The sequence below is a fragment of the Aquarana catesbeiana genome, linkage group LG10, assembly GCF_042186555.1.
Source record: "Aquarana catesbeiana isolate 2022-GZ linkage group LG10, ASM4218655v1, whole genome shotgun sequence".
Classification (NCBI taxonomy): Eukaryota; Metazoa; Chordata; class Amphibia; order Anura; family Ranidae; genus Aquarana; species Aquarana catesbeiana.
In genome coordinates, this window is record NC_133333.1 from 39,709,339 (window position 1) to 39,957,890 (window position 248,552).

General features: G+C 44.1%; 1 protein-coding gene across 1 annotated transcript; it reads left to right on the forward strand.

Moving 5' to 3' along the window:
• The first annotated feature begins 44,817 nt into the window (after window positions 1-44,817).
• TMEM145 (transmembrane protein 145) lies at window positions 44,818-243,315 on the forward strand. The gene is made up of 15 exons (XM_073602043.1): window positions 44,818-45,139; window positions 139,046-139,120; window positions 153,889-153,966; window positions 154,052-154,138; window positions 163,501-163,602; window positions 176,619-176,703; window positions 185,517-185,588; window positions 200,659-200,727; window positions 202,770-202,850; window positions 202,929-203,007; window positions 206,403-206,496; window positions 212,176-212,348; window positions 218,096-218,216; window positions 224,456-224,647; window positions 230,584-243,315. The coding sequence occupies exons 1-15, from the start codon at window positions 45,041-45,043 to the stop codon at window positions 230,818-230,820; spliced, it is 1,644 nt and encodes a 547-aa protein (XP_073458144.1). The 5' UTR covers window positions 44,818-45,040; the 3' UTR covers window positions 230,821-243,315.
• The last annotated feature ends 5,237 nt before the right edge of the window (window positions 243,316-248,552 follow it).

Genomic DNA, 248,552 nt, shown 5'->3' on the forward strand with positions numbered 1-248,552 from the left:
GCATTTGTATTCAGCCCCCTTTACTCTGATACCCCTAATTAAAATCTAGTGGAAACAATTGCCTTCAGAAGTCACCTAATTAGTAAATAGAGTCCACCTGTGTGTAATTTAATCTCAGAAGAAATAAAGCTGTTCTGTGAAGCCCTCAGAGGTTTGTTAGAGAACCTCAGTGAACAAACAGCATCATGAAGGATTAAAGTGTGGAGAAGTTTAAAGCACTGTTGGGTTAGAAAAAAATTTCTCAAGCTTTGAACATCTCACGGAGCACTGATCAATCCATCATCCAAAAAATGGAAAGAGTGTTGCACAACTGGAAACCTACCAAGACATGGCCGTCCACCTAAACTGACAGGCCGGGCAAGGAGAGCATTCATCAGAGAAGCAGCCAAGAGGTCCATGGTAACTCTGGAAGAGTAGTATATTGATTGGTTTGAGCAAAAGTTATAGCATCTACAAAATTGGGGATATATTTATGGCATTTTTATTATATATTTTTTTTTTTTTACTAGTATTGGTGATTAGAATTTTTTAGCGGGACTGCGACATTGCGGCGGACAGATCGGACACTTTTTTGGGACCATTGTGTCAGGCAGTGGCGTCGCTAGGGGGTGGCTATTGGGGCTATAGCCCCGAGTCTCTTGCCACAGGGTCCCTGCCTAACCAGCGGCATGTGGGCTGCATGAGAGAGGCGGATGAGAGGAGAGAAGCGGGGGCGTGTCCTGGCTGCCGAGCAATATGGCCGCATCCCAGCCCGCCCATTCTGTCTCTCCCAGGGAGGAGAAGATCCCTGCACACCAGCAGACCATGACCCAGTGGCGATTGCAGACATCGGGTCCCCGCCACCTCACAGATTTCTTCATGGTGCTGCCGCACACAGCAGTCCAAGATGGTGCCGCGGAGAACGGCCACCCTGCCTCACCACAACCACTGCCCAGAGAATCTGTCACCTGGACTCTGACACGGCCTCCCTCTCCTCCTCATCTGACAGAGGTAAGAGAGCTGCAGTCTCCCCAGTCTCATCACCCACTAAGCTTCGCTCAGCCAAAAAGCAGCACTGGGCTTCACTGCCAGCACAGCCCACTGTTCATGAGGAGAACAACACTGACTCCCTCTCTGCCTTCCCTGCAGCAGATGTCCCAACCACAGAGACTACTCTGTGGTTGGGACATCTGTACGACTTTGGGGGCGACTTGGGGCGACTTGCATAGACTTCTATACAGAAGTCGTTTTGCAAGTCACCCGGGCAGTCGTGTGCAGGTCGCCTCGGTGAGGTGACCTGCAAGTCGTGCCGCCTCTGGTGTGAACCGAGAGAGAAAGAGAAGAGAGAAGCGAGCGGGCGGACGAGCAGAGATGACATCATCTCTCACTGCCCGCCCCGCATCACCGCTCTCCTGCCCTCACTAAATGGACCAATGCTGCCAGCCTGCCACCAATGCAGCGACAATGCACAATTGGTGGAACTGGTTGCATACCTCCCAACTTTTTGAGATGGGAATGAGGGACACATTTTTTACCGCTACTATTCCTTTATATTGGCTTTTGGAATTTACAAATACAGCAATTTAGAAATCAGATGAAAGGTTTAGCGCTGGGAAACACGTTTTGATAGATAAAAAGTGCATTTTATATACATCTATATAGATCAGACCAAAATGAGGGACAAATGAGAAGAAATGAGGGACAGAGGGACATTGCTCCAAATCAGGGACAATCCCTCGAAATCAGGGACAGTTGGGAGCTATGCTGAAGGGGAGACCTATATGAAGAAATAACACGTCTAAATAACCTTACATTGTGATGGTAAGTATCTACTACCTGAAGATCTCAAGCAGAAAATAGAAGGAGGATTTACAACTAAGATAGTGGGGGGGGGGGTGTATGCTGTAGGGTAAATGTTTTACTGTGGCAGGCTCATTAAACTGTTAGCATCTCCAGGCAAGCTTGATCTAATGGTTCTCTGTTGTACGACGCAGAATATATTAGCACTATATCAATGGGGAAGAAAGCAATACATACACTTTATTGTCAAAAGTATTGGGACGTCTGCCTTTACACACACATAAACTTCAATCACATCCCAGTTTTCATCCGTAAGGTTCAATATTGAGTTGGCCCACCCTTTGCAGCTATAACAGCTTCAACTCTTCCGGGAAGGCTGTTCACAAGGTTTAGGAGTGTGTCTATGGGAATGTTTGACCATTCCTACAGAAGCGCATTTGTGAGGTCAGGCACTGATGTTGGATGAGAAGGCCTGGCTCACAGTCTCCGCTCTAATTCATCCCAAAGGTGTTCAATCGGGTTGAGGTTTAGGCAAGTCAAGTTCCTCCACCCCAAACTGCCTCATCCATATCTTTATGGACCTTGCTTTGTGCACTGGTCCAAATCATTTGATGATGGGGGGATTATAGTGTGGGGTTGTCTTTCAGGATTTGGGCTTGGCCCCTTGGTTCCAGTGAAGGGAACTCTTAAGGCATCAGCATACCAAGACATTTTGGACAATTTCATGCTCCCAACTTTGTGGGAACAGTTTGGGGATGGCCCCTTCCTGTTCCAACATGACTGCACACTAGTGCACAAAGCAACAGTTTTGGAGTGGAGACTGTGAGCCAGACCTTCTTGTCCACATCAGTGCCTGACCTCACAAATGCGCTTCTGGAAGAATGATCAAACATTCCCATAGACACACTCCTAAACCTTGTGGACAGCCTTCCTAGAAGAGTTGAAGCTGTTATAGCTGCAAAGGGTGGGCCAACTCAATATCGAATCCTACGGACTAAGACTGGGATGCCATTAAAGTTTAAGTGCGTGTAAAGGCAGGTGTCCCAATACTTTTGACAATATAGTGTATATACAGCAGCTCTATGGCCCCACAGCACTGCGGTCGAGGACTTTATTCCCAGTAGGGACACTGCATGCATGAACGCTATGGGAGAGAACTACTGAAACTGGTGCACACAGAATCTGGTTCAGCTGTGCATGGTAACCAATCAGCTTCCAGGTTTAATTGCCAAAGCTTAAGGCCAGGTTCACACTGGTACGACAAACACTCCGACATTGGGAGCTCATGTCACAAGACGTGTGAAAATCAATGTTTCCCTATGGGAGCCGTCTTAACTGGTCCAACACAAGTCGGTCCGACTTTGAAAATGCTCCCTGCACTACTTTGGTCCGACTTTGGTCCTACTTCAGCCCATTGAATATCACTGAAGTCGGATCGCCATCTTAACTGACCCGGCTTTGGCATGGGTTCCTCCAGGAGCATACCAGGCCCTTCGGTCTGGTATGGATTTTAGGGGAACCCCCAAGCCGAGAAACGGCGTGGGGGTCCCCCCAAAATCCATACCAGACCCTTATCCGAGCACACATCCCGGCAGGTCAGGAAAGGGGATGGGGACGAGCGAGCGCCCCCCCCCCCCTCCTGAACTGTACCAGGCCGAATGCCCTTAACATGGGGGGTGGGTGCTTTGTGGCAGGGGGGGCCCTTCGCTCCCCACCCCACAGCACCTTGTCCACATTTTGATGAGGACAAGGGCCTCTTCCCGAGAACCCTGGCCAGTGGAGGAGGCAGAAGAGCTGGAGAGGGGAGAAGAAATCAGAAGAGTCAACGGAGCTGCCTTAAAGCGGAGTTCCACACAAAAATGGAACTTCCGCTTTTTGGAACCCTCCCCCCCTCCGGTGTCACATTTGGCACCTTTCAGGGGGGAGGGGGGTGCAGATACCTGTCTAAGACAGGTATTTGCACCCACTTCCGGCATAGACTCCCATGGGAGTCTATGCCTCTTCCTGTCCCCACCGCGCTGTGTGCTGGGACACACACGGGTCCCAGAGACAGCCGGGACCAGTTAGGAAGCGCAGCGCGACTCGCGCATGCGCAGTAGGGAACCGGGAAGTGAAGCCGCAACGCTTCACTTCCTGATTCCCTCACCTAGGATGGCGGCGGCAGCTGCCGAGAACCGAGCGGGATCTCGGCGTCGCCTGCCGACATCGCTGGACCCTGGGACAGGTAAGTGGCCATGTATTAAAAGTCAGCAGCTGCAGTATTTGTAGCTGCTGGCATTTAATATTTTTTTATTTTGGCGGTTTAGGTGGACCCCCGCTTTAATAAATTACTTTAAAAACCTGTGTACTGTGTTTTATTTTTGAATTTTTTTTTAGGTGAATGGGTAGGGGTACAATGTACCCCATACTCATTCACATAAGGTGGGGGCCAGGATCTGGGGGCCCCCTTTGTTAAAGGGGGCTTCCAAATTCCGATAAGCCCCCACCCGCAGACCCCCCCAACGGCCAGGGTTGTCGGGAAGAGGCCCTTGTCCTCATCAACATGGAGAAAAGGTGCTTTGGGGTGGAGGGGTACAGCCCCCCCCTGCCCCAAAGCACCCACACCCCCATGTTGAGGGCATGAGGCCTGGTACAATTCAGGAGGGGGGGCGCCCGCTCATTTCCACCCCCTTTCCTGACCTGCCGAGCTGTGCTCGGATAAGGTTCTGGTAAGGGTTTTGAGGGGGTTCCCCTTAAAATCCATACCAGACCGAAGGGCCTTTTATGCTCCTTGAGGGGGAACCCATGCCGTTTTTTAGCATTTTGCGTGGAGTTCCCCCTAAAGATTCATACCAGACACGGTGCCTGGTATTGTCGGGGATCAAAGTCAGATCCCTGTTCATTGAAGTCGGACGCATGTCGGACATCAAGTCCCAGGGCAAAGTCGGATCCAAAGTGGTACGACTGTCGTGTCATACCAGTGTGAACCCGGCCTAACTGAACAAGCTGAAATTAGAAGCTGATTGGTTACTATGCACAGCTGCACCAGATTCTGTGCGCTCCAGTTTCAATAAGTCTCCCCTAATATATTCCACCAAGCAGTAGAGACATTAGATTGTAAACTTCAGGCCCTTTTCACTCTTCTTGTTCACATTAGACGATTTGGAATCGCGGGCAGAATCACCACAAGTCCAAATTGCGGCAAAACGCACAACATGCGCTTGGGTGTCCTTATTTGTAATGGCGCCCCAAACACGTTGCGATTCTGTTATGCGACAACTGTGGCAGAATCGCACAGTGTTTGCAGTTCTATTAAGAATAATGCCACCCAAACGTGCATTGAGCGTTTTGCCTTTGACTTAGAATTGTGGGCGATCTATCAGCGATTCCATATTCGCCTAAAGTGAATGGCAATTGCGGCAAAATGATTGTTTAAAAATCACGCTAAGCTTGTCACCCACAAAGGAGCAGGAGCTTTTCTTTGGACGACACACGCTCATCGGGCGGTCCTTGGCTACCCTATGCGCGATGCACAGAAACGCTTGTAAATCACACTTTCGAAATCACAAGTAGGAACGCTCATTCCCCCAAAGCGATATCTGGACGACGAGGCCTCAAGGGCAAGGACTGAAGCTAATGGCCATGTGTGAATTGTAAAGAAATGTATAATGCCCTGAATACATTAGCACTGTATAATAGAAATATATTTACAATATATTGAGTGGCTTCATAGCCCACCATACATGGTACAATCTTTGTACACTCAGGTTCAGATTTTCTAATGCTTTGTAAGTATTAGGACCTACCTAAATTATCCAATAAAATTGCATTGTATCAGACAGACCCTTGCACTAGTTGTCAGTAGATGCTTTTTGGAATATAGAAAAAATACCGCAGTCACTTTTCAGATGTTCTCTATGTTCCTGGTGAGGGGGTTGGTCTTGGTATCCAAATTTTACAGCTGTCAGCAGAATAATAGGTGAAAGGGAATCTCCCAATACTTGTTCTGGTGGGGATTTCCCCATACTTTGAAGAGATCGTCTTTCACTTTGCTGTTGGACTCCAGATAATTACTTTTTTTTTTTTTTTTTTTTGACCACTTACTGTCCAAGCTAATTCTACCACTTCTCACATACATGTAAAAATCTGCATTTTTTAAAATGGAATATTTACTTAGAACCCCTAAACATTAGATATTTTCAGAAAGCAAAGGCCCTGGAGAAAAAAATGGTTGTTCCAACTTTTATGTCACACCATACGGTTTTTAAATGCAAATTTTTTTGGAAAAAATACACTATAATGAAATTTTGTGCACTAAAACAGAATAAAATATTCAATTAAAAAAAAAAAAAAAAAAAAAAAATATATATATATATATATATATATATATATATATATATATATATATATAAAATATGGTGTTACACCAAGTAAATAGATAAACTATGGTACCTAAAAATCTCCTTTGGTGACACTTTAAAAGCCTTTACAGGTTACCAGTTTAGAGTTACACAGGAGGTCTGGAATTATTGCTCTTGCTCTGACATTCACGATTTCTGTTTACATACGCGCTCGGAACCTATGTGCATTCGCATTTGCGTGTAAGCATGCTGGAACAGGAGGGCTTTACATTTTTTTTATATTATTTATTTTATTTAACCAATTGCCTACCGGACACTTTCGCCCCCTTCCTGCCCAGGCCAACTTTCAGCTTTCAGCGCTGTCACACTGAATGACAATTGTGCGGTCATGCAACGCTGTACCCAAATGAGATTTTTATCATTTTTTTGACACAAATAGAGCTTTCTTTTGGTGGTATTTAATCACTGCTGGGTTTTTATTTTTTCCTAAAAAAAGAAAAATACAGAATTTAAAAAATAAAAAAAAATAAACTTTTTTTTAGTTTCTGTTAGTAAATTTTGTAAATAAGTAATTTTTCTCCTTCACTAATGTGTGTTGATGAGGTGGCACTGATGGGCACTGATGAGGAGGCACTGATGAGCACTGATTAGGTGGCACTGATGAGGTGGCACTAAAGGGCACTGATTAGGTGGCACTGATGAGGAGGCAGTAATATTCCGCACTGGTGGGAACTAACAGGTGGCACTGATGGGCACTAATAGGCGGCACTGATGGGCACTGATGAGCAGGCACTGATGGGCACTGAAAGGCAGCACTGACTGGCATCAATAATCGGCACTGATTGGTGTCACTGATGGGCACTGTTTGGGCTTTACTGTAATCAGGGCACTGATGATTAATGCTCTGATTACCTGTCCTGGTCTCCCCTGCAAGGAGATACCGCTAATCGTCTCTCCTCGCCACAAACTCTGTCAGTGTGAGGCGAGGAGAACGAATAAACGGCACTTCTGCATTCACATGTGACTGGCTGTGATTGGACATAACCGATCACATTGTTTAAAGAGCCACGTCATCGGCTCTTTACTAAGATTGCGATCCCCGCACTGCGCATTATCACGTGCAAAGAGTGGCCGTTCTGGGGCGCCGTCATTTGACGGTGTCCCAGAACGAGAGCCGCACCGCCCCTCCGTCATCAAGTGGTTAAAAAAAAAAATTGGCACTGTCTTTTTAAACATTTTTGGTCAACTTTATTGCTATGATAGTTTCTCTTTATGGAGAGATCTGGGGTCTATTAGACCCCAGATCTCTCCTCTGCCCTAAAAACATCTTCTGCTACACGTAAAATTAATCTAGTGTCTGTATAGTCACTCAGATCCCTTTTACATTAAAAAGCATTGGGTGGCTTGAAAAAAAAAGATGCCAGGATCATGGTTGCAGCTGCCAGCATCCGGACAAGGTCATCCAGTGCCCAGGGCAAAGATGCCAAACTGCGCCCCCTAATTGATAATGTGCAAGCTTAGGGGATCCTACACCCAGCAGTCAATCGCTTGTCAAAATCACTGTGCAGCACAGTTTTAACATTGAGCACGTGCTTGTGTTGATGGCTCTCTCCTGGACACTTCTGTGTTGCAGGCTGTGATCTCTCTCCCACACATCCTTCCTGCTAGTGTAGCTCTTGTGTGTCTGTGAACACCGCCACCTTCTTGGTAATACAGGAGCACTGCACTGGCAGGAAGGAGGAGGAGGAGCAGAAACACAGCCAACACCGCCTCCCGGCTCTCTCCTCTTCTCCTTGCCCAGCACTGGGCTGACAGGAGTAGTGATGCTGTTGTCATTACTCCTGTCAGCCTTGTAACAGAAGGAAGGCGCCTCCATCCCTACAATAAACCATTGCGCCCAGGGCAGCTTTCCCTCCCGCCCACCCTTTGCCCCGGCCCTGGCAGCTGCTAACATGATCCTGGTATAACCACTGAAAGCCAAGAATGTACAGTGGAACCTTGGCTTACGAGTAACGCGGTTAACAAGCTTTTTGAAAGACAAGCAACTTTTTTTTTAATTCTGACTCGGGTTGTGAGTGTTGTCTCGCAAAACGAGCAGAATTCAAGCTAATGGCTAGAGGTGGGGGCGCCAGGGACACTCAGAAAGGTTCGGAGCCATTCGGAAATACTCGGAATGACTTGGTAATACTCGGAAACACTCGGAAATACTCAGTTCCCAAGTGTTTCCAAGCCTTTCCGAGGCTTGCCGAGTTAAGCCGAGCTGTCCCCGAGTATTTCCGAGGCTCTCCAGCGCCCCCCCCACCTCTGGCCACATGCGGTATTGCATGTAAAAGAAGTCATTGTGGAACTAATTATCTTCGTTTCCATTGACTTCTATGAGGAAACTTGCTTTGATATCCGAGTACTTTGGATTACAAGCATTCTCCTGGAACGGATTATGCTTGTAATCCAAGGTTCCACTGTATGGGTAAGTCCATTTGTAGGAAGTGGCTGTGGTAGAGTGGAGAAAGATGAGAACCTGTAAATGACAAAATACAAAACCTAATGTACGGTTGGCTCCTCTCATTACTCACATATCATTAATGATCTCTACCATCCCTATTAGTTACTGAAAACCACCTCCATCTTCCAACCCAACATCAGACAGGTGAAAGAAATATATAGGGGACTTGGCAGCTCTTACACAATCCATGGTGGGTATAGGCTTACATACATACACCCTCCCACACTTCACCTATTGCTTTGTGGTTTTGGTGGGTATTTTTTCTCCTTTTTCTTTTTCCCTCACTACTTTTTGAGACGGATTGTTTTCCCTTTCTCATACTTTGTATAACCTTGGTTGCACTTTTTACTATTTTTACTCCTTGTCCTCTTCTACTTTGTCACTGTCTCACTGCAGTATCTTGTCAAACTATATCTAGACAAATATACATATATTTAGTACAGTAATTACTGTTGATGACAGATATGGATGGACATTTCTATTCCACATATGCTATATCTACCCTCCATTGCTCTCTCGCGTGTCTCTCCTGGTTCCACTCCTACAGCTCCTGGGCCTGGGGAGCAGACAAGTCGTGTCTGTGAGACCTGCAAGTGGATGGATTAATCTATGGTGGTCATTGCTGGAGTATCTGGAGAAGGAAGGCTGAGACCGGGGTTGTTACATCCAGGGCCGGGACAAGGGGTGGGCAGGATGGGCGGCTGCCCTGGGCATCATGGTATCATGTGAGGTGGGGGGCACCTCAAGGAGATTAGGGGGAGGGGATTTGTGTTGAGAAGGGGAATTTGGGGGTCGGCAGGGGGTAATAATTGTTCTAGGAGGACAAGTTTAGGGATGTGTGCTAGGAAAGGTGATTTGGGGGGATTTGTATTGGGAGGTGGGATGGGGAAAGAGGATTGGTGCTAGGAGGGGGGATTTTGTGCTCTAAAAGTAATATCATAGAGGGGCAACATATTTTTTTAGGGGGGGGGTATTTTGTGCTAGTAGGGCTGATTGGGGGTATTTGTGCTGGGGGGGGGATATATGTGCTAGGATGGGGGATTGTGGAGAGGTATTTGTGCTAGAAGGGGGGATTTGGAGGGATTTGGAGTGAGTGTGTGTGTGTGTGTGTGGGGGGGGGGGTCCGTGCTTGGAGGGGAAATTTAAGGGGTAATTTGTGGATTTGTGCTAGGAAGGGGGATTTTTTGGGGGGGGGATAGATTTGTGCTGGGGGCATATGGAGGGAGAGAGGGTGTGAGCTGGGGGGGGCAAAGATTTGTGCTGGGAGAAGGGATTTCAGCAGGTTGTGGATTTGTAATGGGAGGAGGAGGGGGGGTAGGTTTAGGGGGTGAACATGCAGATTAGTGCTCAATTTGCTCAAGGGGGGGGAGAATTTTTGCTGACACATAATGTTTTAAATCTTGGGGGGGGTTCACAATTTGGAATGTTCGCCCTGGGCTCTAGATGACCTTGTCCCAGCACTGGTTACATCTGTGTTCCTGTTTGCTGGTCCTGATTGAGAAGCATGGAGATTGGAGAGGTCTCCCTATTTATTATCCAATGCTTATGTGACTTTTGTGATGAGGGTTAATTAAGGAGGGTAAGCGGCTGTGTTATCAGGTGCTGGTGGTGGTCTCCTCTTTTATCTTCTGTCAACCACCTTTGATGTGAAGTGTGCTGAACACTGTCTTTGGATTTATTTCTTAGGGACTTATTGATTTTTTAAGCGTTGCACCACCTCTACAAATGTTGCTATGGTATTCTGTGTCAGCCAATTTGTAAGTATGGGGTCCCTTACAGGGTCTCCTACAGTTTGTACAACATTATTCACCATCATGATTATATTTATATGGGCAGCACAGTGGTGTAATGGTTAGCACTTTCACCTCGCAGCAGAAAGGGGCGCTGGTTCGAATCCTGACCATGACACCAACTGCCTGGAGTTTGCATGTTCTCCCTGTGCCTGCGTGGGTTTCCTCCGGGTACTCTGATTTTCCTCCCACACATGCTGGTAGGTAAATCGGATCCTGTCTAAATTGGCCCTAGTATGTATGAATGTGTGTTAGGGACCTTAGGTTGTAAGCTCCTTAAATGCAAGGACTGATGTGACTGTACAATTTATATGTAAAGCGCTGCGTAAATTGACGTTGCTATATATAAGTACCTGAAATAAAAATAAATATTCTAAAATTGATGTTCTATTTTATAGACATGTTTTATATGCATCCACTCCTGAAGAAGTGAGTGGTAGCTCACGAAACGCATCAAGTTTTAAGATGCCTTGTTAAAATCATGTATCAACATCTGTAACCCTCAAGCATGTATCATACCTTGTAGCCATCACCTGCTTGGCATTTCTGTATATGCATTTTATGATTATGATAATTACTTTATCTATCTTTTAATAAATCCAGAAAGTATGTTTAGTCTATACTTAGTGGCCACTTTAACCACTTGCCATCCGCGCTATAGCCGAAAGACGGTTGCAGCGTGGACTTAATTTGCCGGGAGGGCGTCCATGGACGTCCTCCCATGCTTGAGCGGCCTGCGCGCCCCCCTTGCAGGGCGCGCGCGGCGCGCTTTGTGATCAGCTATGAGACTCGGCTGATCACAGATCGGAGCAAGGTGTTGATCCCGACCCCTTACCACGTGGTCGGCTGTCAGCCAATGACAGCTGATCATGTGATGTAAACAGAGCCGGTAATCGGCTATTTTTGGAGAGTCACCAGCGTTACCTACCAGTGCCCACCAGCGCCACTTACCAGTGCCCACAGTACCACCCATCAGTGCCCACAATGTCACCTATCAGTGCCCTCAATGTCACCTATCAGTGTTCACAGTGCCACCTATCAGTGCCCACAGTGCCACCTATCAGTGCCCACAGTGCGGCCTATAAATCACCAATCAGTGCATCATCAACAGTGCTGCCTATCAATACCACCTACCAGTGCCCATCAGTGCCACCTACCAGTGCCCATCAGTGCCACCTATCAGTGCCCATCAGTGACATCTATCAGTGCCACCCATCAGTGCCACTCAGCAGTGCCAACCATCAGTGCCACTCAGCAGTGCCACCCATCAGGGCCCATCACTGCCGTCCTATCAGTGCCGATCAGTGTCACCTTATCTGTGCCCATCAGTGCAGCCCATCAGTGCCCATCAGTGCAGCCTCATCAGCGAATATCAATGAAGGAGAAAAATGACCCATTTGCAACATTTTATAACAGACTATGAAACATGTTTTTTTTTCCCAAAAATTTCTGTTTTTTTTTGTTTGTTTAGCAAAAAATAAAAACCCAAGTTGTGATTAAATACCACCAAAAGAAAGCTTCATTTGTGTGAAAAAAAATGATAAAAATTTCATTTGAGTACAGTGTAGCATGACGGCGCAATTGTCATTCACAGTGCATCAGCGCTGAAAGCTGAAAATTGGTATGGGCAGGAAGGGGGTTTAAGTGCCCAGTAAGCAAGAGGTTAAAGTCCCAGGGCTTATTATATTTTGTTTATATATGTTTGATTTTGCGGGGTGCAGGTGTGTCACTGGTGGCACCAGACCACATATATAATTTTGTTATATATGGGACTTTCAATATGCCTTCAGAGAAAATGCAATACGTATACTTTTTTACAAAAAATAATATCTGTATAACAAAAAATAAATAATATAAGCATAAGGTTTACTTAAAATCATTATACGATATGAAAGAATGAAGATATAAATCATTATAAGATATCTTGCCCATCAGAATACAGTACATAGTCATACATAATTATACAATTTTCCTGTTTGAGGCATAAAGGTTCAATGCGTTTTGTGAATGACTCACGTCCTCAGGATCAATGCCTAGTGTATAAAAGTAAGATGATATTTATATAAGATAAATATACTGCATGAGTAGACCAGCATAATAGACAAAAGAGAACAAAAGAGAACAACAAAACAAAAAAAAAAAAAAAAGGGGGAAATAAAATATAATCACACAATGCATATCATAAAGAAAAATATCTCCTGACCAAGCGGAACAGGATAAAAAAAATAGAAAAGGTGGGGGGGGGGGGGGGGTCGGGATATGCCCCAACAGGAGAAATAAAGAAAAAAGTGAGCAAAAGTCCCTTGATCATGTTCTGCTTGGTCAGGAAATATTCTAAAAGTATGTGCACAAATCATTTTTGTTTATATATATTGTATAATTATATTTTATTTCCCTTTTTTTTTGTTTTGTTGTTCTCTTTTGTCTATTATGCTAGTCTACTCATGAAGTATATTTACCTTATGTAGATATCGTCCTACTTTTATACACCAGGTGTGGATCCTGAGGAAGTGAGTCAATCACATAACACATTGAACCTTTACGCCTTGAACAGGATAATTGTATACATGAAAATTTACTGTATTCTAAAGGGCAAGATGGTCATATCTTATAATGATTTTAAGTAAACCTTATGCTTTTATTGATTATTTTTTGTAATAAAGAAAAAGTTTTTTTTGGGGGGGGGGGGAAAGTATATGAATTGTATTTTCTCTGAAAGACACATACCTGTATATACACTATATTACCAAAAGTATTGGGACACCTGCCTTTAAATGCACTTGAACTTTCATGGCATCCCAGTCTTATGCCCTGTACCCAAAAATGTGTGATAGGACCTTGTTGACGGAAATTCCGACCGTGTGTAGGCTCCATCACACATTTTCCATCGGATTTTCCGACACACAAAGTTTGAGAGCAGGCTATAAAATTTGATGACAACAAAATCCGTTGTCGGATATTCCGATTGTGTATACACAAATCCGACGCACAAAGTGCCATGCATGCTCAGAATAAATTAAGAGACAAAAGCTATTGGCTACTGCCCCGTTTATAGTCCCGACGTACGTGTTTTACGTCACCGCGTTCAGAACGATCGGATTTTCCGAAAACTTTGTGTGACCGTGTGTATGCAAGTTTGAGCCAACATCCGTCGGAAAAAATCCATGGATTTTGTTATCGGAATGTCCGATGAATGTCCGACTGTGTGTACAGGGCATTAGTCTGTAGGGTTCAATATTGAGTTGGCCCAACTCTTCTTGGAAGGCTGTCCACAAGGTTTAGGAGTGTGTCTATGGGAATGTTTGACCATTCTTCCAGAAGCGCATTTGTGAGGTCAAGCACTGATGTTGGACAAGAAGGCCTGGCTCCCAGTCTAAACTCTAATTCATCCCAAAGGTGTTCTATTGGGTTGAGGACCTTGCTTTGTGCACTGGTCCGAATCATTTGGTGGAGGGAGGATTATGATGTGAGGTTGTTTTCCAGGGGTTGAGCTTGGCCCCTTAGTTCCAGTGAAGGGAACTCCTAAGACATCAGCATACCAAGACATTTTGGACAATTTCATGCTCCCAACTTTGTGACAACAGTTTGGGGATGGCCCCTTCCTGTTCCAACATGACTGCGCACCAGTGCACAAAGCAAGATCCATAAAGACATGGATGAGCGAGTTTGGGGTGGAGGAACTTGACTGGCCTTGCACAGAGTCCCAACCTCAACCAACTGAACACCTTTGGGATGAATTAGAGCGAAGACTGCGAGCCAGGCCTCCTCGTCCACATCAGTGCCTGATCTCACAAATGCACTTCTGGAAGAATGGTCAAACATTCCCATAGACACACTCCTAAACCTTGTGGACAGCCTTCCCAGAAAAGTTGAAGCTGTTATAGCTGCAAAGCGTGGGCCAACTCAATATTGAACCCTACGGACTAAAGCCTCCTACACACGATGCGATTGTTGGCAGGGAATTGTCTGTTGACAGACTGTTGTCCTAAAATCTGACTGTTAGTACGCTCCTTTTGACAATTGTTGTCCAACTTTCGGCCAACAAATGTTGGATGGCAGGCTAGTAAATTTTCGGCGGACAACAGTCTGTTGTTAGATTTTGGTATGGTCAGTACACAAATCCGTCACACAAAAGTTGAAGGTACAAACACGCATGCTCGGAATCAATGCTCACCAAACATGACATTAGCAGAAGGGGCCCAAAGGGTGGCGCTCAAGAGCTGAAATTCCTCGTAGTTCATCACTATGTTTGTGTTTATTGCACGACAATTGTGTACTGTTAGTATGCAAGACAAGATCCTGGCACATGCCCTTAAGACAAAAATCAGACGCTTGGTTGGCCAACAATCGTACCATGTTTGAGGCTTAATACTGGGATGCCATTCAAGTTCTTGTGCGTGTAAAGGCAGGCGTCCCAATAATTTTGGTAAAATAGTGTATATTTCTTTTACCTGACTAATGCTGGGTTGGACGATGAGTAGGGTGAGGATATCTTTCCAATGGGGAAACCAATGACAGTAAAATAACTTTCTAGAGCTAAAGTAACCAAAAAGTGCAACTCTACCCATTGATAACTGAATCATTCAATGTGTAAAAATTAAAAAATAAAATATAAAAAATAAAAGTACATCAACAAATACACATTACATGCATTATGACAAACAGTCATATATGTAAATAAAAAAAATGTGAATTCCAACACTCCTAATAGTCCATGAAAATCATATCCAAAACTTTGTGCTTTTGTGAGATTTTCAGACTATTAGGAGTGTTGGAATTAAAATTTTTTTTTATTAGTGCGCTTTATTTACATATATGATTATGTTTATCATAATGCATGTAATGTGTATATATATTTTTTTATATATGGATTGATTTAATCATTAGTGGGTGGTGCTGCAATTTTTGGTTATTTTATTTTACTTAGGGTGAAGTAATATTATTTTGAGCGTTAGCTTGCAGCCAATTTTTCATTGTTTATTTATTTTTATGTTATGCACTTTTAATTGTTGATTAACCATTTGCTTACTGGGCACCTAAACCCCCCTCCTGCCCAGACCAATTTTCAGCTTTTAGCGCTGTCACTCTTTGAACGACAATTGCGTGGTCATACAACACTGTACCCAGATTAAATTTTTATCATTTTTTCCCCACAAATAGAGCTTTCTTTTGGTGGTATTTGATCACCTCTGGGTTTTTTATTTTTTGTTAAAAAAATTAAAAAAGACTGAAATCTAAATAAAAAAAAATACAAAACCATTTTTTATTTTGTTAATAAATTTTGCAAACAGGTAATTTTTCTCCTTCACTGATGAGGCTGCAGTGATGGGCACCGGTAGGCTGCATTGATGGGCACTGATAAGGCGGCACTGATGGACACTAATGCCTCGTTTCCACTGAGTGGATCGGTTCGGGTCGGTACAGTTTGGAAGGCCTAGAATGGTCCGGCCTATTCAGGTGAGCGTTTCCACTGCAAGTCGGACCGCCAGGGGCCATACATGAGCTTAGAAAAAATGCCTAGCATGGTGTCACGCGTCCGCCAATCAGTGGAATGTATCGTAGCTCCGCCCTAAACGAACCGTACCATTTTCTATGGCCCCACATCTGAAGCAGAACCCTTAATGGTGCGGTTCGGTTCAGTTGTATGGGCCACTTTCATAATGAAAACACTCAAAATAGCGTACCGTACCGAACCGAACCGATCCACTCAGTGGAAATGAGGCATAATAGGCAGCATTGATGGGCACTAATAGGCAGCACTGGTGGGCACTGATAGGTGGCATTGGTGGGCACTGAAAGGTGGTACTGATGGGTGGCACTGAAGAGCATTGATAGGTGGCACTGAAGGGCACTAATAGGTGGCACTGATAGATGGCACTGATAGGCACTGATGGGTGGCACTGATGGGCACTGATGGGTGGCAGTGATGGGCACTGATTGGCATTGGCAGGTGACACTGATAGGCAGCACTGCTGGGTGGCACTGATGAGGCACTGATTGACACCACTGGTGGGTATTGATAGGTGGTACTTATGGGCATTGATAGGTGGCTGTGATTGCTGGCACTTATGCACTGGTGGGCACTGATTCGTGGCACTGTGTGGGCACTGGTAGGTGGCACTGGAAGGCGGTATTGGTGGGCACAGATGAGGTGGCTTTGCCTCTTCCTCTTTGGGACCGATGTCCCTTGCACTGAACCCGGTGATCCTCAGGTGAAAAAAAAAAAAGATTACCGATCTTCTGTTTACATCACATGATCTGCTGTCATTGGCTGACAGCTGATCACGTGATAAGGGGCCGGGACTCAGTGATCAGAGTGCACGCCGCGCGCACCCTGCAGGAGGGAGTTTTGGTGGTGTGCAGGTGGTAAATTTCAATTCCCGATAGGCATAGTGTGAAACGTTGCTCTGTGCAGGATGCTGATCTCTCTTCTTGTGCAGGGTGACAGGTCTTATCTCCGCCCCCTCCTGTAGTTTTATGCATTCACCCTGTCTAGGGTGGAGCCTGTTGTGTCCCTCCCACAGCTCTGCCCTCAGCCCAGGCTATGTACAGCACAGTGATGATATAATTGCTATTTTATATGGTGATATCTGGGTTTGCAAAGACATTTGGTGCACTACAGAGGGGATATACATATTAATATTCAATATATTATTTAAATATATTTAAATACAACTTTTTGTACCTGGAGTTTAGCTTTAAAGTAGATTCAGGAGGGGTTAAAACATAGTTCAGGTTTTCATTTCTGAATCCTTCACTTCCTGTGTGGTCACTGGGACAGAACGCGAGGCGAAATCTCCCCAGTGGGGACACAGACAGCAACATTGTGCTTTGAATCCTTCCTCAATTTTTTTGGAAGGAGTTCTGCTTTCATTTTTAATAACATAGCCACTCTGGGCAAAAAAACAAAACATATTTTAATAATACTATACATTTACATAGATGACTTCTTATTCCTAGAACACCTGCATGTGGTCGTAACCACAACTTGCATCTTTATTGGCTGATATTAGTATTTCTCAAGAGAACATTTTTTTCTTTTTCAGACGTATTTAGCTCCGTGCCACTGAATAAGTTAGACATCGGTGACTACTAATGCGCTTATTATCCCGAATGTGAAGCTGGAGCTCCGCTCACCCGGGAACAATGTTAGTTTTATCACCTGGCGTAATTCAGCTCAACAAATCTGCCATCAGAATTTGCATGGCTGATGCTTGCATTAAAGGGAAATTTCCTGTGCAGCCAGCGCTCGGTGCCTTCAGTGTCCCCAATTGCTTCTTTTTTTGCTGGCTGCTGCCATTGTGAATGTACCCTTAGGCCTGGTTCACACCTACGTGTTTTTTTTTGTGCTTTTTGCAGAAACGCACTACAGTCCATTTAAAGGTGTTGTAAAGTAAGAAGTTTTTTTTTATCTTAATTCATTCTTTGCATTAAGATAAAAGGCCTTCTGTGTGCAGCAGCCCCCCCCCCCCAGTCCTCCCTAATATTTACCTGAACCTATCTAGATACAGCGATGTTACATAGTTACATAGTAGGTGAGGTTGAATAAAGACACAGGTCCATCAAGTCCAACCTATGTGTGTGATTATATGTCAGTATTACATTGTATATTCCTGTATGTTGTGGTCGTTCAGGTGCTTATCTAATAGTTTTTTTAAACTATCGATGCTCCCCGCTGAGACCACCGCCTGTGGAAGGGAATTCCACATTCTTGCCACTCTTACAGTAAAGAATCCTCTACGTAGTTTAAGGTTAAACCTCTTTTCTTCTAATTTTAATGAGTGGCCACATGTCTTATTAGACTCCCTTCGGCAAAAAAGTTTTATCCCTATTGTGGGGTCACCAGTACAGTATTTGTATATTGAAATTATATCCCCTCTCAAGCGTCTCTTCTCCAGAGAGAATAAGTTCAGTGCTCGCAAGCTTTCCTCATAAACTAATATCCTCCAGACCCTTTATTAGCTTTGTTGCCCTTCTTTGTACTCGCTCCATTTCCAGCACATCCTTCCTGAGGACTGGTGCCCAGAACTGGACAGCATACTCCAGGTGCGGCCGGACCAGAGTCATGTAGAGCGGGAGAATTATCGTTTTATCTCTGGAGTTGATCCCCTTTTTAATGCATGCCAATATTCTGTGTTACTTTGTTAGCAGCAGCTTGGCATTGCATGCCATTGCTGAGCCTATCATCTACTAGGACCCCCAGGTCCTTTTCCATTCTAGATTCCCCAAGAGGGTCTCCCCCCAGTGTATACCGCATTTATCGGCGTATAACACGCACTTTTTTCCCTTTAAAATCAGGGGAAAATCGCGGGTGCGTGTTATACGCCAATCCCCGCCGATCCTCCGCTGACTGTGAGCATAGGAGCGAGCGCCGCCGACATTCATACATAGCCGAGTGTACTTGGCTAGGTTCGGCTAGCTCCGCTTACAGTCACGCCCAGTCCCGCCCTATGATGGACATAACACAGGGACTGGGCGTGACTGTGAGTGGAGCTAGCCGAACATTGCCGAGGACACTCGGCTATGTATGAATGTCGGCGGCGCTCGGCTCCGCCCACAGGGCTACGAGAGGAGCCGAAAGCAGCCGAGAGCCGCCGAGAGACACAGGTACGGCTCTGTGTCTCTCAGCGGTGCCATATTTAAAAACGGCAGTGACACTACAAGGCTGCAGTGTCACCGGGCAAGGCTGCAAATGACACAAGGCTGCAGATGACACAAGGCTGCAAATGACACTGAAAGGCTGCAAATGACACTGGACAAGGATGCAAATGAAACTACAAGGCTGCAGATGGACTCTGATAAGGCTGCATTGATAGGCATTTAAATGTAAGTTTTTTTCCTTAAAAAGTTTTTTTTCTTAAAATTCCCTCCTAAACTTGGGGTGCGTGTTATATGCCGGTGCGTGTTATACGTCGATAAATACGGTAGATTGTATTCAAATTTTTGCCACCCAAATGCATTATTTTACATTTTTCTACATTAAACCTCATTTTCCATGTAGTTGCCCACCCCATTAATTTGTTCAGATCTTTTTACAAGGTTTCCACATCCTGCGGAGAAATTATTGCCCTGCTTAGCTTAGTATCGTCCGCAAATGCAGGCTTGTCTCGGCTACCCCGGACTCCTCTCCTCATTGGCTGAAACAGCAGTGTGGTGCCATTGGCTCCTGCTTCTGTCTATCAAAGTCAGTTAGCCAATCAGAAGAGAAAGGGGGCAGGGCCGGATGGTGGCTCTGTGTCTGAATGGCAACAGGGAGCTGTGGCTCGGGTGACCCCATAGCAAGCTGCTTGCTGTGGGGGCACTCAACAGGAGGGAGGGGCCAGGAGACCCAAAGAAGGACCTGAGAAGAGGAGGATCTGGGCTGCTCTGTGCAAAACCACTACACAGGGCAGGTAAGCATAACATGTTTATTATTTTTTATTTTAAAAAAAGTAGGCTTTACAATCACTTTAACATGGTTTCCTATGGGACACGTTCAAGTCTATGCTTTTTCTCAGCCGCTGCATTTTTGGAAAGGTTTAGGGACTTTCTAAAACGCAAAACGGTGCATTTTTGGTTCATTTGACTTCAATGGAGAAGCTGCAGAAATGCATGTAGTGCATTTTTTGTTGCGATTTTGCCACAACTTTCATTTTTTTAATCTGCCCAACAACAAATTGGTCCAAAAAAAGCATTAAAAAAATGCAAAACGCATCAAAAAACGCATCAAAAATGTGCTTGCAAGAACGCAAAACACACCTCAAAAAGTACTGCAGAAATGGATCAAAAGCAAACTGCATAGGTGTGAACCGAGCCTTAGGGTCTATTCATACCAGGTGCAGTAGGACTATGTTCAATTCCAGTCTATACTGTAAGACAAGGCACAATACCTTCTCTCCTACCTGGCCGGTTCACACCACCGCATTGCCGTGCTGTGCAATGTTACGTTGTTACTTTTTTTTCAGCGCAGTGCAGTGCAAGGCGATCCATTGCCTTTGCACCACACGGTGGCCGACAGAGCTTAATGAAATGTAATTTAAAGATGGAGCGCCCTGGGGTTTAGTCAGGGAGCTCCTCACCAATATCCTTGTCATGAGTAGCTACTGTAGATAGTTGTTTATAGATCCATTGATTTCTCCCTAAGTTTGGCATTGTTGTACTTTTCTCTTCTGCCACTAGGTGGCCGGGCACTTGGATGGGAGAAGGACATTTCAAGGTCAAGTTATGGGTATATGGGATATCTCAGCCAATGGGCAGGAGTTTTCTTGAAACCCTTGGCCTGCTGGGAAAACCTATATATTTGGGTGGAGTCAGGGGATCTATGTTCTGTGCCACCCGGACTGCCATCTGGGTGGACGTGTGTCCTTTGCCCCGGGCTGCTAGGCCGGAGATTGGGCCTATCCCGGAGGCATCTGGCTGCCAGGCTGTGTTAGGGCCTATCCAGAAGTAAAAGGGCAGCGTAGGGTTGGGATTGCGGCTTGCAGTCCAACCAGAAGTGACGGTTCTGTCGACCGGAGAACCTGTCAGTGGTCGAAAGTAGAGGGGAAGCTGTGCACCACTAGGGGACCAACCACCTTTACCAGGGACCACAGTGAGTAACTGAAGCAAGTACCGGAGTAGTATTCTCACCAAACAGGCACGGTGGAGAATCGGGAAACTTCAGGTGGTGATCAAGTCAGGGACCCAACCAGAGGAGGTGACGCTTACAGAGCAGCCTTGTGTGTCAAGCCAGGGACCGAGCCGGTCAGCAGGGGTGAAGCTTGAAAGGTATCGGGAGTGCCAAGATAGGGACCCAGCAGGGAGGCGTGGGTGATGCTTGAGGGAGATACTACCACAAAAGCCTTGAGGAGCTCAGGGGATTCAGAGTCAGTGAATCGAGTCCAGTGAGAGACTAGGAGCTCAAAGGGCTGAAGAGCTACAAGTGGAAATTGTAGTGAAGCTGAGAGAACTGTTGAACTTTGTGTTGCGAACTGTTAGATACTGTTGCCATAGGAGACAGCAAACCTGCACGTGCAGAAATGGCACCTTGCTGGGGCATTTCCCTGCACGGCTGTCCTCCTATTGCAGTCTCGGAGTCTGCCGAATGAAATTGTAACTACTCAAGGGTGTCCTGGAGCTAACCCTCTTTCCCTCGCAAAATATAAAAAGGACTGTTAAAAGAAATAAAACCTCTTTTTGCATCCAAGAAGCCACCTAGCCACATTTAGAAGATTCCTGGTGCTACAATTCGTACCACCCTAAAACGCTGGTATGAATGTAGCCTGAGGCTACAGTGTGGATAGTTTGCAGTGTTCAGTGGTGGCTAAACGCAAAAGTAACACTATTGCGACGACTGCATGCAAACGTGCAGAAACTCCAGAGAGGCACCGACCCTGGATGCACTTGGCTGTATCCAGGGTCGGTGGCTCTGTTCGCATTGAACAGTGACAGTTGTGCTGGCCATAGGTTGCTACAAACAGCTGCAGCAAGCACACAGTCCTTCACCGTTCTCATGCATGTCAACCTCTTCCACTGGCACCAGCCATGAGACCTCTAGAATGGGTTGATGGTCATGTAGGAAATCTGCTTGTCTATGGCCAACCTTAGGCCTTGAAAAACATATAACTTCTCACGCTATGTGAAAGAATATTAAAGTCAAAACCCTGCAGTTGCTGTCCAAGTGTTAAATCACTTCATAAATCAAATATTATTATTATTACACAGGATTTATATAGCGACAACAGTTTATGCAGCACTTTACAATATAAAAGGGAGACAATACAGTTATAATACAATAAAATACATGAGGATTAAGAGGGACCGGCTCAGAAGAGTTTACAATCAAATATCAATATTAGAGCACTCACAGTCCGAAATATATGTGTATGTATAACAGTGACAAACACATGAAAAGAGTCCAAAGTCTTTTTCAAAAAATCACATATAAAATGTTCAGTGCTCCAAATTCCAAAGACGAAGTGCTTCAAGTAAACATGCGCCACACTCCCCTCTTGTATCCCCACTCACCAGAGAAAATGGACCCTCAGCTTTTCAGTCTGGGGGTCAAACACGCATGTGTCTGGTGTTGGAATACCAGGCCTCTTTGAGGTCCTTATTGAGGTCTCCAAAATGCTACTCTTTAGGGCAGAAAATCTCTGAATAGGATGGGCCTTGCAACCATAAGGAGGCCCTCCCGGGTTCGCCGCGTTTCGGCGTGCGTTCCACGGAGGGCGTAAGTGAAGTCTTTGGTTGCAAAGCCGGAAATTACTTCAGTGCGTGTCACCCCTCCCACAGGTCATCATCAAGGACACGTGTTTGACCCCCAGACTGAAAAGCTGAGGGTCCATTTTCTCTGGTGAGTGGGGATACGAGAGTGGAATGTGGCACACTGCACGGCATGTTTACTTGAAGCACTTCAGCACTTTGTCTATGGAATTTAGAGCATTGAGCACTTTATATGTGATTTTTTAAAAAGACTTTGGACTTTTTTAATGTGATTTTTTCTGTTTGTCACTGTTATATACAGTTGTGCTCATAAGTTTACATCCCCTGGCAGAATGTATGATTTCTTGGCCATTTTTCAAAGAATTTGAATGATAACACAAAAACGTTTCTTTCACTCATGATTATTGTTTGGCTGAAGCCATTTATTATCAATCAACTGTGTTTATTCTTTTTAAATCATAATGACAACAGAAACTACCCAAATGACCCTGATCAAAAGTTTGCATACCCATGGAGATTTTGGCCTGATAACATGCACACAAGTTGACACAAAGGGATTTGAATGGCTATTAAGGGTAACCATCATCACCTGTGATCTGTTTTCTTGTAATTAGTGTGTGTGTATAAAAGGTCAATGAGTCTCTGGACTGCTGACAGACCCTTGCATCTTTCATCCAGTGCTGCACTGACGTTTCTGGATTCTGAGTCATGGGGAAAGCAAAATAATTGTCAAAGGATCTGCGGGAAAAGGTAGTTGAACTGTATAAAACAGGAAAGGGATATAAAAAGATATCCAGGGAATTGAGAATGCCAATCTGCAGTGTTCAAACTCTAATCAAGAAGTGGAAAATGAGGGGTTCTGTTGAAACCAAACCACGGTCAGGTAGACCAACTAAAATTTCAGCCACAACTGCCAGGAAAATTTTCGGATGCAAAGAAAAATCCACAAATACCTTCAGGTGAAATACAGGACTCTCTGAAAACATGTGATGTGGCTGTTTCAAGATGCACAATAAGGAGGCACTTAAAGAAAGATGGGCTGCATGGTCGAGTCACCAGAAGAAAGCCATTACTACGTAAATGCCACAAAGTATCCCACTTACAATACGCCAAACAGCACAGAGACAAGCCTCAAACCTTCTGGCACAAAGTCATTTGGAGTGATGAGACCAAGATTGAGCTTTTTGGCCACAACCATAAACACTACATTTGGAGAGGAGTCAACAAGGCCTATGATGAAAGGTACACCATTCCTACTGTGAAACACGGAGGTGGATCGCTGATGTTTTGGGGATGTGTGAGCTACAAAGGCACAGGAAATTTGGTCAAGATTGATGACAAGATGAATGCAGTATGTTATCAAAAAATACTGGAGGAACATTTGTATTCATCAGCCAGGAAGCTGCGCATGGGAAGTACTTGGACATTCCAACATGACAATGATCCAAAACACAAGGCAAAGTCGACCTGTCATTGGCTACAGCAGAATAAAGTGAAGGTTCTGGAGTGGCCACCTCAGTCTCCTGACCTCAATATCATTGAGCCACTCTGGGAAGATCTCAAACGTGCAGTTCATGCAAGACAGCCCAAGAATACAGGAACTGGAGGCTTTTTACCAAGAGGAATGGGCAGCTTTACCATCTGAGAAGATAAAGAGTCTCATCTACAAATACCACAAAAGACTTCAAGCTGTCATTGATGATAAAGGGGGCAATACACGGTAATAAAGTGGTTGTAAACCCTTAGAGACCACTTTTACCTACAGGTAAGCCTAGAATAGGGCTTACCTGTAGGCGCAAGAAATATCTCCTAAACCTACACGGGTTAGGAGATATTTGCAAAAGACAGGCACCGATGTCTACAGCACATGTGCATACAGCGGCGTGCAGGCGTACTGAGCGTGCTGTTTCTAGTGGCGATTGTGCCGTTAGTGGCGGCTCTCGTGCGCATGCGCGGGAGTGACGTCATTGGGGCTCCGGCCAATCACATCGCCGGAGCCGCGATACCAGGAAGGAAGATGGACACTTTGTGGAAGAGGGGACAGCGGTGACATCGCAGGCCCCTATGTCAGGTAAGTGACACGTAATGCGATGCATAGTAGCTCATTATGCTTTACCTTTGCAGGGAAACAAAGAGGAAGTAAAACCCATCAGGATTTACTTCCTCTTTAAGAACTGGGGTATGTAAACTTTTGATCAGGGTCATTGGGGTAGTTTCTGTTGTCATTATGATTTTAAAAGAGTAAACACAGTTGACTGATAATAAATGGCTTTACCCAAACACTAACCATGAGTGAAAGAAAAGTTTTTGTGTTATCATTCATATTCTCTGAAGAATAGCCAATAAATCCTAAATTCTGCCAGGGTATGTAAACTTATGAGCACAAATGTATACACATATATTTTGGACTGTAAGCGCTGTAATATTAATATTCAAACTTACTGACATTTTGTCACTTTTCAGACCAAGGCTGGGAAAAGGGGTGGGCAGGGGCGTAACTACCACCATAGCGACCCATGCAGGCACTATGGGGCCCGCAGCCGAGTGGGGCCCAGTGAGGATAAGAGCACCGCCGGCACAGTCTCCCAGCCAGGGGAAGAGAGAGGAAAGGAAGAGGCGAGCTGTCCGTATCAGCAGAGAGCTGAATTGCCCGATGTAATAGCTTTCAATAGAACTTCCAGCGTTCCCGGGGCTCACGTCACATAGCTCCACCTTTTGGCCCGGTGCCTTTGATAGACAGAACGCCGATCCAATGCGGGACATGTGATGTCATCAAAGGTGTCGGGCCAAGAGGTGGGGCTATGTGACGATGAGCCCCGGGAAGACGGGAAATTCAAATGAAAGCTATTACAGCGGGCAATCCCACTCTCTGCTGATCCGGGTGGCTTGCCTCTTCCTTTGCATAGGTGGGGGCTGTATGGGGCACAGGTCACGCTGTATGGGGCACAGGTCACGCTGTATGGGGCACAGGTCAAGCTGTATTGGGCACAGGTCACGCTGTATGTGGCACAGGTCACGCTGCATTGACACTAGGGCAGCTGTGGGGGGGGGGGGCTGTTTGCAGGGGGGCCCCATACAACATTTTGCTATGGGGCCTTGCTATTTCTAGTTACGCCCCTGGGGGTGGGCAAGAGGGGAAGCTGCCCTGGGCGCAATGGTTTACTGTAGGGATGAGGGTGCCTTCCTTCTGTTACAAGGCTGACAGTGGCAGTGATAGCGAGTGATTGCTGGGGCGGGGGGGATCCCCTAAGCTTGCACATCATGAACGAGGGAGAGAGGGGGGCACAGTTTGGCATCATTGCCCTCAGCGCTGGATATCCTTGTCCTGGCACTGTTTGAGATGCTCGAGTACATGTAAATTTGCACTTTACAGCAATTATTTATGTTTTTTATATCTTGCAATTATTGCTTCTCTATTTTTTTCCTTTTCTTAAAAAAAAAATGTTTTAATGTTTAAGTTCGCAATGTAAAATAAGCGCTGTTCCATTTATTGCTACAGACATGAAAAACACATTGATACAGAAAAAAAAAAATAATACAGTTCCTTTTTTTCGAAATGTACTGCTCTGGAGAGCACAGACAAAACCGAGAGTTTAAAGGAATAAATGGAACAGGCCATTGTAGCTCAGATCCGGTGTGCAGAAGATGGAATGTGGAGAGAATTTAATAGGGTGACAGCAAAGGTAATAGAATGGAGCTAATAGAATTACCTGATTGCTGTCTTTAGATTCTGTTGCCACATAAAAGATGAAGGTTTGAAGGAGGCTCACAGCAGGAATGAAAATTGTGTAACGAATGTATAAGAAGTACTTATAGGAAGGACACAATACACATCACCGGAGTGGGAAATTTCATGGCCAAACGGCATGCAGCTAGTGGGGAAGTAACAGTAAGTCTGTATGTGCTGCTATTCCAGCCTACATTATACAGAGGTATAGTAAATACAAAGAGGGAAAACGGTATGCATGCTGGCCGGAGTTATCCTTTAGGCTCCACATATATGCAAATCGGATGCGCTTTGAACCACATCTGATTCGCATAACATATAACCCAGACCGGCTGTCAATAAAGCTGGTTCACATACACTCACCGCCGGCCACTTTATTAGGTACACCTTGCTAATACCGGGTTGGACCCCCTTCAGAACTGCCTCCATTCTTCGTGGCATGGATTCAACAAGTCTGCACTCCCTGACCCTCATTTCCTCTATTAGGTTTGCAGTCTGACAGCCCTCTCAAGCATTGCATATATTAAACATTATGTGCGGCCCCCTTGGTGATGTCAGGGGCAGTATTTGCGCCCCCCTTTAGCATTTGCGGTCCCCTTTGTCAGGGGAGGAGGCCTTAAAGCAGAACTTCCCCTTTTGGGTGGAGCTTCACTTTAAGAGCTTTTTAAGGAAGAGGAAGATTGCCAGGAGGCATCCACAAGTGCCATGGCTCCCTGAATATTGAAGCTAGTAGTGGAGATACTTCCATCCACACTGTGAGCATGGATGGTGGAATCAGTTAATTTTTTTTCTCAATAAACCTGCAGGCTAAACAAGCTTACTAATCATTAGATGTGGTGGCTGCATTGGTTTTCTTCTTTAGTCTTTTTTTCCCTCTGTTTTCATCTGGCGATCTGGCCAGTAACACACCTCCTGTATTAGAGCGCCTCCACCCTGGATGAAGAAGCAAAAAAGACACCTTTAGACAGCAGCATTTTCAGTTTGGGCCGATGTTAGTCTTCAGTCTGGGCCAATGTTAGTCTTCAGTCTGGGCCGATGTTAGTCTTCTGTCTGGGCCGATGTTAGTCTTCTGTCTGGGCCGATGTTAGTCTTCTGTCTGGGCCGATGTTAGTCTTCAGTCTGGGCCAATGTTAGTCTTCTGTCTGGGCCGATGTTAGTCTTCAGTCTGGGCCAATGTTAGTCTTCTGTCTGGGCCGATGTTAGTCTTCTGTCTGGGCCGATGTTAGTCTTCAGTCTGGGCCAATGTTAGTCTTCTGTCTGGGCCGATGTTAGTCTTCAGTCTGGGCCAATGTTAGTCTTCAGTCTGGGCCGATGTTAATCTTCAGTTTGGGGTGATGTTAGTCTTCAGTCTGGGCTGATGTTAGTCTTCAGTTTGGGGTGATGTTAGTCTTCAGTTTGGGGTGATGTTAGTATGTTAGTCTTCAGTCTAGGGCAGTAGTTATAGATGGACTAACAGATTTGGATGCACTAACAAACGGAAGCCAAACTAAAGCTAATACTTTATAAGCAGTTACAGCAAACCTTTTTTTTTCCTTTTGGGATAAAGCTTTTACATGAATAAATAAAAGCTGAATATTGTAAGCACCCCTTGCAGTGGTAAATGGTTTCTTTCATCCTTCTAACTGCTACATCTGCAGGAGAACTTGTTCTTTTGGAAAAACAATAGACTTACCTGCAGAATCACCAGGTGAAAATAAAAGAAACAAAGCCTAAAAGAAAAAGAAAAGAAAATGAATGCAGACACCATATCTATGAATTGGTAAGTCTGCAATATAATACTGTAAATGTTCGCTTTTGAGTTTAATATCACCCTAAAAATCTTTTATTGTCAGTTTCAAAATAGTGCAGATAATAGCGCTGTGCAGACCTTTATTGCAAATTACAGCTTAATAGCAAACAGCATGATATTTCTGCTTTTACCTACAGTATCTCACAAAAGTGAGTACACCCCTCACATTTTTGTAAATATTTTATTATATCTTTTCATGTGACAACACTGAAGAAATGACACTTTGCTACAATGTAAAGTAGTGAGTGTACAGCTTGTATAACAGTGTAAATTTGCTGTCCCCTCAAAATAACTCAACACACAGCCATTAACCACTTCCCTACCCACCCATAGTCATATGACGTCCACAGATGGGATCTCCCATCCTGGGTGGACGTCATATGACGTCCTGGGATTCCCGGCCGTCTAGGGGGCGCGCGCGCGCCCGCCGCGTTCCTCGGGACCCGGTGCGTGTGCCCGGCGGCCGCGATGTCCGCCGGGCACCCGCGATTGCCCGTTAACCGGGCCGGCATGTGGATCTCTGTGTGTAAACACAGAGATCCACGTCCTGTCAGCTCAGAGGAGAGCGATCTGTGTTCCCAGAACGGAGGAACACTGATCGGTCTCCTCCCCTAGTGCGTCCCCTCCCCTTTCAGTTAGAATCATTCCCTAGGAAACATATTAACCCCTCCCCGCCCCCTAGTGGTTAACCCCTTCACTGCCTGTCACACTTACACAGTAATCAATGCAATTTTATAGCATTGATCGCTGTATAAATGTGATTGGTCCCAAAAATGTGTCAAAAGTGTCCGATGTGTCCACCATAATGTCGCAGTCACCAAAAAAAATCGCGATTGCCGCTAAAAAAAATAAAAATTTTTTTTTTTTTAAAAAATGCCATAAATCTATCCTGTATTTTGTAGACGCTATAACTTTTGCGCAAACCAATCAATATACGATTATTGCGATTTTTTTTTACCAAAAATATGTAGAAGAATACGTATCGGCCTAAACTGAGGAAAAAATGTGTTTTTTAAAAAAAAAAATTGGGATATTTATTATAGCAAAAAGTAAAAAATATTGTGTTTTTTTCAAAATTGTCGCTCTTCTTTTGTTTATAGCGCAAAAAATAAAAACCGCAGAGGCGATCAAATACCACCAAAAAAAAGCTCTATTTGTGGGGGAAAAAAGGACGTCAATTTCTTTTGGGTACAACGTCGCACGACCGCGCAATTGACGTTTAAAGTGCGACAGCGCTGAAAACTAAAAATTGGCCTGGGAAGGAAGGGGGTGAAATTGCCCGGTATTGAACCGGTTAATGTCTAAACCTCTGGCAATAAAAGTGAGTACACCCCTAAGTGAAAATGTCCAAATTGGGCCCAAAGTGTCAATATTTTGTGTGGCCACCATTATTTTCCAGCACTGCCTTAACCCTCTTGGGCATGGAGTTCACTAGAGCTTCACAGGTTGCCACTGGAGTCCTCTTCCACTCCTCCATGACGACATCACAGAGCTGGTGGATGTTAGAGACCTTGCTCTCCTCCACCTTCCATTTAGGATGCCTCACAGATGCTCAATAGGGTTTAGGTCTGAAGACATGCTTGGCCAGTCCATCACCTTTACCCTCAGCTTCTTTAGCAAGGCAGTGGTCGTCTTGGAGGTGTGTTTGGGGTCAATATCATGTTGGAATACTGCCCTGCGGCCCAGTCTCCGGAGGGAGGGGATCATGCTCTGCTTCAGTATATAACAGTACATGTTGGCATTCATGGTTCCCTCAATGAACTGTAGCTCCCCAGTGGCGGCAGCACTCGTGCAGCCCCAGACCATGACACTCCCACCACCATGCTTGACTGTAGGCAAAACACACTTGTCTTTGTACTCCTCACCTGGTTGCCGCCACACACACGCTTAAAACCATCTGAACCAAATAAGTTTATCTTGGTCTCATCAGACCACAGGATATGGTTCCAGTAATCCATGTCCTTAGTTTGCTTGTCTTCAGCAAACTGTTTGCGGGCTTTCTTGTGCATCATCTTTAGAAAAGGCTTTCTTCTGGGACAACAGCCATGCAGACCAATTTGATGCAGAGTGCGGCATATGGTCTGAGTACAAATAAAAGGAAAAAAGGCGCCTCTAAGTGCAGAATAAAAACTTTTAATATCCCCAAACAAGATTAAAAACACTTACAGAATCAAGGATAAGAAGAGGCATAACATGGATGTATGAAGCAGGTGATCCGGCATCAGGAGGTCCCAGTGTATCACAGCTTTCCAGGGATAATGATATGCAGCAGCAGAAGGTCCCAGTGTTTTTAATCTTGTTTGGGGATATTAAAAGTTTTAATTCTGCACTTAGAGGCGCCTTTTTTTCTTTTATTTGTTTTCTATTAGAGATTGCTTCCCTCTTTAAGTGCATCCCTAAATGTTTGAAGACCACTTCATCCATCCAATAAAGACACTAACTGCCTGGTCCTGACATTCTGAGTGCCCGTGACATACGTTTTATCTGGGCGTATGGTCTGAGCACTGACAGGCTGACCCCCCACCCCTTCAACCTCTGCAGCAATGCTGGCAGCACTCATACATCTATTTCCCAAAGACAACCTCTGGATATGACGCTGAGCACGTGCACTCAACTTCTTTGGTCGACCATGGCGAGGCCTGTTCTGAGTGGAACCTGTCCTGTTAAACCGCTGTATGGTCTTGGCCACTATGCTGCAGCTCAGTTTCAGGGTCTTGGCAATCTTCTTATAGCCTAGGCCATCTTTCTGTAGAGCAACAATTCTTTTTTTCAGATCCTCAGAGAGTTCCTTTGCCATGAGGTGCCATGTTGAACTTCCAGTGACCAGTATGAGAGAGTGAGAGTGATAACACCAAATTTAACACACCTGCTCCCCATTCACACCTGAGACCTTGTAACACTAACGAGTCACATGACACCGGGGAGGGAAAATGGCTAATTGGGCCCAATTTGGAGATTTTCACTTAGGGGTGTACTCACTTTTGTTGCCAGTAGTTTAGACATTAATGACTGTGTGTTGAGTTATTTTGAGGGGACAGCAAATTTACACTGTTATACAAGCTGTACACTCACTACTTTACATTGTAGTAAATTGTCATTTCTTCAGTGTTGTCACATGAAAAGATATAATAAAATATTTACAAATATGTCAGAGGTGTATTCACTTTACTGTATGTTAGCTATAAAACCTTCTATCGTGTGCCCCTCTGAAACTAGTTTGTCTCTACTGTTGCTTTCCAAAGCAGCACAGACTGGAGGGTTTTCTAGCTAACGTTTGTAATGGCATGGGTCTTGTGGTCTTTGCTCTTAGGCAGGGCTTTTCCATTTCACTTTTTGCACAGATCGATTGTTTCTTAAATAGCCCAGCCATGCCAGGATCGTCACAGAGGGGAAGCCAGAAGGGCCTCAGGTAGACTCTGGGTTGCCATTTGAGCTTCTCTTCTTTATATTGTGTTGGGCAGTAGAGCAGAACCCGCCTTGGGTTGCGAATTGAATGCTGATAATGATATTGATGGACTTGTGTTCTCAGCCTGCACAGTGTATGGCTAGGAGCCAGAATGACACTTAATACCTTCATTCTCTCCCTTTACTGTAACACAGATCACCTGTGTATGGGTAGTACTCCCTTGTAAGTCACCAGCCCTGCGCATAAAGATAAAAAAAACAAAGGTATGATCTGGAGCAGCTTTTTGCAAACTTTTTACCCCAGAGGAACCCTTGAAATATTTTCAGGTCTTAGGGAACCCTTATTAAAATGAATTCATAGGGAGTCAATGAGTAGAATGCATGCTACATTGATGGTCAGTGGAAGAATGTGCCTATTGTGTTAAAATGTCACCCTTAAAACAGATAAAAGATCATTGGTGTGATGCTGCTGGCTCTGCCGAGCGACGTTCTACCCAAAAATACACAGGCACCATCAGATGGGAGGTCAATGAGCCCCATAGTCTGAGGAACCCCTAGCAACCTCTGGAGGAACCCTAGGGATCCATAGTACCCTGTGTGAAAATGGCTGATCTAGTGTGTTTATTTACATTGAGAGTGTACCGCATGTTTAATAAATCATAATTGCATTCTTCGCCATATCCCTGTTTTTTTTTAGACTTTATTATGTATATTTAATTAATTTATTAATTAATTGCACACCCTGTAGACCAGTGGTGGTCAATTTACTTGCTATAGGGGGCCTTGAATGCGGTCACCAATATTACCAACTAGCAGCATATAATATTCAGTGAATATAATGCTACAGAAAGCTATAAAAACACTCCAGACATGCAACAGGAGATGGCTATAGACTACAAGCATGCTAAAAGAGAAGGTCAGAGGGTGCAGATATGAGTTGTTGAAGACTCGAGACATGCTTCAGGAAACTATCATAGACTGGAAACGGGAGTACCTACAGGGGGTGCAGGGGGCGCAATTACGACCTGGCCCCATGCTCCAGGGGGCCCAGATGGCCCCCTGTACACCTGGATAGCAGGGGCAGCAGCATATAGAGGAACCGATCCCTCCTACAGACACTGAATGTCCACTTCTTCTCCTCTCCCTCCCGCGGGCATTCAGTAGCTGCAGGAGGGCGGGGATCGGTTCCTCCATATGCTGATGTCCCTCCTATCCAGCTTCTCAATGCTCCGCCCGGGCCCCTGTCCTCTCTCCCGGCCCACCCTTGTCCTCCACAGCTCTCCTGGGTTCTCCCGCCGGCTGCTGTGGGGGATGCTGTCAGAATGAAGAGCGGGGAAGGGGCCCTTCCTTGTCTGAATGAATAGAATCAGTGATCCATACTGATCACTCTGTGTTTACTATGTTTCAGTTTGTGAATGAACGGGAAGCTGAGCACAGAGCCATTCCAGTCCATTCATTCTGTGCAGCTGAGGCTGCAGAGATGGAGATGGAGGGCTGTGTCCTCAATCTCCTTTCTCTATCTCAAAGGTGAAACATCAGAGGTCTGTTTAGACCACTGATATCTCACCAAAGCCCCCAACGGTGCTCCTAAAAAATTGTAAAGAATAATAAAAAATATCATTGTAAAAATAAAATAAAAAAAGTTAAAAAAATAATAAAAAAATTATATTACAAAAATAAAAAACTACTGACACCAGTGGAGGAACTACCAGGGTTGCAAAGGACGCACTTGTACCTGGGCCCTGGCGTTCCACCACTGGGCTCGAAGGGAAGGGCCCTGGCCGGGGGCCCTAAAGTTTCTAGTTACACCTCTGACTGGAGACACATTACATGAGACTGCTAGAGATCACAGCCCCATGCAAATCAATACACCCATAATTAGGCTGGCCATACATAAGTAGAATTTGGTTTTAAATTTTAAATTTTTAGAACATTTGATCAGTTTTCTATCTGATAGTGGGGTCAAATTGTCATTCACAACCGCAGTGACAAGAAAATTCACAGAAGCAGGGTGGAAAATTTTTCTTGCATTATTTTCTAAAGCGGCCCATAGATTATGCAATTTTCTTTCCTTCCACCATGGCAATTGTGATCTATTACATGGTGACCACAGCCTTCTACAGATGACGAAGTGGTCTTTTGCTTGTAGAGCTACATACACTATGTTACCAAAAGTATTGGGACACCTGCCTTTACACGCACATGAACTTTAATGGCATCCTAGTCTTAAGCCTCATACACACGGTACGATTGTTGGCTAATCGAGCGTCCGATTTTTGTCAAAAGGGCGTGTGCTAGGATCTTGTCTTGCCTACTAACGGTACACAATTGTCCTGCAACAAACACGAACGTAGTGCAGTACTAAGAGGAATTTCAGCTCTTGAGCGCCACCCTTTGGGCCCCTTCTGCTAGTTTCGTATTTGGTGAGCATTGATTCAAAGCATGCGTGTTTGTACTTTCGAATTTTGTGTGACGGATTTGTGTACTGACCATACGAAAATCTGACGTCAAACCGTTGTCCGCCGAAAATTTACTAGCCTGTCATCCAACATTTGTTGGCGGGAAATTGGACAACAATTATCAAAAGGAACGTACTAACGGTAAGATTTTAGGACAACAGTCTGTCAACAGACAATTCTTCTGACAATGCCCTACTGGCTTTAGTCTGTAGGGTTCAATATTAAGTTGGCTCACCCTTTGCAGCTATAACAGCTTCAATTCTTCTGGGAAGGCTGTCCACAAGGTTTAGGAGTGTGTCTATGGGAATGTTTGACCATTCTTCCAGATAAAAAAAAAAGTTAAAAATTAAAAAAGTATGGGACTTTGAGTGAGGCAGGCTAAGACCCAATAGGGGAGGAAAGATTTATTGGCATAAGTGTCAAAATGCGTAACATTATACATGAAAAGTAAATGCTCAAAGCATATACAACACCCTAAAATAATGAGTATAATGAACTTGAAAAACATTACATACATATGACCATAATGTAAAACATGAATGCCATAACAAGGAGGCAAATATACCTGGTACACAAGTGTGATGGAATAAACATTGTGGTGTTAAAATAATTGTCCATAAAACCAATGAGGGAAATGGGGACTGCATCCTTAAAAGCTCAACGCGTTTCATCGATAATCCGACAGGAGCAGATGCTAGAGTAGATAATAAAAAATGGTCTAAATAAAAACCCATGTTGTGGGAAAGTTATATGTAAAAAATTGGTTAAATAGAAGGTCTAATCCACAAACTTACATCCCACTGAATGTTGAACCCGAGTGATACTGATGTGCAAGAGCCGCCATATCAGTCATTCTTCCAGAAGCACATTTGTGAGGTCAGGCACTGATGTGGACAAGGAAGGCCTGGCTCGCAGTCTCCAATCTAGTTCATCCCAAAGGTGTTCTATCGGGTTGAGGTCAGAAGGTCCATAAAGACATAGATGAGCAAGTTTGGGGTCAAAGAACTTGACTTGTCTGCACAGAGTCCTGACCTCAACCCGATAGGGCAGCTTTAGAATGAATTAGAGTGGAAACTGTGAGCCAGGACTTCTTATCCAACATCAGTGCCTAACCTAACAAATGCGCTTCTGGAAGAATGGTCAAACATTCCCATAGACACACTCCTAAACCTTGTGGGCAGCCTTCCCAGAAGAGTGGAAGCTGTTATAGCTGCAAAGGGTGGGCCAACTCAATATTGAACCCTACGGACTAAGATTGGGATGTCATTAAAGTTGATGTGTGTGTAAAGGCAGGTGTCCCAATACTTTTGGTAATATAGTGAAAGAGAAGCTGAATCAGGGCTCCTTTAAATTGGATTTTTGTTCATATTATGTACATGCATGCATACTTTCCAGAAGGACGGGGCCATATTTGGGCACTATCCAGGGGTCATCATTTACTTCTTGGACTAAGGTGCCGGATTAGAGATGGCACAATCATGTAATCCCTGATGCCTGTGACATGTAATGTATGAATGTATTCATGCAGAATTTTTATTGAAAGGGCCATTTTAAATGACAAAAATACTAAAATCTGAACTTCAGGCATATACAAAAACGCAAATGAATGCAGCTCTGTATTTATTATACATTAACTACAAATATTTCTTAAATGTATGCAGTTCTAGTACCTAAATTTGACATAGTATCATAATCTTTCAGTCCCTGTATAGAGCTCAGATTGGGAGAGGGAGCAGCACAAGGAGCAAATTAGGCATGCTGCATTGCTCATATATAAATAAGGAACGTACTGATAGGAGGAGAGCGCAGAGTTGAGCCCATCATTTTGCAGCTTCTTTTTTTCGCAGTCCAAATCACAGTCTGGGAAAGAGACAAGACCAGTACAGTGGAACCTTGGATTACGAGCACAATCCGTTCCAGGAGAATGCTTGTAATCCAAAGCACTCGCATATAAAAGCAAGTTTCCCCATAGGAGTCAATGGAAACAAAGATAATTCATTCCGCATTGACTTCTATTGCATGCAATACCGCATGTGGCCAGAGGTGGGGGGGCGCCGGAGAGCCTAGGAAACACTCAAGGACAGCTTGGCTGAACTTGGAAAGCCTCGGAAAGGCTCGGAAACACTCAGAAACTGAGTATTTCTGAGTGTTTCCGAACTGTATTTCCCAGTGTGACCGGCGCCCCCACACCTTTGGCCAAATGCGGTACTGCACACCCCATTAGCTTGAATTCTGCTCGTTTTGCGAGACAACACTCGCAAACCGAGTCAGAATTTAAAAAACAAAAGTTGCTCGTCTTTCAAAACGCTCGTTAACCGCATTACTCGTAAATCAAAAGGTTCCACTGTAATTGTTTCTAATTACAGTAAATAAATACCAGGCCTCCTGCCCTACTAGACAGGACTGTGCTGTTTGGCAGAGCTGTGCAAATCTCAGGACTGGCTACACAGATATGAACATCTTTTGGCAAGTAAACTGGATATATGTATTTCTTTTCTGTTAGCATGGAGTCCTAATTTGATCTAGAAATAATATTTCTTTGCTAAAACTCTGAGGTGTTACAAAGAATTGAGTTTATTATGAAGTAGTACCCCCTAAACTAGACAAAAATACCCTCTAGAGTACCATCCAATGAGAGCCTGTGGTCTAATCTAGTTTTGCACAGGCAAGGTGTAATTTGGATATTTCACTGAATACTTTACGCACCCTTAGTTCAAAAATTCTAATTTCCTGATTAAATGGACACAAAAATTGCTTGGATTGAATATAAAATTGCAGATCCAATGAAATATGCAAACTCTCATTTTCCTATGCAGAAATAGACTATCCTCCAAATCCCCAAGTTCTTCATATTCGACAGTAATGACAAATTCCTATCCTTGTGCAGCGCCTCAACTGATCTGCATACTCATCCTCTGATATATTTAAACAAGGATAAGGCTATTCAACGTAGCATGCACAAAGGTCTTTATGAATACTTGAGTCTCAATTTTTCTCCAGAACATGCACTGCCAAGTAGTAATAACTGTCTTATAAGAACTGCAGTTTATTTTCAGTAAATGTCTGGAACTTTAGGTATATAACCATAGTAAACAATTATATTTAATACAATACATTTTTATGCCCTCTTTGCTTGTGCTCTTCACCCTTCTGGGTCCTAATTCCGACCAGCGTGCAAAGGGATCGATTTACTAAAACTGAAGAGCGCAAAATCTGGTGAAGTTGTGCCTGGTAGCCAATCAGCTTCTAACTTCAGCTTGTTCAATTAACCACTTGCCGACCGATGCACGCCGATATACGTCGGCATAATGGCAGCGGTGGGCAAATGGGCGTACCTGTACGTCCCCTTTAATAGGCAGGGATAGCAGCGTGACCGTGCCTGCGGGACTGGCGGACTCGATGTCCGCCAGTCTCCCGGCGATAATGTCACGGATCCGCAGAACGGGAAAGTTCCTATGTAAACAAGGCATTTCCCCGTTCTGCCTTGTGACATGACAGAGATCACTGCTCCCTAACATCGGGAGCAGTGATCGCTGTCATGTGAGTGGAAGCCCATCCCCCTCCCCCACAGTTAGAATCACTCCCTAGGACACACTTAACCCCTTCATCGCCCCCTAGTGTTAACCCCTTCCCTGCCAGTGTCATTTACACAGTAATCAGTGTGCTTTTATAGCACTGATCACAATATAAATGACATTGGTCCTAAAATAGTGTCAAAAGTGTCCGATGTGTCCGCCATAATGTCGCAGTCCTGATTAGTTACTAATAAAAAATAAAAAAAATAATAATAAAAATGCCATAAAACTAACCCCTATTTCGTAGACGCTATAACTTTTGTGCAAACCAATCAATATACGCTTATTGTGATTTTTTTTTACCAAAAATATGTAGAAGAATACATATCGGCCTAAACTGAGGAAAAAAATTGTTTTTTTATATATTTTTGAGGGGTATTTGTTAAAGCAAAAAGTAAAAAATATTGTGTGTTTTTCAAAAGTGACACACTTTTTTGTCTATAGCGCAAAAAATAAAAACCGCAGAGGTGATCAAATACCACCAAAAGAAATCTCTGTTTGTGGGAAAAAAGGACGTCAATTTTGTTTGGGTGCAATGTCGCACAACTGCGCAATTGTCAGTTAAAGCGATGCAGTGCCGAATCGCAAAAAGTGCTCTGGTCAGGAAGGGGGTAAAATCTTACGGGGCTGAATCGGTTAAAGTGTAAGTCCACCCTAACACTAAAATCTCTGCATCTACAGACATCCACGATCTAACACTAACCCATACCTCCAAACAGTTTGAGATAGGAATGAGGGACACCTGCTAGCAAACGTATGTAGGCATAGGACACGCCCCCTGCCACACCTCCTTAAAGGAAAGGAGAGTTAACCAAAAAAAAAAAGGTTAATTAAATCCACAAGGATCCTTTTTACCACTATTATTGCTTTATATTGGCTTTTAAAATTTACAAATGCAGCAATTTAGAATTTGGATGGAAGGCTTACATATCTCCCAACATTTTGAGGTGGGAATGAGGGACACCTACTAGCAAACATATGTGGGCATAGGACATGCCCCCTGCCACGCCCCTTAAAAGTAACATAACCAAAAAAAAAAAAAAAAAAGGTTAATTAAATCCACAAGGGATTTTTTTAACCACTAATATTCCTTTATATTGGCTTTTAGAGTTGACAGTTGCAGCAATTTAGAAATCGGATGAAAGGTTTAGCACTGGGAAACACTTTTTGATAGATAAATAGTGCATTTTATATACAACTATATAGATCAGACCAAAATGAGGGACAAATGAGGAGGAAAGAGGGACAGAGGGACATTGCTCCAAACCAGGGACAGTCCCTCGAAATCAGGGACAGTTGGGAGGTATGCTAACCTATCTAGCCCTGTAAAGAAGAAATCAGTATACATACCTTTTTTGAAGTTGATCTGATCCGTTCTCCAGCGGTGGAAGCTCTGCAAAGGACGGCTGTTAAATGAATGGGAAGTGACATCATCCATAGACTTACTATGGGGCTTCCGTTGTCGGCTGTGTCCTCTGCACCCGCCTCCACAGCGAAGACACAGATGACAGCTCAGCATGGGATCGGGTCGAATCGGCTTCAGTAAAGGTATGTATATTGTTTTCTTCTTTACAGGGCTAGATAAGTTTAGTGTTAAATCGTGGATGTCTGTAGATGCAGGGATTTTAGTGTTAGGGTGGACTTATACTTTAAGCTTTGACAATAAACTTGGAAGCTGATTGGTTTCTATGCAGAGCTGCACCAGATTTTGCAGTTTTAGTAAATCAACCTCAAAGCTTTTCCTCCAAAACCCTAAATTCTGATCACCTGTCGAGTACAGTCCAGTATACTACAGTCTATTCTCTACTGTGTACAGCTTCCCTTGGGACACTAATCCCCTTCCTGTACACACATACCCCAGGTTTCTAATAGCCCTCTCCAAAACTTTGTGCTGCTGCCCTTCTGGATTATGATTACCTCCAGTGTAGAACGCCTGATATCCTTCATTATACAGAGATTGTCAAACACAAGGCCCACGGGCCAAATGTGGCCTTGGAGGCCGTTTCACGTGGCCCTCACACCTCTCCTGCAGCTTCCGGAAGCCCCCCACCTCGTCTCTGCCCCCACCTTGTCTCAGCAGTCAGCAGCAGAAAAAGGACAGAACTGCTCCAACAGATCCTGCCCCTCTCTGTGCAGCCTCCCCCCCCCCCCACTTGCCTCTGCCTCCCCTGGTCTCTGCAAACTCTGGCAGCTGACTTCAGCCCTCCTCTGGTCCTTCTTCGGCCCCTGCACTTTCTGCTTCCCAGCTTCTTCCCCACCTTCTGCAAACTCTGGCAGCTGACTTCAGCCCTCCTCTGGTTCTCCTCCAGACCCCACACTTTTTGTTTCCCAGATCCACCCCCAGCTTCTTCCCAGCAGCACAAGGTATGGGGGGGTGCACTGTGATGAAAGGGAGGGTGGGGGACATTTGACTTCTGATGGTGGGGGGCTCTTAGCATCTGATGTAAGGCGGGTGGGGTGCCCTGGACATCTGCTTATAATTATGAGAATAATACAATTCTATGCCAGTTGAAAAGGAGGGTTGCGAACCACTGGAACTCTATTGGAGACTGCTCAGAAAGAACACCATGGCAGAACCATGTTCTATCTGAGCAGACTCCAATAAAGTTTCTTGTGAATGATACCAGCGACATGCGACCCTCCTTTTCAGACTTGCATCATCTGCTACAGGAGTGCGAATGGTCTCTTTGGCGGTCTGGACCTGCCCTTCATAGCTTAAGTCTTACGTTATTAGTAAAACCAGTAATAATCGAATGCAGAGGCAATTTTTTAATATGATAAAGAGTAGATACATTTATATATATAGTCTTACAGATACAACCAGCCCTTTGAGGGCAACCATAACGCCTGAGATGAAATTGAGTTTGACACACCTGGCCTAGATCCTGATAACCCTTCCCTCTAGATCAGGGAAATGCAATAAGCGGACTTCAAGCTGTTGCAGAACTACAAGTCCCATGAGGCATAGCAAGACTCTGACAACCACAAGCATGACACCCAGAGACAGAGGCATGATGGGACTTGTAGTTTTGCAACAGCTGGAGATCCGCTAATTGCATAGATCAACCTTTTTCCAGCCCAAAGGAACTCTTGAAATAATCTCAGGGAATCTAATATTAGTCCATTGGGGGTCATTAGGAAATTTGGTCCATTGGTGGTCAGTGGGTGGAATGCCCCTTACATTGGTGGCCAGTAGGAAGAATGCCCCTTCCATTGGTGGCCTGTGGGAAGAATGCTACCCTACACACAGTTTTAAAGATCATTTGTGTCATGCTACAGGCTTTGCCAGGTGATGATGGATTTGGATCTATGAAGGCACCAACAAATAGGAGGTCAATTAGCCACAGCTCAAGGAACCCGTAGCAAACTCTGGAGGAAAATGAGAATGGTTGCTCTAGATCATGTACATCTCCAGGATACTGTACATGTATGTAGACCTTTTACCTCCAGTATACAGAGCTCCATATTCTTGTTTCCCCTCCAGTAGAGAAACCCTTGGATCCTGCTTCCTCTCTGTGAGTCCTGCTCCCCCCAGTATAGAAAGTCCCTCTGCTCCCTCTACACCAAGATCCTGACTCATTTCTCCTGATCCCTTCCACTATAGAAAGATCCTTCATTTCCTATGTAGAGTGACCCCCAGATCCTGAGTCCACGTTTTGTGGATTCTGCTTGATCCAGTATAGGAAGCCCCCTCCTGTATGCAAAGATTCTGAGATCCTGATCTCTTCCACTAAAGGAAGAGCCTTCCCTTCCTATGTACAGTGATCCCCAGGTTCTGATCCTTCTTCTTTGTGCAATCTGTTTCCCCCAGTATAGTGACCCACTTGTCATATACCCCCAGATCTTGACATCCTTCCTCTCTAGAACCTGGTTCCTCTCTAATAAAGAAAGTCCTCCTATGTATGGGGACCCCCCAGTCTTGATTCCTTCTCTCTGGATCTTGCCTCCCCTCCTATATATATGTATCCCAGATCCTAATCCCTTTCCTTGTGAATTCTGCACTTCTCCAGTATAGGGAGCCCTCTACCTTATTATATACAGGGATTTCAAGATTTAGATCCCCTCCAGCATAGAGAATTCTCTTCCCTCTAATATACATAGACCCTAAGGTCCTAAATCATCTTTATTACATAGTAGTAGTGGTAGTAGTAGGTGAGGTTGAAAAAAGACACAAGTCCATCAAGTCCAACCTATGTGTGTGATTATATGTCAGTATTACATTGTATATCCCTGTATGTTGCGGTCGTTCAGGTGCTTATCTTATAGTTTTTTTAAACTACCGATGCTCCTCGCTATAGGGAATTACACATCCTTGCCGCTCTTACAGTAAAGAACCCTCTACGTAGTTTAAGGTTAAACCTCTTTTCCTCTCATTTTAATGAGTGGCTCTGTGTCTTGGTAAACTCCCTCTCCTCTCTGGACCCTGCTCCCCTGTAGTATAGGGAGCCCCCACCCCTCCTATATACAGAGAGCTTCCAGATCCAGATTGCCCCTCTCTCTGCATCCTGCTCCCCTTTAACCAGGAACCCCCAGATTCTGATGTCCCTCCTCTCTGGATCCCAACCCCTCTAATATACAGGGATCCCATCCTCTCTGGGTCCTAGTCCCTTACAGGGGTCTCCCTCACCACCTATATACAGGGATCCCCAGATCCCCCCCCTCTCCGGATCCCACCTTCATCTAGTTTATAGAGGTCCCCCTCCATCCCAGGGAGCCCCAGATTCCCCACCTCCTTGGATCATGTTTCCCTCCAGTATAGAGAGCATCATCCTATGTTATGTACAAGGACTTCCAGATCCTCTTCTCTCTGGATCCCGCTTCGCTTCAGTAAATAGCTGGTCCCCTAGTAAATAGATGGCCCTCTCCTATATTACAGTGACCCCCAAATCTCCTTCTCTCTGGATCCCACTATCCTCCTATATAATGGACCCCAGATTCCCCCCCCCCCTCTCTGGATCCTGCTTCCCTTCAGTAAATAAATTGTCTGCTGGTAAATAAATACCCTCCTATATACAGGGACCCCCAGATCCTCTCCTATATACAGAGACCCCTGCTTCTATATTATAGGGACCCCCAAATCTCCTAACCTCTGGATCCCACAAACCTCCTATATAATGGGACTCCCAGATCTCCTTCTCTCTGGATCCCGCCTCACTTCAGTAAATAGATGGTCCCCTCCCCTCCTAATTACAGGGACCCCCTGCTTCTATATTACAGGGACCCCCAAATTTCCTCCTCTCTCTGATTCCACTACCATCCTATATAATAGGACCCCTAAATCCCCTTCTCTCTATCCCTCCAGTTAGTATATAAAGGCCCCCCCCGATCCCATCCTATTTACAGGGACCCCCAGATCCCCTCCTATATACAGGGACCCCAGATCTCCTCCTATATACAGGGACCCCAGATCCCCTCCTATATACAGGGACCCCTGGATCCCCTCCTATTTACAGGGACCCCTGGATCCCCTCCTATTTACAGGGACCCCCAGATCCACTCCTATATACAGGGGCCTCCAGATCCCCCTCTTATATACAGGGACCCCCGGATCACCTCCTATATACAGGGACCCCTCAGATGCCCTCCTATATACAGGGACCCTCAGATCACCTCCTATATACAGGGACCCCCAGATTCCCTCCTATATACAGGGACCCTCAGATCACCTCCTATATACAGGGAACCCCAGATCCCCTCCTATATTCAGGGACCCCCAAATCCCCTCCTATATACAGGGACCCCAAAATCCCCTCCTATATACAGGGACCCTCGGATACCCTCCTATATACAGGGACCCCCGGATCCCCTCCTATATACAGGGACTCCCTGATCCTCTTCTATATACAGGGACCCTCGGATCCCCTCCTATATACAGGGACCCCCAGATCCCCTCCTATATACAGAGACCCCCAGATCCTCTTCTATATACAGGGACCCCCAGATCCCCTCCTATATACAGGGACCCCCAAACCCCCCCTATATACAGGGACCCCCAGATCCCCTCCTATATACAGGAACCCCAAGATCCCCTCCTATATACAGGGACCCCCAGATCCCCCCCTATATACAGGGACCCCCAGATCCCCTCCTATATACAGGGACCCCCGGATCCTCTTCTATATACAGGGACCCCCGGATCCCCTCCTATATACAGGGACCCCCGGATCCTCTTCTATATACAGGGACCCCCAGATCCCCTCCTATATACAGGGACCCCCAAACCCCCCCTATATACAGGGACCCCCAGATCCCCTCCTATATACAGGGACCCCAAGATCCCCTCCTATATACAGGGACCCCCGGATCCTCTTCTATATACAGGGACCCCCGGATCCTCTTCTATATACAGGGACCCCCGGATCCCCTCCTATATACAGGGACCCCCGGATCCTCTTCTATATACAGGGACCCCCAGATCCCCTCCTATATACAGGGACCCCCAAACCCCCCCTATATACAGGGACCCCCAGATCCCCTCCTATATACAGGGACCCCAAGATCCCCTCCTATATACAGGGACCCCAAGATCCCCTCCTATATACAGGGACCCCCAAACCCCCCCTATATACAGGGACCCCCAGATCCCCTCCTATATACAGGGACCCCAAGATCCCCTCCTATATACAGGGACCCCCGGATCCTCTTCTATATACAGGGACCCCCGGATCCTCTTCTATATACAGGGACCCCCGGATCCCCTCCTATATACAGGGACCCCCGGATCCTCTTCTATATACAGGGACCCCCAGATCCCCTCCTATATACAGGGACCCCCAAACCCCCCCTATATACAGGGACCCCCAGATCCCCTCCTATATACAGGGACCCCAAGATCCCCTCCTATATACAGGGACCCCCGGATCCTCTTCTATATACAGGGACCCCCGGAACCCCCTCTATATACAGGGACCCCCAGATCCCCTCCTATATACAGGGACCCCAAGATCCCCTCCTATATACAGGGACCCCCGGATCCTCTTCTATATACAGGGACCCCCGGATCCCCTCCTATATACAGGGACCCCCAGATCCTCTTCTATATACAGGGACCCCCGGATCCTCTTCTATATACAGGGACCCCCGGATCCCCCCCTATATACAGGGACCCCCATATCCTCTCCTATATACAGGGACCCCCGGATCCTCTTCTATATACAGGGACCCCCGGATCCCCCCCTATATACAGGGACCCCCGGGTGGACCCCCCTCCTCTCCGTATCCCGCTCCCCCTCCTGTCTCCCGTGTCTCTGCAGTGCTCGCCCCCGTGTCCTGTGCCCGCGCTGTGCTCGGTTCTCCCGGTACCGCCTCCCTCCCTCCCCGGTGATGCATTCCGGAGCTGCAGCTGTTTGTGTCCCCGTGTCCGGTGGGTGTCCGGTGATGAACCGTCTCCTCTGCTGATCACCATCCTCCATCTGTAACCGGAACCGGTCCGGTGCTGCGCTGTCTCATCTCTCCCGTCCTTCTCTCTTCATCCTCCGCCGGTCCCGGTGATGGGGCCCCCAGCGGGCCCCGGGCTGCTGCTGCTTCTTCTAGGATACCTGCGGATCTGTGCGGCCAAATATGTGCGGGGCAACCTGAGCACCAAAGAGGTGAGAGAGAGAGCCAGGGGCCACACTGAGAGAAAGCCAGGGGCCACACTGAGAGCCAGGGGCCACACTGAGATAAAGGGGCCACACTGAGAGAAAGGGGCCACACCGAGAGCCAGGGGCCACACTGAGAGAGAGCCAGGGGCCACACTGAAAGAGAGGGGCCACACTGAGAGCCAGGGGCCACACTGAGAGAAAGGGGCCACACTGATAGCCAGGGGCCACATTGAGAGGAATGGGCCACACTGAGAGCCAGGGGCCACACTGAGAGAGAGCCAGGGGCCACACTGAGAGAAAGGGGCCACACTGAGAGCCAGGGGCCACACTGAGAGAGAGACAGGGGCCACACTGAGAGCCAGGGGCCACACTGAGAGAAAGGCACCACACTGAGAGCCAGGGGCCACACTGAGAGAAAGGGGCCACACTGAGAGCCAGGGGCCACACTGAGAGAAAGGGGCCACACTGAGAGCCAGGGGCCACACTGAGAGAAAGGGGCCACACTAAGAGAGAGCCAGGGGCCACACTGAGAGCGAGGGGCCACACTGAGAGCCAGGGGACACACTGAGAGAAAGGGGCCACACTGAGAGCCAGGGGCCACACTGAGAGAGAGCCAGGGGCCACACTGAGAGCCAGGGGCCACACTGAGAGAAAGGGGCCACACTGAGAGAGAGGGGCCACACTGAGAGAGAGCCAGGGGCCACACTGAGAGCCAGGGGCCACACTGAGAGAGAGCCAAGGGCCACACTGAGAGCCAGGGGCCACACTGAGAGAAAGGGGCCACACTGAGAGAGAGGGGCCACACTGAGAGAGAGCCAGGGGCCACACTGAGAGCCAGGGGCCACACTGAGAGAGAGGGGCCATACTGAGAGCCAGGGGCCACACAGAGAGAGCCAGGGGTCACACTGAGAGCCAGGGGCCACACTGAGAGAAAGGGACCACACTGAGAGAGAGGGGCCACACTGAGAGAGAGCCAGGGGCCACACTGAGAGAGAGCCAGGGGCCACACTGAGAGAGAGCCAGGGGCCACACTGAGAGAAAGGGGCCACACTGAGAGCCAGGGGCCACACTGAGAGAGAGTCAGGGGCCACACTGAGAGAGAGTCAGGGGCCACACTGAGAGAGAGTCAGGGGCCACACTGAGAGAGAGCCAGGGTCCACACTGAGAGAGAGGGGGCCACACTGAGAGAGAGGGTCCACACTGAGAGAGAGGGTCCACACTGAGTGAGAGGGGCCACACTGAGAGAAAGGGGCCACACTGAGAGCCAGGGGCCACAGAGAGAGAGAGAGAAAGGGGCCACACTGAGAGCCATGGGCCACAGAGAGAGAGAGGGGCCACAATGAGAGACAGGGGGCACAGAGAGAGAGAGAGACAGGGCCACACGAGAGCCAGGGGCCACAGAGAGAGAGAGAGGCCACATGGAGAGAGCGGGGCCACACTGAGAGCCAGGGGCCACAGAGAAAGAGACCATACTGAGAGCCAGGGGCCACACTAAGAGCCAGGGGCCACACTGAGAGATCTATCTATCTATCTATCTATCTATCTATCTATCTATCTATCTATCTATCTATCTATCTATCTATCTATTCTATCTCTATTATAACACATTACACACAGGCACACTGTATATGATATAATGTATCTCTTTAATAAATGGATACAATGAAATCCTGGGATGTATTTGGTGTAATGTTGATAATGTGTTGCAGACAATCATGCTGTGATGTTTTATGTCTTCTATAGTGAATGGTGGAGATATGGAGAATGTTTATTTATAATTTTATCTTTGTGTATGATATAAAATCTCTCTGGCAGGATAAATATTTTAGAGAAGTTTTGGGCAGAGTTTGGTCCTATATCTATACCTCTAGAAGATGGGGGGACGATTGTAGCTATACCTCTAGAAGATGGGGGGGGGGCGATTGTATCTAGAACTCTAGAAGATGGGGGGACGATTGTATCTAGAACTCTAGAAGATGGGGGGACGATTGTATCTAGAACTCTAGAAGATGGGGGGACGATTGTATCTAGAACTCTAGAAGATGGGGGGTTGATGTGTCGCTCAGATATAGAGAATTGATCGCTCTGGCTGTGTGTTGTCATACTGTGGCAGTTCAATCTCCGTTTTATTTCGCAGACTTTACTTTGTTCTGCTCCAGCGTTGCTCAGAACGGATGGGAACGGATATATTTGGTGTACGGCTGACACTGGCTGTTGCCAGGACTACAATGAAGAGAATAGAGGACTGGTTGTTAGGTGAATGCAGCTGTCAGCTCAGTGAGACATTTTATACTGTGGGTTAGGATTTGGCGTTGAATAATTCTGGTCTCCGTTCGGTTTAGGTGACACCATAAGTGATATGTGTGTTTGAAGCTTTGTAGATTGTAAATCTTTTCTTAGCCTTTCTAGTCCCTATTCACACCTGATTTCCCAAAGTGCTGCTCTGCGTAACATCAGGATTCCCATTATAAATGATGGTGTCCATTCATACCTGAACATTGAGTCACCTGAAGCTCAGAAAAGTACAGAAGCTTCAGAGTTGAACATTTTTGGCCCCTATAGACTTCAACGGGAGGTCCTGAAAAGACCTGAAAACACACTGTTTCTTGCCTCTCCCCCTAGTAACTAGCTTTCCATTGGCTAAAACAAAAATGCTCATGTCTGTAAACGCTCATAAAACGCATGTACAAACTCGCAAAAAAACTCACCTGGCGTGTGAGTCAGGAGGTTCTTCTTTTTATTGTTGCTTTCAACTAAACCTGGACAAACTCTTTACAATTTTATTGTACAATCTCTGTTCAATCTGCTGTATATTTACTAAAACATTATAATAGGAGGACACATGTAAACGCTCCATTCAAATCATATCCAATCTGGAAGCTCCTTGCACTACAAATTGTAGCTCTAAAGGAGATTGTACAATCAGATTGTATAGTGACATTATAGTCCAGCCAGGGGTGTACCTACAGGGGTCACAGGGGTCACAATTGTGACTGGGTCCCATGGTCCAGAGATTGTACATTCAGATTGTATAGTGACCTTTAATCATGTTATGGTCCAGCCAGGGGCGTACCTACAGGGGTTACAATTGCATCCTGGCCCCATGCTTCAGGGGGCCCGTGCAGCCCCCTGTACACCAGGATTGGAGGGGCGGTGGGATATAGAGGAACCAAACTCCTCCTTCCTACAGCTGCTGAATGCCCGCTTCTCCTCCTCTCCCTCCCAGCTGCAGGAGGGAGAGGAATCGGTTCATCTATATGCTGCTACCAATTCCGCCCCTCCTATTCAGCTTCTTAGTGCTCCCCCCAGGCCACTGTCCCCTCTCCTGTCCCTCCCTGTGCTCTCCCTGGGCTCCCATCTTCCTTCACTCTGCCAGGTTCCCCCCTCTCCTCTCCCGCTGGCTACTTCAAAAGATGGTGTCAGGATGGAGAGCGGGGAAGGGGGCGGTAAATGTGTCATTTACCGGCCCCTTCCTTGTCTGAATAAATATTCTCTGGATCAGATGTGGGTATAGAATTGTGTATATGGAGGTTTTCTTTTTTGCTTCCTTTCATTTGATTAAACTAGATGGACTTGTGTCTCTTTTAAACCTGACTTTGTAATATAGCAATGTCCCCACATTTTCTTTTGGGATAAAATACAAAAATGACCCTCAGTTAACCGGTTCACTACCTCCCCACACAGATTTCCTGCGGCAGGGTGGCCACTCCGCACCAGTTCACGTACTAGGTACATGATCTGGCACTTCCAGGTCTGGGGCACGCACGTGCGCCGCTGGCTCCCGCTGTGATTGGACACAGCGGGAGCCAATCAGCGGGTCCCGCGGACCCGATGTCCACCGGGACCTGCCGATCATGGATGACAGAGGCAAAACGGCGGTCTGCCTATGTAAACAAGGCAGATTCCCGTTCTGCTAGTAGGGGAAACAGAGATCTTGTGTTTCAGCTAAGCAGGAACACAGATCTCTGTCTTCTCACAGCCAAACCATCCCCTACACAGTTAGAAAACATTCAAAAACACCTAAAAACAACAATTAGAACATGTGCCGACTAATAGACAGCTGCTAGTATTTGGAGCACACCTCAGGGAAGATTGGTTAACACACCTTATTGATTCGACTTAATGTCTGGAACCTGGGTGTGCTCCAAATACTAGCAGCTGTTTATTAGTCAGCACATGTTCTAATTGTTGTTTTTAGGTGTTTTTGAATGTATTTGTTATTTATGTCACCTTTTGTACTTAAATAAAATTTGTTCAATTTTTAAAATTCCTCCATACAACTGCCGCTCACTGGATATTTTATCTTTTTCAGACCATTCTCTGTAAACCCGAGAGATGGTTGTGTGTGAAAATCACAGTAGATCAGCAGATTTTGAAATACTCGAAAACCATGTCACGTTCAAAGTCACTTAAATCCTCTTTCTTTCCCAAACTGATGCTCAGTTTGAACTTCAGCAAGTTGTCTTCACCACATCTAGATGCTTAAATGAAATGCATTGAGTTGCTGCCATGTGATTGGCTGATTAGCAATTTGTGTTACCAAGCAATTAAACATGTGCACCTAATAAAGGGGCCGGTGGGTGTGTGTGTATGTATATGTGTGTGTATATATATATATATATATATTTGCATACAACTGTGATAGAGATATATATATATATATATATATATATATATATATATATATATATATATATATATATATATATATATATCACAGTTGTATGCAAAAGTTTAGGAACCCCTGACAATTTCGATGATTGTCATTTATAAATATTTGGGTGTTTGGATCAGCAATTTCATTTTGATCTATCAAATAACTGAAGGACACAGTAATATTTCAGTAGTGAAATGAGGTTTATTGGATTAACAGAAAATGCGCAATATGCATCAAAATGAAATTAGACCGGTGCATACATTTGGGCACCCCAACAGAAAAATCACATCAATATTTAGTAGAGCCTCCTTTAGCAGAAATAACAGCCTCTAGACGCTTCCTATAGCCTGTAATGAGTGTCTGGATTCTGGATGAATGTATTTTGGACCATTCCTCCTTACAAAACATCTCCAGTTCAGTTATGTTTGATGGTTGCCGAGCATGGACAGCCCGCTTCAAATCACCCCACAGATGTTCAATGATATTCAGGTCTGGGGACTGGGAACTGGGGACTGGGATGGCCATTCCAGAACATTGTACTTGTTCCTCTGCATAAATGCCCGAGTAGATTTTGAGCCGTGTTTTGGGTCGTTGTCTTGTTGAAATATCCAGCCCCAATGTAACTTCAACTTTGTGACTGATTCCTCAACATTATTCTCAAGAATCTGCTGATACTGAGTGGAATCCATGCGACCCTCAACTTTATCCAGATTTCTAGTCTCGGCACTGGCCACACAGCCCCACAGAATGATGGAACCTCCACCAAATTTTACTGTGGGTAGCAAGTGTTTTTCTTGGAATGCTGTGTTCTTTTGCCGCCATGCATAACGCCCCTTGTTATGACCAAATAACTCAATCTTTGTTTCACCAGTCCACAGCACATTATTCCAAAATGAAGCTGGCTTGTCCAAATGTGCGTTTGCATACCTCAAGCGACTCCGTTTGTGACGTGTGTGTGCAGAAAAGATTTCTTTCGCATCACTCTCCAATACAGCTTCTCACTGTGCAAAGTGCGCTGAATTGTTGAAGGATGCCCAGTGACACCATCTGCAGCAAGTTGATGTTGTAGGTCTTTGGAGGTGGTCTGTTGGCTGTTTTTGACCGTTCTCACCATCCTTTGCCTTTGCCTCTCCAATATTTTATGTGGCCTGCCACTTCTGGCCTTAACAAGAACTGTGTCTGTGGTCTTCCATTTCCTCACTATTTTCCTCACAGTGGACACTGATAGCTTATATCTCTGTGATAACTTTTTGTAGCCTTCCCCTAAACCATAATGTAGAACAATCTTTGTTTTCAGGTCATTTGAGAGTTGTTTTGAGGCCCCCATGTTGCCACTCTTTAGAGGAGAGTCAAAGAGAACAGCAACTTGCAATTGGCCACCTTAAATACCCTTTCTCATGATTGGATGCACCTGTCTATGAAGTTCAAGGCTTAGGCCAGGTTCACACTGGTGCGACGCGACACTCGTCCTACTTTGGATCCAACTTTGCCCTGTGACTTGAAGGATTTTAAAGTAATTTATTAGGCAGCTCTGGGGGTCTCTTCCGACTTCTCCGCTTTCTCCGGCCTCTTCTCCCACCTCTTCTCCCGATCTCCGGTGTCTTCTCCCGGGCTCCACCACTATCTTCTGCTCTTTTGCCCGCTCTTTTGCTAGTGTTGGCCTGGTCTTCTCCATCGTCTTCTTCCTCCGGTCTTCTTCCGATGTTGACATGACACTCTCTCCCGCTGTAATGCCGTGTGTGCGGTGCGCAACGACTTATATAGGCATGGGGCGTGGTCACCGGGTGATGTCATCCGGTGACACCGCTACTTATGACGTCACCGCCCCATCATGCCCCGGACGGTGACGTCATAAGGGGCGGGGTCACCGGATGACATCACCTGGTGACCACGCCCCATGCCTATATAAGTCATTGCGCACACAGCATTACAGTGGGAAAGAGCGTCGTGTCAAAATCAGAAGAAGACCGGAGGGAAGAGGACGACAGAAAAGACCGGGCCAACGCTAGCAAAAGAGCGGGAAAAAGAGCAGAAGATAGCGGAGGAGCCCGGGAGAAGACACCGGAGAGCGGGAGAAGAACCGGAGATCGGGAGAAGAGGCCGGAGAGAACGGAGAAGTCGGAAGAGACCCCCAGACTTTAAAAACCTGTCTAGTGTGTTTTTTTTATTGACACTTTTTTCCCCCCTGGTGAATGGGTAGGGGTACGATGTACCCCACACTCATTCACATAGGGTGGGGGGCTAGGATCTGGGGGCCCCCTTATTAAAGGGGGATCCCGGATTCCGATAAGCCCCCCGCCCGCAGACCCCGACAACCAACGGCCAGGGTTATCGGGAAGTGGCCCTTGTCTTTATCAACATGGGGACAGGGTGCTTTGGGGTGGGGGGGCCGCAGTGCGCCCCCCTGCTCCTAAGCACCCACCCCCCATGTTGAGGGCATGCGGCATGTGGCCTGATACGGTTCAGGAGGGGGGGGGGGCGCTCGCTCATTCCCACCCCCTTTCCTGACCAGCTGGGCTACGTGCTCGGATAAGGGTCTGGTATGGATTTTGGGGGGACCCCCACGCCGTTGTTTCGGTGTAGGGGGTTCCCCTTAATACCCATACCAGACCGAAGGACCTGGTATGCTCTTGTAGGGGGAACCCATGCCAGTTTTTTATTTAAAATTTGGCGTGGAGTTTCCCCTCAAGATCATCAGAGCACAAGTCGCATGCCAAAGTCGGATCAGGCAAGACAGCAATCCGACATTGATCCGACTTCAGTGATATTCAATGGGCTGAAGTAGGATCAAAGTGGAACCAAAGTAGTGCAGGGAGCATTTTCAAAGTCGGACCAGATAAGACGGCTCCCATAGGGAAACATTGATTTTCACATGTCATGCGACATGAGCTCCCAATGTTAATGAGCTCACCAAACCAATTGTGTGTTCCAATTAACCAGTGCTAAGTAGTTACAGATATTCAAATCAAGAAAATGACAAGGGTGCTCAAATTTATGCACCTGTCTAATTTCATTTTGATGCATATTGCGCATTTTCTGTTAATCCAATAAACCTCATTTCACTACTGAAATATTACTGTGTCCTTCAGTTATTTGATAGATAAAAATGAAATTGCTGATCCAAACACCCAAATATTTATAAGTGACAATCATGGAAATTGTCAGGGGTTCTTAAACTTTTGCATACAACTGTGTATATATATATATATATATATATATATATATATATATATATATATATATATATATATATATATATATATATATATTTTATTTTTTATTTTTTTCTAAATAAAATGATTACAGTTTTGTTTCAGTAGCTGAAACGGATACTAATATACAAATCATCTAATCTCTTAATTTTGGAATACTAGTTACCAACAAGTGTCAAGGATCTGGGGGTCCTAGCAGATGAGACTCAATAGCATGTAATGTCAAGCTGCAACAAGCAAGGCCAGAAGACTATTATCATGCATTAAGAAGGGAGTAAATACTCAAAAGATAAAACTATATTCCTACTACTTTCCAAACTCTGATTCTCCCTGTAGAGGCTTAAAGTGGTTGTAAACCTCAGACATGAAATATGAACAAATCGTATCCCTCTATAGTATGTACTTATTTCAATGAAGAGCACTAAGTGTCATATCTGTCTGCTGCTTTGATCCTCTGCTATCTGCATGAATCACTTCTGACAAGTTTTTCTGACACCAAGAGAATAAAGGTGACAGGGGAGAGATCTCCAGCTGATTGATAGCCTCAGCTCTGTCCCTGTGTGCTGGGGGTGTGTCCCTTCCCTCCAATCAGCTGTCAGAGCTCTCCTCCCTGGGCTCTGCAGAGTGTAATTTCAGCTGTCTGTGCACCTTTTTGTCTGACAGCTCAGACAAGCTTTATAATCCCTGGACTTTGAACAGATGTAGAGAAGACTAGAGATAAACAGGTATAACTTATGTAGGAGGGTTTGTTTAATCTCTGAGTATCACCTGAGTCTGGTCACTTTACTGGGTATATGTAAGGCTTTACGACAATTTTGAGAGAACACATGGCCGCCCCACTAAATTCGAGAGGGTTTGGGGGGGGGGGGGCAGTTGGTTTGATGTACCATGATTGGCTCCAGTAGACCTGATAATTGATAGGATATTGAGACAGAATGCCTTTGATTACTTAATGTTGGTTACTACTTTCTGATTTTGGAATGTGCCATAGCGGTGGTCTATTGGTACTGTCATTTCTGTTTTCAGCCACTAGGTGGGGTTGTATGTTCTCTTCAGTGAGCTGATGTCTCTTTGTAGCTCTTTGAAGTTGGAAGCAGTAATTGACTACAGTAGTACCTTGGATTACGAGCATAATTCGTTCCAGAAGCATGCTTGTAATCCAAAGCACTCGTATATCAAAGCGAGTTTCTCCATAGGAATCGATGTAAACTCAGATAATTTGTTCCAGTGTCACTGCTAGTGTATACAGTACCGCATGTGGCAAGAGGTGGGGGGGGGCACCCGACACACTCGGAGACCACTCAAAGACGCTCAGAGACACTCGGAAACGCTCGGAGACACTGTGTCTCCAAGTGTCTCTGATCGTCTCCGAGCATCACTGGCGCCCCCGCACCTCTGGTCACATGCGGTACTGCACACCCCAGAGGCTTGAATCCTGCTCGTCTTGCAAGACAACTCTCACAAATTGAGCCAGGATATTTTTTTTAAAAAACAACTCCTATTGCGAAACGCTCGTAAACCGCGTTGCTCGCAATCTGAGGTTTTACTGTACTTGTTTTGGACATTGCAACTTTACATTCTTTTATGAGTGTTTATGGAACATGTATGCTTCAGCGCGTTCAAATAAAAACTTAATTCTGAAAAAAAAAAAAGAAGAAGACAGATGGCCACACAATGAAGTTGAACGAGAAGTTGTCCAATTTCAAATGACATAGGTGTTTTTTTTTTACTGTTAGAGGGGTAAGGATGTGGAACTCCCTTCCACAGTTGGTGGTGTCAGTGGCGAGTGTAGATACATGAGAAAAAAAAAATAGATGCGTTTCTTAGTGAGAGTAATGTACTGGGGTATGGACAATAGTAGCCAACATCCGATGGCGTTCGCAGTTATGTAGGGTTTCATAGCCACTCACCTGGTTGCTGAGGCTCTGAATTTTATTATAGGAATGTATAAGGGATGACCATCAGTGCTGACTTTCAGAGAAGTCACAATTTGCATAATGCTGCCAGGCGATTTTTTTTTTTTTGGACATTTCTGATATACTGAGCGGTGATGGAGTTTATACTGCGTGGTGCGTAGTTTTTAGCTATAAGTATTCTGACTATTGTGCTGGTTTGTGCTGCATTAGGTAGAAGACCCGGGATCAGCATCACATCCATAAAACATTCACCTTGAAACCAAGTGAGCAATGACAATGTCTGGATTTCCATCTTCTCTGTTTCACTTTATGAAGTCGTCCTGCACACACACATATGTCTGTGTATATTTATGACGCCCAGCGAAGCAATAACCTTTATGTATTAGCACCATTTCCAACCATAGTACCCTACTGGGGCTCGGAAATGTGTAGAGGCTGTATAGATGCCTGTTGTCCTTGACTTCAAGGACGGTTTGATTTGTCCCTGGAAACTTCTCTCCTGTAAATATTCTTGTGGTTTTTTTTTTTCTTTTTCATGCAGCCCAGCCATACAATAGCGTATGTTTTATCTTTTTTTTTTTTTTTTTTAGACTTTTTTTTTATGTCCAATGTAGTAAATATTTGAAGCAGTACAGGTTCTAGGATCTTCGGTCCTCTCTTAACCTCCCTGGCGGTATGATTATGTCCGATTTTTGATGCTGAAAGCGGTACAATTATTTTGCATGGAAATTTGGCGTTTTAGTCCTGTTATGCCCCGTACACACGGTCGGATTTTCCAACGGAAAATGTGCGATCGGAGTGTGTTGTCGGAAATTCCGACCGTGTGTGGGCTCCATCGGAACTTTTTCCATCCGATTTTCCGACACACAAAGTTTGAGAGCAGGCTATAAAATTTTCCGACAACAAAATCCGTTGTCGGAATTTCCGATCGTGTGTACACAAATCCGACGCACAAAGTGCCACGCATGCTCAGAATAAATAAAGAGATGAAAGCTATTGGCTACTGCCCCGTTTATAGTTCCCGACGTACGTGTTTTACGTCACCGCGTTCAGAATGACCGGATTTTCCGACAACTTTGTGTGACCGTGTGTATGCAAGACAAGTTTGAGCCAACATCCGTCGGAAAAAATCCTAGGATTTTGTTGTCGGAATGTCCGATCAATGTCCGACCGTGTGTACGGGGCATAATTCTTAGGAATAACACACATAAATCTGTCCAAACAAGAGTCTAGTAGATATCCCGGGTATGATAAAGTTTGAAACACGAAATCATAAATTATAATATAATAAAATAACTATAAATAATTATAACAAATAATAATATAATAATAATAAAAAATATTCAATAATGTAATCAAATCAAAAACACTGGAATTTGCTCAGTTGCAGAATTGTCGCTGTCGTTACTTTCAGTGTTTGATGACGGATTTCCCCACCAATCACTATCGCTCCATTCTGCAAGTGATTCTAATTTATTATCGCTGTTTCCTAGCTGGTCTAAAACCACTTTTGATGTAAAGGGACACTTTTAGGTTGCTATGGACAATCTCCAGTTTCCAGGCAGAAAGAACAGTATATATATAATACAAAACTGCATGCAGGGCACTGGAGAAACCACTAGGGACAAAAGAGAGGTGAAATAAATTGATACAGTAATGTAATCTGTAAGATTGCAGTGTACTGTATGTATTGTGTTTTTACTTTTTTAATTTGGCGCCGTTCTCCGTCCCCGTGTGTCGCAGCGCTCGCAGGGAACGGAGCTCGGCACTGTAATAGATCCGGCGGAGGACACGGCTCACACACAGAGCGGGGAGGACATCGCAGGATCCTGGGGACAAGGTAAGTAACCTCTTCCATGGATCCTGCGATGCGATCCCGAGTGTGGCTCGGGGGTTACCGCTTTTGGTACTGAAAATCTACCCCGAGCCAGACTCGGGATTACCGTCAGGGTGGTTAATAAGCAAAATAGTCCTGGAAGTTATTTTAAGGCTCCATGCACACTGGACGTTAAAATAACGTTATAAAAATGACAGTAGCTTTGCAGTGCGTTTTTTAACGTTTTTGCAATAGCGTTTATTAGCGTTTTTTGCGTTTTTCCGCGTTAGCGTTTTTTTATTTGAAGAAAACTTTATTTTTTTTTCAATGGATCAAAAACGTTTAAAAAATGCTGGTGAGCCATGTTTTTGAGCGTTTATCAACGTTAATCAGCGTTTATGTGTTTTTTGTGGTCAGAAAACCAGCTTCTGAACGCGATTTTAGGGCGTTCAGACATCAGCCCATAAACTCCACTGCTGATAAACGTCCGTGTGTGCATGTACATAGGATAACATAGTGGGGAGTTTATGGGCTATTAAAAAAAAGCCCAAACTCCCAAAAACGGCCGTTTGTGAGCTTCAGTGTGCATGGGGCCCAAGGCTTCGTGTACACGGGACGTTTTTACAAACTCTACCGAATGATTTAACTTGACAGATAGTAACCCATGTTTAACACATCGGTTTTGCCGAGTTTAGCAGCGTTTTGCCACGTTTGTGCTTGGAAGCGTTTTTTCAAAATAGCCAAAAATGAAAAACGCCTGTAAACGAAACGCGGCTAAACGCGAGTATAGCTCCGTTTAGCCGCGTTTAGAAGCGTGTGGCGCTTGAAATGCCTGTAAACTCAGCTTCTGAATGCATTTTTTTGCTTTCCAAAAAATGCCTCTAAACTCAACTGCCTAGAAATGACTATAAACCACCCTGTGTACATGGACAGATAAGATAACATGGCGGAGAGTTCAGGGGAGGTTGAAAAAAAACTCTCAACTGTTCCTAAATGTCCATTTACCAGCAGCAGTGTACATGAGGCCTTAGTCAAATAAATGTTTATTCAAGTATAACCACTTGACCTCAAGAAGATTTACCCCCCTTCATGACCAGACCCCTGACTCCTTACATTGGTAGTCAGTGGAAAGAATGGTCTTTACATTTGTTGCTAATGGGAAGAACGGTCTTTACATTGGTGATCAGTGGCAAGAATGGTCCTTACATTGGCAGTCAGTGGGAAGAATGGTCCATACATTGGTAGTCAGTGGGAAGAATGGTCTTTACATTTGTTGCTAATGGGAAGAATGGTCTTTACATTGGTGGTCAGTGGGAAGAATGGTCTTTACATTGGTGATCAGTGGGAAGAATGGTCTTTACATTGGTGGTCAGTGGGAAGAATGGTCTTTACATTGGTGATCAGTGGGAAGAATGGTCTTTACATTGGTGGTCAGTGGGAAGAATGGTCTTTACATTGGTGGTCAGTGGGAAGAATGGTCTTTACATTGGTGGTCAGTGGGAAGAATGATCCCTACATTGCAAAAGTTAGTCTTTGGGTATGTAAGGGACTTTTTAGACATGTATATGAACAACACCATATACCCAACTGTGGGTATAGGAATGGGTATATGGGATTGTATGATATTATTTATTTATTTTTATGGTTGAACTAATGTGAGACAAAGTTTAATTGCACTCATTCCCTATATAGAGATGGTCCATGTTCTGAATTTAGTTCAAATATTGTGCATAACTTGCATATGTGAAGGATTCCCAACACCTTTCGAATGAATCTTCATCAAGGGCGGGAGTACACTTACTGTATGTAGAGCAGAAGGAGAACATATATTTATCAGCCAAACATTATTAAAAAAAAATCCAAGCTTTCAGACCTGGAAGATGTCGGGGAGGTATGTGGGTGATAAGTGCTCAGAGGACCCAGGAGATCCGAGCACGCAATTAATGGCGCTCATTCTATTCAGTGCTGAAAAGTGATCCAAGCCTAGATTGGTCGTGACAAGTCTTGCTAGGAATGGCAGAACTCTGCCTATCCGTCACATATACAGTATGTACACCATCCACCTCTGGCGGTCCCGTCATGTATGTGTACCAGCCCCAGGACCATGTGAGAGACGGGCACATCTACCACAATGCACGCTATGAGGACGCCCCCTCCTCCCTCTTCCCTCTTCTCTTTCTGATATAATACTCTTACCTGGTTTTATGTTGGGAACATTTGGCACTTTCTGTTTATTGTTCTTTATAAATGAAAGTTGTTCTGCTGGTAAAGTAATAGTCTGTTCTGTATTTTTATTGCTCATTTAATTGTTAAAATCGCGTCTGTTCAAAATGAACAGAACAAACGTTTTCCTTTTTACTTGTCGCTTAAAGTAGTACTAAAGCCTTCTCTTTTATCTTATCAGCAACACATCGGAACAAAAACATTTTGCACAAAACCACAAACAATTTCGAATATAACACAAAAAAAAATTACATTGTATTCATATTGCAGCCTCAGCCTCTGGTTTCCCAACTGTCATTTCCTCACACTTCTGCTCATGGAGGTCTCTTTCAAAAAGTAAATTATGATCATGTGATCACTGTGCTCGGGACTACATGTCCCATGAGTCATACCGCCGCTGCTCATGCACTCCCTGCTTTCGGTTTTGAGCCCGATGCCTGTTCCCCAAAAGGACAATAAAAACAAGACTCTCCACTGTGTTTTCTCAGTGACACCTCTGGCTCAGGTGCCGCTGTCAGTCACTTACCTTGAAGGAGGATCAGAGGCATGCCCTCTTTTTAGTGTCCTTTCCAGCTGCCTGTGCATTTCAGTGCAGGCCGCATTCTCACATAGGACTGTAATCCTCTTCTTTTGAGCAAGCACATGTGGCTCCAGAAGAATACTGCAAGCCAAGAAGCCACCATAGCAAGAGAAATGGGGGCCATTGATTGGGAGACCGGATGAAAAGGGAGAATAGACTAGCAGAAACATCAGAAGAAGCATCCGCAGCGCGCATGTAGGTTCTAACATCAAGTGTATCAAGAATAGGTTTTACTATCACTATTTATTTTTCTTCGGTACCTATATAGTGCTGTCAACTTACATAGCGCTTTACACATATATATTGTACATTCACATCAGTCCCTGCCCTCAAGCAGCTTACAGTCTAAGGTCCCTAACCAGTGACGGTTGTTTTTTTTTTTTTTTGGGCGGGGGGCAAACAATAATCCCCCCCCCCCGGGCAGACGGCGGCAGCATTACCGCCCTCGCCCGCTGTCTGCACTTACCCGATCTAGGTGGCAGGCTCTGGTGTCCTTTGCTCCAGCATTGCGGACCCGATCTAGGTGGCGGTCTGCGGGCAGCGGCTCTGGTGTCCTCATCTCTATCATGATGGCTTTCACCATGCATCTCCTCTCTCCTCCTCCTAGGCGCTAGGCCTCCAAAAGGATCGCCGGACATTTTGGCCAGTCAGGAAACGGGTCTCACGACCTGCTTCCTGATTGGCGGGGAGGAGATTTAGTGTGAAAATAGAGAATATTCATTCGCTGTTGTCACACAACTTTTTTGAAGCCTATTAGAGCCTCTGGCTTTAATCACGTGCTAAAAAAAAAAACAAAACAAATTGAACATTTATAAAAGATATATCACAAAGCAAAGGTGTATGTTTCAAAGGGAGTACCTACTAATATTATCAGCGAGTCTGTATCTGATATAAAGTAAAGCTGGCCATACCCTGTGCAGATCAGTGATGGTCCTGTTGCCACCTACCTGCCAAGCATCCAAGGAGCCAGGCAGAAAATTGTCAGTCAAACAGCAGCTACATTCAATCAGATGCTAGTAGCGTTGGTCCCGATCAGCCTCTGGAGGAGCCCCAGTTAAAGTGGAACTTCACAACTTCGAACTCGGTGCCCGAAACCACCTTCTCAAGCCTTCAGTGCCATAAATTGGGTTATAAACATGCCCACTTCATGGAGTAGTGAAGCGAAAGGGGCTGAACTAAGTGCTGGCTTCCCAGTTAGTATTGTATTTGCATACTTAAGAAAGTAAGACAGTTTTCAGGACTCCTGGGACACTCCAGAACAGCTTTTTTTAACCCCTTTAACATGGAGGAACCCTTTCAATAACTTTCTGGGCTTAGAGAATCCCTCGTAATAATTGTTCTATCTAAAGCTCAGGGTACATTCATGTATGGTCAGTGGGAAGAATGTTCCTTACATTTGAGACCATTGGGAAGAATCCCCTCTTGTGTTCCAACGGAGTTCTGCTGAAACTGTCTTGCCTACACATGATCACACCAAAGTCCGACCGTCTACAACACGTACGACGGGACTAGAAAAAGGAAGTTCAATAGCCAATGGCCAATAGCTGCCGTTTTGTACTTGCTTCAGAGTATGCGTCGTTTTTGGTCTGTCAGAACAGCATACAGCCGAGTGGAACTGATTCCGTCGGAAAGATTTAAAACATATTCTATTTCTAGGTCCATCAGAATTTAAAAAAAAAAAACTCAGATTAGGCCCACACATGATCGAAATGTCCGATGAAAAGATTCCGTCTGACTTTTCCTGCCGAAAAGTCCGACTGTGTGTATGCGCCATTACAGGTAGTTAAAAAGATTATGTGTGGCAAGGGTTATCTGTCTGAGAGTCAGAAATTGCTCAAGGAACTCCTAGCAACCTCTGGAGGAACCCTATGGTTTCATGGAACCCTGGTTGAGAATGGCTGCTCTAGAAGATGGAGGCCAAGCCTGCTTATTTCATCTGTTTACTGTGTATACAGAAGCTACTGGTTTGCTTTAGGCTCTGTACAATAGTGGAACTACATCTAATGCAAGTGGGTCATTTATATGAGGTTTATATAATACCTTGAGGGTCGCTTTTCTCTCTTTCCACACCCTGCATTGGGAAGGTCACTGTGTCCTGAAAGGCTGTGTAGATTTTTGATATACTGAAAGCCTCACAATACCACAGAAAAAGTTCTACTTAGACCAGCCTTTCTGAACCTTTTTACCCCTGAGGAACCCTTGAAATAATTTTTAGGTCATTGGGAAATATGTCCATTACGTTGTTCGCCAGCAGAAGTAGGCCCCTGTTACAGTAATGGTCAGAATGCCAACCTTAAACAGATGAAAAGATCAGGGATGTCATGCCGCTGACTCTGTCATGTGGTGTTGGACCCAGAACTTTGGAGGCCCCATCAAATAGGAGGTCAGTTTGCCACAGCTCAAGGAACCCTAGCAACCTCTGGAAGAACCCTAGGGTTTGACTGAACCCAGGTTGAGAATGGCTGACCTAGGCACTCAAATAGCCATCTGCTTACATCTTGAGACAGACGTGCATTGCAGTGTGCACCATTTTTTGGCAGCGTACCGCACCGTAGTGCACTTTATGTTGCGCAGCAATGCATCTCTGTCTGCAAGGTATTTTGAAAGGCCATTCAAATGAATGGCATTGCACCACGCCAATGCATGCATAATGCATTGCCATTAGGTGCGTGGTAACGCGTGTGTTACTGCAATGCCATGAAAGGCCCTTAAGGTATGTCTATTAACATAAACTGACTTATTATATCTATCTTCTAAAATGGGAAATCATAGCTTCTAGATCTTTATTGATTGCATTAAACAGGATTGATTCAGCTCTTGCTCTATGTGCTAATATGCGTTCTTAACACATATGTGATTGATCTGTCCAACTTATGGAACACAGAGATGTGCTTCAGATTCATCAATTGAAGAAAGAGATGGGAATGAAACGTGCCTGATGAAAGTGCCTGATGAATTAAATCTTAAGATGGTATTAAACCCAAAAACAAAAATGTAATATAATGCAGCATACCAATCTGTAAATGTGGTGGCTAAATTAGTAGTCTTCATTTTAGGCTTATTTCCCTTTTTTTCACCTGGTGATCTGACCAGTAACACACTACCTGTTGTAGGGTGTCTCCACTCTGGATGAAGGAGTAATGGAGACATCCTTGGGGGGCACCATTGCTAATCTGAAGAGAGGGTAGTGTTATAGACACTAGCAGATTTAGATAGACTTGACTAACACATTAAAGCTGAACATCAGCTAACAGTTTTGAAACAGTTTTTTTCCTTTTGGGATAAAGGTTTTATATAAACGAATAAAAGTTGACCATTATGATTATCCCTGTCAGTGTAAAATGGTTTGTCCCAACCCTCCAAAGGCCAGTTTTGCTGGACAACTTAGCTCGAGGCAATAACAGACTTAGGCCAGGTTCACATATGTGCAGTTGCGGTTCACAGCATGGGGTCCGGTGCAGCACTGTTCACCAGTTCAGGTGCGATTCGGGTCGGAATTTTTGCCTGAATTTACGCCTGAACCATACCCAAAGACGCACAGGACCCTTCTGCAATTCAGACCGTGGCCGCCCCGGACCTGTGTGAACTGGCTCTATTGAGAGCCGGTCACACTCAGGCAAGGAGAACATTAATCGGAGAAGCAGCCAAGAGGCCCATGGTAACTCTGGAGGAGCTGCAGAGATCCACAGCTCAGGTGGGAGAATCTGTCCACAGGACAACTTTTATGCCCCATACACACGGTCGGACATTGATCGGACATTCCGACAACAAAATCCTAGGATTTTTTCCGACGGATGTTGGCTCAAACTTGTCTTGCATACACACGGTCACACAAAGTTGTCGGAAAATCCGATCGTTCTGAATTCGGTGACGTAAAACGCGTACGTCGGGACTATAAACGGGGCAGTAGCCAATAGCTTTCATCTCTTCATTTATTCTGAGCATGCGTGGCACTTTGTGCGTCGGATTTGTGTACACACGATCGGAAATTCCGACAACGGATTTTGTTGTCGGAAAATTTTATAGCCTGCTCTCAAACTTTGTGTGTCGGAAAATCCGATTGAAAATGTGTGATGGAGCCCACACACGGTTGGAATTTCCCACAACAAGGTCCTATCACACATTTTCCGTCGGAAAATCCGACCGTGTGTACGGGGCATTAGTCGTGCTCTCCACAAATCTGGCCTTTATGGAAGAGTGGCAAGAAGAAAGCCATTGTTGAAAGAAATCCATAAGAAGTCCTGTTTACAGTTTGCGAGAAGCCATGTGGGGGAAACAGCAAACATGTGGAAGAAGGTGCTCTGGTCAGTTGAGACCAAAATTTTACCTTTTGACCTAAAAGCAAAACGCTATGTGTGGTGGAAAACTAACACTGCAAATCACCCTGAACACACCACCCTCAGCGTGAAACATGGTGGTGGCAGTATCATGATGTGGGGATGTTTTTTTTCAGCAGGGACAGGGAAGCTGGTCAGAGTTGATGGGAAGATGGATGGAGCCAAATACAGGGCAATCTTAGAAGAAAACCTATTCGAGTCTGCAAAAGACTTGAGACTGGGGCTGAGGTTCACCTTCCAGCAGGACAACGGCCCTAAACATACAGCCAGAGCTACAATGGGATGGTTTAGATCAAAGCATATTCATGTGTTAGAATGACCCAGTCAAAGTCCAGAATTAAATCCAGTTGAGAATCTGTGGCAAGACTTGAAAATTGCTCTTTTCAGACGCTCTCCATCCAATCTGACAGAGCTTGAGCTATTTTGCAAAGAAAATTGGGCAAAAATGTCACTCTAGATGTGCAAAGCTGGTAGAGATATCCCCAAAAAGACCTGCAGCTGTAAGGTTCCATTCACACCTGAGCGTTTTGTAGCTTGAAGCCTCAAGCTACAAAATGCTGCAGGGGAAAAAAATCTATTATTTGCTATTGAGATGGTTCACATCTCCACTCCAAAACGCCTGAAGCCAGAGGCTCCAAAATGCCTTAAGCTCAAACAAGTTCTGGAACTTTTTTTTTAGGCAGATTTGGGCGTTTTGCTGCTTTTTACATTGGTGACCTTTTGACCTGTACAAAATCGCGGCAAAACGCGTCAAAATCGCGGCAACCGCACGGCAAAAGTCGCAGTAAAATCGCCCAACTTTCTACCTGAAAACGCTACGCTCAGGTGTGAAAGTATTGACTCGGGGGCTGAAAACAAATGCACGCCACACTTTTCACATATTTATTTGTAAAAAAGTTTGAAACCATTTATCATTTTCCTTCCACTTCACAATTATGTGCCACTTTGTGTTGGTCTATCACATAAAATCCCAATAAAATACATTTACGTTTTTGGTTGTAACATGACAAAATGTGGTAAATTTCAAGGGGTATGAATACTTTTTCAAGACACTGTATGTGAACCCAGCCTTACTGAATAAATCACCTGGTTTGCCCCAACCCTCCAAAGGCCACTTTTGCTGGACAGCTTGGTTTGAGCCAATAACAGACTTACTGAATGAATCCCCTGGTAAAAGTAAAAAAAAAAAAAAATTAATGTAATTAATTAATTTAATTAATACATTATTCTTTTTTTTTTTTTTTTTTTAATGCAAGCAGTGCAGTACCCGCATTTGACCTGCTATTACCCTTTTGCAGTCACGGTATAGCAGGGTTGGAGTATGAAAGGAAGAAGCAGGCAGTACAAGGAGCCAATCAGTTCATGTTCTGACAAGGAACATGCTTATTTATTTTTATATTGTTATTTTTGGCCAGGGTTCTGCTTTAAGGTAGTGGTGGCAGCTTTTCCCTGTATAGTTATTGACTACCCGTTATTCCAATTAGTAGAAATATGGTTATCTGATATAATTGTATTTATATGATGTTCCAGTATTCTTAGCCAGGTTAGGACCAGTAAAACAAGAACGTGTTCTGTGTGAAAGAGGTTATCCTAGAAGACAGGGTCTTTTTTTAAAAAGTCAAAAGTTGAGCACCTGTGGTCTCCAGTGATGGTAGACCCAGGGGCGTATCTACCACGAGGCAAACAAGGCGTTTGCCTTGGGCAGCATTTTTCAGGAGGGCGGAAGGGCAGGGGCGGCTCTTTAACCACTTCTTGCCCTTTTGGTGGCTGTACAAGGATGATGCCTGAAGCTGCAGGCATCACCCCGGTATCATTTTTTTAGAGCCAGCGGTCTCTCTTGTAATAGCGGCTTACTAGCTGCTCGATTGCTATTACAAGCAGCAGAAGGGGTTCGTGCCCCCTCCCACGGCTTTCTCCTGTCCGGGAGCCCAGAATGACCAGCTGGCAGGACAGCCAAGCAAATCCAGAATTGGCTTTGGTTGGCTGTTCGTAACAGTAAACCGGAAGCAATGACATGACATCACTTCTGGTTTACTCAGAAACCGTCAGTCACGCACGCATGCAAACAGCGATCATTCCACACATGTGAGAGAAAAACTCACCCAAGCTCTACCGCTATATAGTATAGTTGGTGTGTAGAGTAGTCAGTGCTCTGGCTAATTAAGCTCACAAAAGATCCATAGAAAGTACAGGCTCGACAGATTCTCCATAGAAAATATTTATTTGAGCATTACAGCAGTAATATCATCCCAAAATTCTGACGCGTTTCGGCCTTAGGCCCCTTTCACACTGGGGCGGTAGGGGGCGTCGGCGGTAAAACAGCGCTATTTTTATTCGGCCGCTAGCGGTGCGGTTTTAACCCCCCGCTGGTGGCCGAAAAAGGGTTAAATCCACTCGTATAGTGCGGCTATTGCCGCGGTATAGCCGCGCTGTCCCATTGATTTCAATGGGCAGGAGCGGTTTAGGAGCGGTGAATACACCGCTCCTTCACCGCTCCAAAGATGCGGCTGACAGGAGATTTTTTCTTCTCCTGCCAGCGCACCGCTTCAGTGTGAAAGCCCTCGGGCTTTCACACTGAACAAACAGCGGAGGCTGTTTTGGGGCGGTTTGCAGGCGGTATTTTTAGCGCAATAACGCCTGCAAACCGCCCCAGTGTGAAAGGGGCCTTAGTTTTTGGATGATGTTACCGCTGTAATGCTCAAATAAATATTTTCTATGGAGAAGCTGTCGAGTTGCCGGCCTATTCCACACATATGAGGTATCACTGCAAACGTCAGATCATGGGCAGTAATTCTATATGTGCCACTTGGATGAATCATGTCTCAGGGCCTGATGAGGAAGCCGCAGCTATACACCGTGAACAGCTGCAGCTTTTCCATCAGACCCTGACACAAGAACAGTATACCTTGGCTGGGGTGGGACTTTTAGATGGGGGGGCATCTGAGTTTAGTCTTGCTTAGGGCAGCACAAAACCAAAATACCCCACTGGGTAGTCTAGGCTTTTTGCCAAACATTGAAGGCTCCCTACTTATTAGAAGGGAGGCCAGCTGCACTGCACAATGCCAGGAAGTAGGACCTGACTTCCATTGCATTTTCCATCATTTGCTGGAAGGTCACATGATGCAGAACACAGAGTAAGGTGAGGTCTGGATGCTGTGGTGTAATCCTGTCTTCCCCTCTGACAAGTTGGTCCTAGTGGGGGAGCTTGCAGACCATTTGCAGATCCAGTTGTACTGTTATGGACTTTCTATTGCCCCAAAATTGGCAAAACCTATTTTATCTGGATGGATTTGGGGTAAATTGAGGAATTTTTTTTGGATCCATAAACTTTTTACCTGAAGAGCTATTGAGATTAGAACTGAAAAATGTCATGAAGTGAAAAATGTGTGCCAGCAGCAAGTGGAGAATAGAATAGTAGGGGCTGTAGAAGTATCGTGAAACCAAAAGTGCACTTGCTTAGTTCAAATCTGCGTTTTATGTATATACATGAAAGAAAATTTCCTTGAAAGATTTCCTTAGAAAGATACTATATCAGCTTCACAGAAGCGGCATTCTTGCTTCAGCGAGTTAGTGGTTGTTTTATGAGGAACTAGAAAGTTGATGCTGGCAGGTTGCTTTGGCTGACTGGAGTACTACACTTCTTTTCAATTCTGCTGGCATTCATCCATTCAGTACTTGCACTTGGGGAGCTAAGACCCTCCACTTCTTAGAGCTTCCAGTACTGTAATGCTCGCTCTGATGCCTAGATCAGAAACTATGGCTAATGTTTTTTTTGCCTTTAGCAGCAGGCCTACTGGTACTTTGTTGCCTCTAGGTCTAAGTATACAATGCAATAGTTTCTGGCCCCATGGCACAGGGACTGAGAAGGTAATATAAATGTGTACCTGTGGACTTCAGGATGATTAGGCATGGGCCATAGCGCTGCAGGTGAGCATTAGTACGAGAGTCCAGAGCAGTCATTCATAATCTTTTCAACACAGAGGAACCCTTGAAATACCTTTCCAATCTCAGGGAACCCCTGCTAAAAATGACCATAACTACAACCAGGGCTTTTTTTCTCAGAGAATAGGTGCAGGAACTCAACCATACCCACCACACACACATACCTGCCAAATGGCATCAAATAGTAGCTCTTCCCTCTGCATACAACCCCCTCCCTCCACTGCCCTCATCTTCTCCCCCCTCCTTAAAAGATTCACCATCTGTCATATATCTTACCTTTGTTTCAATATTAAGCTGAAACACCTATCCGGCTGTAGTACCTCCCGGCATACTATACTATACTACAATCACTTGCAAGGGATATCATGTAGTAGGAGCATCAACAACAGGTCGCCAGGGAAAAAATGGAGACCACAGAGGGTGCAGCCTACCACGCACCCTCTCCTGCCTATGACTGCACTGAACCCTGGGCACCTGTTCTGTATCTACCTTGTCCCTGTCAGGCACTCAGTGGGATCTGCGCAGGAGATCTGACCTGTGGGAGCTACTGGGAGATAAGCTATCACTTCTAAATGCAGAAGCTAGACTTCAGTGTTACCAAGTGATAGTGGTGAGCAGGGAGCAGAAGACCTGAGCCAGAGGTGGTGGAACTGAGTTCTCCCTAGTTCCTGCTGAAAAAAAGCCCTGACTACAACTCATACATTGGTGAGATGGTCAGTGGGAAGAATGTTCCTTACACTTGTGGTCATTTGGAGGAATTCTCCTCTTACAGATAGCTAAAAAGATTGATGGTGTCATTGGGAACTTACCTGAGAGGCAGAAATTGTTCATTGTTCAAGGAACCCATAGCAACCTCTGAAGGAACCCCTAGCATTCCATGGAACCCTGGTTGAGAAACCCTGGTCCAGAGGCTGGTTGTGGTCTGGGCAGGCAGTAGATGGAAGCATTATCTGGAAATAATCTGAAGTCAGGGCAGGGGGCAGGCACAGCACGGTCCAGAAATAATCCAAGGTCAGGGCGGGCAGCAAGGGTAATCCAGACACAAGATCAAAGGCAGGTGGCAGTACAAAGAGTAGTTTGAATTTCAGGCAAAGGGTCAGTAGTTCTCCTATTTGCCCCCGTCTGGTCTGTTAAATATACCATTGCTCAAAAAAACCAAAAAAAAAAAAACAACATTGATCATGTCAGAAATTCAAAAAGTTCTGTGCATATTTCCTGAAAACTAATTAGCCATCCTAGTTTTTATTTTGTACTACAGAACAATTAGTGCCCATGCTGTAATGAAGGGGACAATGGGAGGGTTTGAGTAGTTTGGAAGAGACAGTTGGACAGGGCTGACACCACAATGCTGTCTGTTTGCCCACAACAAGTCTTAAAGTGGTAGTAAAGACTTTAAAAAAAATTTTTAATAATAAGTCTTACCTATAGGTACAGTAAATATCTCCTAAACGTGCACCGTTTAGGAGATATTTACTTCAGCAGCGCAGGTTATGTCACTGGCGCATGCACACTGCGCTCTCAATGGACAGCATGCCGTCCATAGAGAGCCGTGCCGCGTCCGTGACTCCTGCATGCATGCGTGGGAGTGACGCCATCGTGGCTCAGCCAGTCAAACGGCGGCTGCCCATGAAACCAGAAGGATGACTGGGTGAAGAGGGAAGCCCTGTCATCAGCAGTGACAGCGCACCGCTGGAGGGCTTCGTTTTCAGGTATGTCTTTCATAATGTGCTAGTATGCAGTGCATACTAGAATATTATGACATTTGCAGGGAGATTTTTTATTTTTTTGCGCTTTACTGCCGCTTTAAAGGGGTTGTAAACCTTCCTATGCATTAGGGTGAAAAAACATAGGGGAAACTGGTGATTGGCTTAGGGAAAAAAAAATACTGATTTCCGATCTTCTGTTTACATCACTTGATCAGCTGTCATTGGCCCCTTACTCTGATCTGTGATCAGCTGAGTCTCAAAGACTCGGTGATCACAGAGTGTGCCATGCGTGACCCGCAGGGACACGCAGGAAGCTCATGCATGGGAGGACGTCCATGGATGCCCGTCGATTAAGGCCCGAACTGCAGCTGTCTTTTGGCTATAGCACGGGCGGCAAGTAGTTAAATACTCATGCTGCCGAAACTCTGGCTCCAATATCTCACAGCAGCTAGTCATGTGACCAGATGCCTAGGCATTTGGTTATGTCATCTCTGCTGAAGGAGATGATAAGTGTTTGGAATGACTGATAAGCTCCTTCTTCAGAAATGGCTTGGCTGATTCTTGTAAATATTTCAGGGCTCCTGTTAACGTTTATTACTTCTAGGCATGAAGGTGGCCAGAGTAGTAGTGTATGATAGATATAGGACAGTGGTCTCCAAACTCTGGCCCAGGTGCCAGATGTGGCCCTTTGCTTGCCTTTATGCGACCCTTGGTGCATTACTCCTCCAACTGACACCAATGATGGGACTCTATTCCTCCCACTGATACCAGTAATGGGTCACTATTCCTTCCGCTGACAACAATGATGGGGCACTATTCTTCCCACTGACACCAAAGATGGGGCACTATTCCTCCCACTGACACCAATGATCGGACACTATTCCTTCCACTGACAACAATAATGGTGCACTATTCTTCCCACTCACACCAATGATGGGACACTATTCCTCCTACTGACACCAATGATGGGACACTATTCCTCCCACTGATACCACTAATGGGTCACTATTCCTCCCAATAATGTAAAAAATGAGCCCTATTCCCTCCATATAAACCAATGATGGGGCATTGCTTGCTTCCACTGACCACAGTCTGCCCCCCCCGATGCCTAAATGACAGGAAACTGGCCCCTTGCTTAGAAAGTTTGGAGACCCCTGATATAGGATAAAGGATAGAAACTGCACTTTACATATAAAAGTCTAGAATTCAATCTTATTGGAGCCAACATTTTTTTTAAGGGAGGGGGGGGGGGATAATATTAGAAAAGCATTCACAAATAAGGTAAAGATATTAGTATATATTATTATTATATAATAAAAAGCCAAATAAAGGGCAGGCAGAGGAGAAAAAAAATTAATTAAAAGAAAATCTATTCAATCCTTTTCATATCATTTGTTTCTAATATCATCTATGTATATCATGTTCATGTGAATTAGTTAATAGTGATACATAAGGTCTTACATAATCAAGCAGCATGATATAATAATGGTATTGGATCTATGCAAATTACTTGAGTCGTAGTGCATTATGTCATGTGTGGTTAACTTCAAATTATGCAGGCTTAAAATAGTTGACGAACTATAGAAACCACAGAATTAAAATGGAAAATAAAAATAAAATTACATTAAATATTTTAATAATTTGTTTTCATTTAATTTTATTTCTGTGGTTAATATAGTTCATCAGTTATATGTGCACTAATTTCAGTCTAATTTGAAGTTAACCACACATGACTTGATGCACTATGACTCAAGTATAATTTGTATAGATCAAATAATAATATTATATCATGCTGTTTGATTATTTAAGATCCTATGTGCCACTTTTAACTAATTCATGTGAACATGATATACATAAAGAAGATTAGAAACAATTTATATTTAATCTACAGACTAGATTTTCTTTATAAAAAATATGATATTAGAATCAATTATTAATAAATTATACATATTAAATAGACTACATTTTATTTTCTAATTACACACACATATATATATATATATATATATATATATATATAGATATATATATATATATATATCTATATATCTATATATCTATATATAGATATATAGATATATAGATATATATATCTATATATATAGATATATATATCTATATATCTATATATAGATATATATATATATATATATAGATATATATATATATATATATATATATAGATATAGATAGATATATATATATATATAGATATATATATATATCTATATAGATATATAGATATATATACACACACACACACACATATATATATATATATATATATATATATATATATATATATATATATATATATATATATATATATATATATATACATACACACACACCGGCCACTTTATTAGGTACACCTGTTCAATTGCTTGCATTTAGGCATCTAGACGTGGTGAAGATATATAGTTACATAGTTAGCCAGGTTGAAAAAAGAGACAAATCCATCAAGTTCAACCAAAAAAAAAAAAAATACAATCCCATATACACAAACCTACACCCACAGTTGATCCAGAGGAAGACAAAAACCCTCCAGCAAAGCATGATCCAATTTGCTACAGCAGGGGAAAAAAATCCTTTCTGATCGAGAGGCAATCGGATTTTCCCTGGATCAACTTCACCTATACATGTTAGTATCCAGTTATATTCTGTACATTTAGGAAAGAATCCAGGCCTTTTTTAAAGCAATCGCATGAGCTGGCCTGAACCACCTCTGGAAGGAGTTTTTTCCATATTTTCACAGCTCTTACTGTGAAGAAACCTTTCCGTATTTGGAGATGAAATCTTTTTTCATCTAGACGTAAAGAGTGCCCCCTTGTCCTCTGTGATGACCTTAAAGTGAATAACTCAACACCAAGTTCACTATATGGACCACTTATGTATTTGTACATGTTGATCATATCCCCCCTCATTCTCCTCTTCTCAAGAGTGAATAAATTCAGTTCCTCTAATCTTTCCTCATAGCTGAGCTCCTCCATGCCTCTTATCAGTTTGGTTGCCCTTCTCTGCACTTTCTCCAGTTCCCCGATATCCTTTTTGAGAACTGGAGCCCAAAACTGAACTGCATATTCCAGATGAGGTCTTATTAATGATTTGTACAGGGGGCAAAATTATATCTCTCTCTCTAGAGTTTGCTCGCTTTGGAAACCGCAGCTTGGCATTGCATGCTATTATTGAGCTTATGATTTAGCAGAACACCCAAACCCTTCTCCACCATGGATTCCCCCAGTTGTACTCCTCCTGGTATATATGATGCATGTATATTCTTAGCCCCCAAGTGCATAACTTTACATTTATCAACATTAAACCTCATCTGCCACTTAGTTGCCCAATCAGACAGAGCATTGAGGTCGGCTTGTAAATTGGAGACATCCTGTAAGAACGTTATTCCACTGCATAGCTTGGTGTCATCTGCAAAGACAGAAATGTTATTTTTAATCCTAGATGACTTGCTAAGGTTCAAATTGAGCATCAGAATGTGGAAAAAAGGGGATTTAAGTGACTTTGAACATGGGATGGTTGTTGGTGCCAGACAGGCTGGTCTGAGTATTTCAAAAACTGCTGATCTACTGGGATTTTTTGACACACAACCATCTCTCGGGTTTACAGAGAATGGCCCGAAAAAGAGAAAATTTCCAGTGAGCGGCAGTTGTGGGGATGAAAATGCATTGTTGATGTCAGAGACCAGAGGAGAACTGGTTTGAGATGATAGAAAGGCAACAGTAATTCAAAAACCCACCCGTTACAACCAAGGTATGCAGAATACCATCTCTGAACCCACAACACATTGAACCTTGAAGCAGATGGGCTACAGCAGCAGAAGACCACACCGGGGGCCACTCCTGTCAGCTAAGAACAGGAAACTGAGGCTACAATTTGCACCAAAATTGGACAATAGAAGATTGGAAAAACGTTGCCTGGTCTGATGAGATTTCAGCTGCTACAATCAGATGGTAGGGTCAGAATTTGGTGTAAACATGAAAGCATGGATCCATCCTGCCTGCCTGATTTGTCATGTTATAGAGAGTCAGGCTGGTGGTGGTGGTGTAATGGTGTGGAGGATATTTTCTTGGCACACTTTGGGCCCCTTAGTACCATTTGAGTATCGTTTAAACGCCACGGCCTACCTGAGTATTGTTGCTGACCATGTCCATCTCTTTATGACCACAGTGTCCCCATCACCATATCCCAAAGATCCAATCATCTCACCACTGGTTTCTTGAACATGACAATGAGGTCCCTGTACTCCAATGGCCTCCACAGTCACCACATCTCTTCCAATAGAGCACTTTTGGGATGTGGTGTTTTGCTTTGTGTCTATTAAAGGTTGTTGTGGTAGAAGCCAAGGAAGCTTAGACTTCTGTAGTGTATCAATGCTTTACTAAACAGAAAAGCCGCACATACAATGCCTTGAAAAAGTATTCCTACCTCTTGAAATTTTCCACATTTTGTCATGTTACAACCAAAATGTAAATGTATTTTATTGGGATTTTATATGATAGGCCAACACAAAGTGGCACATAATTGTGAAGTGGAAGGAAAATGATAAATGGTTTTCAAAACATATTTACAAATAAATATCTGAAAAATGTGGCGTGCATTTGTGTTCAGCCCCCTTTGGTCTGATCCCCTAACTAAAATCTAGTGGAACCAATTGCTTTCAGAAGTCACTTAATTAGTAAATAGAGTCTACCGGTGTGTAATTTGATATCAGTTTAATACAGATGTTCTGTGAAGTCCACAGAGGTTTATTAGAGAACCTTGGTGAACAAACAGCATCATGAAGGCCAAGGAACACACCAGACAGGTTAGGGATAAAGTTGTTGAGAAGTTTAAAGCAGGGTTAGGTTATAAAAAAATATCATAAGATTTGAACATCTCACAGAGTACTGTTCAATCCATCATCCAAAAATGGAAAGAGTATGGCACAACTGCAAACCTACCAAGACATGGCCGTCCACCTAAACTGACAGGCCAAGCAAGGAGAGCATTAATCAGAGAAGCAGCCAAGAGGTCCATGGTAACTCTGGAGGAGCTGCAGAGATCCACAGCTCAGGTGGGAGAATCTGTCCACAGGACAACTATTAGTCATGCACTCCACAAATCTGACCTTTATGGAAGAGTGGCAAGAAGAAAGCCATTGTTGAAAGTAAGCCATAAGAAGTCCAGTTTGCAGTGTGCGAGAAGCCATGTGGGGGACACAGCAAACATGTGTAAGAAGGTGCTCTGGTCAGAGGAGACCAAAATGGAGCTTCTTGGCCAAAAAAGCAAAATGCTATGTGTGGCAGAAAACTAACACTGCACATCACCCTGAACACACCATCCCCACTGTGAAACATAGTGGTGGCAGCATCATGTTGTGGGGATGTTTTTTTTCAGCAGGGACAGAGAAGCTGGTCAGAGTTAATGGGAAGATGAATGGAGCCAAATACAGGGCAATCTTAGAAGAAAACCTGTTAGAGTGTGCAAAAGACTTGAGACTGGGGCGGAGGTTCACCTTCCAGCAGGACAACGACCCTAAACATACAGCCAGAGCTACAATGATTTACAATGGTTTAGATCAAAGCATATTCATGTATTAGAAGGGTCCAGTCAAAGTCCAGACCTAAATCCAATACAGAATCTGTGGCAAGACTTGAAAATTGCTGTTCACAGACACTCTCCATCCAATCTGACAGAGCTTGAGATATTTTGCAACGAAGAATGGGCAAAAATGTCCCTCTCTAGATGTGCAAAGCTGGTAGAGACATCCCCAAAAAGACTTGAAGCTGTAATTTTAGTGAAAGGTGGTTCTACAAATACAAATGAAGAATCTTTTGATGATGGGTCAGACTTAAAGTGGACTTTTCCCTTATTTATATTATATTAGCTGCTTAGAACTAGGACAGATATGGTCTTTGGAGGGATGCAGCAAACCTGACGTGCGGAGAGATGTTAAATGAATTTGGCCACGGCTGGTATCTCCATAATAATGGAGCATCTGCAAAGCCCTCACCCTCATTATGTTTCATACTAGCTCTGATGCCATGGAGAAGCTGCAGAAGGACAATCTGCTAATGAGATTTATCAAGCGGCATTTGTGGACATCTGTGCAATGGCAAAAATGAATGATTTGTCATGTTATAGAGAGTCTTGGAGCAGGTACCGCAATTCACGATCACAAAATTCTTAATTAGACTGTAACAGCATCGCATGCAAAGAGACTTCACAGGTTAAAGCTGAACTCCAGGATAGGCAAATATTATCCGAATACAAGAAAGAGATTCTTTCTTCCTTGAATCCCGGTGTGATTTGTGTATTTTTTCCAGATCTGTGCAGTAATCCAGTGTGAGACTTTTCCTTCCTGCAATAAAGACCGCTGACTGCGGCTCTCTCTCCTTATGCAGGGTGACTGGTCTTGTCTCCGCCCCCTCCTGTAGTTTTCTGCAGGCAGCCTGGAGTGGGCGGAGCCTGCTGGGCCCCTCCCACAGCTCTTCTCTCTGCACAGACTCCATCAGGTAAAGGAGTGAACTGCAGGAGATAGTTGTCACCCCATAACAGGAAGCACGTTCTACATCAAATGTAAATCATACTATCGACATACTTCATTAGGCCTAGCCTGTCTGGACAGTATGGGCACCTGCTGACTTGGTACCATCCACAGATAATTCTTCAGTAAGACACAGACATTGAATCCAATGCAATTTTACTTCAGCTAATTGCAGCATAGAGGATGTTTTTGCAGTCTTTTGAAGTGTAATGCCCCGTACACACGGTCGGATTTTCCAACGGAAAATGTTCGATGGGAGCGTGTTGTCGGAAATTCTGACCATGTGTAGGCTCCATCGGACATTTTGCATCTGAATTTCCGTCACACAAAATTTGAGGACGGAAATTCAGATTCTGGATCTCAAATTTTCCGACAACAAAATCCGTTGTCGTAAATTACAATCGCGTGTACACAATTCCGACGCACAAAGTTCCACGCATGCTCGGAATCAAGCAGAAAAGCCACACTGGCTATTAAACTTCCTTTTTCTTGGCTCGTTGTACGTGTTGTACGTCACCGCGTTCTTGACGTTCGGAATTTCCAACAAGATTTTTGTGACCGTGTGTATGCAAGACAAGTCTGAGCCAACATCCGTCGGAAAAAATCCATGGATTTTGTTTTCGGAATGTCCGATCGTGTGTATGGGGCATTCGAAGACAATGACTTTCCTATGAATTTCATTGCTATATGCAGTCATTTTACTGAATGAAATCGATTCATTCAGTTTGTTTTATTGTGATTAGCTCTGATTAGCCACAGCTGATCACATGGAACAGATGGGCTGTGATTGGCCCAGTCTGTACCATGTGATCACTGTGACCAATCATAGCTATCAACACAATTGTACAGAATAGATGTCATGAAAGGAAGCCATCCATTGTTTACAACTGTCATGTAACCTGCTGTGATCGGTTACAGCGATCACATGGTATCGGGCCAGTACAGTGATCAGTCATCGGCTGTGTCCACGGCAGGGAGGAAGTCCTATGATATCCACCCGCAGGGAAGAAAGGCCAGCCCTGGTGTCATTAATGCCATAGGCCGGGTGGCAACGCGTTAAAAACCAAAAAGTCAAAATCTACCAATGCCCTCCTGCTCTGCAAGGGTTAAAGTGGTTGGAAAGGCAAAAGGTTTTTTATCTTAATGCATTCTATTCATTAAGATAAAAAGTCTTCTGTGTACAGCAGCCCCCCTCAGCCCCCCTAACACTTACCTGAGGTCCCTCTCTGTCCAGGGATGTTCACTATTGTCTCAGCCATCCAAGATTGTCCTTCCTGATTGGCTGAGACACAGCAGTGGCGCCATTTGCTCCCGCTGCTGTCAATCAAAGTCAGCTAGCCAATCAGGGAAGGGAGCCGGGGCGGGGCTTCGTGTCTAAAAGGACTCAGGGAGCTGTGATTTGGCTTGGGTGCCCCCCATAGCAAGCTGCTTGCTGTGGGGGCACTGAACAGGAGGGATGGGCCAGGATCTCAGAAGAGGGACCCGAGAAGAGGAGGATCCGGGCTGCTCTGTGCAAATTCACTGCAACAGAGCAGGCGTGTATGACATGTTTGTTATTTTTATAGGAAAAAACACGAGATTTTCAATCACTTTATAAATGCTTGTTAGGTCTAGAGTAGGGTTGCCACAAGTCAAGCCCAAACACTTTAGCAGCCGATAGTACATTTTATTTTTTAGCATATACTATAGGATTGACAGACCTGGGACCTGAGATCTTTGGGCACTCCAAAGAGAATAGTAATACATACATAGATAGTGCCCCCTCCTGTCAAGCCCTGTTTTGAGCCACATTCCTGTCTGAACAATGTGTACGGGTTTCAGGTGGATTTAAACCCAGACACATGATTCAAAACACGGACTGCCCGGGTGAATCCCGGGCAGTTGGCAACCATAGTATAGAGGGTCCTGTATTACTTACCTTACCGCCGCTCCAGCCATCTCCAGAAATCTCCTTCTCTCCCTCTGATGTTCAAGGCTGTGGGTGGTCCCTTGTCGTATTCATGTATAATGCAAGGCTGTTGACCCTGTATATGGAGGGGGCAGAAGGAAGCAGGAGTGCGATTGCCACTTTTTGTTCAAGCCAAGCCCGAAACACTTTAGCCACGCACAGTAACTTTACGGGGGAAACACCAGGGCTGTGTTTTGGCCTAGGCCAACAAGGCCTAGGCCTAGGGCGGCATTTGCGGGGGGCGGCAAAAAGGGCCGCCCCCCCCGCATGAGAGGAAGCCCCCCCACCCGTCTTGCCGATTCCCAGCACATGCTGCCCACGGCGGCCGACTTTCTGTAGCGGCGCCGCGGTGTATGGGCATGCTTGGCAGAGGGTGGGGGCGTGTACCTCACGCCCCCCACTCTCTGCCAAGCACGCCCATACACCGCAGCGCCGCTACAGAAAGCCGGCCGCCGTGGGCTGCATGTGTGCGGGAGGCGGCAGCCGGGAATCGGCAAGATGGGTGGGGGGTTTTTTCTCATGCGGGGGGGGCGGCGTATGTCACTCGCGCCCCCATAAGCAGCAGGTGACAGGTGGAGCCTTAAGCTCCGCCTACCCTCCCCTGCAGTGAATCTTCTCCTCGGCCCTGGGGCGGGATCTGGCTGTGACGTCAGATGGAGGCGAGAGAGGAGCACGAGGGAAACCCCCAGGACAGCAGGTATAATGATTAAATAAATTATATCAGTGTTATGGGCACTGGCAGTGGCAGCATTTGATGGGCACAGTGTTAGCATTTGATGGGCACAGTGTTAGCATTTGATGGGCACAGTAGCTACGTTTGATGGGCACAGTGGCAGCATTTGATGGGCACAGTGTTAGCATTTGATGGGCAAAGTGTTAGCATTTGATGGGCACAGTGGCTGCGTTTGATGGCACAATGGCTGCGTTTGATGGCACAATGGCTACATTTGATGGCACAGTGGCTGCATTTGATGGGCACAGTGGCTGCAATTGATGGGCACAGTGGCTGCAATTGATGGGCATAGTGGCTGCAATTGATGGGCACAGTGGCTACGTTTGATGGGCACAGTGGCAGCATTTGATGGGCACAGTGTTAGCATTTGATGGGCACAGTGTTAGCATTTGATGGGCACAGTGGCTATGTTTGATGGGCACAGTGGCTGCGTTTGATGGCACAATGGCTGCGTTTGATGGCACAATGGCTACATTTGATGGCACAGTGGATGCGTTTGATGGGCACAGTGGATGCGTTTGATGGACACAGTGGCTGCATTTGATGGGCACAGTGGCTGCGTTTGATGGGGCACAGTGGCTGCGTTTGATGGGGCACAGTGGCTGCAATTGATGGGCACAGTGGCTGCAATTGATGGGCACAGTGGCTGCGTTTGGCACAGTGGCTGCGTTTGATAGCACAGTGGCAGCATTTGATAGCACAGTGGCAGCATTTGATAGCACAGTGGCAGCATTTGATGGGTACAGTGGCTGCGTTTGAGGGCACAGTGGCTGCAATTGATGGGCACAGTGGCTGTGTTTGATGGACACTGTGGCTGTGTTTGATGGGCACAGTGGCTGCATTTGATGTCACAGTGGCTGCGTTTGATGGGGCACAGTGGCTGCATTTGATGGCACAGTGGCTGCATTTGATGGGGCACAGTGGCTGCATTTGATGGCACAGTGGCTGCGTTTGAGGCTGCAATTGATGGGCACAGTGAGACCCCCCCCCCCCCCCCCGTGATAGCATTAAAACTCAGCAGCTACAAATACTGTAGCTGCTTACGTTTAATATTAGGACACTTACCTGTCCAGGGATCCAGCGATGTCGACACCTCAGCCGACTTTCGGATTGGCTCTCGGGTTTTACCACTATCATTCATGGTAAGGGAAACCGACCGGTTCCCTACTGCACATGTGCGAAGCACGTTGCACTTTCTGAATGGCCCAGTGGAGGAAGGAGGAGGGGGGGCAAACTTCAGAGGGGACAGCGCAGTCTCCCGGAAGTGGGGAAGGGTACCTGTCAGAAACAGGTACCCGTTCCCCCCTGAAAGGTGCCAAATAAGCCTAAAGAGGAAGGGGCGTGGTTTACAGATGATAGGGTGGGTCTTAAACAGGAAGGGGTGTGGCCTCGGCAGGATGGGGTGGGTCGTATTTAAATTAGGGGGTTGCATGCGTTTAGTCAGGCCTAGGGCAGCACAAAACCTAAATACACCACTGGGAAACACTGGTGTAAAGGAGGATTCTGATGTAAGGGGGTTTATGCTTGCTAAACCTCCCACTTACCGTATATACTCTAGTATTAGCCGACCCGAATATAAGCTGAGGCACCTAATTTTACCACAAAAAACTGGGAAAACTTATTGACTTCAGTATAAGCCTAGGGTGAGAAATGCGCAGCTACTGAAAGTGGAAAAGAGGGTCAACAATTGCCATTTGCAGCCTCACTGTGCCCATTTGCAGCCATAGATCCCCCGAATTTCAAACTTGGTAGTTAAGGGTTCCTAGATGCCCCCTAGCTGCAGCTGAAATGTGGGGTCTCTGGACCCAAAGGGTCCCGGAAATGACATTGCTGCCGATGGACACAGTTGACCGACTTTGGGGCCCTGTATCTCGGGGGCCACTAGAGACCCCAGCTTTAGATATGTTGTTTACGACTTTTCCGAACTGACTACCACATATCCAAAGCTGGGGTTCCTAGCACCAAGTGGCCCCAAGATACGGGGCCCCAAAGTAGGTTTGGAAAATGTCAAGCACTTTTCTGTAGCAGAGAATGACATTTTCCGAACCGACTTTGGGGTCCCGTATCTCGGGGCCACTTGGTGCTAAGAGCCCCAGCTCCTGTTGTAGTGCTAGTTCCACTGGGTTTGCACACCAAATTTGGGGTTCCAAGCACCAAGTGGCCCCGAGATACGGGGCCCCCAATTCGGTTCGGAAAATGTCATTCTCTGCTGGAGAAAAGTGCTTGACTCGAGTATAAGCCAAGGGGGGCATTTTCAGCACAAAAAAATGTGCTGGAAAAACTCAGCTTATACTCGAGTATATACGGTACATCAGAGTTCCCAGCATTCCCCCTTAAATTAGGGTTCCCAAAGCCCCCCAAATATCACCCAAGGCCCCCCAAACAACAGAGTTTACAGGGCACCCCTTACATTTGAGTCCCCCTTACCTTAGTGCTCTCACTCAGTTGGAGGCAGGCGAGAGAAGGGAGGGAGGGGGGAGGCTGATCTCAGTGGATGGTGAGCTCCCTCCCCCGAGGATGGAGGCTAAGGCATCGACACCTTTCATCCATGATGTATCTGCCAGTTGCTGAGGTTCAAACTTTCACCCCACACATCCCTTTCCTGAGGCACAGAATGCGTTGGATTGGTGTGAGTGAGGGTGGACAGAAAGAGGGGTAGGGGTGGGAGAAGGAGGAGCAGATCAAGCCCTCTCTCCTCTCCTGTCCATGTATGGGGGTGGGGCCAATGTGCACACCTATGCACTCGTGGTTTTGGCAATTGGTTACTTGGGGAGGCACAGTCTATTCTGAATATTGTGTCCGGGTTTCAGGTGATTTCAAACCCGGACACAAGATTAAAAACCCGACCTGTCCGGGTGAATCCCAGACAGGTGGCAACCTTAAGTGCGATTGTGGCCAGGAGCATCTTAGAAAAGACACTTCATGGGTCACACAGTGAAGAACAAGGTATGTATTACTCCTTATTCCTGATCCCCCAAACCGATCGAGCAGTTAACCCTTTGCAGTACAGGTGGCCCAACCGCAAGGGTAGACTGGGTCTAACTCCCGGAGTTGGGCTTTAAGCTCACAACCCCTTTGATCCATGAAGCTGTTCTGGACGTCTGATCTCAGAAATAGCAGAACCTTCCTTCAGCCTTGTGGAAACATCAAACATCTCCTAGAAGGAAGAGCTTGTGCATTTTTATTAGTTTTCCTTTAACGTAAACTACGTCAGTAAATGATAAATGAGACAGCCTGGTGTGAGAGCTGGTGGGAATCAAAGACAAAATAATCATAAATACACATATCATGGTAGCCGAGCGTCTATGGTGAAAGACACGCAATGAATAGATGAAGCGGGGTTTAGCTTTTTTTTTTTGTTTTTTTTCCTGCCCTTCGGTCTAGGTAATTCTGAGTTCCTTTATTTAAAAAGGAAATTTTATTTAAAAAAATATTCAGATCTCCGAATCTGAAAAAAAGATGTGCAAATTATAGTAATTGCATTTTTTTGCTGACTCCTGTCTGCAAAATAAATACGGCAAAGTGTTTTTTTAATAGCTTGATATGGGAATTGCAGTTTTCATTTTATGAGTTTATATATTGAGTGCTGGTAGTAATAATAATCCTGCCAATTATAAAGACGGGAGGAAGAGTGCAATATCTGCTTCTCCATAGCTCCCAACTGTCCCGGATTTCCAGGGACTGTCCCTGATTTGGAGCAAAGTCCCTCTGTCCCTCATTCCTCCTCATTTGTCCCTCATTCCTCCTCATTTGTCCCTCATTTTGGTCTAATCTATACAAATGTATATAAAATGCACTTTTTATCTATCAAAAAGTGTTTCCCCAGTGCTAAACCTTTCATCCGATTTCTAAATTGATGAATTTGTAAATTCTAAAAGCCAATATAAAGGAATAATAGTGGTAAAAAAAGCACTTGTGGGTTTAACCAATCTTGTTTTTTTGTAAAATTCTCCTTTAACCACTTGCTTACTGGGCACTTAACCCCCCACCTTCTATCCAGACCAATTTTCAGCTTTCAGCACTGATGCACTTTGAATGACAATTGCGCGGTCATACAACACTGTACCCAAATGAAATTTTTATCATTTTTTTCCCACAAATAGAGCTTTCTTTTGGTGGTATTTGATCACCTCTGCGGTTTTTATTTTTTGTTAAAAAAATGTAAAAAGACTGAATTTTTTAAAAATATATATTTTTTAAATATTTTGTTATAAAATTTAAAAAGAGGTAATTTTTCTCCTTCATTGATGTACGCTGATGAGGCGGCACTAATGGGCACCGATAGGTGGCAGTGATGGGCACTGATGGGTGGCAGTGATGGGCACTGATGGGTGGCAATAATGGGCACTGATCTGTTACACTGATAGGCAGCACTGCTGGGTGGCACTAATTGGCACCACTGGTGGGCTTTGATAGGGTGACACTTGTGGGCATTGATAGGTGGCACTTGTAGGCATTGATAGGTGGCACTGGTGGGCACTGTGGGCACTGTCAGGTGGCACTGGCAGGGGCTACTTGTGGCACATATGAGGCATTATTGCCTCTTCCTCTTCGGGACCGATGTCCCTTGCTGATGAGCCGGTGATCAGGTTTTTTTTCTCCTCGCGCTGTCAGCGTGAGGAGAAAGAAAAAATGATCACAGAGCTTTTGTTTTGATCATGTGATCAGCTGTCATTGGCTGACAGCTGATCACATGGTAAGGGACTGACCCCTTACTCGGATCGGTGATCACCTGAGTCTCAGAGACTCGGTGATCACAGTGCGCTCCACGCGCGCCCTGTAGGGCGCATGCACAGGGGAGGCCGTGATATGACGGCCTCCCGGGAATTCAGATCCGCGCTGTACCCGTCGTTTGGCTATAGCGCGGATGTCAACTGATTAAAGGGGGTGTGGCAAGGGGTGTGTCCTATGCCTGCATACTTTTGCTAATAGGTGTCCCTCATTCCCATCTCAAAAAGTTGGGAGGTATGCCTTCTCATCGGTGGGGGATTCTGCTGCAAGGCTGAATGTTGACTAAAAGCTCATATGCCAAAAAATAACCTTTTTTTGGGGGGGGGATTTTGCCCAAATTTTGCTTTTGCTGTAGTCTTGGATGGCAGATCCCACTCTCTCCAGCTGCATGCAGCAAACAGGTCACTGTTCATACTTACCTCTCTCTCACATAGCTTCCAACTGTCCCTGATTTAGAGGGACTGTCCCTGATTTGGAGCAATGTCCCTCTGGCCCTCTTTCCTCCTCATTTGTCCCTCATTTGGTCTGATCTATAGATCTAGACTATTCCTTTATATTGGCTTATGGAATTTACAAATGCAGCAATTTAGAAAGCACTAAACCTTTCATCTGATTTCTAAATTGCTGCATTTGTAAATTCCAAAAGCCAATATAAAGGAATAGTAGTGGTAAAAAAAAGTACTTGTGGGTTTAACCAATCTTGTTTTTTTGTACAATTCTCCTTTAAGGGGGTGTGGCAAGGGGTGTGTCCTATGCCAGCACACTTTTGCTGATAGGTGTCCCTCATTCCCATCTTAAAAAGTTGGGAGGTATGCTCTCTGGTATTCCTGTGATGAGAGAGATATCTCAGGGAAATATCAGCCCAGCTGTGGCCAACTATGCATTGATCCTTTCTAAAGGCTTTGTTTACCAGCTGTTCAAGTGGCATTACCCCAAATGCAAACATTTATTATATTGCAGCTTACCAATTCTTAGATGTGATGGCTGCATTCGTTTTCTCTTTTAGGCATTTTTCCCCCTTTATTTCATGGATCTCCAAACTTTCTAAACAAAGGGCCAGTTTACTATCCCTCAGACTTTGAGGTGGCTGAACTGTGGCCAGTGAGAGTAGAAAATTTCCGATGGGAGTAAACAATGCCCCATTATTGGCGTCAGTGGGAAGAATAGTGCCCCATCCTTGGTATCAGTAGGAAAAATTGTTCCCTTTTGTTGATGTCAGTGAGAGGAATTGTGCCCCATCACTGAGATCAGTGGGAAAAATTGTGCCCCGTCATTGGTGTCAGTGGAAGGAATAGTGTCCCATCATTGAGGTCAGTGGGAAGAATAGTATCCCATCATTGGTGTCAGTGGAAGGAATAGTGCCCCATCATGGGTGTCAGTGGGAAGAATAGTGCCCCATCATTGATGTCGGTGGGAAGAATAGTGTCCCATCATTGGTGTCAGTGGGAAGAATAGTGCCCCATCATGGGTGTCAGTGGGAAGAATAGTGTTCCATCATTGGTGTCAGTGGGAAGAATAGTGTCCCATCATTGGTGTCAGTGGGAAGAATAGTGTCCCATCATTGGTGTCGGTGGGAAGAATAGTGTCCCATCATTGGTGTCAGTGGGAAGAATAGTGCCCCATCATGGGTGTCAGTGGGAAGAATAGTGCCCCATCATGGGTGTCAGTGGGAAGAATAGTGTTCCATCATTGGTGTCAGTGGGAAGAATAGTGTCCCATCATTGATGTCAGTGGGAAGAATAGTGTCCCATCATTGGTGTCAGTGAGAAGAATAGTGCCCCATCATGGGTGTCAGTGGGAAGAATAGTGCCCCATCATTGGTGTCAGTGGAAGGAATAGTGCCCCATCATTGGTGTCAGTGGGAGGAATAGTGCCCCGTTGTTGGTATCATTGAGAGGAACAGTGCCCCAAGGGCCGCATAAAGGCAAGCGAAGGGCCACATCCGGCCCCTGGGCCGCAGTTTGGAGACCACTGCTCTATTTTCACCTGGTGATCCTGCCAGTAAGTCTGTTGTTTTTCAACAGAACAAGCTGTCCTGCAGATTTAGCAGTTAGTTAGGGGGTTAAGACAAACCATTTGACAGGGGTGCTTAGAGTGATCAGCTTTTTTTTCACGTAAAGCTTTTATCCCAAAGGGAACACAACTGATGCTGTAACGGCTTATAAAGTATTAGCTGCAGTTCAGCTTCAGTTTGAGCGTTATTAAACCTACAACAGTAAAATCAGTCTGTATATGCAGCAAAGCATGCTTGTTATACTCACTGTGGAACTGAAGGGGTTAATCTTTTGCATTGTGTAAAAAGGCTGTTTGATCCTGTCTTCTCCATTCATCCCTTTCTTCCACTGTCCCCAATCCATCTTCTGATAGAACAGAGGCCAGGAGACGGGCTGCACAGGCTCAGTTTAGTGTGTATTGCTAGAGAGTTTTTTTTTCTTGGGAGGGTGCATGCAATCAGCACTGTCCAGACAGAGGGTCAGGGGTCCTGCAGCCTCAAGACAAATGAGTAGAATGAAAACTCTTCCTACAAGTTTTAACCAGACACTGATAGAAGTAACAAGACTGCTCTAACTGCTGATGAGAAAAAGTTATTTAGCAGTTTATATTTACTAAAATAATTGCATGTCCATGTTCTGTGTACTGTCAGAGACCAGATATAGTGAATGCAGGGTCCTGGGTTTAGTGACACTTTAAGTCCATGACACCCCCCTCCCATGGACAGACAATGCTGTTGTCTAAAGGTGTCTCTGTTTCTCCCAGAGTGGGTGCGCTCTAATACAGGAGGTGTGTTACTGGCAAGATCAGCAGGTGAAAAAAGAGAGGGAAAAACCTAAATAAGAAAACTAATGTGGCCACGATCTGAGGTTTGGTAATTTAGAATAAGTTACATTTTTTGTTTTGGGCTTAATATTGCTTTTAAAGCGGAACTTCAGTCATTTTTTCAACTTTCCATCTATTAAATCTTCTGCCCTTTTTGTATTAACTTTGGATAGTAAAACTGTTTTTTTCTGCCAGTAAATACCTTATACAGCCCACTTCCTGTTTCTTGTCTGGTAAAAAGCCTAGGCTTATGACATCATGCCCAGCTCTCTCACTCTTGTGAGAGTTTGCCAGGAAGGGAGGGGGGTTGAGTCATGAGAGGGCCAATGAGAGCTGTAGAGCTGGAGGTGTGCCTCTGTGTGTCTGTGTAAATCCAGGAAGTGAACAGGCAGCAGCTTCAGCTGCCCACAGTTAAAATGATTGCAGCCCGACTCAGTGGAAGGAGATTTCTGCAGCATATTTGGCAAGCACAGAATCACAGTATATACAGTATCTCACAAAAGTGAGTACACCCCTCACAGACAACACTGAAGAAATGACACTTTGCTACAATGTAAAGTAGTGAGTGTACAGCTTGTATAACAGTGTAAATTTGCTGTCCCCTCAAAATAACTCAACACACAGCCATTAATGTCTAAACCGCTGGCAACAAAAGTGAGTACACCCCTAAGTGAAAATGTCCAAATTGGGTCCAATTAGCCATTTTCCCTCCCTGGTGTCATGTGACTCTGTGACTCGTTAGCATAGGTGTGCGCAGCCTCTTGCATTAGGGTGTGCACCCCAAAGCTCAAATACATATGCATGTGTATATGTACTGATGGTGTCAGTAGGGCAGTGGACAGTGTCAGTAGTTTTATTAGATTATTTTTTAAATTATTTTATTTTGTAACATTTTTTTTTGGGATGAAATATCAGTGGTCTAAACAGGGGGGAATATGCACCACACAAGGCGATTAGGGTGTGCCCAGGCACACCTGGCGCACCCTGTGTGCACGCCTTTGCTCGTTAGAGTTACAAGGTCTCAAGTGTGAATGGGGAGCAGGTGTGTTAAATTTGGTATTATTGGGCTATTATTGGAGAGGGGAGCTCCCTTTGCGATATACATTAACATTCTGGGATTGAGATGTGATTTTTTAGCCACCCAGGTCCGCCTCACTGTCTGATGTCCGGGAGCTGCGATGCGCTCTGGGTGCCCCCTCCCCTTCCCCCTCCCTTGGGGGGATGGGTGGGTGCCCACAGCGCATCAGCGCCACGCCCTCTACTCCACGTGTGACGGCGCACTTCAGCGTCATGACGCGCAGTAGTTTTTTCCACCTTAGCCGGCCAGCCGGGAAATTTGGGCGTCCTCCGTGGGCGGTCCTTATCGCCTGTGTCGGAGCCCCTCCCTGCATCGGCCGTGCCTGCGTGACGCTGGTGCGTGTCAACGTGCACGTGTGCGGATCGGTTATATCCGGCCTCCCCCACACAGTTTGGGTGCCTAGATTGAAGATTTCACTCCTCATTACAGGACTTGGTCCACTTTTCTGCCTGGGACAGATGTAAGCTATTGGCAGGTCATTCCACTCACTACCATGCTAGCCAGCCATTCCTTTCTACCAATTGGTTCTGGCATACTGGGATTGTTGGTCTTTCTCGGACCCCCTTTCATAATATTTTTTATGGCTATCTGGTTGTGGTCTATTCCTGCTTGTTTCCATTTCACCTTCTTAGTGGATGTCAATTACTTTCCACCACTCCTATCAGTATACCGTGATACACTGATTATTCATCCTCTTATTTTAGATTCTTCCTGGCAGTTCTTACTGGCACAACACCATGTTTCACCATGCAATCTGGCAACCCGTTATCTGTGTGTGTGGGGGTGGCTTGTGTGTATGGCCACTCCGCCACAGCGCTGCCTCGTTACCTCAGCTCCCGGTAAAGACTACCGTTCCGGCCCTGGCTCCTTGCTTTTCACACCTCCCAACTATAAATCCATGTGAGTACACAGGGTGGGCTCATCTGCCTTTCCCTGTCTATCAGTTACCATTAGATTAATTATATCTCAATACACTTTATAGATACTCTACAGCATCAGCCCCTGATGAGTGGTTTACATGAAACGCGTCGGGCAACTTGATGATGCAGACCCATGTTCGTATCACACCTTCAACCAAGAACATGTTTCATATCTATTTCAGTCATGGTTTTATTGTGTTCTTTTATACATTTGTTACTTTTTTCGCCTATGCTGCTGCAATGTACATATATGAATTCATTGAATGTATTTAATTATCAGTTGTGACCACCATGTGGTGCCAAGTCGTTATATATTTAATGTACCCTTGATGCCTATGTTACATACACACATATTATGGGTGTGTGAACAATTATGGATTGATATTCACTACAATGTCTCTCCTCAAGTGGTTGTGTAATTGTTATGTTTTATACATTTTTTATTTTCAATAAATATGCATTTTTTCATCAACTTACTCCCACGATGTCCATGACCTCATTTAAAGTCCCAACTCTCCCGTTTTTTACCTCGGCTGCTGCCGCCGCCATCCTCGGTAAGGGAATAAGGAAGTGAAGCCGTGTGGCTTCACTTCCTGGTTCCCTACTGCGCATGCGCGAGTCGTGCTGCAGGTCCTCTCAGGTCCCTGCTGTGTTCTGGGACCTGTGTGTCTCCCAGAATACAGCGGGGGGAGGACGGGGTAGGCGCCGGAAGTGGCATAGATCACGCAAGCACCGCGGTGATCTATGCCAGGAAGTGGGAGCAAATACCTGTATTAGACAGGTATCTGCTCCCTCCCCCCCCCTGAAAGGTGCCAAATGTGACACCGGAGGGGGGGGAGGAATCCAAAAAGTGGAAGTTCCATTTTTGGGTGGAACTCCACTTTGAAGTAAAAGTCTTGTTTTTTTTTTCTCTAAAAATGACAAACATGTCCATACTTACCTGCTCTGTGCAGTGGATTTGCACAGAGCAGCCCTGATCCTCCTCTTCTCGGGTCGTCCCTCTTCAGCGCTCCTGGCCCCTCCCTCCTGTTGAGTGCCCCCACAGCAAGCAGCTTGCTATGGGGGCACCCGAGCCGAGCTACAGCTCCGTGTGTCCATTTAGACATGGAGTCTGGGTTCGACCCCGCCCCCTCTCTCTTCTGTTTGGTAACTGACTTTGAATGACAGGAGCGGGAGCCAATGGCACCGCTGCTGTGTCTCAGCCAATCAGGAGGAGATTCCCGGAGGGCTGGGACATTTGTGGACATCACTGGACAGAGATGGGGCTCAGGTAAGTATTAGGGGGGCTGCTGCACACAGAAGGTTTTTTATCTTAATGCATAGAATGCGTTAACCACTTGCCAATCGCTGCACGCCGATATACATCGGCACAATGGCAGCGGTGGGCAAATGGGCGTACCTGTACGTCCCTTTTAAGAGGCGGGAAAAGCGTGCACGCACCCGCCGCGTACAGTGTGACCGTGCCCGCGGGACATCGAGTTTGCCGGTCTCCCGGCAATCATGTCACGGAGCCACAGAACGGGGAGATGCCTATGTAAACAAGGCTTTTCCCCGTTCTGCCTTGTGACATGACAGAGATCGCTGCTCTCTGTCATCGGGAGCAGTGATCGTTGTCATGTGAGTTGACGCCCCTCCCCCCACAGTTAGAATCACTCCCTAGGACACACTTAACCCCTTCATCGCTCCCTAGTGGTTAACCCCTTCCCTGCCAGTGTAATTTACACAGTAATCAGTGCATTTTTATAGCACTGATCGCTGTATAAATGACAATGGTCCTAAAATAGTGTCCGCCATAATGTCGCAGTCCCGATAAAAAATCGCAGATTGCCACCATTACTAATAAAAAAAGAAATGAATAATAAAAATGCCATAAATCTATCCCCTATTTTGTAGACGCACTTTTGCGCAAACCAATCAATATACGCTTATTGCGTTTTTTTTTTTTAACCAAAAATTTGTAGAAGAATACATATCGGCCTAAACTGAGGAAAAAAATTGTTTTTTTTTATATATTTTTGGGGGATATTTATTATAACAAAATTAAAAAATATTGGGTTTTTTTTTTTCAAAATTGACGATATTTTTTTGTTTATAGCGCAAAAAATAAAAACCGCAGAGGTGATCAAATACCACCAACAGAAAGCTCTATTTGTGGGAAAAAAAGGACGTCAATTTTGTTTGGGTGCAATGTCGCACGACCGCGCAATTGTCAGGTAAAGCGACGCAGTGCCAAGTCACAAAAAGTGCTCTGGTCGGGAAGGGGGTAAAATCTTCCGGGGCTGAAGCGGTTAAGATAAAAAAACTTTCTGTCTTTACTTTAAAACTGCTGTGTACAGGTAAGAAATCAGAGGTAATAATTACTTTTTGCAGAGTTGATGATTTCTCTTTACTATATTAAACCTGTCAGCAAATTGGAGCTACAAATGAAGTGTCCTTTTCTGTCCATTGAGAATATTGGGACTAATGTCCTCTTTATAAACAGACTCCATGCTCTAAGTAGGCCTGCAAATATAGCAAAGGCAAATAATGAAATGTCATCCCGGTGTCTGGCACTAGCATAGTATAAAGCAAATGTTATGACATTTTAGTGACGGCCTCGGCTGTGCCTCTTACTATTAGCTTTGCATTCCTGAGATGAAAAAGCGTTTTAAGAAAAAGAATTGAGAGGTTCTAGTCTATAAATGGTCCCGCTGGAATTCTAAATATTGTTGGAATAGTAGCTAAGCCCCATTATCTTGTATATACTTTCTGTGAAAACGTTCGATTCAGGAGTGACTGGCTGAATGGCTTGCCGTCCATCTCCGGGGAATTGTGGGAAAGAATGAAGTTAGCAGCTACGATTGTACAACTTCTTTAAAGACGAACGCCAGACACAAACACTTTCTTTTAAATCTTTTCTTTAATAGCCACAAATGATATAAATCCACTTTGCAAACCTAGATATTACCTTGTATAATTAGCAGTGACCTCATTGCTGGGCTGTACATAGCCTGTGCAGAGAGTGGAGCTATGGGAGGGGCTCAGCAGGCTCCACCCACTACAGACTGACTGCAGGAGGGGCGGAGTCAAGACCTGTCATCCTGCACAGGGAGAGAGAGCAGCAGTGACCGGTCTTTATTACAGGAAGCTCATTTACAAAAGTAAAGTCTCACACTGGATTGCTGAACGGATCTGGAAGAAATACACAAAGCAAACCAAGATTCAAGGAAGAAACCACATGCCTCTTGTATTTAGACAATATTTGCTGAACCCAGAGTTAAGATTTAAAGGAGAAGTACCGCCAAAGCTCATTTAGCGGTACTTCTCCTGTGGATCACAGGATTGCAGTTCATTCTGCACTTCTGTGACCCATTTTCAGCAGACAGCGGGCTGAAACCCGCTGTCGGCTGACATCACAGAGTCGGTCCAGGCTGGGGAAAGATTGCGACCATATGGTCGGGATCCGCCCACCAGCTCAGGCTCTCAGCGGCATATGGTCGGGATCCACCCACCAACTCAGGCTCTCAGCGGCATATGGTCGGGATCCACCCACCAGCTCAGGCTCTCAGCAGCATATGGTCGGGATCCACCCACCGGCTCAGGCTCTCAGCAGCATATGGTCGGGATCCACCCACCGGCTCAGGCTCTCAGCAGCATATGGTCGGGATCCACCCACCGGCTCAGGCTTTCAGCGAACCGCTGAGAGCCTGAGCTGGCCGCTCCCTCCACGTCCTAGCACTCCAGTGAGCACTGGAGGGGCAGAGCAGAAAGCCAATGACTGACAGTCACCAGCTCTCTGCTCAGGGAGCTCTGAGAACCGAGCAATCAGGGGTGTTTGATCACTTGGTTCTCAGTCTTAGAGCCGGCAGATCAGATCAGACAGATGATGCTGCATCCACCTAGGTAAGTATGATCCCCCCCCCAAAAAAAAACATTCTCATACTTCTCTTTTAAAGCTGAACAATGTGCAAACAGTTACAAGCCCATGTGAATTGCGTGTAGGAGCGCTATTTACCTGCCAAAGGATTTGTGTTGATGTCCATCCAGTCCTGAGATTTACACAGACCTGGCGGATAGCACAGCCAGCCTGGAAACCTGGTTTTCCCTGCTGCAGGTAAAGCTGAACTCCAGGCATGATCTTTATTGCATACTTACATTGGTCCAGTTTGGAAACCACAGGTAATAAATACTATTCACAGACTTGATGATTTAAAGTGTTACTAAACCCACAACAGTAAGATCAGTCTATATATGCAGTAAAGCATGGTTGTTATACTCACTGTGGAACCTAAGGGGTTAATCCTCCACATTGTGTAAAAAGGCTGTTTGATCCTGTCTTCTCTGATCCTCCCCTTCTTTTACTGTCCCCAATCCATCTGCTGATAGAACAAAGCCTTGGAGACACTCTGCACATGCTCAGTTTGTGTGTATTGATAGAGAGGTTTTTTTTTTGGGAGGCTGCATGTGATTAGCACAGGGCCAACAAGCACTGTCCAGACAGAAAGTCAGGGGTCCTGCAGCCTCATAGGACAGTCAAAGGAGAATGAATATTCCTCCTACAAGCTTTAACCAGACACTGATAAAAGTCACAAGACTGCTATATACTGCTGATGAGAAAAGGTATTTAGCAGTTTATATTTACTAAAATATTTGCATTTTCATGTTCTGTATACTGTAGTAGACCAGATATAGTGAATGCAGGGTCCTGGGTTTAAGAGCCCTTTCACACTGACAGCGCGGGGGCGCCGGCAGTAAAGCGTTGCTAGTTTTAGCGGCACTTTACCGCCGTTTTAGAGGCGCTTTTCGGCTGCTAGTGGGGCTCTTTTAACCCCCACTAGCGGCCGAATAAAGACTTAAAATTGCCCGCAAAGTGCTGCTTCGGCGGTGCTGCCCATTGATTTCAATGGGCAGGGGCGCTTTAGGAGCCGTTGTCCTGTTTGACCATTCTTCCAGCAGCGTATTTGTGAGGTCAGGCACTGATGTTGGACGAGAAGGCCTGACTTTCAGTCTCCGCTTGTGTTTTTTTTTTTCAATGAATACAGTGGGGTTGATTTACTAAAGGCAAATAGACTGTGCCCTTTGCAGTTGCACTCTGCTAGGGAAGTTGCTCCAGAGCTTGGTAAACGAGGTAAAGCTTCACTTTGCAAAGAATACCCAATCACATGTAAGAAAAATAAAAAAAACTGCATTTTTGCTTGCACGTGATTGGATGATGGAAGTCAGCAGAGCTCCCGATCATTTACTAAGCTCTGGAGCAACTGTTCTTGCAGAGTGCAGCTACACTTTGCAAAGTTAATTATAAAAGGAAGGGAATAATGGCGCTGCTTACAACAAATATTTGAAAATTGTGTATAATTATAACTGTGGTGTCATATACAAATGATTTTTTTTTTTAATATAAAATATGCATGAATATCCCAAATCTCCTTATATCATAACTAAAAGTAAAAACAAATCTGAAAAAATTATGAACTTTTGTCTGTTGTATCCAGTATATGATACCCGAAAAAATTCCTTAATAAATCAAGTAACTTAAAACGTTAAAGTCGAGCCGGCCTCGAATAAAACCCGTAGCTTCCGGGACTAAGCGTATTGCGGTGACGTCAGTGCGTCGCTACTCCTCCCTATGCGTTTCGTCATACAACCTGCTCGACTTTTTTAACATTTTACCTCATCTGCTTAACTGTAAGTGTTCATATGTCTTTTGCTATTTGAATAAATGTGAAGGTTTTACACTATGTGAGCCTTTGTTGTTTTATGGGGACTCTATTACCGGGGCTGATCTGACCTATATGTGGACCATCACTATTGAGGTCGAGGAGTTCAGTGTATACCACAGAGATCCTGGGCTGGGGTAATAGCCATCTGCTCAGTGTGGTCCCCTGTAATAAGGGACCACCGTGTTCTGGTAAGCGGCAGTGTTTGCTGTGGTGGAGGCATTTCCTATCTGTCACGTTTCTTGGGATCTTCAGGTTTATTTCGCTGTAGAAGAGTCACCAGTCACTTTGCACAGACTTTGTTTATTATATTTTTTGGATCCAATTTTGTGATGTATGATTGATTCTTTATGATCACTATCATTACACATGGACTTTGCCATTTAGTCACAGCAGCTGTTTAGTTTTTTATATAGTCCAATATTCTTTCACAGTCATTAATAATTTAGGTGTCAACATTTACCTCATTTACATTGTAACTACGTTTTTCAGATACTGTTGTCCTTTTTCACTGAAGGTTTTTCATTGGTACATTGGTGTTTTGTACCCTTATTTAGAGAATATTTATTCATTTTTAATCACAATTTCACTTGTTGTGGTACACTATCCGCTTATATTGTGAGTGTATGGAATATTGCCTCATAGATTAATCAAGTTAGCGCAGCTCCCCCTTTGTTTTATTCATGTTGTATAACATTTTGAGCTGCAGCTTAGGTAATTTTAGTTAAATAGCGCAGTTTTTCCCTATAACATTCATGCATTGCATGAATCTATCTATGGTCGCCTCTGCCGCCCTCTATTCAGGTGTCCGGCCCCCTGTTGAGCACCGGGCACCTGAATTACAGCGGCGGGGTTTTTTTTGGAAGCTACTGATTAGAGCTGTGGGCTCTAATAGGCATCCTGATTAGAGCCGTAGGCTCTAATAGGCTTCCAAAATGGTAAACAGCGGGCGCAATGCTGTGCGTTCACTGTTTTACTCAGTGTTAAATTGTTTTCCTAACACTGACCCGCCTCTCAACCAATCAGGTGTTCGGGTCTGGTTAACTGTCACCTGATTGGCTGAAACAACAGGCACTGTGATTGGACGACTGATAGAGAGGACTGGAGACATCGAGGAGCGTGGACGTGGAGGACGCCACCGTGACCCTCTGAGAAACAGGTAAGTCCCGATTCCCGGGCGATGCACACTGGCAGTATTTGATGGGGCACAGTAGCGTCAATTGATGGGCACACTGGCAGCATTTGATGGGGCACAGTAGCGTCAATTGATGGGCACACTGGCAGCATTTGATGGGGCACAGTAGCGGCAATTGATGGGGCACAGTAGCGTCAATTGATGGGCACACTGGCAGCATTTGATGGGGCACAGTAGCGGAAATTGATGGGGCACAGTAGTGGCAATTGATAGGCACACTGGCAGCAATTGATGGGCACACTGGCAGCAATTGATGGGTACAGTAGCTGCGTTTAATGGCACAGTGGCTGCGTTTAATGGGTACAGTGGCTGCGCTTGATGGGTACAGTGGCTGCGTTTGATGGGCACAGTGGCTGCAATTGATGTTTTTTTTTTCAGCTTGTTTGCGCCCCCCCAAAATTTTGAGCACCAGCCGCCACTGGTCTATTTGCCTTTAGTAAATCAACCCCAAAGTGCAGTAATACCTCGGATTGCGAGTAACGCGGTTAAAGAGCGTTTCACAATACGAGCTATTATTTTTAAAAAAATCCTGACTCGGTTTGCGAGCGTTGTCTCGCAAAACGAGCAGGATTCAAGCCTCTGCGGTGTGCAGTACCGCATTTGGTCAGAGGTGCTGGGGCGCTGGTGGAACTCGGAGCCGCTCTGAGCTGCTCGGATGCACTCAAAAACACTCGGAAACACTCGAAAACACTCCGTTTCTAAGTGTTTCCGAGTTTTTCCGAGCAGCTCCGAGCGGTTTCCGAGTGTTCCCGAGTGTCTCTGACGCCACCTCTGGCCACATTCGGTACTGCATACAATAGAAGTCACTGTGGAACAAATTATCTGAGTTTCCATTGACTTCTATGGGGAAACTCGCTTTGATTGACTTCTATGGGGAAACTCGCTTTGATATAATGCAAGGTACCACTGTATTCTCTTCTTGGATGAGGTGGTGATTGTGAAGTCACTGCCCCTTCTCTCCACCTCATCCAATCAGAGAATGCCTTGCATTCACTGCAAAAATACAAGGTATTCTCTGAATGGTGACAGTCCTGAGTGAGCACCCCCTTGTGGTCAGGGTGCATAGGGGAAAGCTCTTGGCACAGGACTCAAAAGATTGTGGTTATCACTTATGTAGCACCGACTACTACAATGATTATCAATTTCGCCAATGGGTCCTCGGGTGTGATGTAGTCAGGTGCTTGGCTAGAGACAGAGAGCCATTTAAGATACTGTGCTTCAGTACTTGGACCACAATTGCCAATGCAAGCCAGGTATAAAGAGAGAAAGCTGTATTTTCACAGGCTTGAAAACTGAGGGAATACTTCTTTAGATGGAGGAGACTAAGGTGTGCTCATCACTGCTGCTGTGTGCACTTCAACATCCTACAAGCCTGCTGTCATGTGCTGAAGACCAGAGTTACTGCAGGCAGATCCAGAAGTGAGATGACATCTGAACAGCGAGACTCTTGAAGCTGTATCTCTGGGACTGGTGGGAAGTCAATGCTCCCATTAGCCTGTTGCTGCTAGCAGAGACTGAGCATATAGGGACTCGCCATCTAACTATCAGCATTGTTTATGGCAGTGGTTTGGCACTTCCTAACCCTTGGCTCTATTATGTGGCAGCCCAATTGCAACATCTAATTGGCACCGTGTCCCCCATCCCTGATGGACCCTCGGCCCACCTTATGCTTATAGGCACTAACGTGGAATCCATTCCAGAGGGCTTGGAGGCTCAATTTGTTCCAGAAGCCTAATAAGCAAATGCCCACCTATGCCCTCCTTTGAAAAGTGTGGAACAAGTCTAAGCAACTACAACTAGTAACAGGATTTACTGTATATAGCCGTATTTGGGGTAACAAAACCTACACGGAGCTTGCCAAACTTCAGCAGGAGCTCAGATGGCGAGCTCTGGGGGTGACCCATCTAGCACACATATTCCAAAATGGTAGGCTGCTGTCTTTTCCAGAACTGCATTGCAGGCTTTCCTTGCCTTCCACCATGCTCTACTACTATCTACAGTTAACACCATCCCTCAAACTCATCCAAAACAGAGCTTCTTCTCCTACACGCAAACCGAAATACTAAAACCAAGACCCCGTGGACACCTCCCACCATCTCTGGACAGACTATCCCCCAAAGCACCAAAGCCAAAAGTCTCTGAGTCATCTTTGACTCAGAAATGTCAATGGATGCACAAATAGGATCAGTAGTCAGCGGATCTCACCATCTTCACCGCCTGCTACGTAGACTCATCCCCTTCATTCCAGAAGAAGACAAAGCAGCAGTAGTTGGAACAATCATTAATTCCCGACTCGACTACACGAACTCCCTCTACATAGGACTACCTAAATATCAGATTGCATGCCTACAACTCATCCAAAACACGGCAGCAAGACTGGTAACAGGAAAAAAAACCCTGGGAATCCATCTCTCCGTCCCTGAGGAGCCTACATTGGCTAACCGTAAAGAATTGGATCACATTCAAGACCCTCTGCCTTGCCCACAAAAGCATACAAGGAAACACCCCTCAATACCTATGCGAGAAAATAAAACACTACACACCTAATCGCAATGTTCGATCAGCAAACCAAAACCTCCTCCTCATTCCCAAGTCCCACTACAAATCAAAGGGAGACCGAAGATTCGCAGTCCAAGGAACGCTCTACCAATTAACATCCGCTTGGAAGAAAACCATCAGGCCTTCAGAAAAAAACTTAAGACCTACCTCTTCTAAGGAGCTGGATGACACAGGACGGATAAGCGCCGTGAGGCGATTCAGTTCGCATTGCAGCACTATACAAGTCTTTCATTCATTAATTTATTCATTCACCATGCAGTTAGAGCCCAGAGGGAAGCAGTAGAATGGGCGCAATCGCTCACCCCTATCTTCCATCTATTGCAATCTGTTACTGAAACTAAAAGTTGTATCTCTCAATGCTATCATATGCTCCTAATGGAATACTTAAAGGCCTACCAGGGTGGTATCTCAGTGGGAGGAGGTTCTGGGCTCACTAAGAGGCAATCAATGGGAGGAAGCTTTTCAGTCGGCTAACATATGATCTCTCAATGTATCTCAGAAAGTGTCTCAAGTATATATCCTGCTTATGCCGCGTACACACGATCAGACTTTATGGCATTCTTGATCCGGCGTACCGGATTTAGTCAGACAATTCGATCCATGTGTGGGCTCCAGCGGACTTTGTTTTATCAAAAGTTCGACAGACTTAGATTTGAAACATGTTTCAAATCTATCCGACGAACTCGAGTCCGGTCGAAAAGTCTGCTTGTCTGTATGCTAGTCCGACGGACAAAAACCGACGCTAGGGCAGCTATTGGCTACTGGCTATTAACTTCCTTGTTTTAGTCCGGTCGTACGTCATCACTTACTAATCCGTCGGACTTTGGTTGATCGTGTGTAGGCAAGTCCATTCATTCAGAAAGTCCGTCGTAAAGTCCGTCGAAAAGCCCGCCGAGCAAAGTCTGCCATAAAGTCCGGTCGTGTGTACGCGGCATTAGAGTACACTACACACCCGTGAAACTCCATAGAATGGGTAGACTTTCTGATCCATTGTGTGGCAAATGTAGACGGATGCCTGAGGACCTCATCCATCTCCTCTGGCGATGCCCAAAACTCCATCGATATTGGAGCGGGGTTCTCTCCATGCTCAACAGAGTTTTTCAAACTAATGTTCCTTTGAACCCAATTCAATGTCTGCTAGGTATTCTCAAAGAGGTGATCCTAGAGGAGATGATGAGAGTGGCTTTCTCTAGGGCTTTATTTCAAGCTAGGAAAGTCCTTCTCATTGGATGGAAATCTGCTACCCCACCATCAGTTAAAACTTGGGTGACCCATATGGGGAACACCCTTCTCCTGGAAAGATAAAGAAATACCTTGGTTTGCGAGCATAATTCATTCCAGAAGCATGCTTGTAATCCAAAGCACTCATATATCAAAGAAAATTTCCCATAAGAAATAATGGAAACTCAGATAATTTGTTCCACAACCATTTATTCATATAAAAATGATCAAAATATGAGCAAAAGCTCATATTAATACTGTACTGTAACTCTGTGTTGAAAAAAAAAAAGAAGAATCACAGTTTTAATGTAAAAAAAAAAGAGTTTGGAGCTCATCCATGTAAAGCCGCTAGTATATTGCAGTAAAGCTGCTGGTGTACAGTATACAGCGCTATATGTGGCCAGCGGTTCAGGGGTGATGGTGGCTCCCAGCGCTTCCTGGAGAACTTGGGGACACACAGGACATGTTGACATCACTTCCGGGGTGCTCCGAACGCACGTTACGCCCGCCCCACCCAGCTGGGAGTGTCTCTGGGTGCCTCTGACAGCTTTACTATACATATACACAGCGGCTTTACATGGATAAACACCAGACTCCTTGACATTGTAAGTGTAATTCTTTTGTTTCTATAGTAAAACTACTGCTCGTATATCAAGATAAAATCTAAAAAAAATGTTGCTCGTATTTCAAAACGCTTGTATACCGTAATACCGTAAACCAAGGTATTACTATACATATATCAACATAGAGGGGCGATTGGGTAAATTTAAAAGACTCTGGGCCCAATGGCTTGATACTCCCAGGCTGATGCCTAGAGAACTGGTGTTAATGAGACTTTTGCAATGCCCTGCAGATTGATTGTTTTGTTTCTGGAGTCTTTTTATATTTCGATCCCCTGGCCACATTGTATAGCTTCATTTTCATATACTTATAATGACCAAGGGACTTTTTATTTTTTGATCCCATTGATTGTTTATGATGTAGTAGTGCTACATGAACTCTTACACAACTACATGTATATTGTTTCTAGCGATGTATCAGCTCACTGGATTGTCTGTATATTTTGTTTATTTTCAATATCACCTTTTCTGATTAAAAAAAACTACCAGCATTGTTTACTATATGCAGACCTTACAGAGACTGTGTACTCATGTGTACCACCGTAAAGACTGGGCCCCAAAACTAGCCAGCCGAAAAACTAGGACTTAAGGCTGGTCAGTACCTCTTTAGGAAGTCTTAAATTTCAACTGCCATTTATATAGTGTGCTCTCTAAAGTGGATATAGCCTACCTTTTAAAAAGGAGTTATCACAGTATTGATTATCATTGCTGTTACTGTTTTCTACTGCCGTTACCTATGGCTGATTTTGTGGATTACAGGGCTTACTTTGTACAAGCAATAGTGGGAGCAGTCGTCTTTGGGATAAGGCACAATTTTTTCTGTGTCCTTGTTGAGGTGATTGCCCATTACTTCCAAGAGGAAATGAGGGAAAATCTCATCAATAAGGAGTCAGACAGCAACAAAATCCAGACATAGGCTTTCATCCTTTTCTAATGGTTAGGTATCCCCTTATGAAAAAACATCTATGACATTATTATGGCCAACAAAATGATCCCATTTCCAATTGAATTCAGTCAGTTTAACTACCTCCCGCCCGCCGTATAGACAAAGGATGGTGGGACTACGTGATATGACATTGCCCCAGTCTCACCGTGATGTGTCACTGGGACATGGCGTGACTCCGATCTCGGTAAAGAGCCGATGATGTGCCTCATTACCCATGTGATCAGCTGTGTCCAATCACATCTAATCACAAGGAAATGCCAGTTGCCGGCTCTCCTTGCCTCACACTGACAGAGTCAGATCGGCAACATTTCCTCACAGGGAGACTTGTACAGATAATCAGGGCACTGATCATCAGTACCCTAATTATCAGTCAGCCCCAACAGTGCCCAGCAGTGATGCCAGTTTGTGCCCTTCAGTGATGCCACTTTGTGCACATCAGTGATGCCAATGGGCGGCACAGTGGTGTAGTGGGTAGCACTCTCACCTAGCAGTAAAAAGGGTCACTGGTTCGAATCCGTTTGCATGTTCTCCCTGTACCTGCGTGGGTTTCCTCCGGGTACTCCGGTTTCCTCCCACACTCCAAAGACATGCTGGTAGGTTAATTGGCTTCTGTCTAAATTGGCCCTAGTATATGAATGTGAGTTAGGGACCTAGATTGTAAGCTCCTTGAGGGTAGGGACTGATGTGAATGTACAATGTATATGTAAAGCGCTGCGTAAATTGACGGTGCTATATAAGTACCTTAAATAATAATAATAATAATTTGTGCCCATCAGTGAGGCCAATCTGTGCCCATCAGTGATGCAAGTCAGTGCTGCCTTTCAGTGCCCAGCTCATCAGTGCTGCCTTTCAGTGCCCAGCTCATCAGTGCCGCCCATCAGTGCCACCTATCCATGGCACCTATCATTTCCCATAAGTGCCGACTATCAGTGCCCTTCAGTGTCACCTATCAGTGCCCATTAGTGCTGCATATTAGTGCCTCCTTATCAGTGCCACCTCATCAGTGCCCATCAGTGCTGCCTATCAGTGCCCATCAGTGCAGCCTATCAGTGCCAGCTCATCAGTGAAGGAGAAAAATTACTTATTTACACATTTCAAAATTTTTGGTCTTTGTTTTTTTCTTAGCAAAAAATAAAAAAACCCCTATGATAATAAAATACCACCAAAAGAAAGCTCTATTTGTGTGAAAAAAATGATAAAAATGTCATTAGGGTACAGCATTGTATGACTGGGTAATTGTCATTCAAAGTGTGACAGCGTTGAAAGCTGAAAATTGGCCTGAACAGGAAGGGGGTAAAAGTGCCCTGTATTGAAGTGGTTAAACCAGCTAACTACATTCCAGGTACATCAGAACAAAAGATGTTCAATGTCTTAAAATGTGTTTTCTTTGTAAAGCAGCCACAACCTGAGTAGAACAACCTCTCCCCGGCCAGTACACTGCAGAGAGGGACCCTTGTCTGCGTGGAAGCAGTGGTCTCTCTGCTGAGGTCTGACACAGTCCCTGCTGGATCAGACCTATAGCTCTGCATTCAGCAAATCTCCCTGCTGATTGGAGAGCTCTGGCTCTGACTCAGCAGGGGGCAAAGAGATCACTGCTTGCCCACAGAGAGAAAGGGTCCTACTGTACAATATGCTGGCAGGGGACAGGCTTTTCTACTCTATTTTTGTTTTGATGCACCTGGAATGCATTTAGTTGATTTAAACTAAAATGCGACTTTTGAAATGCAGTTCAATTGGACTTTAATCATTCCCCTTGAAATCTTACCAGAATACCTTTTCCCTATAGGAGGACCTGTGTCCTATTTCTTTATGGTGATCCAGGCAGCGATAGCCATACTTCAACATATGATGGAGTTGGCTTTTGGAAGGCAGTCATTGTGTGTTGTGACTGAGATACTACACACGCTGTTCTGTCAGCACTTACTTATTTATGATGATGGCCAGATTGTTGGCGATCAAAAGTTAATTAGGACACACCATCTGCTTGGTGGGTAGTAGGTAATATGAGTCTCTTACTGGAGGCTGATCAAATAACTGAAGCTGTCTCTCCATATTCCTTTTGTGTTTGTGTTTTATGTTTGAGATTTTTTTTTTCATTTTCATTTTAAGTGCAGCTACCGCATGTCTCTCAATTTCAGATTTGGATTCTCATAAGTTTTATTGGCAAGACCAAATATATTCTAGCAATGCAGATCATAGTTATGAGTTGATGTTATGGGAAGACCATAAAGACAGACAAAATATTGTATCGGCTAAAGGGTGGGTGTACGCTTTTTTATTCCTCTGCTCTGCCTTTTTCCTTCTTTTTTATTTTTTTCTCTCTCTCTCTCTCTTTTTTGCTCTCTCCTGTCCTTTCTCTCTGGAGCTGATGCATTAAAACTGGAGAAAATTCAACACTGATAAAGAGGCCCATAACATCTCTTTATCCTACTTTGAAAGCTCTAGACTTTGTTCTAATTTCCCTTTTAAAGAGGAAGTAAACCCTGATGGGCTTTACTTCCTCTTTTGTTCCCTGCAAGCATAATATACTAGCCCATCATGTGCCACTTACCTGCAAACGAAGCCCGCGATGTCCCTGCTGGTGGCCGCGTCCATCTTCACCCCTCTTCCTTCTGGGGCCCTGGACCCCGGGTCTGACTGGCCGGAATCGCGTGACGCCACACCCGTGCATGCACGCAGGAGCTGACGGTCACGGCACAAGCCCTGTAAAAAGGCGCGATCGTGCTCTTTCTTCTGTGCGCATGCGCCAATGACGTTGGCGCAAGCGTATATGCCAAATATCTCCTAAACCGTGCAGGTTTAGGAGCTATTTCCAGTACCTTTATATAGGCTTACCTGTAGGTAAAAGTGGTATGTAAGGGTTTACAACCACTTTAAGTGGTAACATCAAGCCAATAAATATTAGGAGTTCATATCCCTGCTACTCTTTCTAAACTGTTGGATCTAAACTACACACCCTTGCTCTCCCTCATTCACATCTGTCTTAAGCCATACTATCACATTATGAAATACTTAACTTAGAACAAAGCCCTCCGAGCAGCGCCTGCTCACCGATGTGACGGCTGACATCTTGCCTTGGTATTTCCTCTGGGTTTGTGGGCTCCAGCACTGTAAGTGCCCGATGCCCCGATGATGTTCATTCCACCAATGCGTGGCGGGAGCTGGACTTTCAGAGCACATGCGGCGATGATGTCATGTCCAAGTTTATGAGATATTCACAGTACGTATCTACTGTATAGGTAAGCCTTATTGTAAGCTTACCTGTAGGTACAAGTGGTGTAACAGAATATACAACCACTTTATGATGGACATAATGCCCAAATTGCTAAAAACGTTTAAAACAGTTCCAATAGCTCCCCCTTCAGGGTTCTTTTCTCATGTGAACACGCTTATAGGTAACTACATCTGGCAGCACAAAAAATCCAGGATTCATCACTCCATGCTCTTCTTACCTAAATCTAGAGGTGGTGTGGCTCTACCTCACATACTCTAGATGCCATAAAGAATCCTGTTTTCTCAGAATCCTTAATTGGTACCATAGCCGAGACTCTAAATTATGGACGGTCCTGGAAAATGACCTGCTTACTCCTAACATCACATCCTTATTATGGACAGACCCAAAAGACAGACCACATGTAGACGCCCTACCCCTTCTGGTGATTTCTACACTCCCTACATGGGACTCTTATGTAGGGAAAGGTTTATTCACATTAAGACCTAGCCCACTCTCACCTCTTTTTGAGGCTCTTGCATTTCCTCCTACTCTTCATCAATCTTGATTTCTTCTTTGGAAAACGGAAAACAAACCACTCCATTATCATACCATGTGGAACGGTACATTGCTTTCACTGTCACAGCTGTTGGGGTCCTGTCATAACCAAGCTAGAGCGTGGCTGGAATATTTCCAACTCTGACCACTCACTGATTTTGAGTGTTTGCTCTCCCAGTCTGATAGGCCAGAACACCCCCTGTCTCACTTATACCAAGTTTTGTTGAAGACCTCACTACCGCATGCCCCAATGTTCATTACTAAATGGGAACAAGAACTTAATATTCCGGTCCCAGATAGCAAGCAATTGCCCTGCAAGTTTGAAAATGACTTGCTAAGCTATTGCTAGACTTTGCATGACTCCATGTCAACTTTCTTCGCAAACATTCTGCAAGTTTGCTGCAAGTTCTGGTTCGGTTATGTTGTGCAATAGTCCTCCCACCACAGGGGTCACTGTGGCTGAATTTTCATGCTGTAGACTTGCAGAACTCTTGCTGTAGACTCACCACTGCAACTTTGCTCTAGCTAGAAACTCGCCACGCAGATTTGCTACAAATTGGAAAAGTGTCAACTAGCAAGTGTATAACAAGTTAACAGACTTACAATTAAACACTGCCACAAATTTGTGGCAAGCTATCCTTGCTATATGGGGTGATAACTTTGACTGGGACAAAATACTGACATTCACTTATAAGACTTTCACATCTTCTAGCGCAGGAGTCTCCAAACTTTCTTAACAAAGGGCCAGTTTACTGTCCTTCAAACTTTAGGGGGGCCGGACTGTGGCCAGTGGGAGAAGAAAACGTCTTGGCGTAAACAATGCCCCATCATTGGTATTGGGGGAGTAATAGAGCCCCATCATTGGTATCAATGGGAGGAATAGTGCCCCATCTTTGGTGTCAGTGGGAGGGATTGTGCCTAATCATTGGTGTAAGTGGGAGGAATAGTGCCCCATCATTGGTATCAATGTAAGGACTAGTGCCCCATCATTGGTTTCAATGCGAAGACTAGTGCCCCATCATTGGTGTCAGTGGTAAAAATAGAGCCCCATCATTGGCGTCAGTGGGAGGTATAGTGCCCCACCATTGGTGTCAGTAGGAGGAATAGTGCACCATCATTGGTGTCAGTCGGAGGAAAAATGTCCCATAATTGGTGTCAGTAGGAGGAATAGTGTCCCATCGTTAGTGTAAGTGGGAGGAATAGTGCCTCATTGTTGGTGTCAGTTGGAGGAATAGTGCCCCATCATTGGTATTAATGGGAAGCATAGTGTTCCATTGTTGGTGTCAGTGAGATGGCTAGTTCCCCATTGTCAGTGGCAGGAACTATGCCCCACTCTTGCTGACAGTGGGGGAAATGTTGCCCCAAGGGCCAGATTAAATCAAGCAAAGAGTCACATTCGGACCCCGGGTTCCTGTTTGGAGACCACTGTTCTAGAGCACAAGAGTGCAACTATAAAATCCCTGTTTTTTTCCTCTCCATTCCTTTTTTTCTGTCTCTCTTGACTTCTCATTCCCTGCTCTCTTTTTTTTATCTCCTCTCCTCTTCAACAATGTTCTTAATACAGTGGAACCTCGGATTACGAACATAGTCCATTCCAGGAGTATGCTCGTAATCCAAAGTACTCGCATATCAAAGCAAGTTTTCCCATTGAAGTCAATGGAAACAAAAATAATTTGTTCCGCATTGATTTCAATGGGATGCAATACCGCATGCGGTCAGAGGAGGGGGGTCACCAGAGAGCCTCGGAAATGGCCGAAAAGGCCCGAGGACACTTCAGCTGACCTCAGCAAACCTCGGAAAGACTTCCTACCTGAGATTTGCAAAGGTCAGCCGTGCTGTCCTCGGGCCTTTCTGTGCATTTCCGAACAGCGCCGATTGGCTGCGATCGGCTCTGCTCAGCTCCGGCGCCCCCCCCACCTCAGGCCAAAAGCAGTACTGCACACCGCTTTGGCCTGAATCATACTCATTTTGCGAGACAACACTTGCAAACCGAGTTACGATTTTTAAAAATACAGTGCTCGTATTGCGAAATGCTTGTTAACCGCGTTACTCGCAATCCGAGGTTCCACTGTACAACATGTTTATAAATTTTAACCCATTTAATCCCAAGACCATCCAGATTCCTACCAGTAATGAACTGGTGCTTTAGATCCCCAAAAACATGCTGACTTGTCTTTTTAATGTTTTAGGGACATTTACACCCTTCAAGTTCGCCTTAACAAGCACATCAATAATATTAGGAAGGGGTTCACCAAGCATTCGGTATCTAAGAACTATCTGACTGCCCACAATAGGGACCCCTCCAGGACTATTTTCTTAGGGATAGATAAATTCAGTCCCCACTGGAGGGAGTATCTCCAGACTTGAGATGGCGTGGATACACAAATTGAAGACTTATGTCCCCTATGGTTTAAATGTAGATGTGGATGTCAACGCTTTTATAGATAACTCTTGATTACCATCTCTCTATTTTACATTATGACCATATATATTGAATTGTGTTTGTTGGATTGATTAATGCTATGGTTACTTATGATGTAAACTTGGTTTGAATCTTGGGTGGCTATCCCCTGTTCACCCCATTGGCTCGTATGGTCCATTTGGATAACACCATCGGGGTTGAACTGTGACATGCCTGTCAACATGTTAATTTATATCTATACAGGAGATTATCCATTGTAGAAGATGGTTTTCGTTCCAATTTTCATCATATATATTGCTCTGATAAGGGTAAGCTATATGGTTATGGTGAGTTGGTACGAGATAGGTTTACATTTTGTTTCTGTTTCCACCCTTGTCTCTACATTTCTAATAAGGTACATTATGTTTTCCAGTATCATTTTAATGAGCTTCCACTGTGGAGGTTTTTGATCGATTTCGATGATATCGGCCAATTTGTCCACATGTCCTTAATGTGAGGTATCACATGATATACACTAATAGGGTACATTAGGTTTTTAAACATTATTGTTATGAACACTCATTGTGGAGATTTTCGATGAATTTCGACGGATCTGTCCGTATGGGCTACAATGTCCCCTTTGGGGTTTCACATCGTTAAAGTGAGGTGTTATATGATACACCTACTTTTTGATGTGGCCATTAAAGGAGATATCCTCTTCTTGGTGATATCGTGATGGGTAACTAGCCAATAAAATCACACCCACCTTTTTCATGCACAATTGAGATGACTGACCGATTTTGTTATAGTTGGTCTCCCTTTCCCCATGTGTGGCCTCTGATATTGACATACAAGTCGCTTGTTATCCACGGTGGCTATTGTTTAGCACCAACGTGGATGGCACACTACGATATTTTCATGTTTTGTGTGCCAATTTCTATATAAAGGTGGCTGTCTTAATATTATAGCTTTTAGTATAATTCATACTTATAGAGTATGTAAGTCATCTTTTGAGCCCATTTTTTGTGGTCCAAATGTGGTAGGTATGCTGGTTTAGCCGTAAGTGTTTTGATTGTTGCGCTCACTGTTAATCCTAGCGTTCCACTCTCTGTAGTGCTTCCAGTTTGGGTTTTAGTTTTTCCCTCATTCAAAATGGCGTTTTTAGCATCAGCCACCTGAGATTCAGAACGAGGCTTGGTTGTATTTGTTTACTATATTAAAGTGGTTGTAAACCCAAAAAAAAAAAACCTGCAAGACAAAGACATACTTACCTTAGATCGAAGCCCCCGCAGCGGTCCTCGTTCACCACTACAGCCGACACCATCGCTACCGGAGTTACTTCCAGGTATTGCGGGCTCCGGCGCTGTGTTCGGCCAGAGTCGGTAACGGTACAGTCTAAGTGAAGCAACGGCACGTATGCGCCGTTGCTTCAGTGTGCATGTTCCGATGACGTTGGCGCATGCAAATACAGGGGATATCTCCTAAACCGTTGAAACCTTATTATAGGCTTACCTGTAGCAAAAAGTGTGTTGTAAGGGTTTACAACCACTTTAAGTGGTGCGTCAGTACGCGGCCCATGCCCCAGGACGACATCAGATTTGTGACGAAACACGTCGGGAGGAGGGACGTGCTGACGTCACCGCGTTGTTTACGTTCCCTTTGCACAGGCATTTGTATTGTTGCCAACTGACCGCATTTTTTATTGTAACCGTTTATTGAATTGGTATACGCTTTGCAAGCGATACTGTTTTTTAATGTTCGAATAAACAACCATCTGGTTTTACCTATGGCAATTTTCTCTGCCCTTTCTTTTTGAGCTGCCATCGCCTCATCACTACTTGTACCGTGTATGGGTCCATAAGCTGTACCTCCAACTACTTTCTTGACCAAACAGCTTACTACTCCATCTGACCAGACCAAACATCCGCAGTCTTTGGAGGAAAAGGCCCTGGCTGGGTATTAGCCACAAGTGTCTAACCTTGTGCAGCTGGTAAGTGTGCACTTTGCGTGCTGGTGGATTCACTGTGTTCATATTATAAAGTCACAAGATTTTCACTGAATCTTTGGCGTCTGGTCTGTTCTTCATTGAAGGAACCACTAAAATCTTCAAAAGCCATTGGAGGGCTTTACATAAGTCACATGCTTCACTGTTTGGGACGCTTCACCTTTTATAATTATTTTTCAATCACTGTTCATTTATTCATTTCTTGGTTTGTGTTTACATATTTGGTTAACAGCGGGGGTGCCGGTGCTCGTGACCGGCGATCACGATGACCGCCGCCCATGAGCAATCGCGGGCACGAGAGGAAGAACAGGGACGTGTGTGTGTAAACACAAACATCCCAGTTCTGTGAGGAGAGAGAGATTGTGAGTTCCTACGAGCTGGGAACCACGATCTCTCATCTCCTATAGTCAGTCCCATCCCCCACAGTTAGAACACACAGTCAGGGAACACAGTTAACCCCTTGATCGCCCCCTAGTGTTAACCCCTTCCCTGCCAGTAATTAGTAACATTTATACAGTAATCAGTGCATTTTTATAGCTGATCGCTGTATAATTGTCAGTCGACCCAAAAATGTGTCAAAAGTGTCCGATGTGTCCGCAATAATGTTGCAGTCTCAATAAAAATCGCAGATCGCCGCCATTACTAGTAAAAAAAAAAAAATAATAATAAAAATGCTGTAAATCTATCCCCTATTTTGTAGATGCTATAACTTTTGCACAAACCAATCAATATACGCTTATTGCAAATTTTTTTTTTACCAAAAATATGTAGAAGAATACATTTTGGCCTAAACTGAGAAAAAATGGGCTTTTTAAAAAAAACAAATGGGGATATTTATTACAGCAAAAAGTACAAAATATTGGGGGTTATTTACTAAAAGCAAATCCACTTTGCACTACAAGTGCACTTGGAAGTGCAGTCGCTGTAGATCCGAGGGGGACATGCGAGGAAAATAAAAAACAGCATTTTTGCTTGCACATGATTGGATGATAAAATCAGCAGAGCTTCCCCTCATTTCAGATCTTCCCCTCAGATCTACAGTGACTGCATTCCAAGTGCACTTGTAGTGCAAAGTGGATTTGCCTTTAGTAAATGACCCCCATTGTGGTTTTTTTTTCAAAATTTTCGCTCTTTTTCTGTTTATAACGCAAAAAATAAAAATGGCAGAGGTGATCAAATACCACCAAAAGAAAGCTCTATTTGTGGGAGATAAAAGGACGTCAGTTTTGTTTGGGAACAGCGTCGCATGACTGCGCAATTGTCAGTTAAAGCGACGCAGTGCCGCATCGCAAAGAATGGCCTGGTCATTGAGCAGCCAAATCTTCCGGGGGCTGAAGTGGTTAAGGTCGCAGCTTATTTTTTTTATCTGTTGTTATTTGTGTGTATTTCACTTTGAGTTGCTGCTATAATTGTTAGGTTTGTTTCCAGCGCAGTTCTCTTTTTTTACATTTTACAGCAGCCTGGTCCGCTGCTTTAAATACACACATGCATTATTGCGCATATTTTATTTTGTGTTAGTGTTCGTCGTGTTAGGGCAGCGCGTTCATTACAGTGGACTGTGCCCAATACACCACAATGGACCAAAAATCACACATGTACCATTTTTAGGGGCACATCAAAACGGCAGGGCATGGTAGTGTGTGTTGCCATACATTGCAGAGCAATGCAACAAGAGGTTGGGGTGCCATTCAGAGCAATTCACACCATCGCATCCTGCCATTATATATCATGTAATAACGCACGTTGCTGGGGTGTCGGCTTCCTCCTGATGAAATAGTGTTGTGGCCTTTGGTCTGACGCTGTTGTGCTTTTTCTGTAGCCATTCTCTTTCTTCCCCGTCTCCTCCTCCCATCTTTTGCTCCCTCTCCCTGCTCCCCCCCTAACCCCCTACTTCTGCCATCACTCCCCCTTTATCTATTTCTCTGCCCCCCCACTCCTCCTCGTCGTTCCCTCTGCTTTTCCTGTCAATTCTCTCTCTTTCTTTCCCTCGCCCCTCCTCGCTCTCCCTCGCTCTCGTCTCTATATCGAGATGGAATAAACTATGCAATGCAGTATTTTACTTTGTTCACCAACCCCAGCATGCAGCAATTGAAATGTCACTTGTGATAAATGCAATGAAATGTACATAGAGAGTGGGGAGAAATGGGGCAGAGCTTATAATGTCATTGCAATGGCTGCATTCTATCTTTTATATTGGATAACCATTAGACTCATCCTTTGTTTCTACATTCGCATACTTAGAAATTCCGAGAGCTCAGATGTAACTATGAAAATGAAACATCAATGAAGATGGAATGGAGGGCTATGGGGAGCGATAAGATGCTGTACCAACAATTGCTGAGACCTTACCGTGGACCTGGCATGAAATGAATCTCCTTTTATAATTATCATTACATTCACCGTGTAGATGAGGGATTGCCCCCGTTCTCTGGGTATGACATGCGATGGCAAAAGCTGTTACATTAACCACTTACCTACTGGGCACTTTCACCCCCCTTCCTGCCCAGGCCATTTTTTTAGCTTTCAGCGCTGTCGCACTTTGAATGACAATTGCGCGGTCATGCTACGTTGTACCCATATAAAATTTTTATAATTTTCTTCACACAAATAGAGCTTTAATTTGGTGGCATTTAATCACTTCTGAGTTTTTTAATTTTTACAAAAAAAAAAGACCGAAATATAAAAAAAAAAAAGGTTTTTCTTAGTTTCTATCAGAAAATCTTGTAAATAAGTAATTGTTATCCTTCACTGATGTGCGCTGATGAGGCGGCACTGATGGGCACTGATAGGTGGCACTGATAGGCTGCACTTATGGGGACTGATGAGGAGGCACTAATATGCCGCACTTATGGGCACTGATAGGTGGCACTGATGAGCACTGATAGGTGGCACTGATGGGTGGCACTGGTGGGCACTGATAGGTGGCACTGGTTGGCACTGATAGGTGGCATGGACAGGCGGCACTGATGGGTTGCACTGGTGGGCATTGATGGGTGGCACTGATGGGCAACAATGATGGGCAGCACTGATAGGCGGCACTGATAGCCAGCATTGAAAGGCATTACTAATGGGCACTTATTGGTGGCACTGGTGGGCACTGATTGCTGGCACTGGTGGGCACTGATTGCCTGCACTCATGGGCACTGATAGGTGGCACTGATGAGCACTGATTGCTGGCACTGGTGAGCAATGATAGGCGGCACTGATTGCTGGCAGTGGTGGGCACCGATTACTGGCACTCATGGCGCTTTATTGTAATCAGGGCACTGATGATCAGTGTCCTGATTACATGTCTCGATGTCCCCTGCGAGGAGATGCCGCTGATCATCTCTCCTCGCCACACACTCTGTCAGTGTGAGGCAATGAGAGCCGATTGCCGACATTTCTGTGTTTACATGTGACCGGCTGAGATTGGTCAGAGCCAATCACATGGTTAAAGAGCCGCGGCTCTTTACAGAGATCGGGGTCACGCCATGTCCTAGCAACACGGAACGGCCGCGATCGCTGCGAAGTGCGCCCCCGTGGGAGTGGCTGTTCAGGTGCGCCGTCATGTGACGTCCACCCAGAATGAGAGCCGCACCATCCCACCGTCATTTAAAGGTGGCCAGGCGGCAAGCAGTTAAACTGCATGTGATTACCCAGAGCCAGTCTGAAACCAATGAATCAGAATAAGTTCAGATCAGGGTGGGCCAAAGTCCAGAAGACTACCTAGGCTAAGTTTACACTTATTTGCAAAATGGAGTGCATACTTGACTTGCAGGCAACACGCGTTGCTCTTTATCAAATGTGCCGGGTTGCCATTCATTCTTAATGTCACCCCCACCTATCAGAAAAAGTGTTGCGATTCATGCAGCGCGTTTTTTTAAAAAAAAGGTTGGGGACTTCTTTCCCCATGTTTCTTATGCCCCGTACACACGGTCAGATTTTCCGACGGAAAATGTGTGATAGGACCTTGTTGTCGGAAATTCTGACCATGTGTAGGCTCCATCACACATTTTCCATCGGATTTTCCAACACACAAAGTTTGAGAGCAGGCTATAAAAATTTTCCGACAACAAAATCCATTGTCGGAAATTCCGATCGTGTGTACACAAATCCGACGCACAAAGTGCCACGCATGCTCAGAATAAATAAAGAGATGAAAGCTATTGGCCACTGCCCCGTTTATAGTCCCGACGTACGTGTTTTACGTCACCGCGTTCAGAACGATCGGATTTTCCGACAACTTTGTGTGACCGTGTGTATGCAAGACAAGTTTAAGCCAACATCTGTCGGAAAAAATCCTAGGATTTTGTTGTCGGAATGTCCGAACAAAGTCTGACCGTGTGTACGGGGCATTACAGTTACATACAAATGAATAGGCTGCTGTACAAGTGACGTGTGTGCACAGACCTGCGCGCATAAGTGTGAGCCCCGACTTAATGTGTTACTAAACCCAGGACCCTGCATTCCCTATATCTGCTCTCCCACAGTACACAGAACATGGAAATGCAATTATTTTAGTAAATATAAACTGCTAAATACCTTTTCTCATCAGCAGTATATAGCAGTCTTGTACCTTCTATCAGTTCCTAGTAAAGCTTGTAGAAGAAGTTTTCATTCTCCCCTGATCCTCTATCTGGACAGTGCTGATTGGCCCTGTGCTGATCACATGCACCCTCACAAGAAAAAAAAAACTCTCTAGCATTACACACCAAACTGAGCATGTGCAGCCCGTCCCCAGGCTCTGTAAATTTTAGGTTATTTTTTAGTTCCACGGTGAGTATAACAAGTATGATTTACTGCATATGCAGACTGATTTTACTGTTGTGTGTCCCCAATCCATCTCCTGATAGTACACAGCCTAGGGGGCACTCTGCTCAGTTTAATGTGTATTGCTAGAGAGGTGTTTTTTTTTGGGAGGGGAGGGTGCATGTGATCAGCACAAGGCCAATCAGCACTGTCCAGACAGGGGGTCAGGGGTCATGCAGCCTCATAGGACAGTCAGAGAAGAATGAAAACTCCTCCTACAAGCTTTAACCTGACACTGGTAGAAGTCACAAGACTGCAATATATCCATATAACAAATTATCCAGAAAACAATAAAAACTCTGGAAAAAAAATAACAATTGCATTTCCATGTTTTGTGTACTGTGGGAGACCAGATATATTAAATGCAGGGTCCTGGGTTTAGTAAAACTTTAGGTCCACTAGGAAGCACATGATACCTCTCGGACTTATCTCTATTATTTATATCTGACAGTTTTATGGCTCTGCCAGTGCATACACTGAGACACTCAGGGCTGTGAGAGAGAAAAAAATCACACAGAGCAGCTGTACCCCCCCCCCTATGCTGCCTATTCACAGAAGCCTTTGTACTTTGTGAATGAGTTCACATAATGGGCAAGAGGAGGAGAGGGGCTGTCACAGCAGCGACTCTACTGTTTAAGATGCCAGGGTTCCAAAAGTCTAGCGTTGGGCTTCGGTCACAGCAGCTGCAGTGACTCTACTGTTTAGGAGGCAGAGACCAGAAGGTCCAAGGGTGGGCTCCCAGAACTACAGCTATAGCTGTCTTCCCAGGAGTGCACAGAATTGTCAGATGTAAATAATAGAGGTAAGTTCAGGAGATATCAATAACCTCATTGGACTTAAAGTGTTTGTTTCCCCAGCACTTCATATTCCTGATATGTGCCACCGGCTATATCATGTACTTCTATGAGAAAGTATCCTGTTCCCCTTGTATTGCTTCCTTTATGTGAAATCCCTGGTGTTCCTGCTAGTCCCCTTGCATTCCTTTTAAAAACTGACCACACTCAGCAGGAGAGCACATCATGGTCAATTCTCTAGCTATGATGGGAACTCAGTGTGCTCTCCTCCAATGACCTGACTTGTGCTGATACGCCCCTGCTGCACAGCCATTCAATGGAAAGCTCGGTGTGCTGTTGCTTCTCCTCCCCTAGCTTTTATGCAGCTGAGAACAGAGGGAATGTGATTACTTATAAAAAAGGGAAAAACAAGTATTAATAATGTTTTTTATATCTATACAAAAATGTTTTGCCTTTCATTTCTATTTTAAACCGAATGGGTTGTTTTACAAGGTGATAATTTACAATCACTTTAAGTCCAAGAAAGTACATGCTAGCTCCTGGATTTATCTCTATTATTTATATCTGACAAGCGCATACACTGAGACACTCATGGCTGTGAGAGAGGAGAGAAACACACAGAGCAGCTATGCCCACCCCACCCCATTCACAGAAGCCTTTGTATTTTGTGAATGAGTTCACATAATACAAAAGCTTCTGTGAATGGGTAAGAGGAGGGGAGGGGCGGTCACAGCAGCGACTCTACTGTTTAAGATGCCAGAGACCAGAAAGTCTAGTGTTGGGCTCCTGGAACTACAGACATAGCTGTCTTCCCAGGAGTGCACAGAATTGTCAGATGTAAATAGTAGCGGTAATTTCAGGAGATATCAGTCATCTCATTGGACTTAAATGATTCAGATCAAACTAATTTTAATATTACGCAAAGATAACCCGAGTAAATAAAAAATGCAGTTTTTAAATTAAATTGAGGGAAAAAAATCTGTCCATCTGTCTGTAAAAAAGTAATTACCCCCTAAACCTAATAACTAGTTATGCCACCCTTGGCGGCAATAACTGCAATTGAGCATTTGCGATAACTGTCGATGAGTCTCTCTTTTAATTCATTCTTGGAGTTCAGCTTTAAAATGTTTATTAGAGAAGACTAACTCTTAAATTTCATATCCATTTGTTTCGCTCTACGTAGAGTTTTAGTCAATCATCCTTTAATCAAGTCAAATATTTTTTTGATTGAATTAAAAGGGAAACAGTCAGGTTGGTTGGAAACGTTTTTCAATTTTATTACCTTTTTTGTTTTTTTTTCCATTAATCTTGCAGAGCATTTAAAAAAAGAATCAGACAAATTAAATTTATTGGAAAACTGCTTTGATCATGATCGTAATTTGTACTAAGCAGAAGAAAAGAACAAGCACGTTTTTCCCACTATTTAGGAAAACAGTTCCAAATATGACTTCCAATTGAATAAAAAAAAATTGATAGAAAATCGAGTTGTGTGGCCGGCATAAGAAACACATCTAGGCGGAGGACTGCTTCATTCATGAAGGCACTTAGTTGAAGTTTGTGGACAAAGTCTGCTGACATCGGGAACACAAAAGTCAGACATACGTCAGTGTGTGGTAAACTAGTTCTGCAAATAATCCCTCAAGTCTTCAAAATTAAAGATGTAAACGTGTGTAGTTAAGTTCAAATGAATGCAGTATATAGACAGTTGCAGGACAAAGTCACCCCAGATCCCACAACACACCATCTGCCCTCCACCCCATGAAGGCTTGGCTTGTGGTATGAGGATCTTTGTAAAGGGCAAGGCTTCAAGGCTTACTACAGGTCATGTACAAGCAGCTTCGGTGGTAGTTGCCAGTTCTCAAAGGGGACCATCGTCGGTGTTAAATAGTAACTCCACTTTTGTTACGAAGAAAACAACCCCCTCTGGGTGATCAATGTACACTGCAAGGCATTTAAAGCAAGATTTTACTCTCTCAATCACAATTAAAGTGATATTAATTATTATAGGCAGAATAAAAAGATAACAATCATACTTACCTGCTCTGTGCATTGGTTTTGCACAGAGCAGCACCAATCCTCCTCTTCTTGTGTCCTCTCCTGACGCTCCTAGCCCCTCCCTCTTGCCAAATGCCCTCCTAGAGCTTGCTATGGAGGCACCTGCTCCCGAGCCGCTGTTATGTGTGTCCATTCACACACACAGCGCAGGTCGGCCCCTCCCCCCTGCTCTCTCCTCATTGGCTCACATGCTGTGATTGATAGTAGCGGATGCCAATGGCTGAGGAGGAAGGGTCCTGGGAGAGCCGCTGCTCTCCTGCACATAACTGAATCAAGATTGGGCTCAGGTAAGTATTAGGGGGTTGGGGGGCTGCTGTCTCAGCCAATGAGGAGGTAGAGTCCCCAGAGAGCAGAGGCTCTTGTGCACATCGCTGGATCGCAATGGAGCTCAGGTAAGTTTTGAGGGAGGGCTGCACAGAGAAGGTTTTTTTACCTTCACGCATAGAATGCGTGAAGGTAAAAACCTTGAGCCTTTAGAACTATACATGAAGGTAAAAACCTTGAGCCTTTAGAACTATACATGAAGGTAAAAACCTTGAGCCTTTAGATCTATACATGAAGGTAAAAACCTTGAGCCTTTAGAACGACTTTAAAGTGATACTAAAGTCCCATTTTTTTTTGTTTAAAAACAACAAACAAGTTATACTTACCTGCTCTGTGAAGTGATTTTGCACACAGGTTTTGTGTCCCTTGCCGGCTCTCCTGGCCCCTCCCTCCTGTTGAGTTCCCCCACAGCAAGCAGCTGGCTATGGGGGCACCCGAGCCACAGATCTGTGTGTCCATTCAGACATGGAGCTGCAGCCCGGCCCTGCCCCCTCTCTCTCCTCATTGGCTCGCTGACTTTGATTGACAGCAGCGGGAGCCAATGGCACTTCGCTGCTGTCTTAGTTAATGAGGAGGAACATCCCAGACAGCCGATTGTATGCATTAAGATAAAAAACCTTCTGCCTTTACAACCACTCTAACCTCATCCCTGGGTGGACATTATATGACATCCTCAGATTGAAGTGGTTGATTGGACCGTTATGCAGGTGCACCGTTCTCATGATCATTGAAACTCCATGAGATGAGACCTTGCATGGAGCCCCAGACGGAGGGAGATTGACAGTTATTTTGAGTTTCTTCCATTTGCGAATAATCGCACCAACTGTCACCCTCTCACCAACCTGCTTGGCGATGGTCTTGTAGCCCATTCCAGCCTTGTGTAGGTCTACAATCTTGTCCCTGACATCCTTGGACAGCTCTTGGCCTTGGTGGAGAGATTGGAATCTGATTGATTGCTCCTGTGGATGGGTGTCTTTTATACAGGTAACAAGCTGAAATTATGAGCACTCCCTTTAACCCTAGGTTCACATCTATGTGGTTGCGCTTGATGTGTTTTTCAGGCACGTTTTACAGTGCGCTTTGCTTTTTTAAACACATTTTTTATGTGTTGTTGCATGCAGTTTTCATGCACTTTGCGCTTTACGTTCTTTTTTGTCAGTGTCTGAATGTCCGTCGCAATATCGCAGTCCCGCTATAAGTCGCTGATCGCCGCCGTTACTAGTAAGTAAATAAATAAACATTCCAGTATATATCCCATAGTTTGTAGGCACTATAACTTTTGCTCAAACCAATCACTATGCGCTTGGGATGGGATTTTTTTTTTCTTTTTTTTTTTTTTTTTTTACCAAAAACAAGTAGCAGAATACATATTGGCCTCAATTTATCAAGAAATTTGTTTGTTTAAATTTTTTTACTGGATATGTTTTATAGCAGAATGTTAAAAAATATTGTTTTTTTTTTTTCTTTTCAAAATTGTCAGTGGTCGCAGAGGTGATCAAATACCACCAAAAGAAAGCTCTAAACCTCCTTCCCGCACCGCCGGGCCATTCACAAACTGCAGCGTGCCCCGCACATGTGGAGCAGGGAGCCGGCTGTGAAGCCGCAAGGCTTTCCTTACAAGAAATGGCGGTAGTACCCGAGAGCCGACTAAAATAAAATCGCCTGGGGTGCCGACATTGCGGGATTCCTGGATAGTTACAGTATCTCACAAAAGTAAGTACACGCCTCACATTTTTGTAAATATTGTATTCTGTCTTTTCATGTGACAACACTGAAGAAATGACACTTTGCTACATTGTAAAGTAGTGAGTGTACAGCTTGTATAACAGTGTAAATTTGTTGTCCCTTCAAAATAACTCAACACACAGCCATTAATGTCTAAACCGCTGGCAACAAAAGTGAGTACACCCCTAAGTGAAAATGTCCAAATTGGGCCCAAAGTGTCAATATTTTGTGTAGCCACCATTATTTTCCAGCACTGCCTTAACCCTCTTGGGCACGGAGTTCACCAGAGCTTCACAGGTTGCCACTGGAGTCCTCTTCCACTCCTCCATGACGACATCACAGAGCTGGTGGATGTTAGAGACCTTGCGCTCCTCCACCTTCCGTTTGAAGATGCCCCACAGATGCTCAATAGGGTTTAGGTCTGTAGACATGCTTGGCCAGTCCATCACCTTTACCCTCAGCTTCTTTAGCAAGGCAGTGGTCGTCTTGGAGGTGTGTTTGGGGTCGTTATCATGTTGGAATACTGCCCTGCGGCCCAGTCTCCGGAGGGAGGGGATCATGCTCTGCTTCAGTATGTCACAGTACATGTTGGCATTCATGGTTCCCTCAATGAACTGTAGCTCCCCAGTGCCGGCAGCACTCATGCAGCCCCAGACCATGACACTCCCACCACCATGCTTGTCTGTAGGCAAGACACACTTGTCTTTGTACTCCTCATCTGGTTGCCGCCACACACGCTTGACACCATCTGAACCAAATAAAATTATCTTGGTCCCATCAGACCACAGGACATGGTTCCAGTAATCCATGTCCTTAGTCTGCTTGTCTTCAGCAAACTGTTTTCCGGCTTTCTTGTGCATCATCTTTAGAAGAGGCTTCCTTCTGGGACAACAGCCATGCAGACCAATTTGATGCAGTGTGCAGCGTACGGTCTGAGCCCTGACAGGCTGACCCCCCACCCCTTCAACCTTTGCAGCAATTCTGGCAGCACTCATACATCTATTTCCCAAAGACAACCTCTGGATATGACGCTGAGCATGTGCACTCAACTTCTTTGGTCGACCATGGCGAGGCCTGTTCTGAGTGGAAACTGTCCTGTTAAACAGGACAGCAACAATTCTTTTTTTCAGATCCTCAGAGAGTTCTTTGCCATGAGGTGCCATGTTGAACTTCCAGTGACCAGTATGAGAGAGTGAGAGCGATAACACCAAATTTAACACACCTGCTCCCTATTCACACCTGAGACCTTGTAACACTAACGAGTCACAGGACACCGGGGAGGGAAAATGACTAATTGGACCCAATTTGGACATTTTCACTTAGGGGTGTACTCACTTTTGTTGCCAGCGGTTTAGACATTAATGGCTGTGTGTTGAGTTATTTTGAGGGGACAGCAAATTTACAAGCTGTACACTCACTACTTTACATTGTAGACAAGTGTCATTTCTTCCGTGTTGTCATATGAAAATATATAATAAAATACTTACAAAAATGTGAGGGGTGTACTCACTTCTGTGAGATACTGTAAGTGTCCTAATATTAAAAGTCAGCAGCTACAGTATTTGTAGCTGCTGACTTTAAATTTTTTTTTGGGGGGGGGGGGGGCTGGAGCTCCGCTTTAAAATAACGCAGTGCCTTATCGCAAAAAATGGCCTGGTCATGAAGGGGGTAAATCTTCCAGAGGTCAGGTGGTTAAAACAAAGATTATTCAGCTTAGGGAGCTAACCTTTTTCTATAACATACACCTGACTGATCGGCAAATACTGCATTTTCCCGGTTGCCTCCACCGGTCAGGTCATGCATAGGCCTAGAGGGAAGTGGAGCTCCTGGTCTGCTATATGCGTTCTTATTCTTTCTCTTAATGCTTTTTCTGGGTTTCTTCCCAGTTTCACAGGCAGGTTGGCATAGAAACCATTGAGGTAGAATAGGCATCCTAGCAACCGTTGCTTAGGTAGAGGTGTCCCAAATACCAGATAAGGGGCGGCTCTCGCCCCCCTCGCTAATACTCCACCTTCTCTCATTTGAGTATCAGCTTTTGGTGAAAGGAGGTTTTGTAGACTGGCTGGGATTAAAGATTGTCATTTGGAATGTGAGGACGGGGTAGAGCGATTTGTGTGGAGGAAACGCAGCATTTTGGCCGCATTCCTGCATATTTATTCTGTATATTGCAGAAAACACAAAACGGAAAATGATCAGCCTCAGCAACGTTACAATCAGTTATTACAGATCTTAATATTTATATTGCACAACTCTAATACTGTAGAACCTTTTTTTGTTTTAAACTATTTTAGGCTAGAAAGAGACTGAGGAGTGCCACGCGGTCTCTTTAACCACTTCAGCTCCAGAAGACTTTACCCCCCCCCCCCTTCATGACCAGGCCATTTTTTGTGATACGGCACTGCGTTACTTTGACAATTGCGCGTTTGTGCGATGCTGTACCCAAATAAAATTGATGTTCTTTTTTTCCCCCACAAATAGAGCTTTCTTTTGGTGGTATTTGATCACTTCTGCGTTTTTTATTTTTTGCGCTATAAACAAAAAAAGACCGACAATTAAAAAAAACAAACAATATTTCTTACTTTCTGTATAAAACATATCCAATAAAAAATAGAAAAAAAAATCAAATGTCTTCATCAATTTAAGTCAATTTGCATTCTGCTACATATTTTTGGTCCCAATAAAAAAATCCCAATAAGCGTATATTGATTGGTTTGAGCAAAAGTTATTGCATCTACAAACTATGGGATATATTAGAGCTGCACGATTCTGGATAAAATGAGAATCGGGATTTTTTTATGCTTAGAATAAAGATCACGATTCTCAGCGTAACATCATAACATCATCTTTCACGTTATACAAAAAAAAAATTGGGCTAGCTTTACTGTTTGCTTATTTTTTTAATTCATTGAAGTGTATTTTTCCCCCCAAAAAATTGCATTAGAAAGACCGCTGCGCAAATACAGTGTGACATAAAATATTGCAACGATTGGCATTTTATTCTCTAGGGCCTCTGCTAAAAAAAAAATATATATATATATGTAAAAAATGTGTGTATGTGTGTATACATATAATGTTTGGGGGGTCCTAAGTAATTTTTTAACAAAAATACTAATTTTAAAGAGGAACTGTAGTCTGCTCACATAAGTCTGCTCACTGAGTCTGGCTGCAGCCATTTTAACTGTGGGCAGCGGAAGCTGCTGCCTGTTCATTCTTGGATTTACACAGACGCACACCTCCAGCTCTGCAGCACTCATTGGCCCTCTTATGACTCATCCCCCCTTCCTTCTTGGCAAACTCCCACAAGAGTGAGAGAGAGAGCTCTGCATGATGTCATAAGCCTAGGCTAATGACCAGACAAACAGAAAGTGGGCTGTATAAGGTATTTACCGGTAGAAAAATGTTTTACTATCCAAAGTTAAAACAACAAGGGCAGAGGATTTAATGGATGGAAAGATGGAAAAATGACTGAACTTCCACTTTAACTAAGCAACGAGTGTCAGAAAAAAGGCTTAGTCTTTAAGTGGTTAAACTGACCTCATTTGCAGACCGAAGTTCAGATCTAAAAGAACCGAATGATACAATATTTCTCTTTATCTCTCAGAGCTGTGATAAACTTTGCCGGCTGCAACTACTCTGCACTGTTTAAATGAATCGTGGAAATGCTGGATTAAGATCGTGAGGGGGGTTCAGTTGAGATCACGATTTTTTAACGATTAATAGTGCAGCTCTAGGATATATTTTTAGAATTTTTATGTATTTATTTTTTACTACTAATGGTGGCGATCAGTGACTTATAGCAGGACTGCGACCTTGCCGTGGACAAATCGGACACCTAACTGACACTTTTGACGCTTTTTGGGGATCAGTGACATTATTATAGTGATCAGTGCTAAAAAATAGTCACTGTACTAATGACACTGGCAGGGAAGGGGGTTAACATTAGGGGTGATCAAAGAGTTAAATGTTTTTCTAGGGAGTGCATGCTAACTGTGTGGGAGGTGCTTGTACTGTGGGAAGACAGAGATTGGTGTTTCTGCTCAGCAGGAAGACAGGATCACAGCCTTCCCTTGTCACAGAATGGCGATCTGCCTTTTTTACGAATGCCGTATGCCGTTATGTCTGTCTCCCAATCGATCAGCGGGTACCAGCGGACTTCGCGTCCGCAGGACCTGCTGATTGACTCCTGCTATGTCCAATCACAGCAGGAAGGGGTCGCCGGCGGCGTGCGTGTGCGCCCCAGACCCATAAGTGCAGAATCACATACAGGTACAGTACATGATTCTGCCCAGAGCGGCCGTCCTGCCGCAGTAAATGTGTGTGGGGCGGTCGGCATCTGGTTAAATGGAATTAAACATTAGACTGGACGACACTAAACTCTGGTGTAAAAGAAGAAAAATTCTATTCAAGTATATTATATTCGTAACTCAGAAAGTCCCTTCCAGTGCTGGGGCAAGATCTTCTAGAGCCCAGGGCGAACATGCCAAACTGTGCCCCCCAACGATGTATGAGCATTATGTGCCAGCAAACCCCCCCCCAAAAAAATTGAGCACTAATCTTCATGCTCTCCCTCTAAGCATAACTTCCCCATACTCCCAGGACAAATCCACTTCCCCTGCTGAATTCCCCCAGCACAAAGGCCCCCCCCAAAAAGCACCCCTTCCAGCACAAATCCCCTACCCTTCAAATCTCTCAAATTTCCTCTCCAAGTACAATCCTCCCCCCTCCCAACACAAATCTCCCTCCCCCCCCCCCCCCCCAAAAAAAAATTCCCCTCCTAGACCAATTCCACCCCCCCCCCAAAAAAAATTCCCCTTCAAACACAAATTCCCCCATTTATCCCTACTATCGCACCCCCCCCCCAAAAAAAAAAATTCCCTTCCTGGCATAATTCTCCTCACCATATTCACCATATCACCCCTTCTAGCATAAAGCCTCCCTCCTAGCACAAATCCTCTCCCCCCCAACACAAATCCCCACCTCTGAATCTCCCCATGGTGCCCCTCCCACCTCACATGATACCACAGCACCCAGCGCAGCCGCCCCTCCTGCCCGTCCCTTGTCCCTACTCTGGTCCCTTCTATTGTTCTCCGCTTCCTCAAGATCTTCAAATGCTTTTGTTTTGCTGCTGTGGTCACCCTTCTTGTTAGAAAGTGGCTACATTTGTTCCACTGCATGCAGAAACCTTGCCACCCTCTCTTGCATGCCCTGAGATAATCTATGAACTACGAACTAAGGGATGTGTGTAGGCAGGTGCAGTCTACTTTCTCCACAGCAGGTGGCGCTTGTCCGTAGCAAAGCTCCTCTATGGGTTACTGGGGAAGCTATCCCATTGGATGCTGCTGCCCCATGTGACTTCTGCAGCCATCTTGGGTCAGGCAGAGGCTTTTAAAGGCCCTGGCTCCCATGTTTGTCACACATTTTGCGAGTTGGTAGAGTAGGGACAGGTACCCTGTCCAGTAGGGATAGTATTAGCAGCAAGGAAAGGTTTCTGGCGAGGAGGGAAAGGTTTGCTTCTTCTCTGGACATCTACCTGCTTGGGTGCAAGACGGCCAGGCCGCCTTCTGCCCCTCTCTACAGATGCTGTGAACCTGCTTTCTACAAGCTGTTGGACCTGTGAGTGATCTGGCTGAGCTGCTTTCTCACCGGGTTATTTGTGAACTGTCCTTGCATTGTTTCAATACAAGTTCTCTCACTGCGCTGGGGCTTTGTGTGTTATTACCGCCGCACCACGCTGAACCCCACCTACATGTGTAATGTGCATAAAGCAAGTGCACGTGACTGCAACCTACCTGCACTGCTCATGTCAAACAAATGGAAGTGAAGAGGAAAAGAAGAGTTTCGGGAGCTCATGGTGGATGTTACATGGAAGCAGAAAAATAAAATAAGAAGTTATTTAACCGATTCAGTCCCAGAAGATTTTACCCCCTTCCTGACCAGAGCACTTTTTGCGATTCGGCACTGCGTCGCTTTAACTGACAATTGCGCTGTCGTGCGACATTGTACCCAAACAAAATTGACGTCCTTTTTTTCCTACAAATAGAGCTTTATTTTGGTGGTATTTGATCACCTCTGCGGTTTTTATTTTTTGCACTATAAACAAGAAAAGAGCGACAATTTTGAAAAAAACTCAATATTTTTTTACTTTTTGCTATAATAAATATCCCCCAAAAATATATAAAATTTTTTTGTTCCTCAGTTTAAGCCGATATGTATTCTTCTACATAGTTTTGGTTAAAAAAATCGCAATAAGCGTATATTGATTGGTTTGCGCAAAAGTTATAGCGTCTACAATATAGGGGATAGTTTTATGGCATTTTTATTATTAATTTTTTTTTTATTAGTACTGGCGGCGATCTGTGATTTTTATCATGACTGCGACATTATGGCGGACACATCGGACACTTTTGACACTATTTTGGAACCATTGTCATTTATACAGCGATCAGTGCTATAAAAATGCACTGATTACTGTGTAAATGGCACTGGCAGGGAAGGGGTTAACTACTAGGGGGTGATGAAGGGGTTAAGTGTGTCCTTGGGAGATTCTAACTGGGGGGGGGGGGCTTCAGCTCACATGACTTTTGTCCGTCGGACTTGTGTACACACGCTCGGGAAATCCGACAACAGACATTTGTCCGCTGAAAATTTTAAAACCTGCTATCCAACATTTGTCCGCGGTAAATCCAACAACAAATGTCCGATGGAGCGTACACACGGTCGGATTTTCTGGCAACAGCCCGACATCACACATTTCCCGTTGGAAAATCCGATTGTGTGTACGAGGCTTTACTCTAGTCAAATCATTTTTTAACTTTGAAACAAAACAGGAAAGGATTAGAACTCCTGTCTCCCTCACTTCCTGTCTTTGTGACAAAACAGGACGGGGGGGAGTATATCATTTTTTTTTAACAAACTTTCTATCTGTTCTCGCTCTGTTGAAAACAATAAAAGAGTGTTTTCTGTAGTTGTGCTACAACCACTTTTAGGAAATGGTGATGCAGAAGTTGACCTAAGCCACTAACCATTTCAAAAATAACAAAAAATGACACTTCCTACGGGCAGGTCCATAGGGGTGCATGCCGGAACCATGGTTGTAAATGACAGCTGGGGTCCAGTACTAAGCTCAGTAACTGGATTGGTCAGCTCTTGGTAACCTGCTACACAGTGTAAGGGCCTGTATCAGTGGGCTTTGGGCCTTCAAGGTCATAGGTTTGACACCAGTTTGGGATGCTTCTAAGATCACTCAAAATTCAATAACAGATGCATTTGACCTGCAGTCGAACTTTTGACCTGTATTTAAAGAGGAGTTCCACCCAGGGAGTCCAGTAAAAAAAAAAAAAAAAAAAATTAAAAGTCAGCAGCTACAAATACTGCAGCTACTGACTTTTAATTGGACACTTACCTGTCCCTGGGTCCAGCGATGCAGTGGATCGAAGCCCCGCTCTTCTCCCCCTCCGTTCAGCGGTGCCGTCATTGCAACTGTGGGCGCCGGGCTGTGGCTTCACAGCCTGGCACCCACTGCGCATGTGCGAGCGGCGCCGCGTGCCGTGATTGGCCGCTCAGTCACCTGGGACCTGTAATGGGTCACAGATGATTGACAGGAGGGTGGGAGCAGAGCGGAGCCCTTCCTGTGCCGAGGGGGAAGTGATGTCACCAGCCCAGGCACTGGAAGGGGCAGACTACGAGGGACCCCCTAGCAACAGGCATTTAGAGGTAAGTTAAAAAAAAAATATCCAAATGTTTTCTTTGTTTTTTTTTTAGGATTTTTCATGTATTTTTGTTTTTTTGGGTGGAACCCCACTTTAACCTTTGGTTTTGCATCTCCATAGACTTGTATGGAAATTGCAAAACCCTCTTGAAGCGAATAAAAGGCCATCAACACAGGTCCTAATGAAGTGACTGTAGAGGAGAAGGCTATTTGTAGAGTAGGGGTTGTGTTTGGGGTATTGTCTGAAAATTTTAAGAATAAGTACAGCCAAAGCTTGTTTAGCTGTACATCTCCTGTGGATCACATAAGTGCAGTTCATTCTGCACTCCTGTGACTCGTTTTCAGCTGACAGCGGCGGGCTGAAGCCCGCTGTTGGCTGATGTCACAGAGCCGGCCCAGGCTGGGGCAAGATTGCAACAATGTGGTCGAGATCCGCTCACAACCCTGTAACGGCACCTGGCTCAGCCTCTCAGTGAGCTGCTGAGAGCCTGAGCAGGCTGCTCATGCCCCCTCCACCGCCCAGTGCACCAGTAAGCGTGGGGGTGGGGGCAGAGCAGAGAGCCGGTGACTGACAGTCACCAGCTCTCTGCTCATGGAGCTCTGAGAACCGAGCGATCAGTGGTGTTTGATTGCTCGGTTCTCAGTGTTAGAACCAGTGGGGGACAGATGCAGCATCTGACCAATGCTGCATCCACCTAGGTAAGTATGATTCTTGAAAAAAAAAAAAGCCGAACTTCTCTTTTAAGACATTTATAAAAGAGCTAAACTGGAGGGAGCTTTGTAGATAAGAGTAATGCCGCGTACACACGGTTGGACTTTTCGGCTACAAAAGTCCGACAGCCCGTCCCACAGACTTTCGATGGACTTTTGGCGGACTTTTGGTGGACTTGCGGCAGACTTTCTAAGGAACGGACTTGCCTACATACGATCACACAAAAGTCCGACGGATTCGTACGTGATGACGTACACCAGACTAAAATAAGGAAGTTGATAGCCAGTAGCCAATAGCTGCCCTAGCGTGGGTTTTTGTCCGTCAGACTAGCATACAGACGAGCGGATTTCTGGGTCCGGCGTAGTTACGACGTAAAGATTTGAAGCATGTTTCAAATCTAAAGTCCGTCAGATTTGCGGCTGGAAAAGTCAGCTGAAAGTCCGGGGAAGCCCACACACGATCGGATTGTCAGCAGGCTTTGGTCCGTCGGCGTCCGTCGGACTTTTTTAGACGAAAAGTCCGACCGTGTGTACGCGGCATTAGAACTTGAAAATGTATTCTGGTGAGCTGTTTAAGCAGCTTATGATGGACTGAGGGACATGATGGACTAAGTTGGTTAAAACCTGTATATTGGTAGATAACAAAAGAAGGTAATCATGTTGGGTTTCGATCAAGATGTGCTGGCATTTGTAAATGATGAATTAAAGTTAAGGTGGAAAATTGGGCGAGGAGGGTGGTAGGAGCACTTTCAGTAAGTTTGAGTCAGGCCTGTTCCATCAGTGATGACTTCTCCCCGCTGGTCTGCATCTGGCAATGCCATTACTGTCTAAGATTCTTCTGTTGGCATCTTCCTCTTTATATAATGGGGGTGTCAATTGTGATGCAACTTCAGCACTGTCGCAGAGAAGTTGCGCCACCCCAGCAGTAGCCCCCAATCTTTGACATTTGATAGATGCTGGGAGTGTACACTGCACTGCGCTAAGTAGCAGATGAGAGGAGCTGGCCCGCCACCGCTATGCCTTAGCTGCCCCAATAAGGTGATGGATACCATCTGAAACTGCAGAGCACTTCATCATTGTTCAGCAGTTTTATTGTTTTCTGTTATGCTACTGTGATTTTGCGATTTTTTTAAAAAACATTTATTTATTTAAACCGTTCAAAACCGAACTATATTTATGGTCAGTGGTTCTTTGTACAACCCTACTGAATAATGACTACCTGCATATTCCTCTGAGCTACTGTATTGCCGCACTACAGTACCATAGTAAAAATATAGTTACATAGTCTGGTTGAAAAGAGACACAAGTCTATCAAGTTCAACCAAAAAAAGGGAAAAATAATATATATATATATATATATATATATATATATATATATATATATATATATATATATATATATATATATATATATATATACATATACATACACACACTATATTACCAAAAGTACTGGGACGCCTGCCTTTACACGCACATGAACTTTAATGGCATCCCAGACTTAGTCCGTAGGGTTCAATATTAAATTGGCCCACTCTTTGCAGCTATTAGACCCCTTTCACACTGAGCCGCCTATAGCGTCAACGTTTAGCGGGGTTTTACCGTCGGATTTGCGGCACATTTCGGCTGCTAGCGGGTCGCTTTTACCCCCCACTAGCGGCCGAGAAAGGGTTAAAACCGCCCGCAATACGCCGCAATAGCGGCGTTTTGCCGGCGGTATCCCAGCGCCGCCCCATTGATTTCAATGGGGAGCAGCGGTGGAGGGGTGGTAAACACACCGCTCCTTCACCGCTCCAAAGAAGCTGCTGGCAGGACTTTTCCTGACGTCCTGCCAGTGCACCGCTCCGGTGTGAAAGCCCTCAGGCTTTCACACTGGAGACAATACTGCAGCTGTTTGAGGGCGGATTGCAGGCGCTATTTTTAACGCCTGCAAAATGCCCTTGGTGTGAAAAGGGTCTAACAGCTTCAACTGTTCAACATAGACAAAGTGTGTCTATGGGAATGTTTGACCATTCTTCCAGAAGCACATATGTGAGGTCAGGCACTGATGTGGATGAGAAGGCCTGGCTCGCAGTCTCCGCTCTAATTTATCCTAAAGGTGTTCTATTGGGTTGAGGTCAGAACTCTGTGCAGGCCAGTCAAGTTCCTCCACCCAAAACTCGCTCATCCATGTCTTTATGGACCTTGCTTTGTGCACTGGTGTGCAGTCATGTTGGAACAGGAAGGGGCCATCCCCAAACTGTTCCCACAAAGTTGGGAGCATGAAATTGTCCAAAATGTCTTGGTATGCTGATACCTTAAGAGTTCCCTTCACTGGAACTAAGGGGCCAAGCCCAACCCCTGAATAACAACCCCACATCATAATCCGCCCTCCACCAAATGATTGGACCAGTGCACAAAGCAAGTTCCATAAAGGCATGGATGAGTGAGTTTGGGGTGGAGGAACTTGACTGGCCTGTACAGAGTCCTGATCTCAACTTGATAGAACACCTTTGGGATGAATTAGAGCGGAGACTGTGAGCCAGGCCTTCTCTTCCAACATCAGTGCTTGATCTCACAAATGCGCTTCTGGAAAATTGGTCAAACATTCCCATAGACACACTCCTAAACCTTGTGGACAGCCTTCCCAGAAGAGTTGAAGAAGAGTTGAAGCTGTTATAGCTGCAAAGGGTGGGCCAACTCAATATCTAACCCTATGGACTGAGACTGGGATGCCATTAAAGTTCATGTGGTATACAATATCTAAGAAGAAAAATGCCAGTAAAAAAGAAAGGCATTTTTGACAAAGGAGACATGTATAGGGGTTGATTTACTAAAGGCAAACAGTTCACTTTGCAAGGAAATTTGTATGATGCAAGATCCCTTAGCTTGGTGAATGTGATTAAAATTCACTTTGCAAAGAATTTCCAATCATGTGCAAAGAACAAAAAATAAATAAATGATTGGATAATAAAAGCCAGCAGAGCTTCTGTCGAAGTGCAAATTCCCTTACAATGTGAACAACCTATTTGCTGTTAGTAAATCAATACCTTAGTCTCTAATATCAAAAAATGTACATACTAGAAAATTTTTGTTTAAGGCAACATCTCCACTGAGTTGGTACAAATGTTAACATGATGATTAGGTGAGAGGCAGTGGCGGTCGGTGGTAATTTTTTTGCGGGGGCAAACAGTAATGCCCTGTACACGCGACCGGTTTTGCTGTTGGAATAAACTCTGAAGGTTTTTCCAACGGAGTTCCGCTCAAGCTGTCTTACATACACACGGTCACACCAAATTTCGACCGTCAAGAACGCGGTGACGTACAAGACGTACAACGGGACTGGAAAACGGAAGTTCAATAGCCAGTAGCCAATAGCTTTTGTCTCGTACTTGCTTCAGAGCATGCGTCGTTTTTGGTGCGTCGGAACAGCATACAGACAAGCGTTTTTTCCAATAGTAATTTGTTCCGTCGAAAAAATATAGAACACGTTCTCTATCTAAGTCCGTCTGAATTTTCGACAGAAAAAGTTCGATGGGGCATACACACGGTCAGAATATGTGATGAAAAGCTCTTTCTGTTGGAAATTCCGACCGTGTGTACGCGGCACAGCACCCGGCTGGTTGGGTCTGGTGCACTTACCCCATCTATGGTGGGCAGCGCTTCTCCCAGGCTTCACCAGCGGCTTCCCTTGCTCGGCGGCGATGACTTTCCCTTCCCCTGCTCTCCGCGGGCATTGCGGAGGCTTCCATTTCCTCCCTCCTCCTCCTCGGCGGACAATTAGGACTCTTCTCATTTTGGCCAAACGGAAAATGGGTCTCAGACCTGCTTCTGATTGGCCGGATTGAGGATCAGTATTTCAATAGCGAATATTTATTTGCTGTTGTAACACCTGGGTGAACTCCTGGCGCAATCCTCTGCGCCATGAGCCCCCCATATTTTGAAGCCTATTAAAACATCTGGCTCTAATCAGGTGCTTCAAAAAACAGCCCCTCCACTGTAATTCACGTGCCTGGCGTCCTGAAAGGAGCCAGATGCATGAATAGGGGGTGGCGGTGTCCTGTCAAAATAGCAGCCGTGGATAGAGCATGGGGGTGTAGGCCGTAGATAGTAGGGGCGGCGCTCTGGCGCCCCTAATGGACGGATGGGGTGCCACTGATGAGAGAGCAGAATAAAATATTCTTATAAGCTAAAAGGTTTAAAGATCTGCAGTTACAGGGATGTCATGAACACTCGTTGGTATTTCAAGCATGGCAGTAGATTAAAGGGAAGAATCTTTATGGATAAGGGAAAGGTTACTTTCCATATCCAGTTAAAGCAGATATAGAAAAACACAATTTAATTCAACTGTGTATAATTATTTCATGAATTTCACATATAGTTACCATAAGCTTTATATCAACCTTCTTTAATAACGTGAAACTGGGCTGGGAGAGAGAAATGTTAGCACCTCGAGCTAGTTGAGGATTTGTTGTTTCTCTCTGTACAATAGGTGCCCTTTCCTGAACCCGCTTCCATAGAAGAGCAGAGAGATGCTCATCAGTATTCTGTTACTCCTTCACTGTCCAGTCAGCAGCCCGGGGCAAGCTGGTAACCAAGTGAGGTCATTGGCCTGCCTGTACTGTACTGGAGTGCCAGAATCACAGTAGAAGTAACAAGCCTTTTAGGCAGCATGGCTAGGTTCACGCTGAAAAGTGAGCAGCTAAGCAATCCGCTGTTCAGAAGGTAACCCTTTTTTTCCTGAACATCAATTTTCAATGGGACTTATGTGCTGCAATCTCCAGCCAAGCGTTTGTCTCCCAGTTGAGGTTGCAATTCAGTTGCTTTGCAGCCCCTTTAACTCAAGCCATGTTCAATTTTCCACCCCAGGAAGCAAAGAATCATGTCTTCGGCATGTGAATAGTCCCTTCTGGCTGTATGGTAGGCTTTGGCCTGGAAAATTGTGGCTTAACCAACTATTTCTACTGCCCCCTGGCTGTTGATGTGAAAAGGCCTAAGAGCGTTTATACATAGAGTATTTAGATTTACCAGCTACTATAATAGGTACACCTGTTCAATTGCTTGGTAACATAATTTGCTAATCAGCCAATCACATGACAGCAGGTCAATGCATTTAGGTATCTTGTAGAGCTGCGCGATTAATCATCAAGATTTATTATCACGATTTTTTTCACCGTTGCGATCTAGATAAAAGTGTTTTCACGATTCTGTCTATGCAAAGAATTCTCTCTGCTCTTCTGAAGCCACAGCTCTCAAAAGAAAGGAAAAACACTGGGCAGTCTGCCAAGAATCAACTAATGGTGCGTACACACGGTCGGACTTTTCGACAACAAAGGTCCGACGGTCTTTGCAACGGACTTTCGATGGAGTTACGACGGACTTTCGACAGACTCTCTAACAAACGGACTTGCCTACACACGATCACACCAAAGTCTGACGGATTCGTGAGTGATGACGTACGACCGGAATAAAATAAGGAAGTTGATAGCCAATAGCTGCCCTAGCGTCGGTTTTTGTCCATCGGACTAGCATACAGACGAGCTGATTTTTTGACCGGACTCGAGTCCGTCGGAAAGATTAGAAGCATGTTCCAAATCTAAAGTCCGTCAGATATTTGACCGTAAAAGTCCGCTGCAGGTCCGATGGAGCCCACACACGGTTGAATTGTCCGTCGGACCAGTCCGGTTGAAAAGTCCGCTCGTGTGCACATAGCATAAGTCTAAACCAGGGGTGCCCAGCAGTGGCCTGCTGAGCCCTCTGATGTGGCCCAGATTGCAGGTTGCCAACATGCCATCCCCGAGCTTCAGTGTTGTGAATGAAGTCAGGGGTAGAGGAAGCAAGCGGCAACTGTCATGTACCTTAAGGTAGAGCCTGACGAGCAGAGGAAAGCCTCTCGTACAACACCGGTTCAATGGTCACTGAGTTTGCAACAGCGGCCATGAGAGTACGGTGGGGTAGGAGTACCTGTGATGTTCTCCGTAGCAGGAGGACACTTGTAGCAGCCAGCAGCAGTAGTGGAGCGGCGGTTGGTGGTTGTGAATGCAGTCACTTGTGAATGCAGGGATGCTGCGGATGCATGTAGGTTTCTGGTGCCGGGTACTGTGGATGCAGGTATGTGGAGGCTGAAGCCAGGTGCAGAGTGAGACAAGCCAGGTCAGATACAGAGGAATAAAGGTACATCAGAGATAACACCTAAGAATGGTCAAGTTCGGGCAGAGGTTTGGCAACAGGGAGATCCGGAGGTAAGACTGAAGAAGGGTCAAGCAAGTCGAGGTCGGGAATGGAGAGAATCAGAGTAGTCAGGAAGCCAGATAATGATCAGATCAAGGATACAGGGGAAAACTGCAGATCAGACAGCAAAGGCCATAGTACATCTACCATCCTTATATACTACAAAGGGCGCCAATGCTAATGGGTATTCATAGGCATTCGCCTGAGCCCGCGGACATGCCTGTCAGGAGGGATATCATTGGAATTGTGCCCACGCATGTGCAATGGCCTCTGTCTCTCCACATCTGCTCTGCTATGGCCAGTGGGTCCCTGACACCAACTGTTTTCTACTCTGTCCACATTTAGGCGATCCCTGCACATTATTCTCTTCATGTAGGCCTATCCTGCTTTACCCAAAAAATTAACTTTAACTTTCACGGTCAGGGGTCAGGCTTGGAGACCAGTAGCTATGGCAGTAGAGAGGCTCCCACCAACCATCATGATAGGTACACAAGCAGGTCACCTTGAAGGATGACAGGGGCTCACCTGAGGTGTGGGGTCTAAGCACTAACTGGTAATCACCAGAGCTCCTGAAGGTGGAGATGGGTTTTTCTGCGTGTTAGTACTGGGTATTGGTCATCAAGATCGCCTCACCAGGAAGTCCAGTAGCAAATGCAGCAGCTAGGGATCAAGCAGAAGCATAGTCAGTAAACAAGCCAAAGGTCAGTAACAAGTGTTTACAGGTTGGGATCAAGTGGAAGTGTACTCAGTAAACAAGCTAAAGGTTGGTAACAAGTGCAGGTTGGGATCAAGCAGAAACCATATTCGAGGAATAAGCCAAAAGTCAGTGTTAGTGGGGATAAGGACAGCTGTAGGTACACAAAAGAGGCAGATATCGCCAGGAGAGGCCACAATATTATTACCAACAGGAAGTGCAAAGGCATGGCTTAAATAGGAGGTTCAGGGGAGGAGCCAGGAGTTCAAGGTTCACAAGAAACAAGGTACAAGACAAGATTATCCAAAGGTTCAGACAGGATGTAGTCTAGCTTCTCAGGTGGATCAGCGAGGAGAGCTACTGCAGGACATGGTAAAGGTCACGGGTTCAGATCCTGGTCCTGACATTAACTTTTGTTATCAACTCGTTCCCTCACAACTAATAGCTTTTTTATCACTTACCCCTCCCTTTTAGTTAGTAAGCTGTCTTGAGCAGGGTCATCATAACCCTCTTGTCTTCCACTGTTTTGTATCTGTACTGTCTCCTTTTATTTTATAAAGTGCTGTGTAAAATGTTATCTCTATATAAATCCTGTATAATAACAGTATATTAGTAGAACGAGACATCTGCAAAAGAGCAAGAACTCAGGATAATAGGATTGAGAGATCTGAAGCTGAGAAATTATTTTGCACATCAAAGGTATATTGATGAGATATGGATGAGACTGGAGTCCAATGAGCTAAAGAGCTGGTCTACGTCATGAGTAAAAATAGAGAAGAGTAGTGGTCCTATACATAGACTGTGCTGGAGCTAGCATTATTCTTATTCTTATTATACAGGATTTATATAGCGCCAACAGTTTACGCAGCGCTTTACAACATTAGGGCAGACAGTACAAGTACAATACAATTCAATACAGGAGGAATCAGAGGGCTCTGCTCATTAGAGCTTACACTCTAGGAGGGAGGGTCAAGTTATACAAAAGGGTAATAGTTGTGGGGGATGAGCTAATGGAGAAATTAGTGCAGTTGTTAGATGGAGGCAGGATAGGCTTCTCTGAAGAGGAAAGTTTTCAGGCATCGCCTAAAAGTGGATAAATTTGGAGACAGTATGACAGATTGGGGTAGGGAATTCCAGGGGATGGACGAGGCTCGGGAGAAGTCCTGGAGGCGGATATGGGAGGAGGTGATGAGGGAGCTAGAGAGCAGGAGAAAAAAACATTATCATAGCATTATGGAACTTGCGAGGCAGCACCTAGGGCAGCACGGTTAGGGAGGACAGCATCAAACCTTAAAATTTGTAAGCTATGATAATGTTTTTTTTCTTTTGTTTCCCTCTTTGAGAAGTCTGGCTAAATTCATCAAAATGAACTACAAGAAAAATTGTATGCAGATGATATTCCGAAATGTCAGAAGAAACACTATAAAATATGAACACCTTTCTCTTGTTTTCTGATCTGTGCAGGTAAAAATTAAAAGGGCGCACAAATCTCCTTAAAATGATGCTCCTGCCCAAGTTCAATTATTTATTTTGGAATAGCCCGATATGGATCCCACCCGTTTTTTTTTTCGTGATGTAGACCGTACTGTGGTCTCTTTCGTTTGGAACAGTGCCCTTTTCTCGGCTGGCTAAGTCAACGTTTCACTTCCCTGTACATCTTAGAGGATTGGCCTTACCCAACTTTCAGGTCTATTACTGGGCAGCGGTATTGGTGACAGCATACTGGTGGTTTGAGGGATCACACTCCAATGCAGCAGTATGTGTAGATATGGCTTATTTAGGTTCTTTGTTGGACCTACAGAACTTAGTTTATAGAGGAGCTGGAGCATACGCTGATGTGCCAGCACCGACTAAGACGACGTTGCAGGTGTTGGTGGCTGCCAGATGGTGGTTCATGGTTGAGGGTCACTGGTCTCCTGTTCAACCTCTCTGGGGTAACCCCAGGTTGGCACATCTCAGATTGGTCCCAGCCCCACAAGTCTGGGCGAGATATGGGGTACGAACACTCTGGGATATCATACCTGAGGGCTCGCTCCTGACCTTTGCCCAGCTAGCTTGGCTGTTCCTTCCGCCTGTCAGGTTGGATGTTTTTTCGATGTGCACAGTTAAGACATGCTGCCAGGGCTCAATTTCCCGCTCAGCCTCTCCTTCAGCTGGATCCGGTTGAAGAGTTATTATGTATGCAAGATTTAGAGACGCCACTCTCTGCATTATATGGGACCTTACTTACTACTGATTCTCCTAAAACTGAAAGATTGTGGGATAAATGGAAACATTTTGGATAGGGATGACTGGGAGTACTGCCTTGAAAATTGCCCTAAATTAGTGATATCCTCTAGGGATAATTTGATCAACACATTTTCTACACTGAGTTTACTTCACCCCGGTCAGATTAAGAGAATTTATCCTGATAGGGACCTCCACTGCCCCCGCTGTCTGACACAGCTGGGTACTTTCTTTCATATGTTCTGGGAGTGTCCTAAGACTATGGGTTTCTGGCCCGAGGTATTTGAGATCATTAACACCCGACTTCAGGTGGCAAATTCATATATCTCCAGAGTTGACCTTGTTGGGCATTCCTGATGATGCTCAAAGATCTCATCACAGCAAACTGTTGATCTCCTACCTGCTTTACTTTGCCAAAAAGATGATTCTCTGTAACTGGTCCTCTCCCAATCCTCCTACTTTGTCATCCTGGGAAGCCATGATTGATGCTGTGCTATCTCTTTACAAACTTACGTTTGGAAAATACGATAAGGTGTGGCAACCATGGACTTCTGAGTGAATGTACCCTAATGGACAGACTGTAGTGTACTGCTATTTCTCCTGCCCCTGACTCCTCACTTCCCCCCTCCCTTTTTCCTCTCCTCCCTTCCTTTTTCATTTTCCCCCTGGGGTACAGTAATTTCATTTTATGTTGAAGCAATTGTGGCAGGATGTGCCTATAGCTATGCTACTTACACCTCGCTCTCTAAACAGGTTTTGACTATTGTTGATTTCCTATGTGGCCTAATGTAATTTTTCTTCATTATGATACCATGTCACCTGGTTATTGTTTGTTTTGTTTATCGGAGTTGCACCTTTTATTCTGTTCTACATAATTTCAATAAAGCAATTCTGATTGTTAAAAAAAAATATACAGTGCCTTGAAAAAGTATTCACACCCCTTGACATTTTCCACATTTTGTCATGTTACTAAAAACGTAAATGTATTTTATTGGGATTTTATATGATAGACCAACACAAAGTGGCACATAATTGTTAAGTGGAAGGAAAATGATAAATGGTTTTCAAATTTTTTTACAAATAAATATGTGAAAAGTGTGGCGGCATGCATTTGTATTCAGCCCCTTTACTTTGATACCCCTAACTAAAATCTAGTGAATACTAATTAGTAAATAGAGTCTACCTGTGTGTAATTTAATCTCAGTATAAATACAGCTGTTCTGTGAAGCCCTCATGGTTTTTTTAGAGAATCTTAGTCAACAAACAGCATCATGAAGGCCAAGGAACACACCAGATAGGTCAAGGATAAAGTTGTAGAGGCGTTTAAAGCAGGGTTAGGTTATACAAAAATATCCCAAGCTTTGAAAATCTCATGGAGCACTGTTTAATCCATCATCCGAAAATGGAAAGAGTATGACACAACTACAAACCTACCAAGACATCGCCATCCACCTAAACTGACCGACCGGGCAAGGAGAGCATTCATCAGAGAAGCAACCAAGAGGTCCATGGTAACTCTGGAGGAGCTGCAGAGATCCACAGCTCAGGTGGGAGAATCTGTCCACAGGACAACTATTAGTCGTGCTCTCCACAAATCTGGCCTTTATGGAAGAGTGACAAGAAGAAAGTCATTGTTGAAATAAAGCCATAAGAAGTCCCGTTTGCAGTTTGCGAGAAGTCATGTGGGGGACACAGCAAACATGTGGAAGAAGGTGCTCTGGTCAGATGAGACCAAAATTGAACTTTTTGGCCTAAAAGCAAAACGCTATGTGTGGCGGGAAAACTAACACTACACATCACCCTTATTGCCAAATACAGGGCAATCTTAGAAGAAAACCTGTTATGCCGTGTACACACGGCTGGAGTTTTCGACCAAACTTGTCCGACGGAATGAATCCGTCAGACAATTCGACCGTGTGTGGGTTTTATCAGACCTGCAGCGGACCTTTTCTGTCGAAAATCTGACGGACTTTAGATTTAGAACATGTTTCAAATCTTTCTGACGGACTCGAGTCCGGTTGAAAAATCCGCTCGTCTGTATGCTAGTCCAACAGACGAAAACCGATGCTAGGGCAGCTATTGGCTACTGGCTATGAACTTCCTTATTCTAGTCCGGTCGTACGTCATCACGGTGGAATCCGTCAGACTTTGGTGTGATTGTGTGTAGACAAGTCCAATTCGACGGAAGTCTGTCGAAAAGTCCATCGAATATCCATCGAAAAGTCCAACGTGATTCAGTCCGTCGAAAGTCCGGTTGTGTGTACACAGCATTAGAGTCTGCAAAAGACTTGAGACTGGGGTGGAGGTTCACCTTCCTGCAGGACAACGACCCTAAACATACAGCCAGAGCTACAATGGAATGGTTTAGATCAAAGCATATTCAAGTGTTAGAATGGCCCAGTCAAAGTCCAGACCTAAATCCAATAGAGAATCTGTGGCGGCACTTGAAAATTGCTGTTCACAGACACTCTCCATCCAATCTGACAGAGCTTGAACTACTTTGCAAAGAAAAATGGGCAAAATTTCACTCTCTAGATGTGCAAAGCTGGTAGAGACATCCCCAAAAAGACTTGCAGCTGTAATTGCAGTGAAAGGTGGTTCTATAAAGTATTGACTTAGGGGGGCTGAATACAAATGTACACCACACTTTTCACACATTTATTTGTAAAAGATTTGGAAAACCATTTATCATTTTCCTTCCACTTCACAATTATGTGCCACTTTGTGTTGGTCTATCACATAAAATCCCAATAAAATACATTGACGTGTTGGGTTGTAACATGACAAAATGTGGAAAACTTCAAGGGGTATGAATACTTTTTCAAGGCACTGTATAAAGAATATAAAGCAGACGGTTTGTTTCCTCCAATAGCCCATTCTGGCATTAGTTTTAATAATTATTGCATGATATAAAGTGAGGTCTTATGGTGTGGGAAGTGGCAGTTCTAGTGAGGGACATATTGGCAGAATACTAGAGAGCAATCTAGGTTGTAGAGGATCTCACAGGGGATTGGAGTGAAGGATGAAAAGGAAGGATGTGAGATAGCATGATTATTATTTTATATCAGATATGACATGTATAATTCCTTCTCTTTTTTATCTAAGGACTGGGTCTTTCTCACGCGCTTCTGTTTTCTGTCAGACTATGGAAGGCTTGAATTCAGATTTAAATATCCAGAGGTAAGTGCGCTGTTTATTTATATTACCACTTGTATTGATTTTTTATGTAGGGGGTCCTCTTTAAAGCTCGATTCACACCACACACAGTGAAAACGTGCTGCTGTGAGAAAACGTGCCGGGCTGACATTCATGCTGAATGGCACTCTCATACGTGTAAAAATGCAGTGTGTTTGCAGGAACCACAGGGAAATTTGACCATGCGATTTCCTTGTGGGCTATGTTTTGAAAGAGGTACATGCACCTTTTTCTGTGGGAAAAGCAGGCATGGCAGCCCATTCAGATGAATAGGCTGCTGTGCCCGCGCAAACACGGCCTGCAAGAAACACTAGGGTGTGAACCTAAGCTTAGGCTAGATTCATACTTATGTTAATGAAATTCTGCAGTTTTTTGCATTGATAAAAAAAAAAAATGTTCATATGTTGTGCGTTACTTTGCATTTCCCTGTATGCATTTTGTATGACAAAATGAAAAAAAAAATATACTGGTCATTCGATATAGTGTTTTAAAATGCACTACTTTTTTTTAATGCTTCATCAATAACTTTTGGGGCTCCAAAATGCACATTTAGCCCTGGTTTATACGGATGCGATTTAGTATCCAGAACGCATTGAATCGCATTACAAAAAAGGTAACATGATTTTCTATGGTTGCCATTCAGGTGTATGCAGTCCGAATGCATTTTTAAAAAGGGTTCTGTACAGTTTGGTCCGGTGTAAAGCGATTTTCATCTCCATAGAGTCTAATCGAAACTGCATAGAAAACGCAAATGTGTTCAAAGACTATGCGATTCCAGTGCGATTTCTAGCAGGCTATAGGGGGTTGATTTACTAAAACTGGAGAATGCAAAATCTGGTGCAGCTCTGCATGATAGCCAATCAGCTTCTAACTTCAGCTTGTTCAACCACTTAAAGAGGAGCTCCAGGCTCCTTCAGAAGAAATTACACTTCAGCAGCTACAAATACTGTAGCTGCTGATTTTTAATATTAGGACACTTACCTGTCCACGAATTTAGTGGTGTCTTCACCCAAACCGATTTTTTTAATCAGGTTCTCGAGTGCTGCCGCCGCCATCTCGGGTAAGGGAAAACGGCAGTGAAGTCTTGCAGCTTCACAGCTGGTTCCCTATTGCGCATGTGCAACGCGAGCTGCGCTTTGTGAATGGCGCAGCGGGGAAGGAGTAGGAGAGCCGAACTGCCGGATGAGTTTGCTGTGGTGAAGTGGGAGCGGGTATCTCCCCCCCCCCCCCAAAGGTGTGGCAGCGGAGGGGGGGCGAGAGGCAAAAAAGTGGAGCTTTCCTTTTTGGGTGGAGCTCCGCTTTAAGGACTAAGCCTGGCACTTTTTATTTACAAGTAAAAATCAGTATTTTTTTGCTAGAAAATTATTTAGAACCCCTAAACATTCTTCCTTTTTTTTTTTTTTTTTTTTTTTTTTTAGCAGAGATCCTGGGAAATAAAATTTTTGCAATTTTTTTATGTCGCACGTTTTTTGCGCAGCATTTTTTTTAAACACAATTTTGTGTGTGTGTGGGGGGGGGGGGGATACACTTTAATGAGTTTTAATGCAAAAACCACAATCTATAGCCCAATTGCTTAGTAGCATATATACGATAATGTTACGCCGTGTAAATAGATACCTAACATGTCATGCATTAAAATCGTGCACCCTCTTGGAATGGCGACAAAATACGATACTTAAAAATCTCAGTAGGTGACGCTTTAAAATGTTTACAGGTTACCTGTTTAGAGTTACAGAGGAGGTCTAGCACTAGAATTATTGCTCCCGCTCTAACGCTCGTGGTGATATTACCTCGCATGTGCGGTAAGAAGTTGAACACCGTTTACATATGCATGCGCGACTTACTTATTTTTTCCTATTTATTTTTTTATTTTTATACTGACCCTTTAATTTTTATTTTATTTTTTTTTTAATCACTTTTATTCCTATTACAAGGAATGTAAACATCCCTTGTAATAGAAATAAGGATGACAGGTCCTCTCTATAGAGAGATCTGGGGTCTACCCCTGAAAGCAAAAGATCAAAACAATTGATCTTTTGCTTTAAAAAAAAAAAATTGTTTACTTCTGCTCTAGACATCATGTCACCGCTCCAGTACTCCTAGATCATAAGAGTGGTCAGAGAGGTTCACTTTCGCGTGTAGCTGCGTGAACCGTCGGATCGTTTTCCGGCAAAAACCGTTAAGTCCAAGAAACACAGGCAATCGGTGAGCATCAGGGGGGGATAGGGGCGACGACCCCTCCTGCTTCTTCTTAAAGCGATCCAGCAGCAGCTAATCAGATGCTTGGATCGCTTTCATGAGAAACAGAATCGCCAGCTGAAAAGAAAAATTCTGGGATTATGGCTGATAACTTCAGCCATAACCCTAATAAACCTCTTCAAAGCCGCAAGGAATATATACGTATTGTGGTTGGCAAGTAGTTTTAACCTTTGACAAAATCCTTGAAGCTGATTGGTCTCTTTGCATAGCTGCACCAGATTTTGCACTCTCCAGTTTTAGTAAATCAACCCCAGTGTGTCTTTCTGAGCTGATTTCCAGAGAGAGAGAGAGAATCGAAGCTTAGTCAAATCGCATCTCATAAGTGTGAAACTAGGCTAATTAGGAAAAGGTGGGGTTGGGGGTATTTGCTGCACAAGGCAAATACAAATACGGTAATTTACACTATATTACCAAAAGTATTGGGACACCTGCCTTTACACGCACATGAACTTTAATGGCAGCCCAGTCTTATGCCCCGTACACACGGTCGGATTTTCTGATGGACAATGTCCGATCGGAGCGTGTTGTCGGAAATTCCGACCGTGTGTGGGCGCCATCGGACATTTTCCATCGGATTTTCCGACACACAAAGTTGGACAGCAGGAGATAAAATTTTCCGACAACAAAATCCGATCGCGTCAATTCCGACCGTGTGTGGCCTGTTCCGACGCACAAAGTGCCACGCATGCTCAGAAGAAATTCCGACACGGGACAGCTCGTTCTGGTAAACTTAGCGTTCGTAATGGATAAAGCACTTTCGTCACGCTGCAATGTTCAAAATGGTTTAATACAGCGCACTCTCTTCTTCTTTATAATGTGACAAGAATTAAGTCGTTTTGATGCTCATATTCACACACACTTCTCACAAACTTTTTTCGTTACTATTTATCGGGATTCCCTCAATATATTTTGATTTCTCACATCTGACAACATCTTTTTTTTTTTTTTTACTTTAATGTAGAATCTTTTTTTGTGTTTCTCTTTTTATTTTTATTTTTTTGGTGATTTTGATTTGTACTCCCGAAAATGTTTGTGTGTTTTTTGTGACAAGTTCCCACAACACCATTGATATGTTGTTCTATTTAATCTGCAGGAGATTGTTTGGTGTTGTTGTCCCTTGTTAATTTCACATTGTACTTTAGAAATGTACCTGAATCGTCACCAACAAACTGTCCTTTTTGGATGAAAACACACACAGGAGAGTAGAATTTCCCGAAAAATATTTTATTAAGGGGTCACAACTATAAACAAAGAGGGAGGCAAAGCTGAAGAAACTGCAGAAGTGGGTGAAGCCTTGGACTCCAAGGGCAGACATTTATTTAAAAGCAAAATTGGTGGCCTGAGGAGTCCATATCTAAGGGAAGGCAGTCTAGTCCAGAAGTCCCAGAGATCTGGAAAGCAGCAGATGACATCTGTGTCCCCAGGCTGTGGTCATACAAGAGACTGCATCTTCTGTCAGACCAGACTGAACCCAGGGCCATCACTCTTTGGTCTTCCTTCCACGCTTCCTTCCAGCCTTTGGCTGTGGTGGTGGAGTTGTGGCAGCAGGAGGAGGAGGAGGAGGAGGAGGAGGATCGTCCCTCTCCATGACATCCGTCTTGTGTGTCAGTTCCCCACTCTCCCCCTTACGTAGGACTTTATAAATCAGGTCCTCAGAAATCTTGCGTTGGCTCTCCTGCATGCCCTGCAATTTTGTGGCAGCCATGCAGGCAAAGGCCTCTTCAGGACTGGGGAAGGCTCTGAGGGACGCCGAAGCCTCCTGGATCAGCCTGTACGCTGAATCCTGCACAGGACTGGGAGTGGCCTTCCTGGCCCTTTTATATGGCAGGTGGAGGGGAGGGACCTGAGACTCAGTCAGGCTGCGACTGGTCCCTGGCTTCTCTTGGCTGCCACTTAGCCCCGCCTCCTCCTGGCTGCCACTAATCCCCGCCTCCTCCTGGCTGACACTAATAATCCCCGCCTCCTCCTGACTGCCACATTCCACAGCCTCCTCCTGGCTGAGGTCTTCCTGTGTATGAAAAAGGGACATAGTTTTAGTATTGTTTTCATCAATCACACACAATTTTCACCTCCTGACTGCTGCAAATTCAATGTTAACAAATATAACAGACTATCCTTCTGAGCCCAGCATTTTGCATTCTTGTCCCAATTTTGGGTGCCCACTACTGTCTATTGATATGTAAAACACTTTTTTCAATCAGCAATTAGTGATCAATAATAACATCTAGTAAACATAATTTCTTTATTGCCCGAAATCTGTAGAAGAATGCTATACCTGACTCAAGCTGGGCTCCTCCACTTCTTCCTGGCTGGAAGGCCCAGGTTGGACATCAGAAGCCTCAGCTGGGATGGAAGGAAGAGTGGAAGGAAGAGTAGAGAGGGATTCCCTGACTTCAGTGTGGTCTGACAGAAATCGCAGTCTCTCGTAGTACCACAGCCTGGGGACATAAATGTCATCTGCTGCAGCTCCGGATCTCTGGGAATCCGTGACCTTCTTGCGCTCCCTAAGATAAGTGCTCCTCAGGCCACCAATTTTAGCTTTCAAATAGGGGATGGTTGCTGTGGGGACCACCGGCTTCACCAACTCCAGCAGTTTCTCCAGCGCTGTCTGCCTCTTCTGTTTGTGGTTATAGTGGGGGTGTCTGACCTGCCACAGACAGGGCAGCTCCCTGTACTTGTCAATAAACAGGGGCAGGAAATTGTGGTCGTTGAACCCATCCATTTTCTCTGCAAGACACAACACAAGACAAACCCTAATGTCAGGCCAAACTCCCCTAATCTTGTTACAATATAGGCTTCAATTTCGAAGCAGTATAGGCCCAAGTTTAGATCCTACCTTCGTTAGCACGATCGGCGTCTCCGATGCTCCCTCCTCCGCTCACAGATCGTACGTAAGACGCGCGCGTTACGATTTATACACACTGCGCATGCGTATAACTCCGCCCGCCCCTGACGTTCTTTCTATTCTATTCCCGCCCCTTTTCGTTCGGCGCAGTGGAGGAAGAGCACATGGCGGATAGACAGCAGGATCGTGCTAAGTACAGCAACGAGGAGGAGGGGGAGGAAAGGCCGGAGCCTGAAACGTCCCGATCCAGAAGGAGATTAAAGGACTCAAATATGTCCTTTGGGGAGATGTTGGAAATGGTGGACATCCTGAAGAAGGCCGACTATGATGGAAAGTATGGGCCTTACCCCAACCCCAATGTCCAAAAGGCCAAGATCATGGCGAAAGTGGTCAGGAGTCTGCACCGGAAATTCAGGGTACGACGATCGAAAGATCAGCTCAGGAAGCGGTGGTCGGACCTGAAATTACGAGAACATGAGCAGTACAGAAACATCCGGAGAGTGCTGCAAAAAAGTAAGTAGTTGCGCTGTGTTCCTATTCTTTATGTTTATGACGTTCGTGCTGCTCCATGTGCTTTTAGGAACTGTTGTACAGTTTAAAATGGCAACTTTCATGTTCATGGGCACATTATTCGTTCGGATCACACATTGTTATTTCGGACGATAAAATAACATTGTTTAGGCCATATGCATTTGGCCACCATTTTGACGCCCTATACTTGTCTTCAAAGAATTTGGTTGTGTAGATGGCTTTGTTACTAGAATGAAATGCAAACATCTGGACACTGGAGCACTATAGTGTGGGACACAAGAACACCATTTTTATTAGGGGGCCACACAGGTGCTCCAGTGTATACTATAGGGGGGTCTCCATCTGTGAAGCTTGTACCAAACAGGTAAAGTATTGCAGCTTGACAAAGGACACTAAAAAAGCTACATGTTGGAACTCTGCTAAAATAGACAATTGTACCCCACTTCCAAGCAATGTTTCATCTTTAGAGTTCTGCCATCAAATATCTGTGTGCTAATTATACCATTTTTGTTTTACATAGGGGATAAAAGACTCGGAGGACACCCCTCATCCGATGAGACCAGAGCCCCCCCCCCTCTGGAAGAAGGTGAAATCCCCCCAACACAAGATGAGCAGGAGGAAGAAGATGTGGTGGAACTAGTCACCACAACAGGTGAGTGTCTGCGACCACAGGCTCAGATAAGAGATGGATGGCGGCATTTTTTTTAGACCTAATTTATTTTGGGTTTCCTTTCTTTTTAGGTGATCGTGAGGTTGTGGATGAAGATCCTTTCACATCAGAAAGTGCCCAGATCCTGATCGGGGAGATCATGGGGTGTAATTTACAATTGGAAAACATCCAGCAAAACATCAATGATGTTATTCCAAAATATAAAAACATCATTGATGTTTTGGGGCGAGTTTAAAGCCTCTCCAAATCACTTTCTTCTTTTGTGTGCTACAATGTGCGAAATGTTTTTGTGATTTTTCCCAAAGCCAAATTTGGAGGATGCACACAGTGTGCCAACATGTGCTATCTGCCATCACGGGAGATCAATGGACGCGTTTTGGGGGTGCAACCCCTTCCTCAATAATAAAGTAGCGGTGAGGAAGGGCTTTCTCCCCCAAAACACGTCCCTTGATCCCCCCTGATGGCAGGTCGCACATGTTGACATTGGGAAATTTGTGTGCATCTTCCAAATTTGGCTTTTCCAGGGGTGATTTCCCCCCATCTGAACGCAATATCAAACACAGTTCCTAAATACTCATGTCTGATATAGCCTTCAAGTTCTACCAAATGTGAACTTTGTAAGATCAAGATTTGTGTCTTTCTTGTTGGTTTTACACAGGCCTGTTTTCTATAAAATGCACATTTTGATTTTGGATAATGACACCACAAAAATTGTTATACAACAAACATGTTGGTTTGTCAGAAAAACCTTTGGTAAATGCACATGTGATTGTGCTGGTATTAAAAAGATTGCTCATCAAGAATGTGTGGATTATTGTCTCACGCTACAACACTTTTGGGGTGATGTAATTGTTGTTTTATAAGAAAATGGGGGTTATTTCCTAAGGGCAAATCCACTTTGCACTACAAGTACAGTTTCAGTGCAGTTGCAAGTGCACTTGTAGTGAAAAGTGTCTTTGCATTTAGTAAATAACAGCCAACAGTGCTTTGTATAAGGTTACACAATCACAATATTTTCTGCACTCCACACATTTCTGTCAGGGTCAGCTCAAACAAACACAAGCAGTAAATGTCCACAAAGAAGAGCCTGGGGGGAGATGCCTGTCGAGAACTTGAGGTCCTGCAGGCTTCTCCCTGTCGCCAAATACCGCAGGGTAGCGACCAACCTCTGCTCCGGAGTGATGGCTTGCCTCATGCAGGTATCCTGCCTGCTGATATAGGGGGTCAGCGAAGCCAACAAACGGTGAAATACGGGGTCCGTCATCCTGAGAAAGTTCCTGAAATCATCAGGATTATTCTCACGGATATCACGGAGCAAAGGCATATGAGAGAACTAGTCACGCTGAAGCAACCAATTCTTGGTCCATGAACTCCTCCCCACCCTGTTCATGGACTGGACTTGTGTCAAGGTCAGGACCCCAACACCAAGCCCCCGCACAGCACGAACTCTACGAGGAGTACGCATACGAAACATGGCTAGAAAACGGTCGGCTGCTCAGAACGAAGTAACAGAACGCACTGAAGAACAGCAAGGCCTGTGAAGAGCGACCTGAAAAACAGCAACGAGCGGACAAGATCGCACAGAAAACTCCGATACGAACTGACTGCACGCACTGAAGAGCAAATACAAACCCACAAGCACAAACTGAACGGCAGAAAACGATCTGAAAACCACGAGTCTGAAAAAGCGCGAATCGTCTCTCACCAAACTTTTACTAACACGAGATTAGCAAAAGGAGCCCAAAGGGTGCCGCGCTTGGTTCTGAACCGGCCTTTTCTAGTCTCGTCGTACGTGGTGTACGTGACCGCGTGGTTGTCGATCAGAAATTCCGACAACTTTGTGCGACCGTGTGTAAGCAAAACAAGTTTGAGCCAACATCCGTCGGAAAAAATCCTAGGATTTTGTTGTCGGAATGTCCGAACAAAGTCCGACCGTGTGTACGGGGCATTAGTGCGTAGGGTTCAATATTGAGTTGGCCCGCCCTGCTAAGGGCTATAAACATGCTCTGGCCACACTTGCAATTTGCACCCACCGGAAAAATGACACAGCATATTACTTTCATCATGCAGTACTGCTGTTGAACACAACCCATGTAATGAATGCTATTGTGGCACAGTTGTGTGAACGCGATACACCGCAGATTGCTTCCACACATTTATACAAGCCCTAATTATTGCCATTTTTAGCATACAGTTGTGAAAAGATTTGTTACAATAAACCATGTTCTTTTATTAAGTGTGTCTTTATTAGATTTTTATATTATTAACAAAGTGAGGGTTACAAGAAAATGACCATATAATTTCCTAAGTACACTAAAGGTGATCACATGGCATGTATTGTAGCTGCTGTACACAATTCAAATATCATATCCATAAAGGTAACAGGTCTATGTCAGTGCAGGTATGTGCTTTATTAATCATCAAACCCTTCAAAGAAAATTTCAGATTCAACGTTTAAATGTACATTTTAAGGGTAATAAACAAGAAACAATCAGGCATTTTGAGATTTATGGATTACTAAACATGGTTTGTTCTCTAACATTCTACATAATAGAGCATGGGCAGTGGAATAAATAGATATGAGCAATTTAATGGATTTCAAAGAGTCTCTAGGTAGTAGGTTTTAAGGGAAAAGTAACCACTGGGACCAGGTATGGGTGAACTTTGGGATTGTATTTTTGATCCTAGCGGTTAGATTTTCCATCCATCCGACCTCCAGTATACTAGCACATAAGGCTTCTTGCTTTTGTTCTGGTTTCCAGTGGAATTTGCCTTTGAAAGCCATCAAGAGTGAAAGTTCGGTTTCTTCTCAGTGATCTCTGGCTTGTCTTGCATATATAAACCTCGCTTGGTCATTGTTTATGATGCATGGAAGAATATGTGCCACCCTCCTAGTGTAGAGTAGGCTGCTTGGTAAATTTAGTTTGGCACCCCTGTAATCAGAGAAGTAGGGATTGATTATTTTGGGCTGTTCAGTGTTTCACAGGGTGCTGCTCTATTATTTCCCCCTGTCTTCTAGAGGATTCTAGAATCATAGTGGGAGAAAGGACAGGGCATGCAGCTTGAATATTTATAGAACTCTAGCCAATCCCTGGGAAGATGTGACCAGTAGGGGGTTAGAGAGCCCATAAATAGTCAGAGGCCTGGGCAGCGGGGGGAAGTGTTCCTGGGTCCAGTCCTGCAGGTGGAGACCCATGTGCAGGGGCTCTGTGTCTTGTGCAGGCCCCCAGAGGAAGTCTTCAGGAAGACACTGAGGTCCCAGCTAGGCTTAGCTGGGGGGCCTGATTGAAAATCCATGATTGGGGATCAAGTCTGGTCTGGAGAAGCTCACTGGACAGACCCAAGAGGGAGTTGGTGGGAAAGAGTCCAGTTGTCCTATGGTGGTGTGAGTCTACATCTCCCTCACTAGGAAGAGGCTGGTGGATATCGGCAGGAGGCAACAGATGATCCTGTGGCTATGTGAGTAGATGATCCCAGTGCTGGAGAATAGTGACTGTGTGTAACTTTCACCTCTGGAAGGAGTACAGGTCACCAACAGCATAGAGATCCTTTGGGACATTCATTTTTGTGCAGTGCAGCCAGAAGTTGAGGATTTTTTAAGTTGTTCAGTTTTCTGGGGTATCCCGTGCTCCCTATCCCCATTCAAGTTCATCATTCCCAATAAAAAAAAACAAAAAGAAACCCCTAGACTCTTTTTTGGAGCCAGTGAAGGAGTACAGAAAATGTGGTGTGCCTGGCTGTAGGCTAGGGCCAAATCCACTAGTTGCTCCTTAGGGGGTGCGCTACAAATACAAGTATGTCTGTTCACTAACATCTTTGTAAGAATTGAGTAGGGCAGTGGGTCTGTAGGTAGGTTGCTAGGCAGTCTTCCTAATCTGCCTCTTCCTATTCCGCGGCGTGTCCTGTTCCTCGGTGAGCGGCCCCGTTGCCTTCTGGGAACTGTGTGTGTTCCCAGAAAACCACTGGACCATTCACAGAGCACCGCACCGCTCGCGCGTGCGCAGTAGGAAACTGGCAGTGAAGCCGCAAGGCTCCACTGCCTGTTTCCCTTAGTTAGGATGGCGGTGCCGGGACCCGAGAGCCGAGGGATGGGTCGGCCTCGGGCGGCCGACATCGCGGGCTTAAGCTAACTTTATAGGATTGTATTCTGGGGTTTGTAAAAGTAATTCAGGGTAGGGGTTTTTAAGAGTTGTTTTTTTATCTTCGTGCAACTTTTTAAGGAGGGTATCTTTTGCTAGCTTATTGTCTTTTTTTAAGGCGGGAGCCAGCAGAAATACAATGGCCTCTAATAAAAGGGTTTTTTGAGATTCCCAAAGGGTTAAGGTCTTCTCAGATGAAAAATTCTTTTAAAGCATTCCTCATCTCTTCTTGTGTAGAAAGATGTTTCAGTAAATAATCATGTAGTCTCCAGTGGCATTGAGAAAAAGATAGATCCAAGGTAACTGGTGCGTGGTCTGACCACGTTATAGATTCTATGTCTGTGGCTAGTACATGGTTAATGAGAGGAGACACAATGAAGAAATAATCCAATCTATATTATTTATAGACTGGTGAGCAGAAAGTGTATTGTCTATTGGTAGGTCTCCAGGCATCAAGTGGAGAATAAGAGCAGGTCACCCTACTGAATGCCTTGGAAATCTAGACATGGGGGTGTTGATTTACTAAAACTGGAGTGCAAAATTTAGAAAAAATGATCCGCGCTCCGGTTGTTGCTCTTAAAATGTCTTCATTTTATTGAATAGCCACAGTGAACAAACGCAGATTAAGTCAGCTGACACGTTTCAGCCTTGACTGAGTAGAGTAATGTAGAAAAAATAATCTGCACTCCGGTTGTGGGCTCTTAAAATGTCTTCATTTTATTGACGCATATTACGCAGATTAAGTCAGTTGACGCGTTTCAGCCTATAAGGCCTTAGTCAGACTTAGGAGCCCATGTGAATATAGAGTCACACTGGTGGGCGTATACACAGTGGCAAATGACAGCACGCTCCCTCCTCCTCCATACCAACTAACCAGCTAAACACAATAAGGGTGGGATATTACATGTAGATTAACGGAGGCTTCACCTCCCTCTTATTCTAAGGCACCCGCTGGAGGGGCGTGACATAATCTGTAAATGCCAGAAATCCGCTCACACCATGTTATTGCCAAAAAATATTAAATATTTGATTTCAAATATATATTTGTATTACAACTTAAAACAATTTATTGATATTTATTTTTACTCTGTATTCCAAAGAATTTTTTTTTAACATGTGACCAGCAGCAGAGGACTAGAAGCTCACCCTGCTTTTGTTTCCCTGCAGACAGGCTAGGAGAGTGCTGAGTCATATGACAGCTGTATATTGATTAGGAAAAATGTACTTGGATTTATTTTTTTTATTAAAATAATTACAGTGCAATCATCCATATACAGAAAGAGAAGGGACAATGTCAATTAAACAGTGTGTGTTTAGTATCACTATACCACAGAGAGCAGAAAGGAAATCTGCTTAATATTTGGTACATAAACATTATTTAGGGTAAGAGGGTGTCCTGCACTGATGCAGTAAAGTATTTAGAGGAAGGTTTGAGGGAGACGCATTTTGCAAAATGCGTTTCCTGTATGAAAATGACATCAGCAACTAATATCTTAAATTCTTCCAACACTAACCATCATTTCTTGATAGAGTTTAGCCCTTTGACATTGTAAGTCAAATAAGTAAGTCAATAATATAACCTGCATCAGGTCTGTGAAGGATTCATATTAAGGTAACAGTTTTATTGAGATATATACAGTATATCTCGTTAGGCCATAAAAGGTAAACATAAGAAATTACGCCAAGACGGTGTTACGAGTGTACGAGTAGTACAACAATAATGCAAAAAAGGTGTATATGCAAGCAGGACTTGCATAGTAAAAACCAGATTAACGGACCAATGGGGTATTTTTTAAAATCTCCTTAATTCAGAAGTACCTTGCAGGTGGATATTTTGCCTCCAATCCCTGTTTTCTTTATTTTCTTGTTGTAGGATGTTTTCATCTTCTTTGCCAATTTGCCCACCTCTGCAGCCACTGACTGAGTGATCTTATGCAGAAGTACGTTCAGTTTCTCATCAAGTGCAGCCATTGAAAGGGGAAGGCGGTGGTCTCCCAGGCATGAGCGATTTACTTTAGCCATGTCCTCCATCTGGTTGGTGAACACTATGTAGGCAGGTGCAGTTTAATTTCTCCACAGTAGGGGGTGCTCACTGAAGCAGTCCTGTTGCTGGAGAGGAAGTCAAGAGGATCAAGGTTTCTCTATAGTTTCCTGGTTCACTGGGGAAACTATCCTATTGGATGCTGCTGCCCCATGTGACTCAAGCAGCCATCTTGGGTCAGGCAGAGCCTTTTTAAGGACCTGACTCATGGGTTTTGGCCCGCTCTGGTGAGTGGGCAGAGTAGGGACTGGTACTCCGTCTGTGAGGGACAGTAAGGGTGTTAGGGAAAATTCCAAATGAGGAGGGTAAGAGTAGGGCCTCATCTCTTCTGGACATTCTTCCGACTGGGGACCAGGTGGTCAAGGGCCGCATTCAGTCGCCTTGCAACAGATGCTGTCATTCCGACTGGAATCTACTCCTGTCACACTACTGAACTGTGAGTGTGCCTGGCCGGGTGGCTTTCCCACGGGTTCGTTGTAAACTGTGTTTGAATTTTTCTCAATACATGTTTATTGCACCTGCCTGTGTGAATTACGGACTCCGCACAACGCTGCTCCTCCTACAACTAGATTCAGGTAAACAGGTGGAGAGGATGCAGCAGAGACAGTCCTCGTCAGGTATTGCTTCAGTGTGTCCTCTTGGCAGGCCACTTTTCAGATTGTTGGATCGCCTTTGTCTTCTGTTTCTGTGATTTACCCATGAGGGGTTTTCAGAGTATTTGGTAGAGGTTGTGAGCTCACCCAATGTGTGTGAGAGCTATTGTACGCTATTAGGGACACTCTAAAGTCTGTGTCAAAGATGGGAATTTAAGCTGCCGTACATGTACCCCCAAACCATGCTAGTTAAGACAACATGCACCTTTCACAATGGTCACCAACCACCGTGCTCATTTTGTATCATACACTTTTAGCCTACAGGAAACTCTAACATAAAAGGGTCAGTTGGTAGTGTTTGGTGCCCAAGCCAAAGGTTCCCTGTCCTCCTTGACATTAAACACTGTAAAACTTATGCAGGCTGTGTTTTCCCTAATTCACCACTCTGTAGCACAGAGATGTGAAGGAGCCTTATTTTTTTCTTTGACATTTCTATGTTTGCTGCATTTTCTTTGTGCTAGTTAATTGTGTTTCCTGCTGGGAACCACTCAGTGGTTAGTTCCTCACTTTAAATTTAACTTTGGCCAAAACTTTTTTAGGTTTTGGAAAGAATATTGAGGGTTAGAACATCTGTCTGGTTTCATTACTGTTTGTGGCATCATTAGTAAGATCTCAAGTATGCAGAGAAGAGAAGGTCAAGATATTCTTGACAGGCCAGACAGAGTTTATTGACCAAATTCTATACAAAAGCATTGACTATATTTTGGCAGTTTCAAGAGGTTGCTGCCTGACCGATAAACGGAACAGATTTAATGCTGTATTACAGGGGTCTCAAACTGGCGGCCCTCCAGCTGTTGCAAATCTACAAGTCCCATCATGCCTTTGCCTGTGGGAGCTTGTAACTGTCAGCCTTGCAATGCCTCATGGGACTTGTAGTTTCGCAACTGGAGGGCCGCCAGTTTGAGACCCCTGCTGCATTATAACTCCAAGATCTGCAAACTTTTCGTTCAGACCATCTTTTCTAGTCCAGTATTGTCAAGCAGTGATGAAGGGGGCCTCTTAGATTCCCTAAATCACAGTGACTCTTCCTAAAATGATTACTATGATCAAAACACTCTATCTGGACTCTCAACAATATGTTGATGCCCTTTAATACAAATGTTGAAATGTTCCAAGGGCTGTTTGTGTACTTGAGAGCTTCTCCAAATGAACTTCCACAGCAGATTGGAATACTCACCTACACCACAGTCCAAATCTCCACCACCTCACCTCCTTATTGGTAAGATTATGACCTAGATCAGTGATGGTGAACCTTGGCACCCCAGATGTTCTGGAACAACATTTCCCATGATGCTCAACTACACTGCAGAGTGCATGAGCATCATGGGAAATGTAGTTCCAAAACATCTGGGGTGCCAAGGTTCGCCATCACTGAGCTAGATTAAAAACAAAGGAAAATCTTCAAAAGGAACATTGAAAGGAAAAGGAAGCTAATGGGGGTTCAAACTTCCTGATGACATGTTGGGAAAATCTCCCAATGGGACCACAAAGAGAAATTGGTTGATGGTACACTTTACCAATATGAGAAAAACAGGTTTGCTTTATTATAAAGACTTTTAGCCGTAGGGCCTACCCCTTGCCACACCCTTACTCATACTTTCACGTTTTTTTACAGGCTAAGTGCTGCCAGAACATTCTGCTGTACTTTGATGACCCATCTCAGTGGCCCGCGGTGTATAAAAATGGGAACAAGGTTAGTTGGAGCTAGAAGCTAAATTTTGGGACATGCATTATCTGTTGAATGATAACTGTATTACAACTGGTGCTCTTTTCTGTAGGACTGCCTGATGAAGGAGTCTGTGATCCGGCCAGAGAACAATCAAGTGATTAACCTGACAACACAGTATGTTTGGTCTGGCTGTCTGGTAAGGCCCTTAATAAATAACGTGAACTCTGTTAAAGCCTTCTCTCCTTTTTTTATCAATTGAAACTAAACACATCATTGACATGGCTTGATTGCTAATTTCTTTAGGAAGCTGCTAGTTGCCTGGTTGTCAAGACAATCCTTTGGCTTCAGTACTTCGTGATCGATATGTGCAAATCGTTTCGTTCCGGAAATATTTCGTTATTCAGAAATTCGGATGTATCCGGATTCCGAATTACAATAGTAACGAATGTTAAGGAATCCTCCGAAATAACATAATAAATTAAATTTGTCTGAAATACTAAAATTCAAATCAAAATAAATTTGGATTTGGAACGAATATGAAGTCTAAACATATTGCAATTTTTTACAATTTTTTTACACATCTGTTTATTGAGTTTTAACAGACACTTAACATATAATAACAAAATACATCAATTCACAGGAGTTACAGCAGAAGAATGGCATAAACTTAAGGTAGATAACGCGTGGGCGTACACCTAACGTAACAAAGGAGGTGTGGCACACAGAAACAATGGTATTCTAGAGTCAACAAAGCATATTGCACGTCTTATGCCCCGTACACACGGTCGGACTTTGTTCGGACATTCCGACAACAAAATCCTAGGATTTTTTCCGATGGAAGTTGGCTCAAACTTGTCTTGCATACACACGGTCACACAAAGTTGTCGGAAAATCCGATCATTATGAACGCGGTGACGTAAAACACGTATGTCGGGACTATAAACGGGGCAGTGGCCAATAGCTTTCATCTCTTTATTTATTCTGAACATGCGTGGCACTTTGTCCGTCGGATTTGTGTACACACGATCGGAATTTCCGACAACGGATTTTGTTGTCGGAAAATTTTATAGCAAGCTCTCAAACTTTGTGTGTCGATAAATCCGATGGAGAATGTGTGATGGAGCCTACACACGGTCGGAATTTCCGACAACAAGGTCCTATCACACATTTTTCGTCGGAAAATCCGACCGTGTGTACGGGGCATTAGATGTGAAAAATTCGGCAGCCGCATTCGAATAAAAATAAATTTGAATTCAAATTTTCTGAATTCGATCAAATTTAATGAAATTCGGTCTAATTCAATTCAATTTGGTCGAATTCGGAAACTTCAAATTGAATTAAAAAACGAATAAACAAAACTGAACTGAATGGATACCAAAAACAAATTTACCTGATTTAACTAAACAAAATAAGTTAATTAACGAATCCAAAACGATTTTTTTTTCGTTCTGCACATGTCTATTTAGTGAATCGCTGACCTGGAGCATGCAGCCAGTATAGGTGAAAACTATAATCTGTATAATTGCTCCAGTAAAGCTAACAGATAAGCACTACAGCCAGGTTACTAAATTACAATCATGGATAGTTTAGTATAAAGGTACATTCCTGTCAGACATAAAAATGTAGCTTTGTAACTCATTAAAGTTGCACAGCATACCTGCCTAATGATTCTTATTTTCATCCAAGCTTTCATCCTATCCACATGCGGTTTTGCTATATAAATCTGTATAGTTTATTCTGTTCTTAGCTCTTAAATGGCTATGCAGCTGAGCCTGCAATGTACAGATCATGTTATCCCAGCTTCTAAGACCGTCCTTATAGTGATTTTACTGAAGCCTTACCCACACATCCTGGCCAGTAGGAGAAAGTCTGCACAGTGTAATTGCGAGGCACTATGAAAAGCCCACTGAATCTGCTTATAATGCATTAAATCAACTTACGTGAGTCACTTCATGTCCCACAGAGTCACTTTCACAAGTTGCATGAATGTTTTTCTATGGTTCTCTTAGTCTACCAAGAGAAAACATGTTTTTTGGTGCCATACTATTATAAATATGTTTTCTTTAATTGTTTGCCCTTAACACCTGTGTGATAGCTGTGGGTGGAAAATCCCTTTAAATTTCAGTCTTTTCACCAAAGAGTTATGGAATTGCTTTTATCTTTTTTCCTATGATAAATACAAGCGTTCCCGTACCCTAACCTTCAGTTCTCTTTTGGTTCCCTCAATGTAGATATTATTGCAAGGGCATTTTATATAATAAATCACAAATTATCTCGTACAATTTATGAATGACTGTATTGAAAACATCTTAAAATAATAATCATTATTATTATTACAGGCACTTATAAAGCACCATCAGTTTAAGCAGCAGTTTACATATGTTTTGTACATTTGTATCAGTCAAAATGACCGCTAGCCCAGAAAACTGTCTTTTTTACAAAATTTACAAACAGGACAATGGTCACATCCAGGGCCAGCGCTCCCACTAGGCAAACTAGGCAGCCGCCTAGGGCACACTACTGCCTAGGGTGCGGAACCACGGCCCGGTGACTTGCCCACTGACGGGGAACACAAGGCAGACACATCTGGGGAGGTGGAGGGAGCTAGGGAGGCGGAGGAGGCGGGCATAAGGTCAGCGGAGGAGGCGGGCACAGCTGGAGAGGCAGAGTAGGAAAGCATGAGGTTAGCGGAGGAGGTGGAGATGGGCATGAGGTTGGCGGAGAAGGTGGGCACAGCTGGGAAGGCGGGACTCATGACACACCGGTCGCACCCCTTCCCCTAGTCTTGCCTAGGGCGCGAGATAGTTAAGCACTGGCCCTGGTCACATCCAAACATTCCATTAGGTAACTTGTAGACTACACCTTTTTAGGGGAGTATCCATAGTGGAATAACATGTCCCGAAGATTGGTGGCCTGTTAAACCATCAGATTTTGATAAGGGCCCACTACAACATAAGAATATGCCAAAATGTAGGTAACAGGTCACAAAGTATTTCTTGAGGTGTGCCAAATTTAGTTATCTCTTATCTTAGTTTACCTAGCTGGCATTCGTTTTCCACTTTCATGATGGGGTTCAATAATTCCTGCTGGCTTTTTTCCCGTGCTTAATCTTACTAGCACAGATAACCCCATGTATATAGCCCCTTTATCTGAACCTATTAATGAGTCCTTTGCATTTTTTGTGAAGGGGCCGTGTATGATGAGTAAGTGTGGATGAGTGTTTCTGGCTGTTGGCCTCCAAAAGGTTGTAGTTCTCAACTGATTTACCAGGTTATTTTTAATTTCTAATTACTTTTTCACTATATTTATAAGTAAGAAAAACATTGAACTTTTTAATGGTCAATTCTTCTGGAAATTTAACCAACTTCTCCTAGACATGCCACCAGAACATAAAAGTATCAGACCCATAAGAGAGTATATTCCTACACATGCCATACACATTGGTTTGCTTCTGCCAACCCAGGCATAGGCCTGAGTGCATGCTGCACCCATTGCAACCCCTCTATTGTCTATAGCAGGGGTAAGCATCCTTGGCACTCCAAGTGTGGTAAAACTACAAATTCCATGAGACATTGCAAGACACTAAAAGCCATAGGCATGACTCCCAGAGGTGGAGGTATGATGGGATTTGTAGTTTCACCACAGCTGGAGTTCCAAGCCTGCCTAACCCTGGTCTATAGTATCACCCATTGAAGACAAAGTAGTTGTTATAAAGTGCAAACTTCAGTGATTCAACCACAAATGGGTTATGAGATCCCACTAGCAAGTGTCCCTGATCCAGCCAATTGGTAACAGCCTTAAAACATAACTTGTGGTATATGGTTGTATACAGACACTCTGCATCTACCCCCACGAGGAAGCAATCCTCAGGGATTCTTAATTTATGAATTTTGCCAAAAATATCTCCAGTATCCAACACAAACAGTGGAAGGTCTGTTACCAATAGGTGTCACATTTTTTATGGGTGAATTTTCCCACTCACTCTAGAGGGCTACCTATTCTGGAAACAATTGCCCTGCCAGGAGGGTAACTCATACATTTGTGCACTTTTGTTATTCTATAAAAAGCAGGGATATTGTATTCCTCCACTGTAAGGTATCCCCCCATATTTTAGAGAATTGTCCCTCATGGCAGGCCAAATGCAATTTCTTATTTAGTTTTCTCACTAATTCAGGAAAGGAATCATCATCTATCATCTCATAACAGGAAAGGTCTTTTAATTGTCTGAAGACTTCCATAATGTAATTTTACTCATATTGATAATCCTATATTTCCTCTTATCATTGGGTTTAATGATTACATTCTGTCTGAATTTAAGATCTTCTGAAGCTAATCTCTCCACCCTTGAAAATGTTTATTTCCCTTGTACTTTCCAGTCTGTTACTTTAGGTTTAATAGTTACTTTGTTTTTTCTAGGTGGTGGGATTTTATTATTTCTTTCTCAGATTGGTGGATGGAAGGATATTTAGAAGGACTGAGGGATATCTAGAAGTTTGTAGGAAAAAATATGACTGATATTTTTAGATGTTTGATCCATTCATTCCCTCACAATGTATATTTATTCTTTGTTGGTTCTTTACTATAAGGGAGTTTTAGATCAACTCTAGAAATTTACACAACTCTTTGTAAATGTCCACTTCATCTCTCCCATCAGTTGACACAAAGCTTAACCCCCCCATCAAAGAGAGAAACAGGGTCCTCTCATCAACTCTATTTCTAAAAAAATTAATATGCTGTTTTCCTTCCTCTTTTTCTTTTTCAATTTTTCAGTGTCTAAAATTCATACCTGATTCTCCTGTCTTGTACTATTTCCTTCTAGAGATCTCTGTCTATATCTATTTCTGGACCTGATTCTACTTGTGTCCTTTTAAATCAAAAATATCTCTGGTTTCCCAGTCCTGCAAGTCACGTAGATATTTCTTTTGTTTGCTACTCTTTTGTTCTTCTTCTTCCTTTTGGTCTTTTACCTCCTTTCAAAGAGACTTATTCAGTTTTTAAAGTTGAGAAGATCTTTAAATTCATTCAGTCTTAACACACTGGATTCAATAGACTCCTCCAGTTCCTGTAAATGTATTTTTTTCTCAGCTACTATCAATCCTAGAACACAAAGTCTATGGTTGATACATCCCCCCTTCCATTTGTCTAGGAAGCGCTCATTCCACAGATGGTCTACTGGTGAGATTTCCTTTAATCCCTGGGTGGATTATTCCCGCATGAATATATGACTTAAGTGTCACTATATTCTACTTTCTGATTAACTTTTTATTATTAGATGTCCATGCAATCTAAATCGAGTTTTAAACTCGCTCTGCTGCTGGGATTCTGTACCATTCCTTTTTTGAAGTTGGCTCTCCTTTCCTCTTCTGCTTCACTATTTTTTGGATGAGCCATTCAAAAAAAACTTTAATTTGTACCATGGTGGGGAGGATGGAGATTCCTAACGTCTCCAAATGTTAAAGAGGCATTTAAACCAAACTTTGAATTATTATTAATGTAAACCTTGGAGGGCTGCCAGGCTCACAATATGTTATACTTAATTAAATAGGGAACTTACTTATGCATAGTCTCCTCTGCAATTGAATATCAATAATCCTTTCTCGTCTTGCATCTGGAAGACAGTTGTGCCCCAAATCTCACCCGTTAGATCGAGTGAAGACAAATGCTGCATGCCACTCGCTGTATTGCTGGCATGTGTTCATCCACGTGGATGACTAGGAGGCAGTGTGTATACTCGTGGTGTCTACGCATTTCATTTCAACTGGAGACCTCGTTAGGACATATCTTTCTTTTACTTCCCTTCCCCCCATTCTTTTATATAGTTTCTTAAGGTGCTCCTTCCTGTGGGGAGGGTGGAGATTCCTAACTACCACTTCAAGAGATGAAGAGGTATTTAAACCAAACTTTGAATTATTAATAAGGTAAACATTGGAGGCTGCCAAGCTCACAATATGTTAAACTTAAAGTGATTGTAAGGGTTTTTTTTTTTTTAATAACAAACATATCATACTTACCTCCACTGTGCAGCTCGTTTTGCACAGAGTGGCCCCAAACCTGGTCTTCTGGGGTCCCCGGGCGGACTTCTCGGCTCCTCCCCACATCAAATAACCCCCTAGGAGAAGCGCTCTCCCGGGGGGGTTACCCTGCGGGAGCGCTCCCGAGTTAATCATTCGGCGTCCATAGCTGCCGAATGTATGACTCGGCCCCGCCCCCCAGTGCCCGCGTTATTGGATTTGATTGACAGAAGCGGGAGCCAATGGCTGCGCTGCTATCAATCTATCCAATCGGGACACAAGATACTGGCCGGAGCTGGTGTGCTCAATCCCGTAGTGGAATTTCTGGGCTCAGGTAAGTATAAGGGGGGCTCAGGGGCACTGCTGCATTAAAAAATGTTTTTCACCTTAATGCATAGAATGCGTAAGGTAAAAAACGGCGAGGGCTTACAACCCCTTTAAAGTGGATGTCCACCCTAACACTAAAATCTCAAAATCTACAGGCATCCACAATCTAACACTAACCTATCTAGCCCTGTAAAGAAGAAATCCCTACACATACCTTTTTTGAAGCCGCTCCAGCAGCGGAAGCACTGCAGAAGAGACAGCTGGCAACGGCTGTGAAATGAATGGGAAGTGACGCCACCCATAGAGTTACGTTACTTTGGGGCTTCCATTGTTGGCTGCCTCTTCTGCACCCACCTCCGCAGCAAAGTCACAACTGACAGTTAAGCATGGGACCGGACCTGAGCGGCTTCAAAAAAGTTATGTTTAGCCATTTTTTCTTTACAGGGCTAAATAGGTTAGTCTTAGATTGTGGATGCCTGTAGATTTAGAGATTTTAGTGTTAGAGTGGACTTATACTTTAATCAATAAAATAGAGAGCTTACACGTGCATAGTCTCCTCTACGAATGAATATCAATAATCTTTTCCCACGTGGATGAATAGGAGGCAGTGTGTATACGCGTGGCGTCTACGTGTTTCATTTCAAATGGCGACCTCGTCAGGACATATCTTTCTTTTACTCCCCTTCCCCCATTCTTTTATAGAATTTCTTAAGGTGCACCCCCCTGTGGTCTTTAAGGAATAATACATCTTGTTTTTTATTATTAACGAACCAACAAGAGAACTTACTCCCTCTTGCAGTCATACACCGATGGTGCATCTTATCAGAAAAAGGAGATAAAAAATATCAAAGGGATTTTCTAACTACAGCTGTCAAATAGACAGGACGATTTAGACAAACTCCTTCTACAGAAGGAGGCTCAGTGGATTTATAGTTTATATTGCTTGTGTCCATATGGCTTAAACAGGAAGCTAATACTACAAATATTTCTATGTTCCAGTATGAAAAAACTGTTGCGGAGCTTATTAAGAGGGAAACTTTTTACCATCTTTTTAAGCAATCCACGTCAATCACTATGTCACTTGGGATTTTTTTTTCCATGATCATATAGAAGTTAGGGCTACCTATGTTTGAGTAAACATAGTGACAGCCATTTGGTTGAATTTTGTGCAATGGAATATTAATTTTTATTTTTTTATACATAGAACTGTATAAAGGACAACAGTATGGATGGTCTTTATTGTGAATAGAAATTATACAACTTGACGTTATCTATTTTTACAGAACTATCATAGTTCTTAATATATACAATTATTACTCTTCATGAAGAACTATCAGTGGCATACAAGACCTCATTTTAATTTAGGATATTTGAGATATCTTAGCTGAGTTGGCAGACAGAAATTAGGGGGATGGGGTAAGAAAGATGGGGTAATGGACAATGTTGTCTGTTATTAACATTGGTGTGAACATTGTTGGAGGAGTAGTGTTACTAAACCCACAACAGTAAAATCAGTCTATAAATGCAGTAAAGCATGCTTGTTATACTCACTTTCGGGGTTGAACTGCAATCACCACCATTTCAGGTATATACTCATTACATGGTGTTCAAGCCTCTTATTCTTTACATCTATTTAGCCTGTTATACTCACTGTGGAACCTAAGGGGTAATCCTCCGCATTGTGTAAAAAGGCTTTTTGATCCTGTCTTCTATGATCTTCCCCTTCCTTTACTGTCCCCAATCCATCTCCTGATAAGACAGAGCCTTTGGAGTCACTCTGCACATGCTCAGTTTGGTGTGCATTGCTAGAGAGTTTTATTTTTTTTTGGGAGAGTGCATGTGATCAGTACAGGGCCAATCAGCACTGTCCAGACAGAAAGTCAGGGGTCATGCAGCCTTATAGGACAGTCAGAGGAGAATGAAAGCTCCTCCTAAAAGCTTTAACCAGACACTGATAGAAGGTACAAGACTGCAATATACTGCTGATGAGAAAAGGTATTTAGCAGTTTACATTTACGAAAATATGTGCATTTCCATGTTCTGTGTACTGTGGGAGACCAGATATAGTGAATGCAGGCTCCTGGGTTTAGTGGTTTAGTAACACTTCAAGTATTTTTGGGGTATACACTATATGCTGATTCTTTTAATATATTGATATTTTGTTACGATAAAATTAACATTATGAGGATAGCTTGAAGGGGCATCTCTTTAGCTTTTAAAGTGGTTGTAAACCCTCAAATATACCCAGTGAAGTGACTGGCCTTGGGGGATAAACAGAAATTAAACAAATCCTCCTACATATATTGTACCTGTCTATCTGTAGCTCTTTATTCTCTACATTTGTTCAATTTTAAAGCTTGTCTGAGATTTCAGAAAAAAGGGGCGGAGAGCTGAAGTTATACTCTGCAGAGCTCAGTAAATAGAGCACTGACAGCCAATTGGAAGGAAAGGACACCCCCCTCCACACAGGAACAGAGCCGAGGCTGTCAATCAGCTGAAGATCCCTCCCCTGTCACCATTTTTCACTTGGTTTCAGGAAAAATTGTCAGAAGCGACTTGTGCTGATAGCAGAGAAATGAAGGACCAGACAGAAATGAAACTTTGTGCTCTTAATTGAGACAAGTACACACTATAGAGGGATATACTTTGTTCATATTTCATGTCTGAGGTTCACAACCACCTTAATGTATGTGTAAACCCAAGGATAAAAATGTATGTATATTGTAGCTTTCCAGTTCTTAGATGTGGTGGTTGCATTCAGTTTTTTGTCGAGTTTCTAACATATTCTTTATTTTCACCTGGTGATTTGCTAGTAACAAAATCCCTGCCCTAAGGTGACAGTGCTCACTCACTAAACTGTATCTATGGAGGAACAGCTTTTTCATCTCAAAATGGAATTCGAGAACACTTACCCCTCTCATCTTTTCTATAATACAGGAAGATGTTCTGTAGATCAGAGAGAGAATAATGGTAACTGATAACAGTCATTAGAGGCAGATACCACAGAAAGTCAGGTATTTTTTGCACATATTGAACATATATGACAAGACACTTTAGATGATATATCTAGCAAACCAAGATGGCGCAAATAAGAGATGTTCAGATGTGGTTAACCTTTTTTCTCTAATTTCATAGGACTCAACCACACTTTGTTGGTTGTGTGTTGGATAAAATTAAATTTCCTAGTCTGACTGTACCCATGTTGGCCTTCTTTCTTCAGGTGACAAAAGAGAATGGGCAGAGCTACTTGAGCTGCAACAGTGGGAGGAGCTTCCGGTCCGTCCGTGAGAGATGGTGGTACATAGCGCTCAGCAAGTGTGGGGTGAGATATTATGGACACCACATACTGTACTTTCTGAGTTTAAGGAACTGTTCACTACACACTAAGCTAAGCTTAGGTGCCTTAGATTTGCGTGCTGTGGGGTTGAAATACTTAATTGCTTTAAAAAGAATCTTGGTTCATACCGACCTTCCTTGGAGTGCCACCAGACTGTCGAAGATATGTTCAGTACTGGGCACTCAATCTACCAATTCACAAAGTGACTTTTTATGCCTAGCTGACCAGTCACCAGGGACCTACTCATCAAGTATCAAGATCTGCGGGCAGATAGTATAGGCTAGCCCATTAGATGAATTAAGAACAAACATGCAATCCACTTTCCTAGGTTGCATACTAGCAACATATATTAATGATAATAGCCAGTTCGTCAGTGAGACGGGATACCTCCAGAGCTCAAATAAGTCAAAATGTGAAAAAAGAAAAAATGGAACAAAGTATTGTCCCAAAGAAGAGCTGTAAGGAGGATCAACCATGGAATATCAAATTTAGAAAATAGTTTTATTGAAATTACAAGTGTAAAATTTGGCCACTGTAAATGTTGAATAAATTCGCTTATCCCTGATTGGCTCTGTGTGAATGATTGGGATCTAAGCCTTTGTCCCATGCAGATCTGCCCCGACTATATGATGCAAACAACACTGTCAGTTTAACAGCAATTTTCTCCACCTTTTACCTGTTTTTTAATCACTGCAATATGATCTGTCACCACAAGATGGCCTCAAAATGAAATTCTGACATCAACATTGATTGGGCAGAAGTCCCTTTCAAAGGAGTAAGAGAACGTACGTCAAACGTCCTGACGAAGCGCACGGTCTCGTGTGCGAAACGCGTTGACGTAGGCAGCGCCCACCCAGCCCTACGATCCACCACATTTCATCATGCGTTCCAGCAAGTGTGTGAGTTAAACACCAAACCTGGTGACTGGACGAGCCTGCTTTGCATCCACCTGTGGGCTTCCGTAGCCACCTTTCCTCACTTCCGATCGGATGCTTTGTGAATGGACGCTATACATAAGACTGACACACGCTGATGAACTACAGCAGCCTTTTTTCCATCAGCTGATACCACGGTACATCTACAGGTTGAACCCTGAGGGGAACGGGTCCCTACTACTATGGCCTCTGTAGCCATGACTCCGGAGTGGTGAGAGCCTCTGGGCAACTTATACTTATAACCGTTTATCTCTCCCCTCATCGTCCTTTATACATCTAGTGGACTTACCCCATCATTGAACACTGTTTTGACATGCTATACAGGACAAGGAACTGTGTAGTTCAGGCATACACACATAGTATGCCAACAGCCAGTTTACCCAGCCTGCGTAATTAGCAATGATTGATTACTGAGGATCAAGAACAAGCACCACCCCCTTTCCTTTTGCTAGCAGCTTCATTCCCCCCATAGCTGGTCCTTGCATGTCTGTGTATGAGTGGTGCCCTGTGGTTGGCGCCATATTGTAACAACGTTGTCATTTTTGTCTGTAGGTGTTTTTTTTTATTGGGTATACTGGGGGGATAGCCCCATTGCTATGTTTATTCAACATTTACAGTGGCCATATTTTACACTTGTAATGTCAATAAAGCTATTTTCTAAATTTGATATTCCGTGGTTGGTCTTCCTTACAGCTCTTCTTTGGAACACTACTTTGTTCCATTTTTTCTTTTTTTACATATAGGCTAGCCCAGCCTTTTTGAACCAGGGTGCCTTGAGGTTTCTTTAGGGGAGCCTTGGCAAAATGCCTAGAAATTGCCCAAAAATGTATACAAGCCAGCAGGTGGATAAAGCCTGCCTTTTAGTTACACAAAGCCACAGGTTTTTATTGTGCACCATTTCAACCTTCCATCCACCGGCATCCTAACAACCAGTGATGTCATCAGTGTTGATAAGAAGTTTGGTAATCGCCTGCATAGCCTCCTTGTTTGACCCTCCCCTGCCCCTCTCCGTCAACACCGGGGGCACATTAGCTGAGTGATGGAGAGAAACTGAGGGAGAGGGGAAACACTGGAATACTAGTCAGTAATAGTGTACAAAAGTGTATAGTGCCTTGAAAAAGTATTCCTACCCCTTGAACTTTTCCACATTTTGTCATGTTACAACCAAAAACGTAAATGTATTTTATTGGGATTTTATGTGATAGACCAACACAAAGTGGCACATAATTGTGAAGTGGAAAGAAAATGATAAATGGGTTTCCAATTTTTTTACAAATAAATATTTGAAAAGTGTGGCGTGCATTTATATTCAGCCAATACTTTGTAGAACCCCCTTTCACTGCAATTACAGCTGTAAGACTTTTTGGGGATGTCTCTACCAGCTTTGCACATCTAGAGAGTGACATTTTTTGCCCATTCTTCTTTGCAAAATAGCTCAAGCTCTGTCAGATTGGATGAACAGCGTCTGTGAACAGCAATTTTCAAGTCTTGACACAGATTTTCAATTGGATTTAGGTCTGGCGTTTGACTGGGCCATTCTAACACACAAATTTGCTTTGATCTAAACCATTCCAGCTCTGACTGTATGTTTAGGGTCCTTGTTCTGCTGGAAGGTGAACCTCCGCCCCGTCACAAGTCTTTTGCAGACTCTAACAGGTTTTCTTCTAAGATTGCCCTGTATTTGGCTCCATCCATCTTCCCATCAACTCTGACCAGCTTCCTTGTCCCTACTGAAGAAAAGCATCACCACAACATGATGCTGCCACCATGTTTCATGATGGGGATGGTGTGTTCAGGTTGATGTGCAGTGTTAGTTTTCCATCACACATAGCGTTTTTCTTTTAGGCCAAAAAGTTCAAGTTTGGTCTCATCTAACCAGAGCACCTTCTTCCACATGTTTGCTGTGTCCCCCACATGGCTCCTCGCAAACTGCAAATGGGACTTCTTATGGCTTTCTTTCAACAATGGCTTTCTTCTTGCCACTCTTCCATAAAGGCCAGATTTGTGGAGAGCACGACTAATAGTTATTCTGTGGACAGATTCTCCCACCTGAGCTGTGGAACTCTGTAGCTCCTCCAGAGTTACCATGGGTCTCTTGGCTGCTTCTCTGATTAATGCTCTCCTTGCCAGCCTGTCAGTTTAGGTGGACGGCCATGTCTTGGTAGGTTTGCCTTTGTGCCATACTCTTTCCATTTTCAGATGATGGATTGAATAGCTGTATTTATATTGAGAATAAATTACACACAGGTGGACTCTGTTTACTAATTAGGTGACTTCTGAAGGCAATTGGTTACACTAGATTTTAGTTAGCGGTATCAGAGTAAAGGGGGCTTAATACAAATGCATGCCTCACTTTTCAGATATTTATTTGTAAAAATTTTGGAAAACCATTTATCATTTTCCTTCCACTTCACAATTATGCACCACTTTGTATTGGTCTATCACATAAAATCCCCCAAAAATATGTAGCAAGGTCCCAGGCCTCCTTTGGTCTAATGAGAACCTCCAGGGCCAGAGATAGCTGACATCCTTCTGTCTATAGTGGATTGTGAGGCATTGTGGGTGCAAGGTGGTTAAAGTAATTGGGCGCTAGACACTTCTTGAATGCAAAAGAGATTTTTATTCCTCTTATTTCTCTTAACGAGACTTCAATAGGAGGACAGCCATGCAGGGAAAGGCATTCAGCAAGACGCCACATCTGCACGTGGAGGAGTTCTGTCTCCTATGGTAACAGTCTTCAACAATTCCTAACACAAAGCGTAACATTTACTTTCACTTCCACTACAATCACTGCTTATGGTTCTTCAGCCCACTGAGCTCCTGGTCTCTCACTAGACCCGCTGATTCACTGCCACTGAATCCCTTGAGCTCCTCCAATCTTCACAGTGGTATCTTCCCCAAGTGTCACTCCCGCCTCTCTGTTGGGTCCCTAGCTTGGCACTCAAGATATCTCTCAAGCTTCACCCCACTGGCCTGCTCGGTCCCTGGTTTGACACACAAGGCTGCTCTGCAAGCGTCACCACCGTACCTGGCTTGATACCCACTGAACTTTCCCGATTCTTCACTGTCCCCGGTTGGTGAGAATGCTGCCCCGGTACTTGCTTCAGTTATTTACTGTGGTCCCTGGTAATAAGGTGGTTGGTCCCTTAGTAGCGACAGCTTCGCTTCTACCTCTGACCACGACAGGTTCTCCAGCCGGCAGAACCATCTGGTTGGACTGCAAGCCGCAATCTCAACCCTGCACTGCTCTCCTGCTTCTGGATAGGCCCTCAGATAGCCTGGCAGCCAGATGTGCCCGGGATATGCCCAATCTCCAGCCTAGCAGACCAGGCAGTACAACACATGTCCACCCAGACAGCCATTCAGGTGGCACAGAACACAGATCTCCTGACTCCACCCAAATATATAGGCTTTCCCAGCGGCCAAGGGATTTAAAAAAAAAAAAAAAAGCCCATTGGCTGAGACACCCCCATATACTCGTAATCTGACCTTGCGTTGCCCTTCTCGTAGCTAGTACCCGGCCACCTAGTGGTAGAAGAGAAAAGTGCAGCAAGGCCAAACTTAGGGAGAAATCAATGGATCTCTAACAATTAGCCAAGATAACTATTCCTGGCAAGTAAATTTTGAGGAGCAACCCTGACTAAACTCCAGGGTGCTATACATCTACATTTGCGTTTTTTGGTTGTAACATGACAAAATGTGGAACATTTCAAGGGGCATGAATACTTTTTCAAGGCACTGTATTTGTTTTGCAAGAATCAATCACCTCTAATGTTGGATGTCCTATGTGTGTCAATGCTGCCGCATTATGTAAAACGTCCATAATGTTAATGGGTGCCTCGACTGAAAAAAGGTTGAGAAACACTGTGCTAGTCTGTGGGCTACTATGATTTATTTTAAAAGATAACTGTGCTTTCTGTTCTCGCCTCTAACCTCCCTAAGTTTCATGCCCTGTACACACGATCGGAGATTGATCGGACATTCCGACAACAAAATCCATGGATTTTTTCTGACAGATGTTGGCTTAAACTTGTCTTGCATACACACGGTCGCACAAAGTTGTCGGAAAATCCGATCGTTCTGAACGCGGTGACGTAAAACACGTACGTCTGGACTATAAACGGGGCAGTAGCCAATGGCTTTCGTCTCTTAATTTATTCTGAGCATGCGTGGCACTTTGTGCGTCGGAATTGTCCACACGCGGTTGGAATTTACGCAAACGTATTTTGTAGTCGGAAAACTTTATAGCCTGCTCTCAAACTTTGTGTGTCGGAAATTCCGATGGAAAAAGTCCGATGGACCCCACACACAGTGGGAATTTCCGACAACAAGCTCTGATCGCACGTTTTCCGTCGGAAAATCCGACCTTGTGTACAGGGCATTACACTTGTAAATACTTCTTCCAAATTCTGTAGCCCGCCAGGAGCCAAACAGCCTCATTACCAAAAGTCTTATGCCCCGTACACACGGTCGGACTTTGTTCGGACATTCCGACAACAAAATCCTCGGATTTTTTCCGACGGATGTTGGCTCAAACTTGTTTTGCATACACACAGTCGCACAAAGTTGTCGGAATTTCCGATCGCCAAGAACGCGGTGACGTACACCACGTACGACGAGACTAGAAAAGGCCGGTTCAGAACCAAGCGTGGCACCCTTTGGGCTCCTTTTGCTAATCTCGTGTTAGTAAAAGTTTGGTGAGAGACGATTCGCGCTTTTTCAGGCTCGTGGCTTTCAGATCGTTTTCTGACGTTCAGTTTGTGCTTGTGGGTTTGTATCTGCTCTTCAGTGCGTGCAGTCAGTTCGTATCGGAGTTTTCTGTGTGATCTTGCCTGCTCGTTGCTGTTTTTCAGGTCGCTCTTCACAGGCCTTGCTGTTCTTCAGTGCGTTCTGTTACTTCGTTCTGAGCAGCCGACCGTTTTCTAGCCATGTTTCGTATGCGTACTCCTCATAGAGTTCGTGCTGTGCGGGGGCTTGGTGTTGGGGTCCTGACCTTGACACAAGTCCAGTCCATGAACAGGGTGGGGAGGAGTTCATGGACCAAGAATTGGTTGCTTCAGCGTGACCAGTTCTGTCACATGCCTTTGCTCCGTGAGATCCGTGAGAATAATCCTGATGATTTCAGGAACTTTCTCAGGATGACGGACCCCGTGTTTCACCGTTTGTTGGCTTCGCTGACCCCCTATATTAGCAGGCAGGATACCTGCATGAGGCAAGCCATCACTCCGGAGCAGAGGTTGGTCACTACCTTGCGGTATTTGGAAACAGGGAGAAGCCTGCAGGACCTCAAGTTCTCGACAGGCATCTCCCCCCAGGCTCTGGGGATCATTATCCCAGAGACCTGTTCTGCCATCGTACAGGTCCTGCAGAAGGAGTATATGAAGGTAAGATTTTTATCCTTTTATATCACATTTTATTGTATTGAATGTTTGATAATATATTGTATTTCTTCCCTCATTCCCTAATTACCATGATTGTAATATGCTGTGAATGTCCCCTTTGTTCTCATGCATGCTGAATTTTTATATAATTATTATTTTAGGTCCTTCATACATATTTGCCCTTCAATAACCTCCCCAGCATGGTGTCTCCTGGCCTATATTCACCTCATTTAGTCACTTAACAATGTATTTTATCAGCTCCATAGTAGTGCTTTACCTCAAACACCCCCTAAAATGTTTGGAAATGTTATTTTTGATTTAAATTCAGGCAGAGTGCCAGAGGCTTTTTTTTGTGGTGTCCCCAAATTTTTTTTAACCCTCCCCCCCCAACTACTAAGTCAGCTGATCCCAATTCTCTATCCTCAATCATCTATCTGCTGACTTTGCCAAACCCATACACACTATACCCACCTCTTTACTGGTCAGATTTATGGATGAATTCCCCAAAGCATGTAGTGCAAGGGCCTGCCTGTATACTTTCCAATGGTACTGTTTAAAGTTTTTGTATCCTATTATTATCTTGATAGGTAATAGCAGAATGTTCAAATGTCCTCAAATGTGTACAGTGTGTATTTATATCTTTGTATTATGACACTTCTTACCTGTCCAGTGGTCTGCCAATAGTGTAACTAAGGAGGGGCTGTTCCAAGTAATACCCTGTATTTAGGCATTCATCTCTCAATGAAGTGAAGAGGGTTACCTGTCCAAGAGTTCCCCCCCTATAATGTTAGAAATGGCCCATGAGAGGGAGGGAGGGGGAATATGATAGGTGTACCTTATACTTTGGCCTTGTTAAATTCCCCTTAGTAAATGCTATCTGGAGCTTGCCCCATAATGTTTGTGTCTAATCTGCTTGCCATGTTTCTGTGAAAAAATAGTAAGGTTTATTTTTTTTTCCTCAACAGTTTCCTTCAACGCCACAGGAATGGCAGACTGTGGCCTCCCACTTTGCCCAGCGGTGGGACTTTCCTAACTGCGGAGGGGCAATTGATGGGAAACACGTCCACATCGTCGTACTATTATAATTACAAGGGGTTTAATAGTATAGTGATGTTGGCGGTGGTGTCGGCTAATTACGAGTTCTTGTATGTGGACGTGGGGAAGAATGGCCGGATGTCCGATGGTGGAGTGATCGCCCAGACGGAGTTCTACAGGCGTCTCCAGAATGGCAGCTTGGACTTGCCACCTCCAGAGGACAATGTTGAAGGTCTCCCATTTGTGTTTGTTGCTGATGAAGCATTTGCGCTGGGGGACCACCTGATGCAGCCATTCCCGATGAGGACCCTCACCCCGGAACAGAGGGTTTTTAATTACCGGCTGGCCAGAGCCCGAAGAGTGGTGGAGAACACATTTGGAATCCTGGCCAGCAGGTTCCGATTATTTCTGACACCCATCCATATGGCGGAGTATAAACTGAACCATATAATACTTGCCTGCTGTGTTCTCCATAATTTTTTAAGAAAACATTCAGCCAACTATGCTGGCTCAGTTGGGCCTGAGGCCGGAATCCCTAATCCATCAACACTGACGGCGCTTGAAAGTGGCCGTCCTGGCTTGCCCTCCCTGAATGCCCGTGATGTCCGGTTACGCTACCTGGAGTTCTTTGCGGGTAGGGGGGCTATCAATATGCCAGACAATCTGTGACACCTTTTTCAAATAAAAAACAACCAAAAGAAATTCTTTGTGGACATTTACTGCTTGTGTTTGTTTTAGCTGACCCTGACAGAAATGTGTTGAGTGCAGAAAATGTCGTGATTGGGTAACCTTATAAAAAACAGTGTTGGCTGGTACTTCCTAAATGCAAAAACACATTTCACTACAAGTGCACTTGCAACTGCACTGAACCTGCACTTGTAGTGCAAAGAGGATTTGCCCTTAGGAAATAACCCCCATTTTTGCATAAAACAGCAATTACATCACCCCAAAAGTGTTGTAGTGTTGAGACAATAATCCACACATTCTTGAGTAAGGCACTTTTTTATACCTGCACAATCACATGTGCATTTCCCAAAGGTTTTTAAAACAAACCAACATGTTTGTTGTATAACAATGTTTGCAGTAGCATTATGAAAAATCAAAATATCCATTTCAGATAAAACAGGCCTGTGTAAAACCAACAAGAAAGCCAAAAAACTTGAACTTACAAAGTTCACATTAGGTAAAACCTGAAGGCTATATCAGACATCAGTATTTAGGAACTGGGTTTGATATAGCGTTCAGATGGGGGGAAATCACCCCTGGAAAAGCCAAATTTGGAAGATGCACACCAATTTACGAATGTCAACATGTGCTATCTGCCATCAGGGGGGATCAAGGGACGTGTTTTGGGGGAGCAAGCCCTTCCTCATCGCTACTTTATAATTGAGGAAGGGGTTGCACCCCCAAAACGCGTCCATTGATATCCCGTGATGGCAGATAGCACATGTTGGCACACTGTGTGCATCCTCCAAATTTGGCTTTTCTAAACATTTAAAAAATTTTGGTACGATAAAACAGGTGATTTTGTGGGGTTTAAATTCACCCCAAAACATCAATGATTTTATTATTTTTTTTAATAACATCACTGATTTGTTGCTGGATGTTTTGCAATTGGAGATTACACCCCATGATCTCCCCGATCAGTATCTGGGCACTTTCAGATGTAAAGCGTTCTGGATCACGAACACCTAAAAAGAGATAAAGAACAAAAAAAAAGGTCTCAAAAATCTGCCACCAGCCATCTCTTTTACCTGAGCCTGTGGTCGCAGACACTCACCTGTTGTGGTGCCAATCTCCACCACGTCTTCTTCTTCCTCCTGCTCCGCTTGGGTTGGGGGTATTTCCCCTTCTTCCAGAGGGGGGGGTCTCTGGTCTCCTGGGATGAGGGGTGTCCGAGTCTTTTCTCCCCTATGTAAAACAAAAATGGTATACTTAGCACACAGATATTTGATGACAGAACTAGAAATAGGAAACATTGCTCTGAAGTGGGGTACAATTGTCTATTTTAGCAGAGTTCCAAGATGTATATTTTTTATTGCCCTTTGTCAAGCTGCAATACTTTACCTGTTTGGTACAAGCTTCACAGATGTAGCCCCCCCATAGTATACACTGGAGCATCTGTGTGGCCCCCCCTAATAAAAATGGTGTTCTTGTGTCCCACACTAGTGCTCCAGTGTCCAGATGTGAAAACAGCTGCTCAGTGTCCTCTCCTTACACACAATCTAGTTTGCATTTCATTCTAGTAACAAACCCATCTACACAAACAAATATTTGGCATCCAAGTAGGCCCCCAAAAATGTGTGAAAATGCATATGGCCTAAACAATGGTGTTCTAGAGGCCGAAAGAAAAATGTTTGATACGAACGAATAATGTGCCCATGAACATTAAAGTTGACCTTTTGAAACGTTACAACTAATAAAAGCATATGGAGCAGAACGAACGTAATAAAGACAGAAAGAATAGGAACACAGCACAACTACTTACTTTTTTGCAGCACTCTCCGGATCTTTCGGTACTGCTCTGGCTCTCTCAACTTCAGGTCCGACCACCGCTTCCTGAGCTGATCTTTAGACCTTCGTACCCCGAAATTCCGCTCTAGACTCCTGGCCACTTTCGCCATGATCTTGGCCTTTCGGATGTTCGGGTTGGGGTAAGGCCCATATTTTCCGTCATAGTCGGACTTCCTCATGATGTCGACCATCTCCAACATCTCCCCAAATGACATATTTGTGGCCTTAAAACGTCTCCTTCTGGATCGGGACGTGCCTGGATCCGGGCTTTCCTCCTCCTCCTCCTCGTTGCTACAATTAGCCCGCACCTGCTGTATGTCCGCCATCATGCTCTTCACCCACTGCGCCGAATGAAAAGGGGCGGGGAATACACTAGAAAGAACGTCAGGGGCGGACGGAGTTACACGCATGCGCAGTGTATATAAAGCGTAACACGCGTGCATATTACGTTTGATCTGTGAGCGGAGGAAGGAGCATTGGACGCGGGCGATCATAAGAACGAAGGTAAGAGACAAACTTGTGCCTATACTGCTTCTAGATTGAAGCCTATATTGTAACAAGATTAGGAGAGTTTTGTGTGACATTAGGCTTTGTCTTGTGTTGTGTCTTGCAGTGAACATGGATATGGTACTGAAAGATAAGGACTTCATTTCAGTCTTCATAGAGATGCTAAGGGAGCTGCCCTGTCTGTGGGAGATTAAACACCCCCATTACAAGAACCAAGCAAAGAGGAAGGCAGCACTGGAGCAATTGTGTGAAATTGTGAAGCAGGTGATCCCCACGGCAGACATCACTTTTTTAAAGATTTTCATTGGTGGCCTGAGGAGCACATATCTGAGGGAGCGCAATAAAGTCCTTGATTCGCAGAGATCTGGAGCAGCAGGTGACATCTATGTCCCCAGGATGTTGTACTACGACAGGCTGCACTTTCTGGCAGGCCAGACTGAACCCAGGCCATCCCTCTCCAGTCTTCCTTCCACGCTTCCTTCCCCCCCGGCTGAGGCTTCTGACGCCCAACCTGGGCCTTCCAGGCCACATGTGGAGGAGCCCAGATTGAGCCAGGTATAGCATTCCTCTAAATATTTCTGCTTGTCCAATCAATGATGTGAACTAGATGTTAGTTGGGAGTACTAATTAAGGATTGTGATTGATGATGCAAAACATTACAACTATGTCCCTTTTTCATACACAGGGAAGTCTCAGCCAGGAGGTGGCCGGGCCGAGCCGGCTGGCTGATCTGCAGGTCCCTCCACCCCCCCTGGAAACAGAAAGTGGCAGTAGGAGGAGTGCCCTAGAGGAGGCGGCTATCAGATTCTTTTGGAGGGCTACAGAGGTCCTGGGAGCACCACACACCAGGCAGGAGAACATTGCTGCATTCATTGCCTATAAAATGCAGAGGATGGAGGAGGGCCAAAAAGCCATGTGTGAGGCCCTCATATCTGAGGCTCTGGCGAAAGGTGTGAGGGGCCAAATTACACCTCACACACAGCTTTGGGATGGTCCTCCTCCTGCAGGTCCTACTCCTCCTCCAGGTCCTACTCCTCCTCCTGCCACATCTCCAACTGCACAGCCACAGCCCGGAAGGAAGTGTGAAAGGAAGACCAGACAGTGAGGACCCTGGATCCAGTCTGGTGGGCCAAAAAATGCAGCCTCTTGTGGTACCACAGCCTGCGGACACAGATGTCATCTGCTGCTATCCAAGTCTCTGTGAATCCCGGACCAGACTGCCCTCCCTTACATATGGACTCCTCAGGCCACCAATTTTGATGTTGAAGAATTGATGTCTGCCGTGGGGGTCCCAGGCTTCGCTAATTTCTCTTGTTGATCCAGTGTTGCCTTCCTCTTTGTTTGGTTCTGATCCCTTAATAAAGGATTTTTGTTTTGAATTCTACTCTCCTATGTGTTTTACTTCAAAAAGGACAGTTGGTTTGTGAGGACTCAGGTACATTTCAAATATACAATGTGAAATGAACAAGGGACACCAACAACAAACAATCTCCTTGAGATTAAATAATAAAAGATATCAATGGTGTTGGGGTAACCTGACACCCAAAACACACCCAAAAATATTCTGGAGTAAAAATAAAAATAACATTGAACAAAGATCAGCCTTGGAAAAAATCGAAACATTAAATAAAAAAAAAGGCTTAAAATCCAAAATAAAAAAAAAATAAAAAATATAAAACTGTCAGATGTGACAACTAATAACAATATATTGAGGGAATCCCACTAAAACAACACAAATAAAAGTTTGTGAGAAGTGTGTGTGAATACGAGCAGCAAAACGACTTAATTCTTGTCACATTCTAAAGAAGAAGAGAGTGCGCTGTATTAAAACATTTTGAACATTGCAGCGTGACGAAAGTGCTGCATCCATTGCGAACGCTAAGTTTACCAGAACGAGCTGTCCTGTGTCGAAATTTCTTCTGAGCATGCGTGGCACTTTGTGCGTCGGAACAGGCCACACACGGTCGGAATTGACGCGATCGGACTTTGTTGTCGGAAAATTTTATCTCCTGCTGTCCAACTTTGTGTGTCGGAAAATCCGATGGAAAATGTCCGATGGCGCCCACACACGGTCGGAATTTCCGACAACACGCTCCGATCGGACATTGTCCATCGGAAAATCCGACCGTGTGTACGGGGCATAAGGGTGGCCCGCTAGGATCTGAAAGCCAAGCACCTATTTATTTTTCCCAGCTGTGGAAGAATCCTCAATATGAAAGGGGCATCCAACCATTGGGTGGTCAAATAATGAATGGCATTTACATAGGAATGAATCAAGATTCTTCCACTCCTGCAAAGAACCTAAGTCTAGTTGAAGTGTCTAGGTCCACAGTGAAAATCACAGAAAAGACACGACAACTAGGTGTAAGTCTGGGGGGGGGGCGGTAATAAGGTATAACCATACTAAATTTACAGTTTCCTTTTAAAGGTGAGCTCCAGGAAGGTATAAAAGACCACTACTTGTTCTTTAGTATGGGTGTTAATCTGTGTTTGTAATGGCATCCTGCATTGCACAGTGCGGTCAGTCTAAAACTGGAAGCTTGCTGTCAACTGGAGAGATTTCTTATTTCTTCTCACCATCTCACGTACTGATTACACACCATCTTGCTAACACTGTTATTCTCTGCAGGGAGATGGTCTGCAGTTAGAGTATGAGATGACCCTGACAAATGGAAAATCCTTCTGGACGAGACACTTCTCTGCAGATGAGTTTGGTCAGTATTTATTTTACATTTATGATACCTCTCTTTGGGTTTTGGGATGTTTAGTGCGCAGAAGTGTTAGGAACTGGAAGTGAAGGACAGGTTGGAGTCCAGGACTTAAATGTACCATTTGATGAAAAAGTCAAGGTTATCCTCATTATGAACCATGTGACAAAAAGATCTTAAAATGGAACTACTCTGCATCTAAGCAGCACAAACCAAAAGCACTATTTAATTCATTTGTAATATAAAACTCTCCTATCCATCCATGTTTCCAAGCTTTAATATGCTGAGAAATCACTTTAAAAAACAACCTCTAGCATTTTGGCAGTGGCCATCTTGAGAAAGGGCAGATGACTCCATTTAGCGTTCACTTCCTGGAATCCATCCTTCAGACACAGCTGATCATGGTAAAGGGCCAGTCACAGCGGCTCTTTACCATGTGATCAGCTGATCACATGTAAACAGACTTGTTGGTTATTGGCAGTCCTTTCCTCCCACGCTGTGTCTGTGTGAGGAAAGGAGAGCCGTTAACCAGCAAGACTGTCAGTACATTATTTACACTGATAATTCATGCTCTGATTATCAGTGCACCCTATCACTACTCATCAATGCCGCCTATCAGTGCTTATTAATGCTGCCTATAAGTCCCGCCTATCAATGCCTCCTGATCAGTTGCTCCTCAGCAGGACTCTGAGCTGAGTGCATCTCTCATACAGCCCAGAGCCTGCACTGACAGTTCCACCTCCCTCCCAGGGATGGGAGAGAAGAGAGCCGATCTGCTCCTTCTCCTGCCCCTCTCCTGCTGTGTGTGCACTGCAGAAAGTGTGAAGCCCAGCAGCCGAATGATCAAATTCCGCTGCTTAGCTTCAAACTTCCCCCGGTGCACACAGGAGGAGAGGGGCAGGAGGAGAAGTGGCAGCTCAGCTCTCTCCTCTCCCATCCGTGCAAGGGAGGTGGAACTGTCAGTGCAGGCTCTGGACTGAAAGAGAGAGATGCTTTTAGCTCAGAACCCTGCAGCCAGCAACCCCACAGGGCCCCCCCCCCCCCCCCGACATTGTGACCTTTGTGACCCTGGTAGTTCTGCCACAAGTGTGAACCAAGTCTTAGAGCATTTTTAGAAAGTACAGAAAATACCCATTGATCCTGCTGCCAGAAATGCAGTTCCTTTGTCCCTTCCTGTGACCAGAAAGGAAAGCACAAAGATATTATCTATTTTGTGTAAACTACTAGTCCCATTAATCCACCATGTAATGCAGATGAACAAAAATAGACAAGTATGATGTCCAGCCTATGCGACAACCATAGGTGTGAGCAGCTTATTGCCCTCCAGCTGTTGCAAAACTACAAGTCCCATAAGGCATTGCAAGGCTGACAGTTACAAGCATGACTCCCACAGGCAGAGGAATGATGGGACTTGTAGTTTCGCAACAGCTGGAGGGCCGCCAGTTTGAGACCCCTGCATTAGGGTGTGCACCTCAAAGCTCAAACATGTATGTGTGTGTGCATGTGTATTGATACTGACGGTGTCAGCAGAGCACTGGGAGGTGTCAATAGGGCAGTGGATGGTGTCAGTAGTTTTTTATTTTTATTATTTTTTACAGTTTTTATTTTTTTATTAGTCTTTTACGCTTTTTTTTATGAGTCCTGTTAGGGGGCTTTGGTGAAATATCAGGGATTTAAACAGGGGGAATCTGCACCACACAGGGCGAATAGGGTGTGCCCAGCAATGGTGATAACATTGGCGCCTCCTATAGGTACACTACAGAAATGAGTGTAGACATGAGTGGACGAGAAGTGTGTTAGTGGCAGGATCACCAGGTTAATGTAAAGGAAAAAAGTGTAAAAAAGAACACCAATGCAGCCACCATATCTGAGGTCTGGTAAGATGCAATATAATAAATTTTGGGGTTTAGATTCGCTATAAAGAACAGGTGCAGGTTTATTTTGTCTCCAAGTTAGCTGTGATGTTTCTGGAATGGCACCTGACTAGTGATCCGTTCATGTGTGTCCCAGCAACGCCTGTTTCCCATCATTTAGCGGTACGCTGTCATGGTGACAGGCTGAGCACGGTGCAGTGAGCCAAACCAAACAGCACCATGCATAGTTATATAGCTGAGGCAGCCAGATCGTTTCATGCTGTGTAACTCAGATAGCTCACTGTGGACAGAGATCATCGTAGTGGAAAGAGAAGTATGTGTTTGTTTTCATTACTCCATTGGTGGCCAAGCAGTTAGCCTGCAGGGGCCTCAGATGAAGTTCCTTTCTCCTCATAAGAGCCGAATATGATGCCATGTTATGCTTATTAATAAAGCAACTAGATGAATACTTACTGAACTTTAACCACTTAAGGACCAAGCCTCTTTCCGAGATTTGGTGTTTACAAGTTAAAAAAAAATTTTTTGTTAGAAAATTACTTAGAACCCCCAAACATTATATATATATTTTTTTATAACATCCTAGAGAATAAAATGGCGGTCGTTGCAAAACTTTCTGTTGCACCGTATTTGCGCAGCGGTCTTACAAGCGCACTGTTTTTGGAAAAAATACACTTTTTTGAATTAAAAAATAAGACAACAGTAATGTTAGCCCAATTTTTATTTTTATATTGTGAAAGAGAATGTTATGCTGAGTAAATTGATACCCAACATGTCACTCTTCAAAATTGCGCCTGCTCAAGGAAAGGCTACAATCTTTTACCCTTAAAAATCTCCATAGGCGACATTTAAAAAATTCTACAGGTTGCATGTTTTGAGTCACAGAGGAGGTCTAGGGCTAGAATTATTGCTCTCGCTCTAACGATCGCGACAATACCTCACATGTGTGGTTTGAACATCGTTTTCATATGCGGGGGGCGCTACTCACGTATGCGTTCGCTTCTGCGCGCAAGCTCGGCAGTACGGGGCGCATCTACAGGTGCAGTCTACTTTCTACAGTGCAGGTGGCGCTCTTCCACAGTGGCATTGCAGTTGGAGAAGAAGTCAAGAGGAACATGGTTCCACTATGGTTTCCTGGGTCACTGGGCAAAGTGATCCAATTGGATGCTGCCGCCCCATGTGACTTTAGAAGCCATCTTGGGTCAGCCAGAGCATATTTAAGGCCCTGGCACCCAGGTTTGGTGTGTATTTTGCAAGTGGGTAGAGTACGGACAGATACCCTGTCTGGTAGGGACAGAACTAACAGCAGGGAAGGTTCCTGACAAGGAGGGAAAGCGTAGGATTCACAACTTCTCGTTTTGGCACAAGGCGGCCAGGCTGCACTCTGCCCCTCCTAACAAATGCTGTCAGTTCAGCTGAACTCTACTCTCTACATGCTGCTGGATCTGTGTGTTTTCCCGGATGGGTTGTCTTTTTGCCGAGTTTATTGTGAACTGTCCCTGCATTATTTCACTACAAGTTCTTTCATCGCACTTGGACTGTGTGTGTTCTTGCCACCGCACCACGCTGCACCCCATCTACATGCTGAAGAAGAGTAAAACTATTGATACCTTTGGTTTTCTTTTATTTCATTCTAACAAAACACTTTTGTTATATGACAGCACTGAGCTCAGGCAGGAGATAGGATGAGAAAAAAAAGGGAAATAACAGAATAATGAGGTTCAGCATGAAACCTCAGATAACCTACCCACTCACTATGATAAAGTGGGGCTCTATGGCTGAAAAAACAATGCATAAAAAGAAGGCAGACTAGCAGAGCTGCCTAAGGACCATGAATATGAGCCACGGGGGTATGGTTATTCATAGCTCCCAACTGTCCCTGATTTCAAGGGACTGTCCCTGATTTGGAGCAATGTCCCTCTGTCCCTCATTCCTCCTCATTTGTCCCTTATTTTGGTCTGATCTATATAGATGTGTATAAAATGCACTTTTTATCTATCAAAAAGTGTTTTCCAGCATTAAACCTTTTATCTGATTTCTAAATTGCTGCATTTGTAAATTCCAAAAGCCAATAAAAAGGAATAATAGTGGTAAAAAAAGCACTTGTGGGTTTAACCAATCTTGTTTTTTTGTACAATTCTCCTTTAAGGGGGCGTGGCATAGGGGTGTGTCCTATGCCTGCATACTTTAGCTGATAGGTGTCCCTCATTCCCATCTCAATAAGTTGGGAGGTATGTGGTTATTAATGAAAGAAAGTGCAAAAAAATATCAAATTATAATAGTAAAAATAATCCAGATCACAACAATATAATGGAAAAAGTGAAACCACCCACCATCACCAGTAAAAAGGACAACATTGTCTAATATTCACAAAAATTGCGCTGGACGCCGCACTCACATAGTACACAGTTTAGACATATCCAATAACGCTAACAATAGCAATAAACTGGGAGGAAGAGTGTATACACGAAACCACCTGACATGACTCAGAGATATGGCAGTACGGCAAAAACAGGACCAAGGGAGTAAATCCCAGGGACACATTCAACAAGTCATCATGGGGCTGATAAATTGTCCATGAATGTAGGGTTGCCAGTCCGGGTTTTGAATCATGTGTCCGGGTTTCAGTCTGCCTGAAACCCAGACACATTATTCAGACAGGAATGTGGCTCAGAACAGGGCCTGACAGAAGGGTGTTGCGCACCACATTACTATTCTCTTTGGAGTGCCCAAAGGTGTCCCAGGTCTGTTACAATCCTATATTCTATACTAAAAAAAACAAAAAACATTTTTGCTGTGATAAATTGTTTGGGTTTGGCTTGAAGAAAAAGTGGCAACCCCACGTGAATGCCGTAGCGCCAATACCAAGATTGGTACATAAAAGAGTGGGGAATGCACCACAGAGGTAGAGTACACTAAAACAGTCCAGGGGAGGATATCCTTAACAAGCTGAACCATAATGGCTATATTGCTGAGTGATGGATCCCCATAGGACTTTCTGACGACAAACATATACAGTGGACTAGGCTATTGTCCAAATCTGGAAAGTCGTGATATACACACGGACAAAAAAATCCTGTGTAATAGGAAGAAATCATGGAACAGTGTGCAAATTGGGCTATGCAGGCAGAATATTCAGGTGGCAAGCATAGAGTAAGCAGCAGATGGCATGTAGGTATGCAGCGTAGAAAGCAGTAGAAGCGGCACCTGTTTGACAAGGAGCAGAGGATATAGGCAAAGTGAATGGCCAGTAGAGCAGCCTGTAATAACACAGTCTAAATCCAGCCTCTACACTCCGTCTCTGCTCACGGTGACGTCATCTCCTCGCATTCCACTGCGGCCCAGGCTGACTTCCTGGTGGCCACAGGATGGCTCCCCTACACATCTGCCATACCCGTGGACGCTCGTGTTGGATTACGGACTACACCTGCAACACCACCCTATACAGATGAGCCTGTTTTTAATTTATTTTCTGTAAGTGCATTACTTACCTTGCTAATAAATTGCATGGAATATACTATACTCAGGTTGGCGCTTCTTGTGTCTCCCTCTTCTCAACGCTCTGTGAGCCGATCGCTCAAACTCAGAAACAAGGACTGGACATAGTCCTTGTCATCAGTTAATACTGCCTGTAGATATGTAAGTCAAACCTGACGAGGAAACAATCATGTTGCATTAAGACATGCTGCTCAGTGTTGTGAGATGTCAGCAGAAGGTGACGGCACACTGCAGCTCAGGATAGGCGTGCTCCGCGTGTCTATGTACCAGCTGCAGTGTCTGGAGTCCTACCACGGCTTCCCAGACAGCTGGGACAGGTGGGAGGTGTGCTTAGTGACGTCAACGTGTTTCACTGGAAGCCCAGCTTCTTCAGAATGTAGCGCCCACTGTCAGGGCTGGCTCAGCCCTTCCTTCTCTGAGCTGGCCGCTCAGCTGTCAGCTAATTGCCAGCTCTGATCTCTATCCACAGTTACTAAGTGTTGTGGATCTGCTCGTCAGTCTACTTAAAGATCTCCAGCTCACTTCATTCCTGCCTTCGCCTTGGTCACATCACAAGAAACCATCTCCTGTGTTCCTGTTTTAAAACTGGCTTTGCTGACATCCCTTCTGGCTCCTTATCCTGCTTACTGTTCCTCCACTTGGATGCCTGACTTCTGGCCTGGCTGATTACCCGATCTGGTTACTGAACTCTGGCTTGGCTGATTACCCGATCCAGTTACTGGACTCTGGCTACTTTTTATTTTAATTAATAAACAAGTGTGATTTTACTGTACTTCTGTCTCGGTCTTGTTCATGGTTTCTGACACCCCCTAGCTGAGACGTGCTAAAATACACCCTTTAGCCCAGCCCCTTAACATACTTTTCGTGTATACACTGTTCCTCCCAGTTTATTGCTATTGTTAGCTTTATTGGATACGTCTGAACTGTGTACATGTGTGTGGCGTACGGTGAAATTTTTGTGAATATTAGACAACGTTGTCTTTTTTACTGGTGATGGTGGGTGGTTTCTCTTTTTCCATTATATTGTTGTGATTTGGATTATTTTTACCAATAAAATTTGATATTTTTTCTAGACAATTTTGCAGTTTCTTGCATTAATAACCATACCCCGGTGCCTCATATCCATGGACCTTAGGCAGCTCTGCTAGTCTGCCTTCTTTTTATGAGGGAGATAGGATGACCCTACAGCCAAACACAGTGAGAGAATACAATAGAGGAGTAGGTTTACACCTATATAACAATTTAGGAGTGGAGATTCTGATTATTACAATTGCTCAGTGGTTGCTGGTTGTCTTTATAACTGGTATGGTATAGGTTCAGTATATATCACTCAGACATAAAGCTTGTACACAGGAGATTTGTTGAGATGTTTGGCATTTGGTGCTCTGCTCATGAAAGAGAATTTGTTTTAGACTAACTTAAAGTTTTACTAAACCCACAATAGTAAAATCAGTCTGTTTATGCAGTAGCAAGCTTGATATACTCACTATGGAAACTAAGGGGTTAATCCTCTACATTGTATAAAATTGCTGTTTGCTTCTCTCTTCTCTGATTCTCCCCTTCTTGCACTGTCCCCAATCCATCTCCTGATAGCACAGAGCCTTGGGGGCACTTTATGCTCAGTTTGGTGTGTATTGCTAGAGAGTTTTTTTTCTTGGGAGGGTGCATGTGATCCGCACAGGGCCAATCAGCACTGTCCAGACAGAGGGTCAGGGGGCCTGCAGCCTAATAGGACAGTCAGAGTAGAATGAAAACTCTTTCTACAAGCTTTAACCACTTCCTGCCCGGCCCATAGCAGATGACGGCCGGGCGGTGGTTCCGTTATCCTGACTGGGCGTCATATGACGTCCAGCAGGATAACAAGCCGATGCGCGCCCGCAGGGGCGCGCATCGCATTGATCGGTGGAGCAGTGTGTCAGCCTTACACACCGCTCCACCGATCTTGGTAAAGAGCCTCCGGCGGAGGCTCTTTACCACATGATCAGCCGTGTCCAATCACGGCTGATCACGATATCAGTAGGAAGAGCCATTGATCTGACAGACACGAGTAGAGGAGAGCCGATCGGCGGCTATCCTGACAGAGGGGTTCTGCGCTGATTGTTTATCAGTGCAGCCCCCCCTCAGATCACCACACTGGACCACCAGGGATCGCCACTAGGACCACCAGGGAAGGGGCAACATGTGGATGGCCAGGTATGTACCCCATGGCCATCCACATGTGTCCAATATGCCCAATCTGTGCCAATCAGTGCCCACAAATGGGCACTGATTGGCACCATTATGTTTCAGTTCTGCCCAGCAATGCCACCAATCAGTTTTATCAGTGCCACCAATCAGTGTCATCAGTGCCACTTGTCAGTGCCCATCGGTGCCACCTGTCAGTGCCCATCTGTGCCCATCAGTGCCCACCTATCAGTGCCCATCAGTGCCACCCATAAGTACCCATCAGTGCCACCCATAGGTACCAATCAGTGCCGCCTATGAGTGCCCATCGGTGCTACCTATCAGTGCCCATCAGTGCCGCATACCAGTGCCACCTATCAGTGCCCATCAGTGCCCGTCAGTGCCACCTCATCAGTGCCACCTCATTGGTGCCACCTCATCGGTGCCCATCAGTGCCGCCGTATCAGTGCCCGTCAGTGCAGCCATATCAGTGCCCGTCATTGAAGAAGAAAACGTACTTATTTAAAAAAAAAATTAACACAGTTTGGGTACAGTGTTGTATGATTGCGCAATTGTCATTCAAATTGCAACAGCGCTGAAAGCTGAAAATTGGCCTGGGCGGGAAGGTGTCTAAGTGCCTGGTATTGAAGTGGTTAACCAGGCACTGATAGAAGTCACAAAACTGCTATATACTGCTGATGAGAAAAGGTATTTAGCAGTTTATATTTACTAAAATAATTGCATTTCCATGTTCTGTGTACTGTGGGAGACCAGATATAGTGAATGCAGGATCCTGGGTTTAGTAACACTTTAACTTCCTGAATGCAGGCACCACGTGTACCCTAAATGAAATGTGTAAGGGGTATTCTATATATTTATTATGTTCAGTACTAAAAAAAATTCAAATATATGTGTTATTTCTTCTAACAAAATATATAACTATTACATATGAATATTTTATATTTACTACTTGCAGCCAGCAGGTGGTGAGCATAGATCTAGAGCACCAGATTTTTTTACACTTCTACTGTGAAACAGACCTGAGTAGCAGGGGAAATAACGTTTCACAGACTGTTAAATGTCTCAGAGGAGGGGCATATCCCCCTCCTTCTTTCCAGGTGAAACAGAATTGTCTGTATTCGTCACTTATACACAGGCTGCCAAAAAGCATGCTGGCACTGTTTTTACATAGCCCAGCATGCTTTGTAAACTACGGTGCCGCATATGCAACATGGATTAAATGTTTGTCATTTATAATGCTTCTCTGCCCATGTCTTTGTCATGCAGGGATCCTGGAGACGGATATCACCTTCCTCCTTATCTTCATCCTTATCCTCCTCCTGTCCTGTTATTTTGGCTGTGAGTATACTGGGTGGGTGTATTGTGTGTGCTACTTCTTGGATGTGGGGTAAGGGCTGCCTAGTGCCATAGAATATTATCTGGGTCTTGCAAATTGCTGTTTTTTTATTTTACTGACTGCCACTGCGATGCTTTTAGTAGACATAGTAGACAAAATTTGTTTGTTTTTTTGTTTCAATCATTTTTTATTTTTTATTAATTTATTATGATCGCAATTCGTAAATTCAAAAATTCGTAATTTCGTAAAATTTGTAAATTCGAAAGAAAGAAAATTCAAAAGAATAACTAATTAACTAACTAATAATAAATAAGAATTAAGTTATAGGTATTGGAATTTCCTTTCTAATTTGGCTGTTAGTGAAGGTAACGAATGCGAAAATATCTGAAGTTACGAATTATACGAAATAACGAATCCTGCATCTAAACAAATGAAGTGGAACAAAATAATAATTAATAATAATAAAAAGTTTTTATTATTATGTATTATTAATAATTCAATACGTTCTATTCATTTAGATACGGCATTCATTATTTCAGATAATTCGTAACTTCAGATAAATTCATATTCGTCACGTTCACTAACAGCCAAATTTGAAAGGAAATTCCAATATCTATAATTTAATAGTTAGTTATCATTTCAGATTTTTGAATTTTCAAATTTTCAATTTTTCGAATTTACGAATATTCGGAAACATTTGTTGAACGGGTTTTAGTTAATTTGGATGTTTCCGAATTAACGAATTTGTCGAAATTCATTAGAAAACGAATTCGGAGCGAAACGAATTGCACATGTCTAGCTTTTAGTCTGCTGAAAATTAAGTCTAGGAACTGCACTCCCAACTGTGCTCCTCTGAGTTCCTTCTTGGGATCGTCCATAATAGATATGCACCTGGTGTCTCCACCCAAAGAAACCAACTCCTCCTTTACGCATTTTACCACAATGCTGATCAAGCCACATTGTAGTGAAATGCATTGAGAAGCAGTTGGTTTCTTTGGGTGGACACACTATGGCTGTATATCTATTATGGATGATCCAATAAAGTAACTCAGAAGAACACAGCTTGGAGCGTGGATTTTGACCTTTATTTTCATCTGATGATAACCGAGGATGGGCTTCTTGAATCTACATCCAGAGCCTAGAGAAAAAAAGGAAGAGCAAGTCTAGGGTGGTGCACTGGGGTGGGAAGTAGGGTTGCCACCTCATGCCTTTAAAACTGAACACATTAATTACACACATTCGGGCGCTAATTTAATGTGGGTAAGGCACTAAGTGTGTTTAATTACCACCTTAATCAGCCACAGAACCTGTGTAATTATGTTGTGTTCGGTTTTAAAGGGATGAGGTGGCAACCCTAGTGGGATGTTTCTTTTAGCCTTGTAGAGCAGTGGTGTTCTCAACCCTGTCCTCAAGTACCCCCAACAGGCCATGTTTGCAGGTTTTCCTTTATCTTGCACAGGTGCCTTAAATCAGAGTCATTGATTGAACAGCTATTTTATCTAAGAGAAATTGCCAAAACATGGCCTGTTGGGGATACTTGAGGACAGGGTTGAGAACCACGGCTCTACAAGGCTCACATCCATGTAAAATCTGCACTGTCTGAAGTTGCTTAAAGCTAAAGCGGAACATCACCCTAAAAGGGAAGCTCCTCTGTATGTTCTCCTCCCCATCTTCTGCCTTGTTCTGCACTTTTTTTTTGGGGGGGGGGCTAGGTACCTAATTTTCTCAAGTGATTCCACCAGAAATTCTCCACCCTCAAAGGCATGCGCAGGGCGTGTGCCGGTTTTTGCCTGGGCACACCGTAATCACCCCGCTGATATTCCCCCTGCTGATATTTCACCAAAGCCCCTCATCGGGGCTCCTAAAAAAAATTGTAAAAAAATTATAAAAACATAAAATTGTAAAAAAATTATATAAAAATAAAAAAACTACTGACACAGTCCACTGCCCTACTGGCACCAATCTCTGCCCTACTGACACGTCCACTGCTCTACTGACACATCCATGTTTTAATACATTTTAAATTATTTTTTACATTTATTTATAAGAGTGTGTGTGTATATATACAGCAAATCTTATCACATTGGATGCAGTGGTATGCTGTGAAAAGCTGGTCATACATGGAACAAAATTTGCTGGTGAACCAATCAAATTTGAGCCACATATAGACCTGTTCGTATCCTCCCACCCAACATCCTTTGACCTTAAAGTTCAAGGAGCCAGGCAGAAAATTTTCAGCTGAACAGCCTCTGCACCCAATCAGATACAGCCATTGTTTGGGCATTCTGACAGTTGCAGGTGCATTCTGTCATTTAGTGGCCAACAGGAGAGGTTGGTCCATCCATGCTGTTTACAGTGGATAGTACTTGCCTTCACCTGCAGCCAATAGAAAACACCAATGTATGTGGGAATGGAGACATAAAGGGAATATTTGCAGGTGTAGTCTCCAAGATAAAGGAAAGATAAAGAAAAGTTGGCAACAAACATAGCCCATCAGACACATCTATAAATAAAATGTCAATATGGGTGGAGTGACCCTTCAAAAGTAGGTGCCAGAAGTCCCTCTTTTAGAGTTTAACCAGTTTCTGACCACTGTCTGTAGAATAACTTTCTCAGCCTACAGTGCCTTGGGTGTTACGTGAGGATTGATGTACTGTATGTTCCATTATGGGACTAGGAGCACATTCCTGAAATGAAGCTGTCCAGGGGCGGTTGGGGGGGGGGGGGGGCAACGGGGCAATTGCCCCCTCCGAGAATGTGGGTGAGTGAGTGGGAGGGCAGGTGTCACTGCGGGTGAGAGAGCCAGTGGCTCCGCGGCTGAGGGCAAGAGCGGCTATGGTGGGGAGAGACAGCGGGCGGCACTGTTGGTGAGCAGCTGTGCGGCTCGGTGACAGTGTGAGAGCAGCTGCTGGCCAATCAGGGAGCCGGCGGATGGAGGAGCAGAGAGATAACATCATCTCTCACCGCCCAGCGCCTGCCCTGAATCCCTGCAGTTACGCCCTCAGTGTGCAGGCAGCCGCGGCAGCAGAGAGATTACATCAATTATAGCAGGCAAGTAACAATCCGCAACGTGTGGCATGGGACGTGGCAAGTGACAATCCACAACGTGTGGCATGGGACGTGGCAAGTGACAATCAGCAATGTGTGGCATGGGACGTGGCAAGTGACAATCCGCAACGTGTGGCATGGGACGTGGCAAGTGACAATCTGCAACGTGTGGCATGGGACATGGCAAGTGACAATCTGCAACGTGTGGCATGGGACGTGGCAAGTGACAATCTGAAACGTGTGGCATGGGACGTGGCAAGTGACAATCTACAAAATGTGGCATGGGACGTTGCAAGTGACAATCTACAACGTGTGGCATGGGATATGGCAAGTGACAATCTACAACGTGTGGCATGGGACGTGGCAAGGAACAATCTGCAACGTGTGGCATGGGAGGTGGCAAGTGACAATCTGTAACATGTGGCATGGGAGGTAGCAAGTGACAATCTGCAACGTGTGGCATGGGACGTGGCAAGTGACAATCTGCATCTGGTGACAGGCGACGTGGCAAGTGGCAATCCGCAACGTCTGGTATGGGACGTGGCAAGTGACGTGGCAAGTGCCAATCTGCAACATGTGGCAAGTGACATGGCAAGTGACAATCTGAATCTAGTGACAGGCGACGTGGCAAGTGACAATCCGCAATGTGTGGCAGGTGACAGTGGCAAGTGACACGCTCAGGGCTCCCACTGATTCTGCATTATGGTGAGTTGAACTATTTCATTTTTTATAACAATGTAATAATAGTAATAATGTGCTTCAATCATCCTGACACCATAACAACCATGGTGCCGTGATGATTGAAGCGCTAACACCAGCCATTTCCCCGTTAAATTTACCCAAGAAAAAAAGTATTTTCTGGCAGTGCCCCTCCCGAGACTAGGCTCTGGATCCGCCCCTGGCTGTCACTGAAAGTTTTAACTTCTGATTGGAAACCAGTCAGCAGGGTTCCAAATTGTGTAATCACCATGGCAGAAAATCTTGGTAATCACAAGGTCTATTTGTTACAGGGTGTGTAAAAAATGCATTCATTTAACATTTTAAAAATTATTAATAAAAAAGTGATATGCAAAATGTGTTTTTTTTTTTTTTTTTTTTTTACATTTTCTCAGTTTGTAATCTTAAAATAGAAAGCACGAGCAAGACATTTAGGTATTTCTTAAAGCCAATGAAAAGCCTTAAAGGTATTTGGCGTGGACATAAAAGACCAATCTTCTGCTCTCAAGTGCACTGGCAAAAGTCAATCCACAATCTTCAATTAAACCAGTATTTTCACCGGCTTTGCTGCCCTCTACGGGCCGGGAAAACCCAGAGGAAGTACTGCAAAAACAAGGAACAGCGGGGGCACCAACCCAACGCATTATCTTTGTGATAGCTTTATTTGTATTAACAAACAGGTGTATACTCACAAAGGGCTATAAGGCACATCAAAATCCATAAGGTAATAGGAGCGACCTAGAGAAGTCCCAAGTGCAGGTGCTCTGAGTAAAAGGTGATGCCCCTCGAAATGCATCAGCCTTTGGAAGGTCTTCTCATGCTTGGGATTTGTCTAGGTGACCAGGTTACTCCTAGTACATTATGGACTTTGATGTGCCTTATAACTGATGTTGTTTGTGACTACATACCTGTTTAATACAAATAAAGCTATCACAAGGTAATGCGCTAGGTTGGGGCACCCTCTGTTCCTTGTTTTTGCAGTATTTGGTGTGGACATCCAGATATCAGTGACCTCTGATCATCAGAGGTTAAAATTCCAACCGCTTGGAGTTCCCATCTACAGTACCGATCATTGAAGCTGGGTGGCTCTACTGTTAGATCAGATCATACGATCTCCAATGGCTGTTGTAGGTACCGAACGCGGACTGAAATTTCATGTAACAATATGACTTTACAGGCTCTAGAAGGTTAAATCTGATATTGCACCCAAAATGTGTGTCTATATGTAGATAACAAATATTGTGACTCCTATTTTTTATGACCGAATGTTGGGCTTTTGAGTTCTCCTTTAAGAAAACCAATATCTTTTTTAGGATTTCAAATTTCTTAAGCTTCTTTCTCCTCTGTAAGCTTGAATGACTTAGAAAAACAAATACTTCAAGACTAGAGGGGTGTTATGGCAGCATGTCAGCGGTTTATCATATAAATCCTGGGTTTGTCTTAACAGTAGAGCACTTGTGAGCCAGATTTATCTCCATGACTTTGATGTTATGGTGGCACTTAGATCTGTTTCCTATTTACATGTAAATGAAAGTAAGGGTCGATCAAGTGTTGGCTCTCTGCAGATATATGTCCTGCATGATATTGCCTTTTCCTACTATAGCAGTGCATGTTTTGCAGCTCTTTTCACAGAATCAAAGATAAAGTATTAACTTTTAAATTTAAAGTGAACACCTGAGGTGCCCGTGCAAGGCCGAAAAACAGGCTCACTTTTATTCAGGTATCTGCAGCCAATTTCTGTATTATCAAAAATATAATTCACTTTATTATAACAGTGGCAAAATATATATCTTAGAAAGAACATACTGTAAATATTCAAATAGCCTACAAATACGCAATTAAAACTATTTAAAATCTACCAGAAACAAACCCCATCCATTAGTCTGCTAAAAGGTGTTATGCTAATTCTTGCAGTTTGTCCAAATAATGCAGTAGAGTCAAGGAAATGACCAAGTAGTATATTAATATGTCTTTACTCAACAATAATGCTGCATATACAAACTATAGTTACAAGAATGCAGTAAAAAGACATACAGAATGGCATAAATATGGCACTCAAAGTGACTTTGCTTCTGTTACTAAGGATGAGCCGAACACCCCCCGGTTCGGTTCACACCAGAACATGCGAACAGGCAAAAAATTCGGAAAAACACCGTTAAAGTCTAACATGAACGTGAAAAATCAAAAGTGCTAATTTTAAAGGCTTATATGCAAGTTATTGTCATAAAAAGTGTTTGGGGACCCAGGTCCTGCCCCAGGGGACATGTATCAATGCAAAAAAAAGTTTTAAAGACGGCTGTTTTTTCGGGAGCAGTGATTTTAATAATGCTTAAAGTGAAACAATAAAGATGAAACATTCCTTTAAATATTGTGCCTGGGGGGTGTCTATAGTATGCCTGTAAAGTGGCACAGTTTTCCCGTGTTTAGAACAGTACCATAGCAAAATGACATTTCTAAAGGAAAAAAGTAATTTAAAACTGATTGTGGTTGTAATGAATTGTTGGGTCCCGGCAATATACATAAAACTCATTGAAAAAAACAGCATGTTTTCCCCCCCAGTCCATTACCAGGCCCTTTGGGGACAAGGCCCCCTAACCAACAATTTTTTTAAAAATTGCGTGGGCGGTCCCCCCAAAATCCATACCAGGACCTTCAGGTCTGGTATGGAAATTAAGGGGAACCCTGCGCCAAAATTTTAGAAAAAAATGGCGTAGGGGTCCCCCCCCAAAATCCATACCAGACCCTTATCCGAGCATGCAACCTAGCAGGCCGCAGGAAAAGAGTGGGGGATGAGAGAGCGCCCCCCTCCTGAACCGCACCAGGCCACATGCCCTCAAAATGGGGAGGGTGCTTTGGAGTAGCCCCCCAAAGCACCTTGTCCCCATGTTGATGGGGACAAGGGCCTCATCCCCACAACCCTTGCTTGTGGTTGTGGGGGTCTGCGGGCGGGGGGCTTATCGGAATCTGGAAGCACCCTTTAACAAGGGGACCCCCAGATCCCGGCCTCCCCCCTATGTGAATTGGTAATGGGTACATTGTACCCCTACCATTTCACAAAAAAAGTTTTAAAAATTGTAAAAAAGACAGGAGACACTTAGGGACAAGTCCTTTATTAAAAGATAAAAAAAATTAAAATGTCCCACGATGTAGATCCATCTCACGTTGCCCGACGAGCCGAAAAAAGAAAAAAAAAAGCCGCAACACCTCTGCCTCCATGGGAGGCTCCCGCCGAGTGACGTTTCTTCTCGATGACAGCTGTTACATAGCTGAGGGCGGGGCCACTCAGTGACGTAAACAGGTGACCCCGCCCCCTCTGACGCCACGTATAGCCAAATTAAGTTCCTATATCCGTTTCTATGAGGCACGCATTCAAGCTCTGGATGGGAGACATGTCAAAAAGTCAGGCTACTGTTGATTCCTTTTGAGAGACTATGCTTAAAGCATAACTAAAGGCAAACTTTTTTTTTTTTAGTTTTGGATACAGTGGAGAGGGATTAGAACACTTGTTAGTTTTTATTGCTGTCTATGTCCCCATTATGGAGATTCACCCTCTCTATTTGTCCTGTTTACCATTATCATTGAAAATGATAGCAAAAGAAAATCCCAGATTTTTGTTTGTCCCCAGAAAAGTAATAGAGGGAAAATCTTCCAATGGGGACACTAGTTCTGGTGACCTGATAATTCCCAAGGAATTACCTTAGTTTGCAGGGATTTCCTCTCATTTCCTGTTTGGATATGGGACAGGAAGTGAATGGAAACCTCCACAACGGGACACAGAAACTGACAGGTTATAACCCTCCCTTACTCTATCCAAACTAAAAAAAAAGTTGTGCCAATAGCTCTACTTCAAACTTGGGTCCACTGTTTGACAAGAGCTCCTTTAACACAATGGAACCAGGTGTTACATTGCCCACATACACCACAACAGTATCTGTTTCCCCATTGTATTTGAGGACAGTAAAACTAGTCCTGGTCAAACACTTACTGGTTTAAAAATGGCATGTGTTTGAGAGATGTTCCCACAAGAAAACCAAACAGAAACGTTATAGCTGAAAATTACAAATCATTTATTTATATATATATATATATATATATATATATATATATATATATATATATATATATATATATATATATATCGAAAAGTATTAGGACATCTGCCTTTACACGCACATGAACTTTAATGGCATCCCAGTCTTAGTCCATAGGGTGCGATATTGAGTTGGCCCACCCTTTGGAGCTATAACAGCTTCAACTCTTCAGAGTAGGCTGTCTACAAGGTTTAGGAGTGTGTCTATGGGAATGTTTGACCATTCTTCCAGAAGCACATTTGTGAGGTCAGGCACTGATGTTGGACGAGAAGACCTGGCTCACAGTCTCCACTCTAATTCATCCCAAAGGTATTTTTTTGAGTTGAGGTCAGGGCTCTGTACAGACCAGTCCAGTTCCTCCACCCCAAACTCGCTCATGCATGTCTTAATGGACCTTGCTTTGTGCACTGCTGCGCAGTCATGTTGGAACAGGAAGGGGCCATCCCCAAACTGTTCCCACAATGTTTGGAGCATGAAATTATCCAAAATGTCTTGGTATGCTGACGCCTTAAGAGTTCCCTTCACTGGAACTAAGGGACCAAGCCCAACCCCTAAAAAACAACCCCACACCATAATCCCCCCTCCACCAAATGATTTGGACCAGTGCACAAAAAGCAAGGTCCATAAAGACATGGGTGAGCGAGTTTGGGGTGGATTAACTTGATTGGCCTGCACAGAGTCCTGACCTCAACCCGATAGAACACCTTTGGGATGAATTAGAGTGGGGACTGCAAGCCAGGCCTTCCTTGTCCACATCAGTGCCTGACCTCACAAATGAGCTTCTGGAAGAATGATCAAACATTCCCATAGACACACTCCTAAACCTTGTGGAAAGCCTTCCCAGAAGAGTTGAAGCTGTTATAGCTGCAAAGGGTGGGCCAACTCAATATTGAACCCTACGGACTAAGACTGGGATGCCATTAAAGCTCACGTGTGTGTAAAGGCAGGGGTCCCAATACTTTTGGTAATGTAGTGTGTGTGTGTGTGTGTGTGTGTGTGTGTGTGTGTGTGTATATATATATATATATATATCTGTCAGAAACCATGAAATCAGACCAAGACAGAAGTACAGTTAAATCACACTTGTTTAATAATAAAAGTAAATAGAACAAATGTAGTCAAAACATAGCCAGGGTTCAGGAACCCGGAATGGATAGTCAGACAAGCCAAACGTCAGGGAGTCAGAGATGAGCGTAGTAAAACAGCAAGCAGGATCTGGAGCCAGAAGGGATGTCAGCCAAGCAAGTCTTTTAACAGGAATGCAGGAGAGCGTCTCTGTGATGTTGACTAAGGTGAAGGCAGAGATCCTCTAGGCTGAATGGCTTAAGTAGGCAGGACTGACGAGTAGGATATCATCAACAGCTGAGTAACTGTGGAGAGCTAGGAGCTGGCAATTAGCCGACAGCTGAGTAGCCAGCTCAGAGAAGGAAGGGCTGAGCCCAGCCCTGACAATATTTATATATAAAACATTAATACAAAAAAGGAAATGGATGAGCTTCTAGGAAACTCAATGTGAGTCCTGAATTGACATGACCCAGGTCACTAAGCATTATGAGTTTTCATGATTGTACCATATACAAGACTAAAGGGAAAAGTGCTATATGCATTGCAAGAAGATCAAAATACTATGCGAATGATATGTATAAGTCCTAAGTGAGAATTTTATAACCTGTGTGTGTGTGTGTGAAGCATAGCGCCTCCCCAGGTAGCAACACAGATAACATCCAATGCAGTTTGACTGTATTGGATGGAGCTAAACTCAACGCGTATAGCAGTGCTGGTTGCTTCATCAGGAATGACTTCAAAGCCCATTAGCACATGCTGTACAACGTCATTTTGTAATGGATAAACAGGCAAGTTCATCTGCGTTGCATCAAGCGAACTTCAAATAATCAAAGGGTAGTAAAGGAGGAAACAGCCATCAAAGTGCATTGTTTTTTGCATTTTGCGTGACTTTACATTTACAGTTCAGCAAATACTGCAGATGTTTTACTCTGTGAGGCAGAAAATGGAAAACCCGCACATGTGGCTCCCCACTGCTAATTCCCAATTAAAGAATCTTATCAGTTGACTGAACAATGCTCCCGAACAGCTGTGAGGTCACCACCGCTCAGAGAGCCATTCATCTTTCTGTAGTGTGATGCGTCCCAGCCTTGGAAATCCATTGAGAGGCAATCGCTTTTAGATGCATAGTAAAATATTGATCCCTTAGAACTACTCTATGATAAAACCTTTGAAACTTGCAGAAGGAAGGCACATGGACTGGACAGTGGAAAATGTTTTTAAAGCCAAACCATTTTTTTAACCATTTGTCTACCAAGGTACGTTTAGAAACAGCATGGTAGACAAGTGGTTAAACCAAGCTCAAAATTGCCGGCTTTACCAGCTGGCGAAAGACTTTCCAATAAAAGTGGTCTGGGCGTTTTAGAGCTGTCCAATTACTGCAGTTGCATGACACAGCGGGAGACACCCGCTGTTTGTAATCAAAGGTACAGGTGGGCACAGTGAGGCTGCAGATGGGCACAGTGAGGCTGCAAATGGGCACAGTGAGGCTGCAAATGGGCACAGTGAGGCTGCAGATGGGCACAGTGAGGCTGCAAATGGGAAAAATGAGGCTGCAGATGGGCACTGATGATACAGGTGGGCACCGTGAGGCTGCAGATAGGCATTGTTTATCAGTAGCTGCTGCAGGTGCCTCGGCTTATATTCGGGTCGGCTTATACTCGAGTATGTACGGTAGTTGTGTGGCATGAAAATTTGCAACTACCCTCATTATATTCTCCTGGTTCTCTGCTTTCAGAAAATATACAGTGCTGTCGAAAAGATTTAGGCGGGTGTGCAAAAAAACTGTTAACTAAAAATGCATTCAGAAATAGAAGTGTTAATCGTAAATATTTTATCATTTAACAAATCGGAAAGTAAATAAACAGACGAGAAATCCAAAACAAATCAATATTTGGAGTGACTACCCTTTGTATTCAAACCAGCATTAATTCTTCTAGGTAGACTTGCACACAGTTTTTGAAGGAACTCTGCAGGTAGATTGTTCCAAACATCTTGGAGAACTAACCACAGATCTTCTGTGAGTGTCAGCTGTCTCAAATCTTTCTGGCTCTTCATATAATCCCAGACAGACTCAATGATGGTGAGATCAGGGTTCTGTGGGGGCCAAACAATCCCTTCCAGGACTCCTTGTTCTTCTTTACGCTGAAGATAGTTCTTAAAGGGGAAGTAAACCCATTGATTTGCCAGCTTCAAAAAACTGTTACTGTACATTCCCGACACGTCAACCATCCAATGGCTGGTGTCATAACTGATCACTTGTGCAGCACCATGGCAGTTGAAGATTAAACAGAGGCCAAGATGGCAGCTTCCTTGGCTGAAAACAATAGGAGGGTTTGCTTCCACATTAAAGTGGAGCTCCACCCAAAAGGGTACCTTTTGGGGGAACAGGTACCTGGTTTTGACAAGTACCCACTCCCACTTCCGGGTGAACTCGCTGCAGCAAGATCACCTGGAAGTTTGGCCCCACTCCTCCTTCCCCCACCACCGGGCCATTCACAAAGTGCAGTAGGGAACCGGCTGTAAAGCCGCAAGGCTTCACTGCCAGTTTCCCTTACAGGCAATGACGCTGGCAGTACCCAAGAGCCGATGGAAACATAGGCTAGGGTGCCGACATCGCTGGATTCCTGGACAGGTAAGTGTCAATGGCGGCTGGTGCTCAAAGTTTTTTGGGGGGCGCAAACAAACTGAAAAATTCTGAAAAAAACCCCATCAATTGCAGCTTCACTATGCCCATCAAATGCTGCCACTGTGCCATCAAACGCAGCCACTGTGCCATCAAACGCAGCCACTGTGCCCATCAAACGCTTCCACTGTGCCCATCAAACGCAGCCACTGTGCCCATCAAACGCTGCCACTGTGACCATCAAATGCTGCTACTGTGACCATAAAATGCTGCCACTGTGCCCATCAAACACTGCCTCTGTGCCATCAAATGTTCCCACTGTGACCATCAAATGCTGCCACTGTGCCCATCGAATGCTGCCACTGTGCCCATCGAATGCTACCACTGTGACCCCCTGCAACTCTCCTCATTATATTGGCGGTGGCGAGCGGTGTTCTCCATGCTCCTCCATGTCCTCCATGTCTTCTCCTGTCCTCTCCTCCCATCCTCACATATAGGCGTTTGGGCGCCTGATAGGTGTCCAATCACAGCGCCTGCCATTTCAGCCAATCATGTGACGGGTAACAGACCCAAGCACCTGATTGGCAGAGAGGCAGTTCAGTGTTAGGAAAGCGAATATTTATTCGCTTTTCTAACACACCTGGGTGAACTGAAGGTCACCTTTTTTTATGCCTATTAGAGCCTATGGCCTATGGCTCTAATCAGGTGCTTCAAAAACAACCCCTGCCGCTGTAATTTAGGCGCCCGAAAAGGGGCCAGGCGCCTGAATAGGGGGTGGCAGCGGCGGCCATGGATAAATTCATGCAATGCATGAATCTATCCATTGGTCATAGAGGGGGTGGTAAGTGTCCTAGTATTAAAAGTCAGCAGCTACAGTATTTGTAGCTGCTGACTTTTAATTTTTTTGTGGGGGTGCTGGACCTGCTCTTTAATGACATTGGATGTATGTTTGGGGTCATTGTTCTGCTGCAGAATACATTTGGAGCTAATCGCATAGGGATGGATAAGTATCTGCCTGTATTTCTCAGCATTGAGGACACCATTGATCCTGACCAAATCTCCAACTCCATTTGCAGAAATGCAACCCCAAACTTGTAAGGAACCTCCACCATGCTTCACAGTTGCCTGCATACACTCATTATTGTACCGCTCTCTAACCCTTCGTAAACCAACTGCCTTCTGCTACATCCAAATATTTCTATTTATTTTGACTCATCAGTCCAGAGCACCTGCTGCCATTTTTCTGCATCCCAGTTCCTATGTTTTTGTGCATAGCTGATTTGCTTCGTCTTGTTTCCACATCCTTTGCATGAAAACATAGGAACTGGGATGCAGAAAAATGGCAGCAGGTGCTCCAGACTGATGATTCAAAATTTGTCCCAGAGGTCGAAAACATTCCAAATATTGGAGAGGAGAGTAAAAGTAGCGCATGCACTTCTTTTGGTGAGCTGAGACGCAATTTCAGCCCATTTAAATGAATAGGCTGAAATCACACTGCACACAGATCGCATGTGAATCACACAGGAACACGCTGGGTGTTCCTGTACGATTCATGGTGTGAACCAGCCCTAAAGGCAAATAGAGTGCACTTTGCAAGTGCAGTTGCACTAATTTCCCCCAGAGCTTAGTACATGCAATAAAGCTCTGCTGATTTGCATCATCCAATCGTGTGCAACAGTGGCGGCTGGTGGTTTATTTTTATTTTTTTTTGGGGGGGGGCGTAAACAACCACTCCTCCGGGTGGCTGGCGGCACTTAACCACAACACCCCACCCCCCACCCACTGGCCGTCTGCCCATCTAAGTGGCGGGCGGCGGGCTGCGGGAAGTAGCTCCTCTGCTCCTCAGCTTCTGCTCTGTCTTCTCCTCCATCACGGCGGCTTCCATGCGTCTCCTCCGTGCGCCCAAAAGGATCGCCTGTCCTTGTAGCCAATCGGGTGACGAGTTTCAGACGCACTTCCTGTTTGGCTGGGAGAAGAATCTGTGGGTTTTTTTTTTTTTTTTTTTCTTTTTAAATTGCCTCTAAACGCTCCTACCTCTAAATGCCTATGTGTGGAAGGACACATAGACTAACATGGAGGGGCGTTTAGAGGCAGAAAATAAAAAAAACAAATAAAAGGGGCGTTTTGACGCCCAATGTGCATGAGGCCTAAAAGCCTTCAGCCACCTCCAGGTGAACACTGCCACCTTTTGGCGGCATTGGTCATTTGCCGCTCCATCTATTTAGTTAACTAATACAGTTGCATTACTAAACTAAACATTTTTTCTACAAAATTAATAAAAAGAAAAACAATGGGAAAACTTTTTTATTTTTTTATATTTTTGCACATTTGTTTCCCTTATATATCCTTGAAAAAACTGAAATGTATTTAGATGTGCAGACCAGTCATAAAGTTATTGTCAAGTTAAGTGACACATGCTGCTAAATTTTCGATCCATGTATGGGCACTGTGGTTGTACCGAAGTCGATCGACCAATCAAATTTTGTACAACTCCCTATTGGATTTTCCCTACTCGATCTATACTGCAGGATATAGACTGCAGCTCTGATATGTGTATTCTGACGTCTTTGTGATGTAGGAGCGCTGACCCTTATGCGGATGTGTTTTTTGACGGGATAGGTGGTTTGTGGTGGCCCTAGAGGCTGCTCACCAGCAACTGTGGGGTCTCGCTGGACCCACAGAGGGGTTTGTTGGAAGTTTTTAAAGGATGGGAGTGCCGCACTAGCTTGTACAGATTTTTATTTTGGAAAAGCCAACGCGTTTCGGTTGCTCAGCACTCCCCCTTCATCAGGGCTAAAACAGGATGATGCAAGCGATTGGTTTGGAAAGGCCTGTAGGAAAATCTCCCTACTGTCAGAATACTATAATTCCGTGGAAACCCCCATCCATCTGGAGTGTGTGGATGGGGGAATCAGGTCAGTTTTTCTCATTCTGCTGCATTACTTACAAGATCAACAGAGTTTTTGCACTTATAAAACAGACATAGTTACATAGTAAGGTTGAATAAAGACACCAGTCCATCCAGTTCAACCTGAGTGAGTGTGGGTGCCTACAATTGTCCCTCTCCCTGTACATTGTGTCTCAAAATACATAGACATAATAAAATACTTTGAATACAAGAGACAAAAAAGGTCCTATGCTCCACACATCACTGCTAGGCCCTGTAGATATGTAAAATGACAGTCTCAGCCTGGGCTCCAGCCAAGCCACGCCCCCAACATGTTTCACTCCGCCCCCAGAGCTTAATCATTGATCCCCATGATTAAGCCCTGGGGGTGGAGTGAAACGTGTTGGGGTGTGGCTTGGCTGGAGCCCAGGCTGAGACTGTCATTTTACATATCTACAGGAGAGGACTCAGCTGGAGCCTTGACCAGCACCCCCTATTTGTTGTCTGGTCAAAATTCTTGGAATGGTATAATTAACAGACCAACATGGTACAAATAAGAGAAGTTCATGGTTAGGATTTACATACACTTTGAAAACAAAATAATCTAAAAATGTATTTTTATTTCTTCATTCTTGGACCAGATATACTGCGAGGAAGACAGCTTCTCCACACTACATACAAGATGTTCATGGCAGCGGCTGGAGTGGAGGGTGAGTTGTGCTTATTTCCCGAGGTCAGGATCGTAGACCTCTCCCTTTTCATGGAGTGACAAGTCTGATTTTCTCTTTTTGGACCTCTTCTTATCTCTACCTTCTGAATTGGATTTCTCCATCCACAAACTTGCAGAGGCCGCCTCTGCTGAAGCTGTTTTTGATGGGCTATTTTGCAGCTTTTCATGTTAGGGGTTGACATGTGACTGCTCTGTACTCTCTGTAAAACCTTTTCACATTTAATTTATTCAGCAGTACAGATCCTACCCTTGCCTTTTATCTCTTTGGTTTTTTTCAATTGTTGTGGTCCTGACAAGCATTCTCCTCCTTACACTGCTTACCCCAGTACAACCCCTTGAAGCCAATGATGTACAGGTACGTGATTTGACGGCAAGTGGTTAATAAGGCCACTATTAGGAGCGTTTGACATTTCTTTTCTGCCTCTAAATGCCCCTCAATGTTAGCCTGTGGGGGTTGTTTACGAAAGGCAAATCCACTTTGCACTGCAAGTGCTCTTGGAAGTGCAGTCGCTCTAAATCTAATGCCGTGTACACACGACCGGACGTTCCGGCAGAAAAGGAAAGACGGAACCATTCCATCGGACATTCCAAACGTGTGTGGGCTTCATCAGACCTTTTATTTTCGAAAATTCTGACGAACCTAGAAATAGAACAAGTTTCAAATCTTTCCGAAGGACTCAGTTCCTATCGGGAAAACCGCTCGTCTGTATGCTAGTCCGACGGACCAAGAACGGCGCAAGGGCAGCTATTGGCTACTGACTATTGAACTACCTTTTTCTAGTCCCCTCGTACGTCATCACGTTCTAAACGAACGGACTTTGGTGTGATCGTGTGTAGGCAGGTCCGTTTCAGCAGAAGTCCGTCGGAACTCCGTCGGAAAGACTGTCAGACTTCAGTCCGACGGAAAGACCGGTCGTGTGTACATGGCATAAGGGGTAGATCTGAAATGAGTGGAAGCTCTGCTGATTTTATCAGCCAATCATGTGCAAGCTAAAATGCTGTTTTTTATTTTCCTTGCATGTCCCCCTCAGATTTACAGCGACTGCACTTCCAAGTGCACTTGCAGTGCAAAGTGGATTTGCCTTTCGTAAATAACCCCCATAAGTGGTTATTTAGGGGGTTATTTACGAAAGACAAATCCACTTTGCACTACAAGTGCAAACTACAAGTGCAAAGTGCACTTGAAATTGCACTGAAAGTGCACTTGGAAGTGCAGTCGCTGTAAATCTAAGGGGTAGATCTGAAATGAGGGGAAGCTCTGCTGATTTTATCATCCAATCATGTGCAAGCTAAAATGCTGTTTTTTACTTTCCTTGCATGTCCCCCTCGGATCTACAGCGACTGCACTTCCAAGTGCACTTTCAGTGCAATTTCAAGTGTAAAGTGGATTTTCCTTTAGTAAATAACCCCCTATGTCTCCATGCACAAATAGGCATTTACAGGAATCTAGAGGCAGAAAAAACCCCACTGCCAACATGTCCAGGAGCAGCAGCATTTTACCAGAAATAAACGCTTGTCATGTCTAAATACATGTAAACACTTGATCGTTAATTCATTTCAATGGCCGGAATAAATTATTATTTTGGCTACTGAAATTAATTACAAACCTAAGGACTTGACGCGCCTCAATGCGCCTAAATGTATTTACAAAAATGTGGCTTTAGGCACTATTTTGACTCTGCTTTTCTCCTGCCAGGAGAAAGGCGTTTAGGAGAGCCGGGCAAACGCTCAATGTGCATGAGGTCTTATAAACAATGCATCCATGCAATGCATACTAGCACATTATGACATCGCTTGCAGGATTTTTTTTTAAGCACCAGCGGTTTACAACCGATTTAATGGAAAGTGATTAAGCACGATCACCACTGTCCAGTTAGGCAGATGATCCGGGCTGAAGCAGGATGTTGTATAATGTGTTTGTAAATCACAAGACTGGCAGAGCAGAATTATAACTATACACCCGCACACACACACACTTATTATGGTCGTACTTAGTATATAACATCCTCTGTCTCTTCCTAGTCCTCAGCTTGGTGTTCTTCTGTATATACTGGGGTCAATACGCACAGGACGGAGTGGGCAGTCCCAGCATCAAAGTGCTAGGTCAGTTCAAGAGTATGGATGTATGTGTGTCTGCAGTTTTGTATTTCATATTTATACCTCATTTTATTTCCCTTCTAGCCAAGCTGCTTTTCTCTGCCAGTTTCCTTATCTTCCTGCTCATGCTGATTCTCCTTGGAAAAGGATTTACAGTGACAAGGTATACAGACCACCTGCCAGCAAGATGTGTCACAACGCAGTTTATCACCGCCTACACCGGCATCATTTCCATTGCCCCCCAGCACAGGCCCAAATTGAAAAATTAATTTTTAAAGAGTTACTCTATCTTTGTTTGGAAAAAAAAAAACTCTTCTGAGTGATCTGTGTACATTGCAGGGATTTTAACAAACTTTGTTGCAGATTTCTACCTTTCGTTATTAAGAAGAAATAGCTGTCTGTCTGTGTCCATGTGCGAAGTGAATGAAAATGAGAGTGGTTTTATAATTATCAATCAGCTGCTAATGAGGAAAGTGGCAGGGTCTGCATTCCTTTAGACGTGATTTCCTATTGGGAGTATCCTAACAAAAATTACATTTTTGTTGCAGGGGATGCCCAAAATCGGATTTGTATCTTAGTGCAGACTTCTGGGAAAATCAGTGAGCCAATCACACATGCAGGAAATTACATTTCTAGGGGCATTCTGTACACAATTTGTGAAGAGGATGCCTGCAGGTTGCCATATTACATTGCATTTTACAGAAAATTTCAGTGCTGCAAATTGAGAAGGAAAAGCAATTTTTATTAACATTCAATTACAATTTGCTGCTATTGCTGACTTGTTTTTAAAGGTAATATCATTGGGGCCATTATCATCATTATTATTATACAGGATTTAAGGAGCGCCAAGAGTTTACACAATGCTTTTCAATATAAAAGGACAATACAGTTACAACACAATAAAATACAAGAGGGTTAAGAGGGCCTTGTTTATAAGAGCTTACAATCTAAGAGAGTATCATCCAGATCCAGTGGCAGCTGGTGATAAAAAATTTTGGGTGGTGCAAACAAAACCCCTCCAGGTCCTTACCTGCAAACGGGCCTCAATCCTGGGCTGTCACGGCTCCCCTGATACCCGGCGGCTTCCGTGTTCCGTCTTCAGCCTCCTGATTGGCTGGGGTGCGAAACCGAAAGTGACACGATGGCGGATTTTCAGGGCGCAGAGCGCAAATGTAAAACAAGCCAATCAGAGTCTCAGGCTCCAATCACGTACTTGTTAAACATCGATGGACTTAAAGTGGTTGCAAATTCTGTTACACCACTTATATCTACAGGTAAGCCTATAATAAGGCTTACCTATAGGTACCGTGAATATTCAGTATATGGGCTGATGCCCACGTCATCAGCGCATATGCACTGAAGAAATGGCTGCTGGTACTGTTTCCAGCGGCTTCCACAAGTGACGTCATCGCGGCTCTGGCCAATCACATGGCCGGAGCCGAGAACCTGGAAGTAACTCCAGTGGAAGATGTCGGAGGGCCGACTCCAATTCAGGGCATCGTTCTGAGGTAAGTATTTCATAATGAGCTAGTATGTGATGTATACTAGCTCATTATGCCTTTGTCTTTAAGGGTTTTTTTTTTTTTTCCGGAGGTTTACAACCTCTTTAACCGCTTCCCGACCAACCGCCGCAGATATACTGCGGCAGGTTGGCTCCCCTGCGCGAGCCGTCGTAGCTATACGTCGGCTCGCGGGGTCGGGATAGCAGGCGCGCGCCCGCTGCTCTGTGGGGGTGCCGATGCTTGTGGCTGACGGTCACGATGACCGACGGTCGCGATGACCGCCGGTCACGAGCGGTCGCAACCAGGAGACACAGAACAGGGTCGAGTGTGTGTAAACACATACTTCCCTGTTCTGTTAGGAGTGACAGATCATGTGTTCCTATTAGCTAGGAACCACGATCTGTCACTTCCTCTAGTCAGTCCCCCCCCCCCTTCAGTTAGAATCACCTCCCAGGGAACACAGTTAACCCCTTCACTGCCCCCTAGTGTTAACCCCTTCACTGCCAGTGACAATTTCACACGGACGGCTGTTCTGCTGCAGTTAAAAGCATATATTATGTTCTGTAAAATTCAAGACTCCAGGCACTGCGATCAGCTGCATTTGTACAGTGAGATTACCTGCGTTTACGTGCGTTTACATGCGGCTGCATTTAGCTGCGTTTGGAAGATTCTTGTAGTTTCTGATGTGCTTCCTGTTGCTTTCCTTTCCTTGTTGCCGCTGGAGAAATAGTACACTGCGATTACCTGCAGTTATGTGCAAATAGCTGCAGATTCTATCCGCACCAAACCACATGTAACTAAATCGCAGCTAAATGCAGTGTGTGAATGGGGCCATAGGAAAGCATTGTGTGCTTGTAGCTGTGGTAGAAAACTAGAAAATCCGCAGCTAAAAGCACAATTCTATCCGTCCGTGTGAAAGGGGCCTAACAGTAATCAATGCATTTTTATAGCATTGATCGCTGTATTAATGCCAATGGTCCCAAAAATGTGTCAAAATTGTCCGATGTGTCCGCCATAATGTCGCAGTCACAATAAAAATCGCAGATCGCTGCCATTACTAGTAAAAAAAATTAAATAAATAATAATAATGCTATAAATCTATCCTCTATTTTGTAGACGCTATAACTTTTGCGCAAACCAATCAATATACGCTTATTGCGATTTTTTTTTTTTTTTTTACCAAAAATATGTAGAAGAATACATATCGGCCTAAACTGAGAAAAAATTGGCTTTTAAAAAAAAAAAAAATGGAGATATCTATTATAGCAAAAAGTACAAAATATTGTGTTTTTTTTCAAAATTGTCGCTTTTTTTTTGTTTATAGCGCAAAAAATAAAAACCGCAGAGGTGATCAAATACCACCAAAAGAAAGCTCTATTTGTGGGAAAAAAAGGACGTCAATTTTGTTTGGGTGCAACCTCGCACGACCGCGCAATTGTCAGTTAAAGCGACGCAGTGCCGAATCGCAAAAAGTGCTCTGGTCAGGAAGGGGTAAATTCTTCTGGGGCTGAAGTGGTTAATAGACTTCTATTAGTCTGGCGCCCTGCAGTGCACTGTACACACATAGAACAACTTATTTTTAAATAAATGATATGACTAACATTTTTTAACTTTAAGATGTTAAAAATGTTAGTCATATTATCATTTATTTAAAAATAAATCGTTCTATGAATCACTTTCCTATTGGTCAAAACTTTGGAGGGGGGGGGGGGGGGCGTCGCCCCTACGCCCCTTATGGACCGGCCGCAACTGTCCAGATCCTTTCTATTACTTTTTACTGAGTCGCCCAGAATATAAAAGCAAGTCAGGAGTTCTAACTTTACTGACTTCATACTTGTCTTGGAACAGCTGTACGTAGCAAAATCAAGGATGAGATGACACCCCTGACACATTTAATGAACAATAATTAGCGGCAATGCTGATACTTCCTTTTTTTGAGAGGCTCATTTTAGGAGGAACGCAACGTCTTGATGTTAAACACAAGTTATTCATGTCCATGCATCAGCAGCCTATCCGGTATTCTGCCACGTTACTTTCTTTTGCCTTGTCATTTCAGGGGTCGGATCAGCCACCTCGGTTCCATTAAGCTGTCAGTTTACATGACGCTGTACACGGTTACACACACGGTGCTGTTTATACATGAGGCTCAGGTAAGAATCTTTAAAGTCATACAGTCAAGTCCTAAATTTTATGTGCAAAATCAACAAAATGTGGAGCTTAAGCAAATATGAGTTCTAAAGTGACCCTGTCATCATAGAAGAAGAAGGCTTACCTGTAAAAAAACAAAACAAATCCCATCCACTGTGTACTTACCTTAAAGTTTAACTAAAGGCAAAACATTTTTTTTTTTAGTTTTGGATAGAGGGGAGAGGGATTAGAACATCGGTCAGTTTTTATTGTTGTCTGCGTCCCCCGTTAAAGCGGTAGTAAACTGCAGTTGAGGAAAAAAAAAATACCCTGCAAGGCAATGTCATAATATGCTAGCATGCATCACATACTAGCATATTATGGGAGACTTACCTCAAAGCCCTTCCAGGACCGCGCTGTCACCGCTGAGAGGGCTTCCATTTTCCGCGGTCTTCCTTCCAGATTTGCGGCCCCTGGCTACATGAGTGGCCGAGGGCGCGATGACGTCACTCCCACTGTATACCGGACCTTCAGAGTGCATGCGCCAGTGACGTCACCAGCTGCATGCACTCTTAATATCTCCTAAACAGTGCAAATTTAGGAGATATTCACAGTACCTAAAGGTAAGCCTTATTATTGGTACAAGTTGTAGAACAGTTTACTACCAAATTAGGGAGATTCACCCTCTATATTTTGTCCTATTTACCATTATTATTGAAAGTAAAAGAAAATTCCAAATTTTGGGTTGTCTCCAAAAAAGTAATTAAGGGTAAGGGGACTTAGGGAACTCAGTCAAGTAATTGCCAGACCATTGTTCCTAATTTTTACAGATAGTCTACTGACTGGAATGGTACCAGCTGATTGGAGAAAAGCCAATGTAGCACCAATATTTAAAAAGGGCCCAAAATACATCCCTGGGAATTACAGACCAGTTAGCCTAACATCAATAGTATGTAAACTCTTAGAGGGGATGGTAAGGGACTATATACAAGATTTTAGTAATGACAACTGTATCATTAGCAGTAATCAGCATGGATTCATGAAGAATCGTTCTTGCCAAACCAATCTATGAACCATCTATGAGAAAGTGAGTTGCCATCTAGATACAGGAAGGCCCCTAGCTGTGGTGTATCTGGATTTTGCAAAAGCATTTGACACAGTTCCCCATAAATGTTTACTGTACAAAATAAGGTCAGTTGGCATGGACCATAGGGTGGGTACATGGGTGGAAAACTGGCTAAAAGGGTGAGTTCAGAGGGTGGTGATAAATGGGGAATACTCTGAATGGTCAGGGGTGGGTAGTGGGGTCCCCCAGGGTTCTGTGCTGGGACCAATCCTATTTAATTTGTTTATAAACGACCTGGAGGATGGGGTAAACAGTTCAATCTCTGTATTTGTCGACGATACTAAGCTAAGCAGGGCAATAACTTCTCCGCAGGATGTGGAAACCTTGCAAAAAGATCTGAACAAATTAATGGGGTGGGCAACTACATGGCAAATGAGGTTTAATGTAAAAAGATTTAAAATAATGCATTTGGGTGGCAAAAATATGAATGCAATCTATACACTGGGGGGAGAACCTCTGGGGGAATCTAGGATGGAAAAGGACCTGGGGGTCCTAGTAGATGATAGGCTCAGCAATGGCATGCAATGCTAAGTTGCTGCTAACAAAGCAAACAGAATATTGGCATACATTTAAAAGGGGATCAACTCCAGAGATAAAACGATAATTCTCCCGCTCTACAAGACTCTGGTCCGGCCGCACCTGGAGTATGCTGTCCAGCTCTGGGCACCAGTCCTCAGGAAGGATGTACTGGAAATGGAGCGAGTACAAAGAAGGGCAACAAAGCTAATAAAGGGTCTGGAGGATATTAGTTATGAGGAAAGGTTGTGAGCACTGAACTTATTCTCTCTGGAGAAGAGATGCTTGAAAGGGGATATGTTTTCAATTTACAAATACCGTACTGGTGACCCCACAATAGGAAGGGAGTTTAACAAGACTCGTGGCCACTCATTAAAATTAGAAGAAAAGAGGTTTAACCTTAAACTACGTAGAGGGTTCTTTACTGTAAGAGCGTCAAGGATGTGGAATTCTCTTCTTCTCTTCTCTCGACCACAACATACAGGGATATACAATGTAATACTGACATATAATCACACATAGGTTGGACCTGATGGATTTGTGTCTTTTTTCAACCTCACCTACTATATAACTATATGTAATAGAGGGGAAATCTTCAAATGGGGACACTAGTACTGGTAACCTGGGGGTCCCCAAGGAATTCCCTTAATTTGCAGGGATTTCCTCCCACTTCCTGTTTGGATATCCAAAATGAAAAAAAAAGTTTTGCCTACAGTTCTACTTTAAAGGTGACCCATGTCTTAAAATGCAGCTTACTTGCTTACCCGACTGTTGCAGATGTTAAATCCCTTTGGATAGGTTGTATATTTGTTCACCCCTCTGCAGGTCATGATTGCTCCCAATGTTTTGTACATCCTGTAGTGACATGGGAGGAACCAGTGCATGTGGTCGGGGGAGCACACAACTGTGGAATACCTGAAATGTTCAGGGATCATTTGAAGCAGCAGTGTTTCCAGACATGGGCCATCAGAAACATAAGTTTAGATAGTAAATAGACGTGAAGAGGAAAGGGATTTTGACGGTGCAAGTAAACTGTGCATACGGAAAAGCTGTGTATCTTTTCTCTTTTAAAAAAACAGTTTATTGTTTACATTCAATTAAAATGGAACATATATATTGTATAAAGTAGCAAACATATTTCTTTTTACAACAATATAAAAACAGAGTGGTCAAATAGGGAAATGAAAAAGAAAAAGTGTACACTACAAATTCACAGATGGTAGTTACTGCATACTAGCCCGACATGTTTCGCATTGTCGCTTTTTCAAGGGATATGCAACTGTTTAGTGAGTCATCCAATACTTTTAGTAATTCTACAAAAATAAAAAAAAATAGAAAAAAGAAAAGTTTTTGTATACAAACATAAATAGTGTTCAGTGTTGATACAGCATTGAATACAATGAAAAAACATGTGTTGTCACTCTGAAATGTCCGTAGTGGCTCACCCCTGAAGTTGACCCTACAAAGCCTCGTCAGAACCGGCGTATACAGACCCAACCAAGCGGGACAGCAGGGGGGCTTATTTGCAACCACAGGGAGCAGAAAGATGAAGCTGTTATATGAATAGTAAATATTCAGTGTCAACGAGATTGTATGCAAAGGGTTAATTGGGTTAAAAAACCAATGAATTGACACTTACGTCGATAGTTAATTAGGGCTGTAACCAAGGATACCGGGACAAAGGAGGGGCTGCCGCATCCACACGGACGCCCGGGGCACATCCTTGTGATGTGCCCATTCTGCGCCGTGCCTCCCCGTGGGACCAGTTCCATCGTAGGGCACTGTTGGTGCCCTCCCCCCGCCCCCTCGCCCCGTGACGCGGCTTCCATGCGGGCTCGATGCGGACGTGATGGCGCCAATGCGCATGCCCGAGAGACCGAAAACCCGTCCAGACTCCAATTCCCACAAGGCGCAGCGCCAGCAGAGGGAGCCGACATGCGCAATGCCGCGCCCGGCGGCTCCTCCCGCATGGAAGCCGCGTCACGGGACGAGGGGGCGGGGGGAGGGCACCAACAGTGCCCTACGATGGAACTGGTCCCACGGGGAGGCACGGCGCGGAATGGGCACATCACAAGGATGTGCCCCGGGCGTCCGTGTGGATGCGGCAGCCCCTCCTTTGTCCCGGTATCCTTGGTTACAGCCCTAATTAACTATCGACGTAAGTGTCAATTCATTGGTTTTTTAACCCAATTAACCCTTTGCATACAATCTCGTTGACACTGAATATTTACTATTCATATAACAGCTTCATCTTTCTGCTCCCTGTGGTTGCAAATAAGCCCCCCTGCTGTCCCGCTTGGTTGGGTCTGTATACGCCGGTTCTGATGAGGCTTTGTAGAGTCAACTTCAGGGGTGAGCCACTACGGACATTTCATAGTGACAACACGTGTTTTTTCATTGTATTCAATGCTGTATCAACACTGAACACTATTTATGTTTGTATACAAAAACTTTTCTTTTTTCTATTTTTTTTTATTTTTGTAGAATTACTAAAAGTATTGGATGACTCACTAAACAGTTGCATATCCCTTGAAAAAGCGACAATGCGAAACATGTCGGGCTAGTATGCAGTAACTACCATCTGTGAATTTGTAGTGTACACTTTTTCTTTTTCATTTCCCTATTTGACCACTCTGTTTTTATATTGTTGTAAAAAGAAATATGTTTGCTACTTTATACAATATATATGTTCCATTTTAATTGAATGTAAACAATAAACTGTTTTTTTAAAAGAGAAAAGATACACAGCTTTTCCGTATGCACAGTTTACTTGCACTGTCAAAATCCCTTTCCTCTTCACGTCTATTTAAATTCTTGCTCAGGGATGTGGTGCCTATCTATGAGGGTGTTTTTCCCATATTCGGAACCAAAACCATAAACAAGTTTAGATAGTCTTCTTTTACAGGGCTGGTCTTCTTGTGACACAGCAAACTGCCAAATACACAATTTAAATACACATTTAAGAGCTATTTTGCCTGCCAAGCGATTTGTATTTCTGCCCTTCCAGTCCTAAGATTTATACAGCTCTGCCACACAACACTGCAAGCCCAGTGACCAGGTATCTCTGCACAGTTAGGTGCTCCACCAGCTCAGCAAGGAATCTGTCCGCTAATCCCCACTGAGCAGGCAGATGGGTGGTCTGTGTCCGATCGGCTTATACAGCGGACACAGACACAGCCCGCTCTCCTCTATGGGTGATCGGATGTAAATGGACCACCTGTCCATTTACACCCGACTGCTATCCAATCCGCTAGATCATTGATTCTCAACTCCTGTCCTCAGGGCCCACTAACAGGCCAGGTTTGCAAGATAACTGAAATACATCACCGGTAATATAATTTGCTGCTCAGTGATTGCAGTATTCTAGTCTGCATCTCCCCAAGATAATACATAAAATCTGGCCTGTTAGTGGGTCCTGAGGACAGGAGTTGAAGAAAATGGAGGGTCTAATCAGGTCTTCCTGAAATACTGACAGGCGGACTTAATCGGTCAGCCCATATGAAAGGTCAGCAGTTCAATTAGGTCACCTCCTTTCCTCCACATTGTGATTCAGAATGTGTATATACTCTTTGACTTTTATATTTATCATTTTGTATTCTTTACATTCAGGGGTGATCATCTTTCCCTAACCACAGGTGATCACTCCATGTGCGATTACATCTGAACAGCTGCGGACATGTGCAACTGCTGTCAACCTGTCATTGCCTTGTACAGGCTGAGCAGCCACAACTATCAGCATCCACCTATGGATCCAGCCACAGAAATAGGCTTGATTCTTGCCATAGCTGGCACATAATTCACTGCCATAAGTGATTTATAGCGACAAGGAATTGCTGCTACAAAATTGTCCATCGGACTTTAGATTAGAATAGGTATGGGACGTTATTCCCTATGAGTTTGGCACAAACCCTGGTCCTTTTCCTCCTTTGTGTGCTGCACGCTATGCATTTTGCAGTACATAAGCAACATGTACATCAAATATGTAAGCTCTGATAAGATATTCATGTTTATTATGGTTAAAAGGTTCTTACTTGTCTCTATTATTGTGTGTTGCTCCCAGTTCTTTGACCCAGCTCAGGTCCTTTACACATATGAGTCCCCTGCTGGCTATGGGAACATTGCTCTACAGTTTCTGGCCTACATATGGTTCTGTTACGCCGTGCTGGTGACCCTCAAACATTTCCCAGAAAAACAGGCCTTCTATGTGCCCTTTTTCGCAGCTTATACTTTGTGGTGAGTATGAGAGTGGATCAAGTGGTGGGAGACCTGTGGTAGAATTATGTCTTGACATACCATGCACTTAAACACAGTGGACCAATGATATGTAAAAAATGGACCTAAAGCTAAACAATGGGTTAACCCAGCCATTCTCAAACAGGGTTCCATAAAACCCTAGGCTTCCTCAAGATGTTGCTAGGGGTTCCTTGAGTTGTGGTTGACTGACCTCCTATTTTATGGTACTTACATAGTTTCAACACTTGGCAGAGCCAGTGGCATGGCACCAATGATCTTTTTAGCTGTCTGTAGGGGTGGCATTCTGACCACCACTGTAAGGAGGCATTCTTTCCATTGACCTAAAGCCTAAACAATTGGTTAACCCACCCATTTTAAAAGAAGGCTCCATAAGACCGGGGCTTTTTTCTCAGAGAATAGGTGAAGGAAATTCTCCCTTCTGAGTCACTTATCTCCACCCCCTACCCACCTCTGAGCACCATCCCTTAGTTCCACCCCCTACGCACCAGCCAGTATCGCCCCTGTTAGAGAATACAGAACCAAGTATCATTTCGTAGTGATAAGTAATTTGAAAAGCAGTAAAGTAGATCTCCCAGCAACAATAGATTCCCCCAGCAACATTGGACCCCAACAACAATAGATTCCCGCAACAACAACAGCAGGAAACCCAGCATCAAAAGCCTCTCCAGCAGCCAGCATTAATAGACCCCCTCCCTCAACCATAGATCCCTTCCAGCAACAATTGACCCCTCCCCCCCAGCAACATAAGCCCAACCAGCCATCGATTCCTCATCTGCAACAATAGACCTCCCCAGCAACAATAGACTGCCACGCAAAAGCAGATGCCCTCCAGCAGCAATAGATCCCTCAGCAGCCAGCAATAATAGATCCCTCCTCAAGAGTAGATCTCTTCTGGCAATAATTGACCCCCCCCCCCCCCAGCAACATAAGCCTTCTCCCAGCAACAATAGATCCCCCACCAGCAACAATAATGGACCTCCCTAGCAATAATAGACTGCCATTCAAAAATAGATCTTCAGGAGCAATAGATCCCCTGGCAGCCAGCATCAATGGACCCTTCAGCACACCCCAGAACCCCTTGCTCTTACATACATTCAGTGCTGGAGGTGCCAGAACTGCGTTATCCCGCATTCCCGCAGAAAAAAAGCCCTGCACAGAACCCTAGGGTTACTCCAGAAGTTTGCTAGGTGTTTGAGTTTTGGTTGATTCACCTTCCATTTGATGGTGTCTACAGAGTTCCAAGCCCTACACCACTTGGCAGAGTCAGTGGCATGGCACCAATAAACTTTTTTTTAGCTGTCTGTAAGGGTGGCATTTTGACCACCACTGTAAGGGGGCATTCTTAACATGGACCACCAAAGTAAGGATGAATAGGTTTTAGCAGGGGTTCCCCTAGGACCTAAAATTATTTCAAGGGTCCCTCTCAGATAAATAGGTTGAAAAAGACTGGATTTACTAGAGCCATGTTGGGAGGTTGAATTTGAGTTCAAGATGTGCTATTGGTTGGCTGTTTGGGCAAAATTTTCATAAAGAGCCTATTAATAGCCTAGCTTATAAATTTATTTCACCACTAGAGTGGCTTATAACTGGTACACACGGGCCAAACATCAGCTGGTATTGGCAGGTTCAACAGTAACGGGCCAACTTTTGTCCAGTGTGTACAGAAGCCTGCCAAACATCTGACTTCTGTTGAATGGGCATGCTGGAAAACCAACAGGCGACCGACATCCGTTCAGCGCTCACAGCCAATGGGCAGGGGGCAGTCCCCCTTTCAGAACACAATAGCTCAGTGGGGAGACTATGCAATGTTAGTACAACAAGCTCCTCAGTTTTTTTTTCAATCAGCCTGCTGGGTTGAACGACAAAAAAATCCTGTGGTGTACCGGACTTTGGCCTATCAGGCAGTTACAGGAATGAGCCCAGAGAAGATTAAGCACCACAAGGCAGCTTTTATTTGTTGAATTGGCAACATTCTTGTTAAGGGGTTAGGCCTACTTTATAGGACACCTCTACTCAATGGCGTCCCTAGGGGGGGTCAGAGGGGCCCTGACCCCCCCAACATTATGCTGTGCCCCACCATGTGCCCCCCCAATAAAAAAAAAAATTTTTTTTTTTTTTTACAAAAAATCAATGTCTAAGAGGAAGAGAGTCCCCAGTCAGCTCCTGCGGGTGATTCCTCCCCCCTCCCTCTGCTTGCTGACACTGCATAATGCGAGCGCTCACACAACCACGGCCGCCCGATCTGTTCCTTCCCCTGCATCCTCATTGGCAAGGAGAAGAGTGAGTTGCAGGAAGGACTCCACCAGGACTCTTAGTTACTGAAAAAACAGACTGATTTCTCCCATCCTTAGGACAGGAGAACCAGCCTGTAAATTCCAAGAGATGCCAGACCAGCGCTGTCAATAGCAGGGGCAGGACAGCAAGAGGAGGCTGGGGAACCCCACAGTGGCAGAACACCAGGGCCCGGAGGCAAGACAACCTTTGCAACCCTGATAGTTCTCCCACTGCTTTGGATCCTTATATTTTCTTGGTATGCTGGTGACATATATCTCTTGTTTTCTGCCACCCTGGGGGACCCCAATACAGTAGGAAGGGAGCTCACTGCAGAACATGTGAAAGGGCCGTTGTGGGGTCGTAGTAAAGGGCCCCAGGATATAGATATATATCTATATATATCTATATCTATCTATCTATCTATCTATCTATCTATCTATATGCATTTTATAGTTGCCCCCCTACTTTTGTCCCTCTCCCCCCATGTGCCCCCCCTAAATATGAAAGCTGGAGACGCCACTGCCTCTACTCAGGAATTATAGAGGAGGCCATTGCTAAACTCTGACTATTCTAGTTGCCTGGATTTCATTCTGAATCTGTGGTTTTAGTACTTTCAAATTCACTGGCCCAAAACAAACTGGCAATATAAGGTTCGATATCTCTCATTCAGCCTGCAGGCAAAGGAAAGAAACTTGGCACCGAACAGCGCAGATGGACAAATACCCCTTCTGGGCTATTGTACTCTGACAGCTGTCAGTGGTTCTCTGAATACAATAGCCCATTTACAGTACCTTGAAAAAGTATTCATACCCTTTGAAATTTTTGACATGTTACAAGCAAAAACGTAAATGTATTTTATTGGGATTTTATGTGATAGACCAACACAAAGTGGCACATAATTGTGAAGTGGAAGGAAAATGGTAAATGGTTTTCAACATTTTTTACAAATTAATATGTGAAAAGTGTGGGGTACATTTGTATGGCGCCCCCCTGAGTCAATACTTTGTAGAACCACCTTTCACTGCAATTACAGCTGCGAGTCTTTTTTGGGGATAGTTCCACCAGCTTTTCACATCTAGAGAGTGACATTTTTGGCTATTCTTCTTTGCAAACTAGCTCAAGCTCTATCAGATTGGATAAAAATCATCTGTGAACAGCAAGTCTTGCCACAGATTCTCTATTGGATTTAGTTCTGGACTTTAACTGGGCCATTCTAACACATGAATATGCTTTGATCTAAACCATTCCATTGTAGCTCTGGCTGTATGTTTAGGGTTGTTGTCCTGCTCGAAGGTGAACCTCTGCCCCAGTCTCAAGTCTTTTTCAGACTCTTAACAGGTTTTCTTCTAAGATTGCCCTGTATTTGGCTCAATCCATCTTCCCATCAACTCTGACCAGGTTCCCTGTCCCTGCTGAAGAAAAGTGTCCCCACAACATGATGCTGTCACCACCATGTTTCACGGTGGGGATGGAGTGTTCAGGGTGATGGGCAGTGTTAGTTTTCCGCCACGCATAGCGTTTTGCTTTTAGGCCAAAAGTTCAGTTTTGATCTCATCTGACCAGGGCACCTTCTTCCACGTTTGCTGTGTCCCCCACATGGCTTCAGACTGCAAACAGGACTTCTTATGCCTTTCAACAACGGCTTTCTTCTTGCCACTCTTCCATAAAGTCCAGATTTGTGGAGTGCACGACTAATAGTTGCCCTGTGGACAAATTCTCCCACCTGAGCTGTGGATCTCTGCAGCTCCTCCAGAGTTACCATGGGCCTCTTGGCTGCTTCTCTAATGAATGTTCGCCTGTCAGTTTAGGTGGACGGCCATGTCTTGGTAGGTTTGCAGTTGTGCCATACTCTTTGCATTTTCCGATGATGGATTGAACAGTGCTCCGTGAGATGTTCAAAGCTTGGGATATTTTTTTTATAACCTAATCTTGCTTCTCCACAACTTTATCCCTGACCTGTCTGGTTTGTTCCTTGGCCTTCATGATGCTGTTTGTTCACTAAGGTTCTCTAACAAACCTCTGAGGGCTTCACAGAACAGCTGTATTTCTACTAAGATTAAATTACACACAGGTGGATGCTATTTACTAACTAGGTGACTTTTGAAGGCAATTGGTTCCACTAGATTTTAGTTAGGGGTATCAGAGTAAAGGGAGCTGAATACAATTTTCACATATTTATTTGCAAAAAAAAATTGAAAACCATTTATCATTTCCTTTCACTTGGAAATTATGTGCCACTTTGTGTCTATCACATAAAATCCCAATAAAACATTTACATTTTTGGTTGTAACATGACAAAATGTGGAAAATTTCAAGGGGTATGAATACTTTTTCAAGGCGCTGTACAGTATAGAAGTAATATTTTTATCTTGTACTACAATGAGCAGTTTCCCACTACAACCAGTTACCAATGGCTTTTTGTGAATTAAGTGCAGCTGAAATGAGGAAAGAAGTTTATCATTGGGTGCTGTTGGGTTCCTGTGTTGTGCACACTTTTTGGGTAATACATTTATTATTTAGTTTACTAAATATAACCCATCCTGCTTAACAGAAAAGTATGGGTTTGTAATTAAAACAAACATTCATACTCACCTCTATGCTGCTGCTCTAAGCCTGAGTACTGAGTGATCACGTGACTGCAGATTGCTCGGTTCTCAGTTTGTTTGGAGCAGAGAATGGTGACTTAAGTCATCGCTCTCTGCTCTGCTCCTCTAGTGCTCATTGGAGTGCCGGGCTGGGGAGGGGGGAGGCTCTGGCACCAGCTGTCAGTCAGTCAGCAGGGTGGATCCTGACAATATTGCCTGGACCCTTCCAGAGTCTGGAGCAGCTCTGCCAGATCAGCTGATAATGGGCAACAGCCTGCTATCACCTGACTCTGCGTTACAGGGGAGCAAAAGATGTCAGAAAGGTTGAATGAAATTTAAAGTGTATCCTCACAGGGTAACACTGTGGATACACTAGTAACAATATGCCAATGTCCCGATATTAAGTGGAAAAAAAAGCTAATAAGGAATTGCAAAAATGGACTTTATAGGCACACACATAGTAAAAATTATTGAAATTTTAATTGGAAAAAGTTTAAATCGTAATTTACAAAACATAAAAAGAAAACACATCATAATAATACATGTATTATGTATCCAATTAAAATTTCCATAATATTTACTTTATGTGTGTGCCTATAAAGTCCATTTTTGCAATTCCTTATTAGCTTTTTTCCACAGGGGAGCAAAAGTTGGGCACTCTTGTGACCCAAATGAGATACAGTACTTCTCTTTTAAGGAGGTCCAGATATGGGAACTTGAAAGACTAGATTTCATATTTCACAGACGGATGAGCAGAATCTGGCAGGACTTTTTATTACTGTGCCATGACCAGGCCACACTGTTTTGTATTCATTTCCAGCAATGAGACAATATATAAAAATCACCATAATTCATATTTGTTGGCAGGTTCTTTGCTGTTCCTGTCATGGCTCTGATTGCTAACTTTGGAATTCCAAAGTGGGCCCGTGAGAAGATTGTCAATGGTATACAGCTAGGAATCCATCTGTATGCACATGCTGTTTTCCTGGTGAGTTGGAGACCTGCCCGTCTATGAGAAGGTTTGGCACAGAACTGACTAAACGGAAACAATTTAGAGTGTTTTTCAAATATATCTGTCATCTTTTTTTTATTTAAAACATTGAAATGAACCCATAGAGCCATAATGGTCTTCTTTCCTGTCTGTATATTTATATAAAAGCCCTGTATTTTTATTTAATGGCTTATTTTCTGTATTTTCTTGAAGCATACTGCAACATAACCACTTAAGGACCGAACCTCTTTTTGAGATTTGTTGTTTACAAGTTAAAAACAGTTTTCTTAGCTAGAAAATTCCTTAGAACCCCCAAACATTATACTTTGTTTCCATAACACCCTAGAGAATAAAATGGCGGTTGTTGCAATGCTTTCTGTCGCACCGTATTTGCGCAGCGGTCTTACAAGCGCACTTTTTTTGGAAAAAATACACTTTTTGAATTAAAAAATAAGACAACAGTAAAGTTAGCCCAATTTTTTTATATTGTGAAAGATAATGTTACGCTGAGTAAATTGATACCCAACATGTCACGCTTCAAAATTGCTCCCGCTCGTGGAATGGTGACAGACTTTTACCCTTAAAAATAGGTGACATTTAAAAAATTCTACAGGTTGCATGTTTTGAGTTACAGAGGAGGTCTAGGGATAGAATTATTGCTCTCGCTCTACCGATCGCGGCGATACCTCACATGTGTGGTTTTAACACCGTTTTCTCATGTATGCGTTTGCTACTGCACGCGATTAAAACATTTTTTTTTCTTATTTATTTTACCTTTTTTTTAAATTTTTTTACACTGTTCTTAAAAAAAAAAAAAAAAAAAAATCTGTCACTTTCATTCCTATTACAAGGAATGTAAACATCCCTTGTAATAGAAAAAAAGCATGACACAACCTCTTAAATATGAGATCTGGGGTCAAAAACACCTCAGATCTCATATTTACACTAACATGCAATAAAAAAAAAAATAAAAATAAAGTGTCATTTAAAAAAATAATTTAAAAAAAATGGCCCTTTAAGAGCTATGGGCGGAAGTGACGTTTTGACATCGCTTCCGCCCTGCAATGGTATGGAGGCGGGTGGGGGCCATCTTCCCCTCACTCATCTCCATGCCAAGGAAGCAGCGGAGGGCACCGGAGCACGATGGGAGGGGGGGCCCCTCTCCCGCCGCTGATAAAAGTGATCTCGCGGTGAATCCACCGCAGAGACCACTTTTATCTGAAAGCGGACCGCCGGCCGAAGAAGAGGATACCGGGGTTATGGCAGCTAGCTGCAGCCATAACAACGATATTCCTCTTCAAAGTAAGGACGTATATCAGTGTGCGGCGGTCCGTAAGTGGTTAAATTACCCAACTTTATTTGCTATTTTATTTGCTATTAGTTGAGTAAAGTAAAGGAGGCCTATAACCCCTGTCAGATTATTTTCGCCATTTGTGTCCCATTGCCGAGATTTCTTTTCATTTCCTGTCCCATAGTCAAACAGGAAGTGAGGGAAAATCCCTGAAAATGAATGGAAATTTCCTGGGGACCTCCAGGTGACCAGAACCAGTGCCCCAGTGGAAGATTGCCCCTCTTTTACTTTTCTGGGGACAACCCAAAATTTCACTTTCAATGATAACGGTAAACAGGACAAATAGACAGGGCGAGTCTTACTAATGGGGGCACAGACAGCAATAAAAACTGACAGGGGTTCTAAACCCTCTCTACTCTATTCAAAACTAAGAAAAGTTTTGCCTTTAGGTATACTTTAAGTCTCGGGGTTGGCAACCCTAAAGAGGTGGAGATCTACCTGAACAACATGGAAGAAGTCAAAGATCACCGGGCACAGTGTCACTTCTTCAAACCTGATTTTAAACTTCTAATTGCTGTACTACTGTGTCGCAATTGCATGCATTGCACGGCAATCATGGGTTTAAATCAGGTGATGAGGAGGCAACATATCGCCTTCTCACCACCTGTCAAACACACTCAGGTTGCTTTTCAGGGGAGCAGCAGTGCCTGCAGCACTTGTGAATGGGCCCTTCATTGCATTTGGCAGTGGCACCCTTAGTGCTCATAAAGTTGGGGGTTGGTAAAACCCTGCCCCCAGTCCCTACCCCCTTTAGCTGCCTAGGCAGCAGCCAAAGGTGTACACATGCTGCAGTAGAAATTAAGCCCCTTGTTGCTTTTGGTGGGTGCTACCGCTTGCCAATTGTGACCCATTCAAGTAAATGGGGCCACTCGGCAAACGCCCAGCAACTGCATGCTTCTGCGGGGTTCAAGAGGTTAAAGCAGGTGGTGAGAAAGCAACACAACGCTGCCAGCTTTATTTTTTTTTTTTTTTTTTTTGCAGCAGCAGCACTGCACAAGGTTGAAGGACACTTGCAGAGTGGCCTCATTCACTTGAATGGGTCATGCTGGGCAGGTGCTACACCCACCAATCATGACAGGGTGTATAACTCCTGCTGTAACTGCATCATGTGTACATCCCTGGCTACTGCAGCTAAAGGGGGTGCGGTTGGGGCGGGGGTGATAAAAACACGTCTTAACGATGGGTTTTACCCTCCCCCGAAACTTCAAATGCAAATGAACCCTTGCTGTTCTGAGCCCCCTATACGGCTGCTTTCACACTGATGTGCTGGGGTTTACCCAGCGCAGTGCATCTGCGACTTTCCTGGGTTAGCTGCAATTTGCCATAGATTTCTATTTTAGCCTGCAGGTGTGATGCACTTTCTGAAAGCACTCCGAACCCTCAGGATATAATAGAAGTCTAGGACTAAGAGCAGCAAACCTGCAGGAAAGCTACAGGTACATTCACTGCACTCATGGTGTGGGTAAACCTCAGCACATCAGTGTGAAAGCAGCCCTATATAACTAACTTTTATGCCCACTGTATTGCTTCCAACTGACCTGAAGATCTCTTCTTTCCTGCTGCTGGCACCACTCTGGAGACCGCTAGCTGGAATAAGAGTTGGAGTGCAGTTGGTATCACTCGGCATGGGAAAGGAGCCGGCACTACAGAGGAGGCATCGGCTTATGCGACTTTTGCTCCCTAGTACCAGTGCCAATGGAAGTTTCCATTTCCTGCCTGAGCTCAAAGCTGATAACTGTAAAACTCTCTGAGTTGCTGGAGGAAAGCTGGATATATACACTAGTAGAATTTCCTTCAACGTTTTTCGTTATAAGAACTTTTAAGACATTTTTCTAATCGTTGGTGGTCAAATCAACGTTCAATTTTAACTGCAGTGATAAGAAAATTCAAAGGAGCACTATGGAAAGGTTTGCTCAAATGTAAGAATTTCTAGCAGGATATGTGGTTTCAAATTTCAAATTCAAATGCTAAAAACTACTTTCGAACGACATTCAAATGTACTAAAAAAATTGGTACAAAGTTTTCTAAGAATCTTCCTACAAATTTTCTTTTGGGATTCTACTAGTATATGCTCAACGTAAAGTGTTACTAAACCCAGGACCCTGCATTTACTATATCTGGTCTCCCACAGTACACAGAACATGGTAATGCAATAGTTTTAGTAAATATAAACTGCTAAATACCTTTTCTCATTAGCAGTGTATAGCAGTCTTGTGACTTTCTATCAGTGTCCAGCCAAGCACTAGTTAAAGCTTGTAGGAGGAGGTTTGTGACTGTCCTATAAGGCTGCAGGACCCTTGACCCTCTGTCTGGACAGTACTGATTGGCCCTGTGCTGATCACATGCACCCTCCCAAGAAAAAAAAAAAACTTTTCCACCAATACACACCAAACTGGGCATGTGTGGCCTGACTCAATAGACTGTGTTATCAGGAAATTACCAGGGGACAGTGGAAGAAGGGGAGGATCAGATAAGCCAGGATCAAACAGCCTTTTTACACAATGCGGAGGATTAACCCCTTAGGTTACACAATTAGTATAACAAGCATGTTTTACTGCATATACAGACTGATTTTACTGTTGTGGGTTTAGTAATACTTTTAGGCTGGGTTCACACCAATGCGGTTTCCCCACATCCAATTCAGGACAGAAGTTTGTGACCGGCTCTCTATGGAGCCGGTTCACATATCTCCGTTGCGGCTGTGGATTGGCTTGCACAGGAACGCTGTGCGTCTTTTACTCAGTTTCAGGGCCGAAGTCAGGCAAAATTTCGGCCCTGATTCGTCCCTGAAACAGAGAACGGGGATGCACCGAACCCCTGCTGCGAGCCGAATCCGTTGGAGGTGTGAATCCAGCCTCAGTCTATCAGTTTACGTGTAACTTCACCCTCCACTACCACATTTGGCACTTTTTGGGGGAGGGTAGAGCGGGTACCTGGTTTTGACAGGTACCCGCTCCCACTTCTGGTCAGATGTGCCATGGCAATCTGAGCCAGACGGTCAACCCCCCCCCCCTTCCCCCAGCAGTTTTCTGGGACACATCACAGGTCCCAGAAGACTACGGGACTATTATCAAGCCGGCTCGCACATGCACAGTAGGAAACCGGCTGTGAAGCCGCAGGGCCTCACTGCCTGTTTCCCTTACTTGAGATGCCGGCGCCTCCACCCGGAGCCGATTAAAGAATCTGCTCGGATGAGGACATCTCTGAATCCCTGGACAGGTACGTAAAGTCTGAAGCTACAGTATTTGTAGCTGCTGACTTTAAATTTTTTTAGGGGGGAACCTGGAGCTCCTCAGACCTTTAGTTTTCTTTCATGTAATCCTGACAGCGCCTTTGTTAAATTACAGTTTTTTTTAATGTCTGTAATCAGAATTGAGCTCGGGCAAGAAATAGGACAGCTTTACAACCAGATGAATCTGCTTTGACAGGAAGAGAATACAGTAAAACCTTGGCTTGCAAGCATAATTTGTTCCTGAAACATGCTTGTAATCCAAAGTACTTGTATGTAAAAGTGAATTTCTCCATAAGAAATAATGGAAACTCAGATGATTCGTTCCACAACTATTTATTCATAAGTTCTTCAGTTTATAGTCCATATAAAAAGATTATAGCAATGTTGTGTAACCATAAAATATCCATCCACAAATGACATCCTCCACAAGGGGATTAGAAACAAAACCCAGCAGGAGCCACAGAGTATAAAAGAGAAGAGAGGAGCCTCTAATGCCCTGTACACACGGTCGGAATTTCCGACAACAGATGTGAGCATGTTGGAAATTTTGACCGTATGTAGGCCCATCGAACATTTGTTTTTGGAATTTCCGACAACAAAAATTTGAGAGCTGGTTCTCAAATTTTCCGACAACAAAATCCGTTGTCGGAAATTCCGATCATGTGTACACAATTCCAACGCACAAAATTCCACGCATGCTCAGAATCAAGCAGAAGAGCCGCACTGGCTATTGAACTTCATTTTTCTTGGCTCGTTGTACGCGTTGTACGTCACCGCGTTCTTGACGTGTGGAATTTCCGACAACATTTGTGCGACCGTGTGTACGCAAGACAAGTTTGAGCCAACATCCATTGGAAATAAATCCAGGATTTTGTTGTCGGAATGTCCGATCGTGTGTACAGGGCATTAGTGTAGCAATATGGTTACATTTAATGAAGGTACAACATTTAGCAATTCACATGGTTGATGATTAAAAGAGGCACATCTAAGAATGCAGGCATCCGGGGTAAAGCTGTCTACATAGACTATCCTCCGGCTCTCACCGATGTCAGTCTGCGATCGTGATCGGGAAGACTACCCTGCAGTAGATTGATCTGAAAGCGAGGCTTGAAGCGCTCGTGGAAGGGATGACGTTGATGGCGGTGAGGAAGACGGTCTATGTGGACAGCTTTACCCCGGATGCCTGCATACTTAGATGTGGCTCTTTTAATCATCAACCATGTGTGTTGCTAAATGTTGTACCTTCATTAAATGTAACCATATTGCTACACTTAGAGGCGCCTCTCTTCTCTTTTATACTCAGTTGTGACATGACTCTACTTGTATATCAAGACATCACTTGTATATCAAGTCAAAATGTATTTAAAAATTTTGCTTGTCTTGCAAAACGCTCTCAAACCAAGTTACCCTCAAACCAAGGTTTTACTGTACAAATAAATAATAAAAAAAATCAAGCAATGCCTAAGAGACTTCAGAGTGGTGATTCAGATGATTACAAATGATAGGTGGTGACAGGTTCTAAAAATACACTTACTGGTTCTTAAAATACAACTTTTGCACTTTATCACAGATGTTTGTGACAGAAGACATTCAGAGAGTCTATCTTGTTTTTTTTCCCTTACATTTTTTAATTTTTTTCTTTTTATGCATCAGATAATCACCAGACCCTCTGCAGCCAATAAGAACTTCCCTTACCATGTGCGAACCTCCCAGATCGGCATAATGGAGCAAAATACTGAGAAATTTCCCCACCACGTCTATGGAAATGTCACCTTTATCAGTGACTCTGTCCCCAACGTCACTGAACTCTTCTCTATTCCCAATAGCAATGGGAGTGCTGCAGTGGTAATTATATTCATTTCTATTATTTACTTTCATGCATGCTTATTGTTTGCATTGTCTACCAGCCACCACAGTGATCATCTTCTTATTAATGCTGCAAGTACAGAAAAACACTGCTGATATTACAAGCTCCTGACTTCCTGTAGGGATCTGAAAACGCTCCCTCTGTTGAACAGAAATCCTAAACATTGTTGTGAGCCTTATCCGAATCACTTCCCACTGGACTATAGACTGACTCCTTCTCTCTTCATCTCCAAAAAATAAGAAAGCTAAGTACTGTAGTCCGCAAGGCTAACAACACTGCTTGGGATTTCAGTACATCAAAGGCATTGTTGGCAGCTCAAAGAAGGTATAAACTCACTGAATTTCTGCCAGAATCAACAGGTATTTTTCTGTACTTGAAGTTGTTTTAAGTAGGCAAAACATTGGGAAATGTACATATACTGCACTACATTTTTTATTTTGCCCAGACATACAGTGCCTTGAAAAAGTATTCATACCACTTGAAATTTTCTACATTTTGTCATGTTACAACCAGAAACGTAATTGTATTTTATTGGGATTTTATGTGATAGACCAACACAAAGTGGCACATAATAAATGGTTTTCCAATTTTTTTACAAATAAATATGTGAAAAGCGTGGCATGCATTTGTATTCAGCCCCCCTGAGTCAATACTTTGTAGAACCACCTTTTGCTGCAATTACATCTGCAAATATTTATGGGGGTGTCTCTACCAGCTTTTCACATCTAAAGAGTGACTTTTCTGTCCATTCTTCTTTGTAAAATAGCTCAAGCTCTGTCAGATTTGATGGAGAGCATCTGTGAACAGAAATTTTCAAGTCTTGCCACAGATTCTCAATTGGATTTAGGTCTGGGCTTTGACTGGGCCATTCTAACACATGAATATGCTTTGATCTCTAAGCCATTCCATTGTAGCTCTGGCTGTATGTTTAGGGTCGTTGTCCTGCTGAAAGGTGAACCTCCACCCAAGTCTCAAGTCTTTTGCTGACTCTAACAGGTTTTCTTATAAGTGTAGCACCCTGATGTTTAGGCAGGGTTGCTCCTAAATTTACCTGCCAGGTGTATTTGCTTTGGCCTATTAGGGATCAATTGAGTTCACCCTAAGTCTGGAATTGCTGCACTTCTCTCTTCTGCTAGATGGCCGGGTACCTAGTGACATTAGATAAGACAAGGGCAAAGCATGGACAGATTAGGAGTATATAGGGTATCTCAGCCAATGGGCAGGGGTTTTCTTAAATCCCTTGGCCTGCTGGGAGAACCTATATATTTGAGTGGCGTCAGGTGATTGGTGTTCTGTGCCACCTGGACGGCTGTCTGGGTGGACGTGTGTTGTGCTGCCCGGGCTGCTTTACCGGAGTTTGGGCCTATCCCGGGTATATCTGGCTGGCTGTCTGAGGGCCTATCCAGAAGTAAGAGAGCAGCGTAGGGTTGAGATTGTGGCTTGCAGTCCAACCAGAAGTGATGGTTCTGCTGGCCGGAGAACCTGTCATGGTCGGAGGTAGAGGGGAAGCTGTCTCCACTAAGGGACCAACCACCTTGTTACCAGGGACCATAGTGAGTAGCTGATGCAAGTACCGGAGCAGTATTCTCACCCACCGGGGATGGTGAAGAATCGGCAAACTTCAGCAGGGACCCAGCCAGCGGGGTGACGCTTGAGGAGTATCTGGAGTGTCAAGCTAGGGTCCCAGCAGGGAAGCGGGGGTGACGCTTGAGGAAGATACCGAGTTGAAGATCGAAAGAGCTCAGGGGGTACAGTGGCAGTCGATCAGTAAGTCTAGTGAGAGACTGGGAGCTCAGGTTGAGTAAAGATCTAAAAGAAGTGATTGTAGAGGAAGTAAAGGAGTTTGTTACAACTTGTGTTAGAAACTGTTAAAAGGCTGTTGCCATAGGAGACAGCAATCCTACATATGCAGATCTTGCTGGATGCTTTTCCCTGCATTGCTGTCTACCTGTAGAAGTCTCGGTGTCTGCCAATTAACATTGCAACTACCTAAGGGTGTCCTGGCCCTAAACCCTCACTCCCACAGTTCTGTTCAAGAGAAAATAAATCTCTTTGCATTCAAGAAGTGTCTGGCGCCCATGAATCTACCTTGCATTACACCCACTATGCCTTGCAACCCACTTTATACAGAAGGATGTCAGCTGTCCCTGGCTCTGGAGGTGCTCATTAGACTAAAGGAGGCCTGGGACCTTGCTACATAAGATTGCCCTGTATTTGGCTCCATCCCTCTTCCCATCAACTCTGACCAGCTTCCCTGTCCCTGCTGAAGAAAAGCATCCCTACAACATGATGCTGCCACCACCACGTTTCACGGTTGGGATGGTGTGTTCAGGGTGATGTGCAGTGTTAGTTTTCCACCACACATAGCGTTTTGCTCTTAGGTCCAAAAGGTAAATTTTGGTCTCATCTGACCAGAGTACCTTCTTCCACATGTTTGCTGTTTTTTCCCACATGGCTTCTCGCAAACTGCAAATGGGACTGCTTATGGCTTTCTTTCAACAATGGCTCTTCCATAAAGGCCAGATTTGTGGAGTGCACGACAAATAGTTGTCCCGTTGACAGATTATCTCATCTGAGCTGTTGATCTCTGCAGCTTCTCCAGAGTTACCATGGGACTCTTGGCTGCTTCTCTGATTAATGCTCTTCTTGCCTAGCCTGTCAATTTAGGTGGACGGCCATGTCTTGGTAGGTTTGCAGTTGTGCCATAATCTTTCCATTTTTGGATGATGAATTGAATAGTGCTCCATGAGATTTTCAAAGCTTGGGATATTTTTTATAACCTAATCTGCTTTAAACTTCTCCACAGCTTTATCCCTGACCTGTCTGGTGTTCCTTGGCCTTCATGATGCTGTTTGTTCACTAAGGTTCTCTAACAAACCTCTGAGGGCTTCACAAACAGCTGTATTTATTTTGAGATTAAATTACATACAGATGAACTCTTTTTACTAATTAGGTGACTTCTGAACGCAATTGGTTCCACTAGATTTTAGTTAGGGGTATCAGAGTAAAGGGGGCTGAATAAAAATGCACGCCACACTTTTCAGATATTTATTTGTAAAAAAATTGAAAACCATTTATCATTTTTATTTTTACCATTTCTTCCACTTCACAATTATGTGCCACTTTGTGTTGGCCTATCACATAAAATCCCAATAAAATATGTAGCGCTACCCCCGGAGGAGCCGCTTAATGTTTGGTTCTGTACTCTGCCTCTCAGCCCCAAGAATGGGCTCAACCCCTCTGGCACACCTACTTGATAATATTAGTGCGGAACCCAGCAATAGAGAGGAAACACAGTAATGATATACCATGAAGTATATTTACCGAGGCCCTGGGTTCCATCACGTCACCAGCTGTGGTAGTAAATAGAGACTCACACAATATCAATGAACTACTCAGAAATGTTTACTTGAGATAAAGAATAGACATAATAAAATGGCATGAACACACAAGTTATAACTGACAGGAAATATCAATTAATTCCAATCTACAGAATGTGTACCTTCCTTACGTGAAAAGGTATATGTGAACAGGTACACAGGGAGGTGAATATCCAACCCTCAATGCATGTACTGGATATCCATCCCCTGAGGCCTCAGCACACAGACCAGCATAAATGAACACAATATATGCATACAGTAACACAGTGCAACGTTTTTAGGATGTCCCAATAAAATGGCTCCCCCTAGGTTGTAATACCGTAATCAACCCTGGATATAGAGAAGCAGAGCTTGGCAGAAAAGGAAGTTTTTTAGATTCCGGATATCTTCATCTAGCCTGTAGTTTAAACTGCAGTATTTGTATTCCACAAGCCAAAGGAGAAGAAATAGCTTCCAGCACAGGGAACAAACACACCCCAGAGTTCAGCTGTATGATGCTTGTGAAGAAGTAGATTCACCTCCGTGGAACTACAAGTCTCACCAGCAGTCTGTAAAAGAACTCACTCAGCAATACTGTGCATTCTACTGGAATGGGCAGGTGCCCTCTCACCACAATAGACTCAGAGGTTGTGAGGCTCAGTCTGGTGAAAATGGCGCCGCGACGCCGTGCTGCCACTCCCAATTGACTGAAGTGCAGGTGGCTTCCAGTTGCTCTGAAGCACAGGCCGATCCGCTTGCTAGAATAGCAGGGCTGTCTTCCATAGATCCCTCAGAGGCAGGTGATCTGGCTCTCTGCTGTATAGGCCGCAGTCTCTCACTCCTGGTCACACACAGACTTCCTCCTGACAGGATTTGAATGGCGTCAAGAGGCTGAAAACAGGCCGTGCCTCAGATCTTTTGTCAGCACTCTGTCCTCTCTCTTCTCTCACCTCAGCACTTCCCTCTCCTCATTTACCTCAGCACTTCCTGAAACTCCACTTTTTTTCCCAGTAGGCAGTTCCGCGTGCTTTGCATTGTCTGTCATGTAGTTCAGGGCTGATCCAGCTAACAGAGTCACTTCCTCCTCCAGACTGCATCGCCCACAATGCTTTGCTGCATTTCCCTTTGCTGCACTTTCCTTGTGATTGGCTGTCATTCTCTTCCAATGGGGAGGCTACAGAGCAAGCGGTTCTGTGTGTCTCTGTGTATGTAAGCGAAAAGGAAGGGGGATGGGGGGAAGCCCACGCAGCTGCTAGCAGGCATCTCTCTCCCTCATAGATGCAATCACCCTGGAGAGGTACCTGCTACAAATACATTTACGTTTTTGTTGTAACATGACAAAATGTGAACATTTCAAGGGGTATGAATACTTTCTCAAGGCACTGTACACCTTGAAAAATAGGCCTACTTTAATGTGCCCCTGCAGACTACCCATAGATATTAGATTTAGTAAATTATGTTTATTTCATGTCTGTGGGTTCTTTTAATATTTTCAGGAACACCACTTCCTTATCAAGAACATATAAAGCGGGTAGGGATGAGCTTCCAAACCCTTGTTCAGACGAACCCGGAGGGAAGCCTTCCTTGCTGGCCAAATCAGTTTTGGTCAGGGCAATCTCTGCCCTGCATCTGCATGTACACAAAGGGGTGCAGATGCTTGTGACAACATTGACCTGATATGAAGTTATCGGGTGACATTAACTTCTTGTCTATAGCAGTTATCTTCTCTTAAAGACATCTAAACTGTTTCTGTGTATGTAGTTTCTTATCCTGCTATGCATATCAATGACATTACCTAATGTGGCCATAATACGTCAATGATAAGCATTCCCACCCCTTTTGTTTGCTTGCACCTGCATTGTTGGGAATGCCTTGACCACATCTTATTGGGCCAACACTGACAATTTTTCTTCCAGGTTTGGTTGAACATGAGTTTGTACCGAACCCAAGTTTAGTCTTAATAGCAGCCTGTTGCAACTTGGCTCACCTCCTCTTTTTTATTTAATTCCTTTTATACATTGGAATAAAATGTGCAAGGGCAGTATAGTGCACATTTGTAAATGGCACCACTGTGCTTTATAAATTTCCCTCTTTTATTTTATTTTTTTATTAGTGAACATCTTGCTTGTGTGTTCATTACCTTCATCGCCATTCCTCTTTGACTTAAGCTTGCCGGGCATGAATAGTTTTTCTTTCTTTCAGCCTGTGGGCTGAACAAAACAAATCCAACAGATTCCTCCATCCACGTTAAAGTTTGGATGGACAAATCTCTCCTTCTGGCTATTGTATTCTGACAGCTGGTGCCTGTAACTGTCAGAGTGCCCAAACAGATACTGTACCTGATTGGCTGCAGTCACTGGTTGGCTGGCAGATTTCCCTCCATTGAAATTTGTTGAGTTGGGTGATGCCGTCAGGGCCACCCATCGGTAAAATTTTGGCTGATTTAGCAGGAAAGGCTGAACTTTGATGTTCCATGTATGACCAGCCCTGTTCTGTGTCTTTTTTTGACCTCTTACTTAGTTTCTTCTTATCAGTCCTAATCTGTCTTCACTTAGATAAACAAACCAGTTCAATATCCAGTGACCCTGGGACATTGCTGTTCACAGCTGACCTCTGACGCACATCATATGTTTAGCCCCCCATCAATGAATGGAGCCCCGGGAACCCAGAAAGTACCAGTCGGTGAAACTCAGCTAGGGGGACTTCAGCAACTTCATGCCCCCCAAATACATCATCAGAATGGATTCCCTGAATATTTTAGCATACGGTCTGCGGGTCCTCAACCGATGTAGACTGACTTGCTGGAAAGAGAACACTGCAGTCCATGTTGAGCCAAGACGGACCCTTTGGAGTGACCATGGGCTGAACATCTGAGCCAGAATCTATGTGTGTGTGGCAGTGTACAAAATGTGGGAGTATGTCTGAATGGGCAAGTACCTATGTAAATGTTTGTAAAGACACAACCATTTGTATATATTTCATACTCTGTATGTTGGTGTGTGCATGTGCATAGGTATACAGGATATCAATTAGTTATGTGCCTACGTATGTCGATAATATGTGCCTCTGCCTCGGCTCTTGTCTATCACGTTAACCAATGTTTTGGTTTCCCAGAACCCCCTGGGTGGTTTGCTTCATTGATGCCTATCCATTGTTCCCTATTGCGAAGATTCTATGCTTAGCTAACTAACAATTTATTTCTGTCTGCCATGTTGTAAATTCTATACTATTAGACTATAGCTCTCTAATTATCGCTATCTTCTTTTTTTGTCAAAGAATACAATTTTTTTCATTACTTGCTTACAGGTTCCCAGTGTTTTTCTAAAATATGGCTTGCGATCTGTACATTCATGTCCTTTTGTTCCTGCTGTGTTCTCAGTGTACACAGATGTGGATTTTATTTCTTGGACCCGTTCTATTTACAACCTGTGTACATTGGGCTTTTATTTACATCATTACTGCCTTTTTCCCTTTACAAGGAATGCAAAAGCAGCTTGAAGCAGCTTTTTTTGCAACTTATAAGGTTTAATGCACCTGTAAAGGGATCCATATGGAGCCCAGAAGCATCTCAAACTGATGTCAACTGGCAAATGGAATGCACTTAAAAGCACGTTGCATTCGCCCATCTACACAAGCTCATATTCTGTCATCATTGGATGCGAGCACAAAAAAAAAAAAATAACACAGCAGCACAGAAAATGCACGTGCATAATGTCCCTCAGTATATCTGGTCACATGTACACAACCAGTTTGTTTAATGAACACGACTGTCAGAACCAATGGCCACAATGAAGCTTTAGCCCATATCAGCCAGTCTTTAAAATAAAACAGTACGTTTTATTGGTTGCTTTAGGTTACAGCCAACTTTAACTACATTGTTCATAGACCAGCACTAAGATACGTTGACGACCACTTAACAAAACTTTAACCATTCTTGTGGTGTGGCTGCATTCAGAGGTCACTTGTGTCTTTTTTATGCATCTCTTCATTATCAAGGTCTTTTGTTTCCTGTATCTCACTAATTTCTGTACTTTCTGTTTCTGGTGTGTTTTGTTTTCTGTAGTTTCCTGTTTTTCTCCTTTGCCACCATATGCAATATATATTTATGTCCCTTACATTCTCTATCCCCTGCCTGTGGTTTATTTACCTCCATTCCACTGGTGTAGTTCTCATCTCCCTGCTGCTGTGTCTCTTTATCCCAGCTGTCTATAGTTTCCTTTATCTCTCTTTTCAAACTGTCTATAATTTCCTTTATCTGCCTGATCCAGTTGTCTGTAGTTCACTGTGTCTTTCTTTTCCTGCTGCCTGTAGTTTCCTTTATTTCTCTAGTCCAGCTGCCTGTAGTTTCCTTTATTTCTCTATTCCAGCTGCCTGTAGTTTCCTTTATTTCTCTATTCCAGCTGCCTGTAGTTTCCTTTATTTCTCTATTGTAGCTGCCTGTAGTTTCCTGTATTGCTCTATTCCATCTGCCTGTAGTTTCCTGTATTTCTAATCCAGATGCTTGTAGTTTGCTTGTATCTCTATTCCAGCTGCCTGTAGTTTCCTATGTTTCTTTATCACAGCTGTCTGTGGTTTGAGTATCTCTATTCCAGCTGTCTGTAGTTTCCCCTCTATTGACGATGTATGACGTTTCCTTTATCTCTCTATGCCCACTGTCTGTACTTCCTTGTATCTCTCCATTTCGGCTGTCTCTGTTTTCATTCATCTCTCTCCCTCTCTATATTTCAGTTTCCTGTTATCCTTCTTTTTCAGTTTCTGTATTTCTGTGTCTAAGCCATGCTTAGTTTCCTGCATCTCTATTCCCACGGTCCGTAGTCTTTTTCAGTTGTTTGTAGTATCCCGCCTCTTTCAATTACAGCTGCCTGTAGTTTTCTGAGTCTGTGTTGCACTGACTGTAGTTTCCTGTATCTCTCCATTGCAGCTGTCTCTAGTTTCCCGTATCCCTCCATTCTAGCTGTTTCTAGTTTCCTCTATTGCTCCATTGCAGCTGTCTTTGGTTTCCTGTATCTCTCCATTCTAGCTGTCTCTGTTTTCCTGTATCTCTCCATTGCAGCAGTCTCTAGTTTCCTGTATCCCTCCATTCCAGCTGTCTGTAGTTTCCTGTATCCCTCCATTCCAGCTGTCTGTAGTTTCCTGTATCCCTCCATTCTAGCTGTTTCTAGTTTCCTGTATCTCTCCGTTCCAGCTGTCTGTAATTTCCTGTATCTCTGCATTGCAACTGTCTCTAGTTTCCTGTATCTCTCCATTCCAGTTGTCTTTGGTTTCCTGTATCTCTCCCTTGCAGCCCTCTGTAGTTCTCTGTATCTCTCCATTCCAGCTGTTTCTAGTTTCCTGTATCTTTCTATTACAGCTACCTGTAGTTTTCAGTATCTATCCATTCCAGCTGTCTCTAGTTTCCTGTATGTCTCCATTCCAACTGTCTCTAGTTTTCAGTATCTCTCCATTCCAGCTGTGTCTAGTTTTCATAATCTATCCATTTCTGCTGTCTATAGTTTCCTGTATCTCTCCATTCCAGCTGTCTCTAGTTTTCAGTATCTCCCCATTCCAGCTGTATCTAGTTTTCATTATCTATTCATTCCAGCTGTCTCTAGTTTCCTGTAAGTCTCCATTCTAGCTGTCTCTAGTTTCCTGTAAGTCTCCATTCCAGCTGTCTCTAGTTTTCAGTATCTCTCCATTTCAGCTGTCTCTAGTTCCCTGTATCTCTCCATTGCAGCTGTCTTTGGTTTCCTGTATCTCTCTCCCTTCCAGCTGTCTGTAGTTTCCTGTATCTCTCCATTACAGCTGCCAGTGGTTTTCAGTACCTATCCATTCCAGCTGTCTCTAGTTTCCTGTATCTCTCCATTCCAGCTGTCTATAGTTTTCAGTATCTCTCCATTCTAGCTGTCTCTAGTTTCCAGTACCTCTCCTTACAGTTTCCTACTGTATATGACTCACTTGCAGTTGTCTGTATCTATTTATGCACAGTCTTCCTATGTTTTTCCTTTCCAATAGCTATAATTTTCTTTATCTCTTTTGACTAACAGTCTGTAGTTACCTGTATCTTTTCTACACATCTTTTTTCAGAGTTCTTTTGTAGCTCTTTAATTTTGATATCGCGTTTCTTGTTTTTTTCAGTGCTGTATGTAGTTCCCTCATATCTATCTTCTAGTTGCCTGGATTTTGCTGTCTACTCCAATTTCAGTATTCACAATATTCTACATTATTTGCCACCACTGTCCATCATTTCCTGTATCATGTTATCGGTTGAACACGATGGACATTTTTCAACCTACCTACAGTAACTTTCTTTCCATTGTCTGCAGCTTTCTCTTGCTATCCATTCCTCCTGTTTGCATCTTTCCATTCCCTCTGTATGTAGTTACTTGCATCTACTTACCCTCTATCTTCAGTTTCCTATGGACATGGGATGAGAGTTGCCCAATCCAGATACTCTGGCCAAGAAAACAGTCTCACAGGTCCATTCTTTCAGCCATATGCTAACTGAGTGGCACATCTTTGGGGGATGTCAGTTGGGTGGATTAGAAAATCTACCCCTATCACTATTGCCCTCCCCAGTCCACCAAAAGGGCAGCAATGGCAGCTCCACTTGTGCCCCTCTACTACTTCGCCTTCCTCTTTGAGTTGGCACAAACATCACTACTCAGCCAAGCCGTGCCTTCATGTTTATGGGTGTGCCAGAGGACCAAGGTTCTCCAGAAAGGTTAATCATACCTGCACATTTGACCGCACTTAGAGGTATATGGGCACCTTAAGCATCCTGTAATACTCTTTACCATTTAGCTGTAGCTATATAAAATTTTAAAGCATATCTTCACGCTCCCCCCCATTTTTTTTAACGCTTGCTTACCTGGTCCCAGGTCTTGCACAATTAAGGGACTAACCTGCCCAGTGGATCCAGCATTGTCTGGCTGTGATCTGCTTCTCGGCTGCCCCCCCCCCCCAGCTCTACTCCCCATCTTCTTGCATGTTGTCATTTGGAAGCTGCTGGCTCTTCTGGGTTCAGCCGATCTCCCTCCCGATGACACGCCACTAGACCTTTCCCTCTCCTATTTTCACAATGGAGCACTATGCCTCCTGAGATATGTGAGATACAGTAGTTCACAAAAGTGAGTACACCCCTCACCTTTTTGCAAATATTTTATTATATCTTTTCATGTGACAACACTGAAGAAATGACACTTTGCTACAATGTAAAGTAGTGATTGTACAGCTTGTATAACAGTGTAAATTTGCTGCCCCCTCAAAATAACTCAGCCATTAATGTCTGAACCGCTGGCAAAAAAAGTGAGTACACCCCTCAGTGAACTTTTTTGAGATACTGTACATATCCCAGGAGGCACAGCGGGCAAAGTGCACATCATTTGCCTATGTGCATAGGGCCAGCCAGAGGTTTCTCATTAAAAAAAAAAGGAGATATAAAAAAAAAGTCCAATTTGCACAGTGAAGGGATTGAGGGATTGAGAGGAGGCAATGTCATAATGAGGGTGAAGATAATCATTCAGTAATAGTTTCTTATGTTTCGTGAGTTCTTCTGTCTGTATTTTTTTGTATATTAGTTTCAGTTGACTAGTTTTCTTCACCTCCTTTAAAGCAGCTGTGTGCCATTTACTATTACTGGTAGTGTCCTGTATCTCTCTATGCCAGCTGTCTGTAATGTTCTGTATTGATTTGTTCCTGCTACCTGTAATGCTCCCTATCTTCCTATTTCACCTGCCTCTTGTTTTCATTATAACTATGTTACTTTATGTTATTTTATGTCTTTTTTTGCATTTCTTTATATCAGCTGTCTGTACTCCTATATCCCTCTGTATTTGAGCAGTCTGTAATATTAAGGGTACAGAATATTGCTCTGTTCCTGCAGCTACCTGTGCCTCATCTGTCCCCATCTGCTATCTCTTATTCTTGCAGATTAATTTTTTTTTGCTTTTTTTTTTTTTTTTTAAGTCTTTCTTATCTGTCTCCCATCCCAGTCATTTTATTTCAGAGTGGTACTCAATGCGTTTTGCCACTGAATATTTTTTCCATACTGCTATTTCTGCCTGTCCAGTCATTATCAGTGGCACAATTTGAACAAGGGTGGTGGTATTGTAGGATATTTGGAGAGTTGCAATTTACAGAGCACATAAGAGTTGGGCATTGACATAGCTAAAGATTACTAATAGATATCGTAATATGAATTACTGCAAATGCTCCTAGGCATGTTTTCTAATCATCTTCTGTGTTTCCACTCGTGATGTCTGATGGAGTTTTGCTTATATTTTTATAGTGGAATGAAGGCACCTGGGTACAGTGCAAAAGCCATTGTGTCATTTATTCCTGCAAAGTTGCATATGGTATCTAGACAAAAATGTACCCTGTGTATATAAGAGAAACACCAAGATCACTGCTTGGGAATACTCTGTAAATGGCATGCAAGAAAAGGCATGGGTGCGTAATACAACCAGCTAACATTAAAGCCATGGTTCGCCTCAGTTGACGTCTAAAGTGTAACTAAATTTCAGTTTACCAGTCTTTAAATATGGTGGCTGCATTAGGCTTGGTTCACACTGCGTGGACTTGGGATCTGATTTGTGAGATCCCATGTCGCGTGACATGTGAAATCCCATGTTAGTCAATGAGAACTGTCTTAATTAGCACTACTGAAGTTGCTCCAACTTTAGAAAAGGTTCCTGTACTATTTCAAGGTGGCTTCTAATTGACATGTGCCCATAGACTTTAATGGAAGTCGCTTCCAAGTCGGATCCTCATCTATAGTTATGTGATTTGGATCCAAAATTACAGAAAGATTACCCATGCATTCCATGAAAGCTGCTTTGAAGTTGCTTCAAAGTTGCATCAAGTAGTACTCAAGTCGCCAGGAAGTCACCTGGCAAAGTCGCATCTTAAGTTGTGTGACTTTTAGGTCTCGGTAGTGTGAACCGAGCCTTAGTTGTTTTTTTCTTCAGGCTAAGAACATCAAGTACAGAAAATATATGTTGATCCTGTTAGCTGAAAATCTGATAGATGTTTGATAGCGCTAGACCATTGTGCGAAGGGTTTAATGCAAATGCATCTAAGGCCCCTTTCACACTGGGGCGGTAGGGGGCGTCGGCGGTAAAACAGCGCTATTTTTAGCGCTGTTTTACCGCGGTATTCGGCCGCTAGCGGTGCGGTTTTAACCCCCCGCTGGCGGACGAAAAAGGGTTAAAACCCCTCGTATAGCGCGGCTATAGCCGCGCTGTCCCATTGATTTCAATGGGCAGGAGCGGTTTAGGAGCGGTGAATACACCGCTCCTTCACCGCTCCAAAGATGCGGCTGACAGGAGATTTTTTTCTTCTCCTGCCAGCGCACCGCTTCAGTGTGAAAGCCCTCGGGCTTTCACACTGAACAAATAGCGGAGGCTGTTTGGGGGCGGTTTGCAGGCGCTATTTTTAGCGCAATAACGCCTGCAAACCGCCCTAGTGTGAAAGGGGCCTAAGATAGAATGTTTTGTTTGCAGGAGTTCAGGTAGGGGGCCTATCGAATTGCAAGCTCTGCCAGAAAGAACCTGCATTCCATGATATAAATACACGTTTTTCCATGTGAATGATGCTTAAATGATAAGTTCACCTTTTAAAAAAAATAAAATAATAAATGCACTTTTTTTTTGCAGGTAAAAAAAATGTGCATTTACTATCTTTTTTTTTTTTTTTTTTTTTTTTAGGAGCCTGGAAAGCATTGCACCAACAATCAGCATATTGCTGATGCCATGCAGGGCTCCTGCAGACTGTCAATGTAAGCTGTCTGCCCGTAGTTTGTACAGGCAGGCAGCTTCACACTGACAGGAAGAATCAATGAACTATCTGAGCGCCGTGGAAGTTCATTGAGAACTACAAGCCGACAGCCACAAAGGATGTTGGAACTTGTAGTTCATTCACAGAGCTCTGTGAATGAATGACGCTGCTGTGTGAATGAATGTACTGCTGTCACACAGAGGCAGCGGATCACCGAGCGGCTGCAAGAGCAAGAACATGTTACATGTTCACCCTAAAAATCGGTGGAACTTATTCGAAAGTGAACTTATTCTTTTAAGTGTATGGTGAAAAACACATAGTACAAACTTATCCCTCACTTGAAATTTGTATAAAATCTTTACTTATTTGTGTAGGAACAATGTATAGCTAACGTATTTTAGGGAAATTGACTCCCTCTTCTTCAGGGCTAACATGTAAAGAACAATAAAAATCAAATGTATAATGAAATAAAATAATAACAGTAGTAGTGGCTAAAATACATTGTGTAGAATACAATTTACCAAAAAAATCATGATAAAAATTATGACAAAGCATTAGTAAATGTGTGAACATGTGTATATTAGTCTACATGTTAGCCCTGAAAAAGTGGCAATCCATTTCCCCAAAATACATTGTATGTATCTGTTGGCTGAAAAGACAGCAAAACAATGTTCTAAACTACTAATTAACTACCATTAACCATTAACTACCATGTAATGTGAATTAAGAAAGGCAGACATGTTTGAAGTCAAAGTCTGTGTGACAACCATGGATCCCGCCGTAGATATAGTGGGGAAAGGAGTGTAGACACACAGGGACACTTAGGCTCGATTCACACCTATGCATGTTGCTTTTGAGCGTTTTTGGAGGTTTTTTTTTCATGCTTGCCGCGTTTTTGAGCCGCGTTTTTGCCGCGTTTTAGCGGCGTTTTTGCCGCGTTTTTGCCGCGATTTGCGTTTTGCGTGTTTTTTTTTTTTTTTCATTTTTTTTTACAGTCTTACAAAAAAAATTACAAAAAAAAAAAAAAAAAAAAAAAAAAAACGGCAAAAACGCACCAAAAACGCATCAAAAACGCTGCAAAAAAGGTGCACTTGCGTTTTTGATGCTTGTCCATTGAAAACCATTACATGCAAAACGCTGCATTTTGCATGAGAAAAAGTCCCCGACCCTTTCCAAAAACGCGGAGATACAAAAAAGCATTGATGTGAACATGTTCCATAGGAACCCATGTTAAAAAATTCCCGTGCATTTCTGCAAAATGCAAAATGCATCAAAAAACGCGCTAGTGTGAATGGGGCCTAAGGTGTTGATTTACTAAACCTAAAGAGTGCAAAATCTGGTGCAGCTGTGCATGGTAGCCAATCAGCTTCTAACTTCAGCTTGTTTAATTAAGCTTTGACAAAAAAAACTGGAAGCTGATTGGTTTGTATGCAGAGCTGCACCAGATTGTGCAGTCTCCAGTTATAGTAAATCAACCCGTAAGTGTGTTATTCGCAGGATTACCTAGTCAAAATGAAAGGGGAAAAAAGCCTGAAAAAAAGAAAATGATTGCTGCTGTCACCACATCTAAGGTCTAGTAAGCTGAAATATATTACATTTTTGTTTTTGGGTTTAACTAAAACTATTTTTTTTTCTGTGTCACCTTCTGCAACTTTCATTTAATATATTGCATTTGTATTGTAGCTTCCTTCTATAAGTTTTTTCTCTGTATATATAATATAAAGGTGTTTATTATTATTATTATTATCATTTTGTATTATTTTGTTGAGCACAAAAGCTGATTTTTGCATAGAATAGTATGAACAGTGTATTAGTACAGCATCCTTTACCGACAGCGCATCACAGCTTATTTGAATCCCAGAGCAAATAAGTAAAAAGTTGCAGGAAAGTATGTACCCACTAGCAGCTTATTATATAGGATGTAAACTCCTTAAAGGTTAGTGAACCAGTTGTAAAGCTTAGGTATGGCAATTTTACAGTTACATTACATTTGTTTGGCATGGGTGCCATTCAAGGAACACTTTGCATTATCTTAATGAATGCAAAGCTTTCTGTGAATTGACGAGGTGGAGAGGTGGGCCGGTGGCTTCACAATCTCCACCTTGTCTAATCAGAGAACACTTTGCATTCATAGAGAAAATGCAAAGTGTTCCCTGAATGGTGCCTGTGCTAAGTGAGCGACACCCTGTGTTCGCTAAGCAGTGGGTCAGCCAGTGAGCTGAGCACTAGTGGAGACTAGGGTAGTAGTGGTGCCTAGTAGAGTGATTTCAAGCTTCCACTGGTATCCCGCGGGTATAGCATAGACATATATACATTGGTTGCCATACCTAAACTTCAGCTTTTAAGGTTTCTAAGTTCTGCCTAAGAACAGATACCACAAGATGTCTGTCATTATTACTAGCAAAAGCTTATCTTATGTGTCACTTTAAAACTACCCTGTTTCCCCGACTATAAGACCTAGCATGATTGTAGGTGATGGCTGGAATATAAGCCCTACCCCCCCAAATAAGCCCTACCCTTTTTCCCCCCGAAAATAAGCCCTACCCTGAACATAAGACCTACAAGGACTTTAACTAGGGCTTATTTGGGGGGTAGGGCTTATATTGCAGCCATCACCGACAATCATGCTAGGTCTTATTTTCGGGGAAACAGGGTAGTTTTACTTTGTTGCTAAGGGGCCAATTTGCTTGATTTTATGGCTAAACCCTACAACCACCATTCTTCTGTCCAAGGAGAATGCCCTTTTTGGCCACAGAGCCACTCTCATTGGACAGAAGATGGGCAGATTACAGGATTTTCAAATATGAACGGTATAATGTATGTCCAAGGGTTTGTGGGCACCTGATCGTCACACCTGTATGAGCTTGTTGGACATCTTATTCCAAAACCATGGGCATTACTATTGAGTTCCCCCACCAGGCCCCCAACAGCCTCCACTCTTCGAGGAAGATTTTGGAACTTTCCCTCTGAAATTTGGGTCTATTCAGCCTGAGAAGTCCTGCTTTACAATCAACATTTCAAATAATTCCAAGGGTTTTTGGTAGACTTGGAGTCAGGCCTCTGTGGCTCAGACCACTTGAGTTCCTCCACACCAACCTGATCAAACGGTGTCTTTACGAAGCTGGCTTTGTGCACAAGGGCACTGTCATGCTGCAACAGAAAAGGACCTACCCCAAACTGGTACCACAAGGTTGAAAGTACAGAATTGTCTAAAATGTCTTTGTATGATGTAGCATTACCAGTACCCTTTACTGGAAACACCTGAACTCAATAACTTGGAAGGGTGTTCACTTTTTGCCATATAAGTGTGAAAGTCATATGTCCACAAACATTTTGGCCATATAGAATTATTGCAGGCACTTTGTGGTATCTGCTCATAAGCAGGACCTGGTTTACAGTGGTTGAACGATTCAGTTTTAGGTGGACCTTTTAGACGCTGCTGCAAAGGAGCAAGGTAGACTTAGTACATTTTAAATATAAGAACAATATATTATAGATATACCACCTTAAAACATTGTATTTACACATATTCTTCATTTGCAGTATAAAGCATGAAAGAAAATGAGAAAGAAAGCCACCGTAATTACAAACACATGGAATGAAGGACACACCATTCCTGTTTTAAAGGAGAACTCTAGCCAAAAGTAAAAAAGAAGAATAGCCTATTAAAAGATTAAAAAAAGCAGCTTTTTTTCTTCTTATTATTAATTAATTAATTATTATTAATTATTCCAGAGCTGTCCACAGAAATTATTTTCCACAACTAAATATCTTCAGTTAAAATGTTCTACCCTTTACGTTTTCCAGCTTCCCCTGACAGCTTTAGGAGGTTAGGCTGTGGAAGAGTGTTGGGTAGAGTAGGCACAGTTGTTACATGGAATTTATGAAGAGGGCAAAGAACCTTCTGAAATAAGGGTAGGTTCATGCTACCTGCAGAGAAAATGTTCAATTTATCTCTGTGGGTAGTAATCGCAGCTGCCAGCAAAGGGGCAAGGCGATGCCTTGCATTTTTACAACGCAAGAAACTGTTACCCCCCCCCCCTTTTTTTTCTTAACATTAATGGAATGTCACAAAAATAACATTCCATTAATTTCTAAGCATGGCAGCTTCACAGAGTCACAGAGAGCAGTGCAGAAAAATGTAAGCATGTTGCATTCTTTTATACCACTCTGCCCCGCAGCTGACAGCTGCAAGGAAGTGCAAAGATTGTGTACCCTTTGCGGGGAGCTGCGCTTTTTTTTTTTTTATGCAGAAAATTGCAGCTCTCTGCTTAAAGCAGAGCTCCACCCAAAAAGGGGGAGTTCCGCCTGTTTGCCTCACCCCCCTCCGCTGCCACACTAGGTGAGCGGGTACCTAGTTTTGACAGGTACCCGCTCCCACTTCTGGCTGATTTTGCTGCAGCAAACTCAGTTCGGCCCCCCTCTTCCTTCCCCCGCTGCCAGGCCTTTCTCAAAGCACAGCGCACTTCACACATGCGCAGTAGAGAACTGACTGTGAAGCCGCTAGGCTTCACTGATGGTTTCCCTCAACCGAGATGGCAGCGGCAGCACCCAAGAGCCGATTGAAAAATAGCCCTCTCCTCTTCTGGGAGTGTCTTATTACTGCCTGTGCTGGGCCAGCTACTCTGCCCTTCTTCTCACCCCTATATATAGGTTCCTATATAAATATTAAGGTAGGAGTGAAGGGTAATACTACAGAATGTCACACAACATAAGTGACAACTCTAAATCTGCTTGGGCAGCACACGTCACATCCAAAATGGCGTTGCCCAGCAGCAATCCCAAAAGCTTTTGGATGCCTACACAAGGGAGGCTTAATATTCATAAAATATGCATAAAATACACTAACTGCAGGCATAATCTTATGGAAAGATTTTTGTTGAAGTGAATGGTCGGGCAACAGCGTTTCCTTCATTTTGTAAATCGCAGCTGCACACACACCTAACTCCCTCAACCCAACCTGCCAAAATGTTTACCTCTCAATGGTTATCTCATTCACATCCTCCTCCTTTGCAGCACTATGTCTATCATAAAATAGAAGTTGCACCTTAAATTTGGTCTACTACAGATGTACTGAAGAGGGAACCATTTTATCTACTGAAACGAGTGTCAGCATAACTGTTCAGTGGGAATGAATGAAATGAGGAACAGGGGCATTAGTGATATTTTGTAGTTCAATATCACAGAAAAGTTGGCTTATCAAAATTTCCATTGTTGCAAGCAGAAGAGCCCACTCAAGGGAGCCAAAAGAATGTGACCAGAGCACTGCGGGCACCACTGCTTCTGCTATGATATAAAATAATATTGGCTCAGCAGATAAAATGGCTGCCTCTTCGTATTATTGACGGGGCTTCTTCAACCCTCATACTGTTACTAGAGAAGCAATTTATCATCGACGTCATACAAGGCTACCCAATATAACACAAGGTACTCTTGTACCCAGTTCTAGTAGAACTTAGCACTACATGTTGCACAGAGAAAGACATGGTATTAAATAACTTGCAGAATAAATTTCATTTTTGTAAATAATAAAAGTTTGTGTGTGCCTAATTTTTTTGGGGGGGTTCGAGTGATGTTATTGGGGAGTATAATCATTCAGTAAATGTGTTAAAAAGGAAGTGAAGCTCTGGAAGCTGTGCCCAAAAAAAGTTTGATGTGGGGCAAAGGACCAGTGGTGAGTTTAGGGGTGTTCCTAGGGTAGTGATGGCGAACCTTGGCACCCCAGATGTTTTGGAACTACGTTTCCCAAAATGCTCAATTACACTGCAGGGTGCATGAGCAGCATGGGAATGTAGTTCCAAAACAGCTGGGGTGCCAAGGTTCACCATAACTGTCCTAGGGGATCCTATCCTGAACCCACCTGAGCTATCCCGCCAGAAAGCTGTCACTGCAAACTGCCAATCATAAGCAGCTGAGGCATTCCATGCCCCACAGCCACACATATACACACCGCTTGTATGCGTGTGGCTCTGGGGTTGAGGAATGCCTTGGGTGCTTATGGGCCGCATGTAAGGGGAGCTATTAATTTGGCAGATGTTGGTGCCAACTGTTCAAGTCCCACAGGGCACTTGTTGAGTTAAACTCTTATATTGTATCACACTCTTGGCCAGAGGCCCGCTCACGACATCCCCAGCCAGAAGTCTTAATATTTAGGAATGAAAGGAATGTCCACAAGCAAATGCTTTTTCAGCCCTTACCTGCAACTTCATGTCTTCACAAAGCTTCCCATGACATACTGTATCACAATAGACATACTATCAGAATCTTTGTCGTGGAATGCCATGAGCAAGGTTAAGCTTGTTAAGCCATCATCTCTCTCCTCAATTACCTTCCTTGGGAGCACCACAGAGTTGGGACCACTTCAATATGTATACTAAGTCCACAACATTAAGCTTCTGCCACCAAGTCACGGGACCCACAGCTGAGGGCCTGATGGGGGAGGTACCTCCACTAGTATACCAGTCTCTTCCTAATGTCCCTTCTATAGATTTGCCCAGCCAGGCACGCTCCCAGATGACGTTCTCATTTCCAAGCTCCCACCATTACTCACATGCAAGGACTCTGTCCAGGCCCCTAAGGCCTTAAGTAGCCCCTAGAACCTGCAGAACAAGGTTAGGGAAGACAGGCCGACTACAGTTCTTTCTCACATGATCCTTGCCTGGGATTTCAGACCTGCAAAGTGCCCTTGCTAGCAGCTCTGGAGTGCCCTGTTCAAATGCCCTGACTACCCTGGGCTTCTCCCACAGCTGACATTTATATGGGCACTAACCTTACCCATTTCATCACTAGAGGAGGAATTTGTCTAAAAGGGGAGCTAACTTCTGCTTACTACTTTGCCTGTGATCTTCCTGTCACTAATCATTTCCCCATTACTGACCATTCATACCTTGCTCTGCATCATACCTCCCAACATTTTGAGATGGGAATGAGGGACACCTACTTGCAAACTTATGTAGGCATAGGGCATTCCCCCTGACACACACCCTCTTAAAGGAGAATTAACCAAAAAAAGGTTAATTAAATCCACAAGGACTTTTTTTACCACTTCTATTCCTTTATATTGGCGTTTAAATTTACAAATGCAGCAATTTAGAAATTGGATGAAAGGTTTAGCACTGGGAACACTTTTTGAAAGATAAAAAGTGCATTTTATATACAACTATATAGATCAGACAAAAATGAGGGACAAATGAGGGGCAAAGAGGGACAGAGGGACATTGCTCCAAATCAGGGACAGTCCCTCCAAATCAGGGACAGTTGGGAGCTATGCTGCAGTGTGTCTGCAAGTTTGTGGTTGATAACAGGCCAGGTTCAATAAACAAGTAGCAGTATTTAGGGATGCACCAATACCATTTTTTTTTTACGAGTACATGTACTGATACTTTTTTTAGGACTCGCCGATACCAATTACCGATACCTACCGCAACGTGGCGTTTTTTTTTTAAAACAACAAACATGTTATACTTACCTCCTCTTTGCAAGGGTTTTTCACAGAGTGGCCCCGATCCTCCTTTTCTGGGGTCCCCCGGTGGCGTTCCTGGCTTCTCCTCTTCATCGAGTGCCTCCTCAAAGAGCACATTCCATGGGGGCACTCGTGCAGGCGCGTTCCCAAGTCCTGCTGCTGCGTCCATTGCCCATTGCCCTGCCCCCGGCTCCTGTGTCACTGGATTTGATTGACAGCAGCAGGGGCCAATGGCTCTCACTTCTATCAATCTATCCAATGAGGACCCGAGACAGCGGCTGGAGCTGCTGGGCTCATTCTCGTCGCTGGAAAGATCAGATTCATGTAGGTAAACAGAAGGCGGGGGGGGGGGGGTCTAGGAGACAGCTGCACCACAGAAGGCTTTTCACCTTAAAGTGGAGTTCCACCCAAAAATGGAACCTCGCTTTTTGGATTCCTCCCCCCTCTGGTGGCACCTTTCAGGGGGGAGCAGATACCTGTATAATCCAGGTATTTGCTCCCACTTCGGGGCATAGATCGCCGCAGTATCTGCGGTGATCTACGCCATGTCTGGCCCCTCCTCCGTCCCCCTGCTGTTTTCTGGGAGACACACAGGTCCCAAAAGACAGCAGGGACCAGTGAGATTGCGCAGCGCAACTCGCGCATGCGCAGTAGGCTTCATTTCCTGATTCCCTTACCGAAGATGCCGGCGCCTCCACCCAGGAGCCGAGGGACAGATCGGCTTTGGGTGAGGACATCGCGGGCGCCCTGGGCAGGTAAGTGTCCATATTTTAAAAGTCAGCAACTGCAGTATTTGTAGCTGCTGACTTTTAATATTTATTTTTGGGCGGAACTCCGCTTTAATGCATAGGATGCATTAAGGTGAAAAACCACAAGACTTTACAACTCCTTTAACAACCGATAATTGCTGGCTTTTTTATTTTTACAATTCAGCTGTCAGTGGGGGGAACCAGCTGAAAGAACCGAGCCTGAAAGTATTGGTCTCAGGTAGCAGAGCATTTGCATGAGTACCGATACTCGCACAAATGCTTAGTATCGGCACTGATACCAGTATCGGTGTAATCCTAGCAGTAATAGAGTAGCAGCAAGCGGAAGCATCGATGGAGATATTCCATAAATTACACCTCTAATGGGATTTTGTCAGCAACCAAAGAAAATAGAAGATAGACATTTTTTTTCTTAAAAAAGTATAAAAATTGTTTCTTTATTCATAGTGTTATCTTTAAAAACCACAAAGACTGTGGTATATTTAAAAGGAAAAAGATTGCATACATACAGCAGGTACAATGGACAAAGGATCTATGTTACAGACTTGTACTTGACAGATAGTGGTACAGCCAGTTGTTAACTGGACCCCTAAGGACTTATCACCGGAGTAAAGTTTTACTGTTGGGGAATGGTAAAGACGCTGCTCTTCTTTCACATATCAATTGGTGCCCCTATTGGGTCTCGTCATGTGGCTTTGTTACCTATGGATTGATTGCTCCTCTTCAAGTATGTGATGAGTCCATGCCTAGGAAATCTGTAAGGATCATAAGTTTAGTTGCAGGCAGATGGTTGTGGTACCTCCCTGATGAAGAATGTATTTTACCTTGTGTTCGAAACGCGTTGGATTTCTCCAGTTCAAGAAAACTATGGAAGCGTTACCCCCCCTTGTGGAGGAGTATTTAGCTGTGAGAAAGCCACCGGGAACTTTTTCTGCTACCAGTGCTTTTACTACACTGTTATTCCTTTTAGTGTCAGACTCATTGGCAATATTGTGGTAACACCTTATGATCTCAACCATGTAGATGTCCAGCGATTTGGATTGAATTCTTTTCCTCCCACAGTCAAGTTATTCTCATCCAGGTTGATTTCAGTATTCACCCGGCTACGTGTGTCTGCTTATTGCCCCCGTATCCACCGGGCATCCCTTCTCCTTGCTGCGCTTATTTGCCTGTTCTGCCTGGATGATTTGTGTGTAATTCCCTCTGAAGAAGCGACTTTCACCACGAAACATGTAGAGAATCCGGCATACATCCAAGAGCAGAGGCGGCTCTCTAATTAGGCGAAATAGGCGGTGGCCTCAGGCCTCGCAGTCATAGGGGCCTCGCACAGCTGGCTAGTTTATCTAATTAGAGAGCCGCCTCTTTCAGCAGCAGAGATCTCCCCCCAGAGTCCCCTCGCTCTGCTACAGGGAGAGATACGGCTGCGAGTGAGAGTGTGATCGGAGCTCACATACATCTCCGGATCACAGGGAGGGAGGGAGAGCCGCTCAGTAGAGCCTGTTCTGACAGATCTCCCCCTCCATCTGCTGCCCACACAGCCAGACAGAAGAGGAGAGAGAGCTTCTGCCCCTCCTCCTCCCGCCCTCTCCTCCTGTGTCTGCCCCGCCCACTCTCCTCGGCAGGGTTCTCTTTTCTGCCTCAGAGAAGGGGATGTGTGGGCGGGAAGATTCAAGCTGAAGCCCAGGAAAAGGGGAGTCTGATCCATCCATCCAGTCCCTCCTGCCTCCCAGTGAGTACACTGATGTAGGGGATGCTCTTCCTTCCCTTCTTCCTCCATCCCCCTCTCTTTCTTTCTTTCCATTCTTTTTGTCTCTTTCTTTCTCTTTCCTTCATTCTTTCCCCCTCCCCCTATCCTTCTTTCTTTCTTTCTTTCTTTCTTTCTTTCTTTCTTTCTTTCTTTCTTTCTTTCTTTCTCCATCCCCTCTCTTTCTTTCTTTCTTTCTTTCTCCATCCCCCTCTCTTTCTTTCTTTCTTTCTTTCTTTCTTCCTTTATTTCCATTCTTTTTGTCATTCTTTCTTTTTCTCTTTCCTCCTTCTTCCTCCACCTCCCTCTCTTTCTTTCTCTTTCTTTCCTTCCTTCCTTCTTTCTCCATCCCCCTCTCTTTCTTTTCTTTTTCTTTCCTTCTTTCTTCCTTTCTTTCCATTCTTTTTGTCTCTTTCTTTCTCGTTCCTTCCTTCTTTCTCCACCCCCTTCTCTTTCTTCCTTCCATCTTTCTTTCTTTCCTTCCATCTTTCTTTCTCTCTTTCTTTCTTTCCTTCTTTCTTTCTTTCTTTCTTTCTTTCTTTCTTTCTTCTTTCTTTCTTTCTTTCTTTCTTTCTCCATCCCCCTCTCTTTCTTTCTTTCTTTCTTCCTTTATTTCCATTCTTTTTGTCATTCTTTCTTTTTCTCTTTCCTTCCTTCTTCCTCCACCACCCTCTCTTTCTTTCTCTTTCTTTCCTTCCTTCCTTCTCTTTCTTTCCATCTTTCTTTCTCCTTTCTTTCTTTCCTTCCATCTCTTCTTTCTTTCTCTCTTTCTTTCTTTCCTTCCTTCTTTCTCCATCC

What these genes read in the sequence shown, in the direction of transcription:
- TMEM145 (XM_073602043.1), top strand. Translation starts at nt 45,041, where the DNA reads ATGGGGCCCCCAGCGGGCCCCGGGCTGCTGCTGCTTCTTCTAGGATAC. An exon ending in TCAGATTTAAATATCCAGAG is followed by an intron (nt 139,121 to 153,888) that starts GTAAGTGCGCTG and finishes GTTTTTTTACAG; the next exon opens with GCTAAGTGCTGCCAGAACAT. An exon ending in AAAGGATTTACAGTGACAAG is followed by an intron (nt 203,008 to 206,402) that starts GTATACAGACCA and finishes TTGTCATTTCAG; the next exon opens with GGGTCGGATCAGCCACCTCG.